This window comes from Haemaphysalis longicornis, unplaced genomic scaffold (genome assembly GCF_048455015.1).
Source record: "Haemaphysalis longicornis isolate Haplotype H1 unplaced genomic scaffold, Haemaphysalis longicornis Haplotype H1 scaffold_3, whole genome shotgun sequence".
NCBI lineage: Eukaryota > Metazoa > Arthropoda > Arachnida > Ixodida > Ixodidae > Haemaphysalis > Haemaphysalis longicornis.
The window spans coordinates 54,444,221-54,732,578 of NW_027526335.1; the positions used below are offsets into that span (position 1 = coordinate 54,444,221).

Here is a 288,358-nt window from a genome sequence, read left to right on the forward strand (position 1 = left end):
AGACCTCCTGGATGTTGCAGTCGTGGAGGACATCTTGAGGCACGGCACGGGTCCGGTCGCCCGACCGCCGCGCATCCCGGTCACGCTCCACACTTCACAATCTCTGTTCTCTCTCGGTGTTCTCCTCTGGATCGCCTCTGTGGCCAGCCGCTGTCGCTGGCCGCTTCTCATTGGCCGACTCATGAGGGCGGGGGAAGAGGGGTTAATGACCCGCAAGACGCGGATGATGACGGTGCTCTAGGGTTTTTCAATGTACCCGCAGAGCGTCTTTGGTTTATGGACTTGGTCTTTCTCTTCACTTCATGACACTGTCCGCTTTTATTACGCAGATATTCGGTCATAGGGAATGAGCACTTTCCGTTTGCCAAATTTTAAAGCAGCTCGTGAGGTATTTACCCTCCAGTTGGTAGCTTAAGTTTTGTACACCAAGTTTATTTTGTTCAAACACCATTTTCCTTTTGGGTCTAATCTAGTTATTGTCTTTGTCGCGCTTTATGTTAAGGCTGTTATTTCCTACTTCCTTCCAGTCTCATATTAAAGCGTGTCACGAAAATTTCCACGTCATATTTCTACTCACTCACAAAACTTTCTCAGTCCAAGGCAGCACCGGGATAGGGTCAGTTAGCCAGGGCAACGTCCGCAGCGCAGCTCGCGCAGGTAGTGGCGACGGCAACAATTGTGCGCCGCTAGAGCCCACAGCACAGGACAGCGCCCTTTTGTTGTGTTTTTCTTGCCACATTTTACTGCGGAAACCTCAAAAATTCAGGTCAGCTCAACAGCCAAAGTATCGGCAATGAGTAACAACACAAGGCAGCGCAAACGAATAACTCAACATGTGACTAAAAAGAATGGGCAAATCACGAATTCGTTGCCAAAAGATTGATTGATTGTAGTGTTTAACGCGCCGACGCAACGCAGCGATGAGGCGCGCCGTAGTGGAGGGCTCCGGATTAATTTTGACCACCTGGGGATCTTTAACGTGCGCCGAAATCTCACACACACGGGCGTTTTTGCGAATTCTTTGCGAAAAGCGGCATTCCAGCTATCACCGGGATACTACACATGGCGAGGGCGCTCATGATTGGTGTAATCATCATAACAACCATCATCATCATCATCGACATTGTCATCATTAGTCTCAACAGGTTCGTCCCTTCATAATAAAGTGAGCACCGAAAAAACACCCAAGATTTAAGAACAAAGCACAAAACACACACCGCCTTCATCACAAGCCTGTGAACCTCTGTAAAAAAGTGGACACCTGAAAATAAACAATAGCGGCAGGGTCAAGTATAAAGCACAAAGAAAAAAGGCAAAATTTGGAAACCTGACGGTTTTGTCATTTTTGTTGTTTTCGGTTGCTTCCATTTTGTTACAGTGTAGAATTGGACCTTTTCGCACGGCTGTATGTCTTAGAAGTGTTGACGGTACACCGGCGGACTACCTGTATTTCTAGCGTGCGGCAATTATGGTATAGCTTAAAAAAATTGGGTCAAGGCAAATTAATTCGGAACCAATCAACTGGCCTAAAGCAACGCATGTGTCGTCTTGTTCAGCCATGCTCTTTGAAGGAAGCTGAAGAAGCAGGAGGTAGAGCTTGACACAATAAATATACGTGCTCTACAGACGTCGCCGGAGCGGTACCCGTTAAGGCCTCGTTTGACGCAAATGCATTATCTAGAAAGTCTCCAAGGCGTGCGAGTCATGCATTAGTAAGCAACGATGTCGGGGGTATAAAAAGAAGCCATCCTTCCAAGGCCTGCAGCAGCTCTGACCCTGCCGCCTTACTGCATTGGGCTGTCGGGGAGCTTAGGGAGGCCAATTCGTAGAAGACCTGCTGTATTATACATGACAGTCTGCTGCAGAGGAAGATTCCCACTTCCTGTCAGCCTGTGACGTTGAACAGAAGCACGACGGAGGTTGGAAAATTTTCCGTCCGCTGATCGCACGGTAAGCGTCCTGCAGCTTTTCACCTAAAGGCATACAGATGAACGGCTGCATTGTAGATGGCGACATAGGTGGTTTGCACCAAACCGCAACAATGAGATCCACCGAGCTAGCTTCATCCCAGTGTTTTCACGTTGTTATACATTGTAGATATTCAATGCGCAGGCGTAACGGGAAGCCTTTGTTTGCCCTCATCTAGGTCTCAGTTTGGACTGAGTTTTTGTTCTCACGGCAAAAGAAGTTTTAAGTGCGCTGCGCTTTAGTGGCCCGGAATTTCGTCCGTTCAATGTCATTGGGCATCACGCACGCAGGCTTATACTGAAACTAGTGAAGAGGGGGCGCCACACACTGTCGGCATAGACCCACCGAACAAAGAACCGGTGTTTCTCGCCGTGGGCGTCGAACAGCTGGCACGGTTCGAGTGACAGCGGGCGTTTGCTCACGAACTTCTGTCTTGTTTGAATGCAAGCCCTGTAGCGTTGAATTCCTTAACGATAAACGTGTGCTCCGTAAGCCTAGTGCCCCATTATTGCTACGTATGTTGGCCCCCGCGCCAGGAGGAACTTGTTGAAAACGATCCCACCGCATTCAACAACTTTTCGAGATGTCCGACTCCGCACACGCTCTAGGTTATTTCTGAGTATAGCTCACCTATCTTCACACACTTCTCAGTTGCGCTGTCGTTGAGAAAACAACCTTCGCGTCAAGCAGTTCACCCGTGTTTTTAAGCCTAAGTGACATCGGATGATGTACGGTATGGCCAACATTATTCGCCTATCGTGAAGAATCCCTGTTTTTGCTGGAGGTTTTTCAGGCAGGAAACTCGGTGAGGCCGACTAAGGAATTGCATTCTAAAGTTTTTGTAGCCCGACGAAGCAGAACCGTACGGGGAGGGTTTAGTCATGCAGCGCGATTTCAGACCAGCCAGTTATATTACACTGGAAATGAGCGCCTTAATTTGCCTTTAAGCAGGGAGTCTCAAGTTCTAACGACTTCAAAAGAAGATCCGTAATATGAGCGGACATATGTTTTCAGAACTCTTTTTTTCTCGTCTTCTAGAAATGGAAGACACTTATTTTGCAATTGTTTGGGATCCCAGAGACGCCGGAGCCGGATGTGAACGGCAGGAAAATACCGCTGACCTGAGAGCGATATATGGGGAGAAAAACACAATTTAAAGGCTTGCAATGGCCTTTTATTGTTTTATAAAGCTGAATTATAAAAACAATGCATATTCGCGCGAAGCCCACTGTGGTCGTATTAAACGAGAATTGAAGCGTTCTCATGTATTCAAGATTGAGTCGATGTAACAAGTCGATGTAACGATGCTCGTAAACGATATTACCTGTCACGTTATTCAGGCTGTTTTTTCATAACCAACATGTACTATCTGACGTACTTTGATAATGCCAACAAAACATTTTTATTAGGAGCTTAGGATGCATGATGAACCCTACGGTTGCTGCATCGACATAATTTTTACGCTCTAGAAAAGTAGGATCTAATTTTTAAATGGTTTATAATAGTCTGACCCTTAAAAATACGGAGGCGGAATTCACATTTGGAAGAGTTTTAAAGGTCTAACCTACACCGGAGGTAAAGCCTCGTAGTACAGGTTTGGTTTTCATTCTCACGACATAGATTGTTCAGGAGCCAAAATAAATCTAAAATACGGCGTTATAAGTCTGACGAGATGCTTCCTAAGTTGGGTCAAAATGATTATTCTCCTAAATAAAAAAATACGGTGGAAAACTCAGCGCCTATTTGTTTGCTTAAACCCAGTCCCACTTTTCATCATATATGCCTTTCAACTGCTTCAACGTGGGCCTGGTCGTTACGGTTAAGGCCCTCGATACCATAGGACAACGCTTTTTATTCAGAACACTCTCAGAAACGCACGGAGAGAACACGCCATATGCGGGCTTGTAATGTTGAATAATGGCGGGGAGATTTTTTCTTTTTAGCGGTAGTCGGGACAGGCGAGTTATTTTCCCGCTTAGCTGCTCTCGGTCATTAGGGGAAATTTCAGGGAGTGCATCAACGTCTGCCTTTAATCCCTCGTACTGCTGTAGACTATGACGGGGCCTTTATTTCACTACCACGGGATGCGCGACCAAATTTTCCTTGCGGAAGCAGAAATACCTAGCCGTCGAAATGTATTCGCTAGAGATATTAGCGTATTTACCTCCTTTTACCTCAGAGTAAGGCTTCTAGTTGCGCTTTTAATCTGTGAATTATAAGTAAAAGCCAGAAACAAAGGGTCTACACACGTGCAAGCCTTCTTTGTGAATCTTCAAGGAAGCAGTCGAAGCGTCTTCGAGTGAGAGACGCGTATACATCGGCATCGATCTCCACATTGCTCTAATTTAATGCCACCCTGGACAGAAGAGAACGGGGTACGAGTTTAGTATGGGTGCTGCGCTATCCAATATCTCGTTCACCTGGACAAACTCCTAGCGACGCTTTTAACGGGTCGTATTTGGCTTGAGGCAGCTACCGCGAAAACAAATTTTTCATCGAGTTAGATTGGGCTAAAATTAGAAAACTTCTCGCGCGGTAGGAGGACGAATACGTTTTATTCCGGAGCACGTTAGCGTGGAACATGCCAGATGAGTCTGGCTCCCTCTTCACAGGATTACATATGCTGCCTCCGCCGCCTGGCACCTGCTAACCAGCCGAAGCTGATCCTCCAAACGGGGGATGGACAACAAGATCTCCCGTTACTCGCTGTGGGGAAAGGGTTGGGTTATTAGTAGCGGAAATTGGAATGGGGTGATGTTTTTGGCTGCCATCGCACTCTGCTACCATGTGGCGAATAATACTTAGCTGTGTGAATATTGGGCAGCTGATCTCCTACTGTTGGGGGACATGCCATTGGGTAAGAGGGAGGAGGGATGGATTATGATTGTATCTGTCAATCCAGTATTTGCTGCACCCGTGTGAGTTCTGCGTGCAGGGAACACAGGTTTTATTCAGGCCATGGCAGTGGCATTTATCACAAAGGCTACCACGCGAATGGATCCCTGTGACAGCGAAGTTTTATGTGCCATGTACACAATCTGACGTGGGTTTCATTACTGTGTTCCCCGAAAAGCACGATCTACTTCATGGTCCAAATGTAGCCTGTGATTCCCAAACCGAACAACATTTTTTTAATTTAGAAGCCAGATGATCATGGCAATAAGATGATTATAAAACATTTCATTCGTCGATTAACAGCACCGGATTGCTACAGGGCGAGAACGAAGGTTTCACTTGTTTTTGTAATGCATTTCCTTGACACACAAACCTATAACATGGAACGCCCTGCACCGTCGAGAAGTATGCAAGGCCTTGAAATAGGAGTTACATGATGATAGTTAAAAGGTTTTGCCTAGTGCGAATGATAACACGCAAAGAAACCTTAAGTGAACCCGATGCAATATGCATGAGAATAAGAAAACCGCTGTTTGCAATAGCTCATCGCTGTGATGCATTGGTAGAAGAACCTTAAGCGCCTCTTAGCCCCTGTTTCGGGGCGATTTTGTAGTCATATAGCCTCTTCTGTTCTTAACAGTGCTCTTTTTGCACGAGCAACTTGTTTCAGCGAGCCTGTGTGCAAGTCAGTGCGTGTCATCCCTTATCCGAAAATATAGTTTTCGAGAAATACGTGTGCAAGTTCTGGTATCTTTGAAACAGGCTTTCTTTTTTCGCAAAGCCTAATCTTGAGCAGAAAACCAAAATATACAAAGCGACTCGCGGCATTAATTCGAGCGACATCCCTTATAAATGGCTCCTGGAATACTTTAATGTTTTTTTTTTCCTTTCCACTTTTGAGTATTTCATAGCGGGGTCAATAAGCACTCATAGTACTTACATTATCTGGAAACGCAATAATATTACCGCTCTATGCACATCAGGTAAATTTCAAACGCACTCAGATGATTTTTGCTTTTCATTTTTTCTAGGCGTTCAGCAAAGCATATAGCATTATTTCCGTGCTTATCCGAGGTCGCACAACCGACATCGACGCCATTTGCTCGCTCCCTTTATGGCGGAGCTGTAAACGTATTCTAAAGCCACTTTAGATCAAATAACAACACCAAAGCAGACAATGGAACATGCATCAAACATAGAAATAAAGCTCAAACGTAGTAATGTTCAAGTAGTCATGCTAGAACTCTAACAACTACCCTTATAAAATTCACTAATTTTTGTTGCATAGTCAAATGCAAACATGTATAAAAGATTACACTGCCGTAAAACTGCAAATAAGTGACTTTATGGTTCTGAAAATTGTCACCTGACGACCAGTATAGTAAATACCCTCGAGTTCTAAAACGTTTAGTTTTCACATCACATTCTCAACGGCACTCGTTTGGCTTGATTAAGTGGTGCACGAACCCGGGTTTTTTTGAGCATATTGTGGGTGAAATATTTGGAAGAATATGACTTGTTGACCGATTTCTTTTTCTGGCAGACCATTCCGCGTGCTTTCATTTCCATAAAGATTCTCTTTCTCTCTTGTGCGGGAAAATTACCAGCGCATACTTGTTCCGCAGAAGCCACTCAAACAAGAACACCAAACAATAAATTTTAATGCGAAGCTTTTTTGCCCTCTCTGGTGGCGCCGTCGTAAAAAAAGCATTCCAGAAAAACCAACTTAACACAATGGGTGGGCCTATGACGACGAAACAACGAAAGAAGACGCTTCCCTTGGTCGGAATCGAACCCAGGTCCCTATTTGGGTCGCTCAGCATTTAGTTTAGGTTCGTTGGGCGGGCGTTGGCTTTGGACTTTGGCTGAATTGAAGTGGACTTCGGCTTTAGGCAGTTTGGATTTTGGACGACGATGATGGTCCAACGACAACGATGTGTGGGTGTTAGTTTGTCATGAAGGATTCGTTTGTTGTCGTCTGGGTCTGCACTTGGGGTCCGCAGGTAGTTTGCACATTGATCATTGGCGCTTGTATCGTGACTCTCAGGTTGTTTGAACTTTGATCGTTGAAGCTTTGACTTTTAATTGCAGCGGATTTCACTTTGTAACTTCGCCATTTCATTTCGCACAGAAGAAAGCTTCGTGTTTCGGCCACCGCCGAAACACTGCACAACTGAGTGAGCTGGAAAGGCAGCTTACAGGGACCACGCTTACAGCGATCACTAAGTCTGCTTCACCTCTTAAGAGAAATGCATTGCTGAGAAGAAATTTCTGAGGGGAAATATCCGCCATGTTATATCAAAATAGGGATGCCCAAGGCCTTTTCGTAAATTTTTTGTAATTTTTTTTCATGCGCTTAGAATTTAGTCGTTCACGTTCGGTCTGCCTCCGGGGGCTATCTTCTGGATCCTACCCACCGACAGCTTCATTGGAAAACGAAGAAACATTAGGTCAAACCAGGTTATGTTTTATTTTGCAGTTGTGGTCAAAGCAATCGCCAGTTAATGAACGCTACGAGCAGCGTCGACATAAAGAGTGTTCATTGAATCTTCTCGTTAATTTTACTCCTGATAACTCAGTACTGAATTTCCAGTTCAGCCACCAAAGTTGTGCACCGCTTTACGAGGGAAGGTTACTACCTGTGCACGCCACCGGACGCGTGCAGGAACAAAAGTAATCGTACAGGGCACGAGTAACATGTAAACAGAGACAAAGCACGCGACATAAACGCGAGCCAGAGAAAAGGTAGCCAACAGGGAAGCCTGGGAAGGCGCAGTGCACTCAATGAACAGAGCCCCTGGAAAAATCGGGTTCCGAAACAAGCAGGCCTGATTTATAGCCGAGCTTTGTGTGTCTCTTGCTGCCATCGCCCGTTTCAGGTTCCCACTTTTCGTTCTTCGTCCCACCGCACTCTTCGCCCTGCTGGCAGAACTCGTTCACATCGCATCGGAGGCAGCAGGGCTTGGCCGGAGATCGTAAATGGCGCCTGCTCAACCTGTAAACTCTTCCCCCCTTCTGCCATTGTCCAAGACTAAAACTAAGCAAGGAAAAGCTACACACTTTTTCTGGCCCCATAAACTAAAGGCGGCCTGTTTTTTTTTTTTTTTTGCACTAGTGATAACGTATCGGCCTGAGTACCGGTAACATACAACTATCCGAGAGGGGATCGGCGACGAATGGAACTAATGTCAAAAGATAACTGAGGTTCTATGTCATGGCCCGATGAAGTACTCTAGTACAGGTAGAAATACAATGGTTGGACAACAAAATTAAGATGGGAATAGCAGGACAACAACAGTTCGTAAAAGTATAGAGCTGCTAAAGTAAGTAAAATTGTGCTCAAATAGTATCTCTTTGTTTTGTAGAACTTAATCATAACTATCACTGTTGGTGATAGGAAAGGATTAAGTGACAGATTTGTGTACCCTGTTCGCGCTGTTCTTCACACTCAAGTTTGTTTTGTTTTAGCAGCACAAAATCAGACGAATACAAAAACACTATGTTTCATCTGACAAATCTTTTTTTTCTGAATATGAATGACAGGAGTGTGGTGGGAAGAAGACTCAAAGTAAGAGTCTTGCATTAAGCTGAATTTCCCTTTACATTCTAGCTTGGTCGGCAAAGGTGGGTAATGGCTAATGGCTTACTTTTTACTTACATATTTACGAGGTTACTTGTTTCTCTGACGGTATGCCCAAGATTAAAACATCGAACCATTACAGTCTATTGCTGCTACACCTCTTCGTTATGCGCAAATAGTACCCCCCCCCCCCTGCTTTCTATTTCCCAAATGTGCCCTTCCGAACACTTTCTATTCCAGTCATCTGCGTAAAACATCTCGAAGATCCCAATTTTCAGCCAACTAAACAGAGCAGACTTCATCCCCGGTGGTTGGTAAAAAACAAGTATGCGTACTCCCGACGTATATTCTATAACCTGCAGCCTTCAGAGTGTTTTCACGGGGAAATACTTCGAAATTTTTAAAATTAATGAGCTTCACAGTACGGATGTCCTCCTCGAGGTAGCCTGCTATATAAGGTAATGTAAGTGAAAATCACAGTAGAATGCAAAAGGCAAACTTGGAAATTTACAGTAATATTGTTACTCTAGTCACGTCCTCCCAAAATTCGCGAAAGTTCGCAAAAAATACTAAAAAAATGCCGAGCACACTGCCACCTTATTATCAGCCTGAGTTCTTGCGAATAGTAAGGAAGGAAAGCACTGCAGAAAATATTGGGACAACGCCACGCTTTGTCGTGCAGGGTCAACCTTTTCAACGTTTCTCCGCGTTTCAGCCTCCCGGTTAACCGAGAAAAGAGTACATTGTAGATACTAAAACTCCCGTATGCACATAGAGGTGACCACACTCTTCCGAAGCCATGCTTTGTATTTAGAGCACGTTCGCACTTGCTCCTTCTCGTGTTTACACGAGAGCAGTTTAACGCCGCCTTTGGCGATAGGGCTTTTCACGAATGGTTTGCTTTATTTATGCTGTCTTTGTAAGCACGTACGTTGGGCCTAATGGACGCCTATCGAGTGGTGTGATATTTGTACCTGTAACTTCGCCACAGTTACACAGCGCGTCGATATCACCGCGTGGGCTTACAATGCAAAAAAGTCAATGCCATTCCACTCTGTGAAGGCGTAGGGCCCACGCGTAGCTAAATGGGTTGTTCCGTTAAACAGAGTGCAGTCAAAAAAGCGCTCAAAACAGAACACATTTGTTTGTAATGTGTGTCTGAGCATACTTCTCAGTTGATTAGCTTGATAGAACTTGTAAGGACAAACTTATCATTCTAGGGAACAAGCATGCGGCTGTCGTTTCCCACCAGTAGAAGACCATGCATTAGAGCAGACGGGCATTTCAGAACATTTGCAAGTTCACTGAGAACTAAATAAATGTACCAAGAATATAAAAATAGGCGTAACAATAGGGTCGTCCTACTGGTCCATGTCATTGCTAGTGTTTTCAAGATACGTGAATGAGGTTCGGAGCTACGGATAATTCACCAGGAAGTCGGATTTGCTTCAAATGTGTCTACGCGCTTTCCGCGTTGCGTCGACGCATGCCGTTTTGGTCAGGACCTAACCTATAACAGCGTCGCTGCAAAAACTGCAGGGCAATACATAAGCCTTTAACAAAATATTACGGATTCCCCCCCCCCCCCCCCCCATTTAAAGAAAGCAAAGAGATCTTCTGAAACTAAATTAGCATCGTAAAACGTACTTGGGCGAGCAGGTTGGGGGATTGCATGCATTTGCCAGTGTTTCTTTGTAATTATGACTAGAATTCTCCATTTTGTCACAGTATAACTGTCATACAATGTGGCATGGACAGTGATGAAACTGCATTAGCTTCCTAGAACGTGCTTGGGCAAACATGTGGGAGAATGGCATGTATTTGCCAGTGTTTCTTTGCAAATATGTCTAAAATTCTCTTTTTTCTCACAGCTCTATAACTGTCATACAATGTGGCCTGAAAAGTGATAAAAAAAACTGTGTCCTACTAATTGTACTTGCTCCCGCAGACAACTTGTTAAACCCTTATAAGCCCAAAATAAAAGCCCTTAATTTTTTTTTCGAATGCAGTAGATGAACACCAAAGAACCATTAGATGACATCATAATAAACACCTGTGCTAAAAATGGCGTCTGAGACCTGACACGGTAAGCTTCCAATCTTGTTCTCAATGTTTTCGCTGTTTTTCTGAGATTGTCGGTATGGAAATGGGAGGTACGCTGAACAGAAATTCATAAGAGAAAAGGTTGCTGTATGCACCTGTGACCATGTGAACTGCTTAAAACTTCGCAGCGTGTCATTTAGCTATCTCTACTGGGTGGTTGGATTTATCCTTTCGCTTGCGTTAACGGGCACCCCAAGGCAACCTAGCCGGCGTGCCATAGAGGGCGAGACTGGGGAACCATGCGGCTCAAAGAAGCCGGGAAAGCACTGCTTTTTTAGCCTGTATGGTGTGTTTGTCTGGACTTTGTTCCTGTAAACTTAGTCAGCGCCCAGTTTTTTTTTCAGATCTCAGTCCTTAACGAGGTTCGCTTGCGCTGAACCGCGGGCCGACAGCCCACTCGCCGTAGAGCGATAAGGTGCAGGCGAAGCGGCCGTTTCGCCCTCCTCGTCGAAGCTCGCAGCAAGCCCAGCCATAAAAAAGGCGCGGCTTGAGTGATAGCCGGTGAAGGTCACTGAAATACAATGAATTGACCTTGAAAGATGTGGCACATTTGAGCTTCAGCTCTAAAATTTGATGTCATTGTTTGGTGCTCTAGCCATGGCTGTATCGCTGAGCTGGTGTGCGGACTGAGGCACTCGAGGCACTGTTTATAGTACGAGATACGAAAATTATTTTCAATGCGGATTGAACGAGTGTTATTTGGTACATATTTATGGTGAAAACGTAGAAAACGGGGATGGCAGAACAGGCCCCACCCACGCAGCGCTGTAAAAGTCCACAAAGCGCTGAGTCTTGTGGTCTTTCGTACCCTCGTTTGTTTTCGCCCTGTTTGGTGTTAAATTATTCTATTTTTGCTTAATTCCAAGAATGAAACTGTGTTATGTTGTCTTCTGTGCCAAAATGGCCTTGAGCATACTATGTTCCTGATGCACCTGGGACGAGATCACAAATGCCCTTTTTTGCCCAATCACCGCTCGGGTGCCTTTCAAGCGTGAGAATGTAGACTTTTGTCATGGGAGGCAATATTGTGTTTTCATAGAGATGCTTTTCCTGATTTCAGCAAACTTTTGAATTATGATAATTTTTTCGTAAGCTCCTCCACCGTACAAGAGGCCATAGCAATCGCGTGCAAAATTACGCAATTCTACCAACGTACTTATTTAATAAAACTCGAAAATGATTTGCTTTATGAAAGATGATATAATATTGCGACCTGACTTCAATCCCGAGAAATTGAAAATTGGGTGTATCTGTTATATTTAAAGCGGTGCTAAAGGCGTCGTAGTGTCCAGCCAGGGCGTTACTCATGCAGGCAAGCACGCACACTGAACCCCCTTTCCCTTCCAGATTTCAGCGAAAGGGGAAAAGGTGAGTGGGAAACTGCAAAAGCAGTGTAAAATGAAGGATTGTAGAAGGCGGAGATGAAAAATAACTGCATTTGCCAAACATGATGGAGACACACTTTGAACGGTCCCGTGCCGTCGCTATACGCCTCGAGCTTTGCGATCGCTGCGCCGCCTGCCGCCGCTTCTCCGCGGCGTTGACGGGATTTGCGCTGCGTGGCTGATAGGGCCGCGTGCAGTGTTTAGGTTCTGTTTCGCTTCTTTTCGCCTTTCCGCGCCCTGAAAAAAACTTTTTATGTGACGTCTATAGTCAAAGAGTACGTTTAGGTCACTTAAAAATCAGCTGTGTTTTCGTAGAATACGTGATCGCCTGCAAGAGCTACCCGGAGACGCGGTGGACGCGGTGCTGCGCGCTTCGTCGGCGCTCTTCCGCGCGTCGGCGACGGTAGCAACATATCACCCCTGTCACCCCCAAAACATCAGGCACAAATGAATTCTACTGTCGCCTCGTTTAGACCTGATACTGGCACAATAAAAGGTTGGCTTCATTTTGCAGCGTCGACAACGAATGCGGCTTCGTTTCGAATATATACGTCGCAGAAAAATATGTTTCGGGGATGTGATTACCCAATCCCGGACAATAACTTATGCCTTTTATAAGCATATAAACCATGCGAAAATGTTAAGTATATTCCAAGCCTAGCTGTGCGTCGTTAAATATGTGCCCACACACAAATGCAACTTAATGAAACCACGGAAAAATAAATGCTGTGCAAGTGCGGAATTAAGAAACATAATTCTCTAAAAGAAATAGAAAAAAAACAGTGCAGCTTCTGACATGCTAAAGACGTTGATCGAAACTTAAGCCAGGTAGGGTTCACTAGACCAACTATTCGCGAAATGCACTAGTTTCTATTTCGCGAGACATCGTTGGGGGGGGGGGGGGGGGGGAGGAGGAGGGGGAGGCTGTCTACAAATACGGAGCGGAATCAAGCAATGAACGTTTAAGTAATCACACACACACACACACACACACACACACACACACACACACACACACACACACTATACACACACAAATCTCGCGTTTACTTTCCTTTTGTTTTTCTGCTTCAACGAACAGCTGATCATACGGCGGCCGCATTTTTGGAAGTATACAGGGTAGCCTGTTCAACAAGCGATGAAAGGTGTCGTTCGAAGAGAATGGTATGTGATAAGGCCCTCTGATTTCAGTTTCTGCTTTATTCTGCAGGCTCCCTGTGCCATATGACGATATTTCGAAGAAGCATGAATCGCGGACGCGGATTCTATTCTAAGCCCGTCTCCGCGCTGCTCGCAGAGGAGCAGATGAATGTTTGCGGGCGCTCACCTCACGACAAGAAGACTTTGCCGTGTGCTGATTCCCGAGTATAATTATGCATTGTCCATCGTAATTTTGTTGAATATTCCAGAAATTAACACAGACTGGCTAGTAAATGGTGGTGATCAATATCTGAAGTATAATATTGGCAAACGTAACTGGCGTGCTGTCAGGTATGAGTGCCCCGCTGATTATGTAAGCTCACAAAACCAATTTAAATCGTATACCGTATGGCCGTAGCATGAACACCTGATGAACCGGTAGTTACAGAGACACTGCTAGTAAATTCTGGTCAGTGTAACTACAATCGGCTCCATCACACGCCGGTTCCGCGACGCTGGCCTGTGACACACACCTGGCGCTTATACAGACCGAATATGTCACACTAAGATCGCGTCAGAAACAGTTACACTCTCGAAAACACACCTCATTTGCGAACAGAGTGACTGCTTCACATAAACATGGATTGCAAACGCCCTTACACGGTAAATCTCAGTCGTGGACGTGCCGCAAAAGCAGCGGCGGCAGTGGGGAGCGGGACGGAGACTCCCGCGCCTGCTTTCGAAACGGGCCGCTAGGGGGATTTCAGTGGCGCCCCTACAGGCCGCGCTCGAGGCGTATTGGGTCAAAGCGCTCAACAGATAGCTGTTTTCGTTTCCCACAAGACCCTGCAACGCGAAATAGATGAGACAATCCAAACTTCGCTAATAAACCATGTTGCGGTAAAAATTATAGCGCTGTATTGCTACAGTGACTCGCTGCGGCGGCCAACGAGTGACCCCAAATGGCGGTGCCAACATAGCCGTGTCTCCACCCTTGCGGCGGACGCGCGTGAATGGAGGTGCTCTTGCAAACAAAGGAGCGGAGTGACAACGGGGCTTTGAAAGACACCGAAAAGCGGAGAGCAGAGATATCGGGCGGGAAAAGCCGCTGTTAGGTCATCGTCGTGGTGGGTTGCGTTGTATGTGTTTTCGCGTTCGTCGGCGGCCAACCTGCCACCTGAACGACTTTTCGCGGTTGGCGTGTTGGTGTACTGCTGCCGCGTGGGTCCGTCGCAGCTTAACTCCCGCTCACGAGTACCCGGCTGCTTTCATGAGTCTGTTCAGCAAGGAGTCTGGCCTGCCTGTAGAACTTTGCACATCAAGCAGCGTCAAAGGGGGGTTAGGAATAAAGAAGGGCGGGATGAGGCAATGAAACGGTTAAAATATGAAGAAAACGCCGGCTTATCCGCGTGAGGGTCCGACGTATGAAGCGGCCCGCGTGCACCCGAGCGTCATATCATCGGGGTTTTTAATGCATTGTTTCTATGGAGAGTTTTCCGGGACCGTGGTGATCCGTCTTAAGAAGCGGGTCGTCGTAAGTACGGGGGACGTACCAACGGGGTTCCACTGTATCACATAATAAGTGAATTAGAACGGAATGAATACACGAACTGAAATAGAATTCATATGCTGCTTTGAAATTCTCCTGCAGAGTTGGCGCAAATTAAAAGGTAAATGGCTGGAACAACACGCATCACTTACTCTGTCAGATACTTAATAGGAAATAGACACAACGAGATAGTCACAAAGTAGAAGATAAACCAAATCATAACATCTCAAGACACCATCCAAGTCAGCTCAAATTTACTCAAGTCATGTAACAAGTGTTTAAAGTGACTGATATGTGGATCAATGTAGCATGGTGGGTATTTTCGTTTCGGCATACAGTCCCTTTTACTCGTTTTGAAAATATAACTCACACTGAAGTTTTAAATAGAAATGCTAACCCTAATGAGGGAGCTCCTAACTTATAACGCTGATGAACTGTATGTTAAATTTGTTCAGGGGGTGTAATTTTTCTTCCGAACAACCTAGAAATACAATTATTGAGCTTAAATAATTAAAAAAGATGGCCTGGTTACTTTCATAGATTTTTGCTGCTCACTGACAACAAACGCCTTACACTAATATGAAAGCAGCAGACTTCCGTTCATTTTATATCGACTAGGCGTGAGGAATTCAGGTTCTCACCCAAGCTTGCAACAGTGATGGCAGCATAATCTCATTCCTGCTGAGCTTCAAAGGCGGGTTACACGCAGAGCTTACAAACAAGAGCTTTATCAGTGTGCTTAATAATCAGCATACTAAGTTAGACCATGATTTTAAAAATCCCCTAAAGAAATTACCCGTCGAAGTTCTTCAATTTCACCCACGATCATCAGAATGAAGAAAAAATTGCTCCTACCGACAACCTCCGCTCATTTACAACTCTCCCTCACGGCTAACAGGCTAATAAAACGTAATAAAAGATGTATGGCCGTGTAGACAAGCCATGATTTCCAGTGTTCGCCCCGGGGACGTGCGGTGCCTAATTAGGTTAGGGAGGGAAGCGGTGAACTAACGCAAATCGATGGCTCCTAGCGCCATCGACTTCAACGCCATGCGAGCGTAGTTAGGAACTGCCTGTTTGGCTGCAGACGAAGTGCAGGATTAGTTTGGCCTTTTCTCCGTTTATTACAGCTAAGCTTTTCATCTATACGCTCTTTGATCTTTCACTTTGAAGTTACTTTTTTTGTTACCAATCAGCTTAGCAATGTTGTAGTTAGCTAGCGCAGGTTCTATGTCAAAAAAGTGAACGAAGCTAACGCTAACGCGTAATACGTGAACGTAGCAAAGCTGCACGCAATGTTCACGACCATCATGACGGTTTAAGTCCATGGTTGCAACCCGTTTGCTTCTTCGCGGCTGCAACAACCTTTGCTCCATATTTGTTGCTATTAGTGTGAGCTTCCTTCAATTTTTTTTTGAAGTAATAATTATTCGATATCACCTTGGAGGGGCGTACAATATGACGTGTGTTTCTCGTTCCAAGCGAGTGTTGCCACTATTACGGGGAACGAGTGCGCTGGAGTCTTTCTCTTTCCGAGCAAGTGTTGCCATGGTTACGGTGAACACTCGAGTTTCTTTCATTTATTTTTTGACCAATCTTGGTCAATCTCCCTAAGTGGGCATGCTTGGCTCGACGAACGTGGGCCAGGGACGTTGGGTGGTCTTCGCAAGGCACGCACGCACGAGCACTCGGCATTTTCTTGGTTTCTTAACTACCAGGCGATCGCCGCGATGCACGTGCTAAACAGCTTCACTGTTAAAATGTAAAATATATATATATGCTAGTCCTCTTCGAGCAGCAGAGGAAAGGTCACATTTGAACGCAAGGTAATATTGATAGGCGGCTAATATATTATACAATGACGAAGAAAAGTATGAACTCGGCGACGAGACGGTAGACTATGCACAGTGTAAACCCACTTCGAAATAAAACCTATCGATGTTCAGGGAACGTGGTGCCTGATTAAACTGTCATTTGAAAACAGTTTTTTTTTTACTTTAGGTTGTTCGTAAAGGTTTTGTAGGGATATTCAACCTAAAAACGTGTATGTTGAACTTTGTCCAGCGTTATGCTTACGCTATGCTGTGTAAAACGTACGGCGTTTAAGAGCATTTCATTGATTTCTAAAGGAACAATAAATGCAGAATAACTTTTGTTTTAACTGAGCAATCATGCGTTTTTTGGCTCCCTCGGATTTTGTTCTACGGCCAGCGCTGCCTTGTCTTCTAAGAAAGCAAATTACAGCTGACATTTTCCTCAACTGTTTCCCTTCAATTTTATAGCGACGTCTCAGAGCCATTCACAGATCCGGAGGCAGACCAGCCAAATTTTACAGGATTGACACCACCTTCCTGAAAGCCTGTTCGCATTGGCTTTCGATTCCGTCTCAGTCAATCATAAAGGCTCTCATACATCGTCTTATTCAGGCGGCGTAAAGCTAAAGTCGTCGGCACTGTACTGGTGCCTTATGGGTGGGCCTCGGTACGCTAGCGAAGCTTGATTGAAATGCCCAGGACGTGCTCGCACCTGAGAGTACTACATCATGTTTTATAATGTCGGCTGTTTTAGGTTGGTGTATTTTAGAAGGGCATGATCAGAAAAAGCAAACAGATTCGTTTATGTTACATTTACATGTTCCTGCTGCCTCTGGGTTCGTTTCAGACAAAATCTTTATGAAGCTCCACCAATCTTGTTTCACCATCCCCTCGCCACTTATGATGCCATGTTGTAGTGCGAGAAATTGTGTGGGACGTCGACACCTTATGTAGAGCTTTTGGGATTTTGTGAGTTCATAAGCAACTGCTGCTACTGCAAAGAGTACACTTGTATTCCCGACACTTTTTTCCCATTTACATATACATCAACCTGCTTATACATTTTAGTGACCCTGTAATGTGCGTACTCCTAGGTACACGTGATAACTATCACGTATTGGCAGGAACCGTGCAGTGTATAAAATGTCGTTCAATATAAGGCTGCATAGTTAACCATGTAGAAATTAAATTACCTTTTGTTTTCAAGTTAAGTTAAGCATTTCACAAAGAAGAATACAAAAAATAAAAAGAATCAATCAAAAGTTCTTTTCTACACTCTTCCTTTTATTGTTTTCTTGTTTAACCACACCAAATGTTACTGCCATGACAAGTGCTGCTTGTTTCTGTTCAAGGGTAGTTTAGGTATGTCCTGTTACTAGACCACGTAATTTTTTACTAACTCAACAGGAGACGGTGTAAGAGGTCTGAATGTATGTGGTGATTATCGTTTTAGTTGTGGCCTTTGTTGCCGTATGAAGAAAAGAGCCTCGTACACCGCACTTGTTCCCTCACAAGTGCCCACAATAATAAAACAATCTATACACTTCTGACAAGTTTCATCATTATGAAGGGCATTAGAGTACCGCATCAGACAGCGCAAGTGCACTACGCAACTCTAAGACTCAGACAGGAATGACAGAAATCAAGATTGAGAACATTGCACGATGTCGTCGCCAGAAAAATATGCTAGAAAAACTTTCCATCAATAACCAGTGCCCCAGCTTGAAGCTCCTCGGGTTATTGTTGACGAGCACGGAATAACGAGAACAAAGAAGGTAACGTTATGGATAAAGCTGAACACTCACGGATGACAAACGAGGCCGGAACTTTGAGCAAACAACTTGGTACGTCTGAGGAGGCCCTGAGTGAAAGTGCTACGCTCTGAGGTGGGCAAGGAAAAGACGGCCCATTTCCCAAACTTCAGCGCTGATGAGAACAGGGTCGGAAAGAACAGGCAGCGTCGCTGGTTAATGGGCTTTGTCGGTGCTCGCACGCCAATCTCGGCATTGAGGAAAACCATGCTGTCGGCTTGACCAATTTGCCGACAGACCACAAGAGAAGGAATTTTTTTTATGATCGAGCTTTTGTCAATGTTGTGTTGCCTTGTACTCGTTGCAGGTCCTTTCCGTCGTGCGGCAATGCTTCGAAAAACACACGCGCGAGCTGGGGTTAAGGGCAGTGTTTTCCTTTAGACACGCGAGAACACAGAAATACACCGCTTTCCTGAAAAAAGCGAGGTCCATCTTAGTATACCCAAGCCTTCTGGAGTGAGATGGGTGGCAGTAAAATAAAAAGGTTTAGTAATGCGTGTGATTTTATAAGATACCTCAAGGGTGGGATAAAAAGCCAATATATCTGAGCTTTTCAGAAACTCTCAAGGAAATTTGTGAATCATGCCTTCGTATTGACATTATTTCCTGAACCCGCCGCGGTGGCTCAGTGGTTAAGGCGTGCTGCTGAGCACGAGGACTCCAGTTCGATTCCAGGCCGCGGCGGCTGCTTTTCTGATGAAGGCAAAAAGCAAAAAATCCCGTTTGTATGAGATTTCGGCGCACGTTGAACATCCCCAGGTGGTAAAAATTAATCCACAGCCCTCCACTACGGCGCACATCATCGCCAGGGTTGTGAATGCGGGTTAAACCCTACAATCAATCAATTATTCACAGAGAGGATTGAGTGATAGCGGTCAGGGGTATAGGTAAATAGAGAATATTTGACCCACAGATTCGCTGATGACAACACCTAAGTCATTAGGGAGAAGACCTGCCGAGGTTGCAACTAAGTCATTACGGAGAAGACCTGCCGAGGTTGCGTCAGAAACTGTCCGCAGAAAGCTTAGGCGTCGGGTTAACGATAAATAGTAAAATAGGGCGACTATAATGTTAAAAATTCAGGAAGCGTATCCTTCAGCTTAGGCCAGGGGTCGTCATCCTTTTAAGGTGGAGGGCCGAGTTGTATTAAGCCGACACCATAGAGGGCCGGATGGCGAACCGGGTAGTGGTGGTGGCGGGGCGGGGTGGGGGGATGGAGGGGGAGTGAAGGAGGGGGACTGCATGCAGAGAATAAAAGCAGCGAATTGACAACAATATTTGTCAATAATGACAATAATCCGGCTAAGCGTGAGGATGGCGGAAAATGTCATGCTACTGGATGCGATTCATTTTCTGTTCATGTCTGCCGTCTAAACCTATTTCAGGTGGAAACTGGCGTGTCGGCCTTCAGGTAGGAAGGGACCGGGAGAGGGGTCGGGCTTCTGACGACATGCAGGGGGCCGCATATTACTGCCTAATTTGCCACAGTGTGCCGACTCCTGGCCTAGGCAATCAAATACTAGAAAAGCTGGATCAATATAACTATCTTGAGGGAGTTGTGAGTGTCACTCCCAACCGCGAGAAATAAGGGTTAGAATTACTACTGGCTAGACAGCAGTCAGAAAACGTTCAGAAGTAATCAAGAAGTGAGTACATTTGTCAAAAATAGAATTACAGCCTGTGCGTAGCTCAAAAGGGGATTTATTGGGGAAAAATTTGTGGTTTACTAAGTATTTCGAAGGAACAAACAGGTTAGCCATATGAGCCATGAAATGAAAATATTGCGAGCAATAATTAGAGACAGAAAACGAGCATCTTGACTCAGGCAGCGGACTGAGGTGTCAGATATATTAGGTCACATTGAAAAGAAAATGCGGGACGGAGCTCTACGTGTAACGCGCAGAAGGAACAACCGGTGAACCACAAAAGTGAATGAGTCGCCATCGAGAGAGGCAGCAGGAGGTTGAAGAGGGTCCATGACTCGATGGAAGGCGGAGAAAATATAGTTGCATTACAATCATCTAATTCGGTATGCGCATAGTAGGAGCAGTTCAAAATCAATAGTGGAGGCATTTTTCCTGTTGGGGTAATTAAGGGTGGTACAGATATATGCATACGCCTTCATAGACCGACGAGACTTGAAAGATTGGGGAAAACAAGAGATATAACCGCGGACAAAGCATTGGACTCACTCCGGTGCCAACGTTTTGATAACGAGACATGCCTCCGGCTTGACGAAGGTCAGTTCTTCTTGTAGAAACTTTGGGGCCGCCACCGTGTTTAATATTGCGCATACATACCTCTACCAGAGTCCTTCAATGCTTTACTGGTCACGAAACTTCGGCGCTCGTTTCATATGGGGACCGCGCGCGCCACTACAGGCGCCACCGCCGCACGAAGGTCATCCGGCCGCCGCTTTCGCGGCGTATTGGCCTGCTCTTGGCGTGCAAACGCTTGGTACTTTTGGTGTCTGCGCGCTGATTAAGTGTGTTTTTTTCGTAGTAGTTAGCGATCTATTGTCTAGTTATCACCTGCCTTCAATGGGGTTTTATTTTTCGTAGTAAATTACCGTTGTCTTCGGCCGCGAACGGCAACAGCTTCTACGTGCTCTGGCACAAGCGCTGCGCCGTCGTGTTTTTTCGAATTTTTAAATCTCTATTTGTTCTTTTCTTAAAGCAAAAGTTGTAAATACCACACATACGGTAGCTGCGTAGTCACGGACTGCTGCGGGCCTATCGATAATACAATAAAAAACAACTGAAAGAAACCACGCGTCGTTCAGACTACGCTTAATGAATCCGTTGATTGCTCTGGAATGCACAGAACACTAAAAGAGATAGCCCAATAGTATTGTCGTTTCAATGAGTGGGTACATACTTGAGAACATCTAAAAACGCTGCAGAAACGCGAAGGATCAAAACACGAAGAGATATATGTTGCACCATGTGTCTTTCCGCTTCCACGCTTTGCAATCCTTGCAAAGACAGGAAGCGAAAAAAGAACAATAAAACTGATTTTATCACACGCAACAAAAATTCAGTGTTACGAAGGGAGCCAAAAGAGCGTGGTCCAGCGTACAGTAGTAGTAGTAGTATAAACGTTTATTTGCCATAAAATTTATTTTTTTCGCGCTGCGATGTGGAACACACGGAGGAAACAGAATATTGCCACGTAGCCAAGAACGATGCAAAGCTTTTCTGAAAGCAGCAAGCTAGCAAGCTCCTGTTTTACAGAAGACTAGGATGAAATACAAACGTCAAAGAAGCAGTCCGCAGTGTGACGTGCACAGATGAACGTCAATAAAGTGAGTTGCGCGGCGTTTGCTATGCATACATTACTCTCGGAACGTTATTAATTTCAGATCCATGGAAATGGGATCGAGAACATTGTCGAAGAAACAAAAAATCAAGTTGACGACAAGGTAGCACCCTTTTCATATCAAACAATATTGCCCGACGGGACGTACGACAAAAAGAGCTAACGGGCGCTCCGGTTGAAACGCCAGATAAGAAACCGGAATCGGCCACGCGCGGTTACAAAACAAACAAGACGAACCTTAAGGGATAATTCGCGGAAATGTGAAAAGTAAAAGCACAAGGACGTCCAAAAGCTTTTTTACACGCGAGCCTGAGCGCAAGGTAATACCAGTTTGCAAACAGGTAATGAAGCACCGCTACAACCTGACTGATATGACAAAAGTCCGGCTATAAGTTAGCCTTGTATAATTCTAGCTCCACGATGCTCTCAAAAGGGTACATTGCTTTTTCCACTCTCACACACACTGCATTTCCACGCACTGTCACACACTTATAATCGAAGCTGAAATCTCCCGTTTCTTGCCTTGGAATGGCGCGCCTCCATTTCTCTCGCAGCTCCCTGTCGCTCGGTCAAGAGAACAAGGAAACATTTTCTGTGGTATCGTTGTGCAAGGAATGACATCCCGGGACGCAACACATGTAAGGCATCGTCGTTGCACTACTTAAGTCGCATCAGAAGAGCGCGAGATGCACATTAAATTTTTTTTCCTGCACAAAAAACACAACTCGCCGCGGCTCCGCCGTTCGAGCCAGCGCAACGCCGCCCGAGGAGTGACCTCAGTGAGAGGGTGGCGCCACCGCGCGGAGGCCAAATGCAGCATATGAAGCTCTCCCATCGAGTTACGGAGCAGTTTCGTGACCAGTAAAGCATTGAAGGATTCTGCCTTTACGCATAGTGTTTTAGTCACGTACTAGTGCTCTGTGCACGTGTGCATCCACATGTTCTGCGGCTTAATTAAGCGGTTGCTGCAAAAAGGGAATATAATTTTAGCCCACACGCGTACAAAGCGAATTTCGTTAGACATGATTATGTCTTTAAATATAAACATAGGGGTGCCATCTGAATATTTCGAACTTTTTTTCAAAGTTCAAGGCCAATGAGAAAACATCGCGTCGTACCAGTCTACTACAATCGGCCAGAAGCAGAGTGGAAGAATATTCTTTGCTCTAGAAATGTCAGACTTGTGTTTGCGTTTTTACTACGCACCGCGCCTGAAAATAGCTGAGATATAGTCCCTTTCAACATCCCTCAGAAAATTCCTTGAAGTGCTTTTGCAAAAGTTGCGAAAGGGCAATATTATGATAGAAACTTCCGCACCGATGCGTGCTGCCGCTGTCGCCACCACTGCCATTTTGAAGGCGCCAGAACTCCGTCTACCGACTTATTATATTACTCCCGGCCGCTTGAAGGTCTTTCCGCGACCTCGGCAGATTAGCGCTGTCTCTTTTATTTTTGTTACCCGTTAGTTTTTGCGCGGCTGTTTTCGAGCAGCTTCTGTGACAAATGGGCCCTTTCTGCTTTCTTGGTTTGTTATTTAAAGAGGAGAGTTGTTTCGGAAATGTTAGAGCGCAACTAGTTCTTTTTATCGAAATATTCATTGCAAGATTTTACGGATTTCATCATTTGTTTTCAACTGTTCACTCTCTATACCTACACTGGCTACTGTGAACTCTTTACTCTACATATTCTATACTTTATGTACTCTAAACGTTACATACCCTATACTATATATTCTATTTACTCTTTTCTGTATACTGTATACTCGCTAAAGAGTTTCTCTAGAGGAAAGTTTAATGTCCAAAAACAATGTAGCCGTCAACGTTAGCACAGGGTCCGAAGGGTAACACTTCTCTGACCGCGAATTCTTTCCTGGTTCAATAAATCCGCGCAGTATTTATGAACATGGTTTTGTCCAGTCATGCGTGTTTTTCATTTTACGACAAAAATAACCAGTGTGTTCCTTTGGGAGCGACGTTTGCCAAAACGAACGTGTTTACTTTTCCGCACTCCCGAGCCAGATTTGTAAGTGAAATCTTTGGTAGCACTAAGCAAGGAACGGCCTAAGGAAGTCCGGGTCATCGGAGCCTTGAAGCCCGTGTTTAGCACCAGCGCACTAGACTGGAAAATTCAACTCTCTGCTGTTACGTCCCGTCATCGCACTGTTATTAACCCTTTTTACAGGAACCTTCGCAAATATTTATGCACCTACATTTATCCTACATGCACACCCGTGTACGTAAGTACATACACGTTTATACGGACGTGTGCGTACATTAGCTACATACATATGCATGCTTCTGCGCAACCAAGGGTAAGTTAAGGTGTACTTAGAAGTGTAACAGCGCTAAAAAATGACGAGAAACACAAAAGAAATTTACAAGATGCGCGCTGACTGGCAACTGGCATTTTATTTGAAAGAAGCACAAATATATAGCCGACACGTGAAATCTGATAAGCTGAATATAAACAAGAAATGTGAAACACAGGATAAAATCGGGTGAAATCTTCTCATAGCCAGGTAGACTCCAAAAACGCCTTTTCCTCCTCGTACAGCGTCAGGGAATGCTGGCTTACACAACCACATGGTATCAACTGCGGTGAGAGATTTGTGCCCTGTCACGGCCATGTCTACCACTTGCCCCTCGATTGCGGGAAAGTTTACACTGGGCAATCAGGTGGATGCGTCAACACGCGCCTGCGGGAAAATTAGAATAATTTAACAAAAGACACGTCCTCCCACCTATCGGTGCGCTTTAGAGCATGTGGCTGCACGCCGTGTTTTCATGATTTCGATGTTTTGTTCACCCATAAGGATCAGCTGACACAAGAAGTTGTACAAGCCTATCATTACGGCAAGAGCCGACCAATTGTGTAAGCCTGCCTTCCCTGACGCTGTACGAGGAGGAACAGATGTGCTTGGATGCCAGCTAGCTTTGACAACGTTCCAACTGCCTTTACTCGGTTTTATCCGATGTTTCAATTTTTTGTATTTTTTCACCACACTATATTGTGCGTGTCGGTTGTATATTTGTGCTTCTTTCCAATAAAATACCTATACCGAGGCAGCGCCTGTCTTGTGAATATCTTCTGCGTCCCTCGTAGTTTTTTCGCGCTGTTACACTTCAAACTTTCAGTTCTATTACAAGTTAAGGTGGTTTTTGATGCTAGACTCAAACGCTTACCTTCGGTTTCTTCAACCTGGTGTTCAGATAGAAAGACGCAAGGAAGACAGGGGCCGTGGTTGCTGAATATGAGGATGATAGGTTTAACGGCACGGGTATTCTATACGCTGATCATGGTCGCGGCGCGCACGCAGGGGGGATTTAAATCCTCCCGCACCTCCAACGTTCGTGTCTCCCTTTATACAACTGCGTTGCACCGCGCGCCGCACTTGCTGGTTGTTCAACAGTTCCTTCAGCTGATGCCGCGGCTCGATTATGTTCTGGCGTGGTCTTCTAGCACGTTTATTCTTGGACAATGCTTGCACAGCGAGCCCTGCAGTTTGTGCGGCAGCTTTAGCTGCGGCTTGGGCCCCTGGTATCGGTTCGCGATGTTGTGTGGCTGTTGGCTCGTCTCGGGCTTGGGTGCGTTGAGTGGTAGCTTCGTCCTGAACACTCGGATCCTGTGAAATAATTGCGGCGCACTCAAAGAGGAAAGCTTTCTCAAAATGACTATATATATGCTGCAAAAGGAGGCACATTTGCTTACACCCGTGGTTAAGATAAAAAATGCAACTTTTTCCCTCTGCTGCGAATCATGTATATTTCCATAAAGTACTTTCGTATTATATTCTTAATAACGACGGATAGGAATGTAATGCGCATGTTCTTTAAGAGACGCGACAAATACAATGAGTAACTCCAGGTTGCCGAATATTAAATCTAGATAAAAAAAAATTTTGGGAGCGTCTCGTTTTTGTGCGGATGTCGAAGGGGTAACATAATGTGTTTGTTATGGGTCCTGTCTTGAGCATGTAGTTGGCTAGAGAAATAGCAGAGCTGGGGGCCGACCTATCTTCTCGCCACGCTGACAGCTGATGCCAGGGAGAGAGCAGAAAGATCAAGTTTAGGCACGTTCCTCGTACGGCGAGCGCCTACCCAAAGCTGTCAAAGTCGACATTAACGGCCGTCAAGACGTCGTCGCTGCCGACCGAGTCAATCCCGCTTACGTCATCTCTCTCCGACCAACCCAGGGCCCCCGTCTCAACGACCCCTACCCGGAAGTACCAGGCTCAACGACCAAAAGCGTCACGTGGGCAATACAATGGCCTTTATCTCTACGTGGAGGCGAGAGCCGGGTAGACAACGGCGTGACATGGGTCCACCGAGCCGAAGACGATGACGACGAAGGCGGGAGGTTCTCAAGTGGCGCGAGCCCACGCGCAAGCCTGGGTGATGTCGGGAACCCCTCACGACGTGCAAACTCTCGTGTGCTCGGTATATTGTCTTGCTAAAATCACTGCGCGAAGGTCGTGCTGGGCGCCTCACCCAGGGAGAAGTTTCTTCCTTCATTTTTTTTTGTTACCGCCAACTGACAAAGCTCGAGCTTAAGCAGCTCTTCTGCTAAAAAAAGATGAATGTTTTCATTTTGGCGACAACTATAGACAATTTGCTGCTATAGCATACATATATTTGAATGGTAGCAAATGAATACATTTGAGCGCTGTCTTATTCACCCAGTTTTAATTTGACTCTGTTTTGATTCTGAACGGAGCGCACGGACGAAAAGTACCATTGTAAAGAACACCAGCTACTCCTCTTCTTCCCTTTTCAAAGAGCCCGATTCCAAAAAAATACTGGATAATTTGTGGTAACCATTCGAATTTGTGGATAGGGTCCTGCTGTCACGGGTTGGATATCTGGACTGCCTCAGAGGGTTGGGCGATGGACAGACGAAGGCGGGTGGAACAAACCACATATTTATTCTTCCCGAAGTAACTCCGCAAACAATCCTCACTGCAAAAAAAAAATAGCACAAAATTTGACAACACTAACCCCTTGCACAAGCTTGGCTTGGCTTAGCTTAGCTCGCCTAAGAGAAGTCCAGTCATAAAAGGTCACTTTAATAAAGACTGCCCCGTCTCACCCACGAAATCCTTCACCACACAACACTAATTAATATAATGTCCTAAGTGAAGTTTCTACGCGTCTCGTCTACTTGTCTCTAGAGAACAGGCCTAGCTGGGTGGCTGTCTACCGAGGCGTAGACGTGTGGGGCCGTGACGTGAAAGCAGCGGTAGTCATCAAGTGTGGTGGTCTGGCGTCACTGCCCGCTGTAGCTGTGGGGATGGCGCCGTCATTGCGCCACACGCCCCGTCGTCGGTCCTTCGTTGCAAGCTCCGTCATATCCGAAGGAACAGAAGGGACTGGGAACTGTCGCTGTGGCTGCAGGAGGCACCTGGTGAAAATGGAAGCATTGCTGTGGGGCGTCGTCTTTCACAGCGGTACAGGTTGACGGAGCATTTCGATTAATGAAGAAGCCCTTAACATCACTGCTGGTGCCGCCAATGCTTCCATTCGAAGTGCGACTGAGAATCTGGAACCGATGCGATGTCGGCTCGCTCCCACCCAGGCTTGCATGGCGTAGTCCTCCAACACCCAGCGCTGCTTTATCCTGCTGGGTCATTGAGCTGCCGCTCAACCTGCTTGACTCAGACTTACATTCTTTTCTCCGTCAGTCGCAGCAGCCTTTAATTGACTCCGCCTCTACCTGCCCGATTGTTTCTTTTCCTAGACGCCGCTATCTCCCGTTAGTTTTAGAAGAGGTAAAATGCATCAATTCTTGGTGGCCAATTCAAACTTGTCACCTTCCTCTTCGTATTCGATGGTTTGCTCTAAACCGCGTCATCTTATTCTTCTAGGGCGATTGTCCTTTGAATCATGCCACAGGCTAACGGAAATCTCTGTAGGAGGTTTGCATAAGCAGTGCCCATTAGCTTTTGTATTTATAGCTGTTGTTAAAAATATTAGAGAAAGAAGAGGTGGCCATTGTCAGGTGCCACCTAATATCACCATCATTGTAAAGTCCCATCCGCCATTAAAAGGAATCACCCACATCCCGCGGTCCCCACCTCGGTTCTTCAACAAAATGGTGCCGTGGCCAGGATGGGAAGATCTACACAGTTGGAGAACGGAGTGTGCGGACCGCCATCAACGATGACGCGAGGGACACGGCGGCGATGGGACTGAACGGTGACCGCTGACCACGGGCCGCAGGCGGACGTGACTACCCACGGATCAATTGAGGGCTCACCAAGCAACTAACGACCAGGCGCCCTCACCAACGCTACCGAACGGACGCCTGCGGGGACCAACGGAATCAACGGCTTCGGTTTCTTGCCTGCCATGACTCTTCTCGACGACCTACAGATATTAACGACGCCAAGCATCGACATGGAGGCCCTGTCCGAACGAAGAAACCTAATCCGGAATGACGCCACCACACTGATCAACGATATAAAATCACGGATGAACGCCGAGGCGCCATCAATCGGTAAGCTAATTTGCCTCAAGAAGAGCCTGATGGAAAAATATGAAATAGTAAAGAAACTGGACAGTGAAATTGAAGAGCTCGTCGAACTGGATGATTTAGAAAAAGAATACGAAGCCGCCTATGAATTCGAAGATCTTATCCTGTTGACCAAATGTAGAATGGAGCGATTGTTCCCGGAATTACAAAAGCACTCTACCGATGACACTGTAAAAATAGCCCCGGAGGAGGAGGACGGTACCGTAAACATCAACGAATCGGCTTTGCAGAACGGTCACCTTCTAAACAGAAACAGTGATTTGACGATGCCTTTGAAAGAAGCTCATCAGGAACCAAGAGTCACCCAACCAGCTGCTCTCTTACAAGGAATTATCGCACCAACTGACGATGTAGAGGCAGCCATTTCTGTTGACTGCTCAGACAATTTCGCTCCCAACGATGAAGTTTACCGAACTAGACATAAGAGTTGGGGCACCGCAGTGGGCGCACCTCACCAGTCGTGTCGTTCGTGCAGTCTTTCCGAGGCGGGGAGATCAGCGCGCCAGGAACGACCTATTGAAGGCCCACAAAAACTACAGGCTAACAAAGTAGCACATCATAAATATCGACAACCTAAAGAAAACCTAGTCTCACCGATGGAGACACCTGATAGATGTCATCACAGCAGCACAACTTCCACCTGGATTGGTTTGGCCAAGGCACAACCTGGCGATCTTAAGATCCCGGTGTCAAACGTAACAAGCGAATCAAGGCGGACCCACAAAAAGCAGGTACAAGTACCAGAAAGACGGCTTCACGGAAGTGCGTGAAAAATTGCCGGCTGATCGTGAAAATGAGGAAAAAAGGAAAAGCCCCTTGTAAAAGGATCGCTGCCCGCACAACAAGAGCCAACCGATTCTAGATATCTTCCAAGAAAAGAAAAGCGATCCGGCGCACATGTCACGAGACGCCTGCACGAGCGCTGGCAAGTCATCTAGTACAGACGGGGGTCAAGACAAGCCACTTGCCCTGGCCCTACTCCAAAAATCGCAGGTATCACCGACGCACCAAGCATCGATGGAAGCAAAAGTACGGACTAGCACAGGGCGGCTACAACGGGCAGGACATCGCTTGGTATCATGGACTGCTTAACGAACTTGAACTTCCGCTTGTTGGGTGTGACAAAGGCAATAACGCGGAACGACCGCTGAAAACTGCTTCATTTCAGCATCTTCCTGTGCTATCGCGCGCCCGGGAGGATGTTAAAAATATTAGAGAAAGAAGAGGTGGCCATTGTCAGGTGCCACTTAATATCACCATCATTGTAAAGTCCCATCCGCCATTAAAAGGAATCACCCACGTCCCTCGGTCCCCGCCTCGGTTCTTCAACAGCTGTAAACGGGGCACACGGAGCTTCACCTGTATCTTTAAATATCTGCACACCTTTCTGCCTTAATATTGGGATTTACTGAGCAGCCGTTAATTCATTGGTTGTTTGGGCCGCGTACATGTACCTAGTAAAAATATCAAATATAGCAATTCGTTGCGACAGGCTGCTTACGTGCATTGAAGGTGAAAACCTGGCAATATGAATTAACAAACGTAATTCGATATGAATTACGAATTCTGTAGTGTTACATCGTTTTAACGTCTCGGTTTCGTTCTTTTTTTTTTCTTTGGAGGAATTACTTCTGGGTATTTGATTCCTGTTTCACTATGTTTCAGCATTCTTCACTTTAGTTTCCTATTATTACCGCAAGAGGCACGCAATGTTCTGTAACTTTTATTTTCACAATTCAGAGTACTGTGAATTTTGTGAAGCAGTGACATTAGCCAGCAGAGCTCCCGATTCCTGGACAGTCCTCTCAGGGGATCTGCGCCCGAAGAAAGGAACAGCATGGGCAACCAAACATTTTCTGCCCTTGGTAATGGGCGCTGGTAGCTCAGCGATAACATATGGGGCTGCAATTGTGAAGACCTGACTTGAAATGCCACCGGCTCAAGATGACATATGCGTTTTTATTTACTGTTTAATGATGCTGCAATTTTCTTGACCGGGCAGCAACAAGAACAACAACCACGATGACGACGACGACGATTTTTCACCGAGTGTGGCACTAAAGGCTTTCTGCAAACAACCGAATGGTTTCCCAGTCACAGACTGCACCGTGAAAAATTAAGAAAGGGGGGGGCTTCGAAAAAGAAGGGCTGACAGATTCATTTGATTCCTGTTTCCCCATGTTTCCGCCTTCTGCTTCAGTTTAGCTTCGTATTCATACCGAGTGAGGCGCTTCCCTTGAGGTTCATTCGAGGTGCTAAAGTTGCGAGCGACCTTTTATTAGGACGCTCAAGCGGAAAACAATCGAGCACATATCCCGTTGATGAGTATTTAAAGAGAAGACAAAGTGCTGTCATGCCAGCCAGTGATGATGGTATTGTATAGATGAAAAAGAAGCACTGCAGGCACTCCGCAAAGGAGCATCATCATCATCATCATCAGTCTAACGTTCGCACACCATCAGAGGTTCCGCCAACCAGCACCACTCGTCCCGGCCGAGGGAGCTCACACTTCGCACCCATCCGGTGCAGAAGGCTGCCGCCTGGCCGCTACTCAGTCTGGGGCCCGACGTCAGAACTGCTGCAAGCAGGACCTGCAGCGAGAGCAGCCACCCATCGAAGGTGCCATCCATTTTTTGAAGGGGGCTCGGGGAGGCCCCGCTGCCAACCAGCTTACGGGAATCCTCGAGCGCAACGGGCCGGAGGACGACGCGGGCGGGGCCGGCGTGCTAGCGGGCCGCATCTACAGCGCTGACCCCGGAGCTGGCCGAAATCACCAGGGCTGGGTCTCCGAGGCGTCGCGCTCCCCGTTCGCAGGCACGGGCGGAGGGAGGCGCTCCTGCTGCCTCTGCTCAGACAAAAGGGATCACGCGGGGCAGCCTCAGTTGGTGTCTCCCTGTGCGCGTGCCATCCTGTTTCTGGCACCGCTGCTGAATGCAGAACCGGCTGAACCGCTACGATTGGCACGATTCGTGTCCATCGAGCCAGGCCCTGTACCCGGTACAGCGTCGCACAAAGCCTATTTGGAAGTGGCCTTGTGAGGAACAATTATGTGAGCAAGCTTTCATGTTGGCCGATACCTATACTTGCTGTGGGAAATGGGAGCGTCACGGGAATGGCCTGGCTGTATCTGCTGTCCCAGCACCCTCCCAGGATCCACGCTGCCGGTGGCTCTCATTGAATCAGCGCTGTTCCTGGTCACCATCTTCTGGCTGGCCAACCGTGGTAAACCGCATTGCCGCGCTGTTCAAGACGTTCGCCTGCTGGAATGGCGCAAATACTACCTCGCACCTTACCACTTGAGGGGCCGACGCTGACTCTGGCGGCCGATGTACGGGGCGACCTTTTATTGGGACGCTCGAGCGAAGAACAGGGGAACACACACCATGAAAATGAGTATTTACAGAGATGATGAAGTGCTGGCACGTAAAATGATAATGATGATAATGTACATATTTTCGAGGACGTAATTATCTCGAGGACTTTGCTTTTTTTATACATAGCGCGTAATCTTCGCATGTAGACGTAACTTCGTTCTGACCACATTAAAGCCCATCTTTTGCCGCCAGGACTTCGACGAAAATACTTCGATGAATTTTATATCGACACGGAGCACAGATTTTGTTCCAGCGCAAACACGTTCACCGCACATTTTTATTACTTTCTTTTAGTAGCTGGAAACAACAGCGATGTGGCACGACGGGTAAAAACAAATGAAAAGCCTGTCCAGAGTAATGAAGCATGTTTCAGTTCTTTTGCACCTAAAATTTACGTTTGTCTCGTGCTTTCTTTACTGGGACACGCGCGTGTTCCAGGAAGCCCTGTGTTGCCTCTTGAAAAGTCATAGTGTATATACACAGGGCAACACGTGTACTTCGTTGCAGGCTACTGTTTACACATGTCCCGGTTGAATCATGAACTCCCACTGAATGAAGAAAGAATACCCTGGCTCCAATCAAGTGCGACTTTTCCGCAACGAGGGCAGTGCAATCGGCGAAGAGGTCATCAGAAAGAAACTGTTGCTTGCTTTTCTCTATTACTATTCGCCGTTTGCGTTTCCTTTTCCGGATATTTTTTTACTGCTACAGCTTGCAATGTTCTTAATCATTGGTCTTTACTTTTATGCGTCCGGCATGGGCATTAACACTTCTCTCCTGATCACACCAATACTCGTTTTCTGGTTAGCGTTTTTATCGGCAGTAAAATGTTTTTTCTATATCTTGTAAAAATTCAGTAACTTCGAAGCTGAATTTATTACAGGTGTTTCCTGAAGGTCCTTCTAACGTCTTGTAATAGCGTCTTCTAGCTCTACTTTCGTCCTCTCTACCATTCGTTCTTTACATCGCCTGGAGCCATGTTGAGGTTGGATCCATTGTTGTTTGCACTGCAGAGTTCAATGTTTGGTCTGTTACGTTTATTCTGTTTATTACCTTTGATCACTAAACAAGAAAACTTGCATTGATTCTCTCTTCAATGTCCAGTGCAAGGACAAACAGGCGAACTGAGAGTACTTAAAAGTGATGTGACGACGGTTTACTAAGGATGCATCGTGCTAAATTAGGGAATGTCTGAAAAATCGGATGCAGGCGCCTGAATATATGCAATAAATATGTTGTTTAGCCAGCATTTTGTTTGTTAGGCCGTTTATAACTTACCACTTGCTTGAATTGTTTCTCCGATCTCGGAGCGCATTAGAAAAGCGGCAATAATATCCCTACTATGGAAGCAATGTCTCCTTCATAAAGCCGGGCCATCAAATGGTATGCTCGGTATCCATTACAACCAAATCTAAATACCTGCTAGTTCAATGAACGTTAATTTTTAGAGAGGAGGGTGTTTCATGGCGGCAGTGCGCATCATTTTTTCGTGTTTTATATGAAAAACCATTTACCTAGGGGAAAATGCTTCCCCCTCGGAAACACACGTACATAAACGGAGAGAATAATTTTCAGCCAACAAGTTGCAGTTGAGAAAAGCGAATGTTAATCTGCCAGGATGACTTCATAACGCGAGAAACACCAAAAACATTTTCCCACTATATTATATAAAAGACTATAGAATTGAAAACCTAAACCAATCCCCACAAGTCCCTCTGCCCCACCGCTATATCAAGGGGAATGAAAGATTCATTCCCGTTTTCTCGATGCTCGACAGTCGGTGGGACAGACTTAGGTTCAACCAAAAACAATTGCCTTTTGCGTCCATTTTTACAGAGGATGCTTATTAATCATCTGACGTGTACAAAGCTTTTTTTACGTCTAAATGGAACAAAAAGCGTTTTTCTAAAAACATATTTCCCTCCAGCTTCCGCAAATGGAAAGCTATGTTGCTACTACGAGGGTTTCAGACAACTGAATTATATGTTTACCGTCAAGGTTGCCTTAATATTGCCCTTAAAGGAATTATTTGTTGTGCTTAGTTGAAAATCACTTCAGCGTAACATGCCTCAAATAAGACACATAAGACCCGGCAGCCGGGATTTCATTTCTGTGCCTGCTATTCGGTACGACGTCCTTAGAGTAAATCAGAACGAGAGAATTACTACCCTTCCAAAGCGTTCTTCAGAAACAGCCTAACCAAAGCCCTTGACGCCGTGACGAGGGGCAGGTACAAACAAATCACAAATAAAGGTGACGACATTGATTAGGTCAATAGGTGTGCATAAAAGCAGGAGGAACGACATGCACACGGAAAACCTGAATTGAACGGTGCCGGTAAAATACTGAAAGCTGACGCCCAGACTCAAACCGTTTATGATTGATTGTAGGGTTTAACGAGCCGACGCAACGCAGGTGATGGAGCGCGCCGTAGTTGAGGGCTGCAGATTAATTTTGACAACCTGCGGATCTTTAACGTGTGCCGAAATTTCGTACACATGGGCGTTTTTGCTTTTCACCTCCATCAGAAAAGCGGCCGCCGCGGGCGGGAATCGAACTCGCGGCACTCGGGCTCAGCAGCGCAACGCCTTAGCCACTGAGCCACCGCGGCAGCTCAGACACAAACTGTAAAAAAAAAAGCTACGGGCATTCAATGCGTGTGATGGAAGGCCTGCAATAAAACTCATCAGAGTTGAATGATGGAGGTGTAAACGCAGATGTGGGTGAGTGTTTATCTTTCAGCATTGAAAGACCTCCCGATATGTCACCATTCTCAATTTATCATCGGTGAATTTACGTCTGATGACAAGGGGGGCATAGTTTTGTTGTTATTGACGCATTTTCTTGTGAGGGTTTCGCAGCGCAACGCAGGAAGGATCAGAAAGGGGTCGGGTGGGCTTGTCTTAATGTATTGGCCTGCTTCCCGGACGTGCTGGAGTCTTTCCTGAATGAAGAGTTTTGGCTAAAAATGTTTCTGTCTCGTGCTCTTCCTAGCGAGGAAACGGTGGTTATGATCCCTTTATTCCTACCCATGCAGGAAAGGAAATTCACAACAGGATTGTGACGTGTTTGTTTTCGTAAAGCCGATCTCACCATGTCAAAATGTCCATGGAGCCCACTATCATTCCCAATCCTCCTCTGCTGCATCTCTACTTTACCGCTTATACGTTTGTTCAAAACGCACATGATCCTTCACGATGGGGGAAGCAAACGCTGATGAAACCTGTGAACGCCGCGGAATCTGTTTGAGGTCAGCCTTACACGCCTTCTCCGCAGCTGGTTTTATTCGCATGCATAGCTCCGCCGAAGTGATATAAAAACATCCCACCGCACTAGTTCGATTTAGCCGCCCTAGCTGTAAAGATTAAGCAACACGGTCATTGTACTTTCTTGGAATTACGACACTTCGGCAACATTTTCATAATGCGTTTCAGCTACCAGGGGCCTGTCCTTATTTTTTTTCCTGCATATTTCGACCATAAGTGAGGACAAAAATTAGTTAAAATTACCGGTGTTGTAATTACGCCAATGTCAGGCACAATCGTTTCAAGGCTCTTCGTGGCATACACAGCGGTTAGGATGCACTGTTTTCGACAGGATTACGCTAGAGCACAGTTTGTCCGTGTTGCGTGCGTGAGTGTGCGTGTGTGCATGTGTTCGTGCGTGCGCGCATGTGTGCGTGCGTCCGCTCGTGTTCACGCGCCTTAGTGTGCATTAACTAGGTTCTTGAAGTGCAAGGCTTCACAGTTCAAAGTGACTTGTCGGTGGCTTCACGAAAGCAATTCTCCGTGCATATGTGATTGCGCATAGCCACAGCAACCATAATGAACTCCTCCGCATTAGCCTGAGACGGTCCGTATCGTAGGAAAGGCAATGTCCGAGAATGATCAGTGGAATCGCGCTCATAACACGCCGGTGCAGTTATCCGACCTTTCACTAAAGTGACGGCATGCCGATTTTCTTCTGGACGAGGTTCTGAGGAAGAGGCGTCGCAATCACTCTCCTGAATAAAGTCAGGATCTGTTTGAAGATGCATGCCAGTCTGCGTGCCCACAATTCACCTCCGATCCCATTGTGTGTTGGTTGAGGAAACCGCGGCGCGAGTCGCGGCAAGTGTGATCACTTTAATGATGGAGTGGAACTACAATAAAATGAAGGTGATGCTATAAGGCAGTTGTCAAGGGCTGCCTCTTCTTCCTCTCTAATATTTCGAACAATATTTGTAGCGGCATCGTCGTCGTCATCATCATCATCATCATCATCACCACCACCACCACCACCGTCACTGCAGCCTTCATCATTATCATTGCCTGCTTTCTGCCATCGTCATTATCCGCCGACTTGTCCTGGAAGAGGCCGAGCCAAGCGCACTGAATACATCAGTCCCTCGTTGCTGCAAGACGTTCGCACCATCTGTGTCTTGCCTGGCATGCGCTCTACATATTCATCCTGATTGCTTTGAGATCGGGAACAGATCGAGACATTAGGTTCATGGCGCAGGTCGCTCACCCTCAACAATAGCATCTATTTTAAATACATTTTTGGAAGGTGATATACTAAGAAGGATCGCTCGGCGAGTCTTCTAGCAGCAGTTGCAGTGTCGAGACGGCCATCTTCTGTACGATACTGAGGTGGCTAACACGTACAAAAGGTGGGCCGGTTAGAGTTGTACCCGCTGTTTTTTTTTTTTTTTTTCTAAGCAACTGGCGAAAGCAGGAAGACTGATGTCACCATTACGGAGGCCGTCTCACTTCTTTGCATGCCCCGGGCCGACTTGGGTGACTCCGTTGCAGCAGATTACTTCGAATACCCACGCCAAACATATTTCGGCCTGATGGCTGCGGTGTGGTGCTTTGACATCGGCTATAACATAGGTCTTAAAATCTATTACATGTATTAAAAGTGTATTTTTTGCCACCCCAATTCCCCTATTCATGGGTACCACAAAGCTAGGCTGGTGTACGTTGTCCGTTACGCTTACACACGTACAGTGGCCGTCAGACGTAATTGAAGCGCGGGAGGTGTGCACGAACCGCATAGGAGGGCCGTGTAGATGCACCGGCGCCAAATTAAAGGACTACAACACGCATGCATGCCTGGCGGTGGCGATAGCCCACTTATACATCCCAATCCACTTCTTTTAACCTGGCTTCGAGCAATCTTTGCAGCATACTGGTCTGAGTTGCGTCGGCCGCTCCTGAGTTGCGTCGGCACGTTAATCCCTAAAACCAATCAATCAATAAAGCGGAACGTTCACTAAACGTAGTCATAGGCTGCGCGCCGAACTTAAAGCGACCTCACATAAACAACATTACTATTATTAACAGACACAATGCGTAGAATAATGTTAACAACTGCAAGAAAGAAATTAAAATGTAGACCCTCTGGAGCCCGAACCCTGGCCATCAGCGCCAGCACCAAGCAATATCAGGAATATGCAGAGGCCCAACGGCGGGCTCCTTTGAGCAGGAGCTCAATGCGATAGCGCCCGCAGTGAAATCACACATGACGCGTGGTGCCCTAAGCAGCGAAACGATTGGAAACACGCGCTCAGGTTAGTGAACCGAAAAAGCGTCTTGGAGAAGCGCCGTAGAAATTCCTATCCTTCACACTGGCGGTGAATTAGAGTGTAGGAAGCTATGTCGGGCGAGAGGAAGGAGCCTCAGGCAGGACGACCGTTCGTCGCAAGGCAAAACCAGATTCTATTTTGTGAGCACCGGTGAGACCCCCGTGTCCTCGTGCGCCCGCGCGGCCACGCAGCCTGTGACCATGTCTATCGGGCTGCTGCGCGAGGAGCGGCGCTCGATCCAGCGATGTCGCTGGAGCTGGTGTGCTACAGGGCTCCCCCCCAAAAGAGGAGCGAGAGTGACGATCGGAGAAGTCATGCGAGGTTCCAGTGGACATGCCGGGGTGGTCTTGTTTTAGGTGGCACAGCAGGTTCGAGCGAAGTGACTTCGGCTCGAGGCTCGAGGTACGCGGGCTTCAGTCGTTCAATGGCCATGGTGTCTTGGATTCCATTGATGTCCACGACAAAAGTGGTCGAGTGGTGTTGAACGACCGGATAGGGGCCAAGGTAATGAGGCCACCATGGTCCTCGGGCGGGTCCGTAGCGCATGAACACATGCGTGGCAGTTTTGGGGTCAGGGTGCATGTAAGTCGTCGGGTACTTTGCAAGGCGTGTGGGTTGAGGCCGAAGATGCCGAAAAACCTCTCGTAGGTGATCGACGCAGTCACTTGCGGGGACAGGTTGCGAAGACTCGTCGAACAAGTCCGCTAGCAAACCCAGAGGTGTACCGTAGACGAGCTCAGCAGACGTGCACGAGAGTTCCACTTTGTACGCGCCCCGGATACCGAGGAGCGTCAGTGGTAGCCGTTGGACCCACTCGGTTGGGCATCCATGCGCTGTGAGTGAATACTTGAGGTGTCGGTGGAAACGCTCGACGAGGCCGTTTGACTGCGGATGGTACACAGCTGTTCGGAGACGAGTCGTGCCGACAAGGTGAAGTAGTTCTGTGAACAGAGACGACTCGAACTGCCGGCCGCGATCCGTGACAACAGTGGAAGGGCATCCGAAGCGCGACACCCAGGTAGAAACAAAGGCTGACGCTACTGTGGAGGCCGTGCTGTCGGGAAGAGGGCAGGCTGCGGGCCAACGTGTGAAGCGGTCAACACAGATGAGGATGTAGCGGTAACCTTGGCACGGAGGCAGGGGGCCGACGAGGTCAATATGAACGACTGAAAAACGTTCATCGGGCCTGAGGAATGGCTTGGCAGGGGGTAGGGAATGGCGTTGGACTTTTGAACGCTGGCACGGCGTGCAGGCTCGTACCCAGTCTCGAATGTCAGCGTTCATACGGGGCCAAACGTAGCGGGACGCAATGAGTTTTTGAGATGCCCGAATGCCGGGGTGGGTCATGTTGTGGATGGCGTCAAACAGGCGGCGACGATGTGAGGGAGGCAGGAAGGGTCGGGGAACACCTGTGGATGTGTCGCAGACGATAATCACACCACGAAACGGTACGTCTTCAACCTTGAGTGCTGTAGGTGCTCCACGCAGACGGGAGAGCTCGTTATCGTTGGTTTGCGTCGTAGCCAGTTCGTGTACGTCAAACGGGTCGGTAAGTGCTTCCTGCGTTCCTGGTGAAATGGCATTTACATCGTCCATGCGACTTAAAGTGTCTGCAGGGAAATTGGCCATAACACTTGTCCCCAGGCTGTATTGGGCTAGCAAAGGTCTACACACTTGAAGCATTTCTTTCGTTGTGTGTAGATACCCTGAAACAGTCCACGGAAATATATATGATGCTATAAAGAACGACTGGTTTCAATAGTTTTGTACTGCGTAAAAGCCACGATCAAAGAGCCGACGGTCGCCCTATGCCAAACTGGCTCATTACCTCAAAGTTGAGGCATCATCCGTAAAGGTTATATTACTACTATATTTAAGGCAGAAAAAATGCAAGCGTACTCCTGAAAAAAAAATCTAGTCATACATTGATTACAAAAGAAGAACAAAGTTGCAGCACAATTACTTCTCTACTATATGCCGTCACATACTATTACCACCCCAATGTAAAGCCAGTCTAATTGGTAACACCGAATGTGCTCATTACTTAAAACGAGATCATGTTTAAAAGGTTGAACAGGTACACTGACCTGCTGCCTAATTTAACAAACTTCTGGCGGGTAATAAAGCGCCCATTTCAAAGCGTTTTAACGAAGCAGCCCTTATATTCGAAACCTTCGAGCCAAATCGGGAATTGGGTGTGAAACTCACCGATTTACTTAAATTGACCTGTAGTAAAAACGCTGATCTGAACCCCTTCAATTCGGTGCCCAATTCAAATAAAAGACATTTTTGGAAATTATTTTACAGGTTTAGGTGAAAGTAGCCGAAAAGCGAGGTTTGCTTCTGGCCACCTGGGAACCTTCTTGGCTAGTACACGTCCCTACGTTTTGCTGCTAAAACTCCGCACGTCACCCAATGAAATCATTTAAAAATACAAAACAACACGTGCAGCAATCAACGATATGTACACTAAGGTCTAGGTCTATGTATTTTTCCCGCACGGCTCTAGTGGCGTCATTTCGTGTGGCTTAATCACGAAACCGTCCTGCCCATCCTCAATGAAGCGGTAGTGCGCCGAAGGCGTATGGCAGGAAATTTTCAAAAGCGTGTTCGATTGCAAAGGCACAGCGGTATCCATGATGATGCTTGTTTTCTTTGTTATTTTAACACGGCAACCGATTGATTCTCATTCGCTTAAGCTCAGTGGCCTTAAAACAATGATGTTCACTTAAATTCACCTCCCCATGTAAATTAAACAAAAATGTAAAAGTAACACGTGATTTCGTCATTCGAAGGTTCGTTATACAAAGAATGCACGGTTTTCATTGTTAAGATAAACTCTTGTTCTGTAGCTGGGTGACAGGACACAATCTAGGCCTTCCTACGAAAATGTCACCATTGAGGCAAAAGTTGATAATTGTACGGCTATCATCGTAAACAAGCTTTTGTTGTTTTCCACTGCCAAGGCGGGCGAGGGTAGTTTTTTTTTACTGCACCTGCAGCAGCAAGCTTAGACTCCAGTTTCGATAATACACCGCCTTACTGGTGATACATAAAAACCTTGGCCTAGTTCTTCAGTTTGAATGAGAGGCATTCATTTGTACTTCGGCCTATCTTTATCTTTTATTCTGCCGCTTACTTTAGATAAAGCCGCATTATGCTGCATGGTCTAGATAAAGAGACGAACATCGTTCAAGCGCACCTGCGCTTGACGTAAATACAGGAATATCGTAAATTCCATCCAATAAATTCACGCGGCGACAAAGAATCATGCTAGAAGTCACCTTTACCGCTCACCTCAAGCGGTGTTGGATTGGCTTGGTAATCAATTTTTGCCTGGTCGAACTCTCTAGCTTATGATGCCCAATTTCGTGTTCGCGTACTGTACACAATATATTAGTCTTTAGAGCACGCAAATAGATACGTCGGGCGCCCCCTGACGTTCATAAACTGCGTACGAGTGCTTGGTTTTTGGGACTTTCATTGTTTACAAGGCGGCACATTTAAACGTTGTGAAATCTACTTGAACGACGTAACTCTGTTATCTTAATAGCCAAAGGTCTTGTCTACTGTATGCCCTGCCTTCTGTCACTACGCCGGTCCCCGATGCCACCGATACGTGAGCTGCTAATCATATTTTTCATATTTGGTGTCTTCGTGGCTATGTAGTCATCTTTTGTTCCAGAAACGTGCATTAAATCTACGTGAAATTGTCTAGACTACAAGTCCCGATACTTGTTGAGAGAAACTCACCATTATAAGAATCTTTTTCTGCTTGCGAGTGCCTTTCTTAGCACTACAGTCGTCTGAAAGCAAAGAAAAGTAGCGGATTTTATTGTTTTTAGACGCGGAGGCCATTCTAAAATACTTCCTGAGAAATTTCGCCCATTGTAGTTTTGTTTTTGTTTGTTTCGGTCATCTGTTTTTTTTTTCGGGTATCCGATTTCTCCCGCAAGGCCCTAGCAGCACAATGAGAAAACACAATGTACTGCAGTAGAACGGGCAATTGCGCTAGTTGGTGTTTAAAGCATTCTCAAACCAGGACGAGGACAGCAGCAAGAGACGACACAGCACTAACTCGCAACTATTTGTTTATTGAAAACAAGCACAAATGTATACTGACAGCGTCTCACGAGGTGCGTTCCGCTCGCCCAAGATAAAAATCTTGAAAGCAACTTTTACAGGGAATATAACCACAGATACACGCGGCAGTTGAACGGGAAGGGCATTGAAAACGATAAACTGAAAAAAGCATCACGTGGAACCCAGTCAGTATAGATTTGTGTTTCTTCTAATTAAACAAATAGTGGCGAGTTAGAGCCGGGCCGTCTCTTCCTCCTGTCTTCGTCCCTGTTTGAGAGCGCTTTCAACAGCAATATGAAGAAAACACAAAATACAAAAGGGAACGGCAGTGCCTGCGCATGCGCAATGCCTACTTGGTAAAATTCGAAAGCGTTATGCTCTCTCACCAGAGCTCCTGAGCGCCGCTTTAGTGGCACGTACAGGAATGATGACAGAACGGCATCCTGTAAATACGTCAACATACTTTTTCTGTGATATTTTCACTGCGAGAACTTCACACGTGAGTTCTCGGGGCAGATCCAACCTATAATGAACCTTGAAATGGAAGGGAATTACTTTGCAGACGGGCACTTTTACGCTAACTTTTGGCTTCTTTTGCTCAAGTGACATTTTGGTGGGCTATAACCTTTCTTTGCAAAAACTTGCTTCGACATGCAGCCCGCTTTGAAACATGGCAGTTACTCTACGTATTGAGTGCTTTACTCAGTTCATGTCGCACGAAACCACGCTTCGCGGCTGTAGCCTTGAAAACAACTATTCTCGAAGTGCGTGCTTTGCTGGACCGTATACAGTTCCTGTTTACCCGTTGCGAGCGGAAAAAGATGTTCAAATTTCAACACAAATCATGTCTTGTGGCGCTGCTCAGCACAAGGACGCGGGTTCGATTCCGGGTTGCGGTGGCCGCTCTTCTGACGGAAGCGAAAAGCAAAAACGTCCGTGTGTACGAGATTTAGGCGCACGTTAAAAATCCCCAGGTGGTCGAAATTAATCCGGAGCCCTCCACTAGGGCGCGCTTCATCACCCGCCTTGCGTCGGCGCTTTAAACCCGACAATCAATCAAATCAACAAACCATGACAGAGGAGTGCAGAGAACATCGTCAAGAAAAACCCTTCTGTCTGTGGAAAACTTGCCTCCTTATTTGCACATCACCACCCACTGATTTGCATCCTATAAGCGCCCTGGATGGAAGTTGACAACGTGTGAATGCGTAGGTGCGTACAGAGGAAATTAAAAGAAATTCGAACCACGGAGCGCACAGCCTCCGACGAATGCTGCACCATGGGGCTGCAAAGTCAGTAAACTGAGTGCAAGCGCACTTTTTAAAGAGCGTTTGAGAATGTGGCCTGCATTTATGGCAAATGCTTGATCAAGAAGCGGCGCCGGTGGTTTTATTTCAGGCACCATGTCACGCTGCGTCGCCACTGAGCAGGATGACCGGTGAACGGCATCATGCTAGGTGCAATCTGCCTGCTGCGCGCTTGGCTCCCCAATGTAGTAGGCAACAGGAGGCTCAGTGGCGACGGAGCATAAAAAGACGCCTCGAAACAAATGACCGGCGTCCGTTCTATTATCAAGCAGTTCCCATTACAATAGGCCACACTCTCCAACGCTCTAAACAAACTATGCATGCGCGCAGTTTATTATCAGTAAAACCAGATAGTGCGGCGTGCGTCCGATGCTGTGTGCTCCATTGTTGGTATTTCTTTTACTGTGCAAAACGCACCTAATATGCAAAAAAGAAGGGCTGAAACTACGCGCCCGTCCGTCCCTGATTTCAATCCGGCACAACATAGCACGCTCTGTCATTTTTTTCTCGCTTTAACCTGTTTATTATCTTTGGTGGGACCAATGCTCTGCATGTGTCAGTGGTTAAGGACGATCTAAGAAGGTTGTCATATCCTTCTTTGAAGACTGTGCCCATTTACGTCTTTGTGATTCACGTCTTTGCAAAGCCCGTCACTCCGAAGTGTGTTAACAAGCTTCCCACGTGGAGTTCCGTGCGCGCCTTGCGCATGTGCTTGGAGTTATAAAAATTAAAGGAAGCTCACACCAACGTATTGGCATCTCACTTATTCTTCTCTGCCACGGATCTCGTCGGCTCCGTCGGCGCGGCAGAGAGGGAGAAGGGGTGAGATCGTCTAACACCTGGATCGAGCTTCCTTTAATTTTATAATAAAAGAGTTTCCACTCATGTTCTTCACCAATACAACTCAACCAACCACCATTCATGAATCCTGCATCGATTTAACCTTAGCAAAGAATATCTCTTTCAAGTAAAAAAGGGTGTGGTTAAGTGCATTTCACTTGTCTACGGTTTCACTGTTTTTAGAGCGACGTGTGTGAATTCAAGTGACGTCGCATGCTTAATCGTTGTGGGCATCGTTTACTGCAAGATAATATAAGCGCTGGCACACCGACGTGCGCAAAAAAACCTCCGTCGCATGCCCCCGCGCGAGGGACACGAGTAAATGCAGAGCATTGGGGGTGGTCACGTGGCGTAGGTTGTGGTAGTTGGCGGTGGTAGTTGTAGTTGTTGTTGTCGTAGGCGTTGGGTAGTTGGGTTGCGAGACGAGAGAGAGTGAGAGAGAGAGAGAGAGAGAGAGAGAGAGAGAGAGAGAGAGAGAGAGAGAGAGAGAGAGAGAGAGAGAGAGAGAGAGAGAGAGAGAGAGAGAGAGAGAGAGAGAGACGAGAGACATAAGTACGTAACGTGTTATTGCCATCGTTTGCACCCCACCCTCTCTGCGGGGCAATCGGGTTGGATCTCGGCCGCAGCGCTTCGTTTCTCTTGAATGTGGCACCCGGCGGCGCGGTGCGCGGTGCTCCGAGCGAGCGGCACAATTTTTGTCAGCGACCGATAGCGAGTGGCATGTGATTACGTGCGCCGCTCATTTTTGCTATATGATGTCCGGCGCTCCTTTTATGTCCGGAGTACCTTAGGACTGGGAGTAGCAGACACGAGTAAACGTGGGAGCGAGCGTCAACCAAGGAAGGAAGGAGCAACGCAGTGACTTGAGCGACTGAAGCACGAGCGACCGCTAGCCGCTTTATATTTCCAGCGCGCGCAGTAGAGGGAGAGCAGTACGGGGGGGGGGGGGGGGGGGGGGGGGAGAGCGCGCATGCGCAAGCAGCGCGCGCCCTTCCACGCCCCACCGCGGTGCTATCACGCACCTGTTACGCGGAGACCGCGAAGGAGCGAACGGGCTGACTACGACGCATGCGCGCGCCAGCTGCTGTTGAGAGAGAGGAGGAAAGGAGGAGAGGCGCACCTGCTGCGGACGCGGAGCTGTGGACGCCGTCCGACGCAGGAAGAGGCGAGGCTAAGAAATGCTCTGCATTTAAAATCTCTGAAGCATAGACTGCTAAAATAAGAATTCTGAAAAAAATCTCTGTGTGCCCGGTACGACGCCTGCGTGGATCAGATAACCGAAATTTCGCAGATTCGTTTATCGCGCTTCCTGTATCAACTTCACCCCAAAACAGTGCTGGGAGTGTTCGGCCTCGTGTCAGTTGCTTGTAATGAAAGGCTGATCGCTTTCCGACACGAAAAGACGTGTTTAACGTATTTGTTGTTCGTGATGTTCACGCGCTAAATTATTAGCGGACAGCGCAGTTTTGTTTGTTCTTAAAAATGGTAACTATTTTCTCTTTTTATTAAACGTGCAGTGCTTGGAATGACATAATTTATTTCAAGAACGCTGAGAATTATACGAATGTCGCCTATAATTCGGTATGCAGACAGCGACAAGAAGTTCTAACGCCGCAAAAGCTGTCTATAAGCGTCTATGCTATGATGCCAGATACCAGGGAAAATGTGGGGAGCGTTTCTATATGAAAACAAATTCCAGCTGGGCTCCAATGATAAAGATGTGCTTCTTTCACTTTGCTTTTGTGTGGGGAAAGAGAGAAAGCTGTCACAAACAGCACTTTCTCCAGTTTTTTTTTTTTCTAGAACGCTGATTGCCGCTACCTGTGCCACAACCACCTTATACGTAATCTCCAAAGCCCACGGAAAGGCCCCTCTAGTGTTTGGCACGCTCCTACGGTGGTTGCTAATATTAGCCCTCTCATGCACCCGTCAAAGCAAACTATACACCCATTCTCCACACACCTGTTCGGTCCGCATTTGACTTGTCATATTACGCGTTTGCTTTTGAGTTATGCAGTGCAGAAAGCACATCCGCATCCCCCGCACGCCTTTCTTTTCCCCAAAACAGTCGGGTGAGAAGCTTCCGGGGAACGCCTGTGGTAATTCTTCAGAAAGCCTGTCCCGGCGCGCTTGCCTTACCTCTGCGAAAACATCCGTCGCTCATCTGTAAACCGATTACACGCTTCGCGCCGGCAAATTTGCATCCGCCTCAGCCATTTTCGCGGACTTAGTTCTTACGTAAACAAGTCGTTCCACCGCATATATGCATGTGCCCGTCTGGCTTCTCTCGACTTGGTAAACGATGTTTCACCTGGCTGAAGGAGACAGATGGAGCTCTGGCGCGTCATGCACAATATCTGTTCCACGAAGGAACCACGAAATAACTATGGTCGGCTTCAAAACCATCCGCGAGGCCTTCTCTCCGCGGCGTTCAATCACTCTGGCTCAACGTTCGCTTATTTCTCGCTCCTTTTGCTCATGCCTGTGCCATGCATGAACAAGAATGCGTGCACGTTCTTCTTTAATGCCTGGGGCTTCGAAAGGAATGAATTGAAGTGCAAGCGCTAGAAATCCCCCGGGCATTACATCCGAGACGTTGCTTACAACTATTACCGCACTCGGTGTGGGCAAATTGCAGTACATATCTGCTTTAAACTACAATGCATGCGCACTTTGTGCTTGTTCGCCACGCGCTCGCTCTGGAAGCAGATTATGAGCGTATGTCCCGACGCTTTACTGCTCCAAAAGCTTGAGTAAAATGCGTCTGGCAAGCTGCTCACGTTTTTAGGGACGAAACGATATCGCCAATTGACAAAATATTACAAATATGATCAAAAAGTTCCCCCTTCTGTGTAACGACCACGATGGTTGCAACGCGAAGCTTCCTTGCACGGGTTTCAAATAGCCAAGTGCCAAAGTAAAAACAAGAATGAATGTAGTGGAGTTATGAAGAAGATGATGATGATGTTGATTGGATATTTATGGTGGGAAGCCGACTATGTACAAAGAACGCCAAAGAAAATTTATTTCATGACCGCAGTGTGGCAGTAAATGCTAAAGCATTTCGGTAAAAATAAAGGTGAAACGAAGCAAAAGGCAATGAAGATGACTGCTGTAAAGGGACAGGTTGTCAATAGGCATGATAAGAGAGGAGGCGTAAAAATCGGTCGTCGGCAAGAAACTGCAACGTGCGCTTATGAGAAATGATGGAGTCGTCACCTAAAACGTATGATGGCTGAAGTGGACTTTCTGGTCTGTATAGTTGTGGGAAGTGTTTGCGTCGGGTTGTGTCAAGATTCTTGCACAGGAGGACAAGGAGGAAAAATCCTTATTCGGATTTTGCACCACTGCTTTACGCAGTTTGTGTCCACAGCTAATATCCTCAGCCAATGCCAAATTGGTTTTCACCCCGGGTGCTCCATGGGGACAGCGCACATATACATTGAAAGCCGGGTAAAGTCTGCCCGTCGCTATAACCAAGTTGCTGCATTGGTGACTCTAGATATTGGTAAAGCCTATGACAGTGTTTAATATCACTCGTAGTTGTCTAGATTAGCGAGCTTAAATTTCTGAAATACATCATAGCGTGAATTAATGAATTTTTAAAAGATAGATTATTCTGTTGTGTACGGGATAGTACTTTTTTCTCTAGGCGGCCGGAAACCAGAGGAGTTCCGCAAGGGTCGATGCTTCCGTCTGTGTCTTTTTACGTACTGTTTAGTGCAGTCCCAGTGGTTTCGGGAGTCTATACATACGTTTGTGCTAATTATATTTCATTTTTCACTGCGGAGTCTGATATTCAAGTCCTTTACTCCTTACTCCTTACTGCAATCATATTTGAATATTCTGGACTCCTGGCTAGGCACTATTCATCTCTCTATAAACGCCAGTAAATGTTCACTACTAGTCTTTCCAGTTTCTATGCTTGTTAATATCACTCTTTGTAATCTCAATACACCATCCGAAAGGTTGATTCATTAAAATATCTTGCAATCACATACAATAGCGCGCATGGCTGGAGCCCACAGATTGATACTGTAGCTGTCAAACATGCAGCTGTTCCAAGCAAATTGTAGCAAAACATCCTCCCTTCGTGCTGTGTTCACAACTTCCGCAAAAAAAACAAGCGACAAGTTTAACAAAAAAAAGTTTAAACCCTGTTCCGCTCAGTGCGAAATCTACTGAAACAGCGTACCTGTGGTTCTGTTATGTCGGAGTGAACGTAACGGGCGCTCGCCCGAAAAAGGCAGCGCCGTTGCCTCGCAAATTCAACGGTTCGCGCAACGGAATGGGCAGCTCCACATAGAAGGCTCCACCTAGAACAGCTCCGGTGTTAAGAAAACTAGGAGCCATTCCACTTTGTGAAGATGGTGATTGGATGAGATAGAAGTGAAAATGAATTTATGCAAAAGGCATGGTCAATTTTTTAACCCTAGCTTGTAGAGTGAAAGCTAGGTCTACGGGCTATAGCGCGAACTCAACGCGCACACATTTGCGCCGCATGACAAAGCACCAACGCTGCTCGGTGAAATTCCGCTGCAGGGGCGAACACGCACCGAAATGTGATCCAGCCAGCCCCTTTCTCTTATTTCACTCGTCCTTACTGTTTTCTTCTGTCCCCCTATTCGGAAGCCTCCATTTGAAACGAACGATTGATGAGATGCTTTCACTGCTGAAGCCGTTGCCGTCGTGTATTGGTGCGATGGGTGGCCGAAGCATGGTCGGTGGCGCGTGGGAAGCCCTCACACACCAGCCGTTTTGCGGACGATATCCAATATGCACCCACTTCCGCAAATCAACCTCGTATGGACACCGGTACATGCTGGGTTGTAGGGTAGTGAGGCGGCACACGATTGGGCTTGTGAATGCACTAACCAGGACCCATGCGATCGACCCGTCTCCCCCAGCTTTCTCTGGCACCCGTTGCTCAGATACAGCGACATTCTTCACTACTTCCGTGAAACACGTCAACAATCACCTAACCCCTCTAGCCACTTTACTAGAAAACAAACTACCACACTCAGACTCATACAAACTAATACTAACCCCACCCCAAACTATTTAGCCGCATATAACTGGAAACTTATACCGACCAATGTTCAAGATGCAAGATTGATAAAGCCACACTCGCACACACAATCTGGGCTTGTCCGGAGGCACCACCGACGTTCGCTAAGTCATCACAACTGGGAGGCAGCTCTGCACAGAAACTACCCGGAGATCTAACTGCGGCTGGTCCGCCTGGCTCTGGACTCGCCGGCACCATTGGCCCGCCCTGACGAGGGCGCCGGGGGAGGGGAGAGGAGGGGGCGTCGTGGCGTGCGCAACGCAACCGGGGGGACTTGGCCGTTCTCACACGGGTTGATGAGGTGAGTCAGCTTGGCAACATAGGCACCCCGGCTGAGGCCCACCGCTGAAACTCCAACGCCTTGGCTGCTGTGCCTCCCTCAAGGGGCTCAACAGAATAATTTTCTCTCTCTCTCTCTCCGTCGGTGCGGAAAACCACACGTGCGTTTGCTCGACCTTGAGCGCACGAGGCGCTTGCTTGAACATCGCACGAGCGCTACCACGCGTTGCTCGCGTTCCTGCCAGGAGTAGTAAGCTTCGCTTAAACGTTTTAGTGGGTTTTTTTTCCCAGCGCAAACGACTGGCTCACACCCTATAACTGGATGAGCAGCAGTTTTTCCCGTAGTTGCGGGAGTATCAAACTGGCGCTCACCGCATTACTCCCTTCCAAGGGTATTATCCACGATTGTGCTCTTCTTGTACGCAAGAGTGGTAGGGGGTCATTGTACGCGCGCATAAATTTTGGGGAAGAACACGCTGTTTACACATTCGTCTGACTTTTAACCGGTACTTGCCACGAGATATTTGACCCAGCACGTAAAATGAAACGTGCTATGGGGATTAGTCAGAACTATGACGAGAAGTTTAAATTACGTTAATGACGAGAACGTTAAAGCACTTACATGACAACTTTTTTTTCTATCATTTGTTTCAGGGTTTCCAGGCAACGATGCCCTTGGCATTTTCTCGCTTTTGCGATGCTACATCGAATATAAACGAAGCAAGCTGGCCCCATAGCTTCCTCTTGTGCTTTAGTGCTCAGGCACAGATGTGATCGCGCAACGTCACGGTGACCAGAAAGACTTCGTAGACGTACTGCTGAGTTCACGTTGTGAAAAGACAAGGTACGCTTTTAAGGTGAAAAAGAATGTAAGCCCACCACACACAAAAACGTGTTTGAAAGAAAACTCCGAGAAAGCGGGATAAACGACCACTCAGGACTGCGTCCTTGAAAATGATTAATGAAAGCTTGATGAAGCTGTGTGTAGACGGAAGTGACCCTTGCGTCGACGCACGAGCATCGCGGCCTGGACTAATGCTTTATTTGCTAGAAGTTTCTCTCTCTCTCTTTTGATCTCTCTCTCTCTCTCTCTCTCTCTCTCTCTCTCTCTCTCTCTCTCTCTCTCTTGTGGGCCCGTCTCTCCGTGACATAATTGATGAAATGTGAGCAGAAAAAAATTGACGCAGCTTGGACCAGTGACGCAAGACGGAGGAAACAGCAGATTTGGGGGTCAACCTAGCTTCTCCCCACACTGACAGCGGATCCCAGGAGAGATGGAGCGGCCGGACCCCAGAAGTGCAAGGCCGTTTACCTTTTCTTTCTCTCTCTCTCTCTCTCTCTCTCTCTCTCTCTCTCTCTCTCTCTCTCTCTCAATGGCACTGTAAACCAAATACTGTTAAAGTATGTACAGTGTTTTCGTCAGTAGCAATTGTCGTCATCCCTTTTGTCGTCCTCTTCGGACGCACAGCCTCGTAGGAAAAATCCTTGTAGCGCGTCCTCGTCTCAGTAGACGTCACCTTCTTCGTTAGCTCGTCCGGTGGCCGTCTCCACGCGTGGATTGTGAGGGATGGCTTGACGAATTCGTCGTCATCGTCTTCGCCGAGGTGGACCCGTGGCACACCGGTCGCTCCACTACGACGACGGCGAAGGCGGGAGCTCCTTGGGGACGCAAGCCTGGACGACGCCGGACTGTCGCCGTGAGGCACGCGCTCAAGTGCGATAAAGGTTATTTGTCGGACTAAACAGCTCTGCTGCTAAACTTTTGCTGAACTGTGGTTGCTTGGAACATCTAAAAAATGAGAACTAAACAGGCAAGAGGAAGAAACGAAAACGGTGGTACCGGTCCTTATCTCACCGAGGAAAACATCTTAATCATCAACACGGCGCCTGCTCACCACCAGGTTTATCGTAATTGCCGTTGTGCAACCTCTGCCACGTTTCTGGTCTTACGTCTTGGCATGACAGTGAAGATCCCTCCCTGCACTGAAAACATAAAAATTCGGGTTATATTTAACAATCCTAATGGCTATCCCCGAGGGGAAGTGAACGCGAAAACACAGCTTCAACGCTCAACATAAGTTTAACGACGCCTGTGCACGTTTCGAAGCGGCTATACCAATGTCACACGGAGAAGCAGTTAATGTGTTCGTCACCATCTCGAACTGTCAAGCGGTATATTTCACTGAAACTGCTCAGATAACGCGCATTCGACACGCATTTTATCTCGTTGATGTTGGTGATATTACGCTGAAATTACGGTGAAAGTTCACAATGAATAGCTTAGAGATCATTCGATTACCCTTGTGTGTTTGTCTATGAGCATGTAATATACGGTTGTGGAAGACTGGCAGCTGAAACTAATTTTCCACCGAAAGCCTGCTACAGACCGCATGACCCAGTTTATCGGTGATACGGAACGCAGCTGCCGCACACAACTTGGTGGACTACATTGTCTCCTCAAGGGGACACGGGGCACTGCGATGGAAAATGTCGCACATACTTACAATTAGACCAATTTTCAACGCTCCCAGTGCCGCTCGAGTGGGTCAGCTCCCGATACATTGTGCAAGGCTCGAACGACCTGATGCAACAAAACGACAAAAAAATAGTCATTATAAATCTTATTTTTTTTTCGACATACCACCAATGGAACGGTTTTTGATAATCGTGAGCAGTTATTAATGGTCAATCAGGACTTAACAAGTCGCATTGAGCAATGGGATGTTGCAACGCGGATCGCTAACTCGAAGTTGATGAGAAAACAATAGACTAAGTTCGCGCAATGAAGAACACGTTTGTGCACTGGCTAATGGAGTTCGGGGAAACCGAAGCAAGAAAAAGATGATACACAGTTGGGGTAGGGAATCCCGTCCTTGTTTCGTTCTTTGCCCTCGGACCAGGGCTTCATCAGTATCGGAAAGGAAAGTGATTCTGGAACGCTTGATTAGTCTCTACAGCGCTGTTGTAGCAACAAACGGATGGTCCTCTACCTGGCTAACGAAGAAATAATAGCGGCAGAGGACGTAGAAACAGCACGTAAAATACCTTTACGGTTTTCTTATGTCTGGCTTGGTACTGTAGTAATTAAACGCAGGAGAGCCGTTATTCGGATGCCGTTTTCAACTGTTGCAATGACAAAAAGGGACAAACTTTCTTGCTGAAAAAAACTTTTGTTGCATTTACATTGCATAAAGGTAGAATCTGTGCAAACGTTTACGGGTAGTGAAATTGAAATCGACGCGAACTTTGTGAACACTCACCAGAAACTCCCATTGTTAAAGGGGGACGGCCAAGCTGAGGTGGCACACAATTTTGAACAAAAGAGCGAGATCTTCATGGAAGTCGTGCTCCGAGTTGTCGTTCCTCGATGTCATTCAATTTCGGTACGTTGTTTTGAATAGGGGGTAGGTGTAGCCATTCGTGATGTACACTCTGGGCGCAACACCCTTCAGGGGATCCGCAACACTGCCGATAAACGCTTTCACTGTTTTCTTAGCGTCTGGAAGCACTGCGAAAGATAAAGTTATCGCAAGCACAGAACGGCACTGAGTAATATGCTCGTCGCACCAGATCCGCCTACCGTTTCTGCTTGGATTTTGTGGCATTTTTTTTTAAGTGGCTATCGAATGCTTTCCTTGCTGCAACTGAAGAAATTCAGGCCAATAGTCGTTGCATCGCTGTAATGACTTAATTTGAGCGTCTGAAGAGTGCCAATACTGGGATAGAGACAAAACTCTTGTGAGCAAATTTGTAAGTTATAGGACGGGCATAAAGTCTATTTTTTGTCTGAGTTAATTTGCGACCCCCTAATCTAAGTACTGGAGGTGTTGGTGGACTACGTTCTGGAAGCATTTACGATATCGAAAAAAAATTTGAAAAAAGGGTTGCAAATTGTCTTTGAGAAATGTCGACTTCGTGCCGCACACGTGAAAATTTCCGACGTCCCAGGCGTCCAGGAGTAAGGAGTACACACGGCCTCTGCTTTGTAGCAAGACAAGAGAAGTGAAATTTAGCGCTAATAATAACTGTATGATTATTACGGGGACACTTATAGAGGGAACGTTCCTGGAAACGCACCACCCAAACAACAGGCATTACCTAAAAAAATCCAGAAACGCCACGGAACTAGCTTGGATGACAAGAAGCATATAGTTTGCCATCAACTGCCAAATGCCTTTTGTGAAGGACAAAGGAGACACAGTTTCATTATCTCGATAAGCGTTTGCGACAGCGCTCCGAAGAGCTTTCAACGCAGAGCTTGCGTCGGCACTGTTCACCCGCCCATTTAGACCGGTCAGTATTATCAGTATTTTCTGTATTTCTTTCAACTCGCGTACCTGGACAACTCAAATAAAAAAGCAGAACATTGCACGTTAACTATATACCATCAACCTATAGTCACCCTCTTAATGTCTCGATGGGGCAATATAACTGTCCCCGTTGCATAGAGAACGAGAGAGAGAGGGAGAGCGTTTGTAAAGATTCTTTTCCCGCCACATACCTGCGCGACGACAATAAGGCCAATATGCCAAATCTGCACATATCATACCGTTAAGAGAAATAGTTTAAGTAAGCTCTGCATCTACAACATAAACACCGTACGCATAGCGCAGCCGTAGTACCTCCTCTAGCCTCACCTATAGAAGCGCAACACCATCGTGTGGCTTTAAGGCTTGGGAAGCAGCAACAAGCAAAGGAAGCGCTTTCCCACTGAAGGATACCTTTTCGAAACTGCGTGCGTAGGCACGGTGCCTGCTGGCGTCAATACGCGTTACTAGTGGGCAGGGCCATGCTAAAGAGACCCCGTTCGCAAAGTACGGGCCATAAAGAACTTCATGTTTTTTTTTTTCTCTTCATTTAAGCGTTTACATTTGGATACCCGTCGGGCCGACCGTCAGTACAGACGGTAACGTCTGCCGTGCGAAAGTTGTCAGCCTGGGTGAAAGCCGATTCCTCACGCTTCGCGGCCTTTACCGCAATAGAGGTCATTATTGTCATATTTCACCCATACCAAACTTGTGGAGATCTTTCCGGTTATTACCTCAAGTTGTCATTAGGCGCTACTTCTCTATCACTGAGCGAAAAGCCCACCGTCATGAAAAATCTACGTCATTGGCACATAAAAACAACGCACAAATTCTTCCAATGGGCTGTGACGGTTCCTCAGCTCGTTCCCCACGAATCAAACCTAACTAAAAGAAGCGCACGGGGCTAAGCAACCCCTAGGCATTTGCAAAATAGAGTGCTAAGGCGGACTGAGCTGCCATGGCAGCGCTGCTGGGCTTCGCCAGTTCAGTGTTATTAGGTATGGGACTAATTGCTGTGTAATTAGCCCCGTATTGCTATCTAATCAGTCCCGTATATACTTTGTCTTGAAACACGTTCGTTAACACAAGAGTTAAACCCGCTTTTGTAATCATGTCCATCCGTAGGTGGCCATGCTTCACTCTCCAACACAGAATGTGGAAAAGCCAGCACAAAAAGACCAAGCTAAGCGATCCCCGTAAACTTGGAGTCACCTTTAAACACACTAATACATTTTTAAGAGCAATATAAGCCATCTTGTATCAAGATATCAAGGACGTGGGAGCTTTTGGTATTTTTATGATTTTTATCTTCACTCGGAACCGGTTTTTGCGCGGTGGAGAAACCTGGTCTAGAAAGAGCGTGACGCGAAACTAGCAAATAGTTTTGTAAGGCCAGCTCTACGGCTCCGCGGCTAGACGCCCGAAACAATCAGTAGATAAACTTTTCAGCGGCAGCGCTGAAGTGGTCAGATTTCTAGGTGGAAGGGGGCTTTCTTGAAGAGCCCTCCTTTCGACGGCTGACTGAACTAAATATAGAAGTAGACAACCGTTGCGCAGGCGTTATGGGCGTATGCTGCCTTTGAGTAGTTGGGTGGTGTGTGAATCTGATGTAAATAACCTGATATTTTTAAAGACGATACTCTTTCTTGGGCTACTTAAACGCAGAACTTTTTGTCTGTCTGTCTGTCTGTCACCACTCGATTCAAGCTCCTGAACAAACGAAACAAAAAAAGATAAGCAGCAAGCTTCTCGTATCAGGTAACGACTGGGCATGCGAAGAGTCACGCGGAGAAGCTGAGAGTGCAGTGGCCGCTGCTTTCACTCATATCGATGACACCTCCGGTTATAAACAGGGTTGATTTCAACACGCGCCGTCATTCGCACTTCAGTGGCGTATGCTGCCCTCATCCGGTGGCGCAGTAGTCACTAGTGAGTCTCCTGGTACGTTCAGTTGGACTCTCAACGGCGTAGAAATGACCATAAGGCTTTCGCGTTCACAACTTATAAGAAATGCTCAGGTGTATTTCTTAATTTTATTTTTCAGGGCGTGGACGAGCGCATACAGGCTACCAGGCATACGAGCGCATACACGGGTTGTAAGGGCCAGTCAAGTTGCTTATGTGCAACTTTTTCCCTTTCTTTCCCCATAACCTTGTACAGTTTATGAAAAATAAACTATTACTATTACTATTACCTTGAGGTATAAATAGTGAGAATGCACACATCTTTTGTACATCAACAGTAGTCGTAGTGCTGCTCGGTACAAGATAATAGGAAAGCGACGAAAGGAAGAATCGAGGAAGAGACTCAGCAAGAAGCTAGGGAGAATGCAGAAAAGGCCTCCCGGAGTGGGAGACGAAACTGGCATAGAGGGAATTTCTCGAGTTGGTTGAAACGCCGAAATCTCATCTCGCCTCACTCAATCAATCACTTCCTTTTCCGGGGATTTTGAAAGGAAAATAGAAAGGGCCCTCACATCGCGGGTTCATTGCTTGGAACGAACGCATCATGGTTGAAGGCAGGTATGGTTAATAGGATGAACGAAGAGAAGTTTTCCCTGAGCAGGCGTTTCCTGTAAATACAGAGATATTTAACGAAAGCTAGAGCATCAGGATTAGAAATTAGGGCATCAGGATTAGAAGAAAGCTAACATTTAAAATTACAGAAAGGCGTGGCGTCAATGCTGATAATATTACAAATAAAGAGAGATCGGGTGATTCTTTTGCTGGTGGGAATTAGAAATGTAGCACATTTATACGACAAGATTGGGTACGAAAATTCTGTGGTGCTCAGTTGGCACTTCGGCGGCTCTTTTTGCAGGCACCAGTAATTTTGAACAGCGGCCTGTTTAGGATGGTAACCGATAAAATGTCGATTCTGCGAGTGTGGTTCTGCGTTCGTAAGCAAGTGATGTAACTTTTTTTAATGTCGAGTATCCCTTTGCTGAGTGCCCCTAGAACCAGGACCGTGTAGCACCCTGCAGTTCCACAAAAATGCAGATATTGTGGAAGTTCTACCTGTAAGCATTATAACCGCGTAAATGGAGATAATTGTTCGAAAGAAATCTTCAAAAACGAAAAATAAGAAAAACAAAACAATTACGGAAAATGGCGTACCCTGTGACGCACTGCATTTCAACAATAATGCATATTTCACGAAAGTAACACCTCCAATCCTTATAATAGCGTAAATGGAGATAATTGGTCCAAGGAAATCTTGAAGAGAAAAAGAAAAGTATAAAAATGCGGTACATGGAGAACCTTGTAACACCCTCTATTTCCACAGAAATGCAGATATCGTAGAAATACCCCCCTTATTTGTTATAATAGCGTAAATGGAGGTAATTGGTCGAACAGAGTTTTGAAGAACCGAGAAAAAAATATCAAAAACAACGGGAAATGGCCAAGCGTGTAACACGCTTCATTTACGGAAAATAACGACTAGGCGCAAGTAACACCGGCAATCGTTATAATGTTATAATAGCATAAATGCAGATAAGTGGCCAGAAAGAATCGATGAAAACCCAAAATTGTGGCTCTAAAGATCTCACACTCAATACAAGCGGATTAAGATAGCTACGCATCTGTAGACAATCCTACGAATCCCTGCAGATTTTAGACATTGGGCAGCGGTGTGCTCCTAAAACGGAAGTTTAACAAAGAAAAGTGAAAAAAGTATGGCCGACCAGGAGGAGTAGGCGCAAATTTCTGGGGCCAGTTAAGTCTACTTAAGTGCTTTTAGTTCGAAAGCCCTACGGCTTTCACTTGTCATACTTATAAAACTTTCGTTACTCATACGTCGTTTTTATTTCTCTCTATACTTTCGCTTTACTTTCGTTTATTTCCGTTCAAAATGGTGACTGCGTTAGTCCAAAAAGGAGAAATCCAGATCAGCAGCTCGGGCGCAAGCGGGCAGCGTTCAAGGTCCTGTCACCCTAAGCAGGCCAGTTCCTGCTCTTACCGCTGAGGGACACAAAGGGACTATTCCCCAGAAACGCGTAAGACTGCCTACACGCTAGTCCAAACCCGTGGCTCTGCTTCAACACAATGTACTCTACTGCCCAATACGTGCCGCCAACCAAGCAAATTCGTCAAAGGAAAGTAACGTGCATACCACCTGACTCGCAAGTGTGATCTGCGCTGTGGCATGGCGAATGCAAGCGTTACGCTCTGCACGGCGGACTGCAACAGCGGAGATCGCACTTCTGTTTCATATAGCAATAAAGAAACTCCGCAACACTTCCGATAAATTCTCACTCTTTCCTTCGCGTCCGAAAGCACGGCCAACAGTACAGTTATCCCCAGTACGGAACGGCACTCTGTGATTAGCTTGAAGCAGCTGACACGCCTTACGTTTCTCCTTCGCATTCGTGACTTTCTTTTTAAAGTATCTATCCTTAACGCTTTTATTGCCGCAACTGAAGGAAGGCCGGCCAATAGCCGCTATACCGCTCTTATGACGTAAATGGAGTGGTCGAAGAACGGCAAGGCGTGTAAATAGAGCGCAAAACCTTTTGAGCATGTTTCCAAGTTACCTGAGGGTATAAAGTCGTAAATTTGGGGTGAAGTTTCGCGATACCCTAATCTAAGTACTGGATGTGTCGGTCGACAACGTTGTACAAGCGTTTCAAAACAGTTTGAAAAATTGTGGCTGGTTAAACCATTAGAAAACTGCATGAAACTGCAGGAAACTGCGTGTCTGCTACGAACTAGCGTGGGAGACACACGCAAAGGTTGATATGCAGCAGAGACCGGGAGTGACGCAGACATGCGGTAGAAGGCCTAAAATCGCAATTAGACATCAATGCTGCCAATCGGAACCCGGAGTCCAACGAACTAAAAAATGTGGTGTTTCTAGGCACATTGTAAGGCCTAATGTACACGTATGCGCCAAGCATTCAATAAAACAATCAACCAATTACTTACAGTGTAAACTCTAGAAGTGTCGGCAACAAGAATTCTGTTACCGTAGCCTGAAAGCTGTACTGTATTCTGAAAGCTCGGACGTCAATGAATCTCATCAGTAAATCAGCGTGTCAGTTTACTCCTTCAGAATCGCGCGTATAAAAAGCCAAAGCGACAAACGCTGGTTCAGTATCATTACAGGCGTGCGTCACAACATCGTTGGCGAGAAAATTCTCTCACTCTTTCGCTATTTTTCTTCTGGCTCCCCATGCCCAACCCATGCAGGTATGGTGTGCACCCTGCTCCAGAAATCACCATCTTCCCGGATACTTATGGGGCTACAATATAAAGGTTCAGCCATGCTAGGAAGGCTCCTAGGGATATAAGCAACACTCCCTCACTACGGAATGTTCTGGTACCCTGGTGTAGTAGTCTGTTGCCACCTACCATGACTAACCAACTGAACTCTCGGCCCTCAGTCCCAAGCAGGTGTAGAGCACCTGTCAACGGCGGCGGTCAGAACAGAGATACAGCAGAGGGTGCTAAAAATCTCTGGGTCCGGACAGGCCACAATTGGTACTTGACCCTGGTAACGTTCAATGTACACCCTTCGTCTAGCGAGGGAAGCTTAGCTGTACTAATAGAGAATCTCTAGGATATTTGGTGGGATATTTAGGGTTAAGCGAAGTTATAAGGACAGGAGAAGGCTTCATGAAGCTCACTAGCGGGCATATTCTATGCTACAGTGAACCTCTATGAGAAAAAACAAACACGGGGTGGGATGTTTAATCCAGAAAAATAGCAGGAAACGTGGGGGCGGTTTCCAGCAATAATCAAGTTTCCAGCATTAGTTAATCAAGTTTCCAGCATGTGATCAAGCTAAACAAGCAATGCAGGTTAAAGAAGAGATAGTACAGGCCTATGCCCCAATAACCCGCTATGATGATGAACCCCTATATAGCTTCTACCAGGATGTCGAATCAGGAATAAAGCAGGAAACAGCGCAATTCAGGAATGTGGGGCGAGAATTTAACGCAACGGTCGGTAAGAAGAAAATGGGAGAAAGGTCTGTGGGAAACTTCGGTTCATATAATCACAACAATCGACGAGATACTCTGGAAGGATTTGCAGACAGAAGTAACCTGAGGGTAATGAACACATTTTTCTAGAAATGAAAGCACAGGAAATGGACGTGGACAAGTCCCGATGGTAGAGCCAAAAACGAAACTGACTTCCTTCTAAGTGACAACCTGGGTATCGTGCAAGACGAACAGATGCTAAGTAAGATTCGAAGCAGCTATCGTAGGAAGGGGAAATGCAACCTGAGGCTACATCTCAGAAGGAAACAAGGAATTTGGTGAAAACAGAGAAAACCCGCTTGGAGTCAGAGCCAGATCGCGCGAGTTTAAATTACCTCTTCGAAACAAATTCTCGCTTTTCGACGAGCAGAATGAGGTCAGTGTAGACGGGCTAAAGGACAACTTGAAAGCGGCACTTAGAGAATCAGCAGCAGCTTTGGGAGAAGCAACATCTAGAGAACAAACTGGAAAACTAAGAAAACAAAGGAACTAATTGCCAAACGTAAAAAAAAAACATGCAAGTGTCAGGTGCAGCGGTTCGGATTGAATTAGCCTAGCTGTCCAATGTGAATAACAGTAGTAGACCGAAAGGCATTCGTTCGTATAACATCACAGTGACCGAGGAGACGCTGCAAATATGGGGAAGCTTTAATGCCAGTGATATTAAACAAACTGAAACTACTGAGAATACAAGCTCAACTGCGATGCCCCACTAGTCAGTAAAGAGGAAGCTGGAATGGCTCTTTAATGCATGAAAATAGGAAAAGCTGCAGGTGACGACGGCATAACCATAGACGTTTTAAACGGGGGAAGAGATACTTTACTGCAAAAGTCTGCTCTACTATTTTTGGAATGCTTGAAGACTTGAAAAAGCGCCCATAGCCTGGAAATATGCCAACATCATTCCGATTCATAAAAAGAGAGATCCTAAGAACCTCAAGAATTACGGACCAATCAGCCTACTATCAGTTGTTTAGAAGCTCTTTACCTAAGTATAATTAGCCGAATAGGTGACAGCCTGGATTCCTGTTAACCCAGAGAGCAGCCTGGTTTTATAGAAAAGGTACTCAACCAAGTGATGGAAAATCCGCGGAGTACACAAAGCCCCTTTACATGGTATTTATAACTGACGCGAAAGCGTTTGATTCTGTACTCACCGAAGCCGTGTTAGAAGTACTAAAAAACCAGGGAATAGAGGAAACTCTTCATAGAACTTCTAGAATACTTATATAAGGAATGCACGGGCCGGATAACCCTCCACAAGCAAAGCGATAAATTTCAAATGCGGTAGGTAATACCGCGAGATACCATCTTTTTCAAACTATTCACGGCATGTCTAGAGGGGGTATTTAGAAAGCTTGACAGGGAAAACACAGGATTAAGGATAAACGGGAAATATCCGAACCTTTTGAGGTTTGCAGAAGACCTAGTCTTGCTGAGTGAGACTGCAGAACACATGCAAATAATGTTTGAGGAACTGCAATCAGAAAGGACGGCCGTGGGGATAAAAAGAAGTCTGAAAAAACCTAAAGTACTGAGGAATAGGCGTGCCAAGAACGTCTTCTTCAGCTTTGGATACGAAACGCAAGAAGAAGTAACAATGTAACTACCTCGGACAGCTGATTTGCACTCACACCAACCACGAGAGAAAAATCCGGCGCACAATAGATATGCGCTGGGGAGCACTCAGCAAGCACTCCCAAATAATGAAAAGTGATCAACCCCTGTCACCCCCAAAAAATCTACAACCAGTGCATACTGCCGCTGATGACATATGGAGCTGAAACTTGGCAAAGTAAACGTAGGTCGGCTCAACGGGCCATGGAACCAATGTTAGGAATAACACTTAGGGACAAGAAACGAGCTACCTGAATGAGACAAAAAACTGGAGTAGAATATATCATAGCTGAAATAAAGAAAAGGAAATAGACTTGGGCTGGCCATGTAACGAGACGATCCGACAAGCGGTGGACAATTAGGGAAACAGAGTGGATATTAAGAGATGGGTATAGAAGAAGGGGAAGACCAATAATGCGATGGAGGGTTGAAATAAGGAAATTCGGGCGTAAACTGTGTATTTGAGCAGCGCAGGACAGGAGTGGTTGGAGGTCAACGGCAGAGGCCTTCGTCCTGCAGTGGACCTGAGCAGGCTGATAACGATGATCATTATGACTTCGAAAGCTATAGGCGCACTCAGCAGCGTGCAAAGGTTTTACATAACCGCAAGGTACCACAAACGTCTCCTCAGGCAGGAATCTGCTTTCACACGACATTCCCTGGGTGGCAGCCTCAAATTGTCTGTTATCTTTACGACCATTGTAGATCATAACAATGACGACGCTGCCTTTTCGCGTAAATGTATTTATGAGGCTTTCTTCTTAAAACGCGCATTGGAAGAGTGTGCCGGTTTCTTTGGCCACACCCTTCCCCTCCAAACAAATTTTTTTACACTTGGTGTGCTAAAATTCTTCTACGTAGAAATACTACAAAATTTTTAACAGAGTCCCTTAGTTTGAGTACAAATGGTTTCTTTGTAATAGTGAACCATTATTGAGGTAATGCTGCCCCTGCGTGTGTTTTTTGTCGCACCTCCGTGGATCACCTCCGTGGTAAAGGTTTCGTAGACTTTGCTTACTCGTATCGTTATTTGGCCGAAGTTTTTCATTGCGGTGATGCATTGCTAAATATTTTCACATGTGTGAGCGAGATGTTGACCCAACTGAGAACATGAAAACCCAGAATAGGTTGAAGGAACTAAAAATGGGGTGAACCACAAACTCAGTTGGAAGACTGTTTCGCTCATTCAAAATAGGTCCGTGAATCAAAGTTATATATATATATATATATATATATATATATATATATATATATATATATATATATATATATATATATATATAGTAAAAAATGGGTATAGCTTCTAACAAAACTGTTTATTGGTCGACGTTTCGATCGGATGCCGATCTTCCTCAAGAGAAAGATCGGCATCCGATCGAAACGTCGACCAATAAACAGTTTTGTTAGAAGCTATACCCATTTTTTACTATTTGCTACGGCAACCAAAGACAGCCCTTGTCGCAATCTATATATATATATATATATATATATATATATATATATATATATACAGTATATATACGCGGTCTATATACAGTGTATATATACCGCGTAAAGAAGAGCCGTTTATATACCGTGAATGCGACAGTTATTTCAATCCTAACACTGAAATCCACAAAAAGTTTTCTAAAATTCTCAGATCGCAACAGAAAGATATTATTCCAGCGGGCCAACTGTGCTGCTCTTATCTCGCTGCGTTAGTAGAAAATAAAAGGAAGACAAACTTGGCTGGGGAACACGATTTTAGAAGCTATGAAATTGGGTGGGGCGCCAAGACGCCTATCGATCAGACGTTATACGTCTGCGGGAAAGCAAATGTCGCAAACAAATAACAAAGAAGTGCTTCCTCGATGGAAAACAACGCCACGCACCAAACAGGAGGTAGGTTTCCCCGTACGGAGCTGGAATTATTTGGGCGAACTGTGATCGACCTAATGAGGCCCGCAATAAACGAAGTCAGTGAAAAAGACTGGCGCCCCCTGGGAGTAGTGACGCCGGCCAATTCGTTATTGGACTTCGTTATGACTGCAGCGGGAGATTAGGATACTACTTTACCCCTGCTGTGCCCGCAGAACTGACTTCATTCCACTTATCGACGACAGAGCGGTGTTTAACCTAAATGCTTCATTTATCACAGGGATAGTTTGGACAGTAGCAAACGAAGAAGACTTGTTTGCTTTCTGGACTGATGCTTTATACTTCCGGTGGCATTGTATGTTAACGAAAAGCATCCCGGCAATGTTTGGATATTTCAGTGTTTTGCTTGAAACCGCCCATAGGTAACTACAAGTTACAGAACGGGTTTTTTATGGCTCCTTTTGTAACTTCCAGCGTATTTTGAGCGGCATTTATGTTCCCACGTGAAAGTTATGTACAGCCTTGTCTACCAAACGAAAGATAAAGCATTCTAATGCAGTGACCCGTCGCGCTACTCATCTGTGATATGCCTCAGTACCAGTGCTTCGTAAAGCAGGGTATCGGGCTCATCAATAATAATAGCGGGGATTGTGTAATTACTGATCATGACTCTTCGGAAGGGGGGCTTCGTGTTACAGCTGTTTACAAACAATGCGAAAAAGTCCTTGATGGCGGTGCAAACTTCGAGTTCCAGAAACGCTACGCAAGCCTTGCAAAGACAGCCCCTAGTGACGCCAAGAAAAAAAACCTGAAATTGTGAAAAAGAGCGATGCAGTGCGCGAAATTCGGAGTAAAAATGAACATATTAAAATACAGCACCCCAAAAACGATAAGTAAAGTGCAGTAGTCGGGGTGACGCGAGCAACACCGCTGTATTTATATGTTTATGAACTCAGTTGAGTGTAAATGAATCCTCGTGTTTCGTTTTATAGTTATGTAATTTCTTGAAAATTGTAACGGCAAAGCCCGTTGGACGATGGATGGGTCGAGTTTGAGTAATGAGACTCGTCGTTTGAAAAAAGGGGGGAGAGAGAGGGAATAAACATTTTTAATTTCTAGTTTAATGTTGCAGGATGATGAGAGCACCGGTGGGGGCAAGGGGGGGGGGGGGCTCCGCTAGTCCAGGATGCCCTGATGCTTGCTGGCTGCTCGTGCCCTCTCCATCAGCATGCGCTGGGTCGAGAGGTCCGAGCTGGACAGCTGGTCCACCCACTGCTCGTACGTAGGACGGGGATTGGTTGTGAGGGATTGGGATTGTTAGCACTCCCAGACCAGAGGGTACAGGGTGCCTGGCTGGAGGGAAAAGTGGCACACTGTAAAAAAAATGGTCCATTTTACGGAGAAAGCTGCTGGTAAAATGTTTCCGGACACTATTCCGTAATTTAGACAACGGAAAGAATTTTAAGAACGAACATTCCGTAGTACGGAAAGGCTGTAACAAAACAAACCAACTGTTTCAAAAAGCACGTCTTTCCGTAATTGATAGAACCTTCAGAAAAGAAAAAAATACTTCAACGAGGAATCGAACCCGCGACGTTGATCGAATGGGCACGACGCTCGAGACCACTACACTACCGCACGAACGCTGCACTTGTGCGGAACAACCTGTATACTACATGGATGCCCACCCTGCGTGTGCCATACATCGGTGTTTACTAGCTGGCTTGCAGATTTCCTGGCTGATAAAGTGCGATTTCTTAAATAGCACTTGCGTAGTAAGGTTCCGCGATGCCCCCACAATAGTTGGTCGCCATCAACTCCGCTGTTTCGAGAAAGCGCTCGCAAAAATGTGTGTGACTGGCTGCGACTGCGATTTCGCACTGCATGAATAGTGCTTGGTGTGCTTTGGTTTTAAGCTTTAGGGTAAATACTTCGGTCGATATTGATTCCTTAAGAACTACCTTACCTTCCACAACTCTGCTTCTGCAGGCAAATGACCTTATATTTCCTACAAGTGTGCCGGTCACACACGCATGTGCAGTTATCAGGTCCGGGGCAGCGACGTCGCCGGAGCGTCGTAAAGACAAGATGCAGCGCTCGTGTTGAGCGGTGTGGGCCTCATGGTCCTCACTAAGTTTACTACACTTTATACACTAACGAAACAGAGCCGCTTCATTACGCCACGAATGTTGTCGGGGCGCAGTTTTCGCTTCTCTATCGATTCCCGACGATCGACACGACAATATATTTCTTGCAGTTATTATTAAACTGATCTGTTCCTGTTCTGCATGATACAGAGGAAACGCTTCTATTTTGTAAAGCAGAAAATGATTCTGTTTGACGTGTAACGGAGAGAGCATCCGTATACTGAGGGACGGAGCACCCTTCCGTTAAATTACGGGTGTTTTCTTTGTTCTGCATCAAAGAGAACACGTCTCTGTTTTATTACGGCCATCTGGTCCGTAATTTGTCCGCAAAAGTATGTATTGTTTTTACACTGCAGGTACTATAATAGGAGCGACTAATATTACATATTTGCTAAAAGCAGTCATATGTGTCATGAAAAAGGTGGCAGTGTACCTTTGTTTCAACGAGCTATCATGTGTATGAAATCCAAAAATGATCCACATGAGGGAGACATATACAACGCTGATGCAGAAACAGCCGCACTGCTACTTATATGGTGGGCGTAGGCTCTACTGATTTGTCGGGGATCATACGCGCAGGCACGGACTCTCCGCTGGGTCGGGGAAATTTTGGTTGTTCATCAGTAGTACGCAGAGAACTGACTCTCCTATGTGTATAATAACAGGCGTAGTTTCGGTTTCGCCGAACGCTTGGACAGTGTCTTTAACAGTGCGCTTCATGCGTTTGGTTTTACACTAGACAAACTTGCATATTTATCTGGCCTCCACCATTCATCAAGGAACATTATGATTATTATCTGTATTCTTGTGTTTTATGTCAGGTGAGGCAAGTGATTTCTGATACTCCTGACCTTCATAATGACATACAACTAGAAATCTCCATCTCTTTTGGGAACGAATTGTAGGCCTTTGAGTGGCAAAGATGTCAGCTTTAAAACTCGCTGGTCCCGCTGGGTTAGGTCACGAGCACTGAGAGGGTTGCTTTAGTTTCCAACTGTGTGTTCTATGACGCACGCACACACAAAAAATGTGGAAGATATGTTTTTCTCTACTTGACAGTTCATTAACTTAATGTAAATCTCATAGAGTTGCAAAGGGCCCATATAACAAATTCCGGACGTTGTTGGCAGTTTAAAAATTCGTGTTTTTTCCTAATGAATAAATAATATAAAATGACATCAACCTCTCGACAGATCGTTAATTTTGGCTGTCAATACCTCAAACTTATGATAAATGTACTACTCAACGCGCCGGGTTTGCTGTTTATAGCGTTAATGTCTAAGGCATATTTTGCGTTATGGCCAATGTGCTCCCAGTACAACCACATATTTCTGTGCGGCCAAATTCTCAGTTGTTATGTGTTTCTAATCGCTCTCAAAATTTGTCATATGTCCACATTATAAGAGTAGACCTGGGAATACCTCTGACCTTCCCTGATTTCCAGCTCCCTCCACCTGCCCACAAAGTAGTTCTTTGACAAAAGGCACACAAAACGACAGAAAATCTCACGACTTGTAAGTGAGGTTTGCGTAAAATAAAAAACCGTTTTTCTTGACTAAACGGATGACTGTGTATTGGAGGTAAGCCTTATATGCTAGACTTTTATTTTCGCTAGCAGAATATTCGGCGCAAGATAATATAAAGGGCAGGGCCATGACTACTGTGACAAAAGCCTTATACTTCAAAGACCTGCGTTGGCGATCGACTTCAGCCTCTCTGGGGGCTGCGTTAACAATAACAAAAAGCTTTCAAGCACCAAAAGCAGCCATCCCCGCCGTCGGGTTCGATGGCATGGCGTCAGCCGTTATAAGAAAAACAGTTTTCCGGCTGTCAAATTGCAACTGGCCACATTACATACTTGGGAAGTAACATTACTGTTTCGACACCACCATTATGAGGCTAGTCAGAGTACAGCTAACAGAAACATAAATCAATTTAAGGCTCTATGAGATCGCTAACTTCCACGAAAAACGTCTCCCCGATTCGCATTGATGCAACAGAAACACGTTTTATAAAGGGCTGCGACAGAAACACAATACCATCAGTTTTTCATTGCACCGCTATTGAAACGTGCAGCGTCATTTTGAAGGCTCTAATATTACTCCGCCAACAGAATACACCAGCCTCTAAGCAGCGCGATAAACGATACTGCAAGAGTTTCGGCTGAGCTTCATGGGCTTCATATAAATGGGCTTCATATAACCATGAGCAAAAAAGCTTAGGCACAAACACATAAAAACAAAATGGTATGGCCTGATTTTGTTGATGTTTGGCTCAGTATTCTGCTTCGAATGCACTTTCAGTTCCTAAAAAAAGTACTATATGTGGAGTTGCCAGGGGAACTTAGCCTGTTGTTTTTGCTCTATTTCTAACTATGTCAGCCAAGCCCAGAGTGCTACATATCGGTGCACTTATTATAAATTATTGTAACGGGTTGTGAATGAAAAAAAATTTGAGTTTCATGTAACAATTTTTAAAATTTTTACTTTTAATTAAAATCTATTGAACCCGCATTGTGCGAAAAAACGAAGTCTTTCAAATAAACTTATTCCATGTACTCACCGGGCACTCGTAACAGAAAAAGGAAAATCTGTAAATCCTGTTGTCGTGTTCTTTCATTCTTACTTTCTGCAACATATAAGTACGATTGGTCAAGACGCAGAGGAAGTAGAACAGGAAGGAAGCACACTGGAAGGTAAACGTAAACTTTGCGTGAAGTAGGTTGTCGCCGATTTGTACAACAACTCCTTAGAACCCACTAGACAAATTCAGAGCCTTTGAGCAGACATTTTAGAAAACAAATATATCCTTCCAAATAGGTCAAGGCACAGCGTTGGCCAGCACGTTAAAGTTTTCTGTCATTTTTCATTTTGCGTTTCCTTCTGTGTACAAAGACGCGCTTTTTGCGCAAATAACTGGCCGTGCGCACACCGTAGGGGGCAAGGTTCTCTGTCTTGCTGTATACTCCCGTGAAACACAAAAAAATTCCCAGACAAAGTTATTTTTGGTTTCCCAACTTCTAAACACTTTTCGACCCGCACACGTGGAGTGTCCGTGGAGACGGAACTATGGCCGATTGGGATTCTTCGCTTCTCAGTCATAGTGTTTTATGCACACCAATCAAGTGGTCTTATTTGCTTTCTGTATTTGTATCGCGCAAGTAACTGGCTGAAGCTGCGGTGAAACATGTATTTACGAGAAAAAGGAAACTTCTTATGCAGAAATTTGCGAGCAGAAATTATCTTAGGGTATAAAGAAACCAATGCCTGAAATACGCCATTTAACACTATATATATATAATTGTAATGTACTCCACAAACGGAGGCTTGCAAAAATGGTTGTTTTTTTTCGTAATAATGGTTGATAGATACAGCTTTAAAATATGTTCTGGTGCGAATATTGCTTGTGAGGTTGGAATTTGAAAGATACTAGGAGTACTTTCGTGTGAAAGAGCTCCAACGATGATTCCGCCCAAAAATTGTGCTTTAGAGGAGCAAGATTCATAGTGAGCACTAGATAAGAAGCGCCGCTGCATTTAGTCTCACTAGAAAAAACAATTGATTAACTAAAAACCATATAACCACTCTCAATGCCTGTTTTATTGCCCTTGGCAATTCCTACTTTGTGAAGGGATTAAGAACTTGGAAGCTCGATAGACCAAGTATGTATCTGTCAACGGATACCACCGTGAGAACCTAATTGCTTTCAGAAAAAGGCGTTAAAGGTTGAATAATGGCACACTTATTGGAAAATCTTCAACGATAATTATCTGGCTAATTCAGCCTTCTTAAAAGATAGGCTGCCTTAAACATAATTTCTTCTTCCACATGTTTAGGAGAGAATCAGTACACCTACAATACGGTCACTCAAAATATTACACACCTTAAGAGTCACTTTTGGATGACACCATGCTCCGAACTCAATCTGATATTTGTATGTTCTTTGTATTCGGAAAACCAGTAGCCATATATATGAAATATATTCTAATTACAACAAGGTTTTGGTTCTGAGCTGCCTGCTTATCTGCTGATGCTACAAACGGTCACGATTGTTTTTGCACTGAGGTGTACCGAATCCTTAGCGGTGGGACATACGTCGTGTCCTTTTCAGTTCTCAATTCATTTTAAATTTCAAATCAATCCTTCGCATAGACAACGATTCGTTTAAGTACCAGATATTGCTTTTTTTACTGCTGTTTTCTTCACTGATTTAGGCTAGAAGGGCTAATTAGATCACTGGACGATATTAGAAGCAACAAAATGCAGTCAGTCTACGAAGGAATCGAAAGTGGGGTCTGCTTGCAGAATGAGTTGCAGAATCGGTTTCGGGCTTTTGAGAAACATGGGCAGAGAAAATGGGTATTCGGAACATTCACTTGACAATGCAAAGGACAACGATATGGTGTAGTATTATGGACAAATAGTGCAAGGTTTTTTTGTGTCTAAAATTGCAGTAATAGAAATTTTTAAGAATTTTGGTATGTGACAGGATGCTTTGCAAGAAGCTTGAAAAGGGTTCTTCGCACACACCAACCTATGACGGGGAGCACAAACCATGCTAACAAAAATCCCCGCTCCAGACAACTTGACCGTGATTAGCCGTCGAGGGCAAGTCCCTGTGGAATCCCCTCCGTAAACCACGGGATTGAATATGTCTCGTAGGTCTTTAATGCCAGAGATCGGTGGCACCAACGTTTCAATGTTTTGTGCGTGTTTTTCAGAAGTAACAGCGCTCGTAGGACGGGAAAAAGGAGACGGGAGGGAGACAGAAAGCTGCTGCGTACGCGCCATTTTGGGCCATCCCCGTGTCTGCACCGTCCTACCTTATGCGCGCTGTTATTTCGCAAATACGTCTTACCATCTGCCCCGCCAATATGGACTCATAAGATCGTGTGCGGAATCCAGCAGTATTAGTGGTGTGTGTGTACACAATTCTCTCTCCTAAGTGAAACATCAATAAAAACGACGCTTCCGAAGTGGGGAACTGGTGCCTAGTACCTTATGCGTTACTCTACAGCGATTGTTTACCGTACTATAATTTCAGTCTGGGTGTATTATTCTGCTTATGTTTCGAGTGTTTTTGTTTTATTATTATTGAAATATATTTTCCCTTCGTTTTGCTGTTATTACATGTCCCCTTTTCCTCTATTGAGCTCTTTTTGGCACCAGCCTGCCCTTTCTTGGACATAGGGAAACAAACTGGATTTAACTAGGTTTACCTTCTTGGCCTTTCTTATGATTTTTCTTCGCCTAAACAGCTATAACGCACTCTACGGGTACCTACCTAATTGCTACTGGAATCGGCGTAAGGCACTCAGCAGCGCCAGTAAGGGTCCCATAGACGTTAAGAAAAACCAAAGGTGATGGTGACTGAAGGTTTTTTGGCGCAACAAAAGACTACTAACGAAAATGTCTACGTGCATGTGTATTTGAATACAGTAGCACTCATTCGAATACAGTAGCACAGGAACTTGCGGCTAGTAGACTAAGAGTCAGTAAGTGAAGTTAAGTTCGCGTGGCAATAGAATCTTGCTGGCGTAAGCAATGCCGGGGGGTGTGTTGAATGGTTAAACACTCCGCTATCCCGTCTGAGTCGTCACTGTTGTGTCTGCGTGATTATTTAAGTCAGACAGAAACAAACATTGTCGTGGCGCGTAGCGCGCTGCTCGCGATCGGCCGCCGGAGCCGCCATGATCTTGCGCGTCATCTGGTTGAATGATAGACCACGTTAAAAAAAAAACGAGCCCTATCGTCACGATGTCGCCACGTACAGTAATGATAATTATATAGGAGATGATGCCATAATTTGACGCAGCACAGTGTATTTACGTATTTATTGCTGTTACAGACAAGGCATGAGAGCAAAATTTCATTACGATTTTGGCGGACTCCCGTTACACGACTGCTTAACGTCCAGTGGAGATGAAATTGACTGCGTAACTGCTAAGCCTTGCGCGTACGTGATTTTGTGGGGAAAAAAGAGGAAAGTTAGTGAACCAAAGAGAACCAAAGAAAACAAGCAAACTACCCAAAGCCGAAATCCGGCGCAGCATGGTGACGGCTCTAAGTCATGCAAGGGTCATTACAGCGGCCCAGTCGCTTTCCGGAAACCCCACAGCACGGTGCTGCCGATCGATTACGTCTTTGCGGCACATTTAGTCGCCTAATGGCCCCTGTCTTTGCAGCTATAGTTGGTAGAACAGGGACCCGTATTTTCCGCTCGCGAGGTCGCACCAAACAAAGGCTGGTCAGACAAAATAACCGCACTTATTTTACCCCGCACTCTGAATCTTGTAGAGATCTTTGTCCCTTATCTGAATGTAACTTTTATGCTTAGATAAGCACTAAATTTTTCTCAGCCAGTGTAATGGAGTAGGAAATTTCAATTCCGCACACCTAAGCAACACGTGTTGACCCGTTACTAAGTTGGTCAAGTGGTTAATGCAGCCAGAAACCATTTAATTCAGTAGCGCTAAGATGGGGGCCTGTTGAAACGGATTTCTGTTTTACTGTTGTCTGTTGTAGGAAAACACGACGAAAGTAATTGACTCCAATCTACGCTGTTAAAGTGCTTGGACTGCGGAGCTCCAAATGACACCCAAAGCGATTAGCCATGCAGCGTCACATGAATTCACACACGTGGCTCTACAAAGAGTGAAACCAGAAACTGCAAGCCGTTACCTGGAATTGGCCGGGGTGGAGTACCGAAAGCGAAAGCGCCGACAAGAAGAAAACGGAGCGGAGCGGTTTTTGAAGAGTGAGGAGTTCATGGCGTCATCTCTAGGCTATGGCGTCATCTCTCTTACTGGCTACCCCTCATTCTTGTTTCACGTGTAGCCTCCATAAAGCGCCTTCCCCCTCCTCAGACGCCGAATACAAACCACCGCCTGTCTTCCCGTCCCCACGTGTGGGCGGAAAGATAACGAGCCTTGCTCCACTCCTCCATTCGGGCCCAGGCTCGATCCCTGATGGTGCCAGTACTTTGTTTGTGTAGCCCTGGTGTAGCCAGTAGTAGCCAGAGAGATTTCTGCTGACGCGGCCACAAAACGTTTCTTGGCTAGTTAGAGGTATACTGCTTAGCAGTAAAAACTTCACGCACACAAGACAAGCACAAACGATCAATTCCTTCAATAACAAAGTCAAACAGTTGTACATAGGTTGTGGGGAGGGTGAAAAGGCAGCATCACACCAACATTGGCATGTGCGATTCATCTTCACTACTACCGTCGGTACGTTTTACCGGAGTCTTTGACGAACAGATGTACTTGTCTCTGCCCCCTCCGTTTCCGTCGTCTCTCGCTGTTAGCGGAGTCAAATATGAACTTTTATTTTGCTGCAAATGTCTAGGTCACTCAGCCAGCCCCGCGTGTGATATATTGATGTTCCAAAAAAGCTATGCAAAAGTTCACATTTCGTTCGGGGGGTGGGGGGGGGGTAAAGACGTAAGAGCAAGAGGACTAGGAGGGGGAGCAGTAGAAGGAGAAGAAGCGTTTTTTGGAGCGAAAAATGCAGTTGTGGGTGGCCTTTCTAGTCCTGAAAGCCGCGAGCCGTGGCAGCCGCTCTTGACTGAGACACAACTCCACGCAGGAAGCTGCGCCACTGCTCCAAGGGCGAGGAAGGGATGGGGTTTTGGTGGTAAGGGTAAGCCAAGACAAAGAGGGGTGTGGTGTGGTGGCTTTGCAGGATGGGAATTCGTAGGGGTACATGGTTGGCAATATGTTGTATAGAATTGTATTGCAGTATGTGGGTGTAATCATTCGGGTGACGAATTGCAAAGCATGCTTTCCTCACTTGACAAACAGAGTAAAAACGTGGGCCTGAAAATTAATATGCAGAAAACCAAAGTTGTGATCAATAACCTCAGGACAGTGCAGCGGTTTGAGATAGGGGGCGAGGCAGTAGAAGTGGTAAGCGAATATATCTACTTAGGCCAAGTTATGACCCCGGATCTCAACCATGAGGCAGAGATATATAGAAGGAAAAGAATGGGGTGGAGTGCATATGGCAGACATTCTGAGATAATGAATGGCAGCCTACATTGTCCCTGAAGAAGAAAGTGTATGACAGCTGCATTTTACCGGTACTCACCTACAGGGCAGAAACATCGAGGCTCACTAAGAGGGTTCAACTTCAATTCAAAACGACTCAGCGGGCAATAAAGCGGAAAATGGTAGATTTAACATTACGAGACAAGAAGAGAGCGGAGTAGGTCAGGCGACGAACGGGTTTTAAGGACATATTAGTAGAAATTAAGAAGAAGAAATGGACACGGGCAGGCCATGTAATGCGAAGGCAAGATAACCGTTGGTTATTAAGGATAACAGAGTGGATCCCTAGAGAAGGCAAGCGTTGCACGGGGCGGCAGAAAGTTGGATGGGCAGATGAGATCAAGAAGTTTGCGAGGATAAATTGGTTGCAGTTAGCACAGGACCGGGGTAGTTGGAGAATAATGGGAGAGGCCTTTGCCCCGCAGTTGGCGTAGATAGGCTGTTGCTGCTGCTGCTTATGATGATGGTGATATGTGGGTTTACCTCAGAAATAAAACAGAAAGAAAGTGAACAAGTGCCTTGTGGATCTATAGCTCACCCTTCCTAAATAAAACATGAATCAAAGGCGAGCACCTCGGGCCGCCTCGGTTCCTGTCGCTCAGCGTCGCTGCACTGAGCAGCAACCCAGGACGCAATAAATCAGTCGTCACCCAACGCATCCCCTGGACAACATCAGACTCACAGTTTAAACTAACGGCAAACTCTGGGACTTGGTTCGAATGTCTCAGGTTTGTGTTCATCGTGCACAATACGGGAAAACTTCGATCGCAGAGAAGGCGTAGGAGCACTCAATAAGCCAGAAATCCTTTTGCATTAACTAAAAAAAAGATCTTGGGAGCTTCCGCAGTTTTCTACAGAAGACGTTTAATGATCCAGGTATTGGCTTATTGTGACAACGCAGTGGCCAATGTTCATGAGGCCGCACAACAATACAAAAATTAATAAAAGCTCTAGAAAGCATCTGCATACCACAGCGCAATTGGACAAATCTAAATTCAAACAAAAAGAACGAGTGATACATCCTTACGTGGGTGAATTACATATTTGAAATTGGGTCCAGTTAATTCTTTGGGCTACTCTGAGTGTCTTTTCTTTGAAGGTGGCGAGGCCAAGGAGTTGCGTGAAACTTGTAGTCCGCATTTATCCCCGGCTTGCGTCTGAAAGAGAAGCACCGTTATTTTCCTTGTTTGTCAACATAACCTTTCCTGAAAGAGAAAACATCCAAAAGAATATAATATTGCTGTACAGTTTTTTTTACGCGATTCAAGGACAACATAAGCACAACAGAACGGGTGAGTAGTCCTGGCAAAACACTGCTGACTTAACCTGCATGAAGAGGAGGACGTACAGCTGATTCCTTACGGGAAAAAAATCCCAACACCCACACGCGCCCGCGTGCACACATACACACACACCCACACACACACACTTACGCAAACTAGATATTAGAAATACAGAAAACGTGTCGGAATAAAAAAATAGTCCCAAAATGTTTAGATACGTTTGTCATTTCCCCATAAACGCATTTCAAGAACCAAGAACCTCGTTAGGGGAGGGCAAGTCAAATCAGCTTTATCTGGAGAAATTGTAAGTCTCTATACGCGTGTGCAGCACTAAACTGACCGCCAAGGAGAATGTTCCACAGCACTCCAACATAATTCCTCCCCTGTAGTCCCGAAACTACCGCGACGATTGTAGGCTTATCTTTCCGGGGCATTCATATCACCACCGTCATATGCTGACGCGTGCGAAATCCGGCCTAACTGCATAGACGATAGGATCTCACGCTCTATTTCTTGTAACATTTGAGTGTGATGGGACGGGGCACGAATTGCTGCACTTTGAAAAAGTCGGAATAACGTAATCAAGGTATCATGATTATTGAAAGCACTCAGAGTTTGTGCAATCTCAGGCTCATTTACGTGCCTTTTAAAGGGGGAGATACTTCTCCATTTGCGTTCGTCAGGTGATTTCGCCACCTGGCAAAAGAAACGATAGTTCATCTCAAGAGAAACAAAATAAGGGATTGATTCGATGATGCATTTATTCTTTTGGTTTTGGATCTGGAGAAATAGCTTGCGCTGACATTTTCGTGCAATCAATTTTGGTGTATTAGATGAAGTACGGGCAGGGATATAACTGAAGGGCATTCCTGTAAGTTGCGTCAGTTTCTACGGATTTTACTCAGTTTATGTACCTGGTGCACGTCAACTAAGATTATACAGTCTCAGTTTCACGTGTGTACATATTTCACGTACAAAAACGTGAAAAGTATACGTAGGCCACACGCATAATCGTTGGAAATCCTTTTAGTTAGACGCACGCGATGCAATCCGCACGTAGGGCGTTCAAATTCACGCGCTCTCCCCCCATACACGTGCGTTATTCCTAACGCCACATGCTAACAGACACATATACTGCTGCAGCCACTCGTGATTTCGCGAACCCGCTGCTATGACGACGATAAACGTTTCTGCGTCAGGCTTAACAGCTGAAAAATCCCTGTTCTATCTCAGAACCAAAAGCTATTTATCGATTTAAACTTTAGGTGAGAGTAGAATTGGCAAATTGAAGGCTAAATCAACAGCGTACAACGCGATAGCGTAACCAGCGATTAGAGACGAAGCTTTTTTCGCTGCGAAGCGGGAGGGCAGGGTTCCACCATGTTGGCGAACTCTACGTACGGAAGTAACGTGAACACGACAACGTAAAAATTTGAATTACACGAAGGTCCGTGAAACTCATGAGGCCTTTTGCGTTCTGAGCTTGCGCACTAGTCACCTGTGAAAGTTCTACGTACGTGGAGCCTCTGCCTACGTTAAACTTAAACTGTCATCTTCTGACAAGGAGAACGTATCTAAGTAACAGGAAACGGTAGAAAAAAGAAAAAAGTTTAATGAGTACATAACTGCTAAGAAACTAACGTTTGGAATTCTCAATGGCAAAAAATTGGGGTTCAATCGGTCTCTGTACCGTAGATTTCGCTCGAACAATGTACCATTCGGTGACCTAGTATATCCGTTGCAGAAAATTGATAATTTGCGAACGCCGAGCATGCACCATAGCAACACTGAAAAAAAGAATAACTTTGGGTAACTTCTCACCAAAAGTTGCCGCCGATTAAAATAAAGCTGATTGCTTCAATGCCCGTGCCAAACCTCGATAACCCGTAACTGCGCCTAAGGCGAGCTCTTCCTTTAGTAAAACCTGTATACGAAAAAATTCGCATGGCACTCAAGAATTTTACTGTTTGTAATTCTAAATAAACTCATGAAACCTGCACCGGTTTAGAGAGAATTGCATCTAGTTGCCGCAAGCTACACAGGAGTGTTTTGGCTTGGCCTCCTTCTAATCTAATATTCCAGATCTAGAGATTGCCCGTAGACAACTTTTGGGCTAAATTCAGTTTTAAAAACATGTTACTGGCTCGCCGTACGCGGAACGTGACTTTTTGCAGATAATCTTACGTAAGGGATCTATAAACGTTTCTTTTTTCAATTCTTTATCTCTACAAACCGGATTTTATTCTACTTCTCATGATTATTTTGGCAGTACCTCAGACAGTTCGCTGAAAGCCAACTGGAATACGTTAAAACTCCCTATATAATCAATCGCTAATTCCTGTGCCAGTCCTACGGTAAACATTTTTATTCTCTCCTAAATATGTGGCCTCTTGAGCTTCAACCATACGCACACATGGTTAACTTTACCTACAATATCGACCACTCATTTACAGCAAGATAAAAAAAAGCAAACCATGAAATCTGCAAAAGAAAGTTCGGAGAAGAGAGCCGACGCAAAACCGCGATTTCTTGTCAACGCGCAGGGCCACGTTTTTCTTTCCTAGGAAACGTTACCTGGTTGGACGCAATGCCTTATTAGCAATGGTAATTTAGGCCGACCTGCACCAGGGAATTAGTTCGCCATCTTGTTTTTTAGGCAACTGGTACGAAGCTAAGGTTGCTGAAAGTATAGAGAATGCTTTGGGCTATGGTTTCACGCTAAACACTTAGTTCGTGTAGTCGTGCAGGTTATGCAAAACAAGAAACACCTGGAACAAGACAATGCCGGCGGGAAACAACGCATGAACGTTGCTTATGCGAAAGTTTTCTCCAGGCAGTAGCAACAGGGGAGGGAAGTGCATAGGTATTTACAGCGGCGATGCTCAAGCGTAGTGTCTAAGCGTAGTAAAGCTGTCTCAAGGTTCATTCACTCACTAGAGTACTTTGGACAAGCACTAAGCTCAGGACAACCGCACAGAAGGCAGTCTGGGCTGTCCTCTCGTCCGACTGTGTAAAGATACTGCCGAGTCAATGCTACTCCAAGACGCAGCCTGTGTAGCAATGTCTCTTGACTTCGGCGAAGACGAGGAGCATGACTGACCCAGAATGTCCGCTCTGGATCGAGCTTGTGAAGGCGTTCATGTCGATTCTGCGGGTCCGATGAATGGAAGGCTGCAGCTTGTTTACGTTCTCCGTAGAGTATCGCGTTAGCATCCTGCCTTGTGATCGGTATAGACAGGAGAGTTCCATTGTGGTGTGCCTGCTGTGCTTCTGCATCTGCCAACTCATTTCCAGCGATGCCACAGTGACTTGGTATCCACTGAAACACCACCGTGTGGCCCTTTTCATTCAACTCTTCAAACCAGATAGCGACATCAGTGGTCAGCTTATCGTACGCGCCTCGCTTCATTCGGTGCCTTAGTACCTGCAGCGCTGGTTTGCAGTCGCAAAAGATAATCCACTGCTGTGGCCTTTCACAAGAAATGGTGCGAAGCGCTTCGCGTAAACCGACCAGTTCTGCTGGGGTAGACGACGTCCTGTAAGCAATCTTGAAACGTTGGGTCAGGTCCTTCCCAGGCATAACCACTGCCGCTGCCGACGAAGACGCCGTGACCGAGCCGTCAACAAAAACATGCGACGCCTCTCCGTACATTTCACTGATGTAAAATTGTGAAAGTTGTCTTAAGACCGAAGGCGCCATGTGGGATTTTTTTCCGATTCCAGGAATCGACAACCGCACCTGTAGATCAGGTACAACCCATAGAGGCACTTCTGATATGTTGGCGACTGCAAATCTGAAGGGAATCAAATGTTGCTGCACCGAAATACTTCGGGAGTAGTTTGAATTCGGCCGGTCCCTGAAAACACTCGACAGTGGATGGCACTCATGTCTTGTCACATGTTCGAGGTGCACACGAAGAGGTTCTTGCGCGAGGTAGACTTGAATTGGGCAGACTCGCGCTTCTGCAATCGTTCCACGTGTTGATGCGCATCGAGGCAAGCCCAAACAGATTCGTAGGGCTTGTGCCTGTGCACTTTGAAGCACGCCTAATGACGATTGCCGAAGGTTACACAGTATATGGGCACTGTATTGCAATTAGCCAATAAAGAGCGCCTGGTAAAGGCGCAACAGCGACGAAACCGATGGGCCCCATGATTTCCCTGCCATATGTTGAAGGACGTGGGTGAAACTTTGTAATTTCCTTCTTAGTGCCGAGACATGTTTCGACCGTGACAGATCTCTATCAATTGTCACGCCGATAAATTTATGATTCGTGACACATACAATAACTGCTCCTTCGATCTTTACCGGGTAGCATATCATGGGTTTTCGGGTAAACGCCACTGTTGCACTTTTTGACGTTGAAATTTCAAGTCCTTGGCGGCGTAGGTACGTCAAAGTGACAGATACTCCGTCCGCGGAGATAGCTCGCTATCCACTGATGCAACCGTCCTCCAATACCAATGGACTCAAGGGCATCCAGAATGGAATCATGGGAGACATTACCAAATGCTCCCTTAATGTCCAGGAACACGGCAACTGTAAGACGACGGCGGTGTTTCTCATTCTCGATGGTAGTGACAAGGTAAATAACGCTGTCTATTGAGGAACGTCCTTTGCGAAAGCCTGTCATGGCGTCTGGGTAGAAGCCACGCTTCTCCAGAAACCATTCCAGACAAACTAGGTGCATATGCTCCATCACTTTCTGACACAGCTAGCCATTGCCACTGGCCTGTAGGACGAAATGTCTCGTGGAGACTTGCCAGGCGTCCGGACAGCCACTAAACGACTTCTTTTCCAGTGGTTTGGGAGAGACCCAGAACACCAATATAAGTTGTAGAGGTCCAACAGAGCTTTGTTTCCTTGAGTGTGGAGATGGCAAAGTGCACGGTACGTTATTCCATCAGGCCCAGGAGCCGTAGAACGAGCCGAAGCAGAGAGCCCTACAATGAGCTGGTGGAGCGTAAAAGGCACGTCTAGGCAGCTATCCGCAATCGGAGGAGCACAGCGATGTAAAGGAGCCATGCCTGCAGCATTGTACCTTGCCACTTGAATGCAAAAGTCTTGGGCAACATCTGTGTCCATGCGGTTCTGGAATACGGCCAGAGCTAGAAATTAATTCTGCTGAGTGGGTGTAGATGGCAATGCACGAACGACATGCCATATCCTAGAAAGTGGCTTTTGTTGGTCTAAAATGGAGCACAAGGATCTCCAGCGTTGTTGGCGAAGCTTCTCGAAATAACGCGACACAAGTTTCCGAGCTCTGCCAGACGCTCTCAGGTCAGAGACAGCTTTTGTCCGTCTGTACCTCCTTTCAGCACGACGACTAACAGCGCGAAGCTTTTGATACAAAGCGTCCCCTGGATTCCCTTAAGAGGAGCATGTGGCACTTCGTGATGCACCCCTGGTTGTCTGTACAATGCTCAGTTCAAAATTGTGGGGTTTTGATTGAAAGCAGTCGGCTTGTGTCTTGGGCAAATAACTTTTAAAAAATTATCATACAACGGTTGAGATATAGCCTTGCTGTGTGATGGTGCTTCGCTGAAAGGAAAAAAAAGACCAGAAATATAATTTCAGCCAAAGCTCACCAGACTGCTCATGCTATATGGACCCATTTCTGCTATCACTTTACTTATTTGGGGAGCCTAGCAGAAAGTACATTTGCAGACGGAATGAGGTTAGAAGAGGGTAACGAGTACAATACAAATTACATACAAAAAACAAACGTCAAAATATTTGTAGTGCCGAATAATCACCTTAAACTGTTGCTACCTTGAATCTTTCATTTGCAAGAAAAAGTGAAAACAATCAAGGTAGCTCAGCGCAAGTGCACTTTTTCCCGGTTCTCTGATTTTCAATTACGTTCCCGAACGGTATTTCGATTTCTAAATCTTTCAGCATGGGTATGATATTTACATTGTGTAGACATAGAAGTAAGGCAGTTCGTTCCACAGAGTTCAGAGTAGGCTTGGCAGTGGATGTATGTAGCATGCGTTCAGAAGTGAACGAGTGCTTGTTGAGTTGGCCGAAACAATCCTCTTCTTACCACCCGCCCCTCCCCTCCGCACACAAGCAAAAAAGGCGGGACGAGGCTCCCTATCGGGGCATTCATAATTGAATTGTCTTCGCCGCGATTTTATTCCTGGCTTGTATGCACGACACATGCAAATTCACTAGCAGCACCGGTAGGGTGCCGTAGGCGTTCTGACACCGGCCGCACGGCTCCAGCCGGTGGTATCCGCAACGGAGATCGGCAGTTTCTCATTGCCTTCTTTTTTTTTTCCTTTTCTAAGTTTATTACTCGTTCAGGTAACTCATTTTATCACTAATCCATACCTTGTACGTCTAGAGAATAGAGCCACATTGAAGATATTGTATTCATTTCTAATGTATCGATTTTGCACTAGAGCTTGTCTGTATTTATGCAATGCGATATTCCTTCGAGAATAGGTACGACGCGTTTACCGCTATAGGTTACATTTGTGGTTCGCTGTTTTTTATTGCCAGTTCGTGATTATGGTGTATTTCGGCACAGTTTTGGATATATACATCTGCCTATAGTACTATGTTATAATGTAGATAGTTTGCTTTCTTCTGTATCCCACAGCCAAAAAATTTTTAACGTTGCCGGGACGTTTCAACCTACAATGTATTGTTTTGCCCGCTCTACTCTACAATGGCTTGGCGCTTGAGGGCATGTGAAATGAGTAAATTCGCCTGAGGGCTGTGAATTTATTTGATAACTGTACCTCTGTTAGTTAATTTTTCTAGGTTTTGTTATAAGTTCTTTCCGGAGCCCCAAATGTAACGCCACTAATGTGGGATATCACGGACATGTGACATCGCAACCTTGGGACGCCACCATGTTTTTACTAATGTAGCTTACTTTTCCAACAAGGAATTGAATGGACATTTTCAAATAATAGAACAATGTCAGGAACAGTTATGTGCAAATTCACCCAATGCAAGCAGTGCGCTCAGCAAATTGTATTGTATGCACCGTCGCACCAATGTTGGCCGTTTAGAAAGGCTTTGCCTACAAATACTTCAACATCCGGCACGCTATAATCCAAGACACGAAGATGGCGAGCGTGTTTTTTTAACAGTAGAGCCACTACAAAAGGAAAAAGGCGGATGGAAATCCGAACCCTTCAAAACCACGGGTTGCTGGTTAAGGATGCTACAAATTAACAATACGTCGATGCATGTCTTAAAAAAACACCATTGTACATTACATAGTAAGAAACAGTTGCAGCAAGTGAAAGCAATTATTTTGAAAAAGGGTGCTTAGTGCGCCTAACAAAATGGCCAACTTTTATATCGAAAGCTTTTCCACGCTACATCTTTCAACGCGACATTCAGCGCGTCGCAATGACCTTCAGCCACAAGCGGGTGAGCTGCGCCCTTCTTATCGCTTTGTTTGCTCTCAGCTTCGCAGCTACGGTACCACATGACTAGGCCCGGGGGAAACCACCCCTTAGCCTGCGCTTTATCGTTTAGCGGGGCTGGGCCGTCTGTGCGTGCGGTTCAGAGCAAGTAATCACGTGACCAAGCGATATTTTTACGACTGATATTGGGGGTGAGATGTTTGAGTGGCGCCCCCTGTCTCTGACTTCGGCTTAGGCACTCGCGCCGTGCTGTCGTCTGCTACACCCGCACCGCTGCTACACTGGCGCCGCTGTTGTCTGCTTGTGAGGGTCGGCAGTGCCTGTGCTAGACCCCGCCCGCTTTGATGCTTTAGTGTATTATTAGCGTATTTCCAGTAACGCAAGTATTTTGCAAGCTTCTGACACCTCTGAATAATTTTAATCTGTATCCCGCACAAGTTTGCAACCCATGAGCCGCGAGAGACCAACTTTCTTCAGAGCATCGGTCAGAAGATCGTGTAGAACTCGTCCATTCTAGATTATTTGCAAGGTTCAGTGCTCAGGGCTTCTCAATAAGTATTCAAAATGCGTAGGCATCCCCACAGTATTCTGAAGTGCTCTTATGAAGACTCAACAGGCTAATGCTTTGCACCAAGCAGCGGCCCCCTACACGGGCATCGCACAAGAGGACATAAAACGGCTTTCTTCTATTTCTGTCTTTGTTATTGACTTGTATTGTTATAATATTTTTTCTGTGCCTAACGCACTAATTTTTCTGCAGCGTCACAAACGCCTTATTAAGAGGTTTGGAGGTGTTTTGGAGGCGCACAATGTTCGTGTGGATATTTGCTTCAGGCCGTAAGGCATACAGCACCTTTTCCCCCAATTGGCTCTCGTTATGGCTGTGTGCTAGAAGGTCATATCCGCAGCGTGCAGTGTTTCTTCAGATGCGAATGCAATGAGGATGTTTGCGCTACACTCCGCGAAACGGCGCGGACAACGTTGTCCAGAATCCTAAAAGGCGGCTTTACTGACCCGAATTTCTAACCATCGTACGCTGTTGAAGGCTTGGTATACTCGCTAACGAACGCAATAAATATTATGAGTGCCGGTGTACAGTACAACAAGAATAGAAACCGATGAATATGTCCAAGCAGCTCTTTATTGTTTTCCATTTTCTTCAGGCGTAAAGAACAACTCCGTGAATTGAAGAAAATTACTCTCACCCTCTTGTCCTCGGCCATTAACGAGCTCAATTTTACAGTGAAATAAGGTTTTTTTTGCTCGTGCTCATCATCCTCTTCTTGAGTGCAGTTTTAGTATAACGCATATCTCAATATTCGGAAGATATGGATGTCAGAAATCTACAGAAATATCCCTCCAAGTCTGAACAAGCATAATATTACTGTATGTTTACCGTACACGTATCTCGTTTTGCTCAATAAGACCCCATAGTGGTTAGAAGCCTGGTATAAAACCAACACGCGCCTATGCACACAGCGGGTTATTTGGAGCTCAACCTACATTTTTACACCCCACAGTGCATGTCGGCATACTTTCATGCCATGACAACGTAAAGTGAGTTGATAAGCGTTCGGAAAGTGTGCAAAAACGGTTTTACCACTCATGCGATTACCGGGAATCGTAATGCCTTCTGCCAAAGGCGACAGCCTCTAACGCCAGGAATTTGTTTTGGTCTTGCAATTTCGCTGTTGTCGCTTTTTGACTTTGCCTGCCCGCTTTGTTCGAAAGATTGCTGAATATAGAAGCTGACGCCTAGCATCGACTCTTCGCGCTCCGCACAGGACCGGCTACGCGAAGAACGGGGCGACGCCGGCAATGTTTCCTTCCGGAGCGGTATCAACAACTATACTTTAAATTATGACCTGAGCTAGTGTATGCGATTTTAAGTCAAATTATGATTAAAATTTGCCTATATGCAAAATCTCGTGCGGACGAGCATCCAACGTCAGACGAGCGCAAATAAACAGCGGTGAGAGCTAGCCAGATTGAAGCAGACGACAAATGCTAGAATTCTAAAGCCGACGTCACGGAGGCGTGTTTCACAGTGCCGCCCGTGGTCGCGCTCACCGCCAATATGAAACACTGCCCCTGGATGAGTTTACAGGAACGAAGGCTCGAGAAACACACGATGCACGCACACGAAAGCGCTGCTTTGCCGATGGTTGGTTCTACAAATTTCGCCATCGATGGCGCTAGCTGGGCCGTCTGTCCGTGCCCTTCAGCGAAATGGAAAGGGTGAATGTAATCGTAGAGTAGATGAAGCTAAACGCGTAGAGTTTCATACTAATCTATACTAGGGGGAAATCTGTCGCTGCAGTTCCAGGACGCCGTGGATGCGCCATTGTCGCTAGCGACGTTCCTCACCTAATTGGCTTAGCCAGCCATGCAGTTTCTTTTTGATCTCGAAGCCAAAATCAACGAAAAAGGGTAACAATTTTTTCTTGTTCATGGTACATGATGCTTCTAAAGAACCACTGATAAATTAATATTTTTGGAGGTTCAATTTCCTAACAACAAAACTAATTTCATGATCCATCTAATGTAATATTGTTGCTAAGTGGAAGGACAAGTGGAACGTGCCTGCCAGGTGCATGACGGAATCCTCCCTGAAGCACGGCTCCCCTAGACAGTGGCGCCAGATTTTGATTTTGATTATAGAGTTTAACGCGCCGACGCAACGCAGCCGATGAGGCGCGCCGTAGTAGGGGGCTCCCGATTAATTTTGACCACCTGGGGATCCTTAACGTGCGCCAAATTCTCTACACACGGGCGTTTTTGCTTTTCGCCTCTATCAGAAAAGCGGCCACCGCGGCGGGGAAATGAACCCACGACCTCGTGCTCACCAGCGCAACGCCTTAGCCACTGAGCCACCGCGGCGGGTGGCGCCAGATTTCCCTCTAGTTTGTATTAGTATGAAACTCTATGGCTAAACGGCAGGAGGCGAATTATTAAGCAAACGCAAGCTTTCACAAAACACTGCGTGAATAGTCTGATTTCGCTCGTGATAACTAGGTTTAGAAGTACTAAACCAAAGCCATCCTTTTCTAAAGAGTTTCGACATTTCAAGTCTAGCATTCGTGGAGAACTGAATGAAGGTTACACATGCGGGTATATGCGGGTATGCACCCGGGTTTAGCGATAGGTCAAATAACTACTGATTTTTGTGAGAATGTTATATTTGTTTCAACAAGAAATAAGAAAAAAATACATACCCGTAAGGGGTTATGTCTTCGCATATAGTACTACCATCCCGTTGTTACTAGTGGAATGACGTCTCCTCTCTCCGTAATAATTTGTCGCGCGCTTTTTGGTCTGTACACTACAGTTCTTCAGTATCTTCATATACATATTTTAGCGTGGCTGCTTGCTCATACAGAAGAGGGACGTGTTCTTTCATGGTGAATATATTTCCTGAAACTTCCATTCTAACAAATATTTACCGCTGTAATGCATTCAAAAAGTCGTGCGCAGCTTGAGCATGAAATCGCTAGCTGAATTCCTAGCCGTGGCGGATATTTCTCGCATGAGCGCGGAATGTCCTCATATACTAGATTACATCACAAATTCAGAACACTGTGATCAATAAATAATGTCGTAGCTATTTACAGCTGTGGACAGCGTCGGCGTGGGAAACTCCACTTTGATTCTAATTTCAGAATTTCAAAGAAAGGTGAACACATCCTCGCCTTCACCCGCTTGACATTTCCCTGAGCAGCGTCTGGAGGACAAAATATGCAATATGCGGATGTCAACGTCACCACCCGACCCAAGAAAAGCGAGATTGTAGCCCGTTGGGAAGTTATGAAGTTATAAGGGAACGAGTTAAAGTGACGAGGGGGCGGGGGTGAGAAGAGACTGCACCGACATTGCCCGAGGCGATAAGGCGAAGCGGAAGTCAGTGCGCCTAAATGGAGGAGTGTCGGGACAGCCAAGAACGAAGCAGGAAGGGCTGTTCGGCAGAATCAGCAGCCACGAAAGGATGCAAAAGTAAGAAGGCGCACGCGTGTTACGTGTAGACAGCCGGCAGGAAGAGACCCGGGAAGACGACGATAGCCGAAGGTTGGCGAGGGCTGAATCAATAGGGATGGCTCGATGGGGTTCGGGTTCTGAGCATTCTCTACAGCAAGTGTATACTCGCTGTACAGTCACGATAGCAGCTGTCATAACCAGGGGAACTTCGTCACGAAGTGTACAGTCACGATACTCGCGGTCACTTCTCCGCGAGTATCGTGACTGCGCAGTCGGAGGCCGGACGGCATAAGGCGGGATAAGTCCCGCAGGCATCGACCGACAAGCGAGAAATGCCAGATGCATTCCGTAGCTACGCCTGATGGCCGAAGTCGTGTGGTGTGTGCCCTTGCAAGTGGTATCTGGCCTTGGATTTTGGTGCGCTAGCTCGGAGCATTTTTGCTCGATAAGAGTAAGTTTGAAAAAAGTAGCCTAGTTTTCAACTCTGCACGTATTTGTAACTGATATCCCAACTACAATGACCCTGTACTGGTCAGTAAAAAGCCAGTACTGGTTAGCTTATACGTGGAAGAAGTAAAACATCAACGAACGTCTGTCTTCGTGTATAGACACCACGGAGAGATCTTTAGTTTCATGAATTACTCCCCGCTTTGCATAGAACCTGATGAACTTTTTATGCCTAATTAGCCGCGCTCTGTCGTGCATTGATCTTACATGTATATTATTCGTGGGTACTATCCACAATGTATTTGTAAGAGCAGCTTTGACACTGTTTACTATCAAATCGTGCCGTTATATGAAACATCAAGCTGTCTCATTCAACACAAACAAACGCGAGTCAACACTATACGAGAGAAACGGGTAACTAAGAGGCACCATCTTTGCGTTGGTACATAGCACTTTCTGCAACTGCTATGGTGATTTATGCGAGCAGCGAACCCTACATTCTATATAAATACCATTAGAATAAAAAATGCAGGTAGTCATTTTCTTATCTCCATTCGCCGTATCTTGGAAACCATTACAGTAGGGCGAAGTTCCTCTGGTAAAGGAACTGTTACAGAGAACAATCAGGTTTGAGCAGAACTGTCCTGCCCACACCTCACCTTTCATGTTACCATGATTACCAGCCGGGCACACGTTGAAAAGAAGTGCGTTATCTGGCGTGAAAAAAGCCAGTGGAAAATCCTACCGCTTCTTTCGCCAGAGGAAGTACCACCTGGTGAATCGACTATTTAAAGAATGTGGCAAATGTATTCACCAAAACGTAAGAAGTCATGGTGATGTACAACAAGAACAACTAAGAAACAAAGAAACGACAACCAGAAAAGATGGCACCATCGAACGGTGCTTCCAAGAGGAGATGTTTGAGAGGCACCCTCTTTCTTAAGTATACGGTCCATTCGAGCGAGGGAAGGAAGCAGCGCAGCAGCGCAACACACAAGATTGCGGCCCCCATTTGTTCCTGTCAACATGTGTGAGCGCGTACCATCTCAGAAGGGGGACGCTTGGTGTGAATCCAGCCGGAATGGAGGCTCTTGGTTTCACGGGTCGTCGACGTGAAGATAAAAGCCGCTTTTTTTGTGAAACACAAGGATGGGGGACACGCATCGCAAACAAACGCTGTGCCCATGGTTGCATCAAAGTTCGCTTGTAGGGAAAGGCCTCGTAGTGTGTAATGGCCTTTCTTCAGTTCTTTTATAATTTGTTTCCTGCTTCAACTTCCTTTCAATTTTTTTACGGACGAATTCACGCACAATCGTTTTGTCGTGGCGTGAAAGAGAAAACAATTTGTCTCACTACCATACTAATGCGGCACCTGACATCGATACACAGCAGCTGCCAGATTCCTCCGCAGGGATGCTGATGTGTTATGCTTCTTGAAACGAACTTGATCATTGTGTGTAAATGTTCAATTATGTTCAGAGAGGTATGCGGCAGAGGTGGCATGGGCGGGCATTTTTACGAAGTATTTTAGCATACTTCGCTGGTTTACCCTACCCTGTTCCAGCGAGAAAAAAATGATCGCGAACTACACTTTGCTGAGAATACGTGAGTGCTGCCGTTACACACCCTCCAAGCTTAGTGCCCCAGTTTCAGACCTCCCTACTTTCACTGAGAGGTAAAGTTTGTCGCGCTCCATCAATTATTACATTATAGTTGAACTAGCTTTTTGAAATTTAATGCGAATAATTTTCGTACCCAATAATATGGCTTGACACAGCTTTTCCTTGAACGAACTGCTCCTATGGCATGCTAAATTTCCTTCGTAACTTAAACAAAACTTTGTTACATCTGGTGAAAACGTCGCTCCTCTTGGGGAATGGAAAGAAAGGGGATTTGGGTTAAGGTTTTCTGATTTACCTTCGGCAGTCGACAACTGTGGAGTGCGCGAACTCCCACGGAGAAAGCAGCGCATACGCCGATGCAACCCAATGCAATCCCCGATGCAATCTCCGGGTTGCATCGATGATTTGTTGAGTCTTGAAGTTACTGAACTGCCGTCAAATGACCCTTCATATTGTGCGTCGCGAGGCCTGGGCACTCCCACAACATGTGATATACTGTCGCTTTGGCTGCTTTGTAGTAGTTGGTCATTAATTTTGTTCATTAAAGGTTGACTGAACTACAATCAAACCTCCTTATTCTAACTCCGAGGGGATAGAAAATATGTTCGATTTAGCCGGAGTTCAAAAACTAGCGGGGGTCCCTTTGATTTGCGGCACAGCGCACGCTGCCAGTATTAGAAACGCATGCGCGTTAAAGAAGACAGTTTTGCACATCCTTCAAAGACCAATTTCAATAATTACGTGCTGCGAAAGTACGGCCTATCCAACGGTCAGTTCGAGATGCGAACCCGAAGAAGCAGGCGGGCACTTCCGCACTACCCCCATACTGCGAAGTTCCCCTGGTTTATGACAGCTGCTTCAGTGTACACGGAGCAAGCACGTCGTTACGGCTTTGCGAGACTGCGGAGGCTAGTCACTCATTTCAGTTTGGCCTTCGAAATCGAATTTCACGCAAACTAGTCCGCTCAGACGTGCAATATTGTTAGAATTACCCATGTCACGTGTTTCAGGTTTGAATTAGCCAGAGTGTTCCCCTACTCAAACACAAGACACATTGCCCGGACGAATGGACCAGTTCTAATAATTGGTTGGTTGAAATTATGCCACTTCGAATTAATGATGCTCGACTGTACAACTAAAACCTCAGCAATCAGGTGTTCTGCAGCACATAGGTTAGTACAATAACGTTGGTAAGTAATCTTTCCATTGTACTTGCGCATTGCGTAATGAGGGTGTAACGTCGGCCTAGTCGTCAACAGTTCTAGATCACGGGGTTTGGCGCTGGTTAAAGGTTAGTGACAGCCTCTTTAAGGCATGACTGGCGGCTGTCTCTGCTTATTGTTCTGTATAGACGAAGGACGTCTGATTGAAATCTGTGGAGACGCGGGCGCGTCTCGGGGACTCTTTTGACAAACACAAACTTGTCCCCTTCCTTTCCTTTGCTCGCGGACCTCCAATTGTAGCCGTTTATTGTTTATATACTGGCAGTACTACTTTCTAGCTTTTGAGGTAAACACCAAAGTCTGCCACCACCGATTCTTCTTTCCTTCCGGCCTCTTCTTATCTCGTTTTTTGGAATTCTCTGCTTGCTTTTGCACCCTTGGGGAATGCAGAGCTCTTCAATGATGGTCGTCTTCCGCGAATCTTGGTCTGTGTGGTGTGCTTTTTCAGCGACGTGTAGGCGCCGGAGGTTTTCGTTTGGTTACACTCGGTAATGGTTTTCGCGTTCCTATTTGTACCACTGCTGAAAGTTTTCTTTCCGCACAAGCTTGCTTTCGTCATTGAATCGCGCCTAGGCTCTCTTCTTTGAGCCGCACAAAATTTGGAGTAAGAAAGCAAGGAGAAAAAGCTACTGACAATTGAGGCTGTATTTTTTTTCACTCTTCAAATGTCTAGACACTTTTCAGTGGAAAAAAAACGAACCGCGACAGGAGCGCATTGGTCTTTTTGTTGCACTGCGTATCCTGTTCAAAAATGCATTCTACTGCAGTTAGCGAATCAGAAGTGCTAAAGCAAATAACTGTCTAATAAATTGAATTATCGTAATTTTTTCTGTCCTAAGTTTTTGATGAAACAGTTGCTACGCTGTGCAATTATGTCGTCCGGGATTTCTTGAACATCTAAAAGAACAGTCGCTGAGGACCCCTAATTTATTTATTTCGGCAAGCTCACAGGCTTTCCACTGTGTAGCAGTATTTCGTTGTTAAACAAAGCACGTCAGCTATACCATCAGCTGCAGAACTCTCAGAGTTCGCGAATAGCCGCCCGAATTATAGCGTTGTTTGCTATCGCATTTTGTGCGGCTTCATTTTGGTAATGCTATGCCTCTTTTTATTCCTTTTCCTCAGGTCGTTACCGACGGTAGTGACATGGCATCTTTGAAATGTGCTGCTAAGAAGTAGTGTTACAAGACGTGGGCCTTTTCTAGTGTCGATAATTTTGTAGGAACAGTGGTGGGTGCAATAAATACAACCGTGCCACGGGAAAACTATTAAAAATGACAAACACGTTTTTTCACACGGCATGCCAGGAAACAGTTTTTTCGTGTTTTGGGACAAATTTTTGTACGCAAGATTATACGAGTATCTGAAAGTATATTTTCCCGGTGTTCTAAAAGAAATAAAAAAAAGGTTACTACACACCTTATATGGAACTTTCGTATAGGGCGTATAGGAAGCATCGTAGAATTGTCGATGTTGCGTTTTCTTTACATGCGTCCTGGCGGAGTTGGGAGGATCTGTCCGGTTTGAACTAGTCAAGCACAATTGTATGTTTTGTTTTCGTTAGGCGCCGCTCGCGACAGCACGTAGAAGTAGCTTTTCTCCATCTTTTCTTTCTGTTCAGATTTTATCTCACCTCTCAGGATGGCCCCTCTTCGGAGCCCCAAATTTTCTCAAAGGGCTTGGGTTGTTGCGGCCTAGAAAGTTTGTCTCTAAAGGTTAGTGTAGCCTGGGGCAACCACGGCCGTAACAACTTTGTTTACAACCAGATTATCCCACCCCTTGCTTTGTTTTGCTGGCAGCAGTGATATCGCTGATGGCCTAAATGAATTCACCATTTCATCCACTCGGCTACTCCTTCCCGTCTCTCCCCCCTCGTCCGGTATTGTTGACGCGTGGCTTTCCCTTGATAATGAAGCATTACAACAACAATTCCAGTCGTTTTTGTTGCGTTTGACTTTGTTCACGCCAAGACGAGTTAGTTTATTCTTGTTTCTATGGTTTTTCTGTTTCGCTTTCATCTAGTCTCTCTTCGACGCAGTTTTTAAACCGACATTTTTTTAATAAATTCAGCAAAAATCAATTCAACCTAAATTCGAATTTAAAAATGCGCTGTACTAGTTGTTTATGTACTTGGGCTATGCCCAAGATCTGGCTACCATTTCGTGAAGGAACGCCGGCATGTAACTTACCGTCCACCAGTGAAAGTAGTGGGAATGTTGATGCGGATTTACTCTTCGACATATTGCTCTCTATTACAAGAAAGAGATTACGATGGCATTTTTTTTACTGTGCAAATCAGTGCAGTAACAAAAGCATGGGTAAAATGTTTAACCGGATATCCCAAAATTGGCGAGCCGAGGAAATCAAGCATTCATATTAGTGTTCGCGGGCAAGCATGACACTCTCAAAAACTACAATGTGCATATTTCGGTTGAACTGCCTTTAGATCAACACCACAGTGAGAGGAAGTTTGGAGATTCTTCCATTATGTTGCCCAAGGCGGTGTGACTAGAGACAGCGGCTTAAAGAAGAAAAACGAACTTTGTTGGGGTTTATTTTCGTGAACTGGGGCCTCAGGAAAAGAACGCTTGTGGTCGTGAGGCTGTAACCGCGGAATGATGACAATCTTTCCGCGATGGGAATTCTTTAAAGGCAGAGAAATTGTGCTAACGTTGATAACTTCTAAGGGGGTGTTTCTTCAGCTGCTGATTAAGCGGAGTCTTCTCAATTCCCAACTCATATTTGCCCTCTTAATATTTTTAGCGCATGTTCTGCACAGCAAGCTGTCTTTCTTTCCGGTGAGCATACAGACCATATCTGTTGTCGTGTGGTTCGGTTAATTTGTGCCTTCAACAATATTTCAGTGCTAAAACGCCTTGAAACCACGTAGTCAACCGCAAAGCAACAAAAAACAGGACAGCTGACGTACCTTGATGACAGGCAATATCTCTGTATACACGGTCTTGCATTAAATTCCAAGTAAGTTTTGTAGCCTGATTTACATGTTCCGAGAATAACGACGTGTAAGTAAAAGTAAGGTCGCCGCGAAATAACGTGAAAAAACCTTTTTCAATGAGACGCGGCGGTAACTACAAAAAACAAGAATATTACAAAGTTTGCCCGCTTCACCTTCTTCCCCTGCACAGCATTCACTGCACTATTATGCAAAAGTTGGCCAGAAGAAAAAAACACTTTCAATTTATTGATTGATTGTAGGGCTTAACGCGCAGACGCAACGCAGGCGATGAGGCGCGCCGTAGTGGAGGGCTCCGGATTAATTTCGACCACCTGGGGATCTTTAACGTGCGCCGAAATCTCGTACACACGGGATTTTTTGCTTTTCGCCTCCATCAGAAAAGCGACCGCCGCGGCCGGGAATCGAACCCGCGACCTCGTGCTCAGCAGCGCAACGCCTTAGCCACTGAGCCACCACGGCGGGTAACACTTTCAATTTATAAAGGGCGTGGCAGTTCTTCCCAGGGCGGATGGGACACGGGCGGAACTCCCTCGGGTACTCTACAGCTTGGCTCATGCTGTATTCATAGCACACCTGTCTCGGCTAGAGATAAATGATGGCGCCTCTTCTACAACAAGATCGGGTTATTTTTTCCCAGTTTGGCGCGAATAAAGTGGGACAGGCTGTATCTTGGCATGGGTTAAATACCTCTGACAGGAATTCCCAAACGACCGGTACGACCTCACATGAAGGGTTCCACCCTGAAAGCGGTTGTTTCAGTGTATTTCTTGACGTAGTTGCACCGTACTCTGCGCGGTTAGCAATGGGGTGCTCAAGGATTTTCCGGCTTAGCTAACTGTTGCTTTTGTTTCACTCATCAAAAGGAAGACTTCAGTCTTGCAGTGAAACGAGTCATGCTACCTAACCATTATGCAGTGCTTTTTAATTGATGTTGCCTTCAAGTCGAACCTGAAGGTATCGCAGTTTCAAACTCCACTCCGCTGGGCTTATACTTACGCCTTGAATCAAACAGCACGCTTAATATGGATGTTGTAGTTCGGCCCATTTTTTTTTAAGCATCCTTGGTCTCACTGACGGCGCTGTCGTAACCAAAAACACACTGCAAGGAAGCCAACAATTCGCAATAGGAGGGCACACCACCATGATGATGATAATAATAATGAAACAACAAAAAGACGCTCCACGTTGTTGGAATAGAAACTGGGTCGTTCCACTTGTGTTTTTTGCGTGGGTGCTGGCTTTGGCCTTCGGCAGTTTGTTTTTTGCTCGACTACGATGGTTTAATGACGATGATGGGTTGGGGACAAGAGAGTGAATTGCTGGGCCATGGTTCATATTGTTCAGAAAAGTGGAAACCAGCGAGCAGAACGCAGGACCAGAAGAGGAGGAACACACACAACGCCACTGGACTAACAACTGGTTTATTTGGAAGAAACACATCCCATTTATACGCCACACCTGCGCGCGCACACACTTTTTTTGCAACGGGATAGCCAGGTGAAACCGTGGGGCACACGTCCGGCAATCTTTTACATGCAAAGCTAAATCTTCCCGTGCTCGAGCCCAAAGTTCCTCGGTGCTGCCTCAGGCATTCGTTTAGGCATCCGGCAGTTTGCCAAATGTATTTTTTTTCGCATGACAACGGGATAGAATACACCCCCCACCCCCCTGCGCACGTAGTTAACCTCGTCTGGTGGTTAGTTTTGCAAGTCTCAGCTTGCCTCTTCCCAACAGAGATTTGGGGGCACAGGCGAGAAAGTTTGTGGGGAGCAGAGAAGACCATGTTGACACCATATTTTTGGGCCACTTCTTTCAGCCCTTGGGAAGTCCTGTGGAAGAAAGGAATGACTTAAAACATATTTCTCCCTTCTTCCGCTGAGCTTCTTCCGCTTAGCTTCTTCTCCCGCTGAGCCTTCAAAAATCGGAATACAGACCAGGGCACCCCGCTCCCGCTTCTCGGTTGTACCATGCACTGCGGTGTAATGCCAATTTGTTCCAATGCCACAGAGGTAAAAACGATGGGGGATGTTCCGGCCTTGACTTAGGGGCAGCAGGTTATTACCGTCACCAGAGCACTTACACCGGTGGGTTGTACCGGCAATGGCATGGAGACACACACATGAACATCGTTCAGCGAAGAAACTCCGCCCCAGACGCTGGTCACGTACGAGCACATCATTTCCAACTCCCAAGAATGAGGTAACCCATACAGAAAAACAGCCAGGAGAGCGCAAAAGAGGCATCCCAGGCCGCAGATGCGAAGGGAAACCAACCGGATTAAGACAAAGCCCGGGAAATTCCAGCAAAAGAACAAACCAAGGCCGCAGTAGAAATCGCAGGATCGGTTTGTTTAAAGCCAAACCACCGGGGGAATGCAGCCGTGATGGCGTTTCGGCCTATGATTTACTGCAACACACAGATGAAGACGTAGAACTGGGCAGACACAGTATTTTCAGCACGTCGCAGCGAGCATCAAACCTGCGTTTCCGACGTGCCAGGCGTGTGTACTGAAAGGGTCGCCTGTGTTCCGCCCCGGCCTGCTGCGATGTCGGGCACTTGGATTATCGGAACGTCCGCAAGCGTTTCTTCCATTCAGGGTGTCTTTGACACAAATGGCAAATCGTCGGAAGAACAACTGACGTGCTCCTGGTTAGAGACGCATGAAGTAACGTAACAAACTCCAGAGCCATTCTATGCGACATATTTTGCAACAAAGCTGCTTTTGTCTCGGTTTCCGCATACCGTCTGCGCGCACGAATCGGCGAAGAAAAGAAATTTCGCATACGCAAGAGCTGTTGCTTTCTATTTTATTCTATAAGAGTTCCAGGAGTGACGTTATAGCCGGCGTGTTTCCTGTCTAAGCACGGGCGTATCACCGGCTGCCCCTTCATGCATGCACGGAAGGGGGGGGGGGGGGGGGGGGGAAGGACAGGCCGCACCGCCATGCTTCACCTGCTATCCGACGACATGCCAGTTGTGGTGACGGGAGATTTTAATGTGTACGCCTCATGGCCCGATGCGACCTGACTGCTGTCCTTCGTTGTCGAGCGGTTTGGGTTGGTGCGTTATACATGCTTTAGGATGCCCATGATGCGGGACGGAAACAAACAGCCCCATGTTTGTCCGCTACAATATAACCTTCCAAGTTGCATTCAGCTAATTAGACAGGAAGTATGCTCAATCTCAAATAACAAATAAACGTATTTTGTTTCATGCTCTCCTTGGACTGACCTAGATTCGCTGGTCTGTCCTCTTCGCAGTGCATAAGGGCAATAAACTTTTTATATGCACGTGTGCGCACACTTGCACTTTCGCAGCGCACGCATACTCCCTTCCCAACAAACGCTACTGAATACTTGTTTCCAGTGGCCTAGTAAACGTCACCGATGGTTCATGCGAGACTTAATACAATGTGTAAGGGGGCTCCGACTCAGCTCTTCTGTAGAAAGTGTACGGAACGTGTACGCTTTTATTTGCGGCCACTGAAAAGCTGCGAGTTGCGTAAAGCATGGTTTGATGTTTCACACCGAAGCTATTGGGCCTCAGTTAGTAGGGTTTTCTTGTATCGTTCGTGTGCGAGCAAACGCTCATACAGTGTTTAATGCCCCGAGACCAGCCATACCGGTAATTTTGTATGACGGTTTCACGTTAAGCTTAACGTACAACTTTGAGCTCTTTAATGGTAACCGCGTGCTATCCGGACGTTCATTTTCCAGTGTGTCTCGTTATGGAACATCTCGCGCTTCAACAACACGTGAGCCTCTGCAGCTTTCTTCTCGAACATCGGAAATACATAGAATCCTTACCATATGAGTTTCGCGTAATAATAATCATGCTAATAAAGAACCTTTTCTGTAAGTGTGGTACCTAAAGCGTATCTGGGAGGATTTTGAAGCGTTGTAGTTGTTAAATAATAAATGATATAAATGATATTAGTTATCAGAAAACAAACGCAGGAAGCCAACAGAGTGAAGAAAAACTCGCAGAAAGTTTGGAATCGGAATACCTCAAAGACCCGGCCCAAGTGTTTTGGCTATCTGACCCAAATGCTGTTGCATTTAAAATTTCCTAGCTATGGTCATAATTGCGGCAAAAAAAATTCTTCACGTGTAGCGCGCGTTATCGAAATGCTTTTGTTGCGTTTTGTTACCTCCAAGCTGAAAATTTAAGGAACCGCGATACAATGCCCATAAGCTTTCCTCAGCTCACGTAACACAGCGGTGCCTGCATCTGCCTGCACCGACGTCCATGGATCCAATTGCATCGGGCACCCTGAAGTATTAATAAAAAGTTACTGATTCGGTATTCGGCAGCAAAGAATGACGAACAACGGCGGTCAAATCTGCGGGAGATACGGAAAACGCACCCGCAGACATCACGGTTTTCGGCAGCTTTAGGTTTGCAGATCAGATCCCCTCATTCGCAGCCGCTACAAGTCCTATGCAAATGCGGTTCCTCGGAATTAGGTAGATAGCTTTTTTACAATCCGTCTTTTTTTTTCAGCGGAAAGCTCGTTTGCACGGCGGCGCACAGAGGACCGCATCGACACCGGCTGTTTTGTTTCCTGGGTACGAAACCTCGTCTAAGCACAGGGGAGCGCAATACCTGCTTTGCCTGCCCCTCCGTTGGTTACTCCTTCTTTACCGTTACGCAGCAATCTGAACAAATGTGGTTGTAGCGAAGGCTATAGTGGAGCTCCGGCTTCTTCCAATACGTTGCTAGCCGCGTGAATCTGCCACTGGCCCCAGGCTGCCACTCCTGTGTAGTAAGAGTCAAGATACTGAACTGTGAGCGAACGGTTACGATACAAAACAATTAACTAAACATGACTCCAACAGTACGACGAACCGTTGTGTGATAATGCCATCCTCAAAACGATGAACACATTTTGCTAGGAGCAAAACAAAAGAACTAGTCAGAAGTGCAAAAACAATGCCACATCGAGAAGCATCGGAAATGAAGGTTTTTGCTTTGTAAATGGGGCACTTTTGGCGACATCGAGAATCTTGTGTAACAAATGTGCGTTTGCCCAGCAATGACAGGCCGCGTGGGGGTTCATGGAGAAACAGTAGCCTGCAGTTATCAGTCAGGCGAACAAAAATTGATCCGAAAAACGTCTGAGTTTAGAGATACAAAGCTACCTGTGTACAAGTAAAGGAACCTTCATAAGGTGTAGGTGGTTCAGCTGCAGGCAAGTTGAACGGTTTGATAATAAACATTTATCAGGACCCGGTATCTTGTATTCAGACGTGTCTTGGTACCCGACAACTAATTTTGTCTTAGATCCTTGGTCGGGTTCCAGGCCGAAGCCACTTTATTCAGAAACAAAGCCTCAGGTTTCCAAAAAAATAACGGGAAAATTAATCATAGTTGTCGTTGGAGTTAACAGGAATGGTACCAGATTGGCCGCGGAAGCGAAGAGAAAATGAAAAAATAAAAACACAATCGGTTAGTGTATTTTCACCCGTGACTCCAGAGCAGGAATTAAATGCGCTACCACTGAGTTCACTCGACACTCCGCCGAAAAATAAAAAAAAATAACCTGGTGTATTCTGCGTGGCCTGTGAAAGTCACATCAGGTGCGTAGAACAGGTGCCCGTATAGGAGAGCAATGATTGTAGGTTGCGGCTGCGTGAATGGCGGAAAGGCATCCTATAGGTGTAGCTCGCGTCAGGACAGGAAACGAAATCAAAGAAAGGTTGCAAACTCGATGTAGCACTAAAGAAGGCTGGTACAATCATGTCTCGTTAATGGGGACGCCTCCGCTCCCCAGGAAAATTGTCCATACGGTTATTCGCCCATAATAACGAATCAAGATCAGAAACACAAGCATTAAGGAAGTTTCGTTTAACGATAGCTCGTTTCGGGGATAACCGCTAACAGAAACGTAAGGGGAAGCTCGGTCCGTTTACGCTTAAATCCAGCCATTGCGTCCACCGTACTGGACAGAGAAGCCTTGCCTTTAATGCGCAGCGAATATTGGCACGAACTATTATCGCCCTGTTATCATGTCCTGAGCCTCAAGACTTGCTCTTTTCCGCATATCCCGCACTGGGCAATCTTTTTTGATGGGGAAAGGGTGCCACCCTAGTGTCAATACCCTAGAATTGTTCGCTGATCCGGAATGTTCTCGATCTAATTTGATGGTGCTGGTAGAAACAGCGTTCCGAGATAAATGCATGCTTCGACTTTGTATGCTTCGTGTAGGCGCTACGAGCTGCGGCTTCGGGGGTCACCATTCATCTTTTCTATTTTTTTTTTTTTGGTTTTTGGACCAGTTCTCCATAATAACGAGACTAAAATCGCCTTATTTTCCCATTTCTTCCCCAAAATACCCGTGTTTAGTCAGGACTGCGGGATTCTATATTAACGGGGAAGAATTTTATGGCGAGAGACCAGTAGCCCAAAATTTTGTCCATATTGCGGGCTGTCAATATTGACGGGGTCCACATAAGCGAGACATGACAGTAATCGCTAGGAATTTTTTCCACAGCACGCAAACGCACTTCAGTTTTCAAGGAACCAAGAAAGCATAGCGTTCAGCCGGGGCTCTCGTAAGAGCGAAATTGTTGTTGTGGCAGGCATCGCAACTAATCACGATCAAGTCCCAAGGCTGTGTGGCGAACTAAGGATACCGAGATACATCAGAGGAGTCCAATAGAAGATCAACAATGATTCACTTGATTCAGCCTCTACATCTAACCTTCAATGAGCCCTTTCATTTCAGTCAACTTCACGATTCTTAGGTTGGGCTTCCGTTTTGTATTTCGGGAAAGGTGGTGCTCCGGGTGTACTATTCATATTCAGTCACCCGGTTTTCCCTCCCTGCTCCTGATGGCACATTACATTTCGCTGCAGTGATTACCTGCGAGAATACGACCGCATACTCACCTTCTATCTGACATACCCGCCCAGAAGGATTGACTAATGACAATAACAGCCGCCGAATGAGCATTCTCGCATTATACGAGAAAGATTTAGTGCCCCGTCACCCTTCTTGCTCATCTGTGCTAGAAAGATGAGCTTCGAATACGGCTCAACTCATCTCCCGAAAACTCCGTCCGTCCGTCCATCCATCCATCTGTCTGTCTGTCTGTCTGTCTGTCTGTCTGTCTGTCTGTCTGTCTGTCTGTCTGTCTGTCTGTCTGTCTGTCTGTCTGTCTGTCTGTCTGTCTGTCTGTCTGTCTGTGTCGCTTTGTTTCTTTCCATCGTTACATTATGTCGTCTTAATATTCCATAGTAACACTTCCTAGAGTGAAATTGAGCCATGTAAAACTGCGTGTTTCTCCTCCCGAGATTGGAGCGACGTACGTTTTCACAAAGCTGTAACGCCACCTAAAATGTTAGCGTATTTATTTCGCGTAATATAGTTGCGAGAATTGCTCCTAAGTCGCCCTTAATCGTTCTTGCTTCGCAACGTATACGCGTTAGACTGTGTGCATCCTCATCCGCACAACAGTGTTTTTGCCGGACATGACTCTGACCGTGTTACGTATAATGCCCTATCCAAAAACTACTTTTCAGGGAATGGAGTTGGTCCCTCCACGAGTATTATTGTTACTACTCTGAAGATACCCTTTTCACGGAGAATGGACGTGTCTCTCAGCAAGCTACAACCAAATGCAAGGAAGTCACCGCAAGGTTAAAAAATCCCATAGGTCGCAACTCAAGCCTGAAGTCTGTCCAAGGCAAATTGAGATGGAAGACACGAACGCACGGCAAGCACTGCGGACCAGCTTCCGCAGTCCTTGAAGGATTACTTAGTTCGAGAATGAATGACCCGCCGTCCCTGGTGCCCGTGCTTGTAAAAACTTCTTCCGCGAAAATTAACGACGACAAGGCGGCGGACCGGTCGGAGCGGCGGCTGTGTCTCCGCACGTTCCTGCCAGTGTACGTGACATTCGGCATCGAAAGAGCAGAAAGTACGTGCCACCAACTCGTACAAAAAACAGCCTCCCTTTCATACCCGCGCAAAAAGGCACAAGGTACGAGCTGCAGTTTCCTCAGAGGAAAGAAAACTGAAGGTTGCTGTTTCGAAAAGCACTTTTTTCCTTGTTATATACTGTGGTACGTTACAAGAGCGAGGCGCTCCGTTTGAGTGCTATTACGGAATTGCACTGGCAGTTAATGGTGATTATGTGATGGAGGAAAGGGAACAAAAAAAGAGACGCGTGATGTGGCTGTTCACAAACTTATTGAATCCTAATTATTAACTTGGATGAGCCAAACGGTCGAAGGCTCCGCTTTATGTACCGTGAATACCTTTTCGGCCCTAGAATGCTGCGCCGAAGGAAATAAATTCTGCACAAGTTGTTAGGGGATTGTGTAACTACGGTAGTTCACTCTGGTACCATAAAGTGTCGGCAGACTATTTATGTTTAACTAGACGCACTTAAGGAGTGCACTCCTCGAGCGTGTCAGAAAATCATATTGAAAATTAGGAAATTGTAAAGACGGTGATGTACCTTTTCTTGTCTTTGCATCATCATCGTCATTGCATTATCTCAGGTTTCAGCTTCAACCAAGCACTCTACAGCCCGGTAAACTGCTTGATATCGAAAGATATGACGCTCGCGGGAATAACCATGGCTACTACGCTAGCTTTTCTTATTTAACATATTCATATCGGATTTTACAGCGTCTATGACGATGGACGCAAAGACACATATTTTGAAAGCCACATTTCCCAACTTTGGTACTGTGACTAAGCTACGCGTTGAAGTGCAGTCAAATTTAGCCGATGGATGCCAGCGTGTACTGCTCCACTTAAGCGACATAACCTGTAAGCCTGTTTCGGAGGTATGGGGGCTTCTTGCTAATACTTGATACAACGGAGATCTCGGCTCAATAGGGAATATCATCTACACTTTTCGTCAACGGGCCGGGCGGACCGGTGAAATACGGACGTCATGGCTGTAGATCCGGATACAGGTGCTCTAAATTTGCCCCTAGCAGTTCCGCATGACGCACACAAAGACAGAAGTTAACTCCGAGTAAAAGATGTTCTACCAGAGCTATTCATAGTTAAAGCCTATCTGCCAAATTTTTAACATCATTGTCCCAGCATGTCCTGTCCCAGTTTGTGTATAACTATGTTACAATCAATTGAGAACCTCTGCTCTTACCCTGCATTGACTCTTCGCTAAAGTAACCACATTTTGCAAGACATTTGTAAATAGAAGTTGACAGAAGAGAGATAGAAAGAAGAAGCAACACAAATGGATAGAAAAAGCGTCTTGCCTTCTGCCTTCAGGCTCCTTATTTTGGGTCACAAACATTAAGCTGCCAGTCTTGCTTGCAGGTTTCGGTAGAAGAATTGATTTTTCAGTCCGAAACCACTTGAAGCACTAGGGACACTAAGAGAAAGGGAATCAATAAATCACACGGGTATTCGGGTGAGAAACTCGCCATTTCAGCCTGAAGCTAGGACCCGCTGTTTGTGTGGCTTTCGTAATAACGAGCGCCCAGACCGAGTAAATGCAGGCAAAACGTTTCAAAACTACTATCGAAGAGCTCACCACACAAAGGTGGCTCTCCGTCTTCGCCTAATCACCCGATCTGTGCCGTGCCCACCGGAGGATTATCATTGTAAGCCCTCCCGTGTTCCGGGCTAAAAACAAAAGTACAGCATCAGATGGAGTCGTTTTCCAATGTAAATGAAATGTAAATAGCGCGCCATTCGTTTGAACCATACTCCAAGTCACACAACAAGTCGTCCTAAATCCAACGCCGTGACGGTCTTTCGTGTCGTCCCTATACGTCGCCGTATTGGGAGCGCGAAAATCTCAGACATCCCCACCGCGTGAGAGAGACAGACGTCGTAGCGCGGCATAAACCGCCACACTCTACGGTCCCTTTTATGCTCCCTGTCCACCTTTGTTTCTTGCAAAGACTAAATCCAGATCCCCGTCTGCCACAAAACGGTACAACTGGTTTCGACGCCTTCTGACATTAAGCGTGGCTATGCGCATAGGCTTGCCTTGGTAAGCCGTGTTATAAGAGGGACCAGACTTCTCGCACCACAGTAACGTTCATACCATCCGAAAAAACGTACATTTTGCAGACCCTGAACACTCTATAGACACTAAAAAACAACAAAAAAGACACTATACCCTTTCAGAGCTTCAAATACGCTGCAATAAAAACTACCCCTTCCACCCCGTCCTCTCCTTACACCCCCAAAGAATCACATTTTAGACTCCAGAAAAATCAGACGCACGGCAAAAGTACTCCTGCGTCCCAACTTCCCAGTCCATTTATTTCGTTGGCACTTCGAAGAAGCAGTAAAACCCCAGACAGAGAGAAAAGAATGATGCTGACTACATATCGAAGTGACGTGCTAAGTGGGCGTAGCCGGTGGCTTCGTTCGGTCTGGGGGAACGCTGGACTTCTCTTCGGAGTGCGGCCGTGTAACTGTAACCGCCTTGGTAGGCAGCTCGTCACCGCTGGGAAGCCCGTCACCTTCCCCTGTGTTGTTGTTTCGCGCTGCCGCTTTGCGTCGGCACCACCGAGGTACATTTGCACGGCGTTCGCTACGGGAGCGACGTCACCGTCGTCCCTTGGCTTGCCGTTAGGGTGCCGCTGGGGTCGTTCGACGCCGCAAGGGGGGGAGGCGTCTTAGGCTGTACCGGCTGCTCCGTTTCAGGAACTCGCTGGCCGGCCTCGACCTCGACCAGTGCCGCCGCTGTCGTTTCCTTCGCCGTCTCGTTGGTGATTGCTGTTGCCGTCTCTTCCGCATGCCTCGTCCATGAGGTGTTCGGGGACGTATTCACCCCTCGTTGGACCGGTGACGCTAGCGTAAGACTTGACGCAGGTGCTCGCGTCATGCCCGAAGCGACGACACGAAATACACTTCGGCACCTTACAGTCCCGCCTTACGTGCCCCTTGAGGTTTCAGCGTAAAACACTGCGGGACCCTTCGGCCGACAACGACGAAGGCCTTGTCACCCGCCACACGAAGTTCGTGCTGCAGGTCGTCAATAGTCATGCCAGCTTTCAATTTGAGGGCCACCGAACGCAGCGACGAACCCTTGTCCTGGGTGCCGTCAACGCGCCACCGCTCCTTACGCACCTCTCACACACGCCTGTAGGGTGGCAGAGCCGCGTGAACGGCGCTGGCACTAAGCTACGCCCTCACGTAGCTTGGCTACGTCCACACGTAGTCGACTAAGCTACGCCCACACGTGGAGACGGGGAGACAGACGGTGGTATTCTGACGGGGAGAGAGGCGGTGGTATTTGTATTCAGCGTCTGGGGATGGGGAGGGCGCTTTTTGGAGGCGGCACATGACACGAGAGTGACAGGGAGGGAGTGCAAGACATGATGCAATGGCCGCGCGTGCCGCGCTCCTCCATACGCTTCAAAAGACGCACCTCTATGTTCTATTTCTGCCGACGCTGCTGCGTTCGGGATGCCGCCCTGGCGAACCTTAAGTAACAGCTGGCAGAGTCTCTGGTTTTACTCTTTACAGAGTCACGTGTGTGAATTCAAGTGACGCCGCATGGGTAATCGTTGTGGGTATTGTTGCCAGCTTCGCAGCAGAACCCCCTTCACAGAGTGGATTGGAGCCAATTTTTTTATACAGTGTATATCAAGCTGCGCCACGCAACCTCCTCGTTTTCTTTCGTTTCTGGACAACGCAGTTTTCGCTTTGTGCCCGTCTGCATAAAACGGCCAAAGAAGCGAGCTTTAAAAGTAGTATTATAACTTTCTCGGTTAATGATTCAAGTGCATGGCGTGGGCGTTGCACTTTTTCGGACACATGCGCGCCTTTTTTGTTCGAGAAAAGTGATCATAAGTATCCCTTTCGTTGAGCCAATTTACAGTTATTCATCATCCAGTGCCTAACAGAGCTGCACACTTAAATTTAGGCACTAAGTTTCCCCAAAATCTCTTCCGAGGCTTATTTTCTAATGACGGGTGCTTCTTCGTTCACATTTCATGGATTGCCCGTCCATATCAAACTTAGAAAAGTATATTAGTTGATTGTATGTCTCCATTTATCTTCTTTTCGTGTTTTCCGAGGGTATATATTCCGCCACGGCGAAATAAAACTCGTTGTTGTTAGTCAGCGCCCAGTCTTGTCACGTTCTTTGTCCCGTTTTAGTGCTGTTTTTCCATATTCAGTTATGTACCAACAAGCCCGCACCAACACACTTTTTTAGAAAAGGGATGTTCGAGCACAGAATGGGAGCGTTATACGGTGGGCCTTTTGTACGTAAAATGTAAAACAGAAATAGCAAAGTTTACATCAGGAAAAATAAAACGTACAATTCCACTCGTATTGATGGTTTAACAAGTATAATTTAAAACAGTGAGATCGTGATAACCCAGCTCGTTCCCGACATGCATGAACCATAATAGCTTCTTCTGAAGTTCAAGAATTCGTCCTCAAAGTAATGGAAGAATCGAGGTAGTTTTTAGCGCTGGACGAAAATATGCTTCGCTTCGCGAAATAAATTGTTAACACCCAGCGTCTTCCTAAAGGCCGCATTCCAAAAGGGGCGAGGAGGCCTCACAAAAAAGCACTTTGCTATATAGTCTGCAAGATCATTAAATATTCTTCGTTGCCTGCTTGGTACAACAGCCCATGCACACAAAAAACGACCCCACTGAATAAACAAAACAAAGTAAAAAGACTTGCAGGCCTTTACTTCGCCCTCTTCGGAAAAATGGGGTTGTTTGCGTCTATGAAACCGATACTGTAGCGCGGATATCCCGTTAGACAACCATTACGCGAAGCTTGATACTTTAAACGGTGCATCAGTTTACAGTCGTTAATAAGAGTTGCTTCAGTGCTTGCTCTATAACGCAACCCCGGCTTGAGTGCTGCAAATGGACGCCGGGGTCGTTCTACTCTGTCAACGCAGTGTATTACAGTTGCAACAAATGTATCCCTCTGTAAGGATACACCCAACATTGGAAAATATATCAACACCATAACCAATTCAGGATGGCTAAATTGCCTGTTATCGCAAGAACAGAACTAGATGGCGTGTAGGGGGACTATTATTACCTAAGCAATATCTTTCTTTTAGGGTACCGCTTGCCTAACGGGGAGATGTAATTTGGCACATTGCGTGTGCGGCCCAACAGTATTAAAACGTGCTTGAGACCTTTGAACCCATTGTGCTTTTCTCTACAAATCTTTTTCTATGATTACACGTATCCGCAAGCTACAGAAGACAGGAAAACTGATGTTACACATATATTAACTGGGCGTGCGTGTTTCAATATAAATGCTTGCGAGGCTGGAATCCGGTTCACATAATTGACTGCTGCTGCTCCATGCAGTTTTGCTAAAACTTTTTTATTTTAACTCTTCAAAAGCTGGCGCAACAATCATAGAGTTTGGGAACCATTATTTCAGAGGAGTTGCGTAGTATTTTTAGAGTTTTAGTTAGGCGCCGTAAACTACATTATTTTTAGTTTCTATTCAGTTCCTGACATTTATATAATCACTATAACGTGTCTCACTGGGCCGAATAACGGAGAGAAACCATGAAATACATTCAGGGAGTTTTTACACTTTCATTCCCTGTTTCCTGAAAAAGTCGCAGTGACTACAAGGGAAAGCTCTAAAAATGATGGTGGGCGTGAGAATCCTCGCACTTGAGTTACCAAAACTTTAACTGATGTCGTCGTGACGTTTTGTTTTTTCCTCGAATAGAAACAGAATTATTCACAAGGCATGACACAAAGTACAGCAGCACGCGTAGTAAACTTTATACGACTGTTCCTCCGGAAAGGGGTTGTTACTTCTGGCAAAAGGAAGGAAAGACTGCGAGACAACGGGACGAGAAACTTTTCGTTGTATTCTTACTTTTTCGCTACTTCCGCGCACGGGAAGGTTGTTTTTTGGCGACAGCTTGTCGGAAATGACCTCCGCCATGGAGCCGAATCCCCCTCCTTGGTGCCCTGAGAGTTCGCTGGAGTGTCCGTTCGCCTTGGCGGGGCTGGTAATAACACCAGGGTCAGACACCACTGTGCCTCAAGTTTATGAGTAAGTGACCCCGGGTACACCGGAATTGCATCAGTGCGACGCTCGGGCATGTGGTGTACATACGAGCAGCTGAAACAATGGACTAAGCCTAAGGGTCAAAACGATAGCGTCACTTCCTATCTTGCACATAGATGATGATGATTTGGAAAGAACTGTTCGAACATACAACGAAAAGTATATTGTTTAAAACTCACAAGTACAGATGGGCGGGGGGGGGGGGGGTTAAAAGGTTTATTGAGGGATGTAAAGGGGTGTCAAATGGTGAATATCCAACAATCTACTCGTAATGCATGGCATTAGAGTAAATGCATGGCATTAGAGTAAAAACCAAGAAAAACAATTCCGTCACGTTGGTGTCACACTCAGACAACAGGCAACAATGACCGCACCGATGACCTGAGATGAATTATACACATGTAGCTTGAAAGACATGACATTCAACTTCTGTGCAGTTAGTGAACGGGTGATGTCATCCGTTTAAAAATGACCCTTATGAACGGGTAGCTTTAGAAGGAAAATAGTTTAGCAGCGGTTGTTTTTTACGAGGAAAAGGGGCTTCATGGAAACCTTTAAATCCTAAAAAAAACTTTTTATGGCCTCGGATTTTGCTCTTTTTTTGCCTTAGCTCATCTGTAGTGAAAACGTGACAACAGCATCCTTTGAAAACAATGCCCAGCAGTCAAGTTTATATCGGTCGCGTAAACACAAATGGGCGTCGACTGTACAAATCAATTCGCACAAGACCTCGAGGCGGAACATTGTGACGGAACTTTGTAAAAGGCTCGCCAGTTCCCCATGGGATAGCTCTCAACCGAATGAAAAGAGTGCGAGAAAGCGGAACCCGTCAAATAACAGCCGCAGGAAACGCGCCACCGTGGACAAAGGAGTCGCTATCGTGCGGAAGATAAAAGGGACAACGGTACAACGTGCGGTAAAGAGAGTATGACCGATGCTTCTGTCGCCACCACCACCTGAGAGCATTCCGCTGTTTCCGAGGCAATAGCACTTCTTTTATTCCGCCGGCCAGTTCTTGCTGCTTATTACCTGACTTTGTCGTGGTTTCCTGCCTCGCATGACTTACAATGGGAAATGTTCACCGGACCGTCTTAAGAGCAGTTCCTATGTAGCTTTGTTCAAAGGGACGAGGAAGTGTGAGGCTGAAAAAAGGGTCAAAGGAATGCGCACATCCCCCCAAAAAAAGTATCTTTGAGGCTCGTGTTGGTCACGGCGAGATCAAGTGACTGCCGAGTTTAGATAGGCAACTCCAAGTGCACAGCCGTCTAACTTTTACCCGTTTCCCATACAAGGTAATGCGAAGTCTCGGAGTTTTAAAGTCAGGTAGGCCATACAAGCTAATGCCAAGTCTCGGAATTTTAACAGCGGGTAGCCCCGAATGGGGACTAAGCGAACGTTCAAGAACTTCGAAAAACGTGAAGTACGATACGAGCAACACCTGTCGTTATAAAGTGACTGGCACTTTTCGGCGCTTGCCAATTTCACTTTGAGATAGTATACCATTAACAGTGTACGTTCATGAGAGCTAATGTTCGGCTAATGTTGTTTTTGCCGGGTACGTAGGTTTATGGCCGTACCACTATGGATGACATAATGGCGTAATCACGTGACAAGAACGGCATCGCGGTAAGACCGCCACACATTTTCGTCAGGTGACTCTTAATGGTTGGGCAAGCACTCTCGGTTTCCTCGAATCTTTCTTGGTAGCTTCTCGTGAAAGTTTCATGTCTGTTTGTAGTATCCGTGACTATTTTCACGTGTTTCATGTATAAACCAGCAATTTGGGCACAAAGCTAGAACAGACATTCTGATAGCGTCACAAGGGCCCACCGACAGCCATACAGCGCGCAAGACATGGTCCGCGCTAGCTGGATAATCCGTGTTTAGCTGTGTTTAACGATCACGCCTAAATGGTTGGTTAAAATTGCTCTATAATTACCCGCTTTTGCTTCCTCTGGAGACTCTTTCAACACCCTCAATTGTGCAGGAAAACAAAATGGATAAGAATCACCGGACCTCCGGCTTCCACAAAGAGCAGTCCACTTGCACCCGCTGCACCGCGTGACTGTGCTCATAGCATGGCGCAATGCCAGAGCCCAGGACGACCCAATTCTTCTCCATAAATGGATAATCCGTGCCATGTGACTCATGGCTTGCGTGTGGCAAAAACTCTTATCCCTGGCCGCAGCGGAACTAAACTCATGTTGACACCACGAACCCCCTTTCCCCTTTACCCTGACCATTCGTTTTCCGCAATCAACGCCAGGTGGGGCATTGCGTTGAGCTCCATGGGCTTTACTTGCAGGAGAGACACGTACTACAAAAACAGGTCAAAAAGAAGATAGCAGCACGGTATTCCAACTTCAGCACTGTAGGGAGCCGGGCTTTGCGGGATACGACAGGGCCACATAAATCCCAGTTTGTAGCCTACGGGATCTGCCCGAGTGCAACGCTGAAGGGTTGCACAGGGCGGCCTTTTGGGTTGGCTTTTTAGTTCTTTTTCTTAGCTTTGTGAGTGTAGCCGTGGTTAATCCGGGGGATCATGTGGCCAAGCCACATTGCGCTGGGCGGAAAGTATGTCGCCTTCCACAACAGGAAAAGTTGGCAACCGCACGGAGGTGCGGTTGCTTCGGTAAGTGGCGCCCTTGAGCGGCGGGTCACGGTTTTAGCTAGGGGAATCTGATGGAGACTTCGGTAAACGTGAGTTCGATTTTAAACAAGTTCGCGATAGGCTCTGTCCGCGCATCTGCCGCAATTTGTCAGTGCCAGGAAAATTCAATTAAAAACCAAAACAAAACCCTTGGCGAGGCGAACAGCGTTGATTGCCCCTCTCAGCAATACAGCCACCTGGACGGGACACGAATGTGCTGCTTAAGGTTCAAAGAACAACTAATGAGACAGTACGGCAGGGATAGCTCATTAGGATTTATTCCGTCTTTCTCTTAATTTTTTCACGGGCTAGAAATTAGCGCGTCGTTAGTACCTCAGGCAATTTACATCGGTGTTAGCGTTATTTTCTACTAATACGCATAAACAGACTCTTCCTTACAGTACTGAATCTAACAACATTCTATATTCTGAAAATAAAACAAAAACAATTGTCTTCATTTTTTTCTTGCAAACTAGTTGCAAGCTTGACCTTGACCTATATATGGTTTTTCATCCAAGGCCAAACCACACCGTGTACCACAAAGCAAACTTTATTACTCTTTATTTTGCGTCTACAAATACGACCAATTTATTTTCCACCGGAAAATGTTTTATTGCGATGAATGGCCCTATGAATAACAGTGTATTTACTAAGAGCTTTTCTACAGCAGGTACACACTATGTTGTGCTCTCCCCTGCAAAGACTTAACAAGTGTCTGAAGCATTTAATATGGACAGAAATAATCAATACCTGTCAGCACTTCCCGTTTCATTCATGTTCGCTTTGCTGGCCACAAACAACGTTTTAAGTATGTATGCCAGAAATACGAAGCTCCGAATACTTTTGCCTTACGGAAGAATGCCCAACAGCTGGTGTGTTCCGCGATTCATCTCTGCTAGCAAGTTGAAGTGCTTGAAATTCGTGACGCAGTCGGAGCGCATTTAAATCAAAAGCAAAAAGAGCTCCTTTAAGGTAGGGCTTCGTCAAATACGCATGGCTGAAACTAGACATATCTGTCGGAACAATTCTTTGCATGTCATTTTGCATGTGATACATGTCATTTTGCACGTCAATTCGTTGCATGTCATACTAAATGCATGCTTTAACTAACGACACTGCATGTCCTTCTTGCTCTCTCATTTGCGGGGCATGCTAGTAGTCGATCTCATATATTATCAATGTCAAATTTATCCGCATGCGCGCGCGTGTGTTTGCGTTCGTCGGCGTGTGCAGGGGCCTGAGTGTGTGCGTGCGTGCGTGGGTGTGTGCGTGGGCGTGTCCATGTGTGTACGCGTGTTTGTCTGCGCACGGATGTGTGCATGTGTGTGTGGGCATGTGCGCGTGTGCGTGTGCATGTTTGGTGAGTGTGAATGTGTGCGTGTGGGCATGTCTGTGGCCGAGTCCGTGGGCTAGAATGCCTAAATCTAGCCTGCCCCCAATAAAAACAATTGTTCCAAAGTGTAATTCGGTTAAACAGTGAGCGAAAACCTCTTGAAACCACCAGAAACTGCATGACAAAACCATTCCCCACCCTTCTGCGGGGTAGTGAAATTCCACGCGTATACCGTGAAGTGAGTAACCAAGAAAATCTCAGGGGGCACGGTTCGAGGTTTAAATTAGGTTACAGCGCACCTCCTTTTATATTTTGTGAGGATCCTTCCACTACAACGCCTACTTCCCGTGAAATTCAATTTAGGACGACGCAGGAGACCTTTAAGTTGGACAGGCATGCTTTTTCGCTGCGAATTTAGACCGGGACTAGGTTTCTCATTTCTATTCTTCTGCTGACCCTCTCGCGCCCCACTTTTATGTCCTTATTGTCTCTTCTGGCACCCCTCCCTCTCCGAACGCCTATAAATTAGCTGTTTTCTTCTTGCGCTGATTGCACTGTTAGTGACCATCTGAAACATTGCATGTTAGAATGGAGTTGTGACGTCATCCGGAAACTTCATACGTGGCGCGGATGTCAAATAGAGCAAACAAAAAAACTAAATGCCCTACCACTTAATGTGGCCCTGGGATGAGATTAGATTATACGAGCTAAGATTAGATCTACGTTTCTAAGCTTTGCTTACGCTCTCTGCATTCAATTATACACGCGAAACAACCTGCCAAATTTCGTAACGCCTAAAAAGGTGTATTGGGAAATCTTGGCAAGAAATTGATATAGAACGTGAAAATTTGGGAAAATTAGTGCCGTATATTAGACAAGGACGACAAAAAAGGACAAACAAAACGGTGTTTGTACTTCTTCGGCCGTTTGCTGGTGTATATTGCGTGCGCTGTTCAACAAGTACTCAATGCGTAAAGACGAGCCCTTGAACAGCGTCGTGCCAAACAACATTGGCAACATTGCGGATGGTTCATGTAATCCTACGCAAACGACTGTTTGTCGCAATCAGTTTCAAAGCAAGAAATTAGATGTAGTGGAGGGTACAACTCCAATTCACTATACAGAAGCTCGTCAAAATATATACAAAATCACGCTGCGGGACCGTCATTAGCATTTCGAACCATTTCTGAGGGGCGCTCCTTTATGGCAGCTGCACTCCCCTCTGAGAGTTGATTTCCCCGGTATCAATGAGAGCTACTGAATTCGAATTTGGTTCACTCGTCCACGACTCATTCAGAAAATAGCCTTTCAACGGCGTGAACTACAAGGGAAAAACATTCGCCGAAGCAGAAACGGGCACAAACTTGGAACAAAGGCTGAGAGTCGTATTCGGGTCATCCAGAGCCTTCAAGAGCTGACTTCTGGGATTTCTTTTCAGTTTTTAGATGAAGCGATTGTTGATTTCTCCGGAGCTTTATCTTTCACTTTTTTCATCGACGCAACTTCTAGCGTGAAAATGGAAATCGCTAATATTCCACATCAGAACTCCGATTCGTAATTTAGAAAGGCCAAAATACAAGCTGTACCTCACTTCTTCCGATCGCATTTACAGGGCTCATTTTGCCGAACGTATAAAATCTCCTGCCACACCTACGCCATCCTTATTTCACAATGCATTACAGATATTATGTGGAGCTTTCACATTCTCTTGGTTTGGGCGTTATGAACAGCTGAACAAAAAAAAAGCGATTTACTCTGTTTTTCTCAGTGTCTACGCCGCCCCCGAATCCCCTTATAGAGCAGCTCTGCTAAATATTTCCCTTCTTGTCGCGTTATTGGGGAGACTATAGCAAGGCCTAACTGCAAGAATGAAGGAAATAGCGCTGTTCGCGAGGTCAGTAACCGGTCCTAAGGTGGAACGCGTAGCTGGAGCTTACAGAGCGCCGCTTATGATCGCCGTTGCGAGCTGCCCAATGACGGAGGGTTGCTATACGTAACCGTTTACGCCCTTCACTCCAATTGCTGTGCCCGGGGGAATTATGCGGAGCTCGGGTCTCTCGGCCATAACGAGCGAATCATTAGGACCCCGCCGTTCGCCGATAGCTCCGCAGCAGCTTGCAAGAGGGCGCTCACTTCGCTCGGTCCGGACAGCAGATTTACTGCAGCCCCCAGGTTCCGGTGCAAAGGAAGGAGGAACTACAGGTTTGTTTAGTGCGACGCCTTAACGAAATAGTCATCGCATTAGAGAGAATTCGAGATGGTGCTAGAAACGATAATAAGGGAGCCGTACAGTTGTTCGCTTAAAAACCAATGGATAAATACTCTATCGGGGATATGTAGCCGAGTTGAAGAGTGAGTATAGCTCGTCCCAATTAGTCTGGGCTGTCATCTCAGCGTTTATACACGACTCGTCTGGTATTGACGAAGAAGGCAATGCTCACGGCCAGAAGTATTACAAGGCTTCGGTACAACTTTAGGCTTACGTACAACTATAGGCTTACTAATTGATAACGTGGAGGAATGATTCATTGTGCGCCTTGTTGTGGCGCGAAGGTGGAGATATTTTTCCGCCGCCGAACAAAGAGGGCGTTGTGGAATAGTTCTTTACATTACAGGCGCTTGACTTGTGCAAGTTGGGCGAACTCAATACTCCTGCGAGTGCACGTTTCCCGCTTTCGAATGTTGGAGTTAAAAGAAAAATACCTCACATAGACGATGTCAAGTCATGTAGGAAAAGAACGGTAAAACTTTTCTTGTACAGTAAAACTTGTACAGCATGTGGTATTCCGTATCACAAGGGGTTTGGCGGGAGTAGCAATGGCCGCAATGCTACAAAGTACCAGTAATATATAACCTGCGGGCCCCAAAGAAACCCAAAAGTGCTTGGCAGATTTGTTCTTTTTGCTTACGCTGCCCACGCTTACATTCTTTGCTGATTAATGTCCTCATACCAGTGGGATGGCAGAGAGCACTTTCTTTGTAACGTTTCAGGTTTATATGTTAGGCCGTTTCATCGTTTTTAACAAAAACATGTTGGTACGCAGTAGGATGGCTACGTTTTACTCTACTCCGGAGCGCCATAAACATAGTTACGCTGGGAAGCAATCACTCTTCGCAAAGTGTGTATTAGAGCTCTTCTGTTACAAAATGTTACGGTTTGTAAACCTTCCGAGAACTTTCTGCCGCAATCCAAAAGATTGTTCTTTGCGACATGCGATTCCGCTTTGCTGCAGTCTTGTGGGACTAGTTGAGATTCGGCAATTCGGCATTCATTCATGACAGGAACGGAAATATATGTTGCTATCAAGCATCCCGAAAGCGAGCCTTATGAGGCTGGCTAAAACTTGGAAAATTTTGCGAAATTTAGTCAAAAATATACATACAAAAATTTATTGACGCATAGATGGCACACCTCTTTATCTGTGGTGTTTGTTTTTGATCCGTTGTGTTTGTTTGTTGTATTTTATGTGTGTTTGTGCTTATCATTTTGTTTGCTTTTGATAACGTACTTGACGGAAGAAAGCCTGGATCGTGAATTTACCAGTGGGTAAGCATTATGACCAACAGAAAGCTATTGGCGGTAAGCGTGACCACGGGCGGCGCGGTGAAACGCGTCTCCGTGATGTCGGCTTAGGGATTCTCGCAATTTTCGTGTGCTTCACTCGGGTTCGCTCTCTCTGCTGCTTCTTTAGCTCGGTTGGCTTTTGATGCTTGTCCGCACCAGATTTAGTTTGTGCGTAAGTTTATCATAATAAAATACTTAAAATCACATAAACTAGATTTAACGTATAGTTTTTGATACCGCTCAAAAAGAAACATTGAAATTCGGGGCACAACAGCCGCCTTCGAGTACTTTGGACAACATTGCCTGCGCCGTTTTGCAGTGACGTTGAAGATACTTTTTCATCGCATTTGCAAGTGAATAAACGACGCATGCTGCGGATATGGGCACCGTCTTGAATGTAACCATAACGAAAGCCAATTTGTGAAAAAGGTACCGCATGCCTTACAGCCTGAAGAAAATACCCACATGGATATTGCGAGTTTCCCAAACACCCGCAAACTTCCTAATCAGACGTTTGTAATCGTGCAGAAAAATAAATGTGTTGGGCACGGAAAAGCATTCATCTGATGCAAGTCCACATCGATAAAAAAATAAAAGACAGCATTTTTATTTCCAGCTGTGCATTGCCCGTGTAAGGGCCAGCTGCTTGGTGCCGTTGCATTAGACTGCTGAATTTCCGTAAGCGCGTCTCGAAAATTCTTTAGGAAATCCCACGCACTTGGATACTTATCGAGGAGCTCTGACTACTGAACCTCGCGAATAAGCTAGAAAGGAGTCACACGCGATCATCTGACCGATGCTCTGAATGAAGTTGTTCTCTCTTTCTTCGTGTGTTGCAAACTTGTGCGGGATACAGCTTGAAATTATTAAGAGGTGTCAGAAGCTGGAAAAATAAATTAATCACTGGAGCTACATTTTTTATTGCACTAGAGCATCAAAGCGGTCGATTTTTACCACAGGAACTGCTGTCCCTCATAAGCGGAGTGTAGCGGGCGAGAGCTGTTTGAGTACCTCAGCCGGCGTTAGAGCCAGGGGGCGCTACTCAAACATCTTACCGCCAATAGGCCTAATAAGGTAAGCGACCACCTAAACACAAACAAGGTTAACAGCAAATGCGTAGGACAAGTTAAAACACACCGGGGAAAACAAGGAAAACGATGGTGGGGCCGGTGAAGAGCATTACTGCTGTTGCGTACAAACAAGGCAGCCTGATTCATGGGAAGGGCTTCATGCACCTACGCTTGCTTGTCTTCAACCTTCGTGTTTTATTTTTGCTTTGTTTTTTTGTAGGCCCTAGCCGCGCTTTGCCGGAACTTGAAACGATGGCTTAACCTGACAGCCTCAGGCAATATGAAGCCCCCGGTTTTTTTAGACAAAGAGCTGCCGATGCTGTCGGTGACCCCATAAACTTGTCTTTGCTAAAATGTTGCCCTCTTCACGCGTACACAGACCCACACGAACGGAAACATGGCCAGGATATTACAAAAGGGCAGGGCCGTCCCAGGAGCGATAGCCATAAAAATGGTTATGTATTAGTATTAACACCTCACCCCTCCCGGCTATACCATCTGCAGCGGTGCCATATCGGAGATTCTCCCAGGACATTATTCCATGCGGTACTTGTTTTATGCATGCCGCTCTAAAATGCACTAACAATTTATTTGCTGATGTGGACACTGGTCTGAGAAGCACGAGTCCTAATAAATGTGAGTAATGTAGGCCGGAAAATCAATCCCCACGCTGATATGCATCATGCGTGTATGCACCAGCGATGCGTCATATGGGAAGTAGCATTCCGCAGAGAAATGGGTGTGGTTCCGCAGTACAGTAGCCAAAGTTACAATTTGGCGTTCTCTGCCCTGGATACCAGTAGTTGGGCGTCCAAATCAGTGATGGTCGTTAAGATCTCCAACAGGTAGAGAAGGGGAAAAGGAGAGAGGGTAAAAGCAGCAACGGCATGTCATGTTTTAAGAGGAAAGCTGTGTAGGTAGACACAAATGCGTCTGCGTAGACAGAAAACTCCGTAGCGTCAAGAAAAAATTTGTTTGCCGAAGTCACTCGAATAAAACCCCGGGCCTTTATGCCGTGACACCAGTAACATAACCAGTTGGGCACCCCAAAGGCCCAAGGAGTACGTGTTAGCAGCTATGGGGAAGAATAACATGTGCAGCCAAAATAAAAAAAAAACACTTCTCGTGGTAGGAATCGAACCTGGGTCCTCGCGATCTGAAACCGGTGTATATCTGATTAAGCTATAATTTTTTTTCTTTATTAGATTGAGCCATCATCGCCTTCCGGGCGCACAGCATTTCTTTTGTATTCGTAGCGCGGGCGTTCGTTTTGAATTTGGCCGCGGATTCTAGCGCGTGCTAACGCAGTCCACTCTGGGAGGGACGTGAAAGCCTGTTGACAAAACGATCAGGGTCTGCAAGTCATGGAGACATTTGAGCGGTAACTTCAGTATTGAATGCCAGTTGGTGATGAAAAATGGAGTGGAAAAACTGTGCCTTGCTAAAGAACTTGAAAGCATACTTAGGTGCGTTGTACTAGCTATGTAATGAACGAATAATGACCGAATGAATAATGAATAATGACACTTAGAGACAGAAAACAAGCTTTCGGGATCAGGAAACAAACCAGAGTAGAAGATATCATAGTTGAAATGAAATGAAAGGAACGAAGTTGGGCTGGCTGAGTAATTAGGCGTTTCGACGTCCGGCGGCAGTAGCACGTAATCAGGCAAGACACGCGTTAATCACTCCCAGTGGCGCAGCAGCAGCCAGGGCACCAGACAGGTCTGCGTGGCAGCGGAATATTTAGCAATGCCACCCAAATGAAGCTCCCGAAAATACCCCACACCAATTATTTTACAAACCCTAAATCACATACCGCAGCAAAGCTCGAAAATCTTACTGGCCGTGCAAACTGGAACAAGCACTCACAGGCGTTTACCTAGGCATCCCTGCTTTAAAATTCCCAATCCGTAAGAACTGCTTAGTTGTCCCTAAATGTTTAGTACTGTTGTAACAGTGGAGCTGTTGTACAAGCAGCAAGTTCGGTGTTGCAGAAAAAGTACCAAGAAAATGCGGAGCGGTCGTAACTGCATGCCTCGCGGCGACTGCCGTGTGTTCCGGGCACACGCAGTGGCTTTATAAAAAAACCGGCAAAAACCACGAGCAGCGAGAAATTTCCGAGCGCTCGTGAGCGCGCCACTCACGGCGACCATCGAGACCGCGGCTGGACCAGTGGGTTTAGCAAAAAAAAAAACAGCTCTGCCATTCAGTGCTACCCCGCATGTAATCCTTGGCATGATGAACACGACGATATCGATGCAAATGACGATGACTGCTGCTAGCACAGTGCTAAGGAACGACGGAACATGTAGATAAACAATTTCAATCTTGTACAAATGCGTGGTCATGTGACCTTCCGTTCTCCCGCAAAAAGAACTCCCGCAACTTCGTATGGTTCAAGCCTGACGCGACTTAATGCAAGTTTCGCCAGTTGAGCTGGTGGAAGTTTACAATGCTGAGGATGACTCTGCATCCACCACGCGCTGGGAAGAAGACGATGACCTCTTCGATGCATATGACTATGATTACTAACGCTGGACTATGGAAATAAACAATAATACTGAAACTTGCCGATGTGTCTGGCACTGCTCCCCTACAACTTCCACATTCAAGTCTTGCGCGTGAGTGCAACCTTCCCTGAATTTGTTTTCAAGCCTAGAACCGCACGACACATTTCCCCACTGTAGCGTAGAATATTTAGACAAATTTCTTTGGTAAAACTGGCGGTACAATCTGGGTTTCGGCATTCATAAGCGATGGTGAACTATGTCACTAAATGGCGCTGTTATCCGCCCCTGTTCGCGACTCGCTTGTGTTATACCCTTTCCAATGCACGGCAATGAGGCTGGCGGAAATAAAAGTGAAGAACGAGAAAATTTTACTGCGCACGGCACAGTTTTGCGCAGCCAAAGTCCCGCGTACACGATGGCGTCCAAACTAAAGAAGCACATACAAAACGCAAAGCAACCGTGCCTATGGCTAGAGAATGGAGATTCAAAAGAGATTACTACTGCGAGAGCCTGGGGTACGAAATACCGTATGACAGCTACCGAGGGGGCCCAGAGTGGCCCCAAGGCACGCTTGCTGAATCAATCAACGTCGACGTTGCCATCGGCTACCAAAAAGAAAGACAAAAAATTCAATTCCCCACTGTTCACAGGCCCCCTTTAATTAGGCCCTACTGCTGCACGCACTCTAGGTTGAACCCTTCCGCGCCCGGTGTAATGCTGCTCCCGAAAATGTCACTTCGTTTTAGCCTTCAGAGGTGCTGTGTGTTCAAGCCGGTATGCCTCTAAAATTAGTCCTAGGTCCCAGGCAGCAACGAAGCAGCGTCCTGCCTGCTAAGTGGTCAAGCCTCGACGCCAAAAGACGTTGCAGCGGAGCGTTGGAGGTCCAGCCTTCGATGCAATAGCCGTGGCAGGAACAACAGACTTCGCACGAGAACTGCTGTGTCCATGCTGGTCCCGCGTCAGCTAACGCATTGTGCCTGTGATTACCAATATGTCAGAGTGCATCCATGCTGTAACTTATTCGTATGGAAAAAACTTGAAATTGGGAGTTAGTTGGAATTTATACACGGACATTGCAGAAGGATACACAAACGAGGAGAGACTACGCTGGACTACCCGCGCAGTGTAGATTCTCGCCTTTTTTTAGTTTTCTCCGCTCTATAAATTTCTGCGGTTTATGCTTATTGTCGACGCGAAGGAACCCTTGAAGTGCCTCTCACCGTTTTTTGTAAAGGTTGTCGATAACAGTACTCTACAAGAATATTGGAAGAGTTCATGCCAAGAATTTGGAAGCGCATTAAGTGGAAACGCAATATTATGTGTATTTTCCATTTCAATCCAATAAAAGCGAGCCTGCATTTTGCCAGCCTCCTGCACGCGTCGTTTCTGCACGAGAATTACCCCGAACCGATCAGAATAGCGAAAACAGATTTCTCCGATGTGAAACACGCGTCACTTTGAAAATGGTGCGAAATAAATTCTGACGGCACCTTCCGCGATGGAGCAATGACTGACACGAACGAAGACATCGTTGTGAACGATATTATTTTTTTGTTTTTTGCTGAGATGACAATAATAACTACGCGCAGGTCCAGCATTGTTCTTCTGCGGTGACAGGCATTTCTAGAGCTTTCTGCCGAAATAAGGGCGTAGGTTGTGATAAGTAGTGAATATATAGTATGTCTTTTCACATAATGATTCAGGGCGGAAAATGGGCAAAACACCTCTTTTAAAAGTGCATTTCGAGCGAGTACTAAAACTCCTGCCGAGTAAGGTTGCGAGCTAATACGGCAAAGTTAAACGGAAACCAATAGAGTGAGGCGAGCGAACCAACGCCGTAACGTACGAATGATGACATTGGTTAACAACGAAAGCAAAGCATGCAGAGGAAGCACGAAAAACAGGATGACTGCTGCTGTTTTTGTGTCAATTTTGAAACGTACACGACGATAAAAGTACATTTTATTCGCGTTTCGAAACGTCCGCTGTACCGCAACCGACGCGGCCTAACTCAGTGCGAAAGGCCCAAACATAAGCTATGCAAGCGAGAAACTAAACCTTCTGGATGCTAAAATCATAACCTCACTAAAACAAACGAACCAATAATACACCACCGTTTTTGTTATTGCGCAACGCTGCGCGGAGAAAAGGCATAAACAAGAATTAAATGGCATTGAAGGACCGTATTAAAGAGAGTGGCGTTTATCCGTTGATTTCCAGAACGTCAACTTTCATCAGCCTTCGCTTGAGAGGGCAAAGCAGGTTTACAGTCAGTATCTTCTGATTGGCTCTAGAAATACGCTGTTTGTGCCGGCTGATTGGTCTTCCTATCCTTGTTGCGTGGCTTAAAAAACACCAAAACGTAAAAAAGGCGTTCAGCATTGTAAGTTTGCCTTTTTCAAGGAACACAACACATCCTACTGAAACTTGTTTACATTACACTGAAAACCGTGGTCTTCTGGAACTGGACTGGAATAAACTGGGATTTCAGTGCTGTCTGGACGTCAGTTCTCAACGAACTTTAAATCTACGAACGCAATTTTTATTTTTCAGAGTACAAAATTTGTAGAATTTTCACTACAGAATTTTGATTAGCCCAGAAATTCAATGCCATATGCGTGTTTGCCACCACAAAGATTCTAGTTTGTTCATAGATTACATATTGAGAACTTCGAAATAGGCCGGCGCGAGATCGACAGAGCGAAATAAAAGCGAAGCTCTTAGCACTCAAACACCGGAGCTTATAACGGCACCACAAATCAGATCATTGCCAGAATAGACCACAGTAGGCTTTATTATGAGATGCTAGCTTGGCGTATTGTTTGAGAGAATATTTTTAAATGAGGGAAGAGACGCTTGAGTGCCAGGGTATGTAGATCTGCGATCATGATAGACAAGCGGCTTAAAAAGCCTAGAGGGCGGAGAAGGGTATCAGTAGGACAGATCAAGGGAGGTGGAAATGATAGAAGGGACTGTGCGGTAATCCCTGGTAGCGGCTATATTGTGGCCTACGCGTACCATTTTGTTTTTTCGTTCTTGTTGTGATAAATTATTGTGTTGTGATAAATCACTGCCGAGCTCCGGGGAGCTGTAACATTGATGCAAAATTCTTGAGCTACGTCCACTTCGAACGCCACGCCGGAGACCTATCTAGAAAAATGAATGAGCTTGACTTGGTGTTGTTCTCAGGCTACGAAAAAAATTGTCGTATGAAGATCAACACAAACTTTGCCCCAACGACAGTTTGCGGCCTTGGTCGAGGCTTTAATGGGACGACTCTTGGTAACGTGGGCGCCACGGTGCGGAGATACCGTAGCCTAGAGAGGGGGAGATCAAGTGCCAAGCACAAGTGTGTGCAACAGGAGCAGGCGTGCAACGAAGTGGAAGGTACGCAAGTAGTACGCAGCAAAAAATAAAGAAATAGTGTAATTCCGCCTCGTGTCGTGGCTCATATGCGCACTGTGCTCTGGGGAATAGCACACGTTCGAAGGACCAAAGCTCGAAACGCAGCTGGGGGTCTTTTTTTGTTTAAAACAAAAAAATAATAAAAGAAAGGAAATAAAGTTACAGGGGACATCTACGTTTACGTCTTAAGATGTAAGACGCGATAGCGTTACATCGTCGTCAAGGGAGAGCTTCGAACGGAGCTGCGGCATTCGCCATTCATGCTGTCCGAGCGCGGAACTTTAACCTATAACAACGGTTTTATGTGATAGAGGGAGCTTCACTGCGCAGAGGCGACAATTGACGAAACTACGTATCCTTAGAGTTCCTGTATATAGCTCCCGCAGGGAGAGCTATATACAGGAACTCTACGTATCCTTTGTGTCCTCTGCGCAGCAATATCATTGTCGGCGAGCCTACCGGCCCGCCTTCTCCTTTCCACTTTCAGTATTAGGCAACTACGCCCTATCACAGCTTCAGGTGCGAGCTCTCTTTTGGGCTCGCAGACGAACTCCCCCTTGACAGGGATGCTATCTTCCGTGGTCACTTCATGAGCACGGCTGATAGCGGAGAGTTAGCATTTAGGCAAAATTGCCGAATGAGCCCAGTAACGGCATCGCGTCAACAGTGGCTCGTCGGCGCATGCACGAACGATGGGAGAACGAACTCACTGCGCAGACGCTACGCTTTATGAATCACCACGTACCACTTCTTTGCCATAGCATCCGCCGTAGGATCATTGCCCTCTTCCCACCCACCACTTAATCTTTGCATCGGCTGCCTCAGTCGTAGTTTCCGATTTTCTTTGGTGGCGTATTTCTGTCGGCACTTGATGAGCACGGCTGATAGCATGCGGCTAGCGGCCACAGAAAAATCTAGAAATGAGCCTAATAACGCTATCACGTTAAAGGAGCCATGAAGACAAAATACAAGTTGGGTTTATTAGAAAGACTGCTTAGTCCCGATAACAATGATACCAATACCATCGCAATCTTCGAACAAATAACGGAGATATTAAAGAAAACGTGTGAAGCAGTCGCGACCCCCTAGCCAATTTCACGCAACTTTTCTATGACGTCACGGAACCTTGTTTGTGCGATTGGCGGCCGCCTAACTGACCTGTCGCGACGACACATGACTGGACGTCTGTAATGGGGCCTCTAGTTCCGTTTGACCGCATCACTTGAATGCTAACGAGCAGTTAACGCACTGACAATTATGTTTTATTGTTGGCCCGTATGACGTCATTCTTGCTCATAACACGTCACTGTGGCGCAAAATTTGAAAGTTTTTAAATACTTCTTGCTTTGTTTGCGTTAAAAAAACATCTTTTGTGGCTGTAATCGAGCTGAGTGAGATACTGAATGCAATTTTTTTCAAATTAAACAAAGTTGTATTTTCTCTTCATGGCTCCTTTAAAAGTAAACACAGACGAACTATGCTGTATAAATTGCTGAATTGAAAGGCAGGGGTAGCGAAATGGTTGGCGTCGTATGCTCAAACTTCAGTCACGCTCGTATCAGTGTTCTGCTTGGGCACAAGGCGCCATCTCTGAGTTCTTCTTGCAACAACCTCTGGAAGACACAGTAAACGTACGTACATTTTGTCTCTCCAGATAACACAAGAAAATCCTAGTTATAATAATTGTGTTCACAGTATTGGGAAGTTTATTGCTTTGAGTAGCCTTTCGCCTTAATTTTCTCGTCGCTGGAAGCGCCCAATCACTTTCTATAGCCATGGCAGCGTTGCCCTCTATGTGTGAAACGGAGTCTAGACGAGTACGCCTGGCGGTACTTCACGGTTCTCGAAAATGGTCAAAATCGCACCCACCACAGAGCAGCTTCATTTTTAACCCCAGCGTTCGCAATGTTAAGTCAGATCTGGGTAATTACAGCACAGGCGTTTAAGGTCTTGCTTGCTGGGACACTAAATATCAAAATACAAAGAAAAAAACGGATTGAGCAAACAGCGTCACCGACAAAACGAATGTCGGGGGCTCCTGACGTCACTCACTCCGCGTTTCTAGGGCTCACCACCTGTGCTCATATAACCCGGAAATGAGGCGGCAGTGGTGGCGGCGGCGGCGGCAGAACTCCTTCCGACTCTGCGCCACAGACATTGGGTATGAAGCGACCAAAGAATATCTGTACGTACAAACAGGCGGCTTATCAGAAAACGCGCCGCATGGCCAGAAGAGGGAGTGAGAGAGAAGATTTTTGGTGAGGGGTGGTTGTGTGTCTGGCTTGGGCCGGGCGGCGACATCGGCAGCTCTGGTGATGAAGGAGGTTTGCACCTACAGGTCTGAGCTCCCCAGCGCATCCTTCCAGTGCTCATCACAGAAAATTACGGATAAGAGTTTTTTTAGGACACCCCCATAAGATGTGGTGAACAGTGGCGAGGGCTCCACATGCAGGGCATTCTGGAGAAGGGCAAAATGAAGGGTGGATTCGGTAAAGTAAAGCGGGATTAGGGAATGTGTTCCTATGTAGGAGGCGGCACGTGTCTTCTTCGGAATGAGAAATTTAGCAATCACCCAGAAGGACAAGAAGAAGTAGTGCAGGTCTTCAATGGTGAAGAAGCGCTCGACGTAGGCTTTGCAGCGGTGAATGATGAAGTACATGAGGACGGAAGAGGACACCATACAAAGAAATCACTTATATACTTTACTTTGTGCCTAATTTGGTCTTAGGCTGATTCACGTAATATATATACACACTGCATAAAAGCTTTTCAGTGAATTACATAGCGCTCGTCGTGTTTAGCTTGGTGAGACGAACGCAGCTCTGCTGTGACGTCATGCATGCACCGGTGTGATAGGTGTCTGATTTTTTTAATCCTTACTGAAAACCATTGTTTCATTTTATTGGTGTTCCGCATGCCCATTTTTATAGCGTACGTTTTTGGACAATGTTCGCTTTTACAAGGCGAATTTATATAAAAAGCTCTGACAGCCAAATTATTTTGTTTTCTCGTTTCTAACCACACTCACTGCACTTGTACGAGAACAGGAAGTACCATAACACGAGTTCGAGTGTAATGCTTTTTCACCAATGAAGCACCACAGCCTCTGTACTCCCGCAGTGACGTAATTAAGAAGAGGGCCTCTTACGTCGAAAATAAATCAAATTTTCTGTTAATATTACTATTGGCAAAAAGGCACAACGATGAAAAACAGGACCTTAATACAGAAAACAAACTGCAGTGAAGACACCGCGCTACCGGATAAGTATGATATAAATTGGAGTCTAACACAACCCGCTGCACTTTGTTATTTCTCACCACATTATTTTTGCTATTTGCGTTTTATTTGAAGATACACAGCCTTTCACACCAGACCTGCTCTAGGCATTTGCGTCTACGTGATCCACATGAAGAGCTCCATTACAGAAAAAAAAGATAAGTATAAATTACACCAAAATGTGTCTAAGCAGCCACCACCCGTAGCCAAAATAACAAAACTCGGAGTTGAGCCTAGACAGAACCTGATAGCAGGAATAGAGAAAAGAAGCGCCAGAGGCACATGGGAAGTGAGATTGAGGGTCTCGTAAGAACTAAGAACTATTTTCTTGGCATACCATTATTCTTCTCCGAATTAAGAATAGAGCCCAATCCTCACTGCAGATTACACCTATAGGGAGGCGGAATTTCCTTCGCCGATATGTAAAATGTGGCTTTTATAATTTACACCCTACCCTGCTTACACTATTCATTCAAGAATTCCTAATTTTTTCAGCAGACTCTACAGAGGTACCGTTCCCTGCATCTAACGGATCAGGAAAAAGGTGGTTTTAAAATTATTACCAAAAGGAAGAAAAAGTCAGCCGCACGTTTAATTTGACAAGGAGAATTTCGGTTTCTCCTGACCAATTGAACAAAGAGGGTTCTCGTTTCTTGCAAGTAGTAAATTACGTTAGGAACCACTTCCACTCGCAACCTTTATTCTTTCGCTTTCCGCTCGGGTATCGCCTGTGGGAAATTATATAAAATATAGAAAGATGAACAAGCAAGAGGGCTCTGCGCCGAGGAAAAGACCTGGCTTTGGTTTCGCTTAGAGTGGTGGGCTTGTGAGCACAGCTCATTGTTGTCTACGTTGAAAGTCTGAATCAAGTGGTATTATCACTGTTTCCGTAACGTTTGAGGATACGTACACACCGCACGTATTTACATGTAGTGCCCCAATTTCAGCTTCCAAAAAGTGTTTTTTTAATTTCTTTATTTTTGCATGGCATGGCAAGTCGTTGGCAGTTATTGAAAGTATGGTATATACGAACATTGTCAAGAATTTACAGGGAGATTTGGGTATGCAGTATTTTATTTTTTGTTTGTGTACTTACTACTTTTTATAACGTTGTCAACCAATATTAAACATTTGCCCTACTTAAGTATTAGCTGGTGTAACCTCGCCAATCACCCATTTTACAGGCACTTCATGGTTAGTGCTTTGTTACCATTTTTCGTATTCCTTTTTTTGTCGTAATTTTTTTTTAAATCTTATTTTGTGTGAGGGCGGCGTACAAGATACACGAAAGCAGGATTTGGAAAATTTTAAACCAGAAAGAGCAAGGTTACGGCGGACAATTAAAAGAAAACAGCTTTTATCAACGAGGATATCATCTTTATCCATACCTCGGCAAAATTCGCGCGGCTCACTAAAACTCACTCACAAATTTATTTTCAAATCACCCCTCACTCAAACTCAGACTCATTGTTGAGCAGCACTTCTGTACTCATTCAAACTTAATCTCACAGTGAGCACAAAACTCAGAAATTACTCGGACTGAAAACTCAAAATGTACTCAGAACTCAAAATATGCTCAAAACTCAAAATGTTCTCAAACTCGAAATATACTCAATACTCAAAATGTACTTAATGCTCAAAGTGTACTCAAACTCAAAATATACTCAAAACTCAAGATGTACTCAAACTCAAAATGTACTCAGTACTCAAAATTTACTCAGAACTCAAAATGTACTCAAACTCAAAATGAATTCATAAGAACTCACTCGGTCTCAGGCGTACTCAAACTCAGTCGTGCTCAAAGTCCCTCAAGCTCAAACTCATCATGACACACTAGCCTCGCGCTCACTCAAACTCAAACTCACGTGTGAGTTTGAGTCCAAATGAGTCTGAGTGAGTGGACTCACGAGTGAGTCCGCGAACCTCTGTCTTTATCAGAACACATTTGGAAACAAAAGTCGCCTGAATCACTTCGTGCGGAAACTGTTGCCTCCTGAGTCTGGATAGCGAGTCGCTCATAGATAGTTAGAGATGTCTCTTAGTACTTCACGTAAACTGCTGAAACTATTTTTATCTTAATTTTGAATTACGAGAAAATGCGGTGTACATGAAATGTACGTAAAATTGTTTGGGACGAACGTATCGGTATATTTAGTAGTACAGTATCTCAAAAGGCAATAATGCATCAAGTCAGAAAAAGTTAAGCAATAAAACATTAAAGATAATGTTTTTTTTTTCACTCGTCTAGCTGATGTGGTTGTACAGACGGTTTATTCATACAAATTCCACGGGCTAATATTTCCTTAGGCACAACAGGCGCCCTTTCAAACTTCGAATTTCCTAAGCTTCCGCTATGCAGAAGGAAGATAACCGAGCAAATAAATAATGCAACCTTCCATGAGACCCAACAGGACTTCTGCGGTTATTCCACGCGCAACATAAATGCGTCAAGCCAAGCCTTTCACCCGCAATGCTGCGCTGTTGTTGAGCGCGTACGAGACACTTAAGCTTTTGAGGCGGGCCTCGTAAAACGATGTGACCTGCCGAAGCTACGACGTAGGAATACGGACGAGTATATGTCATCCTTGAAGCTCGACGGTTCGGAAACGTAGGCGGCGACAGCGCCCACGATTTCCTTCAAGTACCGCGTCTGCTTTGACCCTACAAAGGCATTTACACCTTCCGCTTTGCCTCCAACTCCGCCGCTGTGCTCCCACGCGGGGAGTGTAAAAGTTTTGGAACGCAGTTGTGCTTCTGCGAAATGTTCGCCTGAATGTTGAAATCGTATGCCTCCTCCGACTAGCCGATGTGGGCACGTGTATTTTTGGCTTTCTTGGCGTCTTGGTCCGTTGAGTGCGCACGGAGAATTGTTATTGTTTGGCAGCCGAGGGTAACGAGGCCGTACGTGAGCAGCGTTCCGACTACGGCGACACCAGGGAAGTCAGTGATTCGTTTCGGAAAAAGTTGGCTATTGTTTTTATTGCTCCCGGAGCAAATCTCACGATGTGTACTACGCAAAGATCAGTGGCGTGCGCTCCAGTCGACACTCGGGGGTGGTTCCAGCGTTTGAATATTTCTCAGAAACATTAACGAACGAGAAAGGAGGAAAATTTTAGAAAGTGAACTGGCTAATGACCCTTAAGGTTAAGCTCTATAGGAAATAGGCCGCATGACGTGGTCGCTTAGAGGGACCGTTCGGATGAGCATTTGCCAGAGCGTTCACATGGCGCAAGTCGGCGTATTGGCGCACTACTGTGAGTGTTTTATCATACGGAGTTCGCCGCAGCGCCAAATAGCCCGGCGTCTTTATTCACCGCTTGATCGCGGCAAATTATAATAAATATCTTGAAAAACCATCACGCTAGTTAATTGATTGTGGGGGTTAACGCGTCGTCGCAACTCAGGCGATGAGGCGCGCTGTAGTGCAGGGCTCCGGATTAATTTCGACCACCTGGGCATCCTTAACGTGCGCCAAAACCTCGTACACACAAGCGTTTTTGCTTTTCGCCTCCATCAGAAAAGCGGCCGCCGCGGCCGGGAATCGAACCCGCGACCGCGTGCTCAGCAGCACAACGCCTTAGCCACTGAGTCACAACGGCGGGTCCGCAAATTTCTCTTTCGTAATGGGCCAACTAGCCCAATTTTGTATTCTAGTCGATCGGGCGTCCCATTTCTCTTTCAGACGCCATTAGTACTATTCATCCGCCTTCGTTGCCTGTCGGCGACGCTCGGAAGCTACGCGGCAGCAGTTTATTTCGGGGAGCTCATTTCTTTAAATTTCATTTCATTTCATTTATTGGTGCCCCAGGACTGGCATGTAATAGAGAGGGGAATGGTTGTCTTTTTTTGTAACAGATATGCAAATGTAATGGTTGAAACATAATTATTAAATTCAGGCGGCTCCTTCTCGAACAATATATATATACTGTGTTGAAATGTGAAGAAGCACCTACTGCCGCACCTCCCAATAGAAAATAGATGAGGGCTCCTGCTAAGCAAAGTCTTGCATTAGCTACATCATCCCGCATTTGACGACACTAATAAACACATTTTGTGCTTTCTTATCCTCATCAGCCTAGGCAAGAGGCCATAATTGCTGTGCCTAAATTCTTTCGTATATGCAAACATTCGCGGGGCTAATTTCGCGCATTAAACACTTTGTTTTGTGCCCCTTATTTTCTTCGTGGCATTTATCGGTTTGCACCATTGTTAGCTTCGAACGGAGAGGGCGCAATGTGCAAAGACAGCGTTTGGACTTCTGGTCTGAGAACCCTCTTCAAAACATAACACAGCCAAATAAAAAAATTGTGTGTTTCCTCGTAAGGAGATTCCTCTTTCCCTGCCGCTTTATCTACAAGCGTGCTAGCCGAGCTTGTTGTTCGTTTTAACTTGGTCCTTTTCACGAGTTTGTGTCGAAATCACAGGACCCTGCTTATGCACACAGCGGTTATATCTTGCGGGAGACATGTTCGCTCCCCTTAACGTGCGCTTTATAGACGAACAAGGCACTTCCCCCCACGCAATACGCAGATAGAATAATTGCACTGATGGCGAGTTATGATTACCGCAATATAGGTTTCGAAAAGCGTCCATGCACTATAAGAGAACTGATTGAACATCCACGTCGACGAGCACCAGACACAGCGATAGTTAATTTCCTAGGCAAACTCGTGCGAACGCAATTTTGTATGCGCGAGACACGATCGTTTCCTGCACGTATGATTGTACCGGTACACGTAAGAGCCGACGCATTCGGAAGATTTATGAAGCGTACAACATTTATGAATGTGGATACGCTTGCGTGAGCCTAGTTATCCTTGTGGCTAAACTAACAAGAAACTATAAATCTACCTTTCCGACTTCCGAAACGAGTTATGTATGTTTTTGTTTGGTTGGTTATCTCCATTAATCATGCCTTTATAAGCGGGTTTCTGAAATAAAGCAGGCAGTTGGTAGCCAGCCTTCGTCCTGCTGTATTTCCTTCGAGCCGTTCGTACGCTTCACGTGTTTACTTTGTAGGCCAGACAATGCTGCCTACGTCCAGGCGAAGTAGAGTTGCATCCCCGAAACATTTCTGGTATCTTCTAGAATTACAAACGCGTCTGATAGTAAAAAAAAAATTACTCATTCAACTTATACCTGGATAAAGTTATCGCCAAAGCTTAAAACTATGACGCAAGGGCATGTACGTCATAAAATCCTGGCCGAAAACTACCCGCACCACAAAACGCACCAATTTTTTTCTTCGTTGAAACAATAGTTTACGCGTGGTAGGAGTTCACCGTATTAGAAGTTTAGGTCTTTCTGACTCAGTGTTAACGGATTGCCAAGTGCCCCTGTCGGGAAGAAAAACAGCCTAGTCGTAAATTTCGTGTCTTTGCCGTTAGTTGCTTCCGCTAAGGTTAGTCTTGTTTAGAAGTCTTAAGTTAGGGTAACTTTAGTTGCGCCGTTTGACGAATCTTCCTTAGCTGAAGTTTTAGTGTGAAAGTAAGGGATGAAGACGAAAAAAAAAACAAAGCAAGAGGGGAAGAAAATTGATGTGATACTGGAGGGTTGCAAGCTGGGCTAGTTAGAAAGACATTCTTGGATAAAACCAGCGCGAACTCAGACAAAGACGAAGTGGCTGTCCTTGTGTTGCACTGCCTTTGTCTTTGTCTGAGTTCCCGCTGGTTTTATCCAATGATGTGGCACTGCCGGTGCCAGGGAGGCAGAAACAACAAAGCCGTAGCCTCAAGACTTCGGATTGGAAGGCCCGGTTTTCTTGGTACCATCGCTTGAACCCAGTTTCTAGCTATTTATTCGACCCCAATGCCTGAAGTCTAAGAGGGAGATAAATGGTTTTTCCTAACGCGACGTGTGCATTGCTTGATCTTGGAGGGAGCCGAAATTAAATTTGTGGAAAGCAGCTGGGGTAAACATTGCAGAAAGGACTGTATGAAGCTTTTTAAAGTGTGTTTGCTTTCCAGCTTAAGAATGAAATACACACACACACAAAAAAAGAAAGCCTAAAGATTTATACGAGAGAAATAGGCTTTGGTGATATTTTAATGTCACCACGAAACGCGAAAGCAGTGCGCAGCAAAAAAATGTTTAAGCAAAACGGGTTAAACATTGAATAGATTCACAAATCACCGCTTCCTATGTTTATTCCTAAAGTGCGCGAAGAATAAATCAGACGTCTTGCATGTTGTGGAACACTGAGAATCCGTAATTTATTTTGAGCAGTGCTTTTAAAGTGATTTTATGGCTTGGGATAATTTTGCCTTCCGCATCATTTTACCGCAAACTCATCGTCCTAAATTCCAACATCAGAATAACCCCGTCTTGTATAATCTCTCACTGCGGTTTGTCCAATATAAAATGTTCCCAATGTCAAGGACATAATCACGAAATGCTTGAGCTAGCGCATGTTTTTAAAATCAGAGCCCGTGAGGACGATCCTCGGTTTAACTATTCTGCTGTGTGAGCGTGGACGCGTGTATGCGCTTTGTGTGCGCATATTTGAAGTGGCGCGAAAGTCAAACGCGTACTTCGGCGTATGTACATTGATGTGCACATCCCCATCGTCATTTACGCCCCTGGCGGGCATTGTGGTGAATGATATACGCTAAATATTTCAGAGGGAAGAGCCGGCTCCACAGTGCGCTGTCCGTGCGCCAACGAAGCGGGTGGGCAGAGTGGGTTCCTGTGTGAGCAATGCTTGTCGCGGTGACCGCATGGTGTGTGACAAGGAAACGGACGTGTAAAGCTGCGCTTGTTTACGGCTGGTGCCCCGGCCGGACATGCCAATGTTTATTCGATGCCGCTATGGGTGACCGCCAGGTACATCTGTCTCTTCCTGTATTTCCCACGAACGCGCTACTTCCTATTCGAGAATTTCCACACACTGCGAATAATGCATATCTGGTCCCGCTCTGTGTTGAGGCAATCGGGTGGAGTCGACCTCATCTGTGCGGTTTCAATCGCATGAACGGCGTTGCATGTTTTATCCCTGTTTTGTTTTGTGCTGCTGAAGACAACGAGAAAAGAATACTTCCATTTTGTTTTTGGTGTGTTTCTCTACAAGCCTCTCCGGCGGCATTTTTTTAAACCCGGGAAGTGTATTTTTCTGGTTTTATTTCGTTTGTGTGTGGCACCTCTCCCGACTGCGCAATTCAGACTCTTTTTTATTTATGTCTTCTTTTTTTCTTTTTATGGCTGCTCTCCTGAACGCCGTGTTAAACCCCGGTTTCTAATGTGCTTCCTTATCAACCGATTCGACCTATATTTTGCAATGAAAACCCAATACTTCTTCCTTACATGCTTGCGGTTTGCCTGAAATCTGCCCATGGCTACCTGGGCTTTGCGCAGTATTGCCTTGTGGGAACAGAAATATTGCGAGGCAAAGAAAGGGAATTAAAAAGAATGTGCCTCAGCCTGCACCGACACCTATTAATTATGTCATAGTGGTAATAGTTTGGAAAGGTGGTTTCTTACCCACTTCGTATCTGGGCTTGCTGTTAAGGAAGTCTCATTGGGCCACTGCTAGTTTTTTCCAAAAATAAAAACACCCTGCACCACTAAAACCGACAATATATTTTTGTATGTAACCCCGAACCCTACGTTAACGAACCGTAGCCGTAGAATGATACGAAATAAAATGTGTCGCAAGTAGAAAAGACTACGGGCTTTCATCCTCAGCGCAGGTCGACCGATTATCGATTGAGACAGGTGCCACATGGGGAAGACCCTTTCCGGCCACTACTTGCATGGTCAACACTTCCACATATTTGCGCTTACGACCTCCATCGCTCAACTCGCCTGGGTTTCCATTGACGGCCTGCCACACCGAGAGGCGCCAATGCCGCGACGTTTTTTTGTCCCATCTTTTCGCGTCTGCTCTTTATATTTTACCGGCGTCGTCCAACTTCAGATCTGTGTGTGCATGTATATTTTCTTCAGCCTTTGTATACGCATTCACTAACGTAGCAGGAGTCGTCACCCTTGTTTGTGGTTCGTTTGTATATACTTCGCTTCACGCCATCAAGCTTTTTTTGTTCTAGTCGCTGGGAGATTTTTCGTGAGGTAAAAGGAAAGCGTTCGATCTTGTTTTTATTTCCGCTCAGCAGAGCCCACAGAAAGGTGGCCATCAAAAAAGTGACAGCCACGGTACGATTTTAGGCTTATTTTATAATTTGAACGACTTTGCAATCGAGTATCAGAGAACATTTTCGCGTTTTTTGAATAGTTATGGCAATTCTGGCAGTAAATATTTACTTTTGCCATATATGCAAGCTGGTAGAGAAAACGTATTTCCTTCCTTCACGTGGCAAACACAAAAATATATCACCGAAGACGAGTGTTTCATTACGTTGAACCCTAAGACCTTTGGGTACGTGCCGCTACCATGGAGGATAGTTGCCTATATTTCTTAAAGCAAAAGCATCTAATTATATTTATGGCCTCAATAACTTAAAATACGATTTATTGTGTCTTATGGCGAAGGATAAGAAAATAAAATCTGGAGCAATTTCAATAGATAAATTCATACCTGTAGATACTTTTATTGAACCAAACAAAGCAACCAAAATCTATATTCAACACAAATTTTCTTCATTTGATGACAGGAGATGTACTGTGTAAGTGCTTCCCGCAGCGGGGCTTACATCTATGGAAGATGGAATATGTTGAAAGTATAAGTTTATTGAAGGCACTGTTATCCTGGAATGCGAAGTATGTTTGCCTCAAAGCAAGAACCTCTCCGCGTGGACGTCTCGATAGGCACCACCATCATCTCCATTGTCCTGAAGACGGGCTCCTCATTATTCAAGTAAAACGTGTGTCAGAAGGCAGAGATCGCGCCCCATAAAGAAATAGCAAAGGGCAATTAGGCAGTGGAGACGCATTACATGATAATCTTCCACCGTTAAAAGCAAGGCAACATGATGACTTCTTTTGATGAAAAGCAAAGATGGGTGCTCACCATCTTTCTCTTCATGACACGCAGCCACGTATGGTCCATTCATCCCACCAGAAACAAGCGGAAGGGCAAGTGGCGTGAGTGTTTTATTATCTGCCATCATATTCTATGCCCTTACCGACCTATTTACGATTCATAAGCCTTCGTGTTGCCTCAAAAGCCTAAAATACCGACTTAATGCTCCATCGAAGGCAGTCTTTGCATTATGTTTTTAGCTTATTTGCTATGGCGTTCTTTTTTATTCTTTCTAACACTAGATTTATTTCGAAGTTCCGAATACCTACGTATGAAATTCCGTCGTTAAAATTTTTGGGGGGTTACTGCCTATTTCAAACCCGAATAGTGTTGTTTCGATTAAATATATTTGGCGCGTGGTTCTTATGACTGAAACGGGAGAAACTCGTAACATCAACTTCATCTGTAACTTTTCCAAACAGAAATAAAGGTCTCCCGATTTACGACAGATCGCATAGGCATACGGCACCGGTCATCCAATATTCATTGTCACTTGTCATACTCACTGGACAATCTCCTTGTGGTTGTAGGCACAGAATAAGGAAGGTTGCTTGCGCCGCGAACATTTGTTCTTGCACAGGTATGTCCAACGGCTTGTCAACGTCATGAGTGCCTACTGCCGCACAAAAGCCTCTGCAATAGATGTCCAGCCGCTTCTGCAATCAGTTAGTTGAGCCCATCGCTCCAACCAATTCTGCATAATCTTAAAATATCTAGTTTATTAGTCTCCCTTCTGGTGGAACCTGTCATCATCATTGGGAATTCCTTTGACAGGATGTAAGTTTACTGAAGAGTTACTCGGCCTTCACAGATTTTGATACTCGAATACATTTTAGTACGAACGTCAATATGCGCCATGAGTTGTCTCCGACGGAGGGGAAACTTCTTTCATTTGTTATGATGGCCATCATCCTCACTGGCCAATCATTCGGGTGGGTCTGTGGGATTGTGGAGGGCGTTTCTGATGAAGAATACCGGAATAAAAAAGCTCCCACCAAAAAATAACACTACTGCAGGTTTACGAATACTTTGACCTGAAATTTTTTTCTTTGTTTTGATTTAACGCGTGTGTTTACACGCTACACAAAACTGTTTGGACCCAAAGCCTTGGCGGCTAGTTTGAGGTACAATAACAAAATAGACGTACATATACCCGCGACAACGTAAAGCGATAACAACAATGAGACAGCGCAAGCAAGCTTTATAAAAGATTTTTAGGGGAAAATAAAGGATAAACAACACACTGACTTTTATTTATTTATTTATTTATTTATTTATTTATTTATTTATTTATTTATTTATTTATTTATTTATTTATTTATTTATTTATTTATTTATTTATTTATTTATTTACTTATTTATTTATTTTATAATAGCTCTAGGGCTCAAGCGGTGTTACATCAGAGGGTAAACAGTTGGCTAACAGATTTGTTCGATGGCTTCTTTGAAATGGGCGATGCCGGAGTGGTGCACGATGTCGGCAGGAATAATGTTCCATTCCGTTATGTTTGTACAATAAACGAGGAGTGAAGGGCGTGCCCACGGTGCAAATGAATAGCTTTCGAGTGGCTGATACGGCATCAAAAACGATGCGCTGAAGCGATGACATGGTTTGAGTGCAATGCATGACAAAATTTATTAAACAAACATAGCCTTGAAATTTCGTGGCGTGATGCTCAGTTAACAATGTTAGCTTGAGGTATGAGTTCTATGACGCTGCTGTGATAGGAGTAGTCTGAACAAATGAATCTGGTTGCGCGATTTTGAGTGAATTCAAGTTATAACAACAAAGGGACACATGGCCGGTTGGAACTTCCAAACTTGCTACTTTAAGAAACATGAAGGCGTGCAAAACAACAAAGTGCATATTCAATTTTAAAGTGACCAGAATGATTGCTTGGACATTAAATATTGCGACCGGAAAATGCACACCACAATTTCGGCCATTGAGTGTCCATTTTTTTATGATTTGTTCACTTCAATTTACAGCGCATGAACAAGATAAAATACTGTCCTTGTCGGTATACAAACATTTCTGTTCCTCATGCTACCACGTCAGACGTATATAATCGTGAAAGTTAATGATGCCTCCCACTCTTCCCACTCTACATAACTGCAGCAGGCTCCGGAATTGAAACAAGCCCAAAATATCAACGAAAAGGTAGGAGTTATTACGTTGGATTGCTGTGAAGATATGTTTGCAAATATTGTTATGAGTTGCGCAAATTAAAACTAGTAGTTATAGCGAAGTACAGCCTGCATAACCTATGGTAGAAATCGCCTGGCATCGTTCTTCAGTGACGTTTAAGAAGTGATGAAGTATCTATCCTTAGGCGACACTCTCCAAGCTTGCTCCGTGTGGAGCCGCTGCTTTATTATCCCAACCTGGCAACGCCGTCTGTCCATCTGTGACGTTGAAGCCATTTCACCTTGGAGCTTTTGTACGAGCTGTGCATTGAACACCTGATTCTCGATATCAAGGTTCCCAGGGGTTTAAACGCAGCAAGTACCTCAGTTCAAGGGACGCGGAGGCGCGTAGCGACGATGCACGACTACGGATTTTCTACTTAACCACAATCACTACTCGTACTCCTCCTCTAAGGCGACAAATGCAGGAATACCGACCTCGATAGCCGCGTCTTGATACTACGAATAGCTTCCCCTGAAAAAGGTAACCAACAAAATGAAGGGGATAAAATGTGAGATGGACTGTACTCGAAACAGCTTATAGATATGAACTTCATCTCACCGTGGTTCCACTTTCCAAACATACACACTAAGTGAAACAAAAGTCAAATATACCCAAACAAGCCAAGGAATACCATAACACAGCATATGAAAAGCCCCTCGAAGTACACCTGTGTACTTAACCTTGGAAGTAAGTCGATTTTAGGGACACAAAGCAATAAAATTATCACTATCCAGAAAATGTTTCAATTAGGGTGGCCAGTTCTGGTGTAATAAGACAAACAAGTAATTAATTGTCCTGTCAAACGTGTAACACAAGTTAACAACGTTACAGTCTGTAGGAATGAAAAAAAGTCCCTGCGTTGGCGGGAGGAAAGAGAAAATGGGGATGAAGAAAAGGAAAGCGAAATGTACCCTAGTAGGATTCCTTCCTCGATTGCAGCAGCCACAGGATGGCGCTGACACACTTAATTGGAGCCCGGTTTTGTGCTGCTGCGTTCGAGGGTGCGCTCATGATACAGCGAGGGCTCTGCAAAACGTAGTTCGGAACAGGGCACATGCAGCGCCCCTCTTGCGCTAACGACACGCGGCCCTGTGAAAAACGATGACAGGGCTTTCTTGAGGGCAAGGGCATTTATTTAGCGTACCGAGATGAGAAGAAACATGAAACCAATGTAAATGGTGCGCGGCGAACTGGTTAGGAACAGGACTTCGTTTTGCTGCTCACCACTTGAAGGGAATTTTAGCTTTCTACTCGAGTAGTAACTCGAGGATAGAAGCGGTATTCGAGAAGGCATGGACGTTGCCACGGATGCTGCACTCCGCATTATAATTAAAAGGCATAAAAATGTTGCATTTGAGGACACTGCTAGTGTGACTACACCGTAAAAATACGCTTTTATGTGGACAGAAAAATGTTATATTCAGAGGTCATCATTTTGCACGAGGCGTGAGCAATGAGACTACATGCTCTAATTAAAGCTGCAACTATTCCTAGGCGCACACAAAGGCTTAAAACTTTATCCGGGATTTTGTGCAGCAGCTACGCCGCTGAACCGACCTCGGTATGGTTTGACATGCGTATCGCTGATCAAAATGTGCAGTCTAAAAGCATCCGCGACTTCTCGGTTCACCCGTGCTTCTTCAACTTCGCTGTTAGATTCAAGCTTGGCAGTAAACGCTTCAGGAATAACTGCAGCACGGTGCGCTCCAAAAGGTATTGGTTGCTTGTTGGAGATCATAGTTCTATTATTGTTCAACTCTGTGGATGATGGCAACCCGCCTCCTTCCTTACTACGTCAATCTACAAACACTGACAGGGCATTCTTCGAACTTAGGGCAGTGAACAGGAAATACTGTACCCGTACTCGTGAAGAGAGCCTGGGTAGGTACAGTGCGCGGCAGGCTTGTCTAGGGCAAGCGAGCACGCGGCTTCCGAGTATGCGGGCGACATCTGCTGATAGTGTCTGGGTTACAGATAGCTTTCCATTGCGCGTGCGTGGATCTTGGATAGGCTCGGGTAGGTCGTCCTATAGCATGGGGCCCTTAAACTTGGAGATACCTCACCCCGCAAGGGGCGCTTTTATTCTGCAGAGCCAATCATAAGCGGTGACACGGGGTAAGTGCGTAATATGACGCGATGCATTGTCAGTGCAGCCATTATTTAATCGCACAAAAACTTCGACGGGAAGCGCTACAGTGCGTTCTTGTTGCCTGCTTTTCTTTTGCTAAAGGTGAGATTCAGAAGATTAGCGCAGGTCATTTTGTATTATTTCGTAACCACCTGCTGTGTTAGTGCACCCGTCGAACGACATGCGCCTATCTGTCCTGTGAAGGCTCACGGCTGCTACCCCTCGAGGATGGTGGCGTCTGCAAATTCGAGCGGCACATGCAAAACGACGACCGGCCTGACCCTGACCGAGATCACCGCACGCGCAATGACGAGCTATCTACAACCTTGCTGCTATCAGCCGATGTCGCCAGCACGCTCCCAAGCCACGCGCTCGCTTGCGCTAGACAAGCCTTGCGCGCACTGCACGTGTGCGTGTATTAAATCGGATCAGGTAATCGCGACTGAACAGGATGCTAAATGTACGGTTTCTATGGGAACTCAGCCTCTCGCCCGTCATGGGCCGGTGTGCGTGTGCTTCTCCATGCCTGTTGCAGTGTGATGCATCAACATGCCATTCTGTGTGCGTGTAATTTTGCTCCACTTTATATTACCATAAAAACAAAACCATCATGCATATTCACAGAGAAAAACCTACTTGTGGATTTCTTAAGCAAAAACAACGAAAATATGCCGCCAGACGTAAATTAAAAAAGTACGGAGGAGGAATAATCTTTATTTGTATCTTAATTCTAGACCTTTGGCGATGGAGGGTACTCTAAGTCCAGAAGTCCCTTGGCGGTCACTGCCTAGAAAGACTAAAAATAATAGAAATAAAAACGCTTAACAATGTTTATATGTCTGACCGAACAAAATTTAAGCCCGTAAGTACGTGGGAAAATTATTTCACAATGTCTCAGCAACACTTTGAAGTTTGGCGCCAAATCAATATGGAGCTCTATGATGATGGTTAGTGTTTAATGGCACAAGGCCAACGAGGGCAAAGAGCGCCAGAGAAGAGATTATTTAATGAAGAGAAGGGATTACCACACAAGGGTAGGTATAAAAACGCGTAAACCGAACATAGTAAAATCAATTAAAGATAATGGGGATGGCTGGTGCATAGGTCCAGATTTGATTATGCGTGATAGGAAATGAGGTTTAAAACTTGACGTCTGACAAATACTCAAACACACGTTTCCCAGAAACATTGGCATCGTCACCTAGAAACAACAATGGATGTAGGGGATAATGTTGTCTGTAGAGTTCTCTGAAGTGTTTGTGTAGTGTTGTGTGAAGTGCCTTGCATGGAGCTCTAAGTTCCCTTGCAATTTTGACATCCGCATATTGTTCGGAAAGCAAAAAGTTCTGAAATAGTTATTTCTTGAATGCTCGGCCCACGACGAAAGCGGAAGGCCATACAAGAACAAAAAAATAAGCACAACACGCAATGGCTATATAGTAAACATGTCTAAAAAACTTTTCCTCCAGTGGTCTTCAGGCTAGCCTTGCTTCTGTACTGGGAAAGAGGAGTTGGCTGAGGCAGCTCTTGATACAGAGACCGCTATAGAATAACCACGAAAAGTTAAACAAGCAGAAAAAAATTCGGGGAAGCTTGCAATCACGCGCAAGGCCTGAATGGCAAAGCTGCTGTAGGTGAGCATTGCCGGACACACAGTTAGATATCAGTATCATTGTTCACCTGCATAGTGGCGGCGCTAGTAGTCGTCGTCACATGCATCGAGGAGGTCGTCGTATTCCTCTCGGCAAGGAGTGGATGAAAAGTCATCCTCAGCATTGTAGACTACCACTAGCTCTTCGTCATCGACTCGAGACAGCGGTGACGGGATGTGCAAGTAGTCGTCTCGAGAAGGATTGGCACACTCGTAGCTAGAGAATGCGGAGGCTGTGGTGACTTCTCCCAAGCAGGTTATCTTTTCACCTTTACCATTACTAGCGCTACATTTTGTTTTCTTTTACATACGCGGTAGCGCTTGAAGACAGCGATGGAGTTCTTTTTGCAAAAGCCACTACGCTAACCGGGGACTCGACTGTCGCCGCGAGGCAAGCGCTTGGGATCGCTTGCTGTTTTCTCGCTGCTCGGTGTTTTTGTCAGCTTTTTTTTTTGCTAAAGTTACTGCGCATGAGGGGGATGCTGAGTAGTTGCCGCGAGGCACGCGCTCTCGAGCACTCGGCATTTTGTTGGTACTTCATGCTGCAACGGTGAAATTACAGCCGGTAACAAAACGGAATCTGAATTCGCCGCGGCTGCGTGAATATTTCGAGCGGCTGCGAAAGGCTAGAATGCCCGGTAGGAGTGACGTTTTGTTGCCCCGAAGCAGCGGTGCTGTGGGCGGCGGAAGCGCTGCTGGGTGCTGACGCTTCTACCATAAATTTGTCTCTTCGCGACTTCCGGGAGGGTCTTGAACTTCTTTTTCTGCAGAACGAGGCAGGAGACCCATTTCTCTGCTATTTTACGGTGTGTGGCGCGCTGAAAATATAAATCGCATTGCGGAAATCTCTGATGCGTAATGTTCTTCCCCATTTTCCAATCTTTTATTTCGCTGGTAGACTTTGACCTCGGTATAAAGCGAGAACAGTGAGATAACCCTAGGATGTTTGCGCCTAATGTTACGAGGCCGTTGTAAAAACTTGTGTTGTATTAAGGTGTTATGGTTATTTTTCTCTTGAGCACTTTTAGATACGGCGCGAAACTTGTTCGAATGCTTAAGCCCAAATTGGAGTGGCTGCAAACATATCTGGGTCTCCTATCCAGTTTCGTGTTAGGATAGGGACTGGGGCTTCTACAAAGGATAACATGCTTAAAAATTCGAATTTCAGAACGCACACTTTGAAGTCTTCAGGGAATAATCTCAGCTACGAGATCACGAGTTAGAAAATTTAAGTTGCGAGCTGCTTCAGACAGCAGGCAGGTAAGTTGGAACAACTACTGGCGAATTCGATCGACTAAAGCAATGCGCGCATTTTATGCTTGCTGCTTTTTGATAAATGTAAAATTGATAAATGTACTTTTGATAAATGTACAATTTTGGCTTTTCCTGTATTTTATTGGAATTAGGTGTGGAATTGTGTAGCGTTACGCTGTGTAGTTTATAATTATTTTTGTTGTGTGCCTATTGTAATTTCTACGAAATTATTTTAAAAAAGTATAATCTTGTTTTTTCTACATCACCTTTGTATGGCTAGTTGTCATGTTTTGTTTCTACTGTTGCTGTGCAATGTTACAATGTTACATGTCCGGGGTTGATGGCCGCCGTCAGGCAGAGTTAATCTGCCTTTTGCCTCTCCTCTCGAAACATCGTTTGTTTAAATAAATGAAATGAAATAAAAAAAAACAAATTACGTTGGTATGCCTATTGTTCTCGAAAGTACGAACGCACTTGACCAAACGAACAATAACGCTGAACAATCTCTCTATAAACCTAAAGTTCGTATTGGGTTAGGGAGTGTCTGATATAAATTACCGCACATGTCTGGCTAGCGACCATGCCAAGAGAAAAATTCATGCCATGACGCATCACTTCATGGAGCATGTAACTGACAATGTGAACAATACAATTCTTTTACAGAGGCACACTGGTCTTAGAAACTTTCCCTTGTTTTCCAACCAATTTTGATGAAACGTGATGTGCTTGTTCAGGTTTTTTAGGTGATTCCAAATATTCAATTAGTTTGGATGTGAGGTAACTAGTTAGGTTAATTAAGAAATGATTGTTCTTCACAACAATAGAGGAAAAACTATTCAACAATAAACTTCCAGCAAGGCATCAAACGATACCAGACCCTGTGGAGAATGAAATGTGGGAAGCCGTTGTTTTGGTTTACGATCACACAGAAGTTTACATTAATTCTTACTTCTAGGTTTTAAGTAATCCTGCTAACCATTTAAAAATAACACTAATTAAACAACTACTGTTGCATAAAATGCCAAACCTGCTTTTCTTATTAAATGGTTTAAAGATTGAGCATCCTGGTGCAAAAGAAGTAATCTTCCTAGTTGTATTACCTGCTGGGATATACTTATCTGTCGAGAATTTCCTATCACTGCGATACCACTCGTGGCGAAGAAGGGGGAAATTATATAAAAAAATTTATTTCTTGTTGAAATTAGGCCTTTATGGCTTTTATAGGTACCTAGTACCGTTCGAATTACGGAATTTATGGATGAAAAACTGTGAAAATTAAGAGAAAAGTGATACCTAAAAAATGCCTTTTCGGGAAATTTGTCGTTTCCAAAGACACATGTGCCCCCTTAAGCAAAACTCGGGCATGAAGGAAACAAATCTATTCACGTAATGTTTGTGGGCAAAATGGGCAGGCCGTACCGTCGGTGTTACCTGAACGCTGGGCATGGTTTGCGAACGTCAGGGCTGTAGCTTGCGAATGACGCAATCTTTGTGTAGCGCTCCTCTTCTCGTCAGAGGGAAACTTCGGAAGACGTGCATCGTTTTACTTGCAATTTTTCGGCGCGTCAGGGTCGGCTCAGAGTTTTGCGGACGAAGAATGTTGTTTCCTCAAGTTCCCGGCATAATTCCTCGTGCCTGGGTGCTCAATCTTTCATCAGACTACTTTTTACTTCCGTTATTTTTTCCGCGTCAGCATGCAGCGGACGTACTTCGAGCAAGGGCGCTGATAATTGATGAGCCAAGACGCTTACTGGGCTGACTCTACAGACAAGTTCTGCTATCAATTTAGTTGCTATGGGACGGGGCACAGCTCGGAGCCTGATTCGTAGCTGTGTTGTACAGTTTTCTGGCTCACTCAGATTTACTATAAATACGCGCATGTTATCTTCTTCCATAATTAAAAAATTTGCAGACCCTTATTCCTTTCCACTGTCTGCAGTGAGGAAAAGGGAAGCAAAATCATTATAGTATACATTAAGTTTTCTGCAATGAAATAAAGAGGACTGAAAAACAATAAAGACACGCGCTGTGTCTTTTTGTTTCATCGTCTCTTGAGCTAGCCTAAATTAATTATTCAGATGGACTATTAAATCTCAGTTTTGACGAAAGAGCTGGACACACCTAAAACTATAGTCACGTTAAACTTCTAAACTGCGATGCATGGGTTTATCAACACTATTAGCAAGGGAACCGGTAAAAGCAGCTGGGAAGCAAACAAACGCTGACAAACTACAAAATATATGGTGATGTCAACATCAGACAACAGACAGGATATGCTTCTCAATTTTGTACTACTGCCCTGCAAGATAATTTAAACACTCTCAACTGTCTGGGCTTCCTGCTCAACGTGGAGTCACGACTGCCATTCATTGGCACAAGCATCCTTCAGTTGCACCTTACCAAGTCCCAGAGAAAGTCTTTACCCAATCCTAACTTTCCTCACCACTGCGTCAGTGAAAAGGTAGGTAAACCTGAGCATAAACGTTCGGCCTTATTAGGCTGCGTCGCAATAATAACGAGCCCCGGAACCAACTGATTTTGCTATCGTGTGATTGGGCTGTCTTCTTGTTACTCTTATGGGCGCAAGTTTGTAATTTAACTCTTCTTCGATAGCCTGCGAAAGCTGCCTAGCATACCAATGCTCAAATTAATGAAAATATCAAAAGTAGCGCTACCTCGCGAGCACTACACACGAAAATGATCAAGGCTGAGCTGAAACAAAAATGGAGACAGAGGACGGAGCAGACCTGGAACTTCGCATACCTAAACCCTTGTAGTTGCAAACGAAAGAACGAAATGAATGGCGCAGAGATCGAAAACGCTAGTAGCCGTCGATTTGCGTTAGTTCGCCACCAATGCGGTCAACCTAATTAAGCCCCGGCAGCCCCTACGGGGAACAATACGTATCATGGCCGCTGTGGAACGTCGTACTTGTTTGCTAGCGTTCGAAAAGGCGTTAGGCTTTGTTGTACGCCACTGATTACTCGCCGGTGGAGCAATGTTTTTTCTACAGGATTGCGTCATGGGTGTAAACCGAAGTGTTGCAAATAGGCTAACGTCATTGGCTGAATTCGCAGATCACACTTTACTCAGTCTATGAACTTCTAGGCTCTTTAACCCTCGAAGTTACCGGCTCAACAAAAAGCATAAATGAAATTTTCCTGATAAAGAGCTGTTTTCGTCACGGCTTGGAAATCGGGCTACACCTAACTAAACATCATAACAGCCTTAAGAGCCTATCAGCAGAGCTCAAGGAACGTTCTTCCGGTTGGGAACAAGCCGTTGGCTGTTAGCCTACAATACATTCCGCTCAAAGAACCTCATCTGGATTTGAACTATTCAAGCAGATAAACTAGGTTGGCTACATGACTTCAATTTCCTTTAGTATGGAAACTTAGCTTTCGTGCGTGTTGCAAAAATACAAAGCGAATGGTGTAGGCTGCATACACGAAAACCATGTCGGACTGTCACACTATTCTCTTAATTCATATTACTGCAATTTCCTCTTCGTGGCAATGGAGCGGGCAATGGAGCGGAAAATGATATGTGTGATATTAAGGGACAAGAAGAGAGTGGAGTGGGTCAGGGAACAAACGCGTGTTAAGGACATATTAGTAGAAATTAAGAAGAAGAAATGGACGTGGGCAGAGCATGTAATGCAAAGGCAAGATAACCGTTGGTCATTAAAGGAGCCATGAAGAGAAAACAAAAGTTTGTTTTATTCGAAAGATTAGGTGTTTCATAGTACCCTAAGCGCTTTCCCGGAAGCAAATGATGCTTTATTCACTGAGAATTAAGGCAATTTAAGCCAAAATGTTAAATCTCCCGCTAAATTGCACATTTCGTGACGTGAACAATGGCGTCATACGAGCCGGTCCATGAAACAGATACTTAGTATGTCGACTCCATATAGCACCCACACGCGGGAGTCGACCGAGACGGCGGCCATTTTAAAAATACTAGTAAAACCTAGTGCACCCGCAGCCCTAGTCATGGAATCGCCTGATCCGGAGAACAAAACTCTCGCCGAGGAGCTCGGGCTTGCATTTAACAACCTCACACCACTTGAACGCTCAATGTTTTAAGTGCACGAACGGCAGGATTTGTGGGATGCGCGGATGGACCGGAAAGCGACCATTCCGCGATAGACACAACATACGAGCGCCCAGCCGTCGGCACCGCTGCCTCGTCAGCCCCGTCGCGACGGACGAATACAGACTGGTACGTCTGTGCCGTATTTTTATTACGGTTAATAATAGTTCAATTTCAGTAGCAGTATCGTTTATGCCAGTTGGCCGGTGTCATGTATGGAAAGCCGTTCGCGCGAGCTCTCTGCTCCGACCAGAAAGATACGAGTGTCAATGCGTGGTGTGTACGGCATTTTTTTCCCCAAGGTCAGAGCACTTTGACGGCGATTTGAAGAAGTCGGCGACGAGCGCCAGCATGTCCCTGGAGTGAGCTAACGTAAGGGTTCCTGCCGTAATCACTTCCTCAGAAATGAAGCGAGCACACTCGTACTTCCTTTAGCTCTCTTTTTCCTCCGTTTGCAAAGTTCACAAAACATAGCCACTTGCTTCGCCGAGGTTCGTCGTTGGGCAGCACATGAAAGGAATCTCCTCACCGGCGGGGATGTCGCACTCCCTCGACGATTTGCCCGTACTACATGGGCATTTCAAAACGCAGCAACGAAATTTCATTGTAAAGTACTCGAACAAACTGAAGTTTTCAGTGGTCGTAAACTGCAAACGAGCTCCTGGTTGTAAACTGGAAACGAGCTCCTAACAGCAGCAGCAAGCCAACACCATTCCGAAACTTCTGCGACGACTATCACTATCTCGTCGCTGCTTGCTGTTCCTTACTCCCCTCGTTTCTATTTTTACCTTTGCTGGTTGGCGATATGACGGCCAACCTCCTGTGAAGGGATTACGATACCAAGCAAGGTCGCGGCTGTGCGTGCTGGGACGGTTCGTTGGCCCCGAAGAGCCTCGAACCCGAAAATTTGTCTGCGCGACGGTGGCGACGGCGAGATGTCGAGTTCGGCTGGCGGTAGTTTCGTACGTATTGGCATACACGCTTGCGTGTTTAATCGGAGCTTCAACCGTTTACTCCACCGTTCTTAGTGTCATAAAAGGAATGTGCAGCATGTTTAGCGGGCATATAGCTCACTATGCAAACTGGTAAGCCCTGCCTAACTAGCGTTTGCTTTTGCCGGCCTCCGCCAATCGCAGAGCATTCTCGTGTGACATCATAGGTTCTGTTGCGGGAAATGAGCTGGTGGGTCGCATGGTAATTCCCTTTTTTCCTAATAATGTAGCTTATTTGAGCGAAGTTTGTTTTAAAAGTGGTGTCAGTATGATTCTAACGATTCAGTCTTTCGAATGAACCAAACTTGTTTTTTCTCTTCATGGCTTCTTTAAGGGTAACAGAATGGATCCTTAGAGAAGGCAAGAGTTGCAGGGGGCGGCAGAAAGTTAGATGGTCACATGAAATCAAGAAGTTTGCGGGGATAAATTGGTCACAGTTGACACAGGACCGGGGTTATTGGAGAATAATGGGAGAGGCCTTTGCCCTGCAGTGGGCGTAAATAGGCTGGTGATGACGATGATGATGATGACTGTTCGTGGATGTGTATATAAATGTTTGTTTTTGGTGCATTAGTAACTTCTCACGATCAAAATTTGTGTTTCACAGTCCCCTTTTGAGAAAAAAAGTAGTGTGAGATGTCTGGGTCCCGAAATGCTTAATTGGTGCCCCGATAAAGCACCACATACTGCACATGACAAATCCTGGCGGAGGTATTAGCTGAAAAATGCCAAGCCGGTCTCTATTTACGTGCGAACGGAAGATGGAATCCCAGAAGTTCTTCGACACATGCTCACACGGCAAATTAGAAATCTACAAATTCAGCAACACGAGTATACTTTTTGTATTACGTGAAATGAATGCATAGCTGTTGTTTGCTACTACCGCTTGTCATCTGGGTGTCTTCCGTCCCGCTCTGTCGCGGACTAAAAAATGATGTCTCCCAATTGTTCCCTAACTTTACCCTCCGCGAAAATTCGACAGTTTTATTTTGGCACTTCGTACGGCACGACTCTTTCAGAAAACAAACAGCTGCCATTTTTGCGTTTCAACGATGAGATATATTCTTGCAATTTTTTAAGCTGGAATCTAAAAATACCTTAATTTCCGGCAAAGTTCTATTCATTCTATTCGTTAAGTGTTGGCCCCAAAATGCCGTCATTTCGCGCAAAGGGCCATTCCTTCTATTCCGTAAGCGTTAGCCTCAAATGGCTTCCTCACGTGTAAATTAGTTTTATTGATTTCATTCTATAAACATTGGCCTCGAGGTGTCTTTGCCATTACCCAATCCATCGTTTCCCTTTTGTGTACAGGTGGATGTTTTTAGCTTGAACCTATAGTAAAAAAGGCGTATTTTGTTACCACCGAGGATGAAACGCTAGATAAATGGGCCCATATTCGTAAATCAACCAGTTGGCCACAAATTTTAATCTCATGAATAAGAAAGATTGCGGGTGGTAGCGCACAAATTTGTGAGCTGTCGTTGATTCCTGGAGGCTTAAAAATAACCCTGCATTGTTTTCTGAATTCCCTTTCACAGAAACTACAAAGGCAAAATTACAGGTCGTCATCACACAGGCAGAGGGGTCATATGATGTCCAGAAAAGGAAGGAGAACTGAAGTTCCATAGCCGGTAAAGAGAATAAACCGGGAATGACCCGATCCGCCTACATTTTCCAAGGAATGGTATCTCGTATACTTTCGCACTCATTTATCAGTTGCAGGGATACTCAATCAGAAGTGAGTGTGAGAGGGAAAGGGGTTCCCAGCCTGCACCACACATGTATCGCAGGAAAAGAAAAGTAAGGGGAGGGAGTAGAAATATGGGTTGAGGTAGTGGTAGAAAGGTGGCTGGGGCAGGAAAAGGATGGCTTAATGGGGAAGAGAAGAAAGATCTACCATCAGAACTGCGCGTTTTCGAATTTGATGCACTATACAGCGTCTCCGGGAAGGGATCGGGTACCCTTTTTCGTTTCCATTGATCTTTCCCCTTAGCTGCCTTACCAAGACCTAACAAGGAACTACAAAACACACGCCCTCTTCCTTCGCATATAAGTATGAATATTCAAACTTTCCCCCTTTATTACCCGGCTTGTTTCTTTCGCTGTCATTAGATGCGTCCTTCATCATGTAGGCATTTTGCTTTTTGTGTCATGGTTTATCCCTTCTGCACATTGGATGACATCTACACAGACAAGCACCGTGATTATCCTAACAAACATTAGATTCACGTACTATATCTCAAGGATAAAGTGCATTTTGCATTATACTAATATCCTCCCCTCTACCCGCCGCGGTAGCTCAGTGGCTAAGGCGTTGCGCGGCTGAGCGTGAGATCGCGGGTTCAATGCCCGGGCGCGGCGGCCGTTTTTCTGATGGAGGCGAAAAGCAAAAACGGCTGTGTGCACGAGATTTCGGCGCACGTTAAAGATCGCCACGTGGTCAAAATTAATCCGGAGCCCTCCACTACGGCGCGCCTCATCGCCTGCGTTGCGTCGGCGCGTTAAACCCTACAATCAATCAATCAACCAATCAATCATCTTCCCGTCTGTGTGGTGGAAGTTCTCCCCCATGACCCAGTTCCCAGTTCGCCAGAGGGGCCAGTGAAGGGATCAATACGGGACCTCCTTCGTGCCCTCGTATCGGCCCAGACGTTTGCGCGAACGTCGTGTTTGCATACTCTGCAAACTGGGACAAACTGCCTGGCCGTGTAAGCAGCTTGAGCAATTCAGGCATGGCTAGCAATAACTACGCACTGATTTATCACCAGTGTTAGGAGAGCACGCCTGGAGTATGTGCATTTGCCCTTCCATCGCGAGGGTCACGCTAGGCGGGGTCTTTCGGTGTGTGTCACAGATATTTTCTGAATTTATCGGCTAGTACCTGCGGACCTGTTTTCTTGTTTCTAAATGCGACATTGGAACTGTTTTATGGCTCACCTAATGCAAGGGTCTGCCAAACCTTTGCGACACTAGTGTTCCTCTAGAACAAAGAGCGTATTGAGTGCACGTGTCGACAAAGCATTAGCACTTATTTTTTTTCTACATAGAGTTTAAAATACCTCTGTTTGAGTTAAAGATATTCATGGGGTAATACAACATCCATCTTAAAAACAACTGTTCAGAAGCCTTTTGGTAATACCGTAAGATAACAGAGCAGACATGGCCGGAAACCTCTGGACGAATCCTGTGTACGCGTCCTTGAAACGTTAAGGGTTGCCATGGCTTCGCAGGCATAAATTGAAGAGGAAAGTCTGAATGTGGGCACTTGTAAATACTAAGATAAAACTCATGAAAAACGCAGCCTACATAAGGAAGCTCAGATAAATACAGCATGCATACAGCGCGTGTGGCGCGCTTTAGAAAAGAAGCAGAAAAAGCGCGAGATGTAAAAAGAAGTGGGGGGGAAGGTTGTAAATGCTTGAGAGCTACAAAACGAGCTCGCATGTTTTGTGCCCCGACTGCTTTGCATGGTAACACCCTAAGGGCAAGGCACGGGCTCAGTACGAGGTAACCGCTGAAGCTATCCACCCGGTAAAGGCACAAGCAGTACGTAAACTGCATTGGAAGGCATGCGCCGGGGTACGAGGAATTTAGTAGTATTCACAAAAGCGCGGCTGAAGTGGCATAGTTTTCTCAAATGCGGCCTCACCAAGGTATTCTACCGCTAGAAAATTAAACCATATAGCGGGGCATAGAGTCAGCTTCCACAGTCTTGTCGCTGATATTAGGGAGCTAAACATAGCGCCGTGTATGCTTTTATAGCGAAAGAACAGCGTTGCGCCACTCGCCGAAGTAAGCCCAACCATCTGTGTTTTATGGCCAACCCCGTGTCTGATGCCCCTGGCCCGGGAATAGCCTGTGTGTTCTTTTTTCCCCTTTTTGGCACTGTTTTCTTTTCGGGTTTCTTCTTTTTGACAGTCTATTGGTGGCCTCTAACAATCTTATTTAGAGGGTTGAGTAATATCTCGCACAGCGGGGCCCATAGTACGGCGATTGCCCCTTTTGTTAGGTTTACAAGCTGCTTTTATCTGTCATAAACAAAAATCGACTCCGCGTTGACCCCCGTTGGCAAAAAAACAAACCCTTTTCATCCGCTGCCGAAAGAGAAAATTTATCGCGGGGAATATAACGGCAGTCAGTGGAAAGCCACACACCAGGTCGGACCATAAAGCAGCTCTTGCCTCACGACGGACGCTACCAGAGAGGTTGTGCAACGACGGCCTTCTGGCAAAGCGAACTTGATAAATACCCTCTTTGTACGATGGAGGAGTCGGCTTTCAGCGTACTTCATCTTGGTTGTCTTCGAATGGGCCGTCCAGTTAAGGCAAAGCATTTTTGCACAAGTGCCCTGAATAAATGCTTGCGTTAGCTCAAAGGTGTCGAGGTGTATTGATGTTCTGAATTTATTTTTGTTTGTGGAATGGAACTTTACGCTACAAAAATGGTCAGCGCAAATAGTGGGGAATTCTCGGGTTCATTGCGGGTGGCCATTAACGATGTGTTCCCTTATGACCACGTGGACAAAAGTCGTGTTCAGTTTCCCTTACATCAAAGCACAAGTTGCGCACGTGTACAATATTTCTTTTTATCATCATTTTCTGAGGAGGCAAGCAGCGCCAAATAAGTACACGTGGCTCCGAGCCCCACAAATTATAAAAACGAAATCGATAATAGCCACATAGAGGCTGCCCTTGGTCGTATTGCGTTGGCGTGCTGACGACTTAAAAGGTTGTTCTGGGCGACGGGGGGAGTCTGAGTTACAGAATTTTATCATGATAGCAAAAACAATACACATGTAATGCATCCAATGTCAGTGTGGGGCTTTGACTTCAGGTACTTCAATAAACATTGCGGCGAACAGCACACAATTCAAGGCGGTTCCTTCGATAAATGGAAGCATGGGTGACTTGTTGCATGTTGGTGTAATCAGTGATGTGTCTGTTTCTATTCTATGCCTCGTGCATGGCCATTTTTCGCGCTGTTCACTTTCATAGAGCGGTATCTTTGCACTTGAAAACCCCAAGGCGAAACTTTTTCCCTCCGTAGAATCAGTCACGTGTTAAACGCGGTAATGTATGTCTATGCATGTGTTCTTTTTAAAAAAGAGAGCAATTGATCAGCACATCCAAGCTTACGGTACTCAAGACAAAGGCGCGAAAACTCTGGTGCTGTGTGAGGGTGTTTTAAACTTCAGTAAAAACGCTGCAGTTTCAGGGTTCCGAAGTTTGTTTTTACAGGGCTTCTCTCTCATGCACAAAAAACCCAGACTTATCGCCGCTGAGCCCCTACTGTTTACCTTAGCAATGTGGGGTGCTACTGTGCAGCTGTCGGGCTAAGGACCACCTCTTGCTCTGACCAGGGCTACGGAAGCCCAGACAGCCCATGGGCTCCTGTATTAAGGACCCACTTTGGCATTTTTGCCTAGTGAAGCCTTTTTCTTTTGCTCTCGTAGGCTGGGTGTGCACGTGTCTGTATTGTGTCCTAGAAGCTTTGATCTCTAGATGTCCACGTGGGATTTCAACGTAGGGATAACGGAAGACGCGAAGAACGTGCTTTGGCGTGGTCTTTAAGCTTTGTTTTCCTGGAGTTCACGTGTGATTTGACGAATTGCCGTGTTCTTGATGTTTTATTTCTAAGTAGCGTCCGCTTTGACCTTGAACGCAACGTGTCGCTGTTGTGTCCCGTCTATTCATTTGGCTTATCTCGTACTTTTTTTGTTTCGGTGTGATGGCGTCAGTTGCGGCCACGGTTTGTGGGCATGGGTGTACGTCCAGCAATGTGCTTAGTATTTCTTTCGCGTTAAAACATGCAACAATTCAGGTTTCGTGTTTCATATTTTTTCGGATGAAATTTTTACGCGTTCTTACCGTTATTAAGAGGGCAGGGTTGGCAATCCTCGATATTTGCGGAGTCAGTGCGGGAACTGGACCGCTCCTACAAACCACTTACCTACTCTTTCTTGACAAGCACCGCGACGATGAAGAAGTAGGTCTTTTAAACAAACGCTGAGGTGCCAAAGTCAAAGTCGACAAAATCAAAGTCCAAGCGTCAACAATCAAAGTGCAAACTTCCTTCTAATTAAAGACCGAACTGAGGCGACAGCAATCAATCCCTCAAAAGAAAGCTGAGCCGCCCCACCCCACTCATTGTGTTCGTGAGACGGAGAGGATTTGAACGTTGTTTGAAGAGAAAATTTGCTAAAGACTTATTGTTTGATGTTCTTTGAATTACGAAGGTTCGGTGACTGCGCCGAGCAGTGTCTACGTTTTGTCCTGCGGTCAATTGTGTGGGCGTTCGATGCGCGCGCTCGATGCGAAAACCCAGATGTCGTTTGACAAACTTCGTTTATTTACCGTTCAACCACGGCAACGTTTTTTTCGACATGTTGACCCTCGCAAGCCTTAGTAATTGGTGCCCATGAATTCCTTTTCTATTTGGAACCATATATCGTTAAAGTTTTTCGAAGCCTCCGGAGCACAACACTTTTCAAGTCTGCACATCAGATAGTGTTAGATAATCATACGACCTGATATTCGGCAGTAAACAGAGAATACTGAATGTAGTACAGCATGGGCACATAAGAGCCACGCGTGGGACTACAACTATCTTGTCGACCGAAAATGAATGGCCTGGTCGAGGTCACGGGTTCGATTCCCGGCCGCGGCGGCCGCTTTTCTGATGGAGACGAAAAGCAAAAACGCCCGTGTGTACGAGATTTCGGCGCACGTTAAAGATCCCCAGGTGGTCAAAATTAATCCGGAGCACTCCACTACGGCGCGCCTCATCGCCTGAGTTGCGTCGGCGCGTTAAACCCTACAATCAATCAATCAATCAATCAATCAATCAATCAATCAATCAATCAATCAATCAATCAATCAATCAATGGCCTGGTCGACCGCACAACACTTGCCTCAATGCCCCCGACCATCCAAGCACACCCCGCACGCTTTCAAGAGTCATCAACTTGAGCCGGATTCTAATGATACACGAAGCAACAAATCCACTCAACTTATTTTTGTTGTGGAGCTCGAGAGCGGCGTAACGAAGTCTTTTTCACCCCTGGCTAGTTCTCTTTGCTGTTTTTCTTCAGGCCAAACACCAAGGTACATTCCTGTAGTTGTCGTGGGTTGTGTTATAGGTTCTTTTAAAGCGGCACGTAGTAAGTTGGAAGACGTGCGCCTAGAAAGGGAGGAACGAAAACACAAGAGGCTTCGTTTCACCGAGTTTGTCGTCATCCGGGTCTTTGCCCCTCAGGTGAGCTCTTCCTTGTTTGAAGGATGTGGCTTCCAGGAGCCCACAGCCAATTTAGCGTTTTGCTCGGTTGGTCACGAAGGCAGTTGTGCCTTTGGCCTGCGCGCACCCGGAATGGTTCCAACAAAACGTTTCGTTCTTCTCTCTATGTAGCTTTTTATTTTTGTTAAGCAATTTGAGGAGCTTTCAAGGGAGATTGTAAGCAACAATGTTTCGGGTTATTTTTGCCTTCCAGCTTTTTGTACAGTTCTACGCTTATCCGTGAAATCCCGCATTGAGTACTGTATTTGAACAAAATAAAGGAAACATTTCTGAATGATTTTTTTGCAATGCCATGAACATACAAGAATGTTTTTATTAATTTTTTTACCTACTCGTACATCTACACTTGTCACCATAAAGGTTTTCTTGACGCCTACACGACGCCTGCAGCGCCGAGTTTGTGTTTTCCCTTGTGGGTCTTCGTCGTTTATGCGCCGTTTTCCCCATGAACATTCACCAACTTGCCCAGTTTGCCGCATTCGTAAACGATGGATAACTTTCGTGAGCCAGATGTCTCGCGTCCGTCCCCGCTAATAGACTACCTAACGGTGTTGTGTGCATGCCCGTTGAATAAAATGGCGACCTCCCAGATGAAATGAGTCGGCAAAATCTGGGGGATCTCAAATCCCCTAGATTTTACCTCTAGATTTTACAGTAGATTCCCTAGATTTTATATGCAATAAAAATCATAATTTTCAAACAACATGTCGGTTTTGTTTCTCTGTGTGTGTGTGCATGATGCGCCGGAAGGGTGCGCTGTGTCGAAATTTTCCGCTTTGGGTTCAATCAAACTCAGTTCTTCGTAAGCGCTCGTACTGCGCAGTTCCTCCCTTTGTCCTGCGTTTTTCTGCCCTTTTAGCCACTATGTCGCCATAACAACTTGCCCACTTATCGGTGCTAGTAAGAGGATCTGATTGATTGTAGGGTTTAACGCGCCGACGCTACGTACGTACGCGATGAGGCGCGCCGTAGTGGAGGGCTCTGTATTAATTTTGACCACCTGGGGATCTTTACGTGCGCCGAAATCTCGTACACACGGGCGTTTTTTTCTTTTAGCATCCATAAGAAAAGCGGCCGCCACGGCCGGAATCGAACCCGCGACCTCGTGCTCAGCAGCGCAACGCCTAAGCCACTGATCTGAGGTTCTGTTTTGGTCTCTTCCCCAAGTGCGTCATAAGGGGATGAGGGTCACGTAATAGGTAGAAGTTAAAAATTAGGCACGTAGTTGGAAATCTGTCGTTATAAATTCTATTATTTTGTTATGGAACAACATATCTCACGGAATAAAATAGTAGTTAGGTTTCAGCTACTCAGTCCTTTGGATTACGCAAGGTTGCATTTTGTCTTCATGGTTTCTGTTGATTGATTGAATAATAATTCTATAATTTCTGTTGCATTCCAATTTCTAACAGGTCGCCGCGGTGGCTGAGTTGCTAAGGGGTTGTGCTGCTGAGTTCAAGGACGCGGGTTTGATTCCCGGCCGCGGCGGCCGCTTTTTTTATGGAGGGGCAAAGCGAGAACACCCTTGTGTTGGAGATTTCGGCGCACGTTAAAGATCCCCAGGGCGTCAAAATTAATCCGGAGCCCTCCACTGCGGCGCGTATCATCGCCTGAGTAGCGTCGGTGCGCTAAACCTCATTAACTATCACTCGATTTCTAACAGTTTAATGCCTCGAAGAAAGTGCATTTTTTGATACATTTGATAGCTTTTGTCTGTCTTCCTTAAATTCTTCTTGAATATTCCGTATGCCCAAATCTACCAGCCCTTTGTCGGTACACGCAATTAAGGCACCCTGCTGCGATTAGCTGAGAAGTTAACGATGCTTTTTTTTGTCTATTGTGCAGTCCTCCTCAATGGACACCAAATTTTTTTTGCGATGAAATACGCATACGTATTAAGCTTTGCCGCCTCAAGATATGCCTGGACTAAAAGACTCGATGTTCTAGAAGACAGCAAATTTGTTGAGGGTGTCCTCACACCTTCACTTCGCGGCGAAGTATCGAATACACGGTTTTTCCTTTTGTGTATTTGTTTATTTTTGTTATTTGCCCTCAATCAAGAAAAAAAAAGCCTTTTAAAGAAGCTGTACCGGTGTGTGTTTGTAATAACATACAGGCGCTTTGGAGCATGTTTGCTGTAACAAAGTACACATCTGAGGATTTGGGGCAACGCCATTATTTCATTTTAAAGTATCCCAGATATGCTTTCACCAACATTTTGGACTCGTATTGTTACATTACACGTGTTTTATGGTTCCTAGCAGTTCACGACAAGAGAGGAAGGTACAAAATTAAAAACAATCTTCGAAGAAAGAAATTTACACGCTTAACAAACAATCTTGTAAAAAAATGAGCTATAGCGAATCGGTATGTTTGAACCTAAAGCACATGGCTGTAACGTCGGCGTTACTGAAATGCGGGGCGCCGGCATATAAGAGCAGTGACCCAGAGTAAACAAGCCTCACGGTCGAAGCATGAAAGCTGTAACGAAATAAAAAAAATGAATGGTGAAAGCCGTCTCCTTCTTTGCATATATATTGAAACTTTTGACTCAGGAATCTTCCAACAGACCCCCTTTTTTATTTTGACCCGAGATAGAAGGCCTCGCTGCTCGAGTGAACATCTAGGTCTCAATAAAGTTTCAATACAGTGTGGGGGCCAAACGATTTGAGCGAGCGCAAGTTGATCGCTCTGTTTTCTTCTGACGTTTTTTGCTTTTTTGGCTGCCGGGGGCGTATTAAATAAAAAGGTTTCTATATTCGAAGCATACCTTAGTAGATTACGGTGTTTTTTGGGTCACTTTTCTTATGTAGCTTTTATGAAATAATTCTCGGCTGCCAAGAAATCTTGTACGTTTGAAAGCGCATTTCTGCCTTAAAAAAGACAGTGAATATGAACTATATGGAGGCAGCATTATTTTAAACCACGAAAACTGCTGTCATGGCTCGCACATGTCGACACTGTTCAGCGCATTTGAAACCTTACATTGACTAATGGAGAAAGGGGGGCCGCAAATCTTAGAGCACCATCGTTTCTTGAAATTAAACGTTGAATTCGTTTCTCCGAAAACAATGACCACGGAGAGAGGCGGCATTAAGCCAGAACAAAAATAAAATACGTAAACACGAGCGTCAGCATGCGCACAAAAGCAAAATATATTAAAAAAGGTAGTGGCTCGCTTTCTAAGAAAGCAGTGCACCGATAGCTAGTGTGCTCGAGTAGTTTAAACAGCACATATCTAGATACGGTCTACGTTTATGTGCACGGAAACAGGAAAACAAAGAAACTGCCGCGTGCTCCGGCTGGCAGCGTGGGCCGCGTTGTTTATGTGCTTCAAGCAACAACGTGGCACACACGGCTGGTGCTAGTGGTCATGCCTCAACGTTCAGTGGTTTGATCAGCTGCAGTGTTTGCCCATTTGACAATACTTATTTTAAAGACGATAGTCTTTCTTGGGCTACTTAAACCCAGAAATTTTGGTCTGTATGTCTGTCTGTCTGTCTGTCCGTCTGTCTGTCTGTGACTGGATTCAGCCACCAGGCCAAAGTAAAACAATGCCTGCGCAATAGTCTTATATAGTCACAGCTAAATGTGCCCGTCTAAGTCCGGTGTAATGTTCATTGTTGTCAATATTGTTGAAGAACAGCAAGACATTACGCATATATAAGGCAACAAATTAATACAGAAGTGATATTTGCAGCGTTCCTTTATAAAAAACCGTACGTGTTTGATTTTGGCGAGAATAAATACTTCATCAACTGAAGAAAAAAATATCACTCCCCCGTCGACTGCTGTCGCCCGCGCCATATAGCTTCTGGCGGCATTTGAAGAAATCAAGTGGCAAGAGTTACGAAAGGTTCCACTAGATAGGTTCCGCATTCTGCTTGGAACGCACGTGGACTAGGGAAACGCGGTTCTATAAAAGTTGACGCCGTACGGCAGCGTTGGCGTCAGGACACCCGGTTTGGAACAGTGGAACGCGGTAAATTTAAAATGGTTTAAGCAAACCTTTGGCATCTCTACCTTGAGAGGAGCGCGACGCCAGAGGAACAACATGAGAGGTGAGCGGGAAAGCAAAGGGAGGCATTTACTTGGCAAAAGTCGATAAAGACTATTGTCTTTTGACGACATTTGCAACGAAAGGAGCAGATACGCGGCCAATTTTTTCATTGCGTACGCTTTCGAATTTGAGGAAAGCTATCTCGACGTGTAATAAGCTCCTGAAAATAAATCTATATCAGTCGTATCAACAGTCTTGTCTGGGATCACGATCATTTACGGCATGCGCCTTTTTAATATTGGGCCTTCTGAATTTAACATTCCTTGATGTTGTTACGTGGCGGCAGAAGGAACGAGGCGAACCCTGGAGGATGACGACGCGATCTATTTACAGTACGAGATGACCTATTTACATTATTTACAAGGCAGCTGTTGCAGAGCGTTCGCCAAGGCTGCACGCCCCACACACAGCTCTTCGTCGTTCTTCATCGGGCCCACAGCGGCGCATACCCTACTGCGACCTTCTTCGTCTCCTCGTGACAATATCCCGCGGGCCGTCCCCGGACTGCCTTCGCACCAAAAGTCCAGTGGAAATACATAGGAAAATCAAGCGCCAGATCACGCCAGAGGTAGTCCACGCAGAAAATCAGGGATTAATAATCGAGGAGGCCGTGGATTATCTACGCTTCATATTGCCTTAGCTACGTACGAAATCACCTCATGTATTTTTATGAAAGGTAGGGTTACTACCTTCCTAACTAGACAGTCCCAATTGCTCATAAAAACAATTTTCTCAGTCACAACGCGGTGTTTTAAGTGCGAATGAACTTCTTAAGCGAGCCTGAATCGTCCGCCGCCGTCGTCCGCATAGCAACAGCTGCGGGTGCGCGCGCTCCTCGTCTTCCTCCTCGTCTTCCCTAGCAACGGGGGGAGATTGGCGCGCGCTACTCTCCTCCTCCTCTCTCCGCTCAGTGACTGCGGGTGTTGGGCGCCTCCTCTCTAGTTCGGGCGGGAGAGCTCTCGCTCGCGTAGCGGGCGCTCCGCATTCCGACGCGTGAGGGCGCTCGTGTAGCCCTCGCCGTAACGGCGGGCGCTACTCTCCTCCTCCTCTCTCCGCTCAGTGACTGCGGGTGTTGGGCGCCTCCTCTCCACTCCAAGATCACGATAACCACCGTAATCGCGCAATCAACAACCGTGCATTCGCACTTACACACTCTCCCCCTCGGGGAAGTGCGAGGGAATCTTTTTTTCCGCATTTATCACTTGATAGATTCGTTTTCTCAGGCAAAAATACTGCTTTCTTCATGTTTCGGCTAACTCGAAACGAGGACACAACCGAAGCTCGTTACCGTGCATAACAAGCGAAAACTGAGCCCAGGAAGTCACTGGGAAAAAGAAAACGAATAAAATAGAAAACAAAACAATCGTGTTGAAACAAGCCCTTTTTAATCAATCACCAGTTTTGTGAATCGAACGAGTCAGGAGTCCCCAATTTTGTGAACGGAAATTTGCGCTAGTAACTGTCGTTTTTTTTCTAGAAGTTTCAGGAACACACGCAAGTAGGACGGTAGGGGGTGTTTACCAAGAAGAAATCGCCCATAAAGTTTAAAGCTCTGAAAATGGTAATTATTCGATAGAAATTGAGACCACTAAGAAAATTATATGAAATGTAAAAGTTCGAGCATTGCAGAGGACTTCAAAAAATTTGTGCTTACATGGGCTTAAAACCAAAAGGCCGCCTGCGGATAGTTTTATGTGAATCGGAACCTTTGTACTCATGCTCGGCTACCCTGGATACGTAGAAGCAATCGATAAATATATAGCCACCGTTTTTTTGTGAAAATTGCTGGAACTATACTCAAACATTTATACGTTTGATTACAGAACTCTGGCGCAATACTATGTTTGTAGCGACCGTAGTTTCTTGTTGAGTGTCCACGTTTTCTGTCGAACGCAAGGCCGTTCAGCAACAAAAAAAAATATTTCACCACAGATAGCAGTAGCTCCAGAGACAGGAGACATCCAGAATTATTTAATTCAAAAATGTACTAAACCGCTTAGTACAACAAAAAAAAAGTCTCCCTATTTAGTCATAGTCAAATAGCGGAAAAGGTGCGCTGGAATTTTTTTACGGATCCAGCTATGAAGATATATCAAAGGAATCAAATTATATAATATTTCAAGGAAAATCGGTTTACTTGTACACGTGAAAGCGTTAACTCATGCTTACAAGTGTTTTCCTCGAATACTTTCTTTTGCATGAACTTAACACAGATTGTGAAAAACTTCGGGACTCCCTGCTTTCAACAGACCTTGCATTCTCCTCAACAGTCGAAGCACTTCCTTCAACTAAGAAATGTTATAAGAACGCGTGATAGCTTTCCAAATTCTATCGTCACCCTAGTTTCATCACGGGGCTGTTATTCGACGAGATGAGCGTTTTTTAGGTACATTCTATCCTGTATTCCATTAGTACCGCAATTCAAGAGAAACGTAATAGTTATTGGCTTTCCACCCCCAGACTACACCTCGAGAGGGTTGCACCGCAGCTAAGTGCAGCGAATGAAAACCTAATTTTCCTGCCACTAACATTTTATTCAGGCACCGTGATCAAACAACCCGCCAAATCATGGAGGCATTCCACATAGCAGAACCAGGTGATAAGTGTGTAAGCCAAACAAGCTTGTGTTTCCATCCTAAAGAAATTGCATATCCGCGTGTGCCTGGACTGTAGCATGGTATAGTATCTAGTTGTGTTATCACCGTAACCTTTGTAACCTTGTTTCGATCATGCGCAGTGTCTTTTTATTACTTTTATTGTTTGCCTTGAGTGTTTATATTCGCCCTTCTTGATATTAAAATTTAGTTGTTAGACGAGTGCCTGTCCTTCTGTAGCACTTCCTTTGCCTTTGTCTGAGTTCGCCCAGGTTTTATTCAAGAAGAGTACACCTCGAAAGTACGGCGCGCCCAGCAGTTTTTGCGCAACATTGGGACCAAGACCACGTCGGTTTTCTAACGGGCACCCTGCCCAGCTTCCGTGTATAAGAAACTCACCCCCTCGGTAGAAAATCGAAGCTGTAATCTCGCACCAAAAGTTTCGTTGTAGTCACCGAATCTTGTTCGAAGAAGACGATGTCCGTGCGAAGGCTTTTTCAAGCGCAATCCGATGGCGCAGCCGCTACTCGGCAGCAATAAGCGTCGGTTCGACCAAAGACCAAGCTGTTGCGAGAATCGCTCGGCACTGCCTCTGTGTGCCAGGTCAACCAGACATTCGATCACGCGGCACCCAGGAGGAACTAACCTCCCGCCTCCCGCTCCCTCAGCGGTCGGGCAAACGTTGCATCCAGAGCAGTATGTTGATCGATGACGACATGTAGTTTCGCATCGTTCGATGGCGCTTGCAGACTCGCAGAGAAGGCCTGCGGATCTGTACGTCCCCCTTTCTCGTTCTTGCGCCTCCAGAAAGAAACAAAAAAAATGTATGAACCATACTTTTCCTGAGGTATGACAGCCCGCACTGCTGCAGTTTTAGGTCTAACGAAACCACCAAAGCATTTTGAGAAAATTCTGGCCATTGGGGTCAGTGCAAATGTGAACATGTGAAATGGGTGGAAAATGTGTTCGACACTAATAGTACAAAACGCGTTATTCTCGGAAAAATAATTACATTTACGTACTGGCGGGTGCTGTCTGAGGCGAAGATGAAAGCTGATTCATGCTACGGCGCTAAAGGCGAGCCATTTCAAGAAAAGAACTTGGGAACACGAAGTGCTGAACTGTGCCTTAACTTTCGGAAGAATATCATCGTAACTGTTCAAGGTTCCAGTATTCTAAAAAAAACACAGGATGATTGTTTCGCACCCCTGGTATGTTTCAAAAAGAGTGAGCAATAAATAAGCAGCACTCTGTTGAGGAGTTGTAAGGTCTTTAGGTGCACTTCTTCCACGTATCGGTTTTGTACTCACTTGCAAGGGACGAGGTAATATTTGAATAAGGAGGAATTATCGGCCGGTTGGCTTATGATTAATTCAATGAACAAAGCAGGAAAATAACGCTTCACTGATAGGAGAAGCAGAGAACACAGGGACAGCCACTGGACTTCCAACAATTCTTTATTGAAAGAACTCCCCGAAATAATTTTCATCCCAAACATGATTTGAAGGTTCGTGTAAACTAAAATGCAACGGCTTCTTAAATGAACCTTCTCGTCGTTAAAAAAGGTTATCGGCTGTCTTTGTCGTTCGAACAACGACATTAACGCATACATTCCAAGCGCGTTAATAAATGAGCTGATACCGGAGGCTACGGATAATTGATGAGGAAATACACCGCACAGCACGTGTTCACAGCAAAAATATCTTTTTAATGCCAATGGCGTATACAAAGTTGTGTGGGCCACTGCGCTGGATCGAAAATCAGGCGCTTTCCGATATCCTAGTATTGCGGACTCCGCAACGTCTTCCGGCGTCGAACCCACGCACATGATAGTTTTTTTTTCCTGATTTTTAACCAAATAGTATTACACCGAGTCTTTTTTTTTTATTCCGAAGCCATAAAAGGGAATTGTACACATCTGTAACCAGGTACAGTTGTTATTGAAAGCTATGAAGAAAGGTAAAAATAAACTTAAAATAACGTAGTTTATGTTATGAACAAAACCAGAGATGTCATGCGCTCTCCTGCGCTATCTACACGCCCTGATAAATCATGGAGAAACCATGACTAGACCATCCAATTTAAGAGTTTCTGCAACACTTTTCGCAAGTTTTCTCTGCATCTGATGCGCCTTTAGAATATGTTCAATGAGCTCATTCATCCCGTGTAATAGCTCTTGACAAAACACCTCAGCCAAATAAATAATCACTGTGCGCATATTCGATTAGGTTGAAAGCCACTCGATATATTTTTCCCATTTTCTGGATTTCCTCAAAGTCTAGATCATCTTTTTTTACTCATGAGACATCCCAAAAAAACATATCGCAGCTATTTTCGCGCTTCCTTCTAGTTGCAGCAATGAAAGCATTCGACAGCCGCTTAACAGAAAACCACAACGTGCGAAAGCAGATAACAAATTATGTACATGCAAGCGAAACTTACACCTTTTTGCTCGGTACTGGCTTTAAGAGCGGCACTACCTTTCGCCTTGCTCTCCATCTGCACTCTTTTCTTCCAGATCTAGTTTCAGTTTTATCCTCGGTACAACCTTCCGCGCGGTATGTTTAAATGTACCGCTTCAAAACGATCACAAAATAATTAGAGAAGCTTGCACACACGCGAAATCTTGAACAGCGAAGCAGTCGTAGCTGATCATTGACGGGCACCGTTGATTTTTAGTATCGCTGTGGTATCGTGGTTGACGTCTCAGGCACAGGTGCACCATGGTACCACCGATGCCGACATTACTAAAGACACCTGCAACTACACCTGCGCTTTTCGGAACAGTATCAATTGTGGGGGCGATAGAGGTGCGGAACATCATTCAGCCTCGTTGAGCTAGGGGATATTTATTTGGACATAAGCGATCTGTCTGTCGATATCTACGTACCGGCAATAAAATCGACAACTGTAGGTAACATGTCCCTGGAAGCGTCATTTATAATCATACAAGAAAACGTTGTCCAGCCTTGCCTCAGTTTGCGCTGAACAACGCACGCTCACAAACAAAATGGGACGTTTTTGAGAGCCGGTCTCACCGACTCATGCATAAAACAGCACATATCCCATGGATTGGCCTCCCTGCTCCCCGGGCGGCCCAGCGAAATAAAGCCATGAGGGGAGAGAGTGAACGGCCTTTGCGCTGATGTCATTGAAGGGTAGCTTCGTTTATACGCCCGACACCATTGCTTACTAATCCATGGTTCCACACGCCTTCTGGGCTTACTGATGCGTCTACGTGAAACTGGGGCTGAGAAAATACGGCACCGGAGAAGTTTTGTACATGTTTATGCTCTGTCACAGAATTAAACATCCCGCCGAATGGAAGCTGGCAAAATATTTCCTGCTTCGAAATCTCCAAAAGCGCCGATACGCGCTGTTGTGCCATATCGCTTGACTCAGTTGGATCGTAAAGCTTGCGGAAGAGATAACACAATCCCGATGACAAAGATAATATTGGAGCAGAAAAGCTCATCGCTGGCAAATGAGGTTGTTCTGCCATAGCAGATCGGTGGTAGACAACACCCTTGTTCTGTCTCCCTCAAGGTCACATTTTCTCTTAACTTCGGTGGCACATCAAGAACTATTTTTCATGAAACTAAGCAAGCGTTTGCCTCTGTTTTCCCCGAAGCAATGTTTATCACACATGTTTAATGCGAACTTCTTCCGTTTTTTCTTAAAATATTATCAGAAAAATATTGCCACATTTCAAGGAAATCAGGGTGCCTAGGCGTGTCCTATACTTTCAGTTTTCATATTGAACTTTGATATATCCTTACCTTTATACTTGACTAACAATTTTGGTACCCAAGATAACTTTACGGAGCACGGATATAGTTAGGCTTCAATACTCTACTGGACGTATATTTTATTGGGCAGCTGGCAACGCCCGGATATGAAGAGCCCACAAAAAAAATTACCAGGAGCATAAAGCTAAGAAGCAAAATCAAAGTACTCGCCGAAGCCTCCTCTCAAACCTGCGTGTATTAGAGAATTGCGTCTATAGCAAAGCTGCTACGAAGGCAGAACGAGGAGAAACTAAGTACACAGAGGCGTCAGCAGTTCTCGCGTGCCCCGCAGCTCGAAGCAATAAGTTCGGCGCCGCGCCAAACCTGCTTCGTCAAGGGTTCTGTGGTCGACCGGTTCAAGCTGTGCCCATGATTGTGCAATAAAAGTTAAGCAGCCAGCCGGTCTATTCTCCAATGCTGCTCCAAGACAGAACGTGGCCAGGCAACTCAGCCGGGGTCTGGCTCCCCTCTCCAATCCACGAATCGACTAAGAACAGAAAATATCAGCAAACGAACAAAACACCAAGACGTTTGCGCACGCAGTACAGACGGGGTTTTTTTTTTTTTCAGTCATGGGGCTGCAGACTGATGGATATAGGGGTCCACTGTAGTCTTTCTGGCTGCTTTTCCTAAAAGCTCTGGGAATAGGACCTCTATGGATTTGAGGAATAATTAAAAAAACCTATCGTATTATAAAAGAGTGCTTTGAGGATGGTAGAGTGCACAGCGAAATTCAAGCTTCCTTGTTGTAATTCTGCTGATTTCGAAAGCTTCCTTAAAGCAGCGTATGTACGGGCTACTTTGCTTCAACGAGACAAATTTTTGGCTCGTTTTTTTTAACTACAGGTTTTACAAAGCACTTGGGAGCCGCAATATCAGATGTCTCGTGCGAGTGGAGACAAGGGAGTGAAAATCGGCGCACTGCTAGGAAGTTTTCCGCCTGCAAACCCTAGCAGTAAAAAACGCAACTTCGACATAGGAAAAATATTGCAGCATAAGAGGGACTGTAAATGAGGACGGAAAGACAGAAATGTCTATCGTAGTGCTGCTTTAGGTTTTAGCTTATGCTACAATATGCCAGGAAGATAGAAAGTGCCTGTACAGAACAGCTGGTAGGCGAGTGAGCACGAAACAAGCAAATTAACAAGCAAGTGATCAAAAGCAAGCGAAAGCACTCAATAAAGCAAAGACGCAAGCAAGCAAGCAATTACGCAGAACAATTTTCGCTCTTTTAAAAGGCTTCTAAGCATGGTAAGATCAAGTGACTTCACTTTCTTTCAAACACGCTCTAACAGTGCGCATGGCGTTTGTTTATCTTCCCAGCTATGGTACGCCATCCTTCCATACAGCGGTGGAACCGTATGTGGTTTCTCAAGTATCAACAGCAACAGACGCACTCGCCTTTTGAACTGACTCTGCCTGTTTCTTTTCATATTTATTAAACCCGGAGTTATCTTGAAACGTAGGTGTTGAAAAATGCGAAATAGACGATACAAAAACACATAGGGAAATTTTGTATCCCATAAATGTTACTATTCACATGTGCGTTAAACATTGATTGATAACTGCTGAAAACTACTCCAGCTTCTTGTTTACCACTGAGAGCATCTCAATTAATTATGATTTGCAGTTAATGTAAAGCAGGAATTGGTATGGCGGAGAAAAACATTTTCGGTAATTGCAAATGAACCCAGAATCCGGTACAGAAAAAAGAAAACAGAAAACAGCGTTTACATGGAAACTTCGTGCAGCAAATGGATCTAGCTGACGTTTTCGAAGTGAACGTGCAACACGTTGGGATAAAAAAGGAGCACCAGTTTCTTCAAATATAATCCGAATATGACGTTAACTGACAATGTGTCTTTTGCATAAAATGGACTCTTTACATGCGGAAACGCAACGCCGCATCGACATTTAAACAGCGGTTTATAAAATCTTCTTTACAAATAAATTTGTGCATATGAGGTATGCAGTGCCCACAATTTCTGACTAAAAATTTTGTATGCATGTCCAACTATTCTTGTGCATTTTTGTACGGCGCGAGTATATATTCTACAGCTTGCTTTCACAAACCTCAACTTTGCCTTGTATGCGACAAAGCCAGGATAGAATTCAAAATCAGGTCAACCCATCTGGAACTTTTTCGGCAGTCGCCAAAACTATGCTAAATCCGCTTTTTTCTCGGGATGGTTGTTTTAAGTTCGCTTGTTAATAGACTGGTGACTTCATTAAAGCAAGGAGTCCAAAAGGCCCTGTTTTGGTATAAGGGAATAAAGGTAGGAAAATAATGTTTAAGTTAAGCTTGATCACGGCGCTTCGAGCGTTCTCTTGAGCGCTTCTGGTCTGGTTACCCTTATAAAACACTGAGATGACGATTTATCTGGGGATCCATAAGGAGTAGTTCGTTAGCCACACAGGGTGCACTTCAGGGGGTCCTCTAGAGAGGGGGTTACGATTCGCCGACATACCGCTTAATAGAGACCTGTTAAGAGAGAAGCTGTTCAGAAAATCGTAATTTCTCGTGTCTTCGGTTAAAAAACCAAGAAATTGCCGAGCGCGCGCCCGTGAGCGCAGGCTTCGCGGTGACCACCCGGCAGTTAACGCAACCAATGCCTACGCTCGTGTGTGCGTGCCTCGCGGCGACCGCCCAGCGTCTTAGGCGAACATTTGTCAAACCAAGCATACCCACTTAGGGAGACTGACCAAGATTGGCCAACAAAAAAACTCGAGCGTTCGCCGTAATCGTGGCAAGACTTTCTCGGAACGAGAAAGACACGTCCGGGTTCAACTCCCGGCCGCGGTGTCCGGTTTTCTGATGGAGGCAAAAAGCAAAAACGCCCGTGTGTACAAGATTTCGGTGCACGTAAAGATCCCCAGGTGGTCAAAATTAATCCGGAGCCCTCCACTACGGCGCGCCTCATCGCCTGCATTGCGTCACCGCGTTAAACCCTACAATGAATCAGTAAAAACACGTCATAGCGTATGCCCCTCCAAGGGGATGTCCAATAATTATCACGTCCGAAAAATGAAAGGTGCTCACATTTATAGGCAGCAAAGGAGAAGCAAACCAGCTGCAATCGTAGACTTAAACCTTCGTGATGGTCCTGAAGGTTGCGTACAGCTTCACCACCTTCACGTCTTCCGCGTTAGTGTGAGCTTCTTTATTTGTTTTTAGTTCGATTTGTGTAATTTTCTCTATATTTGAGAGTTTCGAAGAGACAACGGGATATTTTCGACCGCAGAGCTAGGCTGTAGGCACCAGAGGCAAAAAAAAAGCAACGTTCCAAACATTCAACCTTATTATTGTTAAAGTTGGTTTTGAAGGAAAAAAGTATTAATATGAAACTCTGGCACTCGTTTTTATCAAAATAAACAATATAAGTCCCGCATTTGTTAGGCCAGTTTATAAATTTTCTCAGCAGGAGCAACAAGATTATTGAAAAATCGAACACGCAAATTCCATGCTGAAGGCGATCCTACTTCTTAAAAAGGGACACTATAGGCTGAATGACATTATGTTTGAACTTTAAGATCATACATTTCGAAGCTCTCCCGGCTTTTGTCCGGCGGTCACCAATGCCTTATTTACATAGAAATAAACAAATAAAGCTGCCCTTCCTCTCCTCCGTTTCCCGTTCATTTTTTCGTGGCGTAGCCATCGCGTCACAAAGTCCGAGCGAGGCACCGGTGCGGTGAGTGGTTGGCTTTAAGCGTTCCCACGCTGACAGCGGCAGCTTTTATGGCTCAGAGTCATGGCCGATCATTACGACGAAACGAAACACGCCGAGGAGGCTGGCCGTGATTTGATGACGATGTAACGAGCAATGCTTTTGCATGCTCGGACGACCGATGTCGCCGTGGAGGGTGACCTCCCACACCCCTTAGAGCCGGCCACAAGCAAAGACCCTGCTCAAACGGCAGTCGGCGGCCCTATTCGCCAGCTAAAATGTTGGAGCGAAGTGAACGCACGCAGCACCCTTTACGGACAGCGGCAACGGGGCGCAGAAACTCCGGGTCGGTGTGATATAAGCTGCAGTGATACTAGTCGAAAGGTACGTGCGCATCCCTCGGGTGATAAGTACCATATACTGTGGTCCACCAGGCGCGCACGCTAGAGTTCCTCTTTTATAGTTACCCTAGGTGCGCTACGCGATATACAGGAACTCTACCACACGCAGACAACGACCTCTACCTCGTGGAGCGCTTAACTAACGGAAAACATAATGTGGAGCGTCGCGCTACGGCATAAACGATACCGCTCACGCTCCGGCTAGTTCTAAATAACGTTTCCTTTTATTTGTTCGCTAAGTGTGCCTCTACGTGCCCGGCTTTGTAACCGCGCACTACCCAACGCCGGAAACTAACAATTCGAGGCGAGTCAGGCGAGCGCACGCAGTTGCTCCGGGCGAGCTTTACTGACTGCTTTTCCAAACCAGCTCGTTGGGAACGGAGGCTCAGACGGGATAGCTAACTAACTACCTGCCGTACATCTAGTTCCTTCTGCCACTGCCTGCTGGAGATATTGTTGTCGTTAACTTTAACACATCATTTATTGCGCTAATTGAAAATTAACGAAAAACACAATTTCCGAAAAGGGAAACTATAAGCACGGCTCTCTTGGTCGGGTGACCTATGACGTGAGCGATCTTGCAAAGTCATCATCATCAACAGCCTATTTACTCCCACTTCTGGGAAAAGGCCTCTCCCATTATTCTCCAATTACCCCGGTCCTGTGCTAACTGCTACCAATTTATCCCCGCAAACTTCTTGATCTCATTTGCCAATCTAACTTTCGGCAGCCCCCTGCAACGCTTGCCGTTTCTGGGGATCCACTTGTTACCCTTAATGATCAACGGTTATCTTGCCTTCGCATTACATGCCCTGCCCATGTCGATTTCTTCTTCCTAATGTCTGCTAATATGTCATTAACACGCGTTTGTTCCCTGACCCACTCCGCTCTCTTGTCCTTAATGTTACACCCATCATCTTCCGTTCTATTTCCTGCTGAGTCGTTCTCAATTTAAGTTGAACCTTCCTAGTGAGCCCCCAAGTTTCTGCCCCGTAGGTGAGTACCGGTAAGATGCCGCTGTCATACACTTTCTACTTCAGAGACAATGGTAGGCTGTCATTCATTATCTGAGAATGTCTGCCGTATGCACTCCGCCCCATTCTCATCCGTCTAATTATCTCTGCCTCATAATTGGGATCCGGGGTGACAACGTAGAAAATATGTAATCTGTGTTTATTAACTGAGCTGAGCTCACGAAGGGTTTTCATTTAGACTTATTGGACATGCTCAATAACTTGGGAACTGTACTTTTCAGGAGAACATTTTTACACGCTTCTTCAATGAGCTGTCCCGTTCACAACATTTGTGACGCCACAAACCATGGTACGCAAACGGAACGGGGCGTCTACACCGGTTTTCACGTTATGGAATAATTGCTAGTTGTGAAAATGGCGTATTTAGATTCTCGGCACCCTAATCTAGCGATACGGGCCTGAAATGTGAAGGAACAAAAACAAATTGTTCTCATCCTTTAATGTCCCTTTAATGAGCTGTAAGCCCCCGTATAAGCCCAGATATGCGCCCCCCTCGTCTACACGCCTACACAAAAAAATAAGTCTTCATTGCATTTTATGCAACCGCCTCAACGATATCTAATGGTGAAAGTCGACGGCGGCCCAGTATCATACGGGACGCATGGGGGACGTCTTTAATTGAGTAAACTCAGGTGACCACAAAAGAAATTATTTAGTAAGAACGCTACCAATTTATTTCAGATAAACCTTTATGAGCTACGCAAATCGAAACAAGTGTTTATAACACCGATCAATGCACATGCATGATCAATAATACGAAGAACCTCCTGTTTGGCCTTTGCGCTGTTTTGGAAATGAGGAGCAAACATTTTCCGGGAGGGCGCAACGTTAATTGGGTGATACAAGAGCACGACCTATCCGCATTAATTGTGCCCAGTGACGTCTACGGTCCACTGGCGTCATGACAGCCGTTTCCCGCGCATGTTCATGGGGTGAGGCACTCTTTATTTTGTTTAGGAGACCCTTGATCCCAACAAGCATCTTAGGGTGTCCAGATCCCCGGTAAACACTTGTGGGCTAAGTACGCCAGCAAGTGGCCAGCGTGGCCAGGGCGTAATCTGCACGTGGTGAACGTTAACCACGAGGGGAGGAAAGCTATGCCAGCAGGCGCCCTTCTCTTCCAGAGGGACAAAGACAAGTATAATCTCGGTCGCAAACCGCCCCAATACTGGTTTTCAGAATAAATCTAAGCCAAATTGCAAAGCGGTACAAGTCTGATGTCACAGCAGAGCTGCCTTCGTCGCAATAAGCAGCACTTGCAAAGCCACCTCCTTCTGCCAAACTTGCGCACGGAGCTCAAGGTAGACAGGTTCAAGTAGTACAAAAGCCGGCCGTAGGTATGGCTGCTGTGCCCAAACTCTTTGTCCAGGAATTATCGCTGAAAGCGGCCGCTCGTGCGGTCAAGTATCGACGAACCTGACGCTGAACGTTCTCCAAAACTCGGAAGGCGGGGTCGTTTGGTCGGCGACACTGTTTTCTCAAACGGACACTTGCATGCACCTTTTGGGAGTAGTCGGGTCGTTGTTGCCGATTACATTCCGGCCTAGCAGCGCGATGCGCCTCCTGATAAGATGCCTCTTCTTCGGGTGTCCGGACCTTGTTTGGTCACGTCATCCCCAATGTGCGCGGAACAGCGTCGGAGAGAGTCCTGTCGCCGCCAAATTTGGCCAAAACGAGGCGTTTCCTTGTTGCAGCAGCTTCTTTAAAGCGAAGCTGCACGTAGAAGAACCAGGAAGACGAAGATCACAGAGCTAAGTATGCCGAGCCAGTCGCGTTTTACGCAGAGCTATGCGGTTTTCGGCGGTACCAACTAGCGAAGTCTGGGCATTATTAGTGTGGCATGTGACGTCAGGAGCAGGCGACAGGTGTCCCGCACGTTTCTGTTTATTGACCGCGCAACCAATTCTGCCTTGTGAGTATGGGCCCTTTCTTCATTCGAATGCTTAAGTTTCTAATTTACAGTTTTGTACAGCTGCCGCATTAGCCCTCCTTACTCCCGATTCCTGGTTCATACCCACGTGGGTGCGTGCCATGTTACAAGGACAATCACGAGATTCATGCTCACGTTCGCTCGGTATTCTTTGGGAATTGTTTCTATTCATTAACGGCTAAACTAAAGGCTTAAACAGTTCTGCTGCTAAAACAGATATTTCTACACATCAAAGACGGCAGCTCCACATAAATGGAAACCACCGCCATGTTCTCAAGCAGGTTGAAACGACGCAATTTCGTATTGGTCGAACGTCCGCCAGCATATTGAGAGATGGCACCACCAAAGCACGCTAATACAGATTCATTACCCATTTTCCGTACGGAAGAGATGTTTACAAAACACGTAGTTCACGTTGAGCCTTCCTATCACCCTTACTATGCACTCCACTCATTATGCTACCACATTCTTTGTTACAATACTTCGGGTGAGAAAAGAGCGTGATTGTTTTCTTTTTGCTGCGTGCTTTTCGCAACTATTCCGGGGTTCAATCTTGTCGAGCATCTGCCCTTTTATCCACAACTTGCCTGTAGAGGGCGCCCCCTACACAAACAATATATAGAGGTTAGGCGAACGTTATAATTAATCCGAAGCGTATTTAAACCTCCCCCTACTCCCACTACTCACAAGAGTTATTCATTCTAAAGACACAGCGTTTCTTTACTGTAGGTGCATGTGAAGTAATAGCCAGTTATACTTCTCAAAGATAATTTTTCTCATAAAAGCATTTCTTGGCGATAATGTCTGCCGGGAATTTTCATAATGAAAGCTTTAGATCTCAGTTTTAATACCGCACGTTGGAAGGCACTGGAAAAAGGAAGCTACAAAAAATAAATGCGCGAGCCCGGGTCAGCAACGGGAAACTGCAGTTGCTTCCGAGAGTGGGAGTAGGGCTCTGAGAAAAGGCGGCGGAGCAGGGCGCCGGAGATGGCTATAGGCCTCTGACAAACGTGCAATACGAGCCGTCTTGAGAGGAGAGCGCACCGGAGGGGCATACAGGGGGATGATGGCGGCAGCGAGTGTGCGGAACCAACTGCGAACGGTGTTGTCCAGGTGACTGGTCAAGTGGGGACGGGCATGCAGCGGCACATTTTAAGAAAATGTTCAAGACCAGACCAACAGAAGCTCCAACAACTAAGATTTCACCCTCACATTCCTAGAAAGTCCTAAGCATCCCTTGTATCTCTATATACTTTTTCCTTGTAGTCTTCCTGACGCTAAAGTTCTTGAGGGAAAGTGGACGCTCTGCTACGCAAAGCTTATAAGACGGCCCTGGGCCTATACGCACATACCAACACAGAAAGGCTTCTCGAACTGGGGGTGCACAATACCCTCAGCGAGATAGCCGAGGCCCAGGGCACCGCGCAGATCGCGAGGCTTACGCAGACGAGAACTGGTAGGGCTATTCTACGTAGGGTAGGCTACCGGTCGGAATTAACGCGAGAAGGCGAAAGCGAGAGCGGCGGGTGCGGCGGCGGGAGCGGTGGCGGTGGCGGTGGTCGCGGTGGTGGAGGCGGGGGGTGGCCGGCAAGCCGGCCGCCGATGCCGAAGTAGGCGCGGTCGCTGCCGCGCGGGCTGCTCGCCCTCATGCACGTGCCGCCGCTTCCGAAGCACATGGACCCAGAAGAGAACCGAGAGCGGCGAGCGGCCAGAGCGAAAGCCCTGACGGACGTGCACGCGGCGGACACCAACGCCTTCTACGTGGACGCGGCGGAATACCCAGGCCGCCGGGGCACGTACGCCGTGGCCGTGATTGCAGCGACCTCCGTGAAGCTGTGCTCGGCGGGCAGCGTCAAGGCCCGGGACTCAACGCAAGCGGAGGAGCTGGCGATCGCGCTGGCCCTAGTGGACCCACGGTGCGCGAAAGTGATCAGTGACTCGCGAAACGCGATACTGAGCTACGCTCGGAACTCGGTGTCGGAGTGCGCAAACAGGGTGTGCGGGGCCCTGCCCCGACGGACGCTACCGGTGGTCCTCAAGTGGTTCCCGGCACACGTGGGACCGGTGGGGACCGGGACCAACCGCAACGAGGAGGCGGACCGAGCGGCGCGCGTGCTAACGAGACACGATGGCGCCGCCGTCGCTGGTGCGGCCGCTGCCGCGGCTGCTGCTGCTGCGTCCGCGGAGGGTGCGGCGGCGGCTCGGGCGGCGGCTGCGGCCGAGGCGAGTCTGCCTCCTCCTCCTACTCCATCGAACGCGAAAGACTACTACAGGGAAGAAGAGGAGGCAACCCCGGTCAGCTCCTACAAGGATGTGCTTGCGTGGTACAGAAAGACTAGGCGCGCCTTCCCGCCGCCACACCGTAAACTCACCAGGAGGGAAGGGGTGCTCGTGCGACAGCTCCAAACGCGGGCGATATGGACGCCCGTGGTCGCCAAGCACGTGTGCCCCGAACTATACCCAACGGATGAGTGTGCGCTGTGCGGGAGCGCTCGTGCGACCATGCAGCACATGCTGTGGGGTTGCCTCAATCAACCACCGACAACAACAACGGAGGACGACGATGATCCGCTCCCACCAAGCGTGAGGGACGCGGTCACCAGCGTCAACTACGAACTCCAAAAGATGGCTGCCGAGCTCGCGCTCGCGGCCATCGAACGCCAGCGGCCGAAAGTGCGACTTTCCACCACCCCTTGCACGGGGTCCGGCGAGTAGCGCCAGTAGGTAACCCACCGGGTTTACGCAGGCCTGAATAAATGTTGTTTCTCTCTCTCTCTCTTGAACAAAGGCTCTAAGTTTTTCTTATCTTTTGCTTTTGTTTTTGAGATAATTTTTGCCACATTTATTTGTAAGTGGCATGCACAATTACAAAACATGATTTTTAGAAGTTTTCAACTGTTAGTCTCTCAAGAGTGCAGCAGTACATCTGAAAACTGCTGGGGCAACCTGCGTAAATAAACGACGGCTCTTTCAAGTAGCAATGACAGATTACCTAGTTGGTCCGGCTACATAATGAAACCAAGCGCTAAATAAAAACATGACAAACGAGCGCTTATTCAGTGCACTTCGATATTTCCGAGTTTTTTACGTTTGTTTTGAAGAAGCTCTTTCTAGTCACCTTAAGCAGAAGAAAACTAAAAATGTACTAGCAGGATGCTTTATATGTTGTGGAAAGCCGGGATATTTCCGGAAAAGCCGGGATATGAGGTCCCTGATGACATACATGTTTCCAGACCTATAGTTTTTAAGCAAATAACTATCACTCTTTTCTTTTTATTCCGGGTTGATAGAAACTTCCTTGGGGCCGATCACTGAAGTGAACTGTAAAGAATGGCCTTTTACTTGATTAACTCAATTTGGCATAGAAACCGAAAGTACTTCAGTGAGGACAAAAATAAATTGTTAAAAAGTGGCATTTCACTTTGACTTAGCGAAACAAAGCTGTACATTTTCGATAACTGATTCAAGAGTTGCAATGTGTGTGCGCAAACTTTGAGAACAATTCTACGAAAGTGATAGGATTATTCATGGCTAGGTTCCCTGGCACCTTTTTATACCTGCAGCTTTAATATTAAAAAATTATGACTGATATTCACCGTTGTTACGCTAAACTTCAATTATTGTTTATCAGAAACTGCAGAAAGTTGCCTTACGTGGCAGCCTGCTGTGTTACCTATCCCGCAGCATGAGTCTTAATGCTGTGGAGCACCCTTTAAAGGCAAGGATCAATGTTCCGCATTGTCCGGGATATATTCAGCCGACATCTTCCCAACTACAGACTGCGCTGTAATGACGCCCGACATAATCATTGTGCTGGGAAGCGTTACGCACGATCACACCCAAGGAGAGAACAACCAGTACCTGGCCTTTCAAAAAAACTACCAGCACTTCGCAATATTTTCGCATCTAATTAGCTTTGAGTTAAATTGCTTTATGCTGTAGTGATCACATAAACTAAGCTCTGATTGGCGGCGCGCCTATTCACAACGAATCTAGTCCCTTAAAATGGTTTAAACGTTATACGGCATGGCTATTTGGTCTTCCGTCTTCATAAGTAATGAGTCTTCCCGCGACCCACCAACATAAAAGAACGACGGTGCAGAAACTACGCGATCGCGGTGGGCATTGCGTAAACCACGGCTTGTTTACATCGCTGTCATTGGGGACGCTCAAATATAAATAACATGTAATGCTGCCCGTTCAAGGTATTAAAGAGGGATGGAATTATGTTCAGAGTTTATGACAGCATCAAACTTCGTCTAATATTGAATACAGCGTATGCTGCTACCCTCACCGGGCTCTGAGCATCCTTTCATAAGTCAGCCTCCTCTGGAACATCACGAGGTCAGCCGCTGGAATGCCCTGGCTATCATTCATCCCACAAGACATCGTAATTTCTGGTGGTTAATTTTGGATATTTTCAAGACCATTTATTTACCTCCCGTGGCAGTTTTTTTAACATTGCGTGTGGACCTGATCGATGAACGTGTTCGCTTCTCGGCACATGGGCAACTACCAAAAACTTGCCCTGGGAACATTTTCCGCGTTTTCGTTTGGGGCCTTTCTATTTTTTTACTGCGTTTTGTTTCACTTAGCACTATCAATGTTTTTTGCAGATTTTTTATGCTTTATTTTTTATGGGCGGCGTTATTTACGAACATCATAGTTTTTGTAATTTTGGTGGCTTCCAATACAAAAATATCTCTTCATCTCTCCCGCCTGAAGTCATACGGTATGAAAGTACGTACAGAAATGCTGTTGTATGAGTTACTAATAGCGAGTAAAACTGCTAAAACACGACTTCTCTGAAGTTTTTAACGTAAATATTTGTCTGCGGAGATATATACCTTACTTCGCAAAACAAAATGAACGCGAAGTTTCGCTGGCCTAAACCAATTTTCGTCGGGCACATAATTATAAGCTACAGGCATGGGCTAATTTTTAGGGTCTTAAGAAGCGCCTTCAAGACATCAGCACACAGCTAATAAAGAAATTTGGATTGGTTTAGGTACTGTATCATACTCATCAATAACCCCTTCTATACCTTGCAGCTCACACAACCTAACAGATTGAGTAACACCTCGAACTAACATGTGGCCTGCTCTTCTCTTACAGAGAAGAGCAGGCCCCATGGTTGAGGAAACAATTGTTCTCACACAGTTATTGTATTACAGAGATCTGTAGCACTCTTAGTCAGAAACCAGTCTCATCTGCTTGCTTCGTTCTTTCCGCGGGATATTTTTTTTTGTCGGAATAATGTCTAGGCAGGTCCCGCAAATATTTTGCCGTCGTTTTCTGAAGTCGATATCAGCTCACCAGAACTGTTCTTTTGCAATGGAACTTTTGTCAAAACACAAAGCGCAAACATGAAGATAAGTTCCCAGCTACTGGTAGCACGGTTTACATATGAACTTTGCATAGCGTGCATTCAACCTTCGCGACATTTAAAGGGGCCATGAAGAGACAACACAAGTTTGGTCATTTGAAAATATTGCTTCGCTAGAGTCATACTGACACCACTGTTAAGGTAAACTTCGCTCAAATAAGCTACATAATTAGGAAAAAAGGGAATGGCCATGCGACCCACTAGGTCATTTCCCGCCACAGAATGATGTCATACCAGCCAGCTCTCTGATTAACGGAGGGCGGCAAAAGCAAAGGCAAATTAGCCAGAGATTATAAGCTTGCCGAACGAGCTATTCGCGTCTAAATTTAGGGCACATTCTTTTTAAAGCCGTAAGAATAGTGGGACAAACAGTGGAAGTTACGAAAGCACACGTAAACATAAAAGTACTGATGCGTACTGCTGTTGGTACTGCAGGGACTATGCTTAGTTTAGCTCCACAGGACTGCGGGGCTTTGGGGTAGTCTCACACGGCACTGGCCGATTGACGCAAGCAACGGTGTCTTATGTAAACATATTTGTCGAGCGAGCACTATGTGTCACGAAACGATTATATTCTCCCTGAACAAAAACAAGCCAGGTTTAAATACGGTCAAAAACAAACCAAAGGCCGAAAACGGCTTGCCAAGGTATGGTGGCGCCATCTAGGTTCACTAACGGTAAACAAGGCTTCCCAATCGGCTGCAGAGCGATTTGTTCCTGTGATATCATTGCGGACCACGAAATTGCACGATTTAGCCAGAAAATCAAAATTTTAACCTAAATTAATGAATTTCTCAGTGAATAAAGCATCGTTTTCATCCGGACAAGAGCTGGTAGCACTATAAAACACGAAATCTTTCGAATAACACAAACTTGTATTTTTTTCTTTTTGGCTCTTTCAAGACAGAACACATAACGAAGCCCAGAAGTGTTCTTTAAAATAAAAATACCCATTGAATGGTTTGCCAGGAACGTAAACATGAAGTAGCCTGACGGAAGAGAAAAAGTAAATATAGGTTCCGGGCCATCATCTCTTTCCAAACGGCACACGCTGATTGTACGCGAAAGAAGCGCCAGTGGGAGGAGCAGTCACGCGCTTGCTGAGGTGGTGGAGCAGTCTCTTGTTTTGAACCGGATTTAAGCAATAAATGACAGGGCGACTGGCCGTAAGTTGTCTTTGTGTCACACACCGCAGAATGCTATGAAGTAATTTTTTCAGGAGAAAACCTGGTGTTAGAAACCAGTTTTGAGGCCCAATTTAAATCATGTTACTTTATTTTCAGCGGGCTGTATCCCTTATATACTTGTTTTTTGACCACGTCGGACAGCTCGATTTACCGTGACGACATGAAACGATGACAACAGGAGACGCCAACAGCACAAGCTCCTAAGGTGCTTCGCCCCTAAAGTAGGAACAAGATAGCGCCTCCGCGGTATGAGTCCCGCTGTTAAAGGCGTCACTGCTGATGTAGTCACGTAGCTTCCAGGTCCACCACCGTGGTGCCTGCACTTGGTGAATTCTATGGTACGTAGATTCATCGGAGTCTGCGTGATTGACGACTAACTGACCAACAATAAAAATGCAGGCGGGCACGCGCCGCCGCTTGCACGAGTTCGACCGCCGAAGGTCCTGTTAACGTGATACACAACAAGACGTCCACTCTGCCTGTTTGGCGGCTTCTATGTGTCCATGTATTTTCATCCGCTTAGTCCAAGGATGCATTGACATGGGTGCGGCTCTTGGGAAAAAAAACATGTACTAGTTATGCGGTGCTGACTTGCTTTATTAGGCCGCACAAGCAATTACTCGCAATGAGTAGCATCACGATTTGACTAATTGTACATACCACACTAAATCGCTCAAAACTCTGACCGCTCAGGAACCTAGAAACATCATGCAGCAAAGTGGTATTTCTCACAGAGAAACGCGTGGACTTTCAGAAGAACGCGATAAAAAGACTTTAAACAACTCTTAGTTGTATTTCTGCAATTAGTTGTTAACTTTTACTGCCCATAAAGTTAAAAAAAATAGCTTGCATGGGTCTGGAATTTGGTACAGCAACGTGCTTAACTTCAAACTGCACCAAAACCAAGCTTTCGCCCTAATATTAGCCACCCAGAAATGTTTTGCACCCCACTGAGAAACATTGCAGTAATCCTTTCTGAAGAGAACTTTGATGACCCGAAAGAGAGGCACTTGCGAATAGCCTGAACAACTCTTGAAGGCTTCCTTGGAATATTTATTTGGACCGTCGCTTTTGAACCTCCAGATTACAGCGCGAAATAATTTCATCCGCCCCGAAGGAGCCCTTTACAATTTCATCTCGCTCATCCGAGGTGGTGCGCCAACTAAAGCTCTGCTTTTGAAAATGGTTATAAGAAATACTGAAATTTTTGCATTCAATATCGCTTACGCAACTTTTGAGGCAGCATGCACTCTTCAGGTTTTGAAATTCTTCCACTCCCATTTATTTGCCACTTTTTACTTCCTTGAATTACAAGGCACACACATGCCGCATGACGAAGCAACGTGTACGTCATTGGTCTGCATACTGCGCATGACCGGATACACTAAAAAAATATACCAACTGAATGCCGACGTATATTTCATCTACCACAGAGCAATTTTAAAGCCGTGATTAGACTGCTTTGTCGGCCGCTTTCACCGGGAATTTTCTTCTTTTTTTCGTAGAGCTGGCTGTATTCTTCATACCGAACCACTGCTCGCCGTGCATTCAGTTTCCAGTTTAATCAACTGTGCACGTTGGAGGAGTCGGCGACACGATTTTGCGTTCAGTTTAGACATCCCATAGTTTATTAGCTGGTTTATAGTTGTATTTTTTAATGCTGATGGGGCACTCACCTTGATAGCGTGATCTGAGTAGTGTCGCCTTAGCACTGACACAGGACGAAGGACGGCTCTCTTCGCATCATCTTCTTTTCTGGCTAAGATTAACTGCCTTTCTAATGACACCCCTCCCCAGGGAGTCCATCAGGGTGCGGTACAGATCGTTAAAATATCTTTCACAAGTTTCGTTTAGGGTAAACAGGTCCCAATAACTTCCCTTGAAATTCTGTCGTGTTTTAGTGGCAGAAATATCAGAGTGCATAAAAAAGATTTACTTCTTTTTTTTATGTCGCAACGACAAACAGTTGAGCTGACACACAGGCGCCGATATACTTCTTATTCGACACTTTTCCAGCATTCAGTGTAATAAAGCTTTACAACAAGCACGTTCAGAGTAAGAGCAAGCCATCTTCATCATGGAGAACATAGGGATGCTGTTCATTTGAATAAAAGATTTATGAGAAATTTTTACAACGACAGAGAAATTCATCAGTGATGTTCAAATGAACCATGTAATCGCACCTACCCTCGCAGGGGCTTGCCGTGAAGGTGGGCGTTAACTAAACGTATGGTATATAAAAGCATTTTAAGCCACACTCCCGTCTCAGTGCTAAGCAAGTTGACTCTGAAACGTTATGGCATGCCGCTGTGTGCGCCGGGACTGCCCAGAAGATGCTCTCTCTTCGGTTTGAATTTGTACTGACACGGGCAGCGGTGTTCGCTTACATTTTTTATTTACCAATCGAAGTGCAGGGATCAATTAGGGGCCCCACGGATACGGTATCGCAAAACAGGAGCACCGGCAAAAAAAATAGGAGATGCCTTCGTCATCAGGAGGACACAAAGAGGCTGAAGATGATGTGATGATTACGGTGACGAAGCCGGCAATGAGGATGATGATGAATAAGGAAAAGAAACCAGCTGCTGTGGAGACGCTCAGTTTAGGAGAGCCATCGATAGCGGTGAGAGTAGATAGCTGTATTTATACACCTTATTAGTTTTGGCAATAAGAGAAATTTTCAAGTCATTGAAATGGGGGAGACGAGGGGGGGGGGGGGGTCCGGCAGCGCTTCATTGCCAATGTAGAATCAGTGGAAGAATGCGGACGGAGGTACAGTCGCGCTCACTATGACCTACACCGCCCATTAGTATTCAGGCGACTATATCGACAAAACAATGACTATGGGCATATACGTTAGGATAAGGCCTGATTCATTAGGACGTTATGCTCCTAATGTGTGCTTGGTCATTACCCCGGGTGCCAGACAAAGGTTCTACAAAGCGGTGAATACTAATGAGCGGTGTAGGTCATATTGAGCGTGACTGTACACACTTTTTCTATATTCGAAGCATTTTTTCGTCATTCTTTCGAGTAAAGAAAGAAAATTTGATTGATTGTAGGGTTTAACGCGCTGACGCAACGCAGGTGCTGAGGTGGGCGATGATGGAGGGTTCCAGATTAATTTTGGCCACCTGAGAATCTTTAGCGTGCGCCTAAATCAAGTACACACGGGCGATGCCTTTCTCCTCCATCAGAAAAGCGGCCACTTCGGCCGAAAGACATAAAGTCTGACGCATTATTTTTTTTCCGTGAATTTAGGCCCTACGTCTTAGAAGGTTATTGAATTCCGTCAACGGCGCGGACTATTTGACAGGGTATCTCCACGCTCCGCATAGTAACAGTTGAATTATTATAGTATAACAGAACAAGCTCCCCGAATTTAATACGCACACAACGGGAAAACGTAGCCCGAACCAGAACATGAAAACATGCCTCCCAGCTTAAACCTTGAAGGAGCGCTAAAAAGAGTTTGCTTGAAAGTGAGTGTTTCTCCATTCACAGCTCAAAAGAACATGAGGAGCACTTCTATTAGGAGTGAAAGTCTAGGCCTATTGCGAGGAAAGGGGCGATAGAAAACCAGTGAAACTGTATGGCGCCGTCAAGATAAAATATCTGCACGTATGTACCTAGGAAGAAGATGATGTGATGATTACGGTGACGAAGCCGGCAATGAGGATGATGATGAATAAGGAAAAGAAGCCAGCTGCTGTGGAGACGCTCAGTTTAGGAGGGCCATCGATAGCGGTGAGAGTAGATAGCTGCATTTATACACCTTATTAGTTTTGGCAATAAGAGAAATTTTCGAGTCATTGAAATGGAGGAAAGGGGGGGGGGGGGGTGCGGCAGCTCTTCATTGCCAATGTAGAATCAGTGGCCATGCATTCAGTGAAGCGAGTAAGTACACAGAATATGTTTTTAACAACAGTTGGAGATAACCTAATGTAGAAACTTCAGGGCACGGTCTGTGACGCGTTTCAGTGAAAATTAATAGTCAACTGATATAACCACACTCAATTTTTTGTGTCTAAAATGTGTAGGTGCGTACTCTTCGAATTGATAGAAAAGAAAGCAGCCAGGGTTTGTGATTTTATCACGTATAATTTGTATATGTAAATTCAACGTAAATAAGTGATACACATTCATTTATCTTTTTACTGTCGTTTAGGGGACAAATGAAGATCACAAACATTTACGATCCAATGCTGCTTGTATTTCCGCCTTAGTCTACTAGAAAAAGCATTTCACTTTACGTTGTTTTCATAAAATCGGTCAAAATCTCAACACATTTTGCGCTGGAAATGTGGCGAAAAGAGAAAATATGTGAACAAAGCGCAATGTTATAGCCTGATTACCCAGGAAATATGCGGGTGTCCTGGTCGGCTGATTTTATCTTGTTTTCTTGAGCGCGTCTATTTTGGCCACAATGGAACCTAAAAGTAAGTTGCTTTCAAGGGAAATCGATTCCGGGAAGGTAAGTGAAACTCACATAACTGGAAACATGTCCAGGCATGCCGCACAAATAGTGTCGGCAGTCGTGCACTGGTCGGTTTTTATGGCTTTATAATGATGAGCTTAACGTCGCTAGTCGCTTCTGATTGGTTTTTATTAGGTTAGTTGTTTCTACTTCATTTTGTTTCTTAGCCACCACAGACACTTTGGGTAAGCTGCTGAAGTGTATGACTGCTGAAAATGACTTGTAATCGAGAACATATCTTCCACTTTGCTACGTTATAAAAGTGTTCTTGCCGGGTGTCACGATGTCTTCTGCGGCATCTTGTAATGTTGCAAAACATTTTTTTGAAACTAGAATGATAGGTTTCGGGGCTTCTATTTTTATAAACGTACGCTATGGTGTAGTACAAAATCAATGAGAAAAAATTGGTGCTAATTTTTGAAGCAAATACTGTTAACATGAGGGCATTAGTTGTGCAGATGAATTCGTTTTACGATTATGGGTGCAGCTGACATGGCTGCACACGTTGTAGAGAAACAACGTAAAAACTGTATACGGACTGCCACTACATAAAATTTGCTGTTCTTTGCAACCACACCTTGCACGTTCTAAGTAAAAAAGTTTCGTCTGAAAAAATAACAAAATAATACATATTCGATAATAAATACACAGACCAGATGCAACGAAAACAATTTTTTATCCTCAAATTTGTGTTCCCCTAGGGTAACCACGCTTTATAAAATGGATAAATATCTGCTGAATAAAGAGTAAATATGTTGTTTGCTAAATGTTTACAATAAAATCAGGCCGAGTGCACATTTTCTGTTTGTTGTAGTCTTTTAATCGTCGACGTGAGCCATTGGTAGGAATTAGATTTTGAGCCAGGATATTAAAGAAATGTGCATGGAGTTTGATTTTGATCACAAAATTCAAGAAACATGCTTTCTATTCACTAGGAACAACCATTGCAAAATAATTGCTGTCCTGGAACGCATTTTGAGCATAATTCCTGTTAGCTCAATAATCATTACAAGGACGTCTTCATTAAATATTCCTATCATCCAAGACAGTAGAAAATACAATTACGCTGCGAAGTTTTACAGCACTACCATGTACCTTTACGAATTTCTACCACCGTTCCTCGCCGCATTTACGCATCCCAGAAAAATAATTTCTTCAATCGATTAGCTTTTTTGCCCACTCCCGATCCACCAAGCTTCGTCCTAGCAACCTGCCATCTTTGCAAATTTGTATCGCTCCAAATGACATACGTTCATCGTGCCCTCCGTCGACGCCGATGCTATCTTATGTATATTCTTGCCTGCAACACGCCTACACACTGCGGTACTCGTCCTTGTAGTTTCTAAGGTATCTTATCACGCACGACATTGCAGCACATGATTGAGTGCTGTTGAAAGTAATTGTGTATGGTGCTGTGGTCGTAAGCTGCGAGACTGAACATCGCCCGGAGCACTGCCTGTGCACAAACATTTAAGGCGAAAGCCTACCGTTTTCTTCAGCGCAAAACGTTCACAATTTGTCATAGTCATTATCGTCGAGCGCCACCAAGAATGCTTCCAAATCTTGGTCGCCGCAGAAACAAACCACATTTTGATTCACGCGCTTTTCTGCACTGGTTGCCGCGCAGGAGCCAGGTGCGCTAACCACTGAGCTAATGGAGCAAACTGGCAGAATGAAACAAGAAATAGCATGATGCGTTTTCCGTAGCAGGCGAGCGTGACTGCACGTGCACAGAACACGTGCGCGCAGAGGAGAGCTGTGACTGTGTGAAAGCGGAAGCTTGAACTGCGGCTATTCTGCTTGTAGGGGAAATTCACATCGAAAGAAGAAGAAAGTAAAGCGAAGAAAGCGACATAAACACGATGCAGCAGTGGTGAAGTTTGATAATCGGTGGTTTTCGCCTTCAAATTACGTAAGAAGAGTTACTTGGCCGGGTAGTGTCTATTCGGGCTCCTTGGTAAAAATAAATTTGCTGAACTATGGAAGAATATGTACAAAAGCAAAATGCTAGTGCTAGCCACTCTCGTTTTTTTTTTTTTTTGTTTTTCGGGCATACGCGCAACAAAATGAGGAAACTCACAGCATTCGCCTGTATCGGCTCCTACGCCACATCGCTGCACCGCTGAAATTAAACCCAAGTGCTTACAGTAGCATGGGGTATGTTATTTTAGGTTAGGAAGGTCTGAAAGGAAACAATCAAAACTCCTTATGCGTCATACACCCAGTAGGCCATGACTTCCGCCCTTGGTATCTGGAAAACCCTTGTGCGTACAATCAATGGCGCCGTAATGCCGTTCATTACGAGGGTAAAGAACGTGAGAATATGTTGGCACGAATATTTCAAAGTATGGACTGTTTGGCATATTAATTAACTTCAGATTAAAATAATCGCCTAATTTATGTACAGACGTGGACAAACATAATGTCAACGCGAAAATACGAACCAAAGACACAAATTCTTGAAACTTGGTTTGTGATCTTCTAGCTAATTGAACAGTGCTGGTATTTATAAGAAGTGCTTCTAACACAATACAAAATTTTTAAATGGAATCTGTAAAAAATCCACTACATCAAAATTAAACTATGGAAGTTGGTGTATAGGGCCATAATTAAAAGTATAAAAAATATTGGTATGCAAGTGTTAAAAAACCCCACAATACCGCCATTGTTTTGTGACGGAACATGAGGCCAAGTGAGATCATGGCGAGTATGTTATGTACTTCAAGAAGTCAACATCGGCAAGGTAATTAAAGACTCTTCTGTAAGAAAACATGGGACTATCTGCTAAAAATAATGAAGGGTGCAAAGGTATGCGATGAGTGTATATTTCTTGAAAATGACGTTTTCTCTCTGTGTTGCACATCTTGCATTCAATAAGTATGTGAAGAACTGAGAGCTGCCCCCCACACCAATGACAGTGTGACTTGTTTGCGTCCGTTAAAAGGTATGAGTGTGTGATGTGTGCGTGGCCAATTCTTAATCTGCATAATGTTACCTCTACAAATCTGTCATGTTTTTCAGCAGGGGCCTTTTCTATTTTGGGTTTAACGACATGTAGTTTATTCTCTGCTTCTCTGTCCCATTGTTGCTGTCAGTGGTCCCGCAGCTTTCTTTTTACAAAAGGTTTCAGATCTTGATATGGGACCTTGTTTACGTCTATGCTGCTTCGAAGGGCAGCAGCGGCAGCACTACGGTCAGCAGCTTCATTTCCAGGAATGCCGCAGTGCCCAGGAACCCAGCAGACTGTGACAATGAGTTTCAGGCCATAAGCAGAGTGGAGAGCTCTTAAAACACAATTAAAAGTAGGGTTTCTACTGACCTTCCGAGATGAAAGATTTGAGACGACACTGAGAGAGTCTGTGTGTATAACTGAGTTCTTAACTTTGTTTCGAAGAATGTGGTTCAAAGCCAGTAGAATACCGTGCGCCTCTGCAGTGAATATACTTGTGTTCCTGTTCATTGTTTTGGATATATTAAGTAGGGGGCCATTTGCAGCACAGGATACGGTTGTGGTAGTTTTTAAAGCATCTGTGTAAAATTCAGCTGCCTTGTATTTGTTACGGAGGAACAGAAAATGCTGAGTGATGAAAAAGTTTGGTACATTTTTCTTTTGAATTTCTCCAAAGAACATGTCACAGTGAATTGGGAAAGTGTCCTACGGAGCGACCAAATCATAAACTGAGGTACAGTAGACATCAGTGAGAGGAACTTGGAACTCGCTGACGAGGTGTGAAACTGCCAGCGGGAAAGGTGGAGCTATGGATGGTCGGTTTTCAAATAGATGATCAGTTGTGTTATTTTTCATTATGGTATTCAGAGGGTGTTCCTTCAAAGAAGTCATCTTTGCGGCATACATCAGAGCAGTGTAGGCGCGCTGGTACTTTAGAGACCACTGGTTTGATTCGACATAAAGGGATGGAATAGGACTTGTTCGATATGCCCCTGTGGCCAAGCGTTGAACGTTTCGACCTCTTCGGCCAATCTTTTGTTGGCCAATCCCTAGGGAGATCCTGCCACAATCATCATTAATGTGCCGGATACAGCAGCAACGAGGGACGGGACAGGGCCCGAGCAAGAGGAGCTTCGCCCCTAATAACTGGCTGTATAAACCTCATGCTCTAGACCAGCGACATCAGAATGCTAGGCACTAGTAAACAATTATCTGAATTTCCGCAGATCTTTATTGCAAATTTAAGTATAATGAGCAGAAATTAGTTTCGTCCGTATCATTTCAAATCCAAATCTCTTCACCCTTTTGTGAGCGTTTATATTTGATGGAAAAGAAACCTTCGTCATCTATTTATTTTAACAAATACTTGAAAGCTTGCATGCGTCTTATTTTCAACACAAATATTTTTACAGATACCCTGCATAACAATACTTGAACAGTTTGGGAGCGGTTTTTGTAAATGCCCAGCGCTGTGCTACGGCGAAGCCGACGCTTGAAAACACACCCTGTTGATTCATAATACGCTTGAAAAACCAAAACACACACTGCGAAAAATAAAGTGAGAGGCTGTACAAAGAGTACCATTCTTAGAAACGGGCCATGGGTGAATGGCCCCGTTGCTTTGGTAATTTGTCAGGTCTAAGCCGCGGCCTTTCACTTGACATGGGCTGCCGTAAAAAAAGACGCGCGATGTTTGCCTTCTCGCGTAATGACGCTCGTAAGGGAACTTTTGGCAAGCCGAAGCTTTTCTTGTTCTAATGTATACTCGTCGAGTGGCCAATACACTAAATAAAAACACAAAGAAGACCACTTCACTTTGTTCCCTTCCGCATCGTACAGGCACCAGCCAAACAACAACGGAGTAATAATGCCTTATGACTTAGTTTTCTGTATTTAACTCTGGTCACTTATCGGCCAGACACGCCGAATTTGGGCGTGACTGTGATATAGTTCACGGAATGCTTTTTTAAACAATTTGGCACCATTCACGTGAAGACACTGGCAATCAAACCACGATGGTGTGCGAACACAGGCTTTCGAAATGCGTAGAGGGTGTTTCTCTAGCATGCAAAAACCGAGATCTCCGGCCTCGCGAACCACGCGGAAGCGCTGCTGACTGGACGTATTCGCAGAGCTAGACTTATTCGAGGTGGCTGAAAGTGAATGTGAGCACAAGTAGCCACGAATGAAGCGCAGTTTGGAAGCCAGAGCTAAATGGCGCAAAAACTGTGCATTGCTCAATTCCGCCGTTACGTGCGGAGGACGTAAATTTGATACGGGCCGTATGGGAGTTCCCGCTTCTCTGAAAATTTAGCTCCCGAAAATCCTGCTGATGGAAGCACGCGAGGGGCTTCTGCCGCCAGCCGCCGGAATGGATGAGCGCAACGCAACACCCGCCTTGGATGGCGTGCGTCTCAAGGTGCAGTTTCATTCGGGATTCCGTGCTCCAGGAAGCTTCGTTTGAAACTTTGTCTCGATTTTCTTTTTTATAAAAGTTGGTTTTATGAACGTGGCACGTGGAGAATTTAGTGTTTTTTGAGCGTAAATGTCGTAGGCTACTTCTTCTCAAGTATGACCGTCCGTCTGCCCATGAGTCTGCTTACAGCCTTTCTGTAACGCCTCACGCGATGAGTCCTAAATGTATGCACAAGCAAGTTGAGTTATACGAATCGCCATTGTGTACCCCGCTGCAACATATCCTGTCACGTGACTGTGCGAGTGGCGCAGCAGTGCGGACGTGTGTGCGCAGTGGTCCGGTTGTGTGAGGCCACCAAGGGGAAAACAACGCCGTATGTATAATGGCTTGGTATGGAGTGCATTCGCAGATATGAGCCGCTAGAAACAATGCTTATTCACTATCTGACAACTCACATTCAGAAGTTTCCACATATTTTTGTGCCCATGTTTGCCGCTTTGTTCATCGCACCAGTGAATCATCATATCCCTGTCCAGGCAGGGCTTAGCTTTCGTATTTAAATATGGCACTTGGGTCATTCAAACTCTTTGGTCCGAAATTTAACGTGAAAACATTAAACAACAGATTTTCAATGTAGCTGGCGTCCGGCGTCAGCGTCAGTCGTCACGTTTGGGAGGAGCGCGTGACGCGCCATTGTCACGGCAGACTGTGGGAGCTACAGTTCGTTATCTCAAGAGCGAATAACAATGTCGTTTGTCCCTAGTATTAGTAACGATACTCCTCAACTAGGAAAAGCTCCGATTACACTTTTTGTAAACAGATGAATCCCAATCCCTTTAAGGGCTGCAAAAGGGACAAATTGAAGGGCTGCTCAAAACACAATGAAAATTTACGGAGACTCCTGACAACAATAAGTTGCTGATGAGGCAGCAATAAGTGTTAATAGGAGACTGTCAAAAGCAGGTTGACGTGAGCGCGATTCCGTAGGTTTAGCAAGAACGTATGGCGCCATATTTTAGCCTCTGGCCTAAAATTCCGCAGTTTCCATTTACCAACAAAAGAGGAAGCAACCTGAAATGAACCGATTGCAAGGTACCAACAATTTGAACATAACGTGAACTCCTAACAATAAATCTTCATATCATTTTTTTATAATTTTGAAACCTACAAAAAATAGGAGCGAGGGCAAAATTATTTTTACCGGCTTTAGCAAACGTCCCGCCTGTGCAATGGCGGTGTTATGGCTTGCTAAGCACTGCGAGTGCTGTAAGGATGCCATGATTAGCCAAATTTTCTGATCAACGTTCCTGAACAACGTTTGTTTTTGTTTGCGCAGCATGCATCGGAGGACACTACAGCAAAGCTTGATGACCGAGTGAATGAACTAAGCCTTTCAAAGAACAGCTGGTAGATTCCAAACTATATTTTCGTTTACGTTCTCATACCGCGTTCTATAACCTGGAAATCATTTTCAACATCGTCATTACTTCAATTTCTAAGAGTTCAACTTAGCAGTTTTCTCCCTAATTTTCTTTTTCTTGGAAGGTGTAGCTGTGTTCCTACAAAAAAAATTATTTTTTGAACACCACATTTCTGGCTCAGCCATGACTTAAGATGCAGTTTTAATATAGTACTGTCATTACAAACAGCTTACTCCAAAAACTATTTTCAGTAACTTTCTGTGCAGCTGAAAATTGAGTTTTTTGGGGGACGTTTCCGTACCAATGCGCCTCACTTCCAGTCTATTGTGAGTTAAAAATACTCTACCACGTATTACAGCAGTTCTTGCGAAGAGTTTTGTTGCCGTTTACTGAAAACACTCATTCCCAACCTTTGAGAAATAATATGGATGCGAGTGAACGTGCACAGCTGTCGCAGAGATAATTGCACAGCTACTGTAGAGAAAACCGGATGGCTCATATTTTATGAGTTCTGGCTTGTTCAGAACAGAGCAGACATCGATGCAACTTAAGCGACAAATAATAGGCGTTAAAATTGTGGTGATGCTGCATGAAATTGTGGTGACGTGGTCGTGGTGAGACACAGGTATCTAACCATAAAAATAATCCTAGACATGTTTTCTTGCGTGTGAATTTGAACAAACTGTTCGTACGAATATTCTTTCTCACAGCAGAAGCTTTTTTTCTTCAGAAATCTTCAAAACAGTTCAAAGCAGACAACCGCGTTTGACGAGTCGTCCCTGCGCAGACTCATTTTTGTTACTTCAATCGCATGTTTGGCCTCAAGTGTTATTAGCTACACGCATTCGTTCACGCTGATTCTCCCTTATAAAACGTTTCGGTGAGGCCCGGCTGTGGAGATTTCGTCAGGTTCACTTTTCCCACTTCTTCTTCGTATGGCAGTTGCGTGAAAATTATGCGCATTTCGAAAATCGAGGAAGCTGAAAACGTCTTTCATGGTGACACCGCAATCGCAAAGGTAACCAGCAATAAATTTATTATTTTTGTTCTTTGGACATGATAATTGTGAAGTCATTTTTATTGGACCTTGTTTGCTCGTACTCTGTCACGTATCTCGGTGGGCTGGCTCTCTACTTTTCAGTAGCCGAATTCACCCTAGGCATAATTGTATGCGCACCTGTTCTGCGACGGCCATCGTGCCAGAAGTGTTCCCCGTTAACTGCGGACCGATATAACCTCATTGCGAGCGGACAAGACAAGCCTTGTAGATTTCGGACAGATCTCTGATGTTTATGCATTAAACGGCGCTGTAACACGCTTTGCATCTTTTTTCGAAACTTTAAATGCTTGCAGAACGGAGTGAACCAACATACCCAGTACTTCTATTAGGGGTAGCAAAGTAGAGCAGACAAGAATTGCTGCTCTATTCCCACAAGATAACTCAAAAACTTTCTCAAAACATTTGTCGCTTTTTCCCGGTCCTAAAGTTTTTGGACCACTGCAATTACGTCATTACAGTGGTTCACCGCGTATTGGCCGGCTTTTCTTCAATTGCAGCAATGAACACACCACATAGCCACTTTAAAAGGCCGCAAAAGCAAAGAAGAAACGAAAAGCGCATCTACAGTGACGAGCAAATCATGCTGTGCGCTCCGTGCTGGTGATAACATTAGCATTCGTAGCGCTTCCAGACGCGAAGGAAACAGTTAAAGCGTTTATTGGTAGCGTTGCGGAGACCATTTAAACCAGATTCCCTCTTCAAAAAACGTTTTTTCGTAGTTATAAAGCAATCTCTTTTAGATGGCTACATGAAAGTTCCCTTAGGCCATCGCCTACTTCTCACGCTAACTCCGGCAGTTGTAAACACACAAGCTCGGCCTAGGGGGGGGGGGGGGGGAAGGATGGCGGGGGGACGGGGGGAGCGCCAGGCACTAAGCGTATTAGCCACCTCGCCGAAGGACATTGGTGCAGTACGGTTTAAGTGGATTTGCATTATAAATGATTATCAAGGCCCCGCCTGATTTAAACGAAGCCCAAACCCACCATTCTTTTGTAGTAGTTGCACTTTGGCGTTGGTTTTTCAAAAGGTTAGCGCTACAATTCCTGGCCATGGAGGCGGTAACTAAGACAGAGAATATACACAAAAATGTCCGCGTTAAGAAGATTTCGGAGCGGGGGAAAATCAGCCAGACGTTCAGGTAAACACAAGAACTTCACCAGTACTACAACTTTCTGCCTGCCTCAGCGTTTCAATACGGTGTTCTTTAGGTCCAATGTAGCGGTGTAGCTTGAGGTGCACGGCTGGAGACAAAACAGAGCTAACGGCCCCTCTCCCTTCGTCGGTGACCCGACTTTTGTACATCACATTTATTTACAAACTTGCCGCTAAAAGGTCTCCATCACTGGCAGGCCCGGATCGTTTCGTCCGCAGGCTTTCACATCTCTCTTAAAGAGGATCGCGCAGGCGCTAGAAACCGCGGCCACGTCCAAAGCTACCCCCGCGCAATGAATCCAAAGGAATGCTTGAGCACGGAAAGAGATGGCATTTCTTTCGGAGAGACGCCAGGTTTATATTGCGAGGGACCCAGGTTGGATTCTGAGCACGGGAGCTGTGTTTTTTTTTTCTAATTGGCTGCACTTATTATTCTTCCCCGCATCTGCTAACACAGTAGACATTGGGGCTTTGGGATAAACAAGTGGTTAGGTTGCTGGTTTCCCGGCGTAAACGTCCCGGGTTCAATTCACGGGGCCTCTCTAACAAAGTTTTTTTAACAGGGTAGCCGTTGTAGCTGGCCGTAATGTGTGACTCGAAACGCGTTAAACACGCCGAGCGCTCGTGAGCTTGTGCTCGACGGCGACCGCCGCAGTGGCTTTAGCGAAAACAAAACTGGCGGAAACCCCGAGGAGCACGTTCCTCGCCGCGACTGCCGAGCGTCCGTGGCTCGCGCAGTGGTTATAGCTCAAAGAAAAGCTGCCGAAAACTTATAAGAGCACCTCGCGTTGCCTAACAACCAACAACGCCACAGCTGGCGCAAAACCTGCTCTGCGGAACCTGGACGCGACTCCAGGAAAGCCGTGTATGCGATACGTCGTGCACGGAGGCTCCGCCGCTGCGCCGCAGCGGTCGTCATGCGCTACCGCACATGTAATGCTTTCCATAAGGAAAACGACGACATCGATATACATGGCGATGACTACTACTAGCATGGTGGAAAGCGACCTGTAAATAAACAATTTCAAGCTTCTACAAATGCATGGGGAGGCTTCCTTCAGTGCTCACGTAGAAAGAACTCTGCAGCGTCGCTATGGTTCAAGCCTTGGGCAAGTTAGAGCAAGATTCGCCAGTTTTTTCTTGCGCCGCGCACTCCCAACACCTGCTGGTGGGATGCTTGCCTACTCACCACTTCACTTTACGGTTCGACATTTTTTGGTGCGACGGACAGATATTGCTCGGCTTAACACTACGCTGTCAAAAAAAGAAAAAAACTCAGTTGCTTGCGGAACTCTTACATTGGTGCGTTTTTATCGTGCTCTGAACTCCATACGCTTCCTTTGCCACTTTTTGGGTGTATCTCTTGGGTAAGATGAGTTATCCACGCCAGGGAAGATTTTTCTACGCATGAGAAAATCACGGACTGTATACTACTGAGTGAGTCACTGAGTGAAACATGTAATAGAGCTGACCAATTTAGAAATAAAAAAGAAAGGTGCGTGACCTAAGCCGAAAGATATCCCCGCTGCTCGCGCCCGTGAGATCGCTGTAATTTTTACCCTTGTGGCTTCCAAAGAAGTGCCTATTTTGTTTAGAGGGATTTGACATTAAACTAAGATACAAGAGTATAGCATCCGCTATATGCGTAAAAACTGATTAAAACATCAGGGAGGGTAATAAAAACAATGTAGCATAATAACGTAAGCATTGCCGTATAAACTATGTATACCAGATAGCAAAAATGCGTCAAACTAGTAAGATTTTTTTTTAAATATCGCGTTCCTGGCTTAAGGAAACGGCCACGTTTTAATTGAATCGGGGGCCTGCACAGCTATGATAACATTACCAGAGAGCGTTCCGACTAAATTGACAGAAAAGCTCAGCGTACGGTGTAATCGTTGTATTGAAAGATAATTTTTAATTCTGTCGGAGTAAATACACTGCAAGATTGGCATGGCTAGGTAGTCAGGAGTAAAAAAAGCATAAAAAAGCAGAGCTTCGCAAATTGCAAGTTGGAGCAAAGCAACTGCTCGAGCAGAAATATTCCGAACTCTTCCAAACACAGAGCAAAGGGAAAATTCGCAAAGTGAAACATGTATTCTGTGCTCTTAGTCAACAAAGTTTATCTCGACGGCGTATTCTGCTAGCTGAGTTTGCACACTCTTTTTTTAATTGTTAGTTTGACCTTCAACGTCGGCTTTAAAATACGTCTTCTAGAAGTGAAGGATTTCAAATTTCAAGCTTTTTTGTAAAAGTTTTCATCCCTGCAACCATGTCCATCTGATATTTTTGAGCTCTGCAAATATATATTTCCTTGAACTTCCTTGTCAATGTAATTTCATTTCTTCGATGAAGAGCATAGTATTCTAGCTGTCATTTTAATACGGGGGCTGGGTTTTAATCAATCTCGTCCGAGGAAACTACTTTTTTAGTGAGTGATTTTCAAGAAAATTAAGCTTTATAACTAGAGCAAAAAAAAGCGACATTCAGCAGGTTTTTCAGAATCCAAGGCCTTAAGCGATAGCTTCCTGAATTTCGTTTTGTAAACACAAAAAATGGGTTTAAAGCTGACAGGCGAGACAGCGAGTGTGGCCGGCGGGAGTCACCTTTGGCAGTTGAAATTAATTCGATGAGTAGAGAGTTTTCACTAAAAATTTTAACTCAAACTCATTTAAATGGTAGTGTCGTTATTTTGCTGATCCCATCGAAGCAACCTTTTTTATGCTTTCGCTATTCCCTTTCGCACTTGCATCACAGTACTCGATTAATGTAATTTTCACGTGCCGTCGTGTACACTCTATGCAAACAATATCCTGTTTTGGTGTCATAAACGGTCATGAGGAATGTCGACGTGGTATAAAATTTGAAATTTCGATTAATACAGTGAATAAAAATTGTTTGTCGCGCTTTATTTATATCATCTGTTTGCGATCTACAATAACAGAAAATAAAGGAAGTACATTATGTGGTTCCGTGGTTACGTGGCTTTCACAAAAAAATAGCTTTTTTGTGAAAGAAAGGGCCTGATCAGTGAGAAAGCTCCGTTATTCCTAAGTAATGACCTCAAATAATGAATAAATCATCCCGCTGGGTCGTCAGCATGGAAAAGGAATTCCAGTAGGCTTTACGAGTACTTTATATTTAGCGCGCTGTATCATTCGCATAAAAAAAGTACGTTTTTAAAGCAATTAAAGTAGCAAGCACACATTGATTTCATCCTTGGGCGCATTGATTTCTGCACAGTAACTAACACTCTGGTTGTATCACCATATCTTATCTACAAGGCCTCGGTGCGAGCGTGGTAGAGGTCGACAGGCATAGAGTTCTATGTGCACATTCAGACTGATGCCCTTTCCGTGAACACGATCCCATCAAGGAATTCTTAGTGCGTAAGCCGTCATGCTGAGCGGCAACGTTGCAAACCGTGCTCGAGAGCGAGCGCCATTACTATGGCAATCCTACAGATCGGTTGCCTTGGCAACCAGGCACAAGCCGCTCTCGAATTCAGTCACGGTTGCGTGATCGCGGTTCAGCACGAGGCGCCACCTTACGACAGCTGGGCACTGCAGGCGTACCATTCACTCCCATTGGGAAGTGCGCGATGCATTTGGCATTGTATAAAATACAGGAGGCGATGTACAGACGCCAGATAACGAATTTCCCACAGCAAATGCCATGTAGGGTTTTCGCGTTATAAATCGTTTTCCCGTTGTTCTTACATGTCAAGAAAAAAAGGTAGGGAACAAACGCACGCGAACGAATACGCCCGTACACCGTGATAACAAGAAAAACGGCTGTGAAAAAGCGCGAAAATTATTTGCATTTTGCTGTGTTCGAGACACTCGCGCGACCTTTGAGACTGGCAGCCACTGCCGCAGTAGCTTTAGTGACCTTAATGCATGATAATACCCACTGCATAAAAAAGAGGTTACACAGCTGCCGCCGTAATATTGCCCGCGAGCTCAGAAATTGCGAAATTCGTAGGCACCCGAATTTTGCGTTCCAAGGGTGGCTTCCCGACACATCAGGTTTCTTGTCGTTCGTTTGTTCAGCGCAGTATTTTCTAATCTGCATCTTTCTTGCGCAATATTTATAACCATAATGAGCCGAGAGCCACCTTTCCTATTGCCCTCTTCAAAGCTTCATACCAGGGCTTCGCCTGCAGACTCCGCCTTTATGGTATATTTTTTGCTGAAAACTGTCGGCTTTTTTTTGCTTTTGTTGATCCTAAAATCTGTCAACGTGATTGTGTTTTCGGCATCAAGGGGCGGGGTGTCACCAACGAAGAAATGTTTTCTGCCCGTACAGGTAAACGTCATTGCCTTTTCGTGTATTCGATACTTTTTCGGAATTTATCTGTCCAATGTGTGCTGTCTTCGATCTTTCGAGCTCTCACACTAGCTGCATGTGTAGTAATTTTTTCGGTGCTGTAACATTCTATTCAGTACAACTTTCTAAGCTCTCATTCGGCGATTCTTATTTTCTAGCAGGTGCCATTTTGGTGTACGACAACAGCCAGAGGTTTTTAGCTTTTTATGCGACAAATTCGGCGTCCCTGCCACACCGATGTAGCGAAGATGGAACGACGGCTTGGGGCTCAAATAGCAAAACTACGTAATAGAGTTGTCAAAGTAATGTGGTAGCTTTGGTGTGCGTGCGATTGGAGCAAGTCGAAAATCGAGACTAACGCTCCCACACAGCGCAGCGCACAGCTCTCTGCGTCTGTACATTGCATCAGATATACCTAGGAAATGAGTTGTGACCTCCGACATGCAACCATGTGTTCAAAGCACGTGCTGAACTTACATAAGCTTTTGGAACATCCTGGTTACCAAAGTATATATTAGGCGAGTAGTTAACGGTTGCGGGTAAATTTCCCCTTTCTTCAAGCTTCTAACGTGTGTCTCTAGTAACAGTAACAGCGACAACAAAAATACACAAAAAGAAAAGGATAGAGGCGGACCTATTGCAGCCGTTGCATCCGACTACTTACAAACGTGCGTTAAAGACGTGTACTCAGGCCAACTTTAGTAACTCGGATGTGCTAATTTCAAAAATAGCAATACAGGCAGCAGAAAGGTGCGCTATTGCGACTTGTTTTCTTTGCTCTGTAATGGGAACGCTTGTATAAGGTAGTCCACAATAACCTAGAACAAAAAGACGCTAATTTAAAAAAATGATAATGATAATAATGGAAGGACACCTTCGGATATTACACACAATGCTTTAGCAATCCCTACGTCCTGCGGGTTGCTTAGGTGTCCAAGTATTTGTTTTTTTTTTATTACAAGGGTTCGAAAGTTAGTCTGGTAACGACATTCTCCGTTCAGCAAACGCGCAAGTAATGTTTCAAATTTCTTTCGTAACAACCGGCCGTATAGGCGTTCGCAAATCCATTTCTGCGTTTTAATTAATTGTATGGTTTCAACCACTTAGATTGTGCCAAGGGGAATTGGCCGGGCAAAAATAAAGCGCAACTTGCTCCGGAATGCGGATCTCTTGCCTTAAGCATATTGCAGAGAGGCCGCTTAAAAGGCTTTTAGGGCAATCAGGTTGACGCCTTCTTTCGTGCGGCTGCTAAATCATTCATGGATGGTGCAGAAAGTTCAGTTTCCCTTTTGTCCCCATGACGGATTGGGTGAAAAAGCCATCAAAATGAAATTACGGTGAATCTGCTTGAATTCCTAACAACTTTTCATCGATTTTGGTTGAGCCCTCTTACCACTACACTTTAGAAGACATGCAGCTATGACCTGTGCCTTAAATGCCAATTCAGCAACTCCATTGACTGCGGCATCCCCATACCCACTCGATGTGTTGGTTTGGACATGGACGCTTTCACATTCCCAACTCATAAGATGTCTTTTAGTGTCCCAAGGGCTTCTTCAGAGAGAAAACCAACCTAACATTACCAATAAAGCTCAAGACACCCTACCAGACCTGTTATTTGGCTTTATTTTTCTTTATTGAAGCGTACTGTAGGAATTAAAAATAATTTCACCCTTAATAGTGGACGGAAAGTGAGCTAACCTTTTTAAGGGGTATCATCCCCTTGGCTGCAGTGATTGTTTTTTTCTTCCAGGCATGTGCCGATATTACTAGTATTATTGAGCAACTAACTTGGTTGCTAAATATATACATGCTTCAGCTCCGTTGCAGAACAAATTCAGTGTTTGCTATTTCCAATATTTTAAAGTGCCTGTTCCGGGTTTGTTTGACACACTAATCATCGCTATCAAAATCATCACTCTGCACTCTATAGATCTACGCATTAGTTTAGGCGAAGGTTCATGCATGCCGTTAGTGAACTATGTTGACGCCGTAGGGAAATGAAAATTGGTGGAACGGCCGTGAGCTTGTGACGCCAGGTTTCATCGTCACTGGCCAGTTCATCTGAGTGGGTTTGTTGTTTTGGCTATGCTAGCTTTAATGTGTGGCGGCCTTTACGCTGAACCTTTCGACATGCCAAGAAACGTCATTCTGATTGCACGTAAAGCTGTGCACAGGTTCTCGACATTTTTATATCGAACGCCACAACGTACTGATTAGGCCTTTCTCCGGTCACCTAGAGCCATTCAGCATACCGGTACGTGTCGGAGTAATAAGAAATAAAACGCACAGTGGTATCGGAGATGAGTGCTCCGCTATTACTCGGGGTTCAAGTTTTCCCAATGAGGTTTTCAGCTCCATTCCTATGATTTATTGTTTTGTGCCATCGGCCTTTGTAGGTGTCATTCCTCTGCTACAAAAGCCGCGCGACCGCTTTTCTCCTCAGTACGGCATTTAACGCTTTTGCATTAAACTTAACGTATGCCTGTGAAAGGTTGCACATACTGCTTGGAAGAACAGTCGGAAAAATATACGGTGTAATAAGAATAAACAGAGGAAATAAAGTTTCTGCCTCCCTAATTTTCGACCGAAGCCCGATCCATCATGGCGAAGCAATTTTGAATTTCTATATGCAACAAGGGCGAAGTTAACGAGGGGCGGAAAATAGAACGGAGAAAAGTATTTTCTTTTTTTACTTTTTGTCAGGAAGAAAAAGCTTTTTTTCGTTCTTTTATTTTGATAGTTAACCGAACAACCAACGTCGGAGCCATTTTCGTATTTCAGAAGCCGGCAATATGGGTAATGAGGCGGAACTGGAGGCGCCCTTAGAGCTCTTCTGAAGCGAACTTATTTTGACGTCGGTTCGTTGCAATATTAGGACTACGCTCTCTTTAATGCCTCACTAATGTGGGTCTGCCGCAGTACTCTTTTGCCTGAAGTACTAACTACTATGCAGCCCTCCTCCCCGCAAAGTTTGCTTCTTTTTCTAAAAAAGAACCAAACCCTGTCAGATCCACCATAAGTCTTGACTATCATTCAGGGAGAAAATAAAATTTGTTCTCTAACAAGGGCAACCCTTAGGAAAAACGGGGTCGCCAGTATGAACAAAATACTTTGCGCTGAAATTATTTAAATAAACTTCTTATCTTGCACAGCTTAGTTTTGAAACACGTCCGCAGCGCATGCTGCACATACTCGTTTATATCCCTACATAAAGACGAACACAGTGACATTAAAAATCAGAACATTTGTGGTTAGTATCACCTGGCTTGGACATGCGGGCATACGTCGACATAAGAATATCCAATATGGTAATGGTAGCAGTTTCAGTTGGGGAGCTACTCCTATTATAATATATTTAAATAAATGCACTGCTAAAGTTCATTATCTTCCTGTGTCGAGAAAGGTACTATACACGCCCCCCAAAGAAAACGAAAGTTCCATCCTTTAGGAGTATAAAAATTGCACCTATTCTGAAGAAAGTAAGGAGGATATGATGCGCCTAAGTAAAAGCACACCGGGTGGAACTCAGCAAGAGAACGTCTGAAACTCGAATCACAGTATGTAGCTTCATCTCAGAAAGAGGAAAGGATAGTGGTAAGCAACGAGATGCTGGGGCAAGCGAATTTCATACAGGCGAGATACATTGTGAGAGTGATTTTTTCGATAAAAAGTGTCAGGTTAAAGGGATGTATCTAAAAACAATTGCGTGCCGCTTTACTTTGCGAAGGAAGATGACCAGCGGGGCGTGGGTTACCGTGGTAATTGGGCTGAGGTTCCCGGGGAACCACAAACGGTCATACACAAACGTCACACAAGCGAAGCCTAATTGGTTGGCTGCAAAATCCCGCTCAATCCTCACGATCACGCCGAGGACGCGTTCAGCAAGGTTTTAAAGACACCGACGTCTTGCCCTTTCGCCTCGCCGTATTCGGGCTCCCCGTTGTTACCAATCAGCGGGCCCCACTGCTTTGGGCTTTGCGCTGTAGTTCATTCCTGTTTGAGCAGTGAATCAATGCTGTCACTCTGCTCGAGTCCTCTACTGTAGCCTCGCCCATCGGGGCATTGCTCTTGTCTGGCTTCGGCCTATCTCTCACCATGAAGTAAACAAGTTTCCCTTCAGCTTCTGGTCTTCTTCGAGGCAGCAACATTAGCTGGCCGCTCACTTCACCACGCTACCACACGCATGTCGGAGGCGACGGAGCTCGGCTCGGGTACGCCTTCCCGTATGCAGCAACGGGTCGTCAGCGGTGGGATAACAACGTTGCAACACCGTAGACATGACGCTTACTCTTTACGGCTGCAGTCTGGCCGTCGTTCGTGGTCTCTTTCCACAACGTTCTCGCCCATTGTCGCTCAGTTTAATGCTGGTGGTCTTTGAAGGCACGCGGTTCTTCTTTGCTACGCACTAGACGCCATAACGTCGCTAGGCCATTTATGAAGTCACACTAGAGAGTCCCGCACATCGACGCCGGGACGGCGCACACCTGGCGGGAGTGCGCAAGAGGCGAACGGATACGTTTTTAGTGCCGTAGTGCGGAGGACGGAACGGATAACCCATTATTTTTGGGAAATTCCTTTATAGCTGCATATTGCAACGTAATGGAGATAACTTAAGGATGTAGCTAATTCTGCGTCCTTCACAGTACCAGAAATGTTTATTTCCACCAAACATTTTTTTCCTTTTAAAAATCCACCTTAGCCCCTACTTTTTCAATAATGCAGCTGCGCGATAACTAGGCTAACATCTTTCGTTACCAGCCGAATACGTGTCCTTTTTTCCCTCTAAGAGAGGACAGTAAAAACTGACTACAAAGCGCGACGTAAACATCCACATGCGTCATCGCTCACCCGTTTCAATTACGCATAAAACACGCACAAAATAGCCCTCACAGAGCACATGAGCCTCGTTTCTTTGGCATTATTTTTTGACTGCCGTACTATCTTACGCTCCATAAGAACCCAAGAAGAAATCTCTGCGGCATAAGAGTGGGCACTTTCGCAAACCTGCCATGAATGCTAAACTGAGGCCACCTAATGAACTTCCAGAGTGGGAGCTTTCTTCACACCAGTAACTTTTCTTTTTGTCCTAGCCTCTGTGAGGATTCCAACTGTTAGGAGCCCTGACGATCTTCATTAAACGGTCCGTCTGCCCATACCACCACCCGCATAGCCCATCATTCGCATGATCGCACAGCTGAGTACCCGATGGCTTCTTAAAAGCGTCAGACAATAAGTCCTAGGCGCCCCTGCCTTGGCTGTCTCGTCTTTTTTTTCCAAGCCACTTTCCTTCCAACTTCATGAAGGAAAGAAAAAAAAAAGAGAACGCCGCCTTTGGAACAAAAAGGTCAGCAGTAGAATATAACGAACACTGGGGCGCCAACTCAATGAGCAAAGAAAGAACCTGATCATAATGATCCGCTCGTTACCACAAAATGCCGCCGCACACGTCCCGAGAGTGGAAGGTTCTTGACAGGCCGAGTTCCGACGCCGGGGTTCTTATGGGCCTTTAACAATGGCGACGAGCAAGTGAAGCTTGAAGGGGTAGGCACGACTGCCGGGCGAAACGCACGGAAACTTACGCAATTTCGTTTCTGCAAACGAGCGCTTCGTTTTCGCCTGAAGGCATAGGCGTGCGCCGGGTTCTCGATTTGGGGGGGGGGGGGGGGGGGGAGCACTGCGGTAAGACTTCGGTACCCACCCCCACCCCGATATACTCTCTACTCATTCCCACTGAAGGCCTAATGGTCAGAACGCAGTGCAATACCAAGCAATGGCTGTAATTTTTTTATTTCAATGTAATGGAATTGCAAGACATGCGAAATGTTTCTGAGCAGAAGTTTTTACTTTCATATGTTACATCGGTAAGGACAGCAAGTCCGAGCGCGGATGCGGCATCAAGTTCACAACGCGCTGATGAAAGAACTTCCCCTCTCCCTAAAGCACAGGGACATACGACACATCTGTCTTTTGTAAACTACAAAAAAGACATAATGGAAAATGATGTTCAGCTAGGTGGCTGACAGGGTTAGTTGATTGTTCATACTGATGATATAAGGTGCGAGGCGGGACATGCGGACGCAGAGCACGGACACAGGACAAGCGCTGATTCAAACTGAATATTTATTAAAAAAGCTTTAGATAATGAAGATACCAAAAACAAAAACCAAACAATGAAAAGGTTGTCTCAATGTTCCATAGCTATTATATACCGTGTAGTTGGCTAACAAGACAAACACATAACTGTACCCTCACACGATGAAAATTGTCATATAAGGCGTACACACCATTCACAGAAAGAACGCAAACACAATTTAAAAATACAGCGTCATATTCAACATTTCCGAGCACGAGAAACACAACAAACCAAATGTACAGGGTTGAGCGATTTAGCATATTTCATCAGAGCAAACACGGATGCTATCACACACCACGTTTATCTTACGAGTATCCAATGCACAGTTCAGATCGACTTCCTTACAGCAGTTAGAGTTCTTCCTACAAGTTACATGCGGGAAGCACGGAATACAAATCGGGGATGCAAGCCATCTGTTCGCACCAAATGGCGCCCATCTTTTTTGGCTGCAGTTCTCGTGAAAACACACGCGTGGTCATAACCCTGCGGAGCAGTTTCGATTAAGTAAACGTACGGGGCAAATTTGGCGCTCCCCCCCCCCTCCCCCCGCAACCCCCCCCTAAGACGCGGGTGCGCTCCCGGCCACGGTGGCTGCTCTTCTGATGCCGGCGAAAAGCGAACCGCCTGTGTGTCGAGAATTCAGGGAACGTGAAGGATCTCAGGTTGTCAAAATAATCCGGCGTCCTCCTCTGCGGTGCGCCTCATAGCCGAGTTCAAGCTTCGGCGAGCTAAACCTCACAATCAAATAAATTATAACAGAAACACAATGAAATGGAGCGCGCCCTGCTAAGCAACGCCTAAGCACGCGCAGAGCCACGTGTAATAACGGAAAGGGTGGCGGCGACAGGGACAGCTTGTTGGCTGTGCTCCTCTCCTAGCACCAGGCTTCGCTCTGCGGCCCATCTGCTCTTCGCCTAGCGGCGCAGCAGTCCCCCCCTCCCCCCTTTCTAGTCCAAAGCACCCCACACGACGCAGAACTCCGTGTGGGGTCCAACTGAACCATTAGCGACTTCCAATAAACGTCGCTAATGGTTCAGTGCAATCATTAATGCTTCCACTATTGCATCTCGAAAAGTGATGCCCTCAAAGTTTTTGTTCTTCGTTTGTCTCCATTCGGTCTGCTCCTTTAGGTTACCGCTGCGGCAACACCAGGAAGTAAAAGCCCATCCAATAGCGCTGTGAAAACCTGCAACCGTGATTGACGCTCTCTAACATCGCGCACAGATAAAGAACGAAGGAAAAGAATGCGACGGGACTAACGTTGTCGCCTTCTTTGCCGATGTACATTGTCTGTGCGCGCTGTTATGAGAATGAATCAGTGCCAACTCGCCCAATGGTCTGCTCTTCTGCTACAGCAGTGAATATTCCGACCAAAATTCAACCTGAAAACATGGTGACGTGTCACCAGTTTACAGTAAAGGCACTTTACATTTCGTTGGGGGAACTAGGTTTTTTTTGTTGTTTCTTCTTTTTTTTTTGGCACCCGTCCTGTTTATTTGTCAACGATGTCTCCATGCCTCCTTCAGCACTGCCATGTTCGAGATTTCGGTGCACGTTGAAGATTGATTTGATTGATTGATTGTAGGGTTTAACGCGCCGACGCAACGCAGGCGATGAGGCGCACCGTAGTGGAGGCCTCCGGATTAATTTTGACCCCCTGGGGATCTTTAACGTGCGCCGAAATCTCGTACACACGGGCGTTTTTGCTTTTCGCCTCCATCAGAAAAGCGGCAGCCGCGGCCGGGAATCGAACCCGCGACCTCGTGCTCAGCAGCGCAACGCCTTAGCCACTGAGCCACCGCGGCGGGTGCACGTTGAAGAGCTCTCGACTACGGCGCACCTCGTAACCTGTGCAGTTTCGACGCGTTAAACCCCACAATCAATCAATCAATCAATCAATCAATCAATCAATCAATCAATCAATCAATCAATCAATCAATCAATCAATCAATCAATCAATCAATCAATCAATCAATCAATCAATCAATCAATCAATCAATCAATCAATCAGTGCCACCGCAGAAAGTGTAGCAACTAACCAATGCGAGGGAATTTAAAGTAAATACGTTGGCTAGGGCACAAGCTATGCCGACTTGATAATTTTGCAATCTCCTGGTTCTCCAGCCTGGTTGAATAGGTACACTACCTGTTTCACAACGCCAGGACTCACATATAGTGTTAGATAACCGTAGAAACCCGCGTTAGAAGTGAAATGTTCTGGTTCCCGTCTTTTAGGTAGTTGACGCAATGTTCTAAAAACAAGAAGCACTGTTCATTTTCGGAGGTAAACTTGTATTTAACGTAGCTGTACTTTCCCCTATTTGTGCCGTCACTGTTTATATAATCATTTTCTTATTCTTTACATAAACTCAAATTCTCAAAAGAGAGAAAAGAGCCGGCGTTAAACGAAGAACTGCTCTTATAGAATGCTAAAAGGTAGACAAATGTAAAATACACTTCTAGTGCTGTCCTGGTACGTAAGGGGGCCTTGCTGACTAATGTGAGCTTTATCGCTATTCACACTGAAAGTGATAACTCTCAAAGTTCCACGAATGTTCCCATTTTTCTTTCAACAGTCCATTTCTTTTGGAACAGGTAAAGCCTAAATTACATTGAGCCTCATGTGTTTTTCTCCGCCTGTTATCCTACTTGCGTTAATACACAGGAGTGTACTGTACTTCAAGCTCGTCGGAGACACCTAACCTGTCGATATAAGTGTGGAAATAACCATTTTTGCTACCTGTCACCGAGTGAGCAGGCGACGAGCTCGTTAAACTCACAAGACACGAGATTGCGTCGTTCCCGGGCGTTTGGGCGAGCCACGTTGCCACAAACACACGAAAAAAATCAACGGGCAGGGCCGGAAACAAAGTGGAAAAGTAGAAACGAACACTGTGAAAGCGTATGAACAACCTCTCTCCACGAGAAATAGAAAAAAGGCTAGAAAAAGGGCCCACTTTCCTTCGCGCCCAGTCCCTGCATTGGTAAATTGGTCAACACTTGGAGGAAAGTTGCGCAGACGCCCAGCTCAGCAGGTGACTGGCCGGAGGAGCTTGTTACTCTTCACACGTGCATTTTGCACTCGGCTGTTCTCATCATCCGTTCTAAGCTTGCGTCACAAGCGCATGCTCGTTTCTGTCCAGACTATGCCCCCGAAGCCCTTCCACACCAGCAAAGTTTGTTCCTGGGCGATTGGAGTCATCTACTTTCGGAAGCCTCCGGTTTTTCTATCTACTTGATTTATGTAGTCTTCCTGAAAAAGGATAGAAAAGGAGAGAAATAATAGCAAAGGGTAGCTCGTTATCCATCATGTCAAGTTTAAGCTGACAAAATGCAGAATTGTGTTCTTGGCGATAACGCAAGCTACGTGTATGGACTTTGTGAAAATTGCCTTTTTAAACATCCCTCGGGAAACTGTGAACGTACGTAAGTTTCTTCGTTCTTACCACCGGGAATAATATCCCTGAAACAAAAAATAGTCCTATGAATGCTGTCAGACCACAGCGGATAAACGTCATACAACATTATTCCAGTGACGTCCATTGCGTTCATGGAAGAGCTGATAATTCAGCTGACAACAACAACAACATTTTTGACACTGCGTCATACATCGTAATTTATAGAGCGAATGAAGATTTCTAAAATAAGTTTATCCGATACCTGCACAGTCGTAGTTCCAAAGGTGGCCGCAGGTGGGCTCTGGCGCGTTTGAACAACTTTATGACAAAAGTCACTACAGCTTCTTCAGCACACCTTTTGTAAACACTTGTTAGCGCGGAATGTAACGGTTTAAATTGAATCCTGATATACTACAACAATACCATCGTCATTGCGAGGTAACATACTGAACAGAAAACACCACTATAAAATGTATCACAATTTACCAAGGTCAAGTGCATGGCCAAAGTTCTACCGGGACAATTACATCATAATTAGCATGCAATATTAATTATGCGTAAACGTTTTATGCGGGATGCTGATGTGTGTGTCCTTACTTCGCTACACAGCGACTCTCCATGAACATTGTACTCCGTCGGCGTGCTGACGCATGTCTGGCAATTAGTGTGATGTCCTCGGACCACGACACCCGGCTGGCGGTGCGACGCAGGTTTCTAGGGCCTTGTCTTTTCTCCGTGAATGCTCTTTTGAGAAAAAAATTCCACGAACGCTTTACTTTAATCTAACCCTTGTATGTGCGTTAAGCGGACGTTTCTGCGTGTTTCAGTGTTTCGTGCGTTTTTTTTTTTTAGCGTTTTTGTGTCTGCTTGCGTGTTTAACCTATTCCAGCTCCTTTCATTTCCACATGGAGACAGAAGCGCAGCTCTGTGCTACTCTGTACCGTTACATTTATCCCTTTCTACAAGATATTCTCTATCAAATATATACTTTCCTTGACATTCCGAAAACCGTGAACCAATCGTGGCCTTCATTCGGATATACGCTAGGCAAGTTCTTTAGGAAGTGAATCGAGCGCCCATTTTGAGCTCTCCGCCGCATTAAACGGGAAACTAGCGTGACGGAGCGTGTTCGATGCACGCATCAAGCGGAGCATTTTAATGAGGCAAGCGCCCTGCAGCATTCACAAAAACAGCACAATAACGAGCCCTGTCTAGCTTTCCCCAACAAAAGCCCTCGGCCGCTTCGCTCTGTTTTAATTAAGCACCTACGGCCAGACCGCACTTCGATCGAAGTAGTTAAGGCCAGTCGATTTAGAGGCAGGAGTCATACCCGAAGCGTTCGGGGTGGAATTAAGGACCTTTTACTTTAGATCATAACTATGACGACTGCCGTTCAATAGGCCGGGTTGTTTCATATGTGAGTCATATTTTAGCGAACCCCTGCACGTTTTGAGAGCCGATTTGGTTGGCGTATTTTTTTTGCGTCTCCCATATTCTTTGAAGCCATTTTTAATGCCTGTTGCAAAACTGTTTCTCGAATAGCAAGCAGCGTGGACACCAATTATATATGGGCAGGACATTTCCAAACTAATAGCGCCGATGGCACGACATGTGTACGTCGAAGCTGCTTAGCGGAAAGCCAATTTGGGCGTATATTTGGACAAAAAATTGAGAGCATGAACTATCAATACAGCGTCCTTCTAATTTAGAGTTGACGTTGGTTTGGTTTATAGAAAATACATAAAAACGGGTTAAAACAGCGTCGCAGAGAGGCTATATAGAAACATAACCAAAGAGACCATGTCGGATCGAGCGGCGGCGCCATAGCAAAAGCGAAAGATAAACAAATCATGCGCCCCTCAATCAAACGAAGACGATGGTTGAACACGAAGCTTTCACGTGACGGCCTCTGGTTGTCTCATTTCTCCAAACCGCTTCGACCATGTCGAAATCGAGCAGTGCGATAGACGACGGCTTCACAACGCGGGGGACCCAGGTTAGATTCCAGTAACGGCAAGCGCTTTTTCTTTCTTTTAATTAGGCGTTTTCCCGTTGGAGACGCCATAAATGAGAACACTACAGCTTCGCTTTAAAAAATGGTGGCTCGTCCTCTGTGATTGAGCGGCGCCATAAACGGCGTTCGGCTGCTTGAGCAATCCCGATTAAGTTAACCATGTACGATATACATTCAACGAACAAACAGTAAAAGTCCTCGTATTTTCGGCTGAAATTAAGAGGGGGGGCGGGGTACAAAGACACCTAAGCACGTATTATAGGTTGTGAATCCGAAAGCATGAATGTCGAGCTGAACGCCTGAGATGCTTTGTTCTGGCTCGCTTTGTCAAAAAACTCTGCAATCTTGCGCTAGAGACGCTTTGTTTTGAGATTCGCCTTATAGCTTTCATAGTTTGGACTAGGAGTTCCCCTCGTCCCTCACGGAGATACGAGACCCGGCGGTGCGTTCCTAAGGAGCAGAAGAACTAACATTTAATAGCACTTGGTTTCTAAACGGAACGAGCTACACGAGCAAATTCCCCTCTTCTCTGCAATACGTTTAAAACCAATTATTTTTTTCCATGTTTATCTGACAGCAGAAAACGTGGTCAGTTATTTTCTGTTCCCCTTTAAAAAGGCTCAAACATACGCGACAATAAACCCATAAGCATGTAGGCTGAAGTATAAACGGTCAATCATGCCTTTACACAGGTCAAGAACATATTTCTGGACGTGCTCACCGGCGTTCCCGCTACTGAATATTAATAGCATTGTTTAGCAGCTTCTTAAAATTCTATAGCTTTGTGAGGTAAATGTGGTTTGGTGTTAGTCGGGCGTAGGCCTACTTCGTTGCTGGTGCTAAAATGATGATGATGGTTGGATGTTTATGGCGCAAGGCCAACTGGGGCAAAGAGCGCCAAAACAATAGTCATATATGAGGGGTGAAAACTTAAACACTAAGTAAAGTCAGTAAAAACAAAAGTGAAATCACAAACGACAATGAGCATGGCTGGTGTATAGGGCCAGATTTCATGATGCGTGATAGGAAATGAGGTTTAGAAACTTGACGTCTGACAAATACTCAAACACACGTTTCACAGAAACAATGGCATCGTCACCTAGAAAAAACAATGGATGTAGGGGAATATGTTGTCTGTAGAGTTCTCTGAAGTGTTTGTGTCGTGTTGTGTGAAGTGACTTGCACGTGATTAGTATGTGCACTACGGATAGGGCCTCTCCGCACCTGCTGCACTGGGGTCTAGAAGATACCGTCAGCAGATACGAGTGCGTCGCATGGGTGTGCCCTATCGGCAGCCTACCCAAGGCGACTTCCGTGTGTCTGTTGTGTGAGTCAGCTGTGTACCGTCCCAAGTGTGGCTTTATTACATGTAGTTTGTTGTCTGTCTGTTCGTCCCAGTGTGTTTGCCATGTCCTGCGCAGGTGTTGTCTTATGTGTGGCTTGAGGTCTGTGTAGGGTATCGTTGTAATGTCTACAGTGTTCCTGAGTGCAGCAGCAGCTGCCCTCTCGTCTGCCAACTCGTTTCCAGCAATCCCAGCGTGTCCTGGGAGCCAGCAGAGGAGCAGCTGATGCTTCTGCGCATACACAGACATGATAGTGTTAAATATAAGATTAACTATGTGGTTTTTGGGGGGTGTATGCGATGACAGTGCGCGAACAACACTCAAGGAATCTGTGTAAATGATAGACTTTGGAATTTGATTTTCAAGGATGTCTCGTAGAATCAGTAAAATTCCATATGCTTCTGCTGAAAAAATTGTTGTGTGGACGCTCATGGTTCTGGCTGCACTGAAATTCGGACCATGAGCAGCGCAGGAGACCATAGTGGAGGTTTTAGCCACCACAGCCGCTGCTGGCCCAGCGAGCGGTGCGGAGGCGGGTTGGGCTGCCTGAGGCAACCCAGAGGGGGGCGGGGGCGGGACCAAGTCCGACCAAGCCTTTACACCGGTCAAGAACATATTTCTGGACGTGCTCAGCGGCGTTCCCGCTACTGAATATTAATAGCATTGTTTAGCAGCTTCTTAAAATTCTATAGCTTTGTGAGGTAAATGTGGTTTGGTGTTAGTCGGGCGTAGGCCTACTTCGTTTCTGGTGCTAAAAGAGGAACTGGTGTGGACGAGGCTTCTTAAGCTGGGAGCCAGTATGTTTATTCGCCCATGAAGAACTGTTTTTGCTCCTGCTTCTTGAACTGCCGACTGCCATTTTTATGGGGCCATTAACGTTTTCTTTTGAGGGCGAGAGGGCTTGAAATACACCTTCACCGAAGGTGTATTTATGCTTTGTTATACTTTCATAGAGTTCCTCCGGGAAGGCAGGTTTCGCCCCTTACGTCATAAAGTACATGCGAAAGGCGTACGTGTAAGCATGGCAGTGCCTAAAAAGCGGGGCACTCCTAGCCTTTTTATAGTTTTGCATACACACTTTACTCTGTATTTAACCAAAGCCTTCAACAATAAGGCGTCTTCGAAGTTGCCGCTAAACTTGTCGTCGGTGGGCGCCTAACTTGGCGGTCCACAGCAATAATTGCCTGTGAAAGTTTCACATATACGCAAGTGCACTCATTAAATTGAATCCCACATTACGCATTGCAAGCAAGTTGCTCCTAATCCCTGCCACGTGTGCTGTGGTGTTTTCGTGGCTTTGTAACACTGAAATATTGGTAGGCGTAACTCCGGCCAATACAGAACGAAATGTTCAGCAAGTTCTTGACTACCGCCTTTTCGATCACTAAGCCTTTATTCGTATGTTGCTCCTATTTTTCGCCCGGCTGCTACTGGAATTCTTGACCCATTACTCCCCGTTCTCGCAACATGAATGTTAAAGAAAGCCAATATATCTAGCTTGATAATAGCCAGTATACATAAGATTTCGTAAGGCATCGAATTGCATAGACCACAAACTCCCCCCAAGTATAACGCTGCTTTTCGTGAAAATAAGCCTACGTGTTCGAACTCGCGCTTATCTGTTGGTCTTCAATCTTTACCACGCGGTTCTTTTGTGTTCTATTTCCTAGCCGTCGGAGATAACGAGATCTCTTCTCGTTCTTCTTTCTGGCTTTGTACAGATATAGTAATGTCGCTTATTCCCGCCGTGGCCCTTTCTAGGCCAACAACACGAAGCGGCTGCTTGCCAACTTCCTCTTTTATATTTTATATGGTAGGTAAAGTTCTGTCCCTGTGATACACTTTGACTCAAGCGTAGGTTGATGCATCCGGCTGTGTTTGCTCTTACCTCTGAAAGTTAATTGAGCACTTGTAGATAAAAAGAAGCTTCTTTTTTGGGGTAAAATTGAGGTACTGATACGCACACAGTGGTTTGTAAAAAGAAAATAAGAAAAGAAAAGTATATAAATACGAAATGTTACTCACAATAGCGACATTATTAAGCATTGACTCCGTATATCAGGAAGGTTTTTCCTCCGTCGCGTGATATCCAGAAGACTTGCTAAAATGGTCCGCCTGACGCATGTTCTGCTCTGTAATTAACCCCGTTACGGCATCGAAATTAGCGCCTGTCATCGAAGTCACACCACATTGGAGCGAAAAAATGGCTTCGCTAGCGGTCGGGCGATGAGGGGCGCAAGCAGTCAGACATTGGGGGCAGGATCACGTGGACCTATAAAGACCGATTATTTTTTATTGTTGATTGTTATCAAATATTTCATTTTTCTACGTTGAGCTAAACGGGCTGAATGTCGTCGATGTGAAAGTTTCTTCGTTTGTAATGCTTCAAACAATAAAGAAATAAACACCCCAAAACTTCGAGGCTACTGTTTTCCTTAGGAGTGATGTCAAACTGTCTAACTGTGCAAGTTTCTTTTTTTACTCTTTCTCTTTCTCTCCCCCAAGAATGTTTCGCTTAGTTGATTTGGACTGAAGTTATTTGCTGGCTTTTAAAATTCAAAAGCACGCTATGCAACTGTGTACGAGGCGGCAAAGAGTTCCTGTTTCACTTCGTAGTCATTCGACACACAGTGTGACTTAGTTTCTCTCAATCTATATCGTGTTCTGCACGCTACTTTGGCTCCTCATTTTGACAGCATGTCGCAAGGCGAAAGCCCCCGGTGAGAAGCCGTCAATCTTTACGCAGGTCTAGGTACTGCCAGTCGTGCGTTCGGTTCCGCTCTAACACGCATCAGGCCATCTCGGTTCATCAGGACGCATTCAACTCGTTGCTGCGTAGCGCATGCCTCATAAAAACAAAGCGCGAGCCTCTGCTTTGCCCCTGAAGTTTGTAGGGACACGGTGCTGTGAACATGGTTGGGTACTGCCTCGCGGGTGATACTGGATGTCGCTGCTAGCCTGAGGAACGTGCTTTGAAGATTCTGTGTAAAAAAAGCAGCGCATGATACAAGCGGGTCCATGTTGCGCTATGCATTGTTCATGGTGTGTACACCGACTGGTTGGCCAACAGCACATTGCAGCACCCGCCCGTCCAAATGACTAGCCAAATGAACGCTTTCTCGTCTTAATCTCGCCCGAGTACGCTTACAGGTTTCTATTACTCATGAAGGCAAAGGAAAGCATAGAACAACATGGTACACGGGCTTGTTGCGTGTTACTGTTACAGCCACTCGTTGACTGCTGTGAACCAAATAACCGAAACAAGGCCGATATAGTTAGGAGTGGTCATGACGACAAATTACAACATTTTAAATTTAACAACTAGCCCTTTGTACAAAGCTTGGTTTTACAGCCACACACACAAAAAAAAACGTTTTTAACAGAGGAAACGCAAAACCCATTAAAAACCTCTAATTTCCCGACACAGTGACGCAATAGAGGCCAGCACGAAGAACGTAGTTATAAGTGTGTTAAATACAGGTTAACATTAAAGGGATACTATCTAAAAAAACTAGAATCCCCACTACAATGGCCCATTCCCGTTTCTTGGTGGTGGCTTTGTTAGGCGGCGGCCAATCGCAAAAAAAAAAGATCCTGTGATGTCACAGACTTTGACAAGAAGTGACTACAACGTCGAAAATGCATCAGGTGTCTTCTTAAATATATCGATTACCATGTTAAAGTTTCTGACAAAATTGGTAACATTGCCAAACTTGCAATTTGTCTACACGGCCTTTTTGTGCAAGAAACCATCCGGATTAAAGCGCTGCTCCATTTATTCGTCTGTTTGCATTTTGTGTGTCCAAATTATAACATATTTATAGCTACTACTGCTCACAATCTTACCCGTCAACGCCAACATTAAACTTCGCCAGGGGTGGCAGCAGCTTCAAAGCTGAGCGCAAAAATGAAACAATAAACGTTGCGCTATGCTGAGGCATCACTTTTGCGTCCTGAAACGACAGTCTGTTACGCACCTCTTGCAGTGCTAGGCGAAGCGCACCAAAAATATCCAGAGAGAACACGCGCACAATAAAAAATGCGGCCTTGAGCGTGGAATATTAATGGTCTAATTTACGGTCAGGCTGGTGCACTACTCCAAACCGTGATTGTCGCTCCATCGATCCATTCAGTAATTCCCCCACGCGTGCGTGTTTTGGCATAAAGGCTCACATAACTTGCAGGCAACCGTTCGCGTAAACCAGACACGGCGCGCTGGTTATAACGTTGGCCTGGGACGAACGCCGTACTGCAGTAACATAGCGTGAAGAACAGTATGGCGTACACATTGAGTGCTGGTTGCGCCAGCTGATAGACATTATCGCTGTGCTTTATGCGGAAGTGATGGGCATCGGTTTTAAAGCTCCGGCATCGATGCCTTGTGAGCAAGGATGACTCGGTGTTGCCCATTATAAGCGGTAGATGCAGTGCACAAGGAAGAATTTCTCATTGGGTTTACTCTCAAATCAAGCTTTAAGATTGTAACTTTGCTCTCCGAATGGTACTTGCATTTAAGTAAAGCTTTTAGGGTCATTTACAAGTGAACGACATTTCGTGAATATGACATCCAAACTGGTGCTGCCGCGGACAGTCGAATTGCGGAGGCTTCATGATATAAGGTTATTTTAGGTTATTCGCTTTCTGGCACCCTATGTGGCTCTTAGCTTGCGTACACAAGACAAATTCCCGTATTTGTGTGTAGGGCGTTAATGTAGGAAAAGCGCGAACTGACGTTTGCTCTGCATGGACCGAATAAAAAAGTCAGTGTATACTAAAGCAAAGCCTCACCTCTAGTGGAATGCTCCCCTCCAGTCTCTCAAGGGTTCGTCCTTGGACCGGTGTTATTTCTTGTTTGTATGAACGATATTTGTTCTAATAATAATCAAAACATCACTTTTCGAATGCTCCCCGATGATTGTTTAATTTATGGTGAAATACTGTATTTATTTATTTATTTATTTATTTATTTATTTATTTATTTATTTATTTATTTATTTATTTATTTATTTATTTATTTATTTATTTATTTATTTATTTATTTATTTATTTAAGGTGTTCACCAACAGCGCAGCGCAGCCCCCCCCCCCCCCCCCAGTTAACACCGTACTTTATAAGAACGGTAAGTACTACACTGCAATACGCAAGCATCATACGGGACCCTTATAAAAAAGGGCTAATTCATAAAATCGAGTTGCTTAGCGAAGGGCGGCTACATTGATATTTAAAAAAAATTGGCCGCGTATCTGCAAAAGACGATAGTCTTTGTAGACATTTTCCAAGGAAATGCCCCCTTTGCTTTCCCGCTCACCTCTCATGCTGTTCCTGTACTGCCGCGCTCATCCCAAGGTAAACACACTAAAGGTTTGCGCAAGGAGATTTGAATTTACCGCGTTCCACTGCTACAGGACGGGTTCCTCGATGCCAGCGCTGAAGTACGGCGGAGACACGCGTGAATGGAGGCGACCGACTACAGGGTTCGTAGAACCGCGTGGCCGTGCTCCACGTGCGTTCCAAGCAGAACGTGGAAACTAGCTAGTGGAACCTTTCGTTGCTGTTGCCGCGTGATTTTTCATATGCCGCCAGGAGGCGGCGGTTTTCTGCAGTAGATGTAGAATATCCTTTGCTGTCGAAAAACCAAGCATACATGATTTTTTTAATAAAGGAACACCGTAAATATCCCTTGTGTACTAATTTTCTGTCTTATATTTGCGTAATGTCTTGTTCTTGTTCAACAAAGTTGACAAGTATGAACATATAAACTGGGCTCAGACGTTTACATTTGGCTGTGAGTATATATAACTATTGCGCATTAAGCATTTTACTTTGGCTGGGTGGCTGAATCGAGTTACAGACAGACATACAGACAGGCCAAAATTTATGGGTTTAAGTAGCCCAGGAAAGACTCTTTAATCGTATTTAATATTCCCGTGATGATTCCGCAGCACAGGTTCTAAAGTCTGGAGCCTACTAAGTGACCGCCCCAGTAACTTTCTAGTCCCTCAATACCGTGTGAACACATGCATACTCCTTTTTCCTTAGAACAATAAAAGACTGCAATGATTTACCCGGTACTATACGTTATTCTCAAACAGCAGAACAATTTGAAAACAACGTTACAAATATTTCTTAAGTGAATCCTGTTGAACGCTTCACTGTTCTTTCTTCTATAGCAAAGTTTAATATATCGGGTGTAACTTGTCTCACCTACGTTGTAGGAATGTAGTATTGTGATGTATATTTCGTGATGTATGTGATTGAGCATGTAAGTTGTACAATGTAGTGTAGTGATGTATTCTTTTCTGTGTCGGCTCTACATTACTTCTTTATGTTTGACTTGATAGGGCGGTGGTTTGGTCAGATTTTCACCCAGCTCCTGTAATGGCTCAGGCGGCCAACCGTACCTGAAAATGGAAATAAGTATGCGCATAGGTGTGCTGAGAGCTTTACGCCGCAAGTCCTTCAGGCACAGCTGTGTAACGAATGCCGTACTTTTTGCTCTAAAAGGTCCTCGCCGATGTTCTACGTACATCTGTGAAGTGTTAACTCAACGACCAGGGCGTCGACCTACTTAATGTACCGGTAATAAATCACGCGCCCCTACAAGCTACAAAGCGAACGTAGAACTCAAGCACAAGCGGGGCTTAGGGACACGTGAAGCTTTGCATCTAATGAAAGCCCCAGGGCATGTGTAAACGGGAGACAGAGTGGCGCAGGAATCGAACGGGACACCCACTTTTTCTTCTTTCCCTCCTTAGCCGCCAGAAGCGGCCAGGTTAAAGAACAAGATAACGTGACCCGTGTTGCCATCGAAAAGGAAGCCAAGCTTCAGCAGTTGCCGCTCTGGCCTTCGTTAGCCTCGAAGCCCATCGAGCTTCACTGCGCCGTAATCGGAAACGGACGTGCCGCCAAAGTAACGGCCGCCAAGGCAGAAAAAATAAACGAGTCGAGCGAGATGCAGTGGCCGTGTACGGCCAAGGCATGGCCAGCACTCAACTGCGAAGACCGCCACAGCCTCGAATGCAACCCTTCATGCTTGAGGGAAGTGTTCTCTTGAAGCAACACACAAGTAAATGGCAATAATATAAGGACAGCATCTTCCCAATTACGACCTTACTCAAGATCTCTCTAATGGCCTCCCCACGGTCTTTCAAAAATCATCGGCTGGCGAGCAACAAGACCACAGGCCGTCACGATTAGGTTTTTCAAGCAGCTGTGTGTTCTTGCTTTCTTGTGTAAGCGTCCTATAGTGAAATTTCCTGCGCATTGGCTTTTTTTTTACTTCGGCCTGCCTTTCATTTACTGATCAGGTCGCAGATGTGCAGGTTTTAAGTATTTATTTTTTCTCTTCCAGTTTATGCTTAATGTTTCGTCTTTAAAAACTCCCAATTCCTTTTACCTTTTTTTAGACGTTTACGGACTGCTGATTCCGGATTTGGCTATGATTTACTGGCAAGATTCTATATCTCGCACTACAGTTACTTTACCTAGTCTTGAACTCGATCCTTGTCCATTATCGATCTATAGCTTCAACATCAACGTCGTATTCAGTTGCCAAGTGCTTACACTTTTATCTGTTTTTTTTCTTCGTTTTACACTGTTTCGTTTCTAGCATCATGTAATTTGTGGTCGGCAGTACCTTGTAACCTAACCCGGACAGTAAACTGAAAGGTCAGAAAGTGTTTCGGAACAAGCGTTTCTACTGAAGCTTTTTCTTGTGGAAATAAACCGCAAGTGGCTGCTTAGTGCAAATTCAAACACATCACTAAGAAAATATCAACCTATTGTTTCTGAGTGAAAAAGACTACAACTTAGCGGGCAAAAGGTATAGAAGCGCATTTTTATTCAAGGACGATTGTTTTGTAGTTTACTAGCTTATATCTGGCAAACCAGCCGGTGAGTTGATTTTATGGATGTTTATGTATGTCATGTTGCAGGTCACATTTGTTAGCGATGCATGCTCGATCGGTGCAAGCTTTTTCCTTAGGCATAATGTTTGCAGTTTAAATTGCAGAAAAACTGGGCAATGCTTGCCACAAAGTGTGATAAAAAGAGAACAAAAATTATTCACAGAAAGGTCCGGAAGGTTGGGGGAGAGGGGCGTGTATTGTTAGTGCGTGCAGACGACTACGCGCTGAACACCTTCGGGACTCTTTATTCAGTCCTCCTAAGTTCTCTGCAGCGTGCGCGTTTGTCCCTCCTAGCAATTTTCTTACGAAGTTTTTTTCATGGCACATCCCTAGCCCCTTCATTACTGCGGCCAGTGTTCTAGATTCAACTGCCTTCTCCTATCCGATTTAAATGTAACTCCTGCGAGAATTTTTGTGGCTACATCCTGTGTCGCTTTTTGAACGCCTTGCACCATAAAGCTTTAATGTCCCTAGATTATGGGGATTCACAATGAGTACATTCGACCACTTTTCGGTTGAATTTTACACGGAAGGCATTTTAGCATGTTTTATCTCGTAAATAAAAACTGAGTTGGTTGGTGGTAGTTGTTGCGATGCCGAAACAATATTTTAATGTGTAGCATTCTTTGCCGAGTACCCCCACAGCCAGGACCGTGTGACGCGTTGCATTTACACAAAAATGCAGATATCGCGGAAGTTGCACCTGTAATCGCTATAATGGCGTAAATGAAGATAGCTGGTCGCACGAAGTTATGAAAAACTGTTAATTAACAAAAACATAAGAAATACAAAAAATAGTAAATTGTAAAGCGACCTACATTTACGGAGTAATTGAGATTTTGCGGCACTTCCACCCATAATCATTATAATACCGCAAATGAGATGTTAAAACACTGAAACAAAGAAAAAAATAAAACGTAATGGAAGATGGCGAACCATGTCACGCTCTGCATCTCCACAATAATGCAGATTTCGCGAGAGTTCCACTTCTAATAATAATATTCGTGTAAATGGAGATGGTTCGCCGCCAGGGGGCCGACACGGCCGGTTCGGTTTCGTATGGGCTCCCGCTCTGTGTTCCCGCTACAGCGAACCAAGGCAACTGACTTTCTTGCGACCACTGCCAACCCGTTCCTGGCGTGCTAAGGAACATTTTGACACTTCGTGGACCCTCATCGACCATCTGGAAGACCGACAGCCGCCCCGCAAGCTCGCCACCACGCCGCCGCCTTGCTAGGCCTCTCAGGCCTAGCGAGCCGAGCGATTTTGCGCCGAACGCGCTGGAAGGCGCGCCGGCTTCACAACCGACCATGACCACGCCGACCAACATGGAGTGTCAATTTGACAGCCTCAGCGGACGCACTCTACCACCAGACAACCCATGGGAGCAAGTTATCCGCGCCAAAATCAAAGCAACGACGGGCCAGGCTCCTACCCCCCCGCAGACTGGTGCGCCTAACCCTAATCCGCCCGCTCGAGTGCCCCTGCCCCGACTGCCGCAAGAGAACTACACGGTTATCTACCGCCCACGCTCGGGCCTCAACGTAGCCAAGTGGACCCCCCGCACTCTCGCTATGAGTCTTGCAACGGCAAGTAACCTTCCCCGCCAAAGTTTTCTCGACGAGGTGATCGTGCAAGCACAGCCCCAAAACAACCTTCTTGTGGCTAGCACCTCCAACGCACATTTTGCGCTCACCCTGAGCCGTATCGCTTGCATTCAACTCGACAATACGCAACACGCGCTCGAGCCGTACATGAAGCCGCCGCCCGATACCTGTCGCGGTGTCATACACGGACTAGAGGAAGGAACAACCCCAGAAGCTCTCCAAGAACTCTTAGCAGCGAACAAACCGCTACTGCTCCACGCGCGCATGATGGGCCGCACTACCTCCGCACTGCTAACGTTCAACGGAAGCAAGGTCCCGTTCTACGTGCGCGTAGGCTGCATTCTCCACCGCTGCCGACCTTTCCGACGGACTGTTCAAGTGTGCCGCCTCTGCGGGGACATCGGCCACCGCAGGGACATCTGCCCGCATCCGGACTCCGTGAAGTGTTCATCCTGTGGCCTCGCCAATCCTACAGATCAACATAAGTGCACACCGATGTGTAAACTGTGCCAACAACCACATCCAACGGCCGGCAAGGACTGCCCGAAACGCCTCGTCCCCAACCGCCCATCCCCCAAGCAACGCCTTCACACCCCGTTCTTCCACCAGCCGTCCGAGCACCACCAACCCAGCAGTCCACTCCAGGTAGGCTGGTCCACTATTGTGTCGCAACCTCCCACCGCTCAGGACTTCCCACCCCTCCCATCGGCACCCAAACCTCCCCCCATCCCTCCCCAATCAACCAACCAACCACCCTTCTCCGAGCCCACGTTCCTTCCTTCTCTAACCAAACTCCTCGAAAACATTCAACGCCAGCAAACAGAAATCATGGTTCGCTTAGAAGCACTCGAAGCCGCCAGCACCCCAGCCCCCTCCTCTCCAGCTCCAGCTTCCCCCCAGACACCAGATAACCCCGCTCCTCTATCCATCCCAATTGAGATAATCAAATCACTGGTAAACGAGCAATTTCAGACACAAGTGCTTCCCACTGTCGATCAGCGTTTCGACGTCGCCCTAACCGAACTCAATAAACAAATCACGAATTCAACGGCAACAATTCAGCGACTCACTGACGCCCTGACCTGCCGCCTCAACGCTCTAGAAAAAGCCCTCTCCACAACACCCTGTACCACTACTCCACAAACCAAGAAAGTCAAACTGGCCCCCGCACGCGACGATTACTCAATAGCAATGGACACAGCCCTCCCGGAAGATAATGTCTGACCCTTCTCAGTTGCACATCTACCAGTGGAACTGCAGGTCCCTCAACAGTAAGAAAGCGCAACTAAACCTTTACATCGCACCCGAGCCGCCCGACGTTATTGCGCTACAAGAAGTGGATACCCCAAAACCCGAGCTTCGCGGCTATTGCTCGTATACACAAGACCCAGGCCACCGAACAGCTGTTCTAGTAGCGCAGCATATTACTGCACAAGAACACCTCATTGCATCAGAAATCGCCCACACCTTTATTGAAATTCTCCCTCCCCGCCCGAATCTCCCAAGTGTCTACATCCTGAACGTGTACAGTCCGCCGCTCTCATCCCTGAAGACCGTTGACCTGCTTATTCATGAAGCAAGCCGAAAGTCGCAGCAAAGCCCTCTCATTGTACTAGGGGACTTCAACGCCCCCCATCACTCATGGGGATATCACCAAGCCTCTAAAAAAGGAACAGCCCTCCTCCATGCGGCACAAAATCATTCCCTAACCCTATACAATGACCTCACCACCCCCACCCGCCTTGGAAACAGCGTCTCTAGAGACACAACACCTGATCTCACCTTCGCCCGGAACGTTCCCCATTTAAGCTGGTCCCTCCGTACGGATACCCTTGGCAGCGATCACTATATAATAGAAATCAAGCTGCCCAGCCTCCAAACGGCTCGCAAAACCGGAAAAGCCCACATAACAAACTGGGCAGCCTTCCGTAAAGACCCTACATCTCTTCCTCCAATCGAAGAAAACCTTGAAGCCTGGACAGAAGCCCTTGAAAGTCTGGTCCGAAAGCACACCAGCACTGTCCTTTTAACCGACAAAAACCCAGTAGCAGACGCCCACCTACAGCATCTTTGGGCAGCCCGCCACGGTCTAGTTAATCGTTGGAAGAAAAGGAAGCACAATCGGTCCCTCAAAAAAAGAATAGCCGAAATTACTCAACAGGCAGCAACTTATGCCAAGGTCCTCCAAAATCAAAATTGGCGTAGCTTTTGCGATCAGCTTCAGGGCACGCTCACTACCAAAAGAACCTGGCATATTCTCAGGAAACTCCTAGGCGACAAAGCCCCTCGCAGACTAGGACAGCAACAAATCCAACGTCTCATTCATAATCACCACCTTCCCCCCCAAGAGCTGCTCGATTCAATTCGCACCCACCTCTTCGGGCACCCAACAACTTACCCACCCCCACCTGAACAGGCCTACACTGGACCCCCAAATGACTCACTGGACGCTCCGTTCACTTCATCTGAACTGCAACAAGCACTCGGCAGACTCACACGCAACACGACCCCAGGAAAAGACAAGATAACCAATAAATTAATCCGCAACCTGGATGACGAGGCCCAAGAGGACTTACTGACTCTCTTCAACTATCATTGGAAGCATGGTACTGTACCTCCTCAGTGGCGCCACTCTGACATTACCCTGATCCCCAAGCCTCACAAGCCTCTAACAACGACCAACCTCCGCCCAATATCACTGACCTCATGCCTAGGCAAGCTCTTTGAGCATCTAGTACACAACCGCTTGACCACCTACCTGGAAAACCGTGACCTCTTCCCCCACACTATGTTCGGTTTCCGTAATCACCTTTCCACTCAAGACGTCCTAATTCAAATCAAGGAGCACATTATCGACCAACTTAGTAAAACCAACCCCAGCTGTGTCCTGGCCCTAGACGTTCAGGGAGCTTTTGATAACGTGACACGCGAGGCTATTTTGCAAGGCCTTCAAGAAACCCACTGCGGCCCGGCCACGTACAACTACGTCAAGGCATTTCTGACCAACAGAACGGCCTCCATCCGTCTCGGTACTCATCAGACACCTACTTTTCCAACACCGGCCAAGGGGACACCCCAGGGCTCTGTCATTTCGCCTCTATTGTTCAATGTCGCCCTGTTGGGCCTCCCTAAGCTCCTCGCCGAAATTCCGGACCTACATCATGCATTCTATGCAGATGACCTCACTTTATGGACAAACAAGGGTTCTGCCGGGCACCAGCAAGACAGTTTACAACAGGCAATTGATACGACAATGACGTACCTCGCCACTCGTGGGCTTACGTGCGCACCTCAAAAGTCTGCACTTCTTATCCTTCGAGCCCGCACTAGAGGACGCCCCCCACAGCCTACTCCGGATCCGACAGTTTTCATTCAAGGCACCCCTGTACCTCAAGTTTCGACACTCCGAATACTGGGCGTACCCTTTCAGGCTGACGGCTCTGGTGCTGCCCTCTTACCCCAACTACATCGTACAGTAACACAACTTATTCATCTCATCAAGCGAATTTGCACCCACCAGCACGGTCTTCGTGAGCAAGACACCTGCCGCCTCATACAAGCCATTCTCATCAGCCGCATCACGTACGGCACCCCATATGTACAGCTAAAGCCTCAAGAACACTCCAAGATTGATGCACTCATCCGTCGGGCGTACAAAATCGGCCTCGGTCTTCCTGCCTTCACACCCACCCAGAAGCTACTGCAGTTAGGAGTGCATAACACTCTCGCTGAACTCCTGGAAGCGCAGCAGGTAAACCAACTCTCCCGCCTGGCGCTGACACCTACCGGCAGAACGGTCCTCCGATCTCTGGATCGACCAACCCCTCCACCAGCAGAGACACTCCAGCATCTCCCGCAACCTATACGTAGCTTCATCAGAGTAACCCCCATACCGCGCCACATGCACCCAGAGTACAACAAGGGCCGCCGTGAAGCTCGGGTCAATTACCTCAACAGACGTTATTCTGGCCAACCAGACAGCAGATACACCGACATCGCGCACTGCAATTTCACATCTCGTGCCACCCTGGCAGTCACGGATTCTACAGGTGCTATACTCACCTCGGCCACCTTACCTAACACCACAACCGCAACAGCAGAAGCAACCGCCATAGCCCTGGCAGCCACCACCACTACAAGTACGGGCCACCTCACCATCTTAACAGACTCTCAGCAGGCCTGCCGCTACTACCTTCTTGGCCGCATTCCCTACCAGGCTCTCAAGATACTTCAATCCCTCAAGACTCCCCCAACCATCCAGATAGTGTGGACACCTGGGCATGCCTTCCTACCAGGGAATGAGGCGGCACATGCCGCTGCCCGTGAGCTCATTTTCCGGGATTCCCGTCCAAAGACAGACGACTTGGCATCCGCCCCATCCCTCCACCCTCTGCCGCTCAGATACACCGACCTGCTTGCCCACTACCGCCACACTCGTTTCCACTTCCCCCCTCCCCACCCGTCGCTCACTACAGCAGAGGCCCGGACGTGGCGCCGGCTACAGACAGGCACATACTTCAACTGTACCGTACTGTCGCACATCTCCCCTACCACATTCTCCTACTTCTGCCATTCCTGCAACCTCCCCGCCACAACAGCCCATCTTGTATGGTTCTGCCCGCACCATCCCGATCCCCTCCCTTCCCCATCCCCTGAGCGGTGGGAACGCGCGCTGACCAGCCTGCACCCGGAGGACCAGCAACGCCTGATCAACCGGGCCACCCGGGCTGCGGAAGCGCGCGGCTTCCTGAACTGAGGACGCCACCCACCTTCTTTCTTTCTTTTTTTGCTCAATAAAACGTTTTGCCTCCTCCTGTAAATGGAGATAACTGGTCGGCCAGGATTTATAAAAACAAAACAAAATCGTCTGAAAAAACTTATACTCACGACAAGCAGCATAAGAATGCTAGGCATTAGTAGATTATTCACCGAATTCCTGCATAATTATAATTTTTTTTGTAATTTTAAGGATGTTTACTTTTTCTTATAGCAGGAAGATGAGGCAATATTAGTGATTGGGCTTACATTTTCACTTTTAGATGTTTCTCTTGCCTAACCTTTGGACAGAATTTGAATTCAGCCTTATGAGTCCTGCCACAGTTTAGACAGCGCTTCTAAGTAGAATTACAAGCCTTCAAGTCGTGGTCGTCTCTACTCTTTGGAATCAGGCAACAGTGTTTCAGTGGAATTCTTGCGGACTATCCTCTCGGTTGTCTGGCTTTAAGCACTCATCAATAAGAACATATTTCCCCTCATCGTCATTTCGGAATCAATACAGCGTCTGGATATCCGCCTTTCGGGATATTCTATGTATCGATCTTTGACCAGGTCAGAAAACAGTAGAGCACTCCTTACAAATCGTAATCAGTTAACTTTTCTAGCTCACAACGTGGAGACGGATGACTGGAAGGAGTATGTTGCGGCGACGGTGAGATGACATTCGAGCTTCAAGGAATGCTGAGAAGCGCATTGAGGAGTACATGAATAAGCTCGCAAGAGAGTGTTGGAGAGACTGTTTTTCTTTACAGCGTATCTCACTGTCAACCCCATCAACGCCGCCTGTATTATCAGTGCTGCCTAATGCGTGAGCGGAAAATGGCCAAACAGCCACTCTCCCGTTGCTCTCTCCTACCCCTTTCCCGCTCCGTAGCCTTCCTGCGTGCTTCCATGTCCGCCGGCCAGCGAAGCTTCTCGGAAGCTAGGGAAAATAGTTGACAGTTTCTTGGGCACTCCCTAGATGGCATTTCTACGCCTTCTTGTTTGCACAGTGCCTGCCTGTCTTGGTCTGTCGCTGAGAAAACCAGCTTTGCAACGGAAGACGCAAAACCACTCCTGCTGCTGCAGGCTGATGCAGACTTTGCGCTCTTACCTACTTTGATCCCGTGCCGCGAAACTTCTTGAGTTGAGCATGCCCCTCTGTCCCCTCCCCATTTTGGCCTTGTTTTGTCCACTCTGTTAGCACTCCGCACCGGTAAGCAGTTCTAAAATTGAAAACTGTTCTGTAGAAGTGACCAGACAGCGTTGCTGGACCGTCAGGTGCTTGTCTTTTTGTTTTCTGTAATTTGTTGAAATTTAGAAGCACGTGATACATTTTTGGAAAGTAATGGTAGAAGTGAGCGCACGAAGAAAAGATTTGCACGCAATATTTTCTTCCCAGTTCCTCCCGGGAGAAAAATATAACTAAAACTTTGGCTGCAAAAACCGAAAATACAGTTTTTCGGTTTGCTATTTTTCTACCCGACAATAATATGCTCTTACACTATTTTAGTTCCGCCTCCGTCTGTCATCTTCCGAAAAATGCAGCAGGTATGAAGGGAGCGACACGTTGAACGAGATCCCCAATGGGCCCCCGAACTAGCGCCCCATCGCGGCTAAGATGTGAGCGAAACGGCTCTTGAAACCCTACAGGCAAGCTGGCAGACACATGTCGTAGAAGTGAGCGCAGCGTTCGCCACTCGCGAAGAGTGAAGTAAGGCGGGACGTCCGCCGGCGAGCGCCACATAGCGGATGAGTGCCTGAACTAAGCGCCCCTACCGCTCCTATTGAAAAGCGGGCGACGCGTAAGGCAATGTTTATACCGGCGGCGTTGACCCCATAGATTGTTGGCATGGCATGTTGCAGGCAGTAGGTGATAACGGGTCAAAGAATCGCCACTCCTCTACCGATGCCCTAGCTTGCGCTACAGACAACTTTGGTAGGAAAAGTACTGCGCTCACAGCGGCCACTGTCCGCTGCGAGGTGCCTATGGCGTTTCAGTTAGAGCCCAACATGGCCCTGTCCCGGCATTTCTGGCGTTATCGTTAGCAATTTATGAGGTATATTTGTTCTATCGACCGGTATATGTAGAAGTCGGCGAGAGTTTGTGGGAGACATTTTCGAAAAGTAGTACCCGGACCTCGAATAAAAAAAATACAGAGGGCTCTACTGCCGTTATAAAAAACTACGAAGTACTGACACTGATATTTGCTTATATGGGTTAGGGTTATTCCCAAACGCCGCCACGGAACTTGAACGGTGCACGTAGTGCCAGAAGAAAAATGTTGCTATTTTTCTCTGTTTTCCTGTAAAAATTTTGTTAATTTAACAAGCTCCGATGATGCACTGTTTTCATTTGTGAAAATGACGATTTTAATAGTAAGCTTACCGGTAATCTTGGTTCCGTGCTGATTCACCTTTCAAGCCAGGCGACAACACCCCGCAGAAACATCTTGTATTACCACATCATTAGTCAACGCAGAAGTTCCGGCGCACGTCCTCTAAGGTGCTCCTGACCTGCAGCGTCCTGCATCACCACTGTCACTCACACAAAAACAGGCCTTAAGCGCACTGCAGCCCCCAACCTGGAACAGTTTTGTTGTGGCCAACGTGCCCACCAACATCTGCTTTGGAAATGATAAACCCAACCAACTGTCACCTCACGAAGGCTCCAAACAGTAGGAAAGTTCATTTCACCATACTTCAGAAGGCAGGGAATAACGACAGAAACTGCAGAGTACCACCGACGCATACCAGTCGTCGTTCAGTCCACAGCGAAAGGCCTGAACCACGTTTCTGTCACCGCTGCACATATTCATACAACTCGCGCACCCGTCCGAATAGGCATGCTGAAAAATTCACATTGCGTTTCCATGCAGGCAACTATGCCCAACAGCCCAAAATGAAAGCACGGGAACGAAGGCACTCTGTGGGTCCCAGAAGCACTGCGCCTGAAGAATCGTCTGCGAGCGAAGGCAAGCGGTTGTCTCAACAGGCTAGTTGAGGCGTCTTTGCGCAGCAGTCGCCGAACTAGCATAGGCGTCGGGCAGAAAACACTTCACCACATGATATCGCTGGCGTCGTCCCAGGCAGATAGTGAGTGCTTGTAGCTTCAAAGCATTGCAACCATTTGCAAGAAATCATAACTACCGACCGCGGCAACCTTCTTCTCATCGGGACCGAGAACAAATGAACGGCTCTTGGCCCACGTTTGGAAAAACACCTAATGCAGCAATGGACGACGACACACACACAAAAAAAGAAAAACCCACCGCCCCGCTGCATGCCGAAGAAAGCCGCCGTGCACGATTGTTACCGATAGAGAAGATTAGAGAGTTTTAGCTAACCGTGTTCGACGGTCCGCTCCGGTATCGGTGGCACACTCAGCGCAACCGGAGCCAATGCCGTTCGCAGCCAAGCGTGCCACGCATGCGCAATGACGCTCCTGCTTGCTATGAGAGCGGTGCGGACCGTGAAAAACGGTCAGCTAAAACTCGCTATTTAGTGCGGTGTTTAACGCACCAAAGCTACACATGGGTTATGACATGCGGCCTGGTGGAGGGCTACGAATTTAATTGGACCCCCTAAGGATCTTTAAAGGAGCCATGAAGACAAAACAAAAGTTTGTAGTACCCCAAGCACTTTCCAGGAAGCAAACGATGCTTTATTCACTGAGAAATAAGACAATTTAAGCCAAATGTTTAAATCTCCTGCTAAATTGTACATTTCGTGACGTTAACAATGGCGTCATATGAGCCGGTATATGAAACAGATACTTAGTATGTCGACTCCATATAGCACCCACATGTGGGAATCAAAGAGGAACCGGAACTCGTGCCGAAACAGAGACGGCGACCATTTTAAAAATACTAGTAAAACCTAGTGCACCCGCAGCCCTAGTCATGGAATCGCCTCATACGGACAACAAAGCTCTCGCCGAGGATCTCGGGCTTGCGTTTAACAACCTCACACCACTTGAACGCTCAATGCTTGTAAGTGCACGAGCGGCAGTAGTTGTGGGATACACGGATGGACCTGAAAGCGACCATTCCGCGATAATAGCAACAGACGAACGCGCAGCCGTCGACACCGCTGCCTCGTCAGCCCCGTCGCGACGGACGAATACAGACTGGTGTATATGGGCCGTAGTTTTATTACGGTTAAAAATAGTTCAGTTTTAGTAACAGTATCGCTTATGCCAATTGGCCGGTGTCGTGTATGTAAAGCCGTTCGCGCGATCTCTCTGCTACGACCAGAAAGATACGAGCATCGATGCGCGGTGTGTACGGTATTTTTTTTTTCCAAGCTCAGAGCGCTTTGACGGCGATATGACGAAGTCGGCGACGAGCGCCGGCATGTCCCTCGAGTGAGCTAACGTAAGGGTCTCTGCTGTAATCACTTCGTCAGAAATGAAGCGAGCACACTCGTACTTTCTTTAGCTCCCTTTCTCCTCCGTTTGCAAAGTTCACAATACGTAGCCACTTGCTTCGCCGAGGTTCGTCGTTGGGCAGCGCATGAAAGGAGATATCTTCACCGGCGGGGATGTAGCACTCCCTCGACAATTTTCCCGTACTACATTGGTATTTTAGGACGCAGAAACGAAATTTCATTGTAAAGTACTCGAAAAAAAACTGAAGTTTTCAGTTGTACTCGTTGTAAACTGAAAACAAGCTCGTATCGGCATTAGCAAGCCAACGCGAACACCCATTGCGAAACTTCTGCGACGAGTGGCACTACATCGTCGCTGCTTGCTGTTCCTTACTCCCCTCGTTTCTATTTTTACCTTTGCGGTTTGGGGATATGACGCCAACTTCCTGTCAAGGGATTAAGGTACCAAGCAACGTCGCGGCTGTGTGGGCTAGAACGGTTCGTTGGCTCCGAAGCGCCTCGAACCCGGAAATTCCTTTGCGTGGCGGCGAGATGTCCAGCTCGGCCGGCGGTAGTTCAGTACGCATTGGCGTACATGTTTGCGTGTTCGTTCGGAACTTCAAACGTTTACTGTACCGTTCTTAGAGTCATAAAAGGAGTGTGCAGTATGTTTCACGGGCATATAACTGACTATGCAAACTGGTAAGCCATGCCTAACTTGGGTTTGCTTTTGCCGGCCTCCGCCAATTGCAGAGCATTCTAGTATGACATCCAAGGTTCTGTTGCGGGAAATGGGCTGGTGGGTCGCATGATAATTTCTTTTTTTCTTAATTATGTTGCTTATCTGAGCGAAGTTTGCGTTAAAATTGGTGTCAGTATGGTTCGAACGAGGCAATCTTTCGAATGAACCAAACTTGTGTTTTCTCTTCATGGCTCCTCTAACGGTCGCAAAAAAGTCAACACACGGGTGTTTTCGCTTGCCTCCATAAGAAATGCAGCCATGGCGGCTGGGATCGAACCCCTGTCCTTGGGCTCAGCGGGCAACTCATTAGCCAACCGCTACAGAAGCAGCGCTAAACAACTTGTGTGGCTGATGAATAATTGTAATTGAACCGAGCTAATGAGGTTGAGTGATTAGCCCGTAACAGTAGCTTATTGTCTCAGGCGTAGCGCTGCTTATACCGAAGACATCGATTTGATCGCGGCCGATGTGGCTCTTTTCTGATGGTGGCAAAAAAAAAAAAAAACACAGGCCGCGGTGGCTCAGGGGCCAAGGCCCTTGAGGCCGGAAGAATAGTAGGGTGACGAAATCCTGGATGAGGATGAGGTGAAACAAGCATACAAAAACACTATTCACGGCATAGTCCCACATTAGAGTCCACGTCGTCACGCAAGCCGCCAGCCCTCCTCTCCCGTCAGAACCGTCATGACTGGCTTGTTTCTCGCAATGTCCTCAAGAAAGGACAATACGTTTCGGTTCTTGTATATTTTTTAAGTGAAGACAAACAATCAAAAAACAGGCTCATAACACATAAATCCACAGATGGGGAGCTCAAGGCTTAAGCGAAGGGGCACAGACTACACAGCTAGCAAAGTATACCAACAACGACAGGAAGCGAGCGGGGCTCCTACGTGATAATGAAGGTCTTCACCCATAGGGCGCGGTTGGCCGTGTACTGTTGGCTTTTTCCGATGTGCGTTGTCGGGAACGCCGTCCATTAGGGAAAAACCTTGGAGGCGATCGCCTCTTTATCTGAGCTCCGGCACACTTTCGCATTAGAAGGGATCCACGGAGGCTGATAGAGTCCCGATCAGCTGGAAAAGCACTGCTGCCCGGATCACCAGACGGAAACCGGTGTTTACTGCCGCATGCCTGCTTTCTTATCTTTATCTGCTGGCTACCTTGTGTTGCTATACCGACTTGTATCAGCGGGAGGTGTTGGTGTTGATGCCAAGAGCCGAGAGTGTGATCAGGCGGGCAAAAATCACCGATTCAACGGAGCGGCGTAGAGCACATGAAACACTCGCATATTTTAACCCTGGTGTCAAAGCAACCGAAGACCTTCACTGCAAAGAGGAAATGTTTCATTAATAAAGTTCTAAACTGAGATAGTTATCTCTTTGGCCCCGCGCTTACCATCCCTGATAATAAGGTTGAGAACTAATCCAGGGCTCCACGTAGGTGCTAACGGTGCTTTTTGAGTCGAGACATTTTCATCAAGATTATTAACCAAACATTTTAGGAAGATAAACAGCGCAGACGACAACCAGGAAGGAAAGGAGAAAACACCACGGCGATGTGCTGTTGTTTTCGTTCCTTCGTCCGTCTTGTTTGCGCTATTTTATATTCTCCGTTGTGCTTCACAAACTCGCCTAATCTCTTACGTTATCAAACATTATTAACAAACATAGCAAAGCTTGAGGCGCGAGGTGTCATGAAGTTTCAAATAGGAATTACAAAGAAGATAAAAAAAACTGGCATGTATTTTCTCTCTCTATGTGCTTTTGCGCAGTCTGCATGCATTTATGCAATGACGTCTTGAAGGGGTGCCCCTTATGAAATGTTTTCACGAATGTGATTTATATTGATACATGCGCTGCGCTGGTCGTTCCGTACTGTGCCTGCAGAAGAGGGGTGTAATTGCTATCGTTCTAACTGAGGGCACTACGGCAAGCAGCATTTTCTTATTGCCTTTGTTTTGGGCGTCAATGACTAGATATCTCTGAACGTTTGAGACTAGTAAGTGAAATCGCTACTTGTAAACAAAAAAAAATTGGCTGTGGCTTAACTGAGTTATGTATGGGTGTGCGTATACGCTATGTTTTATTGCTTAGCTTGGTTCTCTGTGCGGTTACGACGCTTCTCGGTGTGTGCGGCTCCTTCTTCCTCCGTCTTCTCGGCTCGCTGCCTCCTCTTGGTTTCGTTCCGACGACGAAGCCTGGCTTCTTTCATTCTCTCCGACTCACTTTCCATATCTGACGACGACTTCCACCGAGCTGCCCCTTCTATATATAGGATGCGACGCCGGCTCCTCCACAGTTGCTGTAACGCGGTTTCACCAGCTCCTCCTCTGACAGCAAAGACACCGCGAATCACCACACACAACCACTGACAACAACCACTGACACAGAACCAGCTAACCAGGAAAAACCGCGTTTTATAAAATGCACTAACCAAGGAATGGTGCTGTATCAAGCATATGCATCAGATATAATTTTAAGAGCAACAGCGTGAACTGTGAACACAGACAAACGTCAGAATAACAGTTGACGAAGAAGCCGAGCCGCACAGGACCCCGAGACAGCGACAAACATGACTGAAAGTTCTTTATGCCAACATTTAAACAATAGAAGCGGTGGCACGGTCTCACCGATGGAAAAAAAAACAAAGCTGAATGCGTATACCTAATAAATGTGTCACCAATTACGCTATCACCGGCGTTCGCCTTATTTAGCACCATGGAGTACGGCTGCTGGCTTAGCTTTGGGATAGGAAAGCCTTCCTGGAACTACAACCACCACTTACCACACGCAAAAATCCTATCCCCCACACACCCATTGTAAAGACCAAGCCTACCGGAGACGCAAGGCCGCCGAAAGTGTTTCTTGCTGTTAATAAACCTCCTGCATACGTTAAGGAGCCTAACTTGCTGGTCAAAATTCAGGGCCCACAAGCACAAACACACAAGGCCAAACGTCCGCCAGTATTTCGGTAACTTGTCTCCTTCGAGCCCCATACGGAGGTTGCAGGAGCGATGTACCTCTTAGTAATGACACCCCTACATAGCCTACCCGGCTGTTGTTTTACAACTGGAAGGGTTTTGTGCCCGATACTAAGAGATTTCGACAAATGTTTGCAGATACTCAAACCCACTCTGTGAGATAGGCTGAAGGGTACCGACATTGAAGGTTCTAAACTTTGCATAGAAAGCGCAGTTCTCAGAAGCCACGCTTTCCTCTTGAAGAAGCAGTAGGCCTACTCCGACCTCATCCAGCGACGTGTTGCAACCAATGCCTTAGTGTCGTAACCGTGACCGGCGCGTCGGAACCGCAGACAATCGCCTCACCGCCAGAGGGGGAGATGTTAAAAGGACCGAAGATGTAGCCACCCTCATGTGCTGTGTAAACGGACTCGCTGGGCACTCAGTTAAATACGTTCCCATGAAACACAACAAAGGGGCTCAAAATAGCAAAGGCTACGAACCGAATCGCTCCGTTGTCTCGTTTGTATGACTCTTCTTGAAACCTAATAAAAGCAGCGACACGCCAAAAAAAAAAAGGCCGGCATTTGCATCGGTTATATAAAGTAAATGCTCCTTCGCTTGACCGTTTGTGACCTCAGAGTTATTGCTCCTTCTATATTTGATGAATATTTATAGCGCTTCTCAATATCTTTTGCATGCAAGGAAGTGATGACGCCAATGGCTTTAACACTCACTCGGAGACAGACAGCGGGTAGCAGAGGCATAGTTTTTATCTCCGGTAAATTCTTGGCTCAAAAAACTGTTAAGCCCATATAAAATGGTTTCCGTGGCTTCAGCAGCAGTTCTAAGAATGGAGAAAAATAAACAAAAACTTACGCGCCCTTATCTACTACCAATACCACGACGTATATTACTCATCGCGCCCGCTACCACAGTTCTCTTTGTTACGGCGTTTTACTGTGAACCCGTTATAGCTCATTGAACTTAAAATAAGCCAGTGAAGGCGTTCGTCTTGTCCGCTCTCTGAAGCGGTCTCCTCAATTCCCATTTGCTTCGACGTGTTCTATGGTGCGTTCCATAGAAACAACACACACAACAAAATGAACGCGGCATTGCACTCTTATAATGTGGGTTACCAGCTAAGCTTGAGCCCAGACTGTATGCGGCCTCCCCATTACGACGGCAGAAGATAACTTGTCTTCCGAGCGACCGCCACACCGAGGATCCGGAGGAAACTAAACAGGCAAACAGGTATCCGCTTTAAACGGCGACAAGAAAAAGGGTGTTGCGAACGTACACAGGGCCGACGCCAGTAGAACGGCAGCTAACCTTTGAGAGACCTGTATTTTCTGCCTGATACTATAGTTACGCTGAGAATCTGCTCAACATTCCCGTGCAAGTGATGAGACGCATAGGCATGAGTTCCACGTGTTCTTGGTTTATTTATTTATTTATTTATTTATTTATTTATTTATTTATTTATTTATTTATTTATTTATTTATTTATTTATTTATTTATTTATTTATTTATTTATTTATTTATTTATTTATTTATTTATTTATTTATTTATTTATTTATTTATTTATTTATTTATTTATTTATTTATTTATTTATTTATTGCTACTGCAAGCCCATTTTGGGGCTATTACAGATAGGCGGTGTTCCCGGGGTTTTGGACCAGGACGAATGTTTTGCTCTACTGCGATGTTTATGAGAAAGCTGTGTAGCTTAACGTAGCCGTATGGCTGCATTTCGGGTGGATAACATGAAAGGCTGCGCCAAGTACTTTTCTTCGGTGCTTTTTATCTGAAGTTTAAATAAAATGCCGCCGGAAATTACTCTATCAATTTCCACTCTTTTGTTAAGTTCTCTTTAAAGGTTAGAAAGTCTAAAAAGGCAATGTATCCATTTATATATTAATGAGACAAGACCAGCACTCGAGGAGCGGTCCATCCTGCAATCCAACAAGAGTTTCGAACATAAGCAACAACTGCAAAGAAACTTGCAGGAACGGCCTTTATAAGAAATCCCCGACGAGCCAGCCTTCTTTACTTCCAGCTATCGCTCACCTTTCTCTTAGTGCTCAGGTTGATTTTGTGCTCCCTGACTTTCTTCGCAGAAGTGCTAGAGTCAGTCTTTCTCGAAGCAGCTTGGCTGAAATAGCCCAGCTGTTGGTGTTGCCAGGGTCAGGGTTCTCCCAGATGCCCGCACCGGATGAGCCCACGTGTCACAACTGTGGAGGCATCGGAACAAATAGCAACCGCATCTGAGATGCTGGGCCTTGACTTACTTCCTGCCAGTCACCGATATTAACGAAGCTGGCCCGCAGGTGTGTCCATGTTTAGCCTGTCCTATTCTAGGCACAAGATGAGAAACAAAAATCTCGTTTCAAACGGAAGATCCTGCTTTTCGCTTGATGTGCAGCCGCGTTATTTTCTGAACCAGGGCAAGTCCACTCTCCGTTGTAATATTATAATATGTAAACGAATCACAGGTTTTTAGGCCATTGCAAAATGCATTTTAGGCCGTTATTAAGTCAAACCCAAATCGAAACTCTCGAGTGCCGCCGGACGTTTTTGGATGTATTGAAGAAAAATGCTTTCACGAGCTCTCTAGCTCAACCTATTTCGTTTTTAAGGAGCAGTCAAACATGATTTTCATTCTTACCCTGTCGGGAATTCAAAGGAGTATTGACAAGGACTGTGCTCCATTTCCGACATAATCAAATTTGTACAAGAACTGGAAGATACTATACCGGATACATGCAAAAATATTTCGAGACGTATTCCGCGTATTAAGACTTAAGCTCCAATGAAGGTGCTCCCATGACGAGTCTGTAACATGCGGAAAAGCGATGGGCCCTCTAGGTTTCTACAATTATCCATTTTAAATAGCCGCATTCAAACTGCACCTGTAAGCACTACAGACCAACCATGTCGCGTGAAGTGATTTTGATATGTTATTCTGGTGCAGCATATCAGTTCCTAGTCCAGCGCTAACAGGCGTATATCATCTATTTTTCGTGTTACCAATACCACACGCAGCCTAAATTTGGTATATGCATATGGCCCAAACCGACTTCTAAGCAGATTGAGTAAAAAACTAACCAGAACGTCTTTGTATGCATGCGATCAAAGTACTGAGCTTTACTTCAGGGAAAAAAGAGAACCGAACCATTCCTTTGGTGGGTCCTTACCATTGAAATAAATGTGCTTTCAGCCGGGTCACACCGGCGAGTCATTCAATAAGTCACCAAAGAAATACAACCAAGAAAATTATTTTTCTGCGTCCTTTCGGTCCTCCAGGCGAAAGCTTCGCATTTGACTAGTTGCAACATAGCTCAAGAGAAGTCTAGATTGCCTAGCGTAATTCTTCGCGCGCGGTGTTATTTATTATGGTGTTGGTGGTTTCCGCCCTCTTTTTTTCGCATGTGGCTTTCACTGCCTGATTTCGCAGCGCAAGCGTGTACTTAAGGAAACGTCCTGGCGTCCTTTATTAAATAAAAGAGCGTTTCTTTTGTACGAGGCTTACGCGATACCAAGTAGTTGCGCCCGCATTACTTTTCCACCCCTTCAGGCATCGTTGTGACACGCATCCACACGTCCAGACAAAAATCTTGCTGCCCAGTGCAGAGACTAGTTCTGACAAATATTTTTAAGGAAGTTTCTCTTTGCTGCGTTTGATCAATAGCTGAAACAATGTCTTCCGCGCTACTGAGACGCTAGGCCTCTGATATGTCAAACGGAAAGGGTCCTTTTTTTCTCAATTACCTATCGCGAAGTATGAAACGTTGGTCGAACATTTTTCAGTTTGTGCAAAGGCCCCCTCGGCGTGCCTTATTTCTTGTATGTATTCTAAAACGGCGTGTGGTTATTATGTCAACTCGAAAACATTCACGGCGTTATATTAGAGACACATGTGGTGACATTATTTTATGAATTCCATCTGGGCCAAGCGCCAGCCGAATTGTTCATGACGCTTGTGTGCGCACGTTCTATTTTTAACAATGCGTGGTGATTGGGACAACAGGCAACGTTTTACTTCGTCATGATGACTATAATAACTTCAAAGACAGACAAGAAGCAACAGGAATTGGGCTTGTAGACTCTGCGCTATATTCTGTCGTTGACTCTACAGTGAACGACAGAAGCTGCATTTCGGCCGAACAATTTCAAAAGTGGTTCTTACTTTTTACTGCAAAGCTGTATACAGTAAAAGCTCGTTAATTCTGATCTCAGGGGACAGGGAAAAATCTCCGAATTATTCGAATGCCGAATTAATGAATGAATAGGAAAAACAACATTAAAATCACGTTGGAGAAGCATACATTTATTTGCTGAAGTATTTTGTAATAGTCGTCTGCTTTATCGCGCAGATTCCGGCTGACATTAGAAATTTTCTTAACTCTTCCAAGTGGCCAACAGCACACAAACTGTCGGAACTGCTCAAGCAAACTTCCAATATCAAAAGCGCCTCCGAGGCTTCGCGTGAGGTGCGATGAGGACGCGGCTGCACCTCCTCACATGGCTCTCCGTCAGAATCGTGGTTGATGACGACGGCGATGCCTCTCAGGTTTCTGTTTTACTCCAGTGGTTCCAGTGCTTCTAATTTACCACACTTCTGCCCAAGAGGATGCAACGCACGGCCACGTTGAGCTCGGCCCATCAACCGGGCTTTACCTACTGCAGGATTTACTCAATAAAGTCCTTTCCATCCATCCATTGTGCAGCGGCAGCCGTAAGCATTTGTCCGAATTAAGCGGTGCGGGACCGAATTCTGACGAAATAACGAAGGTTTGGTCCCGTAGACTAACATGTGCTTTGCCCAGGACCAATAGCGCCGTCCGAATTATCCGAATTTCCGAATTAACGGGTGTCGAATTAACGAGCTTTTACTGTATATCTAACCTCCCCGCCCCCCCCCCTCCTCCGTCCCCCCCCCCCCCCCCCCCCCCCGCGCCCTCCCTTTCCCTAATTTTCATTCCGGTGTCAGCGATTTACTCGGCGCCGTTCCGGGGTTCCTCCTCCGCACCGTTGGCACCTCTTTCACAACTATTTTCCTTCTCGCCTCCACCGATGCCCCCTTGTAAAGTTGCACAGGCGGCAGCTAACGGGGATATGCGGCTACCAGAGGATTGCGCAAAATAAACTGAAGCACGGATGGGCGTTAAAAATGCACTGATGATTAATACGAATTGTGCGCCGCAAGAGCTGCAGTCGTCTCGGTTACGGCGCATTTCTACCGCGTCTAAGAAAGTATTCGCGTGATCAGCGAACGTACGACGGCATGCACTACTCCGCTGATACTTCGCAGTGCACCGCCGCCGCCGGCCAGCATGTTGCAAATCGTGTTCGAATCTCCCGCGCAAATTTCCCGTGGTCCGGATTAGCCCCACGCAAGGGAGCAGCGAGCATGTTGTTGCATGTCGTGTTTGAACCTCCCGTGCAAACGTCAAGAAGTTTGGATTAACGGAGAAAGGAACAGCGTCTGGGGAAAGTGTAGGGGAGGGCGCTCCTTGGTAGTAACACATGAAACATGTGTGAAAGAAAGGCAGTGAGAGAGATGACGCGGTAGCCGCATGTGTCGTACTCCACTTCACCCTTGTCTAGACGCTCCTCTCCGTTTTCTTTTGTTCGTCGCTGCTGCGCTCGCTCAATCGGTTACGCAGACATAAACAGACGCCGCTCCCGCGAAGCCCAGGTAACGGCTGTCAACGGGCTACCCCTTAAAACGACTTCTAAGCACGCGTACATGACCGGTTCCGTGTTTATGCGTGCGCAGTTTTGTAGTGAAAAATAGTGGTAGGGAGGAGGGGAGGCGTACACGCGCAGCTATAGGTTTCATGCCCGTTCTGATGGATGGTATGTCTGTTGTGCTGGTACGAGATTTAAACGCGGACGTTAAACGGCCCAATGGGACCTGTCCGGAGTCTATAGTGGTAGAGCAAATTGGGTTTGTGTGTTAAGCTAAGTTCAGATTACCGACGCAAAACCCATATCGTGACCTATGGACGTAAAAAAAATGCCATGTCACGCAGTTCGGTTAGTTGAGACGTGAAATAACGTCATTCTTTAGGTCATTGCGACAGTTGCGGCAACAGTCTGAACCCGGCCTTACACAAACAGTAAGATGCTTACGACACGGGAGAGACACAGGCAGTTACATGTTTACCTGCAAGAACAAAGCTTGGATCCGTCAGAGGGTCATTCAGCTAATGGCCTAAGAAATATGCTCCATCGCAAATTACGACAAACGTCTTTCTTTCGTGCACTCCGTGGACTGCGTCCAGCTTTGCAGGTCATCCTTCTTCACAGAGTGGAAAGGCACTTTTTCTTGTTTCTTTTTTAAAGACGATAGTCTTTCTTGGGCTACTTAAACCCAGAAATTTTGGTCTGTCTGTATGTCTGTGTGTCTGTATGTCTGTCCGTCTGTCTGTCTGTGACTCGATTCAGCCACCCGGCCAAAGCAAAACAATGCCTGCGCAATAGTCTTATATAGTCACAGCTAAATCTACCCGTCTTGGTCCGGTGTAATGTTCATACTTGTCAACATTGTTGAAGAAGAACAAGACATTATGTAAATATGAGACAACAAATCAATACAGAAGTGATATTTGCAGTGTTCCTTTATAAAAATTCAAACATGCTTGACTTTTGCGAAATTAAATACTTCATCAACTGCAGAAAAAGAATTTGCTCCGCCGTCGCCTGCTGTCGCCAGCGCCACTATAGCTTCTGGCGCCATTTTAAGAAATCAACCGGCAACAGTTACGCAAGGTTCCACTAGATAGTTTCCACGTTCTGCTTGCAACGCACGTGGAGTAGGGAAACGCGGTTCTATAAACGTTGAAGTAGGGCGCCTCAATTAACGCGCGTCTTCGCCGTACGGCAGCGTTCGCATCGAGACACCCGGTTTGGAGCAGTGGAACGCGGGAAATTTAAAATGATTTAAGCAAACCTTTGGTGTCTTTACCTTGGGAGGAGCGCGACGCAAGAGGAACAACATGAGAGGTGAGCGGTAAAGCGAAGGGAGGCATTTACTTGGCAAAAGTCGATAAAGACTATCGTCTTTTGACGACATTTGCAACGAAAGGGGCAGATACGCGGCCAATTTTTTTTTCTTCAGATCTGATCAATTCGGCGTGTAGATTTGCCTAACAGCTATCAGGGACTGAATCTGGTAATTTTCTTGTGGTTAAGACGCCGATTTTACGTGGTGTGGCTTGGGAGGCTGTAAACACTTTTGTGGCGTTTGTCTGTGGTTGTCGAAATCATCGAGGCGAGCAGAACAGCTAAACGCTGCATCGGTACGATTGAAGGAGTTACCTGTTATTGGGCTCTTTACTATGTCGAGCATTTTTTTCTTTAAATGCGGATACCTCGGGCTTTATAGTCGCCAATCCCCACAGAGACAACAAAAGGGGCCACTGAATTAATTTTCAGTGGCCCTTTATCAAAAAAAAAGCATTAAATGGTTCAGCGAGTGGGAAAGCCAGCGTCAGACATCTGTAGCAGTGGAACAACTTCTAAAATATCCGACGGCGCAAAAGAGAATGACGAAAAACATGAGTCGACAAGAAAAATAAGATTACGTGTGGACGGAAATCGCATCCAAGCATCCGGAATGCGAGTCGACCACGCTCGCCCTTGCAGCGTTTCCACTTTATGACTGAAGCTTAGTAAGCATCATTTTTTGTATCTCGATAATTGCATCTGTTACTTTTGAGGTTATTTTTCTGTGAGGAAAAAGTTAAGACGTATGCATATGTCAAAAACAGTGAAGTGTTTCAGCCGCTCCTCTTACTAAGGGGGCCATGCAGACAAAATACAACTGCTTCCAATCCGAAAGTACCAGCTGCTCGTAGCTTATTCGGCTACATTCCAGCAAAGAAACACTTTTTAACCAAAAATGCTTAAGAAATATAGAAATCCTTTCAAATTTCGAGCTTCACTGATATAATACGAAGAGTAGGGACATTATATGGGCGAGCATATAAAACAGAGTTATCGGTGTGTGAACTTCACATTAGCATTCAAGTAATGCGAAAAAACCGAACTAGCGGCCGCACTACATCGCCCAGTTATGTTTCTCAGCGCTGGCTTGTTTGCGCGATCGGCGTTTATAAATCGCGCAAAAATTATGTGACGTTAGAGAAAAGTCGCCGGAAAGTGTCTTGGGAATCACCACTGGTTATGTGTATTTTTTAATATCTCAGTCATTGTTTGGAAGTTTGCGATAAGAGCATCATGTTATGGGGACAAAGCATGTCTTTTCGGTGATCGAAACCTGTATTTGCATTCATCGTTGCTTCAAGGCATTTGCTCAAATTCTGTAACCCATTCTCAGCGTTTCACGTCAATGCCTCATAACAGAGTTTCTGAATAATATTCACCTTTTAGTACTCTTAAACTTGCACTGTCTCTCCTGCACGCTTTAAGCACGTTATAGTAGGAGCAAAGAAACAAATTGCGTATATTACTTCAGTCAAGTACTCTACACAAGACATTTTAGTAATCTTACGAAAAAGCGGCATCTCCTCCAGATTGTGCATTCAAGTTAATTTAAAGAATAACAGTACACATAGCCAATAACAATACAAATATTGATATAATGTTCCGTTTCAGCAGGTTTTAAAATGCATTTAAGGAACAGGGCACAATAAAAGTGTTCGTTGAAGTCATAGTTTTGGCGGCTTCAAGTCATTCGTTTAGTCGAACCTAAATATGCAGCTAGGCTTAAGCATAATTCTTCGATGTGTGTGGGGAAGAAAAGACGCTGACCTTTTTATTTTGTGGTCTGTGGGGAGGTTAAGACGCTAACCTCATTATTTCGTGAGGCCAGATGTTACATTCCTCAAAAAAGCTAAATTTTACTTACAAATTTAAAGACGTAAACTTTATTTACAACTTATTTTTATTTTAAATGCAGAGCATTTCAGTAACTCACGATGTCACCGGCGTTGACGTCCGTAGTCCGCACCGCACCCCTCCCTACTATATATAAAAAAATACTATCCGGCGCCCGGTTTCGATCCCTCGACCCTGCGGGCGGAACGCAAAGTACATGGTGCTCTACCCACTGCGCCACAAAGCCGACACAGAATGGTACGCTACGAACGCCCGTTATATCGTTCACTCATTCAAATTACTGCTGACGAGCGCTCTTTCGTCAGCAGTTGCCACAAGTGCAACAACATTAACGTAACGCAAACTACTTAACGTCGTGCGCCCCCGGAAATGCTTTGCGTTTGATCGTGCCCCTCGCGAGGGGGATGTTTCACTGCGTCTTCTCTCGGTCGCGGGACCCGTGGCGCCATCTGGTGGGGGCGCGGCACAACTCGTAGCGCTTTCTTTGAAAAAGCGCCTCGAAAGCGCGGCAAATATGAAATAGGGATGACGCGCTTTCGAGGCAATCCGCCGACGCGGCTGCTTTGTGTACAGACTCGGCGGCGAGCGTCCCGGGATTCTGGTGCCGACTGAACCCCATTTTTTGTTTTATACGGGGTATATGATTCTCTGGTCGCCAGTATAAGTCCCCCAGAATAAGTCCCCCAGTAAAAGACCCCAGTAAAAGTTACCCCGTAAAAGTCACGATGTTCATTTGAAAAGTATACCGACAGACAGCCAGAGGCAGACGAAGAAACAGAACTGAAATTGCCATGCATACTTTTTTTATTTATACTTAAAGGCCACTTTCTGCCATTTTCGTGTTGAATATAGATATACGGCACTTATATTCACCGTAAATTTATTTTACCACAGAAGACAATACTCAGATTAGTTTAGCAAATAGGCCGAAATCATTTTTAAGGACCAAATTCTTTAATTTTACGGAGGTAGAAGACATGTTTGTAATGTGTCAAGAACAACCTGACTGATCTAAAGCGTAGCGTAATATTGCTATGACATACGTAAATGCTCAAAACTGAGTTCACTGGTTATCATAAAAAAAGCATGTTTCAATGTAACAATTTTTACTAAATGCAAACTAGCTGGTTTCAATTTCTCTGACAAACGCGTCACTGCTGAAATATTTTGGATAAAAATGTACTTTGGAAAAATCCAGATGGGACCTGTTTTTTTCTTAAATGTTGAACAATGCTAAAGAATGATTTACGCAGGGGTGTAGAAAGCGTGCTCATAGAACTTGCCCTCCTTTGACGCAGTTAGTACTTCCCCTATCGCATGTCCCCGCACTTCAACTAAACAAAAAAAAAACAGCTAAAAAATTGACACTTGTTTGTCAAACAAACAAAGCACACACGCCATGCGCTCACTCTCAAGTGTTAATTGAAACAATAAAACACGTTCACAGGTACTGCAATATCGTACAGGCTCAAATGTGCTACAAACCAAGCAAAGCCAGTTATTTCGTATAAAAAGCCTTTCCCTTGCCCGCCCCCCACCGCCAATTATATTTGTGTAAAAGGTAGCAAAGAAAAGGAAAAAACCAACAGATCTTGCGAAATCACTCAAAGCAATGACCAAATAGGGCGTGTTCTGCGACGTGCAGTTAATTAGAATGGTCGTTCACGCACTGATCCGTGCGTGGTCAGTACGTAGTAATGCTCGTTGTGAAGCTCGGCAGAATCATGCTGACTCACGGATACGCTCGTTTGTATAGGTAGCCCTTGGACACAAATAATGTGGGAACATTTCGGTCTTAGAAAATATTGTGGGGTCAGCAAAAACTCTTTTCTGCCTGTTTATACTCCCTCGGGGCAGAAATTTCAAGCAAATCTTCTCTTTGTGAAAGCGTATCTCTCCGAAGGAACGTACTCTTTATATTTTAGGTCTAGAGTTGTTGGTTCATTGGTTTCTCGGTCTGTCGGTCGGTCAGTTGATCGTAACTTTATTATGTACATTGAGGCGTTCGAAGTAACCGGCGGATCTCATCGCGAAAGACATCGTGCAGTCACCCAGCGCAGCTCCCTGTTCTCTTCATTCACCACACAGAAGCAGTATTGATTGATTGTTGAGTTTTAACGCGCCGACGCAACGCAGGCGATGAGACGCGCTGTAGTGGAGGGCTCCGGATTAATTTTTTCCACCTGGAGATCTTTAGCATGCGCCGAAATCTCGTACACACGGGCGTTTTTGCGCCTCGCCTCCATCAGAAAAGCGGCCGCCGCGGCCGGGAATCGAACCCGCGACCTCGTGCTCAGCAGCGCAACGCCTTAGCCACTGAGCGACCACGGCGGGTCACAAAACAGTAGTTCATCTCGAGTTCATATGTACCACACTTGGTGAGTGCATTCTACAGCCTTGAACAAGCAAAGTGGCACAGAGAAGAAAGGGGTGGATATTCCTTCTCTACCTGATGGCAAAGTTAGCGCACGTTGTAAGCAAACGTGAGAGGTACTACTTCTATAGACCACCTAAATACATTACAGATATATGCGAGACATCGCAAAGACATTTTCTCGACTTGGCCTGCTCATACATCCTTCCTTCTGACAAAAACGCATCCCCAGAAAAATCCGGAAGCATTTCTTAAATGTTTCAAACCTATGCTTAGTATTTTCCATTTTCTACTGTTTTTTCTGACTGATAATCCCATGCAGGATTCCAGGTGGAAATAATATCAAAAACGCAACATATCGAAAGAGAACCGCCGTGTTTTGCCCTGACTGACAGAATGGAGGACCGCAAAGATAAACAAACAAAACCACCTCTCAACCAGGCCAGCCACAGCAGCCGGCCCGGTTTGCTCGATGGCGTACTGTTTCTCGATACAAGCGACCAAAAGGAACTGCAAGTCTGCCCAAGGCGATAAGAAAGACAAATACACTTCGGTGCAGGAAGGCTGGAAGGCTGGACGGAAAGCCAATGAGGGGAATAACAGCTGCAGCGCGAACTTCGATTTTGAAGAGAAGCTGGAGAGAAGGGCGTCTGCTGAGCCAGGAGCACCAGACGTCTACGCGACAAAAAAAAAAAAAAAAAAAGAAGCCATCGTCGACAGGCAATGTCCCTCAGAACTATTTCCAGCGATGGTGGCCCGCTAGTCAGAGTCAAGCAATGGTCACTGTTGGGTGCAGTTTCAAAAACATTAGATCAGGTGTGTTGTGCTGTGCTAAAAACGAAAGATAGACACACAACATGTTCGATGATGTGTTTCTATACTTTATCGGTAAAACCAGGACCGAATTCATCAAAGTTTAATTTACATTTGTCTTAAGCGTTACATTCTTGTTTTGAAACTCGTTTTTACGGGAATTCAGTTAACTTCTGTTTTACTTGCAGCGCGGAGTCAACAAGCGTCAGTTAGTTTAAATATTTGGAGCCTGTAATTCGTATCAATAAAAGCAGCATGGAAGAAGTGGGGAGCTGTAGGCGATGGGACGATTTGCGATGATAAGCATTTAATGGCCATTTACGAGAAAAGTGCCTGTCCGCTGACAGCTTCCGCAGCGGCGAAACGACTCCTGGAAATGCTGACAGCGCAAACGAAAATCCGATATTTGAGTTGGGAAAAAAATAACGAAATCTGAAGCTCGATGACAAAGGAACTCTGGATCTCCGGAATGCGGATCCAATACAACAGCGCGACACGTCAGCTTACGCGTATGGATAGTCCAAGTGAAGTGCTATGCGCTGCGGTAACACCTTGCCAATTTTTAAGCCTTTGAAATAGAAATGGTTATATTAAATTATTTTGCTTGTCAACTACAAATTTTCGTGTTGCTAAGTCATTGTCCATTGTTTCTACAGTTTATTTTTCGCATGCACCATTAGTCTCGTTCTTGGGGAATCACTATTTCATCTCCGCTACCGGCTAGCGGCGCATCGAACATGCCTGCGCCTGCGTACTTATTTCTAGTTGAACCAGAAGCACTAGTCAGCCTATCCTGGCAAAGCAAATAGAAATGAAATTTGTGGTTTACCCTGGCTAATCCGGCCTATGCGGGACATCGCAGTAGATAACTACAGATTCGCCTTTCTGGCAACTTTTTTGACCACCGAAGTCGTATGGGTACACTGTTCTTTATCTGCATCATAAATATAGTTACTTAAAAAAAAAGCAAAAGGAAGACCCTGTGCTGAAAAACTGACACTGTCAGCCACTTAACGACCAGGTTGAGTGAAAGATATCGGGCTTGTGTAATAATCTTTTGCGATAACACAAATCGGACAATCAAGCATAGGGTAACCTGCGCTTCAAGGCTGTTCAATTAATTTGTTGCCGCTAACTACGCGGTTGTACACTGGTTATTCACCGAAAAGAATAAGGAACCGGATTGATCTCACCACGGAATCCCACGACATGACGATACTCAGGCATTTTGCACGATTACAAAGAACAATGTACACCGTCCCTGCACCTCAAATGAAGCTATCCAACAAAGTCGATATGACACTGCGCCGCACCAGACAGCTAACTATTACCACGCTGCCTGTTTTCAAGATGAATCAACACCAACTCTCCTAACTTTCCATCCTGTTAAATGTCTACGCCGATAGTTTTGTGGCTGCGTCCAGGTCAACCGCGGCTGTGGTTATTCCATGCCTGAGGAAGGCTTGGAATTGATGCATTTTTCAAACCCGACGCTTCACACTCGAGCACAATGCAACCTCTACTGCTACAGAATTAGTAGCCATCCGAGAGACAATTTGTTTAGTCTCTGTTGAACCACCCCAAGCCTGGACCCTCTTCTGTGACGCCAAGCCAGCGCTCCAGGTCCTCAATTGTGCTATGAGGCAAGGACCTTCTTATGCCCCTACTGCGGAAGTGGTGGAGATATGCAGCAGCAAGGTACTGTTTTGACGATTCAGTGGGTTCCAGGCCACTGTTAGTTGGCGGGCAATGAATGGACCTACGCACAGGCGGAAAAGGCTTCAGCAGGCGCTGTAGTTATGCGCCTTCCCTTCCCAAGACCAGACAAGACCGCTCTTCTTACCGATGCTTTCTGCAACGCTATGACGAATTCCTGGGCCCACAGCCACAGAAAGCTCCATCAACTGCACCCTGATCGGCAGTACATCATTATAATCACCCACACATATGCTCTCAGAACTAAACTAAAATTATGACGACGCCTTCCCACATCATAACGGAAGCTTAGGTTCTTCCTTAATGTTTTTACTCTCATTGTTTCGGGTAGCTGGCTGCCCCAGTTGTTAGGAAGTGGGACTGGCTGAAAACCAGCGCAGCATAACAAGGTCATCTAACCTATGATTAGGCCGCCATTTCCACATTTATGAGACAAGACGGCCAGAGCTCCCAGGAAGCGATGGGAGAACAAAGAGAAAGGAAGCATTCATCTCAGTCTCATTAAAAGTCTGAGAATGAGGGCTACAATTAATACGCGGGTGGGATAGGAGAAACAAGCTGCGCTGTCTGCGCAACCCACATACGTTCGCGCTTGCGCCTGCGAGGGGCACATTAACCACCGCACCTCACCGCATGTATGTTTCATGCATTTATGTTTGATCAACGCATTCAAGTTCATGCTTCCCTCACTCTATCGTGCAATGCTGGCAATGGCATATAGACATTTGCATTTTTTACTCTGGCACTAGCTAAGACAGTATGGTCCTGTATTTCCAGCGCAAAAAAGTAAGCAGTAAAAATATTACTAATGTACGTCCTCTGCATGCATTAAGCAAATTTCACGACTGCTTAAACGACTACTACAAACCACAACCTAGACGAAAGAGAAGGGCAGAAAGAAAGCATTACTTTGAAATGCGGCAAACAACACATTGTGGCTTACTTCTATTTTACGACTTACCTTATCAAGTTTTGTGGTCCCGTCAAAGCAGACACTAATGCCTCTGTTTCTTTCTTGCTTCGAAATAATACTGGTTATTCCGCCGGAGTCTAATTTACAAGAATTCAGGGTATAATTTGTAATATAAATATAAGAATAATGTGAATTTTTAAAATGGACTTGGTGTTTGCCTCCTCGGCGCATCTCGACTACAGCGGTTCCTGCGAGTGCCATAGCTTACGCTTAATCCACTCGTGCCGTAAATTGCGTAAATTTAAGAGGTGCGTAAAGCGAAAAAAAAACAATTTCTTTTGTCATAAACAACAACGCAGGGATAAGAACGTCTGCACTACCACAAGACAATACTTTGGGAAAAGGAAGTGAAAAAAGAAAATGCTGCAACTTGGCACCAAGGTTGTTTGCATGTGAAAATTTCGAACGTCTGCAGTGTGCAAGCACCAATTTTCATACTAATCCACCACTGTCACCGCCATGATAAGCTATAATTATTTTTATTTATTTATTTATTGATAATACCCTCAGGGTACATTGAAGTACATTACAGAGGGGAGGGGCAAGGATACAATAAATAGACACAAAAGTATACAAGGAAGCAGATGCAACATTTAAAATATCGACAGCAAGAGAGAAAATAAATAAGAAACATAGAAGAGCATTTACATGGAACAACTAAACCAGGTTTGACAATGCATTTTTGAATAGTATGGCGTCGGCTATGCTTGTTAGGGCGGCTGGTAGACAATTCCACTCATTGCTGGTTCTGGGAAAGAAGGACTGTTGGTATGCTGACGTGTTACAGCGAGGCACGTTGACCTTTTGTAAATGATCGCGTCGAGATGATATGAATCGTGCAGGTTCAATCCAAAGGGAACGCAAAGAAGGATTTTGATAGAATATTTTGTGGAAGAGGAGAATTCGAGACTGCTTCCGGCGGGTAGCAAGCAATGGAAGATGTAAAGTCGCCTTCATGACAGTTACGCTAGCTGTACGATGATAGTTAGCCAAGATGAAACGAGCTGAACGGTTTTGTATGGCTTCGACTGCGTGTGTTAGTGTAGCATGGCCTGGATCCCATATTGAAGATGCATACTCTAGCTGTGGACGAACGTACGTGGTGAACAGCAGTAATTTTAATGATAACGGAGCTAAGTAAAAATTTCTTTTGAGGTATCCTAAAGTGCGATTAGCCTTGGCCGTTATGTATTCTACATGTGGTTTCCATGAAAGGGTGTTAGTAATGTGGACGCCCAGGTAACGGTAAGATTTGACTGATTCTAGGCAATTGTTGTTGAGGTAATACCTTGCGCACTCCAAGTTAGTACGGGAAACACGCATGGATTTACACTTGTTAGTATTGAGGTCCATTTTCCATACGCGACACCACTGGAAGATGTTGTTGAGGTCTGCTTGGATGGATAAGGTGTCGGTATCATTTGAAACTTTACGGTAGATCACGCAGTCGTCAGCAAAGAGGCATATTTGAGAGGATATGTTGTGAGGCAGGTCATTAACGTAAATTAAAAACAATAACGGACCCAAGACAGACCCTTGGGGAACGCCAGAATCAACTGGAATTAGAGGTGAGTCAATGTCATTTGCCGTAACGAATTGGACGCGTGATGTGAGAAAGTGGCGTACCCAATTAAGGAGTGTGGGGTCAATATTTAGCGCGCTCATTTTGTACAGGAGGAGTGAGTGGTTAACTTTATCGAAAGCCTTGGCAAAATCGAGAAATATACAATCAACCGAATAACCAGAGTCGAGGCAAACATGTAAGTCATTAGTAAGTTTTAGGAGCTGTGTCTCGGTCTTGTCTACGCCACGGTCTTGTCTACCACGACAGATCTCGTTATACTATTTGCAGCTTCAGATGCATTCTTCTGAGAGTAAAGCCGTAAAATTATTGCGAACTGACCTTTACAATCTACCCTGCCTAGATCATACTATGATCAACAAGTGAAAACCCGCAGTGTTGCGCGTTGTCGTCGCCAAGCCGGGGTCCACGCCCATGCCGGCGCTCCAGCTAGCCTCATTCACGTCGGGTGCTGGTGAAAAACCAACCAAAAGCGAAAATCGCCTATCACATGCTCACCAAATGCAAAGTAAGTGTACTGAAGCTCCAGTTGACCGAACACCTAACCTTTCTTAAAGGTTTAACCTTGACGACAGAAACTTCCAAAGGTCCTTTACGCCTTGTTTTCCTTGGAACTGCTTGAACAAGCTGGTCTGATCTGCTAAAAAAAGTTCCTGTATTGCTACAAAAATGTATTGCGGACCAGTGTCTTCCATTCATTAGAGAGAAGTAGAGCAAAAAGTTCTCCTTTTATCGCCAGCATTGAATTGATAAGCTTTCGGGAGCTGGAGGCACAGCTATCGCCAATGAGAAAACACGACCCGTTTTCTTTAGCTTAAAGGTTTGAGAAAAATGGCCTAATTCCAGCAAGGGCAAACCGAGACCTTCGCGAATGGTAATAAAAGGTGCAGACCGGGAATGAATCTGAGGGGGAACTCCTTATCGGTTGCTTTTACGAGCTGCTCAACTGCCAATGTAGAGCAGCCCGTTCGGACGGGAAAAGAACGGAGGTTGAAGAGGCGGAAACGTCGCGACATTTGGCGCTGAAGGGAGCCTCATTACGTTCGTCCTTGGCATTCTGTCTATACGCTCTCCCAGTTCGAACTCTGGGTACGGGAATAGGGGGATGGGCTTATTGGCGCACTGTGAAGGAATCCCGCCGTAAGAAGGAACCAATGAGCGCAGCCTGGAGGGGACCAAAATCAACACTTCCAAATTATTAGCTGCCTTCTCCGCTTTGAACTCCCATTCATTGTGAGCTCAATACTTCGACGAGGGACAGGGACGACGCAACGAAGAAACCCTACGCTGTGTGCGAAAACTTTAGATTATTCAGTGTTGATTCTTTCATATAAGTATCTCATGTGGCATGTTGGGGTACAATCATTACACGAAGCTAATTAAAAAACATATCAGCTTACGTGTCTGCGCATGAGCTGCCTGAATTTAGTTCCTGTAGAATGTGGACTTCCCTGTCGGTGAATGCCATTGTTCGTGCGAAAGCACACTGAAAGCATCAATCACCCACCGCACCATCTGGACCTGAAAACTAGCCATAACAATGGTTTTTTCCAGCTTTTGTACGCATCTGCACCGAGCTGAGTGAAATGGTCCGGCGATTGTATTGTTTGGCAACATTTTTGCCCTCCCCAATCCTGTCAGTCAAACACCGACCAGTTTGGCCGATTTAGAATGCGCAGCAGGAAATCAAAATTTCGTAAAAGCGCTATCTGTGCAATGGACAACTTTTTCCCGTGTTGAATACGGCATTATCTTTGCCATTATTGCCCGCTTTCCTTCGGTGCAGTTACTTTAAAAAGAGGGCAGTTTTCATGCGGTGTTGCATACGTGAACAATTATAAGAAAGTAACGAAATTCCAAAGGAGCGGACAATACAATGTGAAGACACGTTTTAATTTCTAGTCAAGGCTTCTTAGGTGTTGATGACTTGTCATTTTGATTCTTTTTTCTAACTGTTGTGTCATTCGAAACTGCAACAGAAGGCGTTTCGAGCAATTAAGTACCACGTATTTAGCATTTAAACTTACTTTGTGTATGAGGTGCACAGTTTGTATAACCGCTGTTTTAGTAGACGCATGGAAGCGGCATTCTATCGCTCATTGCCGCGTTGGATCTCGTAAACCGAAAAAGCCTCGCTGCATCCGCAATAAACGCCTCACGTAGTACTCGGTCCACCTTTTGAGACATCGACCACGTGTTACGCAGAACTTTATCGGTATCTTTACGGTAGACCGAACACCGCAGTCGTGACTTCAGCCACTCAGAGGCAAGCTCATCGCTCCCCTTCACGTAACTTTCAACGCGGGGAGCAAAGAAACCTATGAAATGATGGCGCTGCGGATACCCCGGCGCTGCTACAGGTCGCCTGGGCAAGTTCATTTCCAAACCCGGGGCGAGTGTTACAGACCAAACGTGGCGACACGCTTTGTGATGAGCGCCAAAGTTTTCCTGTATACATCCTAACCTTGTTACTACTAAATTGAACTAAGTGCTTCCCTGTTATCCGTTATACCCGATGCTCGTTATAAAAGGAGGCATCCAAACTGATGGAGGCAGATCTCGAGGTAAGCACAATACGCAGCAGGCACTTGCCGTGCACATTGTAATATAATAGCGGAGCATCTGCGCTCCGCTAATTTTATATGCCGTATTTTAACACGTGCAGCCCCCTTCTCGTTATACAAGCCGAACCCGCTGTTTCATCCACAGACAGTAACAAAAAGTATTCCACTTATTCTTTCATGAATCAATCGTGCGGTGCAACCTCTAAGTAAAGAGGCGAGTTCTGGGCAAGGCGTCGAAACTCCACCCAGGCTTGGATACTATATTCAGCAACGCGGTAAGACGAAGAATTTATTCGTTATAGCCCATTTTATTTTGTTGTAACCAAGACTATTTCGATTCATATTCAGCATAATCACCCTGATTTTGGACTGAGAATGTTACATGTTACAATTCGTGATAACAGTGCTTGCAGTAATCTTCTCTCTATATAGCCGTGCACCACAAATTCTCCCTGGGCATACAGCTGTGTTGTAACCAACGCAGGAGCAGAAAAATCTTTCCACTACGCCTTTAACTCTTGAAAAACTACTTGCAGATTTATTCTCCAAAGGCTGTCTAGATTCGGAGAACTGTTTAGCTTGAGAGACTTCAACACTATTAGCATCCCAGGCAACTGACAAAGCAAACGTTGGCTTCACGTTTACAAGACTCTTTGTGTGGTGGTGCACACTTTGAAGGCAAGTCCCTGACGAATTACCCTGTGTAGGTAAGAATTATATATTCTTATATCCAAACTTCCCGGTACCGCGAAAAGGGTAAGGTATCCAACAACTCCTTAGAAATAGAGAAAAAACGAAATTGTCGCCCGCCTTGTCATCTTTCAAAGCAACCATAGCTTGTTTTGGGAACAACGACGCCTATCATTTTTTATGTTCACAAACGTGAACTTGACCAAATACGACGAAGGACGACAACAAAAGGAAGTAATAGAGGAGCCACGGCCACTTCCAACCCCCATGAATATCGCTTGAGCATGCGCGGGAAGGTCGGTGTGATGGAGTACCGGAAGAAGCGGGAATGGTGGTGCCACGCTGGCGGTATCAAAGGCGCCCCAAGTACCGCTACGAATATTGTATAAGACCAAAATCGACGACGACACCACCCCACAGGATGCACCCTGCTCTTCCCGTACAGCTCGCAGTTTATCAAATCTTCAGGATCGCGGTGTAAGTCACCGCGCTTTGCGCGATCATTCTCGCGGAAATTGCGCTGTGTAAAATAAGTAAATCACGAGAAAGGGGTGGCGTAGAGACAGTTTGTAGGAAGCGCGCAGCGAGTATGGACAAGGACGTGGGAAAATATGGATAATGCACAGCGACCTTGCTGATGAAGATGAGCTGACGACAATTGAGCCGATGAAGATGAGCTGGCGATAGCCCGTACAGAACTTTTTAGACCATCCAAGAACGAAACCAAGCCAAAAGAAAAGCAGGCTAAAAAACTCACTAATGTCAGGTGAGATTTTGAAAGCATGGTTTACAAAAAAAAAAAAAAAAAAACCTACGATCTAGACCCCATGGCTGCTTCGCAGACTACTCAGGGTTCCCCTACGGGAAGATGGTGAAATTTTTTTCCATATATAACTCTCAAATAGGTCTAAACAGTTAAAACGTATTTCCATTTCGATTACGTCATTTGTGTGATGTGATCGATCCTGGTCTTTTTAACAATCGCCTCGGATAAAAATGTAGAAGACCAATGAGCAATCAGTGCAAACATCCAAACAATTGACCGCATTATCCAAGAAAGCAACTTGAGGATAAAATGCTTTGCATGCACCCAAACTGCATTAGTACAGGCCAGAAACACACCTGTTCAACCCAGTAAAGTTACTGGCGGCTCTGCTAGTTCCAATGGCCAAATTAATAATATGACGGGTTAACGCCAAGTCACCGAACAAAAGGCACGACTGGATGCTACACGCAAAGAAACGAACCAGTGGCTGCGGCATTTTGCGAAGAGGTGCTTGTTTTCCAAGGCAGTTCTGCTCCGGTTTTTCTGATAGCTGTCCGTGGCCTATCGTCTGTGGTACTTATTCTCGGCATCTATCCCTAGTCACGGGTCCTCCACGAGTATCGAGGCTTACGCGCGGCTGAGAACAGATCTGAAAAACAAAATTATTTACCCAGTGCGAAGGTTTTGGAAATTTAACTCCGACCACTTTAATTCTTAACTAATATTTATGATTATGATGACATCTTGGCTACGAGTTTTCACTGGATGATATATTTTGTATGTATATTCAAGTTGCCACTACATACCCACACGTCCTCACATTGCGTATGCCAGAACACTTTTTTCTTTCGCTCTAAAGCAACATTTTCGCGACATTTTGCAAAACGTATCGTTCATGGTGAATCAATGAAATTGCATGGCCATACACCAACCACTATAATTGTAGGTCGCATTACCATTGGGTGACGGGCTGTATTTCGTTTTGGATTGCAATGGTTTCTGTTTACTGTAATATGACAATATGGTTAGCGTATTCATCAAGATTACGAATGCAATATCGTAAGCGCATGGTATATATGTTTTTTTCCTGTTTGTAAATAGATCGGTGCTATAATGAAATAAATCTGAAAGCTCGTGTTGACATGTGCAACTAAACAATTTTTTTTATTTCTGGTCCTTGAACCGCACTAAATGACAAGATTTAGTATACTAGCAACGACAGAAGCAAAGGTATCTACCGAAAAAGTTTATGTTGTTTACGCTTACTTCGGCCGAAAACTGCCGCACAAACCTTGTTACAACTATCGTGTAAAAAATGCCGGCAAAGCCGAACCACCAGCCAAGTTCATGCAATTTGTCTCTTGTTTATTGTGGAGATACACGCGACAAGATAGTTTGTTCCAGCAGCAACAAGAAACATAGAGCCAGCGTTTTTTGTGCAATATTTGCAAGCTCCTTTTAATCATCTTCTTTCTTCATTCTTTTGATTCTTTCGCATCTTCTTAAAGAAATGCACTTCAGTATTTTACCAAGACGACACATAGCAGCCAGCGACACGTCGGAAAAAGGTTTTTCGCTTTTGGCTTCACCCCTGCAGAGATGTCTCTTCCTGAAGCAAAGTAAACACACTGTAGAGCCTCGGGGGAGGGAAAAGTTTCTTCTAGCCAGGGTTTTTTCTTCGTTTCTTTACGACTTTACGCCTGGTTGGAGTGGCTTCTGGTGACAGCTGGCTGGAAATGCTTTCGGTGCCACGTCTCCCTCGCGGCTCGCAATCCGCAGACATAGTGGGCACCTCCACGAAGCATACGTAGTAATATCGTGCCAACATACGCGATGGCTCCTTGCTGCTAACTAGCATGCCATGCCTGGAGGAAAGAAACGACACTATGCTGGCGGCTTCGCACCCGGCCGGCAATCGACCACGCGGCTGTAATAGGCACCCACGAAAAAGTCAACGGCGCACGGAAGGGATGCTTTCGTCCAAAAGAAAAGGGTGAAGTTCCCTCCTTCCCTCCCACCCGCCAACACACGCATGCGTTTGGGTGTGGGCGTGCGTGCGTGCTAGCGTACGCGTGTGTTGGCGGGTGGTTGAGTAGGTGGGCGGGTAAGTGCGTGTTTTGGGTGGATGGATGCGTGCTTGCTTCCGTGCGTTCGTACGTGTGGGGGGAGTGGGTGGGTGCAGATGTGTGCGCGTGTTTGCGTGTGTGTGTGTGTGTGTGTGCGTGCGTGTGTGCGTGCACGTGGAACGTGCACGAGGAGCGTGCACTTGGAACGTGCGTGCATCTTGCGGTGCAAATTTCCTGCAATTCTTCCAGAAGTAGGGCCCACTTTGTCGCGGACCGTTGCGGCCAACTTCTTTATGCACACAATGGTTCCCTAAATTATTCAAAACATAAAGTTACCTAAGGTATTTAAACGAGAGCGAATAGAACGAAGTCTAGCGGCTTGTTTTGGCAAAGCTTTCGACTGTTGGAACTTTAGCTATTTATTTCAGCACAAAAAATGAAAATCAGGAATCCGTATGCAAGCACTAGCACTACATGTAGAACAGAGATAAAAAAAAGTGAACGCATGAGAGACATATCTATGGTACCTACGTATCGACTTTCAATTCCTTTGAGCTGAATGAGATCAAGTGCAGACTTTCCTGTGGCATACGTCAGTGGACAGGTCAGCTTGTTGAATTTCTCAGCTAAGGCACGTCTAAAATGTTTCGCAGAACTGGTATCTACTGGCAGAACGTGATAATGTGCACTCCCTTGCGAGATAGAAAGGCTAAAGTTAAATTAAACCACTTAACTATCGCCCGGCCAATTTTCGAGCAGTGCAAGATCGATATGACACAAATTCGCTCGCTACTGGCAGACTGCTGTGTCAGAATTCTAAAATACAACTACGTACACAACGCGACATTAGAACGTGCGCTGCGCGAGCCATGATGTACGAATGGGAAATGTAAGTATAGCATGAACTGGCGCGGAGGGAAACTCAAAGCATTGCTCACGGAATGCGTATTGAATCCGGCGTGAGACCAGATTAAAGTTAACAAACTATTCCGTACACGCCAACATCATAACGTCTCGTGATCTAAATGCTACAAGCAGGTTCTACAAAAGTACTTTAATGCGTAGCATACAATGCTCCATGTCGCGAAAAAATCGGCGTCGACAGCGATCTCGGCCATGAGAAGAACATTTGTGTGACCGAGAAATTCCTGATGTCACCTTGCGGGCACACTGGAACCCCTGGAATATCAGGCGCTGCAAGAACAGATGGCGTCAGAACAAGAGCGGAACTTTTTCATGGCTTGCAGAAGTCGCGCAAATAAAAAAAGTTGTGTCATGGCAGTTACGCCATTGTGTAACTCAAGAACCTGACACACAAATGATAATGTGGTGCGAACGGGGCTGTTGCGTTCCAGGCCTAAAGGCGAAGCGTAAGCTTCCTCCAATTTTTTTTTTTTCAGTTGTGCTCCTTCAACAAGTCGAATATTGTAGCAATTTTTCTCCAAATACAAAAATGGAAAATCATTTCATAGTACAATTGTGCTCTCTGCTTGTTCGAACACATGCGTGATCTACTTTAGTGTGTTGAAACTGCGGGAAATTGTTTTATAAACGTTTATTTTGACACAGGACCAAGGTTTATATTTATGCAGTTTATTTACGTTGAGCACCTCGTTCTCAGACATTTCGCCAGTAACCTACCCTCTACTAAATAAATTTCTTCATTAATTCTTCCTCATTAGGAACCCAGTAATAATGTCCACGCACCATTCTTATCATTATAGAAATACCCCAATCGAAACTCCAGGGCATAATAATCCAAACGGCCGTCCATTGACTCCTGGAACTCTTTGTAACCTACCAAGGAGCGAGAACTGCGCAGCTTTTTACATTAAATAAAAACACCCTTGTCATCATCAAACCCTCCCAGAAATGCTTGCAGTGTAATGTTTGTTGAAGATCTGTGCTAAGTACCCTGTTTTACTGAGACACCACCCTGCGTATTCAGCGATATAAGGTTGCAAGGTGTACAACAGCTAAACAATAAACCGCTGCGGAGCGGCGAGAAATTGCGATTACTTTATGTAGGCCAGCATTCGTTGCTTTCTCAGAGGGGGTTACGAATCAGGTTTATGTTAGTTTGCCGGTTAGTTCGCATTTATTAGAGACAATTCTTACAGAAGTACTGTCTCGGGAGACAATGCTAAAGGCAAACAAGAGCCTGACGAGGCCATGACATTTTTTCGGATTGTGTGAAGCGGCGTACACCATTAGCGTACCCGCGACGTCGTCACCAGCCACGGAGTTGTTCAATGATCTTAAGCACTCGTAGGCTTCTCCTTGGTGCCGCGTGCAGCCCCCATCTGCTCTCGGCATATGAATCCTCATGAATAGCGGTTTTCACAGGCGCCATGTAAAAACGTTTTGACCGCAGCTCACACCTGGCGCGAAATCGCATTTTTTTTGTCCACATTATGTCCATTTAAACGTCTGCATTTCGAGAGAGCCTGATTGGCTCAAAACAGGCGATCAGGTGGGACGCAGCACAAGCAAGGAGGGGCGTCGGCTTCTGTGCTTCTGCGCATCTCATTGGACAGGGGCCTTACAAGAGCAACTACGCCTCGATTGAAGCGAACGCAAAATGAACATTTTTGAAACGGGAAAACTCAAAATTCCGCTTCTACTTGCGGCATGAATAATCTCCAAACTAGCACGGTCAAGTCACCCCTTCTAGTTGGTGCCGTATGCGAACGTTTTGACGGGTGACAACCCCTTGGTGTGACGCACATAAATGCGGACGTGCTGTTTCTGTAGTCGCTGTAGGCAGTGCTCAAGGACTGTTATGTGGCTAAGCGAGTACTCATGTTGGAACGTTTGTCGCAACCATGCTTTGCTGGGACATGGCCGTGCTCTTAGCCCTGTCATGAATTGAACAGTTCCAAGCGTGGCTCTGAATACACCTCATTCAAACGGATACAACTTGCACGCAAGGAGATTGTCAATCATGCTGCCAGTATTTGACGTGTACCAGGGAAGGTCTCTCTCGCAACAAGAGTAATCTGAATAAACGGCGACGATGTCCAAGCGCTACTTGAGGCCGCAAATAATTTACTGGTTCTTGAACGGGTCCCGTAAGCCGAAACACATTAACGCAACCAGAAAACCTGCTCCTCTCCTTTCCCCCAGCTTTATTCTCCTCCCCCAGGTGGCAGTTAAGGAAATTAGACGAGAGAATTACAACCCGTGTGGTGCTTAAGCTATATTAAAGTTCCACGATCTCTTTTTTGAACTATTTGTCCTGAGAGGCGTAGAAGCGGCATACCCACTTCTGAAATTGCTTGAATAAAACTTTGTGTTTGCTCAAGTCCTACCACCGTAGAACTGCGAAGAGAAAATGCGCAAGTGCCGCTTCTGTTAACGTAATTTTGGCCCACTAATGGGCAATCATTCAAGTCAAGTCGTTTCTTAAGTACGCACGCTCCCTCGGAGAGCTTCCATTCGCATTTTATAGTTTTCAGATACTGAACTGCGCAACCAGCGAAAATCCCTTAACCTAACCTTAAGGCTAAGTAGTTTTCTGGGAAGAGTTGCGTTGCATTACGCAATTGAGACGTGATAAGAACATCCCTAGCAACCTGATCAAAAGTTAGGGCATCCAAGAACCTGCTGATACTATGAAAACAAAACAATATTTGGTATGGAGTAAAAACTAAACTCAAGGACAAAAACCGCAAAAATGTTTTGCTGAGGTATCAATAATTCTGCTGTAGTTTGCCCTCAGCAGTAGCTGCCCATATTGTTGCGGTTAATGGTTTCCATGTCTCGGGAACCTGGTAGGACTACCTCTTAAAACTTACGTTTCAGTTATTTCTGTGTGAAAATATTATGCATACCATACAAGAACTACACAGTAATCAGTTTGGAAAGAACCCGGAGGAGCGCGAAAGCTGCACTAACATTTTTTTTTCTCACCCCTGCGAAATAAACCGCGGTAACGCTGTCGTTAAATTAGTTTTCGAAAAGTAATTTTCTTTTGTTTTTGTCCTGTGTCGGATAATGGCGCCATTTTTTTTTTCAAATTCATACAAATTTGATATTTGGGCTTTCATTGGTTTACTAATCTTACAGTAAGCACTGACGGCGGGAGGCACGTGCCATAGATATTTTTCTTACCCCCCGACGAAAGCTTCGTTTTGTAGTCCTGCTACAACTAACAACAAGAAGTCAGAAAGAATGATAAAAACCTGCCTTAAATTTGCTACCTTGTATAATCATTTCAGTTTATTTGCCACAAAACGTGAAACTTATAAATTACACGCCTATGCATCACGCGATAAGGCAGAGAAAACCCAACCCCTGCTTGAAAAACTTACTAGGCTACTTTGTCACGCTGCCTTAAGGGATCTCACCTGATCACATTCCTAGTGGACTTACTAATTCACCACCCACGTCCTTACCAAGAATCGTGTGCGGTTACGAAAGGTTTTACAAACGTTTTACATTCATAGAAATGTTCTTAACGGCCGAGTTGGCTTCTTGCAGAAACATATCACTTATTTACTGAGATAAAAACAAACAAAAAACACACTTCGATTAATCCAGTTTTTACTGGATTGCGCTAGCTGCATAGCAAGCAGGAGTTTTATATCTTTATTTCAGTTCATAAGTGAAACATCTGTAAATAAGCAAACTTGGCCGTTGTGAACACTGATACGTATTCGTTAAACATTTCGTATTGGTGCAGGATAGTGTTTAATTGCGTGGCTCATGAAGTAGTAAGCACTATAGGAATGTTAACAGGTGTCCTCCTTAATCCGTGCAACGTCGGGAGTAACACCTCCCCGTAAGCAATACGAAGAGTATATCGGTGCACAATAAGTTACTATTCAAAAATCTTGATGTTTTGCTGAAAGCGTATTGGAAAGCATATACTCTCCATTCCTTCCAGCTGACTATCTCTCTCTCTCTCTCTCTCTCTCTCTCTCTCTCTCTCTCTCTCTCTCTCTCTCTCTCTCTCTCTCTCTCTCTCTCTCTCTCTCTCTCTCTCTCTCTCTCTCTCTCTCTCTCTCTCTCTCTCTCTCTCTCTCTCTCTCTCATTCGCGCACGCGCGCACTTGTGCGTGTATATATACTCACGGAGGGAGAGGCAGAAGAAGACTGGGGAGCTCACGCTGAATAAACATAGCATCGTTGGAATCGCTCGCAGTTTACAATACCTATATAGCGGTGTTAGTTTTTCCTATTTTTTACGCAAAAATAGTACCTTCAGAATGGTAGTGAAGAGAGGAAATGGACTAAAATTTGTCTTCCGGGTGGGAAACGAATCCACAACTTTGTTTACCAAGTGACCTGCGTGGACGACTGAAGTCACCTCCATTTTCTTGTGTACTTATATGTGTGGAAGTATTTTCTTCGTGCAGGAGTGCTAGCCAGCCACGCTGCGACATATCTCGTGTGATAGAGACCTTGCTTTTCAGCTCCCGAGGCAGTGACCCTAGCGTCTGTACAGCGTCAGGAGAAATCCAGTGGCCATCAAGACTAGTATGCTACCTGTGACACCAATGCTGTCTGCCACCAAATGCAGAGCGAAGGTCAGCCTTCGCTCTGCATTTGGGTTGTGGCAATTTTTTTTAATTTAAAATAAGGATTTCTTTATGAAAGCAAAACAATTTGAGAAAGAAAACGTAGTGAAAATAGAGAAAAATTGGTCCTCCCGGAGAACGCATTTTATATTTTGTTTCTTTACCACCGCTGGTAAATTTTTATTTTCCCGCAAAAAGGAGAGAAACCGCTTCCCGTAAGCACTCATATTTCGGAAAGTTTTAGGCAGACTGGCTACTTCAACGGACACTAAAGCCGAATGAAATTTCGTTTTAGCTGAGAGATAGCTCTCTCATTTCGTAGTTCTCTCGTAGAAACTCTAGCTCACTCATAGCTCTATCTTGTAGACCGACATTTCGTAGCCCTCTCGGTTTTTGTTCGGCGAGCAACGGTGCGTTAATTGCTGAGAAATAAGCAAAAAAAGCTGGAAGTTCTCTCACGCACTTCCCTTTCATTTTTCGTGACGTAGCCACTGCGTCCCAAATTAGGAACAAAGCAGCGGGAGCACCGGCCGGGTGTATAGCGGAAACGCTGACAACGGTAGCTTTTCCGTCTCCGAGTTATGGCTGACTACGGCAACGTTTCTTTGGCGGAGGAAGCTCGCTTGGAAGTCTAAGATTTTTCCCGATGGCACGAGTAATGCTTTGATCCGCTCCAGAGGTCAGCCTACACCGCATACGCAAGACCGGGAGCGAAGCGGCGACAATTGCGGTTTCAAATGTCGCCAAAGCGCGACTGCCTGGCTAGGCGTCGCTCAAGCGGGAGCCTTCATTTCACCTCATCTGGCCATCACGTCCATCTCATATTCTCTTCTCACACGCGACGCGCCAACTTGGCGTTAAACACGCATTCGCTTTCCGCACCCGCCTCGAGTAATTTTCGTGGTGGGCGGAGCTCCGCATAGCACATGTTATTATCATGAATTTACGAATTATGTATCAACAGCGGCTTGGGACGAACGGAGAAGCACAAATTCGGATCGTTTGGATAACCCCCTGCAGTAAGTACCCTAACTTTTTATGGGCGATTAGGTTCAAACATGGCGCGGGCATGCTTTACACTGATAGCAACTTCCGCGCGCGGAGAACGGAATAGAAGCTCATACGGGTCCCGTAACCACCAGCAGTGCATCTTGTTCCCTTTGCCGCTTCCTGCCGGGGATATTGCTTGCAGAAGCTCGGGCGTCCACCGTGGTAGGTTACTTAGTTCGCTAATTGCACACCAATGCTTTTTAAAAAACGAAATTGAAAGCGTGATGGCGGACTCTGAATTGCGAGGGAAACAGGCTGTCTGGCAATTTATAAAGCTGTAATCTCTTTTTTTTATTATTACATCGTCTCACGGGAAGTTTTGATTTACATTTATATCAAGTGCTCAACCCTTTGGGAACTCTTTTTTCAAGAATCCATCTATATTGATTCTTCTAGAATGAGTTCTCGCTGTTCACAATTTTTGTGACGTCACATACCGTAGTAACTAAAAGCGTAACGGGCTTCGTCACCTCTTTTTACGTTTCTCGCGTTTTCTGCATTATTAAACAACTGATAGTGGCGAAAATGGTGTATTTAGATTCTCGGCACTGTAATCTATTGATACAGGCCAACTTGTTTCCACCCTTGAGTGTCCCTTTAGGGTCACATGCGTCCTCTGAGTTCCACGCCGCTGTTCGAATGGCACCAAAAGCTCGAAAAAGTTCAGATTTCTGTGGACCACACAGCTCGATATTAAGCATACATGTGACTGTACAGCATGATGTATCTGCCTGGTCTGAAAACCACCCTCATCGTTCGGACGAGGTTGGTTGAAAGGTTAAGCAGATAGAAGCTCACTTGTCTGGGAAGCGTTCATCGGTGGGGTGACAAGAAAACGATGGCCGGAGCGTTTCTGGGAAAAGCGTCAGAAGCTGCGCGCGAAGACGGAACCCGCTTCAACTGACCGGCAGGCACGCATAAAGCAGGGGCTGACGGAGGACAGCCTGACGTAACGTCAATCCTTCAAACAAGAAGGGAATTGCAATTGTGAAAATAAGGGGTTTTATAAGAACGGTGAAAAAAATTTGCGGCCATTCCGACTGGCGAATGTGAATATTCATTTTTACTTTGTAGTATTACACACTATATAATATTATACGCACCATGATATCATGATATACACTGATCGGCGTATTGTATCTAGATACACGCTCTTAGGTTAATGTCAAATCAATACACGTACGCCGCTGGATCTTCGGTTGGGCTGTATCAGTGGGGCATTCCTAATGTCTCAAACACAAAATGGGCAGACCAGTTTGTTTACGGTCTGGTCTCATCTACATTAATATCACCAAGTACGCCGACTGGTGTAGTGTCATCACAGACACGGTCCCACGACAGCCCGGGGGCACCGAAGCAGTTTTTAAGGGTTCTGAAGGCGAGATCAATAATGTCCATTTGAATGCCTGAGACGCTTTGTTTCGCCACGCGTTCTCGAATGGCTTCGTGCTCTGGCCGTTTAACACGATTTTCTTCATGATATGCTGCTCTTTACGCTTTGGAATGGCTTCAATCCTCCTCCCACGCGTTGCGCCGTCGCTCGTTCCCTCTTGCTAAAGCACGTTGTATGGAACTCCTCGCGCTATTGAAGACCTTGCACTTCAAGGACACGTGGAGAATTCTGAGGTTTCATGTCACAACTTCAGAAAATGTATGCAAACCTGCACGAATACAGTCCCGCTGTAAAAAAATCGCACCGCAGCAATCCACTTAAACCATATTTGTCATGTATTTTATGCACCCGGACTTGACCAAATGTCAGCGAAAATACAGTCCGAAGTTTGAAGAAATGCTCCAATTTTATGTTTATTCGTGGAAAGCAAAAAAAAAAAAAAAAACTCTGTCGTTCATCTCTTATCCGCGAATTCCATGGTTTCGGGGATCTGCCGCGAAGAATAATCACGCGGTACATAGGCGGAAAGAAAGAGGATACACAGTGTAGTCTGGTAACAACTAGAGCGACGAGACAAATGAAAAAACCAGAGCTGTGGAATCAATACGCGCAGCGCCAGTGGCCAGAAGGATCGCTGTGTTTCCTTCTCGACTCGCGATAGCCTAAACGTATGCAAATGCATTCCCATTAAATTAAGCGGCACACACACACGTATGATTGGTTCCGGTAAGGAAGGCCTAATTTGCATGCTATCCGAACGTGCCTACGCATCAAGTTACGCCCCGGGGGCGCAGCAGCGCTGCTCGCGGGCGCTGTCAGCGAAACTGCGGAAGTGCTGGCCTCTCAAGACAGCTGCCCCCGTCGGGAGAACACTCGAGAACAAGAGAACTGGCTTTCGCTCCGTAGGAAAGACCGTCATTCGAAGGGCGGTGCGTAAAAAAATGTTGAAATACATATATACTGCTGACGGAATAACACTTCGGAAAAGTACGTGAAAATGTCCAAAACATATTTCTCAAAATGGGCTCTTTGTGAAGTTATTTGGATTTTTGAAACAAGAACACTATAAAAATGCGCGCAATCCATCCCGTGAAGGTGGTTGGAAAGCAAAGCTATAAACGACATCCACAGCGAATACCCATAAGACGTCACTTTAATTCCCACATGGTGCTTTAGAAAGAGTGAAAGCAGAGACAAGTGAAATGCACTTACCGAACCCTTTATTAATTAAAAGTAGATTCCTTGCTAAGGTTAAAGGATTCATGAATGGTGCCTGGTTGAGTTGTGTTAGAAAAGCACATGAGCGGGAACTCTATTTTTATATTATTAAAGGAAACTCAAACGCAGTGTTAGACGATCTCTGTTGCTCTCCGTCTGTGCCACCGATCTCGTCGCCTCCGTCTACGACGACATGCATACTTTGGTGTAAGTTTCCTTTAATTTTTACTAACTTTTAGCTCATGCGCACGGCACGCCCACAGCCACTACACGTGCTGTGGGCGGAGCGCACAGCGGCGCGAGAGGTCACGCAACGCTATCACATGGTTTTCCGCGAAAATGCCGGTGTAAACCCGCAGGTGTGCTCAGTGAGTGCTCTGTCTGTCTCCCTCGTCTCCGCGTGGGCTCGTAGCTCAATCGGTAAGACAACCGGCTCTCACTCCGTTTTTTTTTTTTGTTCCAGTTTCGTTTCTTGGCAGGGCAAGTAACTTATTTATTCGCGGTGTTTTGGGATGACACGAACGATTTTGAAAGAAGCCCTCGGGGTTAGAGGTAGAAAGCTTCGCTTTAAAACACGAAGTGGCTTGGGTGCACTCGTAGACCACGTATGTGCATATCTGGTGCGCATTTGTTAACGCATATGTGGTACTCCGTAATGGTCGCACGTATTCGCAAGTACTCTTGACGATGATGGCACACATTACTTCCCACCTCACGCTATACGCTTTACTTCTAATTCCACAGCTTGCGCCACCTGGTTGCGCTGCAAAAGTTTTGTTCGCAAGGACAAAAAGAAATGGAACGTAGTTTTTGGTGTGGCATCAAGACGGTGTTCCTCGCCCGCGACAAGGACCCGGTGAGTCACCACTTACGGTAACTTGGAATTAAAAAACTCCCACCTCCCCTCGCGGGAACCCCTGTGTAGATGCGACGCATGGGGGGTTCACGTTGCAGCGTTGGACAGCGGAGGAACGGCGCTGGAACGATGGAGCGGAGCGGCGCCGGCACCGCGTTTTATAGCGAGCATAACGGTCAGGGGACGCGCCGGCGCCAGTGCGTCTGCCGCGGCTATGGCGCAATACAATCCAACACAATCCACTTTAATCCAATCCAAATCCAATCCAATCCAAGCCAAGCCAAGCCAAGCCAAGCCAAGCCAATCTAATCGAATCCAATCGAATCCAACTATTCTGCCCGTTTGAGTTGTCATGTTTTGTACGCATGTGTGCTACCGTATCATCGCTTATTTCTCTACTCACCGCAAATTAAACAGTTTAAGTTCGATCTATGGCTCTTCGTCTTCAGAACGAAGCACGCCCCCTTGCAAGCAGCACACCAGTCACACTACCCGAGGGAGACGTAATCCGTATTTGTAAGCCTTGGTGATATACAACCTCCGACGACGTCGTTGATGAATTGAAGTGACGCAACGCGGTCAATGGAATCGTCTTGCGGCGCATCCAGCGTGCGCAGTAAGTGAAGGCGTAAGACGGACGCATACGCGTTCGCACCCAGTGGGGATTTTCCTAGGCTCAGACGTAGTTTTCTCGCTCCGTAACACCAAACCACTGAAAGAAAGTGCAAGACTAACGTGGAAGCGCTTTCTCTTCATTGCAAAGCTTATTTCGAAAGTCACAGGCCCAACGGTTCATAGATATAGTTTGAAACAACATAGGTCACAGACTTGTTTTGAGCCTCAATATCTTTCTTTATTCATGTTTAGTGATAGAAGGCGCTCTGTTGGACTAAAAGAGTTGTTGCTACATACGGCAGCTTTTCGAATGATGCTTTAGTATGATTCAGGTAACGAAGGTTTTTTTGAGAAAATAAGAGATACTCCAATTTTTTCTGCCTCAAAAAGATTCCTGACCCGTCAAAGGCAAAACTCACGCCAAAGAGAAACCAAAGAATTACGTAAGTGCCGATGTTACCCCAAGAATAGAAAAAAAAGCTACCAGCGGACAAGACAGAATAAATAAAAAAACTTTTCTAAAAAAATTGACAAACCAGATTTTAGGACGCGGAAGGGGTACAGATCATGCGTTGAATGCGCCTTCAGAGGCCGAATTTTCTCATGAAATATTTGGAAAAATCCGCCATTATTGCAACTTATTCCTCAGTAAGGGAAGTCGCACAACCAAAAAGGCAAACAGCAAACTGCTCTTGTCTGTACTGAACAAAAATCGTCGACGGCTTCCATCGTGAAATTACTTCTTGGGGGCGCTTCAATCCCCCTGACGCCACTCGCCAGGAGCTTGCCGGCTTTTGTCGGCCTCGAAACTTGAACGCGCAGGCTAATGATTTTTTGCCCCGGATTGAATCTTCTTCCAGCCTATTTCTCCAACCAGCCACCACGAGTCCCGTTGCCGCTTTTATTACACCCACATCGACTTGCTGTCTTCCTTTGCTTGCGCTAAAATGATCTTCACGAAGGCCTGATAATGGTAAGGGAGCTGCATTTCTGAAACATAAAATTAATCCCAGTAACGGAGTTTGTATAATCCCACTGCACAGTCGGTGTTGACTGCTTTTAGCGTCGACCCTGTTTGTAGTTCGACAAAACGAACATTGCACACTTATGAAGCCGCTGCGTTAAGTTTGCACTGTTGCATTTTCTCAGCCTTCCTATTCGCGCTTTTTGTGTAGTTACGCTGCTAAAAGGACACCAAATAGATCTGATAAGTTTGTAAGAAGTGGTCTGACTTTTGAGTGAGTGAGTGAGTGAGTGAATGAGTGAGTGAGTGAGTGAGTGAGTGAGTGAGTGAGTGAGTGAGTGAGTGAGTGAGTGAGTGAGTGAGTGAGTGAGTGAGTGAGTGAGTGAGTGAGTGAGTGAGTGAGTGAGTGAGTGAGTGAGTGAGTGAGTGAGTGAGTGAGTGAGTGAGTGAGTGAGTGAGTGAGTGAGTGAGTGAGTGAGTGAGTGAGTGAGTGAGTGAGTGAGTGAGTGAGTGAGTGAGTGAGTGAGTGAGTGAGTGAGTGAGCGAGCGACCGACCGACCGACCGACCGACCGACCGATCTGGCTGGCTGGCTGGCTGACTGGCTGGCTGGCTGGCTGACACTTTGGCCATAAAACAAGTCAACGTTTACTACCGGTAGTGTTGGATTAAAACAACGGTTATCCTCGCTAAAAAAACAATTGCTAACCCCGAAACAGCGAACTGCAAACTAAAGTGTTTCTCTCTATTACGCGGAGTTACTGCCTTGTAGAGGACTATTTCTCGAAGTATTCTATGCAGCGAACTTACGTCTATTCAAAAGGTCACCAAAACAAAGATACTACGTTGTGTTTGCTACCAACAGATCAAAAAGTCACGCGACTTTCAATTACAAGTACTCAGGCTTCTATTGATGCCAAGTTAAAAGCGGCAACTTTAAGCGAAAAGAACCACCCTGCCCGAATTACCTCCGAGTCTCCTGTTACGTTATCATGGTTCGTGGGGTGCTCATAATGCGTGCTTTCTTTATAAAACCTTACGCTATTTTGGTTCTCGTTTTGGCTTCTTGCCCTTCGACTGTGAAACTTGAGGAAACTCCAGAGCATAACCGTCTTGAACACCAAGTTTTATTACGATACAAACTGTTTCTGTTTCGGTTTTATCCACCAAACAATCTTGCAGATAATCACGGTTGTTAAAGGTTCACGCGTTGCAGTGAGACTCTAGGGAGACGTTTTAAAAAACTTACAGGCCACATTGTTTACGCATTTTTAATTATTAAAGGGGCGATGAAGAGAAAATGAAAGTTTGTTTTATCTCGAGATTTGGTGTTTTGTAGTGCCCACAGCGTTTTTCCTGCAGCAAATGAGGCTTTATTCGCTGAGAAATTAAACATTTTAAAAGAAAATTTCGATTCTACCACTAAATCAGGTTTTGTGACGTCGGCAATGACGTATCCAGGATAGGACCATAAAACTAAAGCTAACCACGCCTGCTATCATCTTACAGACGACCGTTTGGTTACCTTGTTTATCTCCCGCTTTAATAGATGACGTTGCTATGCCGCTTAATTACCAGTGTTCGCACTTTGCTTCCGACGGCCCTGCTGTACGAGCCATTTTTTATTAGGGTTGATAGCAATTGTTTCCTGAAACATCAGCTATTACTCGGCAAACATGGTCACGTAAGCGGCCGTGTCCCTTATGTCAGTAGGCCAGTGTTGTGTCAGACAAACCCGACGCGTCCAACGGCTCTGTTATGTAGCGTCAGCCGGTAAACTGCCGGTCTAATTTATTCAATGTTTACGTGTCAGTTCGCAGCTTCCATCGTTTACCCCACTATTCGAACTGCTATGGGAAGAATAAGCCCTAAATGTAAGCGCAAATAGCTCATTCTGGAAGCTTAAGCCCTGCCTAACTTGCGTTTGCTTTTGTCAGGCTCAGCCAATTGCAAAGCTGCCCATAATACGTCATAGGTTCTAGGGCGCGAAATGAGCTACTGAATCACATGGTCATTTCTTTTTAAAATTATTTAGCTTATTTGAGTGAAGTTTGCGGTAAAATTGGAGTCTACGTTATTCTGACTAAATGAGCTTTCGAATGAATTGAACTTTCATTTTACCTTGATGGCCCCTTTAAAACGAACGATGCGATAAAAATAGCTCGATAAAGCATTAGATTTGAGAACGTTCTTTTGGTTAACTATTATTTATTTAGGCATGATATTTGCTGCAGGAAACTTAAGTGACACAGCATAGCAACTGAAATTACCCTGTTCATAGTTCCCACTGCTTTGTCTTCGAAACGGTAAGGAGGAAGAAATGGGGTGAGTTCTCGGGACATCTAAAAGCACGCAAAAGCGCGAGGACTAAAACTGAAGTAAGCGCAGACAAGCGCTTGCACACGCTTCCTTCCTCGTGTTTTCGCGCTATTTTGTATGTTCGCAATGAACCAAGCGGCCCCACTTATGCGTTCTTTGGCTCTTTGGTGTGCGCCATTCCAAAACGCTTCTCGACCTCCTTCCTAAATTGCTAAAATGCTTCGTAAATGTACATCGGGTTAGGACCGGTTGAAGACCATTGTTCATGCGGAATGCATTTGCGGCAAAAGGAAAAAACTCCAAACATGAGTTTGCTATTGTGGGCGTCGCCGCAAGAAGAGTAAACCCTCACATTCAAACACAGAAAACACGTTCATGTGCTATCATGGACAGTCTTTCAGAGGCTAACTGTTGCTGCGAATTCTGAAGTGTTTAGACTAGGCGTAATGTTGGTGACATCTTAGGTATTCCACAAGCTGATTGCTCATGGATATTGCGTGTTGAGCCAGTTCAAGGGTTAGGTGCACTTACGGACTTAACACCACGCATCAAAGCAAGGACGTCGATAGTTATGCCGCAGGTGTGCATCTTTCACAGTGGGAGGCTTTAGCTCTAAGCGGCGAATACTTTAGAAAACGATGACCATAGGCTCGTTGGGGGGTTGGATGCACGGACGTGGTTAGGCAGCCGAAAGAGAAGCAAGATGATTTCCCTAAGTTGCCCACTGCCACGTAGGATATGATCGGATCAGCCTCTTTCGGCGCAACCTGTGGCCACAGCTGAAGCTTAACGCGTTAGAACATGATATGTTCGAAGACCCTGGACTTTTACGTCCAGCGTGCGTAAGTTGTCTTTGCACTTGTACAGGACGGAAGGCGGTAACGGAAAACACTACCAATGCCCTGCCTGTGGTGTGTGTGCCACCGAAGACACAACAGAACACGTCTTGGGCCACTGTGCCGTTTCTGTATTCACCCGCTGAGCTGGAAGTGTGGCTGAGCACTGTGCTGCTGAGCCCAAGGACGCGGTTTCGACGCGGCCATGGTGGCTGCTTTTCAGATGGAGGCGAAAAGTGAAAACGCGCGTCAGCCGTGATTTCGGCAGAATTTAAATATCCCGATGTTGTCGAAATTAATCCCCAGTCCACCGCTACGGCACCCCACTAGCCCGGGTGCAGCATCGGGGGCGGCTCGGGCTCTTCGTCACTATCGTGACAAACACAGCTCACCAAGAAAAGCATGGTTGCCAGTGCGTGGGGGAGAATAAAGCAAATCCGCACCCCACACAATGACCGCGTGCGCCTGTGTTTGTGCGTACTCGTATTGAATGTGAATTTCCACATGTGTTTGCTACAGACAGAGAGCGTGGCGGAAAGAGAGGGAGAGATGGTGTGTAGTCGCCGTCTCGGTTTAATGCGAACTGCGAGCCGTAATGGCCCCCCTTCATGAGCGAATAACTCAGGCGACCGGCGAACGCATACTGAAAGGGCTCAGGAAGTTTACCGCACACAGAAGCTAGGCATTTCGCTCCTCAAGGAAGTTCCACAAAAATGAGGGGATTAAAGCCTCTAATAAAAAAGTACAATTTCGTTTTGTGGCTTTTGATCTGCGCCCTATATAGCCCAGGCTTTCCACTTTCCACATAATTTTTAAAGTTGAGCTCCCCAAGCTATTTTGCAGGATATGAAAGTAAAACATACATGAATCACAGATGGAGGTCCTCTTCTTTAGCTAGTTTTTTTTATTATGATTATCTTTATCTTGCCTACTTGGTCCCTTCGTTGTCCCCAAAGCTACCGTACTCGGCCTCCGGCTGCGGCGACAGAGTCAACGCTTTTTCAGACCCCCCCCCCAAAACGTGGTTGGTGCTAAAAAACTAGAACTTGCAAATTAAATTAAAAAATTGCTCAGAATCATTCCAATTTATCGAGGAAAGAAGAAGCGTAAGTCGTTTCAAAGACGTCATTCTAGCTAATGTTATTATTTAACGCAGGACACCTCGAAAACAAATGTACACGTCCAAACAAGGCTCTACTTGGTTCACAGATGAATGCAGAGAAAGCAATAATCACCGAATGACTCAGCAAAGCTTTGCACAGAATACAAATGCTTTTCCACCGTCGCCAATGTGCAGTCATGCCGCTCAATATGATTGCAAGGGATTCCAAGCAGCTTCTATGCGGTGCGGGCACCCCGAATACGTATTCTTGCACTAACGATGCTTGAAAGAAATATAAAGTTCTACAAATACTGGTTTATTGCGTAGTGCTGAACGGCAACGCTATTAAAAACCATCATGTAAACGAAAGCAAAGTGATTTCAGAGGAAAGCATACCTATCCACAAAATGCAACAAAGTTACGATAATTGTCGTGACAAAGGCGTTCGCACCACAGGATGTGTCGTATATAGTCCGCATGATACAACGGCTGGGGTCGAACGAGTTGTTTCGAAACCATTCGTCATCCACGAAAAGATAGTAACACGTCTGTTTTTGTTTGTTTTTTCCATACCAAGGCTGAGCCTGCTGCACGGTGTAAGAATAGTTTTCTTACACCGTGGCCTGCTGGTGGGTGTCTTGTTAGTAAATCGGGTTCCTTGACTACACCGCTGCTATAATTTGGAAGCAGGCGACTGTCAGGCACGCAGTATCATCTCTCTGCGCACCGAAGAAGGGTAACCGGCTGGCAATAGACGTTACGTACTTCCCTGCGTAATCATTTCATTGCTGCCGCTAAGAAGCGCACAGTTCACGAAGAGATTCCTGAAATGAAAGCCCTAGCTTATTTTGTCTTTTTCATAAAAGACGAGAGCTACGTGCACATAAGAATATCAGTTTATTTTCATAACCAATTTTTAATGCTACCTACAGTCAGAACGTTTATAATATAGCTCTTTCGCCACCAGGTCACTGAGTCAAATATGTGAATAAAAATATTTCATTACTTCCGTTGCTTCGTAAAGGATAAATCCACTCCTGCCATAGCAAAACCCAGGGCTATCTCCTCTAACGAGAAATCTGGGGAGGAGCGAAGCATGCAGTGTATAAGAGTATCCAAAGATTGTAAGTCTCTTTCTTGCCAAACGGTGCGCGCTAATCGGGCGCTGAAGAAGCGCCGGTGGGAGGAGTGCTGAGGTGGTGGTGCCCTCTCTTGCGTTGAACCGGGTTTAAGCAATTAAATGAGAGACAGACTGACGGTAAGTTATCTTCGTGTCACATGCCACAGCATGCTAAGAAGTATGCTATAGAGGAAACTTCCTGGCATTTGAAACCAATTTCGAGACGGAATGTAACAAATTTCTGTTACTAATGCACTTAAATCCTGGTTGTTTTTGAAAAAAGGAGTAAATTCATGTCAGTTTATTCTGAACTGGATTTATCCATTACAAAGTTGTTTTTTACCATCGTTTGAAAATTTATTTACCGTGGCGACATAAGACAACGACAGGAGACGCCGACAGCCCGAGCCCCTAAGGTGCTTCACCCGTAAAAGCGCGTAGCATGTGGAGTTGTGAAGTCGTGTCAGTTCTTGTCGATAGCCGTATTAATGGCAAATGGGGGTGTCTCTTTTTAGTTTTTGCTCAAGAACTTTTTAAGGTGTCAAGTGAAAAGGTTTTATAAATAGTGTGCTAAAAGAGGCTTAAGAAATTACCGTGGTTTAACTAACCCCTTGCAAACTAGTTGCCTCCAGAGGCAGTGCATGCGCATCAATTCAGTTGCCGTCGTACATAGGAAACTGATTATTAAGAGCACATAATTCAGGTCGCAGGCTTAGGTATTTTTGGTCATTACACTGTGTCAGTAATTTGTATTCGCCGTTTGAGTTGCTGCGCCACTCCTTGTCCTGACAGATACATTGTGGGTGTGCAAATGAGAAAGAACATAAAATATAGTTTGCAAGTTCCAGGGAAAAGTTTTCACAGTGAGGTCATCTTTCTCTTTTTTCCATGCTCACTGGAAGCGATTTCCACAGAGAGAATATGTTGTTGCAAATAAATCTGTAACTTAGGCAAATAAAAATTAATTTCCCAATTTAGTTGCGCCCATGGTCAGCTGTGACTTCTTGATAAAGTTAGCGTGTTTCTAATATCTCTTTATTTGTACGAAACATCAGAAGACAGAACGAGGGCATTTTTTGGTTTATATTGTTTTATTGTTTATGAGCTGTATTCTGTGGACAGAAGTTGTGCTAGAATCCGACTTTCTGAAATATTGTTGAAAGCATAAGTAGTTCACCTCACCCGCGGAAGTTATATTCTTTTCTTCTTTCTCTGAAAAACTGAAGTTTTGGTATCGGTTTCGAAATGTATCATTCATACGGAATTTCAGGGAACAATTAAAACATTAGATCGACGGGCTAAGAAGCTAAATGACGCAAGCTGTGTCTAGAAATGAGAAGGGGCTTCACTGCCTCCCTTTACATAGAGTCACGGCGTTTCTCTAACTAGCTTAATCGGCACATTTTTTACAGTGTAGTGGTTCACGAGGATCACAATACGCATACACGCAAACCTTGATTTTTTCGTACAGTGCTTTATTTTGATGTTTTTCAACACATTTTTTGGTTAAGGCAGGCTTCACCGCACCACGCACGAAGTAGTGGACGTGCACGCTTTACAGGAGCAACAGACTGTTCCAAGCACGAGTAGAGTGAAAAAACGAGAAGGGTGGGTAGGTCTTTCCTGTATGAAGCGTGCTGAAATGTTTGAAGTTCGCCCATGCTTTGCAACTGAGTTTCTTAGAACAACCGGGTTGAGACTTGTCATGGCTGGTCTGGAACCTGCGATCGGAAACGATGGTATTTTTTCTCATTTTATCTTTTCTATCTGTAAAGTGTAGTAGCGTCTCGAGCCCTCATGAGAGTCAATATTCAATAGACAACTTTATGTGAGATCACAGGGATGTTAGTGAACCACACACGACAAAATTTATGAAGCGGTGCGGGCTTGAAGCCCCGGAGCTGTTCGTATATCCTACAAGCCGGAATCAGCTTGGTTAACCTGACGTAGATTCTTTTAAGCGCTATTTCAGCTACGAATGAGACCGTGTGCTGCTTTTTCCAAGTAAACCAGCTCAGTTAAACAGAGGAATAGAGGAAACCCCTGCGGCTGATCTTCAAATTTTATGGAAAGCCATATATTTTGTCCGTCTGCCCCGAGACATACACCTGGCACGTTGGGCTTCTTCCATCGACCGATGTCATTTGGTCAGAGGCCCTTTGGAAAATTTCGGTCACGTTCTCTCTCATTAACGCCAGCTACTATCATTCGAAGGTCTCACACACAGACCGAAGATAAAACAAGTACAATGAGAATAACAGAAAAAGAGATGGAAATTATTTATTGTAAAGGAAACAAGATGGCAGCAGTGATGCACTCATTCTGCAAGATTGAAACATAATGCGGCGAAGTCCTTGTCGGTGTAGGTTAGCTTCCGCTGAACAATAGGGAGTAAAAGACTCGTCAAGATGGTTTCACCCACTGTGGCTGGAATGAGATACACGTAAATAGAAAAAAAAAAACATGCCACCAAAGACATCAAGAACTACATCTTCACCAGAATACCATCTGGAATGCTAATTTGATGCGGTGTATTAGCGCGATCTCACATAATTGCCTATTTTACAGCGAAAGCTGTCCAGATTTGTGTAAATAGTAGTAGTGGGGCCAGTGGGGGTGGTGGAAGTGGTAGTATGGTATTTTTCGTAATAGTGATGACAGGAGTAGCCGGTATTATTGAGGTGGTAGTATGCTTGTAATAACGGTGGTAGTAGTCATAACAATAGTAGCAGAGACAGTAATGGGAGTTTTAGCAGTGGCAGTAAAAGTAATAGGGGTATCACTGGTGATGTCCGTTGTGTTAATAGTAGTTGTCGGGTAAGTGGGTTTCGTGCTAAGAGTAGCAGTAGTAAGGGTGGCTGTAACAGTAGTAGCAGCAGTAGCAGCATGACGCCACGATTTTTGTGGAAGTACTCGTTGTATTAGTAGTTGTAGTGGTCATAGTAGTAGTAGTTGTAGTAGTAGTAGTAGTTATGATTATTATCATTATTATTATTATTAGTAGTAGTAGTAGTAGTAGTAGTAGTAGTAGTAGTAGTAGTAGTAGTAGTAGTAGTAGTAGTAGTAGTAGTAGTAGTAGTAGGGGGGGGGGTGGTAGTAGCAGATGTGGTTTCAGCAGCGGCAGTAGAAGTAGTAAGGGTACCAGAGCTTGGGGCTGTTGAGTTTGTAACAGTTGTCATATGAATAGTGGTAGTGTTAGGAGTAGCAGTAGTTAGGGCGGCCGTAATAGTAGTGGTAACAGTAGCTTGAGGAGCCCTCGTCAACAGTAATGGTAGTAGTAATCGCGGGAGTGGTAGCAGGTGGAGTAATAAGTAGTAGTTGCAGCAGTACTAATAACAGTAGCCTGGTAGTGAGAGTGAAGTAGTAATGGTGGTGAGTGTAGTTTTAGTGAATGTGGTAGTGGAAGAAGTGATAGCAGTTCTAGTGGTACTGCTATTAACACTGGTAGTATCGCTGGTACTTTCGCAATATTTACTGTAATAAAACATGTTAACGGCAACTACCCGAAGAAAAATTCCCCCGAAATCCGCGTGAAAATGTTTCGCATTTTAGCACGACTTGCAACATAAGTTGGAGCAAAAATGTTGGAATTTGAGACCTCGAGTGTTTGTCTCTTTAGCTAAAGCATCGTTTTAAACAACGAAACTTAGACATATAGTCTTGTAACCTGTCTTTTTTAGCCTATTTACGTCACCACCCAGATGACCTCATGGGAGCCTTATCGACAATACTCGGGTCCTACTCTGTGGCAAAATATAAATGAAAATGCAACAGTTTATTGGTGCGCTTCGAAACTGCGCTCTTTAAAGCAAGTAACACGGCAACCCTATACGATGTCTCACACACGTGTCCGACCCCACAATGACTGTTTTTTTTTTTCATTTCTTGTTCTTTTTCTGGGCCCCGGTTGAGCTATTTTGAGCCGAACATTTCGACCTGCTGTTGCAAGAAATGAAATGAAATCGTAAACATTGTAAAGAACTCGCTTTTGTAACTGAAATATGTTATGATATACCTTCAACGTTGTTAAAAATATATCAGCTGGGAAAAAACTTTATTTCCAAAACATAACAGCATTAATAGACGTGAAAATTAGTGGAAAGGCGGCTGCGCGATGCGCTAACCTTCAATGAACTTTCAAATACTTGAACGTTAAAGCAGTGCGTTGTCGTCATTTCTATGAATGCCTTATTTAAAAGGGGGATTGCAAGCACGTAAGTGCGAGAGAGACAGGTCCTATATCCACTGAATCAGCGATCGATTGGAACGAGTAGTTGTAGCATGGAGTAGTAGAAAGTGTTCAAACTGTCATTAATATAGCTTCAAGAACGACTAAAATAAAGATTAACGCGCATAGAAGTTATAGCGATAACTTTGTGGTGAGTTTATCATGTTTGTACTGTGTATATTATCAAAGCCGCTTTGCGGTCACAGAGTCTCCTTTACCAAGACAACGAAGGTGGACCGGCCCTGCCCGAGTATTTGCCAAGAAACCGCTAGGTTTCTTGATTATTCCAGCATTATGACGGTCCCTACCTCTTTTGTTTGCTTCTTTCCTTCATAAAGAAAAAATGGGGTGAGGAGAACTGCCACAGCCTTCATTTTTTTATAGATTTTCTTTGCCCTCACATTTGTCTCGCTCGTTTCCGTAGTGTTTTAAGATTTTATTTGGCCTTAAATTTTTCTAGCTCGTTTCCGTCGTGTTCTCTTTTGTGTGTTTTCTCCTTCGTTATCAAGCTTTAAGTTTCACTTTCCTCGAACATGCTCATCGAGCAAACTTTTCAAATGAGATGAATTACGATGTACGGCGACTGCCTCAGAAGCGCCTATCCACAATTTTTTTTTTCGGAAAGCAACAGCGAAACTGAGCTTAAGCAATCGGTTGATGAAAAGGGCAAATACGACACCGTCGAAACAGCAACCAAACACCCTTGGGAAGAGAACGACGAAACCTTGAAGGCAGTTTTTGATTTCAAACGATTCTGCTGGCACGTGTCGATATGTAAACCCGTCATAAAGAGTTAAAACAACGAAAACAAACGAAATATATAAAGCTGACAAAATCATGAAGACCATCTCTGGAGTTATTCTTGTCGCAATACGATGATTGTCTTCTCGCTTCGTGCTCTTATTTCTTCTGCATGTTCAAAAAAAAAAAGGTCTTGACTAACACGAAATGAATTTGTGTTTGCCTGTCTCCGGGTCGTCGTATTCCGGTTCGAAGTACAACCTTTGCGACGTCCTCCTACAAGAGACCCTCCTACAAGCGACTTTCTAAATTCGTTTTCATGGGAATTCTATTTCATCTTATTGCTGTGTGCTTCGCACGTGTTCCCGAGCACGCGGACATTGCCCTCAAAAAAGTTCTAAAAGTACACCGACAATAAAAACTATAAAAAAAAACTCAGTGAAGGGGTACGCCGCCATCTCTGATTGGTTACATCCTGTGCGCCGGTGGAAACGGCATTGCGGCAAAGGCAACGTTTTATCGAGTGCTTCGCAGCTCTTAGTCTAATGTAGACTTTTGGGGAGAAAATTGCAGTCTAACTTGCTGCTAAGACGGCTGTCTCATTACATAGAGTATCATTTACTTGTCATAATTAATTCCCCGTGGAGTCGTAAACAATTAGATACTCCCGTCGGTTGTCAATGCAGGTGGTTTTACGGAATTAGTACGATTACGAAGAACGGTTTAACTCTTGTCTTCTCTAAATGATCGATAAAAAATTAATGCGGTTGTACTTCTCAAACGCCTAAACAACCGCAGGAGGTCAATCTCAGCGGGCCTGACGGATAATTATCAGTGGCAGTTTTAACAAAATACAACAATGCCGCGGTTCCTGAGGCCTTCCAGCTACATCATTAAACAACTGTGGAAGGGACCCCCAGTTAGCCGGCTAGGATAAAGCTAAAACATTTTCAAATGTTATTATAGTCACTGAACTGAGAAGTGTGCAAAATCTCAAATAAAAAACAAGGGTGCTTTCTTCAAGAACTGTGTCGCACTGCGACGCGGCAAGTGGTGTTTTGTGGCGTGCACTCATTTGGTTTTTTGAACAGCCTCGTTCACGTCGTGGATCGGGGGTATTTTTTTTTTTTGTGCCGTAAACTTACTTGCTTGGCTTCGCCGTCCGACCACGTCGCCAAGTGTATTTCGGCCATTTAACTTTTTAGTTCCTCATCTAGGTTAGACGAAGTATAAAATAACAGGCTTCTCTAAAATGTTGGCTTTTAGTTTACTTTCACCGGCCTAAACCGTGATCGGCTTTTTATAAGTCTTCAGAGCATTGAAGTTACCGGTGCTCGCCGTCTTTTTGGCGTTATGATTGCGATTTATTTTGCACAACAAGTTGAGGAGCCATTGCGCTTCGTTCTCCTCCACTTCACGATCCTTGCCAATGAGCTTTCTTTGGTCTTTACGACAGCGTCCTGGGTAAGACATCCCAACGGAACTTGAATGCGGAAGCTGATTTGGGCGGGTTTGGTTTGTTCGGATTTCTTAGTGGAAAGGCATATATGGCCCATTGAACGAGAATGCCGACGGTGGCTTTGCCGTTCACGTGCGGATCCCCCAGAAGTGGCCAGCAATACGCGTGTCTGGGAAGCGTTACATATCGCGGGGAGTTCCATAACGCAAGCATAAAGTCGGCGGTAGCGAAAGGTGGTCGTCTATGCCAGCCTAGGCCCATTTAAATGGCGTAAAAGAAGAACGTAGCCAAATAAGCGAACAGACAGGAAGCAAAAGGGGATGGTAGCTCTCACCGAAGTGTCCTCCGAGCAAATACTTCAAAGTCCAGCCCTATGCCTTTCGAATCAGTTCCAATGGATCCACCCGTATGCGTTAACTGTCGACGAGCATCTGGGAGGATAAAGTAGAAAGCGCAGTAGAAAAAGAAGCTGCGATTGGTTATTCAGCAGCCCTCAGCAGCGCAACTTTCTCTTAGCCACTTTCTCAGCAGCGCAACTTAGCCACTGAGCCACCGCGGCGGGTAGAAAAAGAAGCCATTGCCTTTGTTGATAAGGTGTTACAGAATTGGGGAGAATACGAATGTCCCGCCAGAGCCGTTGCACAACGCGACCAGAAGAAGCTCGAATTTTCTCGTACAGATTTTCTCGAATGTTTTCGAACAGGTTTCACAGATGGTGAAACGAAGCCAAAACAGATAAGCTGAGGTGGCGCCACCAGTGGCCCCAGCAGACGCGGGGCTTCACAACCGTGTATAGCTGACGAATGATTATTCTACAGCTATACATGCCACTATAAGTGATAAAACGAAAGTTATTTCGCTAACGTCCTAGCTTATATCCTTGGCACGAGCAAAGTGTCGGTGCAAGTAGTAACATCTTTTCATGAACTTTTGGGTACAAAGCCAACGTCCCAAATTACATCCTGGACTCGTTATCCGAACACTACTTCATCAATCTTTAAACACTTTTTGTTTCACAAAACCCCACTAAAACTCCTTCCCAATACAAAGCATACAACAAGGGTCTTGTCTCCAAGGTGAAGCTGCAGCTGCCAGGCTCATTTAGTACGCTTAATAACGTATGAGCTACTTCGTATTACATTACCCACCACAGTAAAGCGCCAAAATTTCACACATCATGGAGGCGGATCAAGCATTTGCTAGCCTCCCTGGTCGGCTAAGCATCTGTTGCACGTGTAGAGACTTTAATTCGTCGTCATGCGGCGCTTATGAGCACGAAGTAAGCGAATCACCATCAGGCCAAAGAAAAATGCAATGTACAAGCTGGAACCAAGTCCGCGTTACTTTTTCCTTCCATCTGTACATTGAAATTTACATCAGCTCAAAAGACGTTATCCAAGGTCATGAAGTCCCGGTAGTTCGGCAGTGCATGCATGGGTTGCGGTACAAGCGGCAGGCACGTTACCATGAACACGTGGTGACAGATGCACTGCTATGCCCGCTCTTCCCCAAATTATGACAAAAGTGCCCCCTCTATTAATGTTCCGACACCTGTCACCGTTAGCCTAAATTTTTTACTTGGTCATTTGTCAAGTAATTCCTTTTTTTTTTCATTTCTGCGTGTTTCATAAAGTTTCTATCTATTTACCTATCCGAATTCGGGATTCATTAGGAAAGATCCCAACTGCCATGGTATTCCCCACCAACCCATTATCCAAAACCTGAAACCCAGCTGTTACGGAGTACCAGGTATTTTTTTATTAGGTACCAGGCGTTTGGCGTAAAAGCGGCATCAAAACCTAACTATGCGCGCTGTTTTATAATTGGGAACAATTTGGGGATTCCGGCTTCTCAGTTTCTTTTTTTATTCCCTTGTGCGGTAAACATCCCCGTTTTTTGTGCAATGCCAGTGATCAGGCCGACATATATTAGACAGAAGCGCATTCTGGACCGGGAGACTGATATTGTAAGCATAAAGATTAAAAGGCTGCGTTGCGTGCTCACAACGAAGCCTCACGCTTTCCCTCCAGTATCTACTGTGAGAACGGTGTTCGAAGCCGAGGGATGGTCATGGATGGCAGCCGACAACCACCGTGTGCGTCAGCGCAGCTCCGCAATGTGCGGTCCTGCCCGAAGTTCTTGTTTATTTACAGCGCTTACTGAACGGCTGAATGACCAATCTACATTTCTTCTGCAAATTTACTGGATGGGAGTGTTGCGTCAATCCTGGCTACTTTTTTATCTTGTGTGGCCCAACTGCGGGCCTCCAGCCGCCGCGCCTCCCAGATGGCTTCGACTTCATTAGGCGCCCAAGACGTGCTGTTCGATTAAAGCCCTTGGGTTCAATTTGTTCCAACGAGTGACTTTCCAAGTGAAAGGTTCCCCTTGGTCTGCCAACCTACGAAAGAGTGGTAAGAGTCTGGCTGAGGTCTCTAAAGAAAGAGTGAAATAAGGCTAGACAAGTGCAAACGAAGCGTTTAGTTTTTTTTTTGTTTTTTGTGCCATAATTAGAAAATCGTATATCTTGGATCCAACTTCTTCGGTCACGCCACTGGTTCCAACAGTGAAGCTTCATCCTGTGGAGCACGAGCTAGCATTATTGAATTTCGGCTGCTGCGTTTCCGACCATGAGTTCAGAACACACTCAGAAACACACGCTTTTCCTCCGTCCCTACCTCCCTCTCTCTGTCTCTCTTTCTCCCTCTGTTTCTCTCTAGCACACACACGCACGGGGGCGCACGCAACACTCACACATCCGTGAGGACGCACAGAACAGACGCACGGGCGGACGCACGCTTGAATGCACAGCTTTATATTTAGAATGCCAAGAAGTTCTTATGTGCAGCATGAGTAGATTTTCCGAGTAAAAATCGCCTGATAATTTTCGCTTTAACCTTTAAGGACTACTTTTTGTTTAAACGAAGGTCGAAGCAATAAAACATTATAACGCTTATAACGAGACTGAAAGTGCCCACTAATGATTGTCTGAGTTTGGTGGAATCGCAGACGGATTGGCGTACTCTGGCCACCACTTGAACGTTGTCAGCCAAGCAAACGACAAAGCTACTGCTAATCTTGACTTTTCGCGTAAGTGTCGCTGTAGCGATTTGTAGCAGCGCTTGTAACAGCTCGAGGCATTTTGTTCCTCTCGAAGCCTTACATACCATCCATAATGTAAAGCAAATGGAGTTTGCCGAGTTCTTGGAGGTGAACCCCATTCGGCAGCAGCGAGAGCCGATAGTTGGAGATAGTGTAACTAGAATTCGTCATTCGGTTTTTTGGGAGATCACATATATTCAACAATACAATCGTCGTCATGTGCGTATCGGCCGTTAAAAATAAGTTGTAACAAATTCAACAGTGCTACTGAAGCCACCAATTTCGGTGACGTCAGCATAGGCCGTAAATTTTATTGGAGCTTGCCGGCCAGATTCCAGCAAGGTATGTCTGCAAACAATCTTCATTCTTTCTTATCATTTCTATACACTCTCAACGTTCCTTCAAACAGCCTGTTTTTTTTTTGTTGTTGTTGTTGTTTTGTGTTGCTCCTGTACTGCGTACATCTCTACTATTCAGAAGTCAGTGAGGAGAAGCCTGCTTCACGTAAAAAGAAAAACAAAGAAAACGTCAAGTGTGCGCCAACGTGCGGCAAAGACGGTACCACGAGAAAAAACAAACGCAAGTTTCGTGCTTATCGAAACCGGAGAGGATCATTATATAATTTGAAGTTTGCCGGCTTCCCTAACTGGTGAATCCCCGTAAGGTGAAATGAACACAGGGTGAAACTAAAGCTTTCATTTATAGGGACCGCCCACGAGCATTCTCGTATTACCCTAACGTTTTCGTAGCTATTAGCTCTCAAACACAAACGAATAAACTTGATTTTGACCCTGAGCGCTCGTCTTCTTATTGAGGTTGAGGAGGCGAGGAAAAAACGTTTATTGCTCCCATAAATTGTGTCAACTACGTAAAAACAATACAAAAACCAAGAACAAGTGTGGTTCATGAAGCTAGCTTGAAGCAAAACCCGGTAGTATATCCATGTAGAGAGTACACAGGGATCATCATACACAATCTGTGAGAAGAAACAAAATGCCAGGCCAACGATACAAAGATGCTCCGCACAGGTCGATGATGAAAAAGGCGGCTTAGCCACAGCATCTGGCTTTATGAAACAGGCACAAAACCGATAAAAATTACAGTATAGGAAAGTATGCTCAATGGGGTATGCTGGATGGTGACCAAAATATTTCGGGATATAATGCATTTCTATGTTTGCGTTTCTGCTGCGCCATTTAAGATGATTAACTAGACATTGATGCTCTGAACATCATCTTCAGCGCGATTTCTATCAAGCATGAAACCGTCCTTTTCAATGTGGTTGTTTTTTTTACTGCCGTGCCTTCTTGTTTAGAATATTATCTTACTTTTGGGACAGAATAAAGAGAGCAAAGCAACATCTATCACCGACCCCAAATCTAATACAAGTTGTACAACTGCAGAGACTCACACGAACGATAACTGGAACAGGAAAAATATTTCACATTTGTACTCAAACGCCATAATAATACTCATGATCCAATCAGGCATCTCCGCACCCATATGAGAAATGCCGAGGCACTTTCATATCTTATTAAAAGAAATGTATGAGCCCAAGTGAGGACAACTGAGAAATAAACAAATGCGTAAATCGTGCAAAGCTCATGTGTAAAAGACAATAGTATGTCGCGGATGACAGCGCCTCCGACGTTCACAGGCGTCAGCTACATGGACAGGTTCACTGTTTAATAGATGGCGTCGATTACGTTTGTGATGCAGTGGAAGCATCGGCTAGATGGATGCCGGTGTTCATTTCGCCCGCTAGGGGGCGCTACTATTGGACACACGACCGCTTCCCAGCGGGGCCTAGAAAACTGAGAGGCGTGTTCTTCGCGGGTCCTAAGACGCCCAGAGGCAGAGGGTCAAGAATGGGCGGGGGAAAGAGAAGCGTCAGCCATGTGGCCGCGGCTGCAGATGACTTTCCAGGACATTTGCAGCGGGGCCAGCAGATATGCGGACAATTTTTGCTTGTTCTCGATTTTCTGTCCAACAATTTTAATGTCCTTGCCAGTCTGGCCAGCTACAGAAGCGGGCCAGTCAGAGGCCCAGAGGCGCCATGAGCCATCGCACGTGCTGCGCAGTGGCTCCTTGCCGCCTCAAAAACAATGGGGTAGCAACCGCCTTCTGCTCAAACCCCCCCCCCCCCCTCACCCGTAGGACCTGGAATGGGAGGTTAGTGCATAAGTGTGCATTTGCATTTTCTATGAAACCGGCGCGAGGAAGATACGCCCAGCACACTACAAAAGAGACTCAGAGCAACACAAGCTTTCTTTTTTTCAAGACATTCCCCAAGAAAATATGTTACTTTTATTAAAGCATGAAACCAAAACTAAGACATACGTGGCAGCGGAGCCTGCTTCCATATCAAGTTGACACATTCACAAGTGGCACCGCAAGAGACCATGCATGGACAGCCATGGACAAGGGAAATGAGAACACTACAATACGAACCAGAACACGCAAAATCAAAGATTATGGACTGTCGAGATAAAATAATGGCTGCCTAGTGGTATATTTGGAAAGACACATTTTCAATCTCTGTAACTGTAATAAATACTCGTGACAATTACACTAGGACGGAAAGAAATTGTGGTATTTGTGGGTTCTGGTTTATATTTTCGTGTTCGCGTTTTAATTTTTCAGTGACTGTACGTAACATGGTCGAAAATATGGTAGCATACCTGAAAGGGTGGGATGAGCAAAACAATGCGATGACTTTGTGGAACAAAGTCTGTAAAAGAGTGGCACGAAGTTAGTCAAAGTATTTAGTCTGCGAGGAGCTCGGTACAAGGAAAAGAAAAACGCGCGATGAATTCTGCCTCTTTTCCACGTGATGGTGCCGCTTCAGTTGTTGTTTTTCGTGCTTTTCATTTTCCAATGACTTGGCGAAGCCTACCGTTGGCGAAGAAACCAGCAAATGCCGGTTTTCAAGCGTGCCGTCTTCCATTACGGCACGAGCGAGAATATGCCGTTTTGGGGGAACTTTTTGCGCGAAAAGGTGTGCTCGTACAAATTTATGCCCATTTTTTGCGAATCTCCGCATAACATTTACAACTTAAAATGCGCTCAGATTACTTGCGGGTGCGGTGCCTGCGTAGATATATAAAAAGAAACTCGTAGGTGGTGGAATCAATAGGGCAGTGGAGTTTGCGTTCTATGAGACTGCATCGCTCGAGTGTTTCCGATAAGAGCGTAAGACTTAATTTGCCACATCGAAACAAGCATCACCGTATAAGAAAGAAAATAAAGCGAGTGCTTTCTTACCTAGAAAACGGGCTGCAGTGTAAACTCCAAACGAGACAGAAATTAAGGAACACAAAAGGCGGCAATTTCTACTGACATACTTGCGGAAACACATTCAGCGATACATTAATTTCTTCCAACGCAGGCGGTGACTATACAAATGCACTACGTTGACAGGTGAACACTTAGCTAAAGTATTCGTGTATGCTAGCTTTTCATGGTGTCTCCTAATTTTTTTTCTTCTTTTTTTTTTTTTTTTTTTTGCTGGCGCTTATGACGTCCCGCTAGCATTTTTCGTCCTGCAAATGTGTGGTAGCGAGGCGAAAGGACTACAGACAGCCGTGAGGTTTCTGAATCATCTGTTTTCACCGATACGTCCTTCATTCACGCGAACACCGGGGAAAATGTTAAAATGTAAAGAAGCGAGTGTTCGTGCCGCGATGGAATGTTTGCCAATTCTCCATCCGTCCGTGAAATCACACGGGACAGCATTCAGCAGGAAAGGATGAACTAACGTGTACACGTCAGTGAGTATGCGCCAATGCGAGTGGGATGTAATGAAAAAGAATACTGAAGAGTGCTAATAACGGAATCATCGAGTGTTGTTTATATCCTGGCTTCTTTTATTCGAGAAAAATATACTACGACGCGAAACATTTTTTTTATTTGTTCGCTGGTATATACAGCGAAACCTAAGCTCTTCTGCTGTGTAGATGCAACAAAGCATGTACATCTTGGATAAACATTTCATTTTAGCTGCTGAGTATTCTAATTGGAGATCACCAGTATGAGTATTAAAAGACGGCGAAAAAAAATCTGAGGAAGCGTAATCCTTCTAGTGGGTTGTTATATTTTATTCAAAGGCAGTAGCGTATATGGCTAACACTCAAAGCAATTAACGGGCTTCTGCAGCACTTCCAAAAATCAAAGCCCCATTTAACTATCGAGAAAGACGGTTCGGAAGACGCAAGTAAAACACACCTAGCTAACTTCCGTGACAGGGTGATCGCTTAAAGGCCATACTGGCGTTATCGCGTTGCTGTTCCGATAGTTTGACATGATAAATCAAATCACTAGGAGAATTTTTGGTAAAGTTACATCCAAAAGCCTGAATATAAACAAACAGTCATTAAAATTTCGAGAACGTTCTCGTCATGACGGACGGGTTTAGCCGGATCTGATCTAAGGTTTACGTTTTGGCGCGACGAAGGGCTCTAGTAGAACTTCAGCGGCCTTTTTGGCGAGATGAGCTTCAATCTAGCCGTTTTTTAGCCATACACGTGAGCGTATCATTGGATGACCTTTCCAACGGCCAGACGTCAGTCGATCAGTAAGCCAGCGTCTCAGCTTATTTCTTCAGAATCGCGCGTATCAAAAGAACCGAGAAAAGCTGACTCAGTATGACTACATTCGTACGCGGCAACGTAGTTCTTTCTCAACGTCTCTCTCTCTCTCTCTCTCTCTCTCTCTCTCTCTCTCTCTCTCTCTCTCTCTCTCTCTCTCTCTCTCTCTCTCTCTCTCTCTCTCTCTCTCTCTCTTTCACCTGGCTCTCTATGCCCAATCCTCGTATGGTATGCAGTACCTGCTCCGGGAGTACCCATCATCCTGGATACCTGGGGGTGCAGTACAAAGTTTCAATTATGCTAGGAAAGCTCTTAGGAACATACACAGTACTTCCTCACGAGAGAACGATCTGGCTACCCTGCTGTAGTTGTTGGCCGCCACCGCCCATGGTTGACCAACTCGATTCTGGGTCCTCCGTCCCCAGCAGCGATAGACCACCTTTCCACAGCAGTGGTCCGAACAGCAATACAGCAGAGGGTCCTAATAAGCTCAGGATACGGACAGGCCACCTTTGGAACTTCCCCCTGCAATGTTCAACGCACGCAGCCCGTCTAGCGGGGGAAGCTTAGCTGTACCACCAGAGGAGCTCTCTTAAGTAAAGTGAGATATGTAGAGTCAAGCGAAGCTAGAAGGACAGGACCAGGCTTCTTGAAGCCCACTAGAGGGCATATTCTATGCTACACTGGGCCCCAGGTGAAGAAAAAACACGGGGGAGGACTTTGTTCCCCAAAGAAAAAGCAGAAAACTTGTAGGAGCTTTCCAGCATTAGCGAGAGAGTCGCGACTGTTGTGATGAAGCTAAACAAACGATACAGGTTTAAGTAACACAGACCTATGCGCCGATAACAAGCTAGGATGAATCCGTAGACAGCTTCTACAAGGACGTCTAATCAGGAATGAAGAAGGCCACAACGCAGCTCATGATTGTGATGGGAGACTTTAGCGCAAAGGTCGGTAAAAAGAACATGGGACAAAGGTCAGTGGGAAACTTCGGAATCGACAATCACAACAGTCGAGGAGATACAGTGGTTGGATTTGGAGAAAGTAATAACTTAAGGTTGATGAACACATGCTTTTACACGCGAAATAACAGAAAATGGACATGAAAAAGTCCCAATTGTACAACAAAAAACGAAATTGACTTCATTTTAAGAGGAACTCCTGGTATCGTGCAAGACGTAGATGTGCTAAGTAAGATTCGGAGCAGCGATGATAGCATGGTGAAACGCAAGCTTACGCTAAATCTCGGATGGGAAAGAAGGAAACTCGAGAAAACTAAGAATTCTCGCATGAAATCACAGCCAGATCACTGTAGTTTAAAATAACTCTTCAAAAAAACTCTTCCTTCTACGCGAGCGTAGACAGGCTAAACGATGACCTAACATGCGCACTCACTGAAACAGCATCATCTTCGGGAGAGGCAACATGTAAGGAACAAACGGAAAAAATAACTAAAATTAGAAGCGACTAATTGCCAGAACATAAGAACATAAGTGTCAAGTACGGCCCATCAGATGGCATTAGCCTAGTATTGAGCTTCCGCAGCGTCTTCCCTACCTCGAGACACCACCACTTGGCACCGGGCAAGCTGTTCGCATCAGCACCATGCTGCCGGAGATTCGCAGTAAGCGGTCAACGCTAACCCAGGCTCTCCATCAGGAGGTTGCTGCCCTGCTGCAGTACGAGACAGCCGGCCTGCTGCAGCTATACACAGACGGCTCTCTGCAACCGTCCACGGGGGGAGCTGGAGCCGCCTGCAGGGCAATGGAGCTTGGCACCGGTCGTGTGTGCTGCCTGCTCTTCCCCACCTCCTCCCCCCATGCAGAGCTGGCCGGGTTGCACCTTGCTGCAGACCTGCTCCTGGAGAAAAGCAGCCGAATTCATGGGGGCGCCGTCATCTTCACCGACTTCCGGCCCGCCCTCTTTCGACTACGAGTGGCGGAGCAGCTATCGAACTACAGTGCCTACGTGGAGAGGGCGCTGGCGGCGAAGCTTCACCGGGTGGAGTCCCACGATTGTGAGCTGCGGCTCCACTGGTTGCCATCTCTTGTATGAATCACCGGCGATGAGGAGGCTGACGTCCTGGCCAGAGGTGCTACTCGCCAGGATGAGGTCCCTACCTCCAGCGACCTGAGGGCCTTCGACGCTGCATGACCCATCCTGGTGCGGGAGGTGGAGACGATGCACCAGGATCCCAGAATCATCAGCGGCCAAGCTCCACAAGTCCTGCCTGGCCGCATCAGCAAGAACCCGCGCCCCATACTCCTCTGCATGCGGCTCGATTGCTGCAACGTGGCAGCTCGGTTTCACCGACAAGGCCGCCGGTCATCGCCCACATGTGCTATTGCCCAGAGCCCGAGACCATGGAGCACCTTCTCTGCTCCTGTAGCCAGTACGATGCCCGGTGAACAGAGCTTCGGGCCGCACTCCAGCGTCTCGGGCTGACCAGCCACACCCTGATGGACCTGCTTTTCCCGACGGGCCCCAACTCCATCCGGCGGGAAGAATTCCGACTTGTCATGGCCTTCCTCGAGGAGACGAACCTCATACAACGGCTGTACCCCAATGCCTGCCGGCCAGCCTTACGCACTCCTAATCTCTTTCTTTCTCTCCCACCTATTCCCTTTCATTCCCCCTCTCCCCTTCCCCGGACTGGGTTGCAGGCTGGTGAACTCTGAAGTGAGTTCAAAATACCCCCGTCCACTTCTTTTCCACTTTCAATATCAATAAAGCACTCACTCACTCACTGCTGGAATGAAGCAAGGTCCAAATGCCTTTGAACGCTGTAGGTGTTTAGTTTCCCTTTCGAGATGCTTGCGTGGCCTCAGTGTGTTTTTTTTCTTAATTTCCGTTTGCGGGTGAATGAAGAAGGAATCCCTTGACGCACAAGTGTACATGTCGCTGCACTGCGAGATTTTGGCACACGTTAAGCATTCCCAGATGGTAAAAATTAATCCAGAGTTCTTCACTAGGTCGCTCCTCGTCGTCCAGGAGTTGCCCTCCAAATATGAAATGAACTGAAGGACACTGGTTCTCTGATCGCAGAACGCATGTCCTTGCGAGAGGGGTAGCAAGAGTGTAATGGGTGCTGCAGATTGTCGTAATACAGTGTACTGCATGAATGTTCCACGCTATCATAAGCAGGCTACTACCTCAAGATACTTGGTTCACTTCAGGCGACGAAATGTTCTGACGCGCAGCCCCAGAGGAGGTATGAGCAGCAAGGTTTTGGCAGGCGGGGAACGATAACGCAAAGGTTCAATCGATTCACGAACAAGGGTTGTTTACGTGCTAAAAGTAGCCTTCGAAAAGTTATGCATGGGCCCTGGGAAACGAAAGTTCATAGTATTTCTTCCATGTCATCATAAATGACTTAATTAAAGCATTTGAACATGAACTTAAGTAAACCTACCCGCCGCTGTAGGTTGGTGGTTAAAGATTTGGGCAGTTCCACCAGAGATGGTGGGTTCGACCTCAGCCGAGGTAGTGGTCTTTCTTATGAAGGCAAAGAACGAAAACACCCGAAAGGGTTTAAACTAATCTGCAGTCTTTAAATACGGCGTGGCTCATAGCCCAGGTTTAGGGACGGTGCGTGAAACCGGCAAACATAATATCAGAAAACCTGCGTTGTTTTGATTTCTTTGTTTTTAACAGCAGAGCTCTTTAAACTTGAGTTCCATCCGTGCCTAGCGTCGCTCAAAACTTGGCGCAGCAGTGTAGAGGAGGAAAATGCTAGTTTAAGAAGTGGGAAGGAAAGTTGTGAGGAGACAAGGATCCCACGACAAGTTGTGGGTAATGCGCTTAAAAACAAAAAAAGATCTTTCTGGGCTCGGTATCGAACATGGCTCCCTCGCCTTATAAAACCGGCGTCTCTCCGATTGCGTTATCATCACATTCGGGGCCCACGGCCTTCCCTTTAGGCGCGCAGCCCAGGCGTTGGCTGTGGACTGCCTGAGTTGAAGTGGACAGATGTTTTTTGGGCGGATAGGCGCGCGTCGATGATTTGCTGCGCCTAGTGATGACGTAAGCTCTGACGTGCAGGTGCTCTTCTAGTTGAGAGAAATGGCGTTCACTCGGGTGTATCAGTGTCTGATCTACCGATAAGCGGGGCAGACCTCAGGAAAGCCAAGTAAACGTTAGTGACGACGACCAGTTCCGCTGCTTCCTCAGTCTTCGTATCTCAATTGTGAAGGTGGACGAATTATTTTTCTGCACGGAGAAGGCTGGTTCTGAACTACGGTGCAATCGTAGCATCTCTTGAGATTAAAACCGTTTCAATGTGCACAAATTGCTGGCTAGTGCACATCATTAAAATATCTCAACCAGCCGCACGTTTGCTAATGCTGTGTTCTTCAAGGCACGCGAAGAGAGTCTCGGGGATCAGGCGGGCTTCGTAGCAGGCGATTCGAAAGGAAATAAAATATTTGTACGTGACTCTTCTCACAACATGCCCCAGGAAACATTCCTATTGGGTCCGATGTCATCCCTTTTTCCGCAACGGCAGTGCGTTGCCATGTACTTCCACTGGCGCTTTCACCAAGCTCGTGAAAGAAAAAAAAGAAGCAAATCGATAGCAAACCTTCTTGACCTGCCGCTAATGCGACTCAGTGTAGTTCACGGGAGTTCGGTCAGAACGATCCCGACATCAATAGTAAGTACACAAGAGATTTCACCGACACCCCAGTAAACATGTACTCGGGAAAGGCAACGCGCGAATGCACCGCGACCGGGAAGTGGGACGCTTTATAATGCAGTTAATGCACCATGAGCAGGAATCTGCGAGTTGCGGCACGATAGCGTCCCCTCTGCGTCGACCCTAATGATCGCGGAAATCCGAACGAATTTAACGAACAAAGGTCGCGCCAACGTTTGCAATCTTTGATTTTCCCGCGCAATAGTCGCTACAGCAGCTACCAAGTACAAGTAGCGCGGCACACAAGTGCGGGGTGTGACGCGCTACTTGTAACAAAAACAAGAAAAATAACAAAGAGCCACGCCTCTTGCGCTTCACTGTACTCGCCTCGTAAGGGAAGGACATTGACAGTTATCACCGGCTCTGGATATATTAGCACAGCTGTGTTTCGGATAAATTGGGTCCAATTCGTGTGAACTTGGTACCGTTACTTCGAAAAGAAGCCAGCGCGCCTTCCACGTACTTTTATCGTGCTTCTTTTTCAAACAAGAGTGGACAGGGGGCGAAAACGACCCGAAGAGATAAGAAAAATAAGACTAGAAAGTGCGAGATAGAAGAGCAATGGGGGCGGGGGCAAGGATTCCATTCGGCACACACCGGATATTAGGGGTGACGAGCACCTTACAGAGCCTTTTGTAGTTTTTCTGCTCTTCGTAGGGGAAGCACTGAGCAAGCTTCACAACTGGATAGCTCGACTTGACAGCGTGTAGACTCCTTCCCGTAGCAGCCACGCAAGAAGTTCCGCAGCCAGCTGATCATTGAAAATAAGAAGAAAAGGTGTAACACCAAAAAGAATAAGCCCTATTGATGCTTACCTTCTACAAAGTACCATGTCCTCACTTCACCTTCCTTACTGTAGACAAAGACTGTGATACTTCTTTGCATTTTAGACCTATGCTTTGTATAAGAAATGGGAAATGTAATAATGACGTTGCTTTCTGTTATTTTTTTTTATTACGATTGTGCTATTATGTTTAAATTTGGGAACAGCACTGTTATTACGTACACTATAAATCGGGTGGCTGAGACCTCTGTCAGGCCACATCCCCCTTTAGTCTCAGCCTCCTCTTCGTTTTGCCAAGAAATAAAAATCAAGAAATAAAAATAAAGCATCTATTGACGCGGACCTAGACTTGAACATATCAGTGTACGTAAATGAAATAACACCTCAAATTA

General features: G+C 45.6%; 1 long non-coding RNA gene across 1 annotated transcript; it reads right to left on the reverse strand.

The window, feature by feature from the left end:
• Positions 1-26,107: 26,107 nt before the first annotated feature.
• On the reverse strand, positions 26,108-224,281 carry LOC144173254 (uncharacterized). Its single transcript, XR_013323209.1, has 3 exons — positions 223,290-224,281; positions 73,597-73,726; positions 26,108-26,960 (listed from the first exon to the last, which is right to left on the reverse strand). It is a non-coding gene; the product is annotated as an uncharacterized LOC144173254 (long non-coding RNA).
• Positions 224,282-288,358: the final 64,077 nt, after the last annotated feature.